General features: G+C 41.1%; 10 protein-coding genes and 1 long non-coding RNA gene across 13 annotated transcripts; 6 read left to right on the top strand and 5 right to left on the bottom strand.

Annotated features, from left to right (window-relative positions):
• Positions 1 to 6,075: 6,075 nt before the first annotated feature.
• On the top strand, positions 6,076 to 17,765 carry LOC115370163 (solute carrier family 13 member 2-like). The gene is made up of 12 exons (XM_030067054.1): positions 6,076 to 6,224; positions 7,912 to 8,040; positions 9,521 to 9,657; positions 10,266 to 10,503; positions 11,607 to 11,755; positions 12,311 to 12,433; positions 12,534 to 12,731; positions 13,222 to 13,316; positions 14,413 to 14,528; positions 14,614 to 14,775; positions 17,241 to 17,378; positions 17,637 to 17,765. The coding sequence occupies exons 1-12, from the start codon at positions 6,123 to 6,125 to the stop codon at positions 17,763 to 17,765; spliced, it is 1,716 nt and encodes a 571-aa protein (XP_029922914.1). The 5' UTR covers positions 6,076 to 6,122.
• Positions 17,766 to 42,903: 25,138 nt separating this feature from the next.
• Positions 42,904 to 50,433, top strand: foxn1 (forkhead box N1). Its single transcript, XM_030066374.1, has 8 exons — positions 42,904 to 43,047; positions 43,712 to 44,038; positions 44,283 to 44,387; positions 44,824 to 44,954; positions 45,255 to 45,351; positions 47,092 to 47,293; positions 47,382 to 47,837; positions 48,475 to 50,433. The coding sequence occupies exons 1-8, from the start codon at positions 42,904 to 42,906 to the stop codon at positions 48,786 to 48,788; spliced, it is 1,776 nt and encodes a 591-aa protein (XP_029922234.1). The 3' UTR covers positions 48,789 to 50,433.
• unc119a1 (unc-119 lipid binding chaperone a1) lies at positions 50,431 to 75,492 on the bottom strand. 2 transcript variants are annotated; one of them, XM_030066762.1, is made up of 5 exons: positions 75,036 to 75,492; positions 55,041 to 55,154; positions 54,584 to 54,677; positions 51,788 to 51,960; positions 50,431 to 51,503 (listed from the first exon to the last, which is right to left on the bottom strand). In XM_030066762.1, exons 1-5 carry the CDS (start codon positions 75,157 to 75,159, stop codon positions 51,391 to 51,393), a joined length of 618 nt encoding a protein of 205 aa, XP_029922622.1. In that variant the 5' UTR covers positions 75,160 to 75,492; the 3' UTR covers positions 50,431 to 51,390. The 2 variants fall into 2 exon arrangements, with proteins under 2 accessions (XP_029922622.1, XP_029922623.1); XM_030066763.1 differs by lacking the exon at positions 75,036 to 75,492 and adding an exon at positions 55,328 to 55,728.
• A 6,638-nt stretch (positions 75,493 to 82,130) lies between these two features.
• Positions 82,131 to 83,637, bottom strand: LOC115369703 (beta-crystallin B1-like). Its single transcript, XM_030066373.1, has 5 exons — positions 83,627 to 83,637; positions 83,284 to 83,367; positions 82,976 to 83,108; positions 82,509 to 82,651; positions 82,131 to 82,299 (listed from the first exon to the last, which is right to left on the bottom strand). The coding sequence occupies exons 1-5, from the start codon at positions 83,635 to 83,637 to the stop codon at positions 82,131 to 82,133; spliced, it is 540 nt and encodes a 179-aa protein (XP_029922233.1).
• Positions 83,638 to 83,683: 46 nt separating this feature from the next.
• On the top strand, positions 83,684 to 84,819 carry LOC115370062 (uncharacterized). The gene is made up of 3 exons (XR_003929221.1): positions 83,684 to 83,753; positions 83,860 to 84,059; positions 84,342 to 84,819. It is a non-coding gene; the product is annotated as an uncharacterized LOC115370062 (long non-coding RNA).
• Positions 84,820 to 88,502: 3,683 nt separating this feature from the next.
• Positions 88,503 to 91,992, bottom strand: LOC115370061 (beta-crystallin B1). The gene is given in 7 exon segments (XM_074933729.1): positions 88,503 to 88,671; positions 88,882 to 89,002; positions 89,005 to 89,023; positions 89,348 to 89,480; positions 89,656 to 89,774; positions 89,898 to 89,971; positions 91,945 to 91,992. Coding segments are annotated over 6 exon segments (627 nt in total). The 5' UTR covers positions 89,964 to 89,971; positions 91,945 to 91,992.
• A 7,856-nt stretch (positions 91,993 to 99,848) lies between these two features.
• On the top strand, positions 99,849 to 103,688 carry cryba1a (crystallin, beta A1a). Of its 2 annotated transcripts, XM_030067043.1 has the most exons (8): positions 99,887 to 99,931; positions 100,042 to 100,097; positions 100,170 to 100,532; positions 101,216 to 101,282; positions 101,426 to 101,544; positions 101,827 to 101,968; positions 102,484 to 102,626; positions 103,305 to 103,688. In XM_030067043.1, the coding sequence occupies exons 4-8, from the start codon at positions 101,244 to 101,246 to the stop codon at positions 103,450 to 103,452; spliced, it is 591 nt and encodes a 196-aa protein (XP_029922903.1). In that variant the 5' UTR covers positions 99,887 to 99,931; positions 100,042 to 100,097; positions 100,170 to 100,532; positions 101,216 to 101,243; the 3' UTR covers positions 103,453 to 103,688. The 2 variants fall into 2 exon arrangements, with proteins under 2 accessions (XP_029922904.1, XP_029922903.1); XM_030067044.1 differs by lacking the exon at positions 100,042 to 100,097 and having other exon boundaries at positions 99,849 to 99,931.
• Positions 103,689 to 106,136: 2,448 nt separating this feature from the next.
• cpda (carboxypeptidase D, a) lies at positions 106,137 to 135,848 on the top strand. Its single transcript, XM_030066791.1, has 21 exons — positions 106,137 to 106,911; positions 108,027 to 108,274; positions 116,161 to 116,303; positions 116,431 to 116,600; positions 119,425 to 119,849; positions 120,690 to 120,881; positions 122,008 to 122,175; positions 122,729 to 122,838; positions 123,071 to 123,173; positions 124,415 to 124,557; positions 124,686 to 124,855; positions 125,010 to 125,312; positions 126,546 to 126,741; positions 127,016 to 127,151; positions 127,426 to 127,572; positions 127,791 to 127,889; positions 128,323 to 128,387; positions 128,655 to 128,786; positions 129,341 to 129,526; positions 132,035 to 132,137; positions 133,193 to 135,848. The coding sequence occupies exons 1-21, from the start codon at positions 106,259 to 106,261 to the stop codon at positions 133,417 to 133,419; spliced, it is 4,119 nt and encodes a 1,372-aa protein (XP_029922651.1). The 5' UTR covers positions 106,137 to 106,258; the 3' UTR covers positions 133,420 to 135,848.
• A 2,053-nt stretch (positions 135,849 to 137,901) lies between these two features.
• Positions 137,902 to 169,594, top strand: gosr1 (golgi SNAP receptor complex member 1). Its single transcript, XM_030066925.1, has 9 exons — positions 137,902 to 138,018; positions 138,562 to 138,673; positions 140,949 to 141,036; positions 141,428 to 141,535; positions 143,359 to 143,450; positions 148,853 to 148,927; positions 162,884 to 162,913; positions 166,529 to 166,611; positions 167,553 to 169,594. Exons 1-9 carry the CDS (start codon positions 137,985 to 137,987, stop codon positions 167,675 to 167,677), a joined length of 747 nt encoding a protein of 248 aa, XP_029922785.1. The 5' UTR covers positions 137,902 to 137,984; the 3' UTR covers positions 167,678 to 169,594.
• A 22,757-nt stretch (positions 169,595 to 192,351) lies between these two features.
• trarg1a (trafficking regulator of GLUT4 (SLC2A4) 1a) lies at positions 192,352 to 193,895 on the bottom strand. Its single transcript, XM_030066372.1, has 2 exons — positions 193,036 to 193,895; positions 192,352 to 192,355 (listed from the first exon to the last, which is right to left on the bottom strand). The coding sequence occupies exons 1-2, from the start codon at positions 193,440 to 193,442 to the stop codon at positions 192,352 to 192,354; spliced, it is 411 nt and encodes a 136-aa protein (XP_029922232.1). The 5' UTR covers positions 193,443 to 193,895.
• Positions 193,896 to 196,524: 2,629 nt separating this feature from the next.
• On the bottom strand, positions 196,525 to 203,103 carry aipl1 (aryl hydrocarbon receptor interacting protein-like 1). Its single transcript, XM_030066993.1, has 6 exons — positions 202,877 to 203,103; positions 201,097 to 201,276; positions 198,320 to 198,508; positions 197,971 to 198,147; positions 197,372 to 197,513; positions 196,525 to 196,910 (listed from the first exon to the last, which is right to left on the bottom strand). Exons 1-6 carry the CDS (start codon positions 202,979 to 202,981, stop codon positions 196,711 to 196,713), a joined length of 993 nt encoding a protein of 330 aa, XP_029922853.1. The 5' UTR covers positions 202,982 to 203,103; the 3' UTR covers positions 196,525 to 196,710.
• Positions 203,104 to 266,102: the final 62,999 nt, after the last annotated feature.

Below are 266,102 nucleotides of genomic sequence, written 5' to 3'. Positions count from 1 at the left end.
AGGACTGCCAACTTGGCACAGAATCTCAAAAATTTAAACCTCAAAGTATGTTAGCTAAAACACTCCATCACAAACGTGGGGCCCAGTAATAAACAAAACAAAACAAAACAAAAACAAAAACAAAACATGAGCAAGTGAAGTGAAATCAATTACAAACCTTTGACAGGATATTGGCAGGGGGACAAGCGCCAAGCAGGGCATGAGGTAGACTCTGTAATGACCTTCCCAACAGTTCACACTAGCAAATTTTGGTATCCTCCTTTCAAAGTATTTCAAAGGAATAGTTCACCCTGTAACTATATAATCTCTACAATTTATTTACCCCAAGTTATACTGAATGACAAACAAAAAAAGTTTTTAATCACATGCCTCACGTAGAGTGAAAGCTCCAAAAGCCATAGCCATTTCTGCTAAAATGAGGTTTATCAGCGACTTCAACATGGCAGCAAAAGGAAAATGAAAATGTCTATTTCAGTTTCTCAAACTCTTCATGCAGCGTAATCCAAGTCGTGACTCTCCATGTTCAGCATATCCCAAGGCACTTTCTGTAAAACACTGACCATTTTGTGGAGAATGCCCTCATGGTGGAGCAGCTGTGCACCAACACGGGTTCAGTTTGTAATTTTTTTGACATTACTCACCAATAGCGATGCTGTTGCATGGCTTTAACTTTATGCAGTGAGTTCTCTGGTTGGACGTCTCTCTGGAAGTAAAGGCTTGGAAAGACGACAGCAGCAGCAAACAGGGTCAGCTGACAGAAATACATTTTTAACCACAACAAACCTGCAAAATAAAATAAATAAATAAATAAATAAATAAAATAAGGTGTCCACAACAGACCATACCACGGTTAGTGTGTTTTTGCTGCTTCTCTGAGCTCTCAGAGTTTGGAGGTATTTTGTTTGATGAAGAACATGTTTATTACTATGCACTGGAGCCTGTAGGCAACAGTGCTACAGGCTGTGTACAGTCTCCAGTGAACAGTAATATTAATGTATTTCAGCACACAATATGGTTGGTTTGGCAGCAAAGATAATGCAGTGAAATTCGCGAAAATATGGTGCATTCTATTGTGGATACTGAAACTGTATTTTTGGCACGTTTGTGATTTAAAAAGTTTTCTCTAAGTTGACCATGTTGTTGTATTTCCAAGCTGTTGCCTGCTGGGAAATTTCCAACCAAAGGACTTGCTGCCTGAGGTTATGTCCACGCAACCTTATCGATGAGTAAGTCTTACAATCTTATGCCAAAAATTACACACTTTGTCTATTTTAAGTATTTTAATTTACCTTAATTATCTATTTCTCAAGATTCTCAAGTTCTATAGCACGAGAATTTGTAATTTAGCTTGTAATTTAAAATTGAAATGAATACATATGACAAAATAAAGTGAACTGAACCAGGAAGGGGGATGTTGAGATCGATGTTTGAAATGCAAATGTTTCATTATCATGTTTAAACTCCCCTCTTAGACTTTCTGTGTGCCTGCGTTGTATGAAGAGTTGAGACATAAGGCAGGGGAGGCAGTTCTCATGGTTCGGGAAAACACTTTATATCGATATTTTTATATGTTTCTTTGATTCTCAGAAGGAAACTTTAGGATTGTATTGATACTTAAAAAATCATTTTGCATTTTACAGAAATGAATGGAGAGTCGAGATTTAGACTACGATGCGTGAAGTGTCAGAAAATTTGAAAGACATTTTTTCATATTCTTGTTGCTGCTGTCAGCAATCAACTCCATTCTAACAGAAAACGAACGGTGTTGGTTCTGCACGAGGCACGAGAGTTTTTTCTGTCGGACATTCAAGACAACTTGGGGTGAGTAAATGGTACAAACTACATCGTGTTTGGGTGAAGTATTCCTTTAAAAACACACCACTCAGGTTGGCTTTTGCGTAAAGGTTCAGCATGCAGAGGGTCACTGCAGTGAGAACCCCTCAGACTCAAGTGACACCACTGATTATGAGTTTAGTTGTTTTTTGTCCTCACTTCAGTGGACCCTCAGCAGTTTTGCATGGTGCACCTTGAACCCTGCCTCGTATTTTGTTCTAACTGTTTTAGTTCCCTGTGCATTTACTGCTTTTTCCATTTGCATGCTTTGCACAGTAGTCACGTGACTGGTGGTGTCCTGGTTTCGGTTTGTCTGTCTGTGGTCCGTGTGGCAGTCATCCCTAACCCCTTCCCACTACCCGGCAGATCGGTCTCCCCACCCCACCCCAAATGCCTCACACACTCACCAGGGTTAATATCCCACCAGCTTCATCCACACAAACATACTTTTTTCCACCATCCAAAACCTTCCCAGTAGCACGATGAACTGGTTTGTCCACATTTCAACTCTGTACTCAGAGAGAAAACATCCTTTGATAAGTCGCACCCTTTTCCGACCTTTCATCTCTGTTATTTGATGTAACTTTGCGCTCTTACATGTTTGCCGTGCCCCAGTTGTTGTGGGACACATGGATGTCAGAAATCACATGCTGGAACTTGTAATAGGTGCCTAGTCCTCTCCACAAGTCATCATGCAAATGTTACCAGGACTGACACAGGTATTCTATAGATGCTACATATCACACTGCCCAGATACAATATGTCAACCACTGACATAAACACCCACAGCGACATTCGATATCTTGCTGTAGTACTGTAACTGTTTGATCAAACTTCACCAGAATATTTGACAATGCACCTGAAATCAACAGAGTGATGTGTTTTTCGCCCAGAATTTTATCACCAACATTTTGAACTGTTGGAAACATTTTAGTTTTAAACCAACAAAACAGGCATGTCACTTTCTTACCGCAACATGTGAGAGGGTGTGTGAGAAACCAAGTCCTCAGTGGGGAATACAAAGTTCCTGGGTTCGAGTCCCAGGGTGTTGAAGTTGTACTTGCAAAAAAATGGCATTTTTTTCATAGTTGCTTTTAGACCACACCCTTTTTTTTTCTTTTTTTTTTGCAAACTACGATAAAGACTAAAGACAATACACTCTCTCAGTGATGCATGTAAAGACATGAATAAAGTGAAGGCAATAAAGACAAAATACTGATTTTTTGGAATTCAACATAGATTGGACTGTCAGATCAAATGGCTGGGATGATTGATTCTTTCTTTCCAATCTTCTCTATAAGTATCTGGATCTCTAAAACTACAAGAGCTAGAGAGACCAAATTTTGCAGCTAGCAAAGTTTGGTCAATCATTATGCAGGCAAAAAAAAAAAAAAAAAGAGAGAATTGCCCAGATGGTAAAGCTATAACAATATTTTTACATTTTGGCCCATAATTTCTGAGCTGTAAACGGTAGGAACAAAATTATTTTTTTCCTGAATTTTCCTGGGTCCAGGGGTATCTCTACATGTTATAGACATTCATTGTGCACCCACTATTTTGTGTTTTGTGCAAAATAGATTTTTTTTGCTTCTTCTTAGATCTTCACAGATGCCAAGCTGACACCAAAGTTGGTTTACTTACTGGCGTAACCCTCCTGATTGTGGCCATTATTTTTCCTGATGATTTTCTGTACCATTGACCCACAAATGGCTTCCAAAGTTTACATGCAATGCTAGTTTTCAGAAAAACAGCTGTAACTCAACAACCATCGACTGAAAGTAAAATTCACAAGACATTTTCTCATGCATGGTCTTATTGACTGAGATGGAGAGACACTGAGAGATTCTTTATACCTTCAAGATGACATTTTAAATCATGATCAGATACATCAAATGCCGATTCTCAGTGAGGCTCTTTTTTTTCTAAAGACTTTTTTTTTTTTTTTTTTTTGGCATTTCTGCTTTATGTGATAGTGACAGTAGAGAGAGACAAGAAAGGCAGGGGAGAGAGGGAATGACATGCAGCTTGGTCAGGAAATACCCACTGCAACGTAGCTGGGCTGCTGCTGTAAGGGCTTAGCCTTGATACATGGTGCACAGTCTACCAGGCAGCACCAGTTTACAGTGATATTCACTATTTTGCTGTAATTTGTACAGTCTGCACATTTTGCCTTATATTTGATCAAATGTCACTACAATGTTGACCTGAAGAAGGTGATTTTTTTCCTTCTTCAGAGTTTAATCACCAACCTTGTAACTGATGTGGATATTTGAAGTTTAACCCGATGACCTGCCATGCCAGACTTGACACAGTTATTCTTTACATGCTCGATATGACATGTGTAAGCTGGTTAGTGCCCTCTGCTGGCAGAATGACAGTTTACGTTTCACCTTGTCCCATTCTCATACTGCACACACTGGCCTGCTCTGACTTTATTATTAGACTGCAATGCTGGTTAATGTTGGTCTAAATTTGTAACTTCTAATTTCTATGTGGTTGGCAGAGTAATACAGACCCAACTGTTACATAATGGCCAAGGGCACAACCAGAGGGTCCTGTGTTTGAATCTCCATTGCAGACATTAGAGTATAAATGAAAGTAAAGTGAAGGCAAGGGTGTTGATTCAGCAGTGGAAACCACAAGGGCACCTTTCACAGAGAGAGCCCATAAACTAGAGACCGAAAGAGCTTGTTATAGTGAGGAGAGGAAACCCAGAGAAGAGATGATATGAGATAAGATAAGCTAAGACCAGTTCTATTATTGGTGCAAGTCACCTTGACTGTATTTGTTTTGATTTGTTTGTTTGTTTTTTAGTCTAGTTTATTAGTTTATTTGATAGGGACACTGAATATTAATAACATTTCTGAAAATTTGCCAGCTGGCCCGAGTAATTTTCACCTGTCACCTTGGGCAGGCAAACAGATTAGAGCACAATGAGATCAGATCCAATCAGATAAGATTGGTGGAGCGCTTTATCATGCTGTGCAAGGAGAGCCGTCTGCAGCTCAACATATGTGGATTTCCAGGAAGTCATAACCCTTACTGCCCTGAGCGAAGACTGGAAGGTAGCTTCCTCCAAGGCTGCTGACAGTGCCCCTCCCCGACTGTTCATTTAGCCAACCAGAGGTCATATGCTCAATGTGACTCACTCATCTCCAGAGACTGAGCACTTGTTCCCTCCAGGCCACACTTTTGTAGACATGGGTCAGTTTATCATCCGTCCATTCAACTAAACACATTCGCTTACATAGCAAATGACAATATATTCTCAAATGAAATAAGGGTTAATTGCAGAGCAAATGAGTGAGGCAGGGCGTGCTCCTTGCTTGTGGCTAACTAATTGAAGAGTGCAGCAGGGCCACAGTTGGCAGCTTTGGAGAAGGCAGCTGCTTTCCTGTCATCACTCAGGGAGCAAATCTTCTTGTACCCAAAACACACAAAACAACCTGTAGCACAGAGGAGCACTGAAGAATGAAGCACCGAAAACCACAGACTCAAGGTAATAATATAAACATGGAGGAAAAACGAGAAATATCATCCTTCTAGATAAGAAAGGGACAAAGTAAGCAGGATTCGGATTTGAAGCTCTTATCCAATTTGCAATACCTCTAAAACAGATAAGGAAGTTTTTCAGTGTCTTTAAATTCCATCTTAGGGTTGGGAACAGAGTAAGGCCAAGGTCTGGGACTGCATAAACTGGGTTAACCAAATAGACACATGACATGTTGACAACTTATTTTCCCATTATAGTTGAGTAATTATACCCAAATGCAGTATTCTGAAAACTCCCTTTCATGTAAGAAATTTCAATAGATTAGAATAAGGCCAACATACTTATAAATTTTTTTTTTTTTTTTTTTCAGTCTTGGCCTACTATACATTTGGATTTTCATGCAATAAACTGTTGGTACAAACCCAATACAAGAAACCCTTTATGGTTTACCTTCACGAGACTCTGTATTTTCACACTTAATTCATAGCAAACACCTCTCACGTTTAGATCATACAGACTACAGAGAGATACAAGATTAATTTTTCATGGAAAATCAAAACTCTCGGATCTCTCACCTTATCCACCACTCTCCAGCCCTTTACTGGATTGATCATACACCCTCTGCATGTAGGCCACTGAAGTTAATAGTAAATACACGTTCTCTCTAAAGTGGTGTGTCTATGTCTGTAATTGTCTGTAATCTTGTTAAACTGTTCTCCCTGTCTCAGTTTATTTTTTTTTAATCTCTCTCTGTCTCCCTCTCCAATAATTTGGATGTCCATAGCACAAGTGGATCATGGCTGGCTGCCTTGCGTGTTTGTGGAGGAACAGGAATTATGTGGTGATAGTAGTGACACCCCTCATGCTCCTGCCTCTGCCACTGACCATCCCAGGCTCGGTAAGGAAATTGAAAACTGATCATGATTTGATCCTAAAATGAGAACCACAATTACATAATGACAAATACACATAATTGTTGGAACATACCTCTTATACTTATTGTATTTCTCCATGAAATAACATAGTACTATGACATCAAGAATGTTGTTTATTTGAATGATTAGGCCATAAATATGAGATACTGTATTTGCACCAGGCCCTGAATCTCTCTTATAATCCAAAATGGCATCCATTAAAGCTCTTCTGTAATTTATTGCTGCTAATGTTTGCTTTGGCTTTGCTGAACTGTAGTTTGCTTTGCTTTTGCCATTAGCTTTTGGCTTACCATGTCTGTGCCTTGCTTAGATCTGTCTGTGTTTTGCATTCACTGTAATGTTTCATCTTTTTTTTTTTATTTTAGGTTAACTTTAGGCTGACAACTTCAAACCTGGCCAGGGACTACAGATGAAAACTTGCTACCAGGCCAATTCTGGCATATTTATATAAATGTTTATTGATACGCACTGTCCAAGAGAACTAAACAGAACAAATAAATAAAAATGGTGGTCTACCCAAATAATTTAAAAAAATGTTTAGGCCACCCACTGCCAAGCATAACATATATTCTGATTGGCTACCTGAATATCAGGTAGACATCCTTATGTTCAGTGATGCAAACTGATCCACACTGATTAGCTGTCTTTTCAGCGGGCACGTGATAATGCTACTTGATAGTGGGTATTTCTTGAGGAGACAAGTTTACAGAGAACCATGGAAAATAGGAAGTAACTGTGTGAAGGTCAAGCAGAGAGAGCTGCGGTCAAAGAGTTTAATAACTAGACTGTCACATGAGAGCGTGAATGATGCTGTGGTGATGATCGCAGGTGAGTTATATCCTAGAGGCACATGGCCTGCAGGTACAGTGAGTGCATGTATTTTTAACACCTTTAAACACCACTAATTGAGCTTTGGATTCATGCCACAGTCAGCTGGCGTGTCTACCTTGGGGAATTTTGACAGGTTAAAGACAGTACAGACTGCAGCACTGTGGATGTGTTGTACGGGCTGGAGGAAAAACTTCGGCCGCTGCAATAGTCTAGAAGACGGCTAAAGCTCCTGTGGTTTTCTGTCCGTGACAACACAAATCATATACTTACAAATCAATCTTATTTCTAGCTGGCAGGAGATTGTGATACATTATGAACTGCAGTTAATCCAGTCCCTAACATGGTATTTTGAATCAAAAGTAAAATAGGTTTTTCATTATGTGTCCAATTATGAGTATGCTTGAAGAAAGCAGATGCAGAATGAAAGAAACCATTGATAATCAAAAAGGATCGAACGACACCAGTCTAGTAGCAGTTTCAGCACTTTACAGTACACTGTCCGTCTCTCTGCTGCACAGTGGCCAGAAAAGACCTCTGCCTGTGACCTCGTGCACCACGTAATCTCTGATCATGCTTAATGAAAAAGCAGGATAGGTTCAGTCGCTCGGCCAGTTCCATTTATTCAAAGTATTCTCTGATTGTTCTTGTCCAGCTGTTCTCTTTCAGCGCAGTGTGCTGTGACGTGTCTGGGCCAAATTTCCTTAACCTGTTCAGTGTGTTATCCTGGCAATTACTGCTACAGCACGCATCTGACCTTATCTGAACGTAGCCTATACATAACAACCTGCGTTATACACTGTCCTGGCTTGTGCTTCACAGGAGGCAGAGTGTGCCTATGTGATCCTCCTGATGGCTGTATACTGGTGTACAGAGTGTATCCCTCTGGCTGTGACCGCCCTGCTCCCCATCATTTTCTTCCCCATGATGGGCATCATGGAATCAACTGAGGTATCGACACCTTCATCTCTTCCCTGCACTGAGCTTTTAAACTGTTTCTGAATGGCACAAAATACTCATCATCACCTGGAATTAGATGGTTTATGTTTTTCTAGGAAAAAGTGTGAATGTCCTGTTGAGGGGGTTCAGTCCACCCTATGTTCCTACAGCTGCATGTTTTAAAGTTTCCAGGTTACTTGATCTAATGTTCCCTTGCTGGATTTTTTTTTTTCAAACTGAAACAGTCCCATGATCCCTCAATCCTGTGTTCCCTCAACATAAACACATTAATAATTTGCATACTTCTGTTATATTCTAAAAATGCAGTGCAGTAAATAGTCTAAAAGGTGTTTTTGGTCAAGTTGTTTCCAAATTTAAATGAATAAATTAACATTGCCAAATTGGAATTACCATTGGCATGAACAACATTAGCCACATATGTAACATTAAACATTAGCAACATACACAATGCTACTGTATGTTCCCTCAACATGAACAGATAAAAAAGATGAATCATGTCCATTATGTCAAACCCTGTGGTATATTCATGACACAGCAGAATTTGATAGTACATGCTCAGTAAATAATACTTTAAATGATAAATTAAAAAAAAATACTGTGTATGAAAAAATGGAAAAAATGGTGGACTCAGTACATGTTGGTAAGCTTGGGAAAGTCTCCTTGTCTTGCTTATCTCACACCAGCCCCCAAAAATAACCAAAAGACATGGCATCCTAGCAGAGAGGCTGGGGAATGTGAAATATATTACGTATTCATGTTTGACAATCATCTCTTTGTTTATCATTACAATCATTTAACCATTTTTATTCCATATTCACACTTGTTCAATATTCCATTCTGTGCTTATTCTACGTTTATGTTTGTTCATAGACCAAAGAACCCAAACTGTCCTTGTTACATTCTGTTTGATCTTCAGCTGTGGCGGTCGTGCGTCACAAGTTATGAGTCATGAGTCAAGCCTGTGGAACATGACTGAGAGCCGCAGGATTGTGTATTGAAAAGCTGTGCGTGTGAGATATTGTTGAAAGGTTTTTAACCAATTACATTTGTCACCTTGTCTCTTATGACCTGATGGGGATTTTAGTTTCTGTTCAGCAAAACCTCAACCATTCAGACCGTGAAACCAGAAGGTATAAGTTGGGAAGATTTTCTTTGTTTCGCTAGATCAACCTGCACCAAGCGACTTTGACATTGTTGGTGTACTGCTGCTCTTTCTGTATTGCAATATTATTAAAGCCTAAAGAGAGACTACTTGAGCTGTTCTCTAATTTGTTAAAGAATATCACAACATTACTTTGAGGGAATATTGGGCCCTTGTTTTCATATTATTTCCTCTCCAAAAGAAGCCAATTTCTTAAAATGTATTTACTGTTTCACAGGGCCCCTATTCCTTTTCCAAGCATCAAGAAATCGATGCAATGGTATCTGTTCCAAGATGAGAATATGTGTTTGGGTTTTTTTCTCGATCCAGGTGTGTGCTCAGTACCTGCCAGACTCCAACATGCTCTTCATCGGTGGGCTGCTGATGGCGATCGCAGTGGAGCACTGGAGCTTGCACAAGAGGATTGCCCTTGGCGTTATGCTGCTTGTAGGCGTGAAGCCATCTCTGTGAGACGCTTTGCTCTCTGTATATTTTGCCCCACGATAGTTTAGTGCTCATATTGTCTAGGCTAATCTATAAATCCAGTCTCATCACTAAGGGTTCATTAGGAGCTGAAACTATAAATCAGCAATTGCTTGTCCTTTGACCACAAAACTTGCAGGATATGTCCACATCAGTACCTGATATATGCTTGGAAAGTTTCATTTAAATCGACTACTGGGGGGCGCTATAAATGCAAAAACGCACAACACGGTATGACACAAATCAGGCTATAAATCACAAAGTTTTTCCAATCCTTACAAAACTCGCAACACTAGTCCACATAAGTACCTGAAACATACCCTGAGAGTTTCATTCAAAGAGACCACGAGGGGGCGCTATAAATGGAAAAAATAGGTGTGGCAGAACACAAATCAGACTATAAATCAGAAGTTATTTGTCCAGTCATTACAAAACTGGCACCATATGTCCACATAAGTACCCAAAACAGACCCTGAAAGTATTTTTTTTAATGAAGCTGTTGTGGCTTTCAACTTTTAATGGTCTTTGCTGGCTTGAACCCCAGAATCGCCACTTGCAGCTATATTCATCATTTGCTTTTCTTCCTCCCCAGCCTGATGCTGGGATTCATGGCCATCACAGGCTTCCTGTCCATGTGGATCAGTAACACAGCGTGCACAGCCATGATGGTGCCCATTGTTCATGCCTTGGTCAAGCAGCTGTCCGACACAGAGGCCAAGGCAGAGGACGGGGATTCGGACCTGATCGGCCAGCTGAACCAGGCCTTCGAGCCGACTGACACCGACAAGAACATGAGAGACAGCAGCAGCAGCATGGGTGTGTGTATGTGTGTGTGGCTCCTGTCAGATTAGTAACTGACTGACATGTTTTGGCTGTTTATCAGATGATTTGATTTGATGCAGATCAAGTTGATGACAGCAAAGACACACGGGGCCAGACTGAAATCAAATCCAAAGATAGTGGCATCAGTTCAAGTTTATGTTTCATAACTGTCTTTGGATTAACAGTCTGGTGTCTTAATATAAACATTTTATATGCTAAAATCAGAAATGATATAAGAAGACTCATCTTTTCACAAAAGAAGGTCTCAGGTATGGAATTTAATTCAGTATATTATGTACTACTCATGTAGTATCATGGTGTACTTTTGTAAAGCACAGTTCCTATATGTTCACACAGGTTTATCTTTTTGAATGATCATAAATATAAAACAAGGTAAAGACAGAGTACACCCCTGGATTACTTGAAAAAGACACAGAGTCATTCAGGCTGGTAACTCTTTATACTAATGTTCCTTAACAAATTATTCGTGAGATATCAATAAATGTTTCATAGATTATCATTGCTGCATTCATAGAGAAGCCATAAATACAGTTATAAGTGTATAAGACTGTTTGCAAACAAGCAGAGTGCCTCTAAGTAGAGTGCAGATCTCTGCTAGGCATGTCTCCCTAGCAGAGATTGGGCTACCATAAGTGCAAAGCAAAACTCGGGAGTGAATCTCAAACACTTTTCAAATTACAAATTAAATTACCACAGTACTCAAAGATAATACAATATAGTATAGAAAATGTATTATAAACCTCTCAAAGCCTCTCTATTTTAGCTGTTTCTTGTTCTCTCTGTACCTGTTTCTGTTTATTAGACACATTCTACCTGTGGTCAGGAAACTATGGCTCACAAAAACTTTTTCTAGGTCTTTGCGAGAAGTCATATGGCTTTCAAAAAGAGTATAAGTTCAAACTGTAAAATTCAACTGTTATGACCAGAAGTTAGTGAAGCGCTGAGGTGTACCTCCACACTGATGTCACACAAGACATTTGAATAAAAGAATATGTCTTGTTGGCATCAAAGCTCCAGCGATCCAGTGAAGACCTGTACCTGGCTGACCCTCAGTACTTTCCCTCCAGGGGTTTATGACGTCAATTCAGAGGCGGAGACGAGCAGAATCAAGAGGGAGCAGAAGTATGCCAACCTGTCAAAAGGCTTGAGCCTAAGTGTGTGTTATGCTGCCAGCATTGGAGGTACCGCCACCCTCACAGGAACCGCACCCAATGTCATTCTGAAGGGCCAGATTGATGAGTATGTGCCTACAAGCACTCACAAACATAATCACATACCCGCACACAAACTACTTTCTCAGCTCCTCAATCATTTTTACTCCTGGAAGACTGGTTTTCTTCTTTCATGTGGCCATTTTTGTTAAAAACTATATTGTCCTCAATTTATTCCAAATGCCACAATATATAGAGTATGAGTTTGTTCCCTATACACACTGAGGTTGATTCATCTTGACTGCAGTGGCTATGGCTCCAATTCTTTTTCATCCTGCACTATAAAGGCATATTAACAAGGAACCTGTTTTTGTGCTGTATCATTCACCTGCATTACCAATCTTAAGCATCCCATCTTGTAATTTTCAGCCATCTTACTTTCTATCAACTCTGGACAAGATACTTTGGAGCAGTGGTTTCAGGCTTTCAATCAAACCAAGACATTGATATCTTTAGAAAGCAGTTTTTAAAAAAAAAAAAAAAAAATACTATCAGATGTGATTAATCATTATGACATGGCAATGATCACCATATTGGTAAGGCTACCATAACACTGTTCTTATGTCTGCTATTCTACCAACAGACTCTTTCCAGAAAACGGAGACATAATTAACTTTACTAGTTGGTTTGCCTTCGCTTTTCCCTACACGATCTTACTGCTTGGCTTTTGCTGGTTGTGGCTGCATTACCTTTTTTTGGGCTTCAGGTAAGTTTTGTGTATTTGATGCATGCTGCCTTCATTATATTTTAATAATACCACATTTAGCATGAAATGAAAAAAAGACTCTCTCAATGTGTTATTCCAGCTTGAAGAAGTCTTTTGTAAAGAATGATGGGGACAGGGAAGCATACCAGATAATGAAAGATGAGTACAAAAGGTTGGGCAGCATGAGCTTCGCTGAGGGCTGTGTGCTGGCTGTCTTCACCGTGCTGGTTGTCCTCTGGTTCACCAGGGAGCCTAGCTTCATTCCTGGTTGGGCAACTGCTTTGAATAAAGACAAACCGTGAGTGTGATGACCTCCATGACTCCTGAATGAATCAGTTGTTATATAATTTTGTGCGTAAAACAAGAAGGCGTTTCATAGTGTGTTAAAGATGAAGTCATGATACCCACTTCCCCACTGTAACACTGATGATGACACACCTTCATCCTGACTTGGCACACCTTTGTAAACTCTGCCTCGGGTTGATTCTGAATGTTTTTCTTGACAGTAGTACTTTATGCAAGACTTTCAATACTCTCAGAGCTGCACAGTGTTAATGGGGTGATATGTACAGGTCAGTGTAGTACTACTAGTAGTACTATGGGCAGATTACTGAGGAGGAAGTGGGTATACTCTCCTGTACGCTGTATATTTCAAACACTGCTAGGCTCAATTGCTGGTGACAGATGTAGATATAGTCCATAGTATACCTTCAGCTACACCACTGATAGCCTCTAGTCATTATACTGCCTTTTGAGAATGTTAATGAGTATTTATTGTGCATTTACAGGTATGTCACTGATGGCACAGTGGCCATATTGTTATCAGTGCTCCTCTTCTGCATCCCATCCAGAATACCCAGGTGTAGAGGGACATCTGAGGATGGTAGGCCATTACTATGCACTTGATGATTAATGTTTTTTGTGTGCACTGCACCAACGGGTACACATTATTGTCAAGATATGTGAAGAACCAAGACCATATTAGACTTTATGACTGAGAGAAAATCAAAACAAATGTGGTTTTGAGGGTTTGCGTGAGGACATGTGAGGACATGTTTTTTTTTTTTTTTTTTATGTATCCTACACTTCATTAAGTGACGATGAGAAAATCATACTGAAAGATACATAAGTCTTCACATTAATAGTAGGATAAGAGGGAACTTGTGTATGTTCAAGAAAAAGGGCAGCAAGTTGACCCCCTTTCAGGACATGTCTGTGCACATTTGTATACAACCAGAACTATTTAAGTTAATTTGCTGTGGTATAATGTTTTCTGTTTGTGTTAATTCAGTGGCAGTAAGATATGAGTACAGGTTTTACTATATAGTCGTGTCTGCCTCCTCCATCTGTACACTATAACAGATGGAGATGAGAAAATATATTTTACTGCCATGAGTCACAATCCATCTAGCTGACTCAGTGCTCTGTAATAAACACTGTTTTCTGTAGCTTGATAGCCCCAAGGTCAAGCCTGTGCAACACTACATGCTGATCTGTTTCTGAGACAAATTACTTCTGAATGAATACATGCTCTTATTCCCTCTGGGTAACTTAAGTGGAGCATGACCTACTTGTGCTTATAAGGAAAAAGGTCATTTGTAGTCCTCAAACGCGGTTAAAGCAGGATGTTGTGTACACAAAAAGGTGCCACAAAGATCAAGCACACTTTGTTTAAGAGGCTCAAGGCAGACTTTGAGGTGCCTCAGAGTGTCCAAGTCCATTTTTCATCTCGGAGGAGAGAAAAATGAGAAGTCAGGGTCATTAGATATGCAATTATCAGCAAAACATGGACACATATGAACACGGTAAAAGTATGAATCCAGTGATGAGGAATTTTACCTGTAACTTTTGTAGGTGCAGCCTATCCTTTTATCACATTTCCTTTCATCTTTGTGGAGCATCTTTATTGTCATAATGTCATATCAGTAATAATAAGAGTTTTCATAATTTTCTTCAATTTTGCTTCCCTCTTCTTATAGGACAACCCCTCAGTGCCCCCCCAGCGCTGCTCAACTGGCCAACAGTCCATGAAAAGATGCCTTGGAACATGATTTTGCTTTTGGGGGGAGGCTTTGCAATGGCTAAAGGAAGTGAGGTAATATAGCTGATTACCAGGCAAGCATGTTACATTTTTCTTCACAGTTTCTAATGCTCTTATTTGTTTTTTTTTCTACATGAAGGCATCTGGACTCTCCAAATGGCTGGGCGATGCTCTGTCACCCCTGCAGAACATCCCTCCCTTTGCCACCTGCATCCTGCTGAGTCTGCTGGTGGTCATTTTCACCGAATGTTTAAGCAACATCGCCACCACAACTCTCTTCCTGCCTATACTGGCCTCTATGGTGAGACTCAAACTCTCTCTCTCTCTCTCTCACACACACACACACACACACACACACACCTGACAAGCAGAAATTATAGGCAATGTTGCAATGTCAGTCAAAACCATCAAAAGCCAATGCCAATCATGCAGCCAAAGTCCATCCATCAGAGCTAAGGTGAGTAATCCTGATTGAAAAGTACATAAAATTAATGTCAAAATTTTCTAACTGAAACACTTAACACTCCCAAGCACAAGCATCAGTCCTAAACGGCTCAAATTTTTGAGCATCTACCACTGTAGGTTTGATGGTCATGCATACACTGTGTAAATACCCCAACAAAGGCAAATCTTACTGGGCCACTCAACTGTCTGCTTCTACTGAATTTCCATTTAAATAACACATATGTTTTTACACTTGGTAAACCAAGACAAAAAATCAGTGTCGTTGCCACATTATTACATTCGTCTGTCCATACACAGTAATATATTGATTATTTCCAACTTTTTAACAAGAACAAGAAGCACGGAGACAGCTGCTCCTTTGTTTGATGTCAGCTAGTTGCATTTGTCAAAAATAACGTCATCAGTCAAACTGGGCCCTTTAAGGTTGAGGCTGATGTTACACATGAAACATTTTCACACAATTTGGTTGCATCAATGAGTTGCAAATTACATTAACTTACTACAATGAAATCATTACACTAAACATTTCAAATGCAGGAAATACTATGTGCAACATCCAGTGAGAATAATGAAAACAATATCCATAATGTAAAATGTCTACTTATTAGCTCGTTGTCCTTACTTTCCCATCTATTTGAGGTTATTAAATTCATAAGCATATACAGTAGTTTAGACCTTGTGGCTTCCATATTCACATGGAGGCCATTTTCCTCTGACATGACATTCAGGGTGTAGAAGAGACACGCTGCATGTAGTCAAGCCTGCAGCTGGAGGACACTTTAAGACACGTCTTACTGGCCTTCATGCCACACAAAACTCTCTTGATGTTTCACAGTTAACTCATTACACCTTTCCTGTTGAATCATCTAACACTATTAAACAGTAACGTTAGCTAGGAAGTGGTTGTATGCTAACTGTTGTCTAATGGTAATGAGTGACCAAATAAATTGTTTTACCTTGAAATATGGCCCAGTGTTCCTTCTGAGCTTCACTGTCCATTGTTTTCTCAGCTGTTGAACAATCAGAAAGTGGTGAAAGTGTTGATTTTGTTGGATTACTGATGTTAATAAGATATGCAACCTGGAACACAGCAGTACCACATTATATTTTTGATTACAGCATAGGAGCTTCCCACACCGAGTCATGTAATTAACGTTAATTAACATTACAGAGTGATATTCCTCTAATCATGCAAACCTGGCAAACCTTCAAATTGTGACCAAGAAAGGGAGTACTCCAGACTTATGATGAACACTCATTTACTGGATAAATGTCAAAACTCGAAATAAACGAACAACCAAGGACAGAGATGTGTTTTCTTTGCAAAAACAAAATAGGATGGCCTACAAGTTTATTTTGATGCAAAGTAAAGTAAAATAAAAATCAGGCACAGTGGCACACATTTCACCTGTCTTCTACAATTGTTGCTGTGCAACACATCTGCTACAGCAGAACGTGTCCATTATAATCAATTGAACAGTGGCTACTTTGGCTACAATGAGTCCTTCGCACTGAGGATCTTGATTTTTTGTTCGCCTGGGCTATTTGTTTTGCCCTCTATGTGCATCTACATGGCCCTCCAGCAGTGAAACACATGGCTGGCAACACAGACGAGGTTGGTGTAGCAGGTTAAAAACAAAAGAAAACAAAAAACGCTCCACCACACCCGCGTGATCGGCAGCGTCCATGCCTGGATTATACTAAGCGTCAGCCTTAAAATGAGCCACGCGATGTATCAGGTCAACCACCGGGGCGCCTCCCACATTCTTGAATTATGTGCCAGTTCCTGATGTCTGGAAATGCAGATGGATTGGATTAGAATCTGTGCAAGATGCCTGATTGACCCGCCAACAAATTCTCTGATGACTGTGCACAAAGAGTCAACAAACAGAGTAAACAAACACAGCAGCGGCCATGAAGAGCTGTGATGTTGCCGACAGTGAGCTAGATTTTGCAATTTCTTCTGTTCTCGACAAATGTTACCGCATCGATGAATGAAAAGACAAAGAATTAGCCATTATAAAAGTTGCAGTGTTTATCAGTTAAACTACAATGACGGGTCTTGGTCCAGTGGTCTTCGCCTGTGGGCGGGACAAGCGCTGACTTACTCCATGACTCTGATAGAGTCATGGAGAGACCCAGTTGAATTACAGCATGTTTTATGGGCTTATTTTCCATGGCCGATACACTGTGTAACTCAGAGGAAACTAAGTTGCATACAACCAAAGTTGCGTAACAGAGTTTAATGTGTAACGTCAGCCTTACCCCTGTTGACATCACTGTGAACCCCCTCACTCCCAGGCCACCGCCATCAACCTCCATCCGCTGTACGTCATGTTGCCTTGTACCTTCTGCGCCTCCCTGGGCTTCATGCTGCCTGTGGCCACTCCGCCCAATGCTATTGTTTTCTCCTATGGCAACATCACCCTCATGGAAATGGTAAGACCCTTCACTTTTCCATCATCTGTAAGAAAGGAAAAGGCATTGTAGGAAACCTTTTAGATAGCGTCTTTTCCTGCACACTGTGTTTTTTATAAGCACTCATGTCCGAGTATAAGACAGGTGGTGTATATGCATCTTCATATCCTGACTGTCCTTACTCACATGGCAGACTTTTTGAACTCTAGGTCACATACTGTGCCAGTCTTCAAATACAATCTTGTGGTCCATAACCAATTACTGTTCTTTTGTGTCCAGGCCAAGGCTGGGAGCGTTCTGAACATTATGGGAGTCATAATTATCAACATTGCCGTAAACACTTGGGGTGTGGCCCTTTTCCAGCTCAATACCTTTCCCAGTTGGGCCAATACCACCAAGGCCCCTTGATGAACACATGCAAATGGAAATGATGAAGAGTAAAGAAGCAATGAGGCAGGAGAGAGAGATGAACTATACATCAGCATGTTACTGACAGACTGGGCTGACAGCCATCTTGGTGTTATTATTTTAATCCCCATTGCTGGTGGTGCCTGTCCATAAGTATGAACAGGTTCGGCTTGCAACCAACACCCAGCCTAACACTGTGACGTGTTTAAGTCAACCAGCTGAAGTTGTTGATTGAAAGCACTGGTACACCTTTTGTTAATGTTTTCATTGGTCTGAGCTCATTTTTCAAATTTGGACACTTTACTTAATTCTTTCAGGGTTACCAGAAGAGAGTTAGTTCTCATTGTTGTTTCAGTTTAGTTTATAATAACTAGTAGCAATTAATAGTAATGTTTTCTTGCCAACATCAAAAAAGTCAATGATTTTTTTTTTTTTTTTTTTCTAATTTGTGTAACAGCTGTTAATATTTTATTTAAATAACAGTGGTGGAAAGAGTATTAGAAATTGCTACTCAAGTAGAAGTATCTTGTGCTTATATTTTGGTGTTAGTATTAGAGTAACTTTTTACGAAAAGTAACAAGTTGTTCATCTGAGATGTAATCTGAGTAAAAGTTACAAAGATACTTTGTTGGATGCAGTCTTTTCCATGCAGGTCTAAAAGAAACCAATTAGAAAATTTGAAGGTAAAAGTAAAGAAAGGTAACTTCTCATCTGTGCTCACTGTCTGTTTACTGGGGAAGGATCTATGATGTAGTGTATGATGGTTCAGCATGTGATGCTTACAGGGAGCCTGTAAAAATTGTAGTGGATGGGATTTAAAATGTAGCCAAGTACAATACTTAAGCAACAACCCGCAGTAACTTCTACAATTATTTAAGGGGGTGGCAGCTGCCACCCTAGAAAAATGCCTTGCCACCGTAGTTGCCACCCCAATTTCAGACAATTTATTTATTTATTTTTTAATTGTGGCTGTTTGGAAACTCGCTGTTACAAGACTCAAATGTCCGAGTGCAAGTAAATGCAGCAAAAGATGACACTCCCACTATTTAAGGGGTTGATAAATAAATAAATAAATAAATAAATAAATATTTCTATGCCACCTTATGGTTTTCTATTCAATGCTTTACTCATGTACCACAATAATAGAATGTTTTTGAGTTAAAATATCCTCATTTGGGGGTTTTCCAAGCAAATACTGATATATGTGATCGTTTGTTTTTATCAGCATATATATTTCTGCCACCCCTTAAAGTCTCCATGCCACCCTCTTGTCACCCCATGAATATTTGTCTAGATCCGCCCCTGGCTGTAGGTTACAATTTAGTGATAACTGGACATACAGTTACGTGCATCATGAAAATAGTGCATTTGCCAGATTTCAATCAATCTTTTGCACTGAATGATAAAAGCTAACAGAGTAATTCATATTCCATGAAAATCAATATCTAGGCTTAGGATTAGGTTCAAGGGTTCGGTTTAGTTTTGATGTCTCTTCCTGCTATTCACTTCCTGTTGAGACTGTTAAATTTGATGATGGGCTCAAATCCTATTGCCATCCATAGGATTAGAAGCACTGGGTCCCCAATTGATTTAAATAAGAGCCAAAGGGACAGAAGGCAAATCCTTTCAAAAAGGAATGGAAAACAAATGACAGAAAACCAACTTGAGTGGTTTAATTGAAGTCCATGGCAGGGGGGCAGTACCTATGTGATGGGGAACAGGAGGGATTTTGACATTATGTAACCACAGTACCTGTAAAATGACCCAGAGGTCAAAGGAGTAAGCAGTGATGACATTATTGTACAATCTAGCCACAGCTTTCCCGGTAAACACTGTGGGATAGCATCTTCCATTTATCCCTCTCTTTCAATAAATTTTTGGTTGGGTCTCACACTTATGGAAATGATTGAAGGTCTGATGGATGTGCTCAATCGCAGGTAAGTCAACATCTTTCATACGCTGAATGCTCTGTTTTTACTCAGCTTACTTGTCTTCATTAATGTTGGTCTTCTTTTGAATGGCTTTGCAGTACAAGATAGAAAATAATTTGAGAAAATATAGGAATCCAGCATTATTTTGTCATCAGCTTTTTGTTTTGTGACTTCTAGTGGTGTAATTATGTTGCTGTACACTTTGAACTCTAAGGATAGTTAGTTCTTGACTAACTGACCAGATGCAAGAACTGTACATACTGAGATGTGAAACAGAGTCCACACTTAAAACGTAATCCACAGCAGAGGTCATGGTCCTGTTGCTTTGAATGGAAACTTTTGTAAAGATGAACGTGCTGCTGTGGTTTGGTGTAGTGTTTCTGACCAAATTTTGAAAGACGTGTGCCTGACATGTATGCAAATATTGCACACACCTTGTCCTGTCTTGTGGGAAGACAGCTGCAGTTTTTGGATCATGGAATTTCACTGGGATGGGCAAAATTATTACTTCATTTACGCAACCTCACCTTGAGCCAAAAAGTAAATTATTCAGTGATAAATCTTGGTGCCCCCAGGGACCGTGGATGCAATCCACTGAGTTTTCAAAAGACACTAATAAATCACTATTTCTGATTATATGAAATCGGGAATTAGATTTTTTCCTGCGACATTATTCAACACATTTCCTGCCTCTTTCTCTCCCTCTGCCAACTTTTTTTTGTACAACAGTAGATCATATGAAGGGTATGAAACTAACCAAAGCAAACAGAACTCATTATATGCAATCTGTAGCTTCACTTGTGAAATTAGCAAGGCACGTAGACTGTAAGGCTTACACATAACAGCCAAAATAATGATAAGACGTCAATGGAAAGAAAATCCAGAGGTTTCCACTGAACTCGGAACTGGAATAAATTGAACTTCCTGCATGGAAAAATATAAAGTAGCACCAAATAAACCAGAACTCCCAGTTGGAATTACAGAGAAGAACTGAAGGTCTGGGGTTATTGCCAAAAAAAAAAACTTACAGGATGTCCGAACAAAATATCGGAAAACAGAGCCAACGATAAAGAACCTTTTTCTCTGACTGATTTTCCTTTGAAAATATGTTCAGTCTCACATTCTCTAAGTCTTTATTGTACAATGGTATAGATTTATAGCAAAATACTCGGTTAACACTTAACAATACTGCATTCAACAGTGCTTAACTAATGCACAGATCATCAAGAGTAAATATATGACTCATGAAGAACTAAGCCATGCATTAATGTTTACTGCATCAACAGCTAGCCTGATCAAGTGTCTATCTGATTAACAAAGTCATATACACTAACAGTCAAAAGTTTGGACACACCTTCTCATTTGATGTTTTTTCTTTATTTTCATGACTTTTTACATTGTAGATTCTCACTGAAGGCATTAAAACTATGAATGAACACATATGGAATCATGTAGTAAACAAAAAAGTGTGATATAACTCAAAACATGTTTTATAGTTTAGATTCTTCAAAATAGCCACCCTTTGCTTTGATTACTGATTTGCACACTCTTGGCATTTTCTCGATGAGCTTCATGAGGTAGTCACCTGAAATGGTTTTCCAACAGTCTTGAAGGAGTTCCCAGAGGTGTTTAGCACTTGTTGGCCCCTTTGCCTTCACTCTGCAGTCCAGCTCACCCCAAACCATCTCGATTGGGTTCAGGTCCAGTGACTGTGGAGGCCAGGTCATCTGCCGCAGCACTCCATCACTCTCCTTCTTGGTCAAATAGCCCTTACACAGCCTGGAGGTGTGTGGGGTCACTGTACTGTTGAAAAATAAATGATGGTCCAACTAAATGCAAACCGGATGGGATGGCATGTCGCTGCAGGATGCTGTGGTAGCCATGCTGGTTCAGTGTGCCTTCAATTTTGAATAAATCCCCAACAGTGTCACCAGCAAAGCACTCCCACACGATCACACCTCCTCCTCCATGCTTCACAGTGGGAACCATGCATGTAGAGACCGTTCACCTTTTCTGCGTCGCACAAAGACACGACGGGTGGAACCAAAGATCTCAAATTTGGACTCATCAGACCAAAGCACAGATTTCCACTGGTCTGATGTCCATTCCTTGTGTTTCTTGGCCCAAACAAATCTCTTCTGCTAGTCGCTTTTCCTTAGTAGTGGTTTCTTAGCAGCTATTTGACCATAAAGGCCTGATTGGCGCAGCCTCCTCTGCACAGTTGATGTAGAGATGTGTCTGCCACTAGAACTCTGTGTGGCATTTATCTGGGCTCTAATCTGAGCTGCTGTTAACTTGCGTTTTCTGAGGCTGGTGACTCGGATGAACTTGTCCTCAGAAGCAGAGGTGACTCTTGGTCTTCCTTTCCTGGGTCGGTCCTCACGTGTGCCAGTTTCGTTGTAGCGCTTCATGGTTTTTGCGACTGCACTTGGGGACACATTCAAAGTTCAAAGCATTCAAAGCAATTTTCCGGACTGACTGACCTTCAGTTCTTAAAGTAATGATGGATTGTCGTTTCTCTTTACTTAGCTGATTGGTTCTTGCCATAATATGTATTCTAACAGTTGTCAAATAGGACTGTCAGCTGTGTGCCGACCTGACTTCTGCACAACACAACTGATGGTCTCAACCCCATTAAGAAGGCAAGAAATTCCACAAATGTACCCTGACAAGGCACACCTGTGAAGTGAAAACCATTTCAGGTGACTACATCATGAAGCTCATTGAGAGAAGGCCAAGGGTTTGCAGCGCTGTCAATAAAGCAAAGGGTGGCTACTTTGAGGAATCTAAAATATAAAACATATTTCGAGTTATTTAACATTTTTTTCTTTGCTACATAATTCCATATATCTTGCCACATATATTTATCTTCAGTATGTATCTACAATGTAGAAAGTTGTAAAAATAAAGAAAAAACATTGAATGGGAAGGTGTGTCCAACCTTTTGACTGGTAGTGTATGCATGGCTATTTATTAACCTGCCATCATGGATTAACTGCCTATCAACAGCTAGCATTAGTTAATACTGTAAAAAAGCATCTGTTTTACCTAAGGCCCTGTGGTTAATGGGGCAGGTGTATTCCTGGTTGATGCTTCCAGTCCAGGATTCAAAGATGGGACATTGAGAACATGGCACTGCTGCTTCAGTATTAACAGCTGTAAATCGCTCAGGCCATAAAAACATTAGTGTGGCTGTGTGTCCGTTCAGGCAGCATCAGAACATCAAAAAATACCCATAAGCCATTACCATATGTTCTAAATGAGTTAATAGTGAGTTAATTGTCATGTGCCTCACCGAGTGATGTCATATTATAATGTCTTAACAGATCGTCAGCTAATGATTCATTAAAACAAATGCTGATCAGTAGGGCCAGCAATTCGCAATAAAACTATGAGTTAGAAAACTGAAATCATGATCGGCATCTCTTTCAATGAATCATTAGCTGATGATTTGCAAAGATATAATCATACCATGCATTCTTCTAATTTCAGATCGTTAGCTGTAGCTAAGCATTAGCTAACATTAACTACTAATGTACGCTGCTGTCATTGACTCTCGTTGGCGTCCTTTGGTGTCAGTGGACAGAATGATGTTTATCGTTCAGGCGTCCGTGTTGGTTGCGGTGGAATGCATTTAGAACGAAGGTGTGAAGTTCCAGCTCTGAGATCGGAGCTTCTGACAGTCAGAGGAAAGCTGTTGACAGATATTGAACATACTTTTGCACAGGTGTGGCCCCTAGCATAATTGGACAACTAGTGCCTTATAATTGCAGGGTGTCAGCTACAGCTGTTGCCTGAAACACTGAAATACTGTGTATTGGTTTGAAATGCCAAGGAACGGTGGCAAGCCACCCATCTTGATTGGTTTAGTACAAGCATCATTTTAAGGCAGGTGCCGACCCACAGGGCAGTCATGTGTTTGTTGTGATCAGTTGGCTGCAGAATAAAGTAGCGATTGTGGTTAGCTGCCATGATGGCGATACCTGTCAGCAGGGCAGTAAAATACGTCACACTAGCTTGAGAACTGATAAGTTGTGCTGTGGCTCCTTGCTAAAAGCAGTAATAAATATTGATAGTTACCATTGATTGGTCCATCAGTCTTCATCTTCAACAGAAATGGTATAAAAGAAGCTTCTCCATGCCCCACACTCTGCTACTTGTTTGGTCGTTGTGTAAATCCTCTCACCACAGTGAGTCAGCGACGTGCCACAGTTGTTTGTCACAGTTCTTTGCAATGACAACAATACACATAAGAATGGCAGCTGCTCTGATTTCCTGGTTTGTTTGTTTGTTTGAATGGGAGTGTCCATTCCACTCCAAGTTCTGTGAGCAGACCCCTTAAACTCAGGTTTGCCCTTAAATTTCCCCTTAAACGGCTTCAAAGTCAGAAAAATAATTTTATTGCATGTCTTACGACAATGTCACATATATGCAATTCTATATCTGCTGGTCCCAATACTTCGAAGCTATATCACACTTACACCGAGTGAAATATTCAAACCCGAGATGCCATTGTTTTATGGCTACACCATTACATCAAACAGAAAATATTTAGATGTCTTGTGCATCATTTTGTACACATTTCCCTGTAATTTAGCAGGGAAACATTGACAGTTACAGAAGACTTTGACTCAGATGTGTCTTTCTCCGGGCACACCTGTACTGCACGGGGTAGAGTGTGCACCATGTAGTACGAAGGCTAAGCTGCAGCGGCCTGGGTTTGAGTCTGGCCCGGGCCCTCTGCTGCATGTTGTCCCCTCTGTCTTTTCTGTCTCTTTCCACTGCGACTGTCTCAATAACGCAAAAATGCAAAAATGCAAAAATGCAAAAAAAAAAAAAAAAAATAGCTTTACAAAAAATTCATTCACCCTCTAGTCAGATATGACCACAACCAATACTGAGCAACCAGGTGGTTGATAATAAACACATCTTGTGCTCACTCATCCTCAGCATTGCAGCATGCAGGTTAACGTACCACCCAGCCTCCTGCTGTATTAGCATTAGGGTTGAGCCGGATACTCGGCTGAAACGAGTATCCGGTATGGATAAATCACTTTTGACGAGCACGAGTATGATCCAAGTAATATGAGTCAATATCTGTGCTCATGATGAATGAAAATCCTCATTGGGTAGCCGAATGTGTCCACGTTATGTGATAGGCCAGTCACACACAGCACGCCCCCCTCTTCGGCTTCAAAAAATCCGTCTGGCAAAAGCAAAGAAACTTTCCAGGTTACCATAGCGCACTGTCATAGATTGTGTAACAAAGTGAAGAGTTGTCACTCCACTCTATTTTCACGGGCTAACAGTAGCACTCTGGCTTAGCTTGTCTATTCAAAGAAGAGGTATCACTTCGGCTAATCTATCTATGTTATCACATGATACTACTGCTGATTCATTGGTAGCTGAATTTTTAAGTCTATTTGAGAAGTAATTCACATTTTTAAAATAATAATAATAATAATTTAACATATTGTTAAATCAGTCAAATCAGTCTGCATATTAATGCAAGTGGCCTTAAATTTGCATAATAAAAAGGTTCTGTATTTATACTAGGGTGGACAACTTGGACATTAATGTCCAGTATTCATTCCTCATGACAGTAAAATACACGATATTACCAAAAGTATTCGCTCACCCATTCAAATGATCAGAATCAGGTGTCCTAATCACTTGGCCTGGCCACAGGTGTATAAAATCAAGCACTCAGGCATGCAGACTGTGAAACAAGACATTTGTGAAAGAATGGGCCGCTCTCAGGAGCTCAGTGAATTCCAGCGTGGAACTGTCATAGGATGCCACCTGTGCAACAAATCCAGTCGTGAAATTTCCTCGCTCCTAAATATTCCACAGTCAACTGTCAGCTCTATTCTAACAAAATGGAAGCGTTTGGGAACAACAGCAACTCAGAGGTCGCCGACTTTCTGCACAGTCAATTGCTACAGAGCTACAAACTTCATGTGACCTTCAGATTAGCCCAAGTACAGTACGCAGAGAGCTTCATGGAATGGGTTTCCATGGCCGAGCAGCTGCAGCCAAGCCACACATCACCAAGTGCAATGCAAAGCGTCGGATGCAATGGTGTAAAGCACGCCGCCACTGGCCTCTAGAGCAGTGGAGACGCGTTCTCTGGAGTGATGAATCACGCTTTTCCATCTGGCAATCTGATGGACGAGTCTGGGTTTGGAGGTTGCCAGGAGAACGGTACATTTCAGACTGCATTGTGCCGACTGTGAAATTTGGTGGAGGAGGAATTATGGTGTGGGGTTGTTTTTCAGGAGCTGGGCTTGGCCCCTTAGTTCCAGTGAAAGGAACTTTGAATGCTTCAGGATACCAAAACATTTTGGACAATTCCATGCTCCCAACCTTGTGGGAACAGTTTGGAGCGGGCCCCTTCCTCTTCCAACATGACTGTGCACCAGTGCACAAAGCAAGGTCCATAAAGACATGGATGACAGAGTCTGGTGTGGATGAACTTGACTGGCCTGCACAGAGTCCTGACCTGAACCCGATAGAACACCTTTGGGATGAATTAGAGCGGAGACTGAGAGCCAGGCCTTCTCGACCAACATCAGTGTGTGACCTCACCAATGCGCTTTTGGAAGAATGGTCAAAAATTCTTATAAACACTCTCCTCAACCTTGTGGACAGTCTTCCCAGAAGAGTTGAAGCTGTAATAGCTGCAAAAGGTGGACCGACATCATATTGAACTCTATGGGTTAGGAATGGGATGGCACTTCAGTTCATAGTATGAGTAAAGGCAGGTGAGCGAATACTTTTGGTAATATAGTGTAGGTCATTCTAAGTTAATTTTCCTGCAGTAAGTCTTCTCTCAATAATTAAAAAATGTGGTTAACACCCAGTCGTGCATGAAAAAAGAAAATACCATCATATACCATGAAACCATTATAATTTTGAAAAATACCGTGTTCTACATTTTTGGTCATACCGCCCAGCACTAATTATTAGTAAGAACTTTTTAGAGAATCCGGCCCCTGGTGTTTCTCAGCCCGCTCTTCCCTCGGTCTGTAATCACTGATAGTCAGTAGAGTTTCGGCTAAACTTGATTGGTAACAGACACGCTGCTTTTGAGCAGACAGGCTGAATATGACTCGTGTTCCGTCTCACTGCCTCTACACTGCTTGGGTTTTTTTTTTTTTTTTTTTTTTTTTTTACCATCTGCTCGCTCTTAGCGGCTGGTTTTTGATATAAAGTCATCTGGAAAACTTTGCTCGTACCGGGCGCGGTGCAAAGTCAACACACAAAGTACATTATTATTTTTATTTTATTTTGGCTGCATGCATTGAGTCTGACACTTGCTCACCGTAGTTCATAAAAAATAAATATAGTAGTAGTATAAATATTACAAATTAAGCTTTACATGTATATACTCTCTCTCTCTAGTACTTCATAATTGCCTGCTGCATGTGTTGTATTCATTGATGCACTTAAGAATATTCATGTTCTGTGTTTATAAAAACTTCTGTAAATAGCTTGTTTATTATTGTGATCAAAAACATTGATCTTGAGCTCAATTCTGAGGCTGTTCTGAAAATAGTTTTCTAATGAATAATAAATATAGCAACTTCTGATCACCCATAGCAATTTCAGGCTTTAAATAACATACCGATTAAGCCCCACCCATTTCCGGTCAAATCCAGAAGCGTCCGACCCAAGCCCCACCCACTTCGGTTTAGGCCCCACCCACTCCGAGTACGGATATGGATACGGATAATGTAGATGGTTGAACAGATACAGATACAGATACAGATACAGATAGTGGTGTACTTGCTTATCCCAGCGTCCTCATGTGGGGACATCACATTTTGGCCTCCCTGCACCATAATACTTATTTCTGCTGAACTTAGACCTTTTGTACAGATTCAGGGACACTTCCTCTGCCACCTAGTGGTAACAGATGCACAACACACAAAAAAGTAAGAATACAAGATGGCGAGAATATCAGCAAAATGCTTCTATGGTCAGTCCCTAAACAAAAGTGGGCAAGGTACAAAACCTCTTCCAATTTTTTGGTTTAATCTTGTGTATTTATGCTTATTAGTATCTGTTGCTTGAAATGGCATAAAAGTTTGACAAATTTTAGCAACTGTAACTAGATACGATGCTGCTAAACATGAAGTACTCATATGAGGACATTGGGACTTTGTTCATGCAAAGTGAACCTGTGTAAAAGTAAAAAAAAAAAAAAACACTTTGGGAAGATTTTTATTCTTATGCAATTCATTTCCACAGCGCATTACTCTGTCAAGAGCAGAAAGACTACTGAATGCAACAGTAGGAGACAACTCTGAGGTGGAAGATTTGTCTGATCTTGATGATCATGCAATCGCTGGAGATGCTGGTCAGCAAAGCAGTGATGATAGCAATAGTGAACCTGTACAGCAGCGGTCACCAACCCAGTCCTCAAGGACGCCCTGTCCTGCAGGTTTTGGTTTCAGCTCTGCTCTTGCACACCTGACCCAATTAAGGCCCACACATGTTCCTGCATGCCCTGTTCAGGTAGATCTGCTTCAACCAATCAGCATGAAGCCCTTAATTGGATCAACGAATTAAGTCCTGATGTACTCATATGAGATATGACATCATTTTTTGGGAAAGCTACTCACTGTTCAAAGATATTGCTTAGTTTTTTTTATATTTATTAGGTCCTACTAATCCCAAATAACTAGAAGAAATTAAAAATGCATACCAATCAAAAGCTTGGGTCTCAGGAGGATATATGTGTTCATTTGACATGACCTGATGTCTATTGTCTTGGTCACTTAGTGGTATGCATCTCATAGGGTCTGTCATGAGGTTTGTAAGCTCAGACAAGTCAAGTACTGTTTTGGATCATCACATGGGCAATGTCACACTAACAAACTAAAATGTTTTAGTTTACAATCAATCTAAAAACCCACTGTCTATCATCTGATGATGATTTAGCCTCCAGGGGCAACAGCCAGTATTTCGGGACTTCTGTTGTAGCTGTTGGCTGCTGGCTGCTGTTTCTACTTCCTCTATTACACAAGCTGAACGTTTCTCCACACAATTCACAAACACCGATACCTTTTGTAGGTGTTTTAGGCCCAGATGACATTTCGGCTTTCTGCCGCTCCCCACACAGACTGTGTAAAACTCCTCAAGCTACAAACGGAAACCAGAATGCTTCTGACACCTGAAATCTGTGTGTGTGTGTGTGTACCGTGTTTAGAGATTAGTGTACAATTAATCATGTACATGTCATTTTATAGGTATAAAGAAATCACACTACACTAATTCTCTAATCATGACTGAGTTCCATTTTCATGATAAAATGCAGATTTGCATAAAGCAGAATAAAATACAACAAGCACACACACAAGTTTGTGTGAGTCACCATTCCCATCCTCACCCTCCACCTTTGGCACATTCTTACCGTAATGCGTGTCATTTATTTTTCTTCACATAAATTTAGGTGGTGTGCAAACTTGCAATTAAGCGCACGTATAAACATTAATTATGTAACAACTGACTAACAGGAGTGGAATGATTCACTAAATTCAGAATTTGATTTGAATCATAATTTTCATGACATTTTGAGCAAAATTTGAATTGACGACATATGATTGTAATTGAAAATGATTCATGTTGTTTTGCTCCTCATAAGATTTTAAACAATTGTGTCTTTGGACCCTGCTGTAGAAAATCGAACACTTGAACAAAGTATGTGTATAATATCTATCTATCTATCTATCTATCTATCTATCTATCTACACTATATCACCAAAAGTATTCGCTCACCCATTCAAATGATCAGAATAAGGTGTCCTAATCACTTGGCCTGGCCACAGGTGTATAAAATCAAGCACTCAGGCATGCAGACTGTGAAACAAGACATTTGTGAAAGAATGGGCCGCTCTCAGGAGCTCAGTGAATTCCAGCGTGGAACTGTCATAGGATGCCACCTGTGCAACAAATCCAGTCGTGAAATTTCCTCGCTCCTAATATTCCACAGTCAACTGTCAGCTCTATTATAACAAAATGGAAGCGTTTGGGAACAACAGCAACTCAGCCACGAAGTGGTAGGCCACGTAAAGTGACGGAGAGGGGTCAGCGGATGCTGAAGCGCATAGTGCAAAGAGGTCGCCGACTTTCTGCACAGTCAATTGCTACAGAGCTACAAACTTCATGTGACCTTCAGATTAGCCCAAGTACAGTACGCAGAGAGCTTCATGGAATGGGTTTTCCATGGCCGAGCAGCTGCAGCCAAGCCACACATCACCAAGTGCAATGCAAAGCGTCGGATGCAATGGTGTAAAGCACGCCGCCACTGGCCTCTAGAGCAGTGGAGACGCGTTCTCTGGAGTGATGAATCACGCTTTTCCATCTGGCAATCTGATGGACGAGTCTGGGTTTGGAGGTTGCCAGGAGAACGGTACATTTCAGACTGCATTGTGCCGACTGTGAAATTTGGTGGAGGAGGAATTATGGTGTGGGGTTGTTTTTCAGGAGCTGGGCTTGGCCCCTTAGTTCCAGTGAAAGGAACTTTGAATGCTTCAGGATACCAAAACATTTTGGACAATTCCATGCTCCCAACCTTGTGGGAACAGTTTGGAGCGGGCCCCTTCCTCTTCCAACATGACTGTGCACCAGTGCACAAAGCAAGGTCCATAAAGACATGGATGACAGAGTCTGGTGTGGATGAACTTGACTGGCCTGCACAGAGTCCTGACCTGAACCCGATAGAACACCTTTGGGATGAATTAGAGCGGAGACTGAGAGCCAGGCCTTCTCGACCAACATCAGTGTGTGACCTCACCAATGCGCTTTGGAAGAATGGTCAAAAATTCCTATAAACACTCTCCTCAACCTTGTGGACAGTCTTCCCAGAAGAGTTGAAGCTGTAATAGCTGCAAAAGGTGGACCGACATCATATTGAACTCTATGGGTTAGGAATGGGATGACACTTCAGTTCATAGTATGAGTAAAGGCAGGTGAGCGAATACTTTTGGTAATATAGTGTATCTATCTGTATCTGTGTATTTATCATAGATCAGTGTTTCTAAAAGCCAAGTGAAGATACTGCTGAATCCTGTAAAACTTCAATTAAAAGCCAACCACATCAAAACAGTAATGCATCAGACTATTTAATCCACCAATTATAATCCTCGTTTGTTGACAGATATCAGCCTCTGACACTTTTTACGGTGTTTTTCTCCTGTGAGGAGTGGATGGCTTTCCCCCATTTCCCCTAATTCGCATTTCCTGGGAAAGCTACCGTTTTTTTTTTTTTTTTTTTTTTTATACATTTTGAGTGTTCATTTCGGCTTATCGGTTAAGGTTAGGGTAAAGGTTAAGATTAGACATAAGCTGGTTGTAGCTAACATTAGGGGAAGGCTCCAGAGAATGAATGTAAGTCAGTTAGAGATTCTTTTACTATCCTAGAAAATACAACCTTCCTCCTCCATTCTGACGGCTGGAGAAAAGCAGCCTCCTCTGGCTGCTGCTGCTTTCGGCATGACTAGTATGAAGAGATCATTTTCCCAACATATCCTGCTCGCTGCCCCGGCACAGTGGTGGTGCTCTGGCCGCGTTAGTGGTTGTTGTTATGTTGTTTGTTAAATTGTGCACACAAGGAGTTCAAGGTAGATACGTTATTCTCCCCAAATACTGACCAGGACTTGTACCTGTTTGTATAACTTGCAGTTTACACTGTTATGCCATTTGTTAGTTATGTTAGATGATTTAATAAACTGAGTGAAGCTCTCCACAGTGGTGACATCTGAGATGCACATTTTTGCATTGCAAAGTATCATGACAGGATATACAATATTGTTACACCCCTACTGACTAACACTTGCAATGACCAGTGATGCGAACAGAGAAGTTGCAGTGACATCATGACATCATCAAACTTAGTAGAGTTCTGAGCTGAGTTAAAGGAAAAACTGTTAAAAAGTGCGAAAGTGGGGCAAAAGTGGTTTTAAAAACTAAGATAATGTTGCTTTTCTGAAACAGGAAGATTGATGTATACCAGCGGTTTTCAAACTTATTACTCAAAGGTCTGCATTTGTTTCTTATTTCAGACGTCCGAACTTTGCGAAGCCCTGCTGTGTACTCTTACCAGTCTAATAATGTTCTTCTGATAAAGGAATCACAAACTGAGCATTTTTGTCCACAGTTATGGGCTTAGACAGTAATATTCTTTTGGGACTTGTTTTGGCTGCTTCCACATAGGACCAGGGGTGCCACCAGGAATTTTGGGCCCCATGAAAAAAAAAAAAATACATATATATTTACTCAGTGATGGTTTAATAATTTTATATTAGTTTTTACCTATTTTTTTGGGGCCCCTGTCAGGCAAGGGCCCTTGGAATTGTCCTAACTTTTCCTCCATATACGGCGCCCCTGCATAGGAGTCTGCCGGCTGAAGCTACAGTAGTGCTTGGTTTGTGAAATAAAATGATTCTGTTCCAGAGGGAGCAGCTCTATTCATTTAATGATCCGCTTGTGAACCCTTTTTCAGGAGAACATTTGGAGAGTATACACCGACTGTCCTGTTTCAGAAGAGCAACTTTATCTTATTTTTTCAAAGCCATTTACGATTGCCCCATTGACCACTGTTATAGCCAATGCATCAGTATCAGGCTCAATACAGAAGCAACTGGCAAAATTATGGTCTTCACATCTTTATTTATTTGATTTATCCTTTATTTTACCAGGAAGGTCCCATTGAGACACAATGTTTCTTCTTCCAGGGAGTCCTGGTCATCTGAGGATGATGCCAGATTATCTGCATGGGTTTAGGTTCCAAAACAGCGAACTTTTCCTTTAATCCTTTGAACCCTGATAATGCCTTATATTTCCTCTTAAGCAGCTTCAGAATTTTTAAACAAACAAACAAACAAACAAACAAACGAGCTTTTTTTTCCAGATTGTATAACAGTGTCACATACATATTCTGTATCTGCTGGTGGCATCACTCTTATATTGAGTGAAATATTCAAACCTAAGATTGTTTTATGGTTGCATCATCACATCAAATAGAAAATATCTAGATGTCTTGTGCATTATTGTATACACATTCCCCTGTAGTATGTCCCAGCAGGGCATATTTGGTATCTTTGGAAACTTTGGGATCTCAACTATTATTTAAAATAAAGTTCTATGGTTTTGAACAAATCTCGACTGTACATTAATTTGCTTAAATGCATAATGGTTTCATACATGACGAATGCAAAAAAGGTTTCAATAATTTACTTTATCAAGGACTTTGGAAGGTTTGATTTCCACTTAACTCTGCATGTTTAAAATGCACTTTAATGATAAACACTGATTGGTGAGAGAGACATGGCTTTGAAAAGCACTGCTACCTCTAATTTGATGAAAAGTTCCATAAAATGGTGTAACTCTGTAGAACATGATATTGCAACCGAGAACACCTGAGCAGTTCAGCAATTATTACCTAGAAGACAATGAGACTTTCACTGCGGCCCCCCCTGGAATTTGTTCCCACATTATACCCTCCCAGAAAACTCTGTTTTTGGCAGAAAGAGCCTCCAGCAGTAGCTGCGCTCTGTAGAGGCCTTGCACTGTAACACAAGAGTTTATTCAATCTGTAATTCATCCCCCGTCTCTCTGTCATTCCGCCTCGCCCTCTCACTGAGGACAGGGTTTGTTAAAGGTATAGCTAAGAGCTAAGGGTGCTGCTGTTTTCCTGGTTCACTGGGAGGATAGGATAGGAATCTACCTGTGGTGACATACCTCTACTCCCTCTCCCTCTCCTGCTCTTTATTTCTCTCCCTCCCTCTCTCCTTGTGCCTTTGCAGGTTGCATTCTTCCTCTCATCCTCGTGTGTCACTAAAAGTTTCAGAGAGGGGCTTAAGTTGAAGTTTCTCTCTCAAAACGGTGTGGGAAACAGAAGGTGCTGGTGCTGGTGCTGGCCTACCTGAGATTAGTTTGCCGTCACGTCCAGCAGCAGCCAGCGGCCTGGCATTGGGTATGTCAATTAGTATGCAGGACTTTTATACACTAAATTCCTATTGATTACATTACAGATTGCAATTTACACATTGTCATAGCTTTGACTGCTATTTGCTCAAGTTTTCTCCTCTGTTTTCTCCAGTTGGTTTTTAAGTTGAACAGAATTCATCCTGTGAAGTCTTTTGGTGTGTGTGTGTGTGTGTGTGTGTGTATGTGTGTGTGTGTGTGTGTGTGTGTGTGTGTGTGTGTGTCGTATCTTTTGGCAAACAAGTCACCACTCTGTGCGAAATGTCTGTGTGTTTGTGTCTGCTTCCAGTGCTCCTCCAATACTTGCTGTTTATGTGTTTTTACTTATGTTCATTATGTGTGAATGGACAAAGTGTAAGAGGAACTAGTTTTCAATTAAAAGAGCCTCTGCTACAAGAATATTCTGAAACCAGGGCAAAGTGCCCACTCTCTGCCGCTGGATGTGGTAAGTAGTGTATCTTATGTCCTATTCAGACAAGTAACCATTCGGCAAAGAAAGAGTGATGGAGGGGGGGAAGAGAGGTCTGCCAGCTGCCAGTGATTCCAGCGGTAGGCCTTTTGGAACCTGTTGCGGCAGGTTTTTCCTTCTGTATATCTTATTGCTCGGCTGGCCTGGACTAGTGCCAAACACACACACACAAACACACACAGAATGAGGATGAGGTTCTTGGCTGCCAAAATCTGAAACCAGCCCTTCAAATACTTATGTACACATTTAGACAGCCAATCTCATTGACGTGCTGCATTGTCAAGGTGAAGGGTGCTGGAGGTGCAGCGTTCCAGGAGGGAGATGTGTGCAGGATGTCAAGAGAGGTTACAGGGCCAGGTGGGAAGATTCATGTGCAACTATAAAACTACAGAGTAGACAGCGTGGCAGAGGATTGTCACTGACTTCACATTTTGGGTGAGTTGATTTGAAAGTTTTTTAATATTTGGGTGTTGGAGATTCATAAGGACCAGGCCAACCGTTTTGCTTTTTTTGTGTTGACATACAACCTTTACTGTAATTATATCCTGTGGAGTTGCTTTTAATAACTCTATAGTAACTGACAGGTCATTGAGCTCTTGGCACAGTTTTTGAGTACTTGTGAACTTTGAACTTGAAGCGCCTGCTTCCTTGGAAGGCTTTTGCATATCTGCACTATTAATAAATTCTTACCATCCGCAGGTACCTTTATGCAATCCTCATAATTTGCTTAAAATAAAACAGCATGTCTGTTCTTGTTTGTTAATAGCAGAGATATCAGGGACGATTATCTCTTCTTGGTTATTCTTTGTATTTATCTTAGCTTGTGGCATGGAAGCTAGATTGAAAATGAAGCGTGAGCTACACTGCATCCCTGAAAATTGTTAATGAAAGAAAACATACCCTGTGAGTGATTTTTTTTTTTTTCTAAATTTAATAGGATATGTCAGTCTTCTCAGCCATAGCTGACGAATGCAATTTAGAGTTACACTTGGAAGTTGACTGAGCTTGAAAGAGCAGTTAAATCAAGGAAGATTGTGGAAAATGAATTTGTATAAATGATTATTTTGCAATCATAAAGCTGTCAGATAGGATGGCCGCGCTGATCCACAGTCACACTCACAGGACATTTCATATGTTAAGAATTGACTTTTTAGGGATTTCAGAGAAGCTGAGCATAGTAGTTTTGGATCTAAAAGAAATCATACAGGTTTTATTTCCCTTAGTTTGATTTGTTTGGGCAGATGACAACAGATTAATTGTGTGTCCCCCAACCAGTGCCATAGTTAACCTTATAGGATCATTTCCATCATGGCTGTCTCGCAAGCCTAGCAAGGCCTCCCACAACTTTTCCTGAGGGTTAGACATGGTATCCTTTTCAATAGGAGTGCAAGCAAAGTAATGAAATAAGATGCACGGTTCTTAGTCATCAGCAAATCCGATAGAGGTTAGGATAGAGGATAGGGCACTGACCATAACAAAAATTGAGTCCAAAGAAATAAATGTATATTTGCCAGACAGTTGTGGAAGGTAACCAGGGATGGTCCCAAAAAATTTTAATCATGTCTCAGGTTTTATCAGACATGATAATAAATATCCCAAGTAGCCTAGAATACAAGCCTGACCGTATACATGAAATTATTCTTATATGATTTATTACCTTTGATGGAACCCTAAACAATGTAACTCATCCTAGTTGTACACTTGATTGTTGTGTGTGTTTGTTGTTGTTTTTTCCAAATCATCTCAAATCCATACCCCAAATCACATGAAACATTATTTAGTGGAGGACACAGTTCCATGTGAGCGAGTACCTTTGGAACAGCAGATGGGCGGAGCTCACTGCTTTGCGATAAATCTGGTGCAGTGCAGTGGTTACTTGGAATAATTACACTCAAAGAAAAGTGTATAAAGAAGTGTTAAATTCCGTTCATCTTTTAAACAGTCCATAAAAAACTGCAACGATACAATCTGAAAAGACACATGGAATGATCCTTGTTGTAGACAGAATTCAAAAGTTATACAGTCTTCCCTACACCTTACTGACCTAGATCTCCAGTTTCTCCTAGGCACTGTGAGTGACACAATACAGACACTGGCACTGGCATAAAAGACTGAAACCAAAATTTGCATTTTAAAGCTACATGACATAACTGAATGAGAGCCAGAGACACAGTTTGCCAGCATGTTTACCAGATGTGGGTGGGGCTCTGGTACATGAAAAGGTTGCGCCACCTCCAGAATAGAGATGAAAAAAATTATAATGAACGGTTTGGCAACAAAGCTTACCAAATATGAGCCCACAGCCAAAATTCAAATGCAAAATGTACAATTAGTAACTGAATGCCAGCTCTAACATACATGAGGGGGAACAGAATAGTGGAAACAGCTCTCAGTAAAATGCAGTCCAGTCCAACAGCACCACTAACTATGAGCTCAGTGCCAAACATAGAATTGAATGACCACCTCTATTACTGTGACAAAAAGAAAACCTGAGCATTATAAGCAACAGAAAAGTAAACTTTATGGCACAACAGTTGTATTCGATTGTATTAGATCGTACAGGTGAACCTGGTAAAGTGGCCGTGTGTGTGTGGCCACTTTACTAGGTGTGTGTATGCATATGAGCTGATATATTACTTTTGGCAAGGGGCAGTATTTTGGTTTTGGAAGCAATTCAGTATTTCTGGTCTCCATTTCCGTTGTAATCCGAGTTGCCGTTTTGCAGTCTGACTGGTTTTTGTGAGGGTAAACAGTCTGTGTGGGAGCAAAAGAGGTGGAACACACTGGCCAAAATGCCACTGAGTCATAAATCACCTACAGAAAATATTTATGTTTGTGTATAGTGTGGAGAGATGTTCAACTTGTGTAATAAAAGAAATAAAAACAGAAATGTGCAATGGAAACAGAGGCAAGTAGCCAGCAGCTAGACATGGATTGGGATAGACTTTTGCCCAGATTGGCCCAACACAGTCTGCCAGACTTTGCCTTATTATGTATATGAGAAGAAGAACGTTAGTAAAATATGCAGGTATCATTTATTGAGCTTATACATTGTTCATTCTGCTAAGATCTAACTTCTAGGCCTCTATATGGATTTCCTGTTTTTAACATCATATCATTATTATTCAAAGTATCATAATATTTGCAATATATGTGCAGAAACATGATGCAGAAATTTCAAACCTTTATAACTAAACAGGATGTGTGAAAATTAAACAGGATGTGGGAAGAGATGCCAGATTTATTAGGGGAGGTCTGTATCTGTAACAGACACAACAATAGGCATTTTGTCTCTTTCCTGACTGTTCTGTCACACAAAGCATATCACAGCAAACAGAATGAGGCATATGGCTCTATCAGGGGCAGAACATTTAGCCTGTTATTTACTGAAAAGCTTTGGCTAGATGTACACACACACACACACACACACACACACACACACACACAGAATCCCATTCCCATGCCAGATCTCTGATTCGCCAGCTGAGCTGACTCCACTGCTGTGGAGTCAGTGTGTACATTTTTTAAATAACGAATAGCAGGCTTTATTTATTTATTTATTTTATTAACATGAAGATAACATACATTCTTTAAGAAAAAAAAGAATGTATTTGCTTCTCATTTGATTAAACATTTGTGCAGTTTATTGCACAATCACAACCATTTTAACCATTATTTACACTGGGTAGACTCCCTGAGTGTAGATGCGCATTTTCATGAAAAACCTTCATAATCTTAAAGTCACACACACACACACACACACACACACACAAACACACAAATATTTGTGTGCTGTGTACAGAGAAAAAGACATGATGAGCAACCTGTTAGGTAAGGTTGTGCTCCCTAACTTTTAATGTATTCACACTAATAACTCACTGGTTACCTGTCATGAAGGAAAACTGAATATTCTGAATATTATTCTCTGTAACTTCTAAGCCTAGGTGGATCACTAGTTTAGTTCACAAGGTTGTCTGGTCAAATCGCTTGGCTACCTCTACTTTTCAGCTTAAAATGTTGAGTAGGTTTTCTTCATCCTTCCTCTGGGCCAGCAGGAGTGCTTGTATTGTTCTTTTTTTTTGCACCGCTTTATTACGTCTCCCCTTCACCAAAGTGCAAAAGTAAAGTTCCTCTCTGCTACATTAAAATGCCAACTTTTTCCAAACAGAAGAAATATTCAGGGCTGGCATTAAAACATCAGGGCCTCGAGCCTCAGATGCCCAGGGGTCCTGTATAGATGGTAACCCTAGATTTGCGAAACTGTTGGAAATCTGGATTCCAACTCTTGTGAGTGTGGTTAAGGTTAAGGTTAGGGTTAAGGTTAAGGTTAGGGTTAGAGCACCACTATGCTGAATCAAGTTTACAGGTGCAACAGGTGTGAGAATTTCATAAATCTAGGGTTACCAGACATGCCCTGGCCTAATAACTCCGGATGAAAGTGAGGTGTCTGTTTCTCTGTCACATTTTGAAAATACTGATTTTCTTCACATAAGACAACCCTAATTACATTTTTGATTTTTTCATGCTTCATAACAGAGGCTGCTTAATGCATATACGATTCAAAACATGCACAGCAAATTCACATTCCAGTGCACTTTCCTTGTCCTCACAGGACTCCCTCAGTCCCTGTTGTTTTTACTCCTTTTCTTTGGGTTAAGAGCTCTGACTGTTTAGGCTCTTAGGAAAAAAGAAACATGTCCTAACTCAGTCAAAAGGAATTATAGGAAGAAATCTCTCTAATTACATGACCGATGAAAGTGAAAAAGTAGATGTTCTGCTTCATTAGAGATGCCAGTCAAACAGTGTAAGCCAAAAGCCATCGAAGTAGTGACAGCTGAGACCAGAAACCAGCCAAGATCCAGTGGAGACAATAACATTACGAAAATGGAGAATGGCATAATGGCAAACCATTAGTTTTTTCAAACGTGATGTAAAAGATGTGTTTAACAGACAGCAAATTGTATTGTCATTTATATAAAACCATTTAAATAAAAACATGTAAGGTAACCTAGCACCTAGCACAACCTGTAGGATAAACCACGGGACCTGTCAAGATTTTATTTTCAATAACATGCCACCGTTGCCAGGTGGCAAGGGTAGACAGCATTACTTACTTGTCAACACATGAGCAATGGCAGGCACTTACTGTTAATATCTCATATCTCTGGCGAGATTCATTTGCCAGTATTAGTCTCCATACATGACAGCAGGTAAGAATTATGAAGTAAAAAAAAGGCAAGAGTAACACACAGCCTCGGTTGAACCTTAGCATAGATATCTTTTTTATTTAAGAAAATCCGTTTGGACCCTACACGGTTTCCTGCATCGCACAGTTTGTCTTAATGGTCTGATCACAAGGCTGCACACATGCACACACATTATCCCAACCCCTGCAGTTTCTACAACACCACTTTTCCTTTGTGCACGCCCCCTCCACCCCCCCACCCCCGGCTAGTGGTAGTGTGTCTTTCAAGCAGGTGAGAGGTTTTGTTGCCACAGTGGAGAAAAGGCTATATCTCTCAACTTTCACCCTGACACCTTAGCTGTCTTTGATCTGAGCAGAGATCACCATCACCATCTCTCTCTGTCTCTCTGTCTCTCTCTCTCTCACACACACACACACACGCACACAAATGCACACAGCCACACACAAACACACATACATCCACCGCTTTCTCAGCATTATTTGGCTTTGAGTGACCTCGTGGCCATGGTTTGTTGGCAGTTTTAATGAGCTTGGTTTGTCCGGGTTGGGATGAGGTTACCTTTACTGGAACCAGGGCCACGTGTCTCCCAGATCAGATAGTAGCTCTGAAAAGTCGGGCAGATGGGAGCCTTGCCCACATAAGGCCACAAGTGTCAAACTTGGGTGTTCCAATATACTGGCACGGAAGATTAACTTTACTGTTCCCACAGCTGGACTCATACTGTAAAAGGATATCGTATATCTCACTGGTTTACAGTAGAACGATGACTCTAAAAGGATCAGTGACAAAAAGACCTTTGTCGAAACTTATTGGAATTGCTTCCTGTCCTATGGCAAAAGCAGTACAATGCAATCATTGTTTTTTTCTCTTTGAGGTATTATGTCTGTGGTTTGGCCTGTGCATTTTGTCCAATTAAATGCCTTCAAACATAAACATTATTCTTAGAAAATTGCCAGGTACCCTTAAACAGACTGTTATTAATCAGTCTCTGCTCTGCAGAAGGAGTTTAAACTACCAAAGTGACTTCAGACTTTCAGCGTGGACAACCAAAAGATGTTTTGTCTTAGCAGCTGTTGCCTCACAATTGCACATGCAACCTTGTCTGTCCTTTTTGCATACCAGCTCCTTTTGCACTGCTCTGCTGTGCTGTCAATGTGTCCTGGATACACTGACATGTTTTGACATGGCTCTGTATTGCAGTTTCTTTTTACCATGACTGCGACCAAAGTTTACCCTGGTGGAAAATGAAAATGATGACGTGGATATCAATGAAAGAAGCAGTCATCTCCAACATGTGGGGTATTTCTACTGATGAAACACAATATGTACTTTTCCTCAACATATAGATTTCTAGAGTAAATCCGTTTTCTCCTAAACCAATCAATTACAAAATCAGTACCAACACTTAGTCTTTGTCTTATATGTTCACATCTACTGCGCACTTAGCATGAGTTTCAGGTTTTGTTGAGGTGAAATACTTATTTGTCCATTCTGCATATCCAAGATACTGACAAAATTAACTTTGAAAAAAGAACTAGTGTAACAGCAGTGTAGGATTGATTATTCTCTTTGTCAGGTCCAAACATGCAAGAGTTAAGATTATTCAGCACAGTTGTGCGAACAAATTACTTGAAGACTGCGTTAAAAAATACAAACGTAAACAGTACTCACAACAGAAAATTTCTCAGCATGAACTGTGTTTTGGCAATCACCAGCCAATTATTGTGAAAGAGAATGTACACACATTGTTTAGCTGGCTTTTCATTTGTGTTAATAAATCTGTCCTTAAGGCTTTTCTATTTCTGGTGTATCCTTTGGTATTTTATTACAGATGTTCAATGATTTATTGTCTGGAATTCATATTTACATTGGCAGAAGATGGGTTGCTAATCTTTATTTAAACTGGATGAATGGTAGATCAGACGTTACTATAAATCCCACATCATGCAGGTTAATGTATCTGCAACATCTGTGGCACCAGGCGTGCAGCTACAATTTTGTTAGCTGCTGGCCTGTAATCAAGCTTTATTTTCCATTCTGCAATTTCATATTAAACTGCTACTTATTCCTGTATGTATCTCCTTAATGTAATTCCTTTTCTGGGAGCATGTACTTGCATTCTTAAACATTTGCTTAGGTCTTGAAATTTTGGGAGACCATGTTTCACTATAAGTTCACCTAACTTCAATGAGCAGGATGGAAGCAGTTGCCTTACCTATTTAATAAAAATGACAGCACTTTATGACAAACAAAATATTTAATGACAAAAACCTCTACAGAACTCCATGTTTAGATACTCATCAAAAGTTTGTGCTTTTTATCTCCATCCAGAACACGTTGTTATTGAAGTGAGCCAGAGAAACTCGAGCCAGCAAATGTTTTATGTAGCTGTGAATGTAATATTTCACTGACTCTTTGGCTTCCCCTCACTGTCGCCCCATTCAAACCAAATCTTACTTCAGAGTGCTTCTGTTAACATGTCAATTGTTACACGGGCTCACACAATCATATTTATCTGATCTCATCCTTATGCACCCACTCACACTCTTCGGTGGCATGATGCTGGTTACCTTATCAAAAAGAAACTGGCAAGCAGCAGAACATTTTCTTACTTTGCTCCTATGTTTTAGAACCACCTTCTTGCTATTAAGAGAGCTAACTTGGTTGAAGAGAGCTGACCCTTCAAATCCAAATGCAAAATCTCTTGCAGTCATGTATGACACAAGCCCTGTCTATATGGATAATCTCAGTCTCTTCTCTTGCCTTAGTTTAAACAGCATTCATAGATGAATGGGACACTGAGAACCAGATGTCGGGTTGCCTCTTGGTGTGTTTGCATCATTACACTCACTGCGTGTCAAATGAGTGTGTTTGTGGCTCAATGTATGTATTGCGAGTGTGTTTAGTACGGCTGCATTTGTGTGTGTACCTGTACCCGGCAGCGGCTTGGTTCAGCTGGGCAGGTTAGGGTAGACCTGCATAATTTCTTGTATGATTTATTGCTGATTACTTCCAGTTACATGCTTTAACGACTACATAAACAAACCTGTTTTCACATGACAGAAAGGGTGTGGCTGTGTTTTGTTTCATGTATGGTTGACATGCAGCTGCAATTCTTCATTGCACAGTTGCTTCAATGGAAAGATATGTCTTATTTAACTCTGATAATGGCATGAAATTCCCATTCAAGTATCAGCACCCATACAAGTTGTGTAGGAACAGGTAACAGCTTATTTTATAATTTTATTTTATTGGTGATTTGTAAAACAAATGACACAGATATTTGCATTATCACTTCTCTGATAACACAAGTCAGCAACCTCAAGTGGCTGCTCATTTAAGTGGATGCTGCCTTAAATTCTAACAGTGAAACATGTTGCCCCATGAAACATGTAGACATCTCTCAGGCCTGTCAGTATCCAAGTTTCATTAAAATTAGACCAGAAATTTCCACTAAAGAAAGATAGATAACACATATTCCATACTATCTCAGATTCAGCCTGCTTTCAATTCTTCACAGGTGCAGATTTTGGTGCTGAATGACAGATTCCCCAGCTTCTACATTTTCCCCAAGCAAGAACAGCAGCAGTAGCAGCAGCAAATCTCAAGCATTATCCCTTCAGGCCACCATGCACACCTGCGAGCCCTGTGGGACCTCCTGCCAGCAGATGGCAGAATCACAGGTATTGTGCTATAATTGCCTCAAGACATTCTTTTTAACCTGAAACGGCTTCTGTGTAGCACTGGGCACAGAGAGACTCTCTATTTTGAAGCAGCTTGCAGTGCTGGTCTCCACTGCCTGTGAGGCTCTCTAAACAGAGTATGTACTCCTTTATCCACTAGAGGTTTTTGCACACCCATTAACAGCTGGTTCAAAATGGAGGAACTGTTTATTGTTTAAGAGTGAAATAGAAAGACTTACTCTGCATGGCTAAAATAGCTCATGAAAAAGTTGTTTTTACCTGTCCCAGATCACTAATTCCCTTACTGAGGCAGATTAATTACAATGATTGATTGGGAGAATGCGATGTGTCACACATATTCGAGTTGATGAGGAATACTGCATGCCATCAGACATCTTCAAATAACCAGCATATGTTTCCCCATTCATCAAGTGAAGATTTATATATTTATAAATATGTGTAAATCACACCTAAGACAAGAATATAGTCATGTCTAAGACAATTTTCCATGGTTTATTTACGATGAGAAATGAAATAAATGTGACCTTTCTGAAAAGCATCTTGGCATCACTTTTATCTACTAGTTTGTCTTTGAGTTATAGATGAATATTGTTGTCATTGTTATTAATGGTTTGTTTCCCCTGGGCTACTGATCATATCACAGAATAAAGAGTGCCAAAATGTCTTCACCCTGCACGGGAGCACCCCGTTCAGCTTGAGGGCTGCAGGGCTGAACAGGAGCGACAGCACTGATGGAGCCATCAGCTCAGGGTCTGGATCAATGCTGGGGCAAGGCGGAGACTCTGACCGTTTCCATCCCTACCGTCGACAGTTCAGTGATGGAGCTGTTAAGGGTGCAAGTTTTCTCCAGCATTGCCCAACAGCTTCCTACACCAGCCCTGATAGCTGCTCTGCTGCACATAGCTCAAGCAGGGAGGCAACATCATCGTGGGACGAATACAACGGCAGCTTTCAGGCTTCCAGACTTGTGGTATACCATCATTTTACTATCACTTTGCAGCTGTGCAAATGTATTTTTCCTCTTTTTCCTTATGCAGACTATAGAGCAGACAGCACCTGCACAGCCATACCAGCATAAGGAAGCTCAGTGACATGTTCAAGTTCAGTGAAAACAGCATATGAGTCCACAAACTTTTCCATTGAATGCAATGGTACATGTAAACGAATCTAAATTCTTATTCACTTCACTTTTGAACGCCATTTTTTTTGCAAAGGGCTCTCAAGACACTTACCCAGAGCTACCAGCTGCACCAGTGGATCCCACCTGTGTCCTGTCACAAAGCCACACCCCCTGCAGCTCGGGCAGCCCTCTGCAGCAGGTGAGTGTTTTTATGGAGTGAGTTACATGGAGGGAGTGCCCATAGTGTAATGAGGAAACCTAAAAAACATAGTATGAATAGGATGACTCATGTCGACCTGGGTGCAAAGGTGTTATAGGTGTCATTATATAATTCATAAAAGCCGACTAGCTGGTTTAAAAAGTGATGCATGTTGTCATGTTATAGGTATAAGCACCAAAAAGATAGCTGTGGTAAAGTGGATAGGATGGATATAATTGTGCAAACACAAATGAAAGGAAACTAATGTTTGGAAAACCACAAATGGCTCTTAGTGCTGTTCATGTCATTATTATGGCTTGTCTTAACATGCTTGCATTTTGGTCGATGGGGAAAAAATCCTCAAGGCATAATCTTGTATATTAAATATGAGTCTTCGTACATTGTTTGTGTGTGTGTGTGTGTGTGTTCTCCCCAGTTCTCGTCTAGACTGTACACTACAAATGGCCAGTCCAGCGGCTCAAAATATTCTCACCAGTGTCTCTCTGGGCCGTCACAGCAGGAAAGCACTGCACCCTCCCCTTTCCCAAAGCCCATTTACTCATACAGGTAAGATTTTCACTCTCATGTCACCTTACCTTTTTCATCCAACGCTTTCCCATAACATTTAACTTGAATGCTTAAAATATAGCATGAACAAAAATGAATAGGAAAGTTTGATTTGTAAACCTTTTTTTCTTCAGAATGATCACAAATCTTGCAGAGTGAAAATTCAAATACCTTCTTTACCACCATGTACCACAATGCTGACAGTGCCCTCTAAGCCAATGGATAAAAATGATCTAAATTCCAAAATATGAGTGTTTGTTTGCCCACAACAGAAAGTTGATGTTCCCTTGCTGTTTGCAGTATCCTGATATTCATGGCTCTGAAGAACAGCAAAACAGGAAGCCTGCCAGTCAGTGAGATCTACAGCTTCATGACTGAACACTTCCCATATTTCAAGGTACCACAAATCATAAGATGCTGTAATTTTTTTTTTTTTTTTTTTTTTTTTTTTTTTTGCATTTCTGATTTATTTTACAGCCACAGTAGAGAGAGAGAGAGAGAGAGAACAGGTAAGGGAGAGTGTGGGGATGATATGCAGCAAAAGGTCCAGACTCAGATTCAAACCTGGGCCGCTGCAATAAGGACTCAGCCTTAACAAGTGGTATACACTCTTACCAGGTGAGCTACCAGGGCGCACCTGTAAGGTGCGCCCTGGTAGCGCCCTGGTAATTGTTAGTGATTATGGCTTCAGTTGTTGTTGTCCCAGTATCCTTAACTGGAGGAATCTCAAGCTCATCTGCTGCACAAACCCTATAGAGGCTTGAATGCTAAGAGGTTGAACACTTTAATCCTCATTTTTAATCTTCTCGTCTTTTCCAGTAGTTGCTCAAACAGAAGCAGACCCAGATATATTAACCTGTTATGGCTGGACCCCCCCCCCCCCCCCCCCCCCCCCCCCCTTTTGTTCAGTTGGTAATGATCCCAGGCTGGCATGGGAGCTCAAATGAAAGGATGTTATGTATCTGTTTATCTGGTGTACAGTAGGATACCAGTTTGTGTGTGTGTGAAGCTGAATAAGTCATCCTTTCAACTGCATGTTTGACATTCATGCCCAGTTGACTAAATATTGCTTTTTGAGGCAGCTGCAGGTGTGAACTTTCATTTGAACCCTTTATAGTAACAATTAGATATCCCAAAGGATTCCAGGCATCTACAAATCAAATAGGTTTAGACTCACCCTTGGAACCAGCTCAAAGACGTGTTGGCGCTGACATTCAAGGAGGCACCGTAAAGATGGCTGATTTCCAGACAGCTGCCTGTAATCTTAAACATATAGGCTGCAGGGCCAGATAATGCAGGAGATAGATCATGAAAAATGATACTCTTTGAGAAGTAATGCCTGCAAATAAGCAGGTATGGATTTTTGTGATGCATCTACATACTTAACACGGGCAGTTTTCAAATATTTTCCAGACAGGTTCACTTCAGTGCATGCCAAAGCACAAGGCGTCAAAATGAATTCACTTTCTTGCCATCATACTGCTCTCCTTTGAGTGAACCTGATTCTGATGCTGTAAAATTGATTACCTTGTGTTAGTATCAATGGTCATTTATTTCTGTGTATAATGGTCCTCAACTTACAGATGGTAGACACTTGCTGGATCACCAGCACTTACTGATGTGCAGTGGGTGAGAGCTTAGGTGAACTCTGTGGTTTTGAATGTAAAGAAAATCAATGGCAAGTAAAGATAGTAAAGATTTTTTTTTCTATTGACTGACTGCCAGAGTAATTTATATTAGCTGCTGGTCGCTGAGTCAATTGGAGTCAATAATCGCAAATGAATGGGACATAATGAATGGGCACAACACCTTTATTGTTGTCTCTCTTCTCATTGTATGACCCTGCTGCACCAAGATGTATATCTCTATACCTGTTACCAAAAAAAGGTTATGAAATTAGCCTGTGATCGCATTCCAACAATCTCTGCTTCTCTTGATATTTTTCTTTCTCCTATTGTATGATTACACTCGGCTTCATGCCACATTCCCAAAGAATTGATGAGCATGTGGGCCGTTTCCGTTTGTCTCATCTCATCTCTCGCATTCAGAACGGCTGAGAACAACTCATTTAACCCTTTCTTTCCTCATGTCCCCGTCACTATCCATTCCTGTCCCATGCATCCACGTCTGTTTTTAGACAGCTCCTGATGGATGGAAGAACTCTGTGCGTCACAACCTGTCTCTGAACAAGTGTTTTGAGAAGGTGGAGAACAAGAGTGGAAACTCGTCCCGTAAAGGCTGCCTGTGGGCTCTCAATCCAGCCAAGGTGGAGAAGATGCAGGAGGAGCTGCACAAGTGGCGTCGCAAAGACCCGTTTAGTAAGAGCATGTTGAGGCCAGGTGGGTGATCTGATTAAATGTTATTAAATGAAACAGAATAATTTGAGTACATCCCAGCTGACTCACACATTCATGTTGATTTCTACAGAGGACCTCGACCATCTGCTGGGAGAGAGACCCGACAAGCTCAAGTCTGTGCCACTCTACAACAACCGAACATCGCTGTCCAGATTTGCCCAAACATACAACACCGCCAGTTCATCCTTCACCTCACCCCAAGTCCGAGAATCCATTCGACACCCTCAGTGCTCCCGCATTTCAGATTTGTCTCAGCGCTCCTGCTACCTTCCCCCTGCTGCCCCTCATCCCAGCAACTCATTCCCCCTCTACTCATCTTGTAGACAGCATTCTTCATCCGACATCGCATCCACTATGGAAAGCCTGAACCAATCCATCGCTGGGAAGATGCCACCAGTTCACAGCACTGCCATGCAGGCTGAGTACAGTGTTGCCCCCAGGAGCATGCAGGACTTCCTGTTGGAGGGGGACACAAGTTACGACATTGACATGCTCAACCCCAGTCTGACTGACCTGCAGTTCCAAGGTATGAAAAGGCCACAGCCTACCATTCAACCTAATTCAATGAATCCAAAGAATACTTTGCTTGTCACTGTTTCCTGTTAAGCTATGATTAAAGCCACTGGTCAAGACCCCATGAGATGAACTCCCTTTCCTTGTACCTCCTGGAAAATAGTGTAGCCTCAGTGCTGACCTCATGATGCACCAGTAGTTGTAAATAAAATGTTTTCATTCAGCCAATAAAATCTTCATACACTTTTTGAACTCAAGTTGTTCATTGGAAATTTAAGTCCCAACTTGTTCACACTCCCCATAATTCATTCCAGTCTTTTCAATTGTGTTTGAATATTGCTTCCAAAAGCTCAGTTTTTTACTATCACTCTTTTCCTGGGGAAACATCTTCTGCTGGGTGGGCAGAAATGGAAACAGAAAAAAAAAAAACAAATTTTCTCCATCTGGTCAATAGAAGTCCTTCATCAAGGCTATTAGTCCCTATTAGTATCCTATTTGTTTACACCTTTGAATGACCTCATGTTATGTCACACCCCAACATCCTATTACAGCAGGAAATACATAAAATCAAGGGAGTGAGAGTGCCATCTCATGGGGTCTTTCAGAATTCAGATGTCCTCTAAAACAATGTTTACCCCTCGTGTTTTTAGGTAACCTTTGGGAGGAGCTCAGACAAGACAGCTTGATGTCAGATCCGGATGTCAGAGCTGTTATCACCACTGCCTCCACCTCTGCCCTGCCTTCCCCACAGACCCCACAGACCAGCAGTCTGCATTCCATGCCCTGTGTCAGTCAATCCTCAGAGATGATCGCTTTTGGTCGGAGAAAAGGAGAGGTCTACGATGAGATTGGTGGAAGTAGTGTGGACCAGCACATCAGTGGACTGCATCCGATGGTTTATTCAGGGGTGGAGAGTTTGGCTGGGTATCTGACTGCATGCACCACCTCTATCTCCTTACTCTGAACACCTGACAGTCATTCACGCTTGGATGTCCTCACATTGACCCCTCTCTGACCTTTAAATCCTATAGTAGTCGGAATGAGAAATACCTGTATCACGTTGAGTCATACCACAGTATTAACCTGGTGGATCTGTGTTTGCTTTTGTGTAACAGACTGCTGTGCTTGTTGAAAACACCATACGTGGCGTGGTGGAGGTTTCCTGCTTAAGCACCTTATTACGAAGTGGTTGCAACTTCAAAGCAAGGCAATTTTGGATTACCATGCCATTTAATTAGCCTCAAATGTTTTGGTTACGACATCGTTCTTTTTGTACAATGGGGATATAAATAACAGCTTACTTTAAATTAATGTTTTTCAAACCTGGTCCCAGAATGCAGGATACTACTGGTTTTACAAGATGTTAATTATAGCTGCTAGAGGGCAGCTTGCATTCCAGGGGTAAATCAGTCCTTGATTAGGTGGCTAGAATGAAAACCAGCAGGATTTTGAGGACTGGGATTGAAAACCGCCGCTGTAAATAATATACAAAAAGCATTGACTCGCATTGAATAAGTTGAATAATTCTACTGAAAAGTTATTAATATTAATCACAAACTTATCAATTATTTTTCTGGTATTTAATACAGGGCTTACAATTTGGATCATTATCATCCATATAAATTAAATTAAATTAAATTAAATTAAATTAATATGGCATCATCACAGTTGTTAATTCCTCAGTCTCTGAGATATGGCCTCATTATCTACATGTTTCTAAATTTGTTGACACTGATAACTAATGATTCATGTTTACCTGTTGAACAGGGGTGCCGTGGTACAAACAAAAATAGTTGTAGTAAGGCTCTGCTCCAGAAGATGGCACTAGAGACTCGTTGAGTTGTAAAGGACAATTCTCAGCTTGATGAGAACCAAAGTAGCTGTAAGAGTAGATGGTACTGCAGTGTTTTTTTTTTTTTTTTTTTTTTCTTAATTGAATGAGCCTGAGAGAGGACAGAAAATATATACCTACCCCAATCCCTCTGAAATGATGTGAATTAAACATTGTGCTTTAGGTAGTACTGAGTTACTGTTGCAGCTGAACAGAATTAGTTTCAACTCCTCCAACCTGATTAAAAAGTTTACTCTCTAAATTAATTCAAAAGTAGAAATCACACACTTTTAGAAAATTTAGGAAATAGAAAAATGACTAGATTGGCAAAATGATTGCTGGCTTAAAAGTAAATATGTCAGAGGATTACTGACTGCACTACGTCTGGAAAACAATGACAACTGAGCAGACATAAAGATTATAGTTTTGAATGACTGACAGTCAACATCAGGTTTGAATGAATCCTTTCCATCTCAGAGGAAAAACTAGATCAAATTGAGCTAGACTGAGACATTTGTGGATAAACTGAATGAGAACACACTGCCAGCAACGAGTGCATTTACCAACCTTTTTTTTTTTATTCCTTTTGCTCCAAGTGAATAGGCAGTCTGTTATTGCATTCTTTTGCATCCCTATTTTTGATCATCTACTTTCTGTCCTCTTGGCTTATGTCAAAATCTAGTTTTTTTTTTCTTTTTTTTTCTCTGTAGTCTCTTCTTTGTTTCATCTGTACTGTCTCATGTATGGTAAAGGAGACAAAGTGGATTTCCAAAGATTTCCAAAAAATCACATATTTATTGCAGTGATGGAATTTCAGCTGTCAAAACTTTATACATATTTTAAAATTGTATTTTATATTTTCCACATTTATTATAAATAAAGCATACATATGTCTTCAGTACTACAGAGAATGTACTGGATATCAAAGTTGGTGTCTGGTGGTTTTGACTTTTGCCTATGGACAGTCTGACACTTCAAAATGTCTATCTAAAAAAATACTCCTCTAACATAGCACTGTGAGTATGAGGACATATGACACATTCACACTGACAAAGTACGTATCTCTGTTTCTTGCTCTAAAGTCATTCAAGTTACTGTAGATCTACTGGGACGCTGATAAACCTAGATTATGGAAACCATGTCAGTCCAATTTAAGGGCAACTAGAAATTCAATCAACGAGGACTTTAAAAAACAGTGAAATCTCTAGTAGAACTATATAAATAGGTCTAAATGGGCTGATTTCCTGTTTAATTTTTTCAGGGTAGCGTCTTTCTTCTCTCTTTGTCCCATGGCTGGTTTCTGCCTGCCTGCTTGACTTTCCTTGGAGATGCAGTAAGGGTCAGGAAGCCATGCTGCCTTATTTTTCTCTCACCACGGTCTCTATCGTCATATTTTTGGCCTCCAAACCACATAAAACCTGTTGTACCTCAAGTTTTCTGTACTGTAATGATCATGTGGAACCCACACACAGTGAAACCACAGGCAGAATTAGATGTCATTGCAAAGGGGGGAATCTGATTGGTCACACAAGGTGATGACTGATGGAAATACAGCCAAGAAAAGTGAGAGCGAGAGAGGAGAGAGAGAGAGAGAAAGAGAGAGAGAGAGAGAGTTCGATGTCCGATGTCAGTGAGCTGTCCATCACTACATCTGTTTCTGGTCCCTTGGGGATTGAAGTGGTCAGAGGAAATGTCTAGAACAGAGGGAATGAGGGGGTGAAGCTTGTGAGTCTTCCTATGGCCCCCCGCTGTAGGAGTAGTCTGCCTTGTTGTGCATCACCAACTTGTTGTCCACGAAGTAGAAGCTGTCGGACTGTGTCTCGTACGGGTGCAGGATCATCTCACGGACTGAGGGACAAGAAACATAAGGAGAGAGAACAGGGACATGCTCAAGACAAATCTCCAAAAGTAGATCCAAAGTACTACTGGAAGGGGCCAACACTGAAAACTATATGAATATTCAGGTTTCATGAATACATGTTATTTGTTTCAGCTTCTTTAGTGGTGCAGTGGAAAAGACACATAAAAACAATCAGTGGCATTACATCATGTTGATTTGTGTCTGCTTTATGTGCATTATTTGGACGCACTTACATACTGCAGCGTATGCATGTTTGCATATGGGTACTCACTGATTTCCTCAGACAGCGCAGGAAACTCGTAGATGTGCTCGCATGTGTTCTTGCTGCTTGGCATGCAGAAGCCAAACTCGAAATCAAAGCTCTTGAGCAGCTGCTCGCGGAAGTAGTGCCTCTCGATCATGCGGAAGTTGTTGATGGGCGTGTCTCCTACAGTAAATTCCACTCTGCGGAGCCACGGGGAGACAAGAGATTACCAGGTGAGCCAACTGTCACTACCAAGTTCAAGGCAACTTTAAATAGGCCCATGAGAACAATGAGTGAGGCTGTGTACGCACACACACACATACACACACACACACACACACACACACAAATGGTCTTAGGTGCTATGTTGAGTGAAATCCAATTTGAGGGCAAAGAAGAAACCCAACACAACTGAACATGAACACAGTGTTCCACAAGACACACACACACACACACACACACTGAAACACACACACTGTTCCTCTGTATTTCTCTTTCCTCATTTGTCTATTTCCCCAGTTGCAACTTCTCTGTATCTGTCATCCATCTGTCTTTCTACACATGTAATGTAAACTATGCTCTACCCAATGGCAATGCCACCATGCACACACAAAATGCACATTTTAACCCTTTGATGCACAACATATCCACACCCCTTGTAATGCACAACATGGGTCCAAAAGGACCCGTATTCATTTTCTATGTGATTTAATGCTGGGAGAGTTTTTCTTTGCTGTATCTTTTTAATTCACTATATTTTATGATTGAATATTCCAAGTATTCCTTTAATATCTTGTTTTTTGATTAGTACATGTCATTATTTCCATTTGTCCTTTCTTATGTTGTGAAAAAAATAGGTTTTGCATTATTACATCAACTTTACACACATGGGTCCAAAATGACCCATTTATCCAAGTGTGATTTTGAATTACATTAATTCATACTATAACAATAATTTACTTCAAATAATGACTTTAGTTGTAGTTTGGACCAAACAATCACACATTTAATATTTGAAACATCATTTGGATGTTTCCAAATGATGTCATTTTGTCACAAATACACATACCTCTGATAACAGATAACATGACAACTGAACTGAACTGTATCAGTAGTGTAACTATTGTAATCTGGTGAATGTGACCAAATAAAATAAAACACAACAGATCACATTACTAGACCATAAACTGCCATCTCAATTCTTACATTCCTCACAAATGACCACTACGGGCTCTAGTTTCGCAGACCCGGCGAGGCGGGGGCGCAGTGCAGCTGCACTTCTCCAACTGGGTGTGGCCAGGTGGATTTTGCAAGTTTGGCACGCCGTGCACGTGACGCAAGTACTCCACCGTTCCTCCTACCGGTGGAAGGGAGGAGAGAAGGCGTGGAGTGGGTTTGACACAGCCGATTCAAAACTAATCAAATGAACTCCTGTCCTCACCTTTAAAATGCGCTGCGTGAAGGCGTAATGAAAGTTTACACAACTGACATGGAGGTCTACTGCTGCAGGCGGAGCCGGTGTAGTGGAAGTTTGGCTGACCGGCGCACAGTGCGCACACGTCACCAAAACCTCACAAGCAGGTTTCCGGAATGTCAGACACATTAACAATGCAATAAATACCCACAAAAACAACTATTCAATGCTACTATCTCAATCGACTGTCCCGTCACATCTGATGTCAGATCAAAGGAGATTGGCACTGTTTGTGCTGATTGTGAGGTTTTGGTGACGTGTGCACACTGCACGCCGGTCAGCCAAACTTCCACTACGCCGGCTCCGCTCCGCCTTGCGCTGAAAGTAGACCTTGTTTCAGATGGCGAGCTTCGAGCACATCTCGGCGAAGCCTTTTGGCATGAAACTGTCACTGCGCCAAGCTGAATCTGTCAACACCTCCCCCTGCTGCAACGCCACTCCCATCTCAGTGCACCTCGGTCTGCCAAACTACCAAACTGTGCGCCCCTCGGGTTGCGCTGGTCCAAACCAGCTCTGCACGGGGTTCGCCTCACTGCGCCACCTTGCGCTGCGCCGGGAAACTAGAGCCCTTCATGTTTGTGCTCCTTGCACACAGGTCTGGTGCAGTGGGAACACCAGCTGCTTACTTTTCTGTCTTTGGAAGCTTGGCAAATTGCACACCTCTTCCTCTTCCCTCGGCCCTCCTGCTTGATGTCTCCCTGTGGCTGTGTGGTGGCTGAGTTTTGTTTTTTTATCCCACATCTTCCCATTGCATCAATGATATGCTTTTGGAGTTTGGGTGTGCCCTCCATGCATTGCTCACACCACTCATGTAATCAGGGTGTTGTGTAGTGGAGTTGGTGTATTGAGGGTGGCAAGGCCATTTCCGACCAATGTGTGCAAACTTGATATAGACGTATAAAAGCTATGCTAGTTTATAAAGTAATAAAGGAAAATACATGTGATGATTTGTGCTTAACAAAAATAAAATATTTACTGAATACTTTAATTAGTAAGTGATAAAATACATTCATTTCAAAGATACAGCAAAGAAAAACTCTCCCAGCATTAAATCACATGGAAAATGAATACGGGTCCTTTTGGACCCATGTTGCGCATTAGAGGGGTAGTGTTACAAAAAGTGTTTTAATTCAAAAAGTAAAATGGCAAAGGATAAAAGAAGGATCTATAATGATAAAAAACAAGTTAATTGAGGAATTCCTGGAATGCTGAATAATGAAAATAATTTATTGCAAAGATATAGCACAAATAAACTCAGCCGGGTCACTTTGGACCCATGTTGTGCATCAAAGGGTTAATCAGCATCAGTTCTTGTTCCTTGCTCTGATGACATTTTTCTGGCGACTTACGTGGCTCCGACCTGCCGCAGCTGCAGGAAGGCCGGGGTGAACTGGTATCGGACAAAGCGGCCGGCATTGGGGTCACAGTCCTTTCTGATGCCCGCTTTGGGGGGGGAAAATCAATAAATTAAAATTCAATAACCTTGTTTAATCATCAAGTGACCGTTCAAATAATTCTCTGACATGCTGAGTCTTATGATTAAAATGCTTTTATGTTTTAATTTCAGCATGGAAAGCAGCCTGTTGGCATTTCTGCGGCGAGCTAGTTTGATAGCTCCCAGAACACACAGTCTTTTCCTCAAAATGTCGCAATGTCAAGTACCAGACAAGAAAAATATCATGCCACAAAATTCAAAATGTTAAGTACCCTCTCAAAAACTGAATGAACCAGTCTTTCACTCTAAGTGATGTTGCAAACATTGCACATATGTCTCACAAATCTAAGATCTCATCTCCTCTAATTCACCTGGCATTGGAGGTTTAGTGATCTCAAATAGGACCGTCCCCGTCTCCATGTCCCGGATCTTAAATCTGGTGAAGTCGATCATGTGGACATTTTCCTCTGGAGAGCACAGATAATCTGAAACACACGGAGAAATCATCTTTCAGCCTGGGTTAATACAAAGCTGGTGCATATGTTTTTTTGCCCTCCGTAATACCACAGTGTATATAGGCAGTAAGCTGATAGTCCATAAAAAATATCAACAACTCTGCGCTGAAATACAGAGCTCTCTGGACATCTTGGCTACTCACTTCATCTCACTCTTTTTAACTGTCAGTCCCTTTCAAGTGGACGGATATTCAAAGAAAAGAAAACTGCTCCAGCCTCCTGAATCTCAGCAGGCAAGTCAGTCATTTTGCATCATGTTCCTCTATGCATGCATTATCACTTGATGGGTTTCTGTCACATTTCTCTCTTCTTGTTCCCTCCTCCTCAACAGGACTCGAAACCCTCTCATTAACAGTTGTAGCTGCTTTTATATAATAGGCTTTTGTTTGCACGAATAACAATATTGGTAACCAATCAGGTCAGTGAGTTTGAGCAAACACAAACTCAGGGCAAGACAGCATCCCAAGTCACTTAAGCAGGGCAACACGGTTGGCCGTGTTGGCACCAGGGATGTGTGTGTGTATGCGTGTGTGTTTGCGTGTGTGTGTATGGTGAGTGGGTATGAGACACTCCCCTCCCCATGGGGCAGGATTAGACCTAAGAGGCTTATATTGTTTTACCATCACGTGGACTCACTGACTGGGACATACACACACACACACACACACACACACACACACACACACACAAACACCTGCTATCTCATTAGGGTTACTGTAAGGGCAGGTATTATGGGCAGCTGTGGTTAGTTGGTGCCCACGGCTCTATGGGTCTTTCACACAGGAGCCGACACGCAACACAATTAGAAAGACAACAGGGGGGCGGTCGCAGAGGTAAAAAGTTAAATTGAATTTGTTACCGAGATAAAAGCACTCACTTGCAGGCATGCATATATGCACACATATGCAATCACACAAACTCACACACTGACACAGTCGCTACCTTCCCAAGGGCGAGGAGGCAGATGGGCCACACATGCTTTAGCCAATTGCTTGGGGATATTTATAGACTTCCAGCCGCATTGATTCAGACTTTGTCTTTTTTTCCACAAAGTAACAGCTACACCTTTTTTTTTAACTGAGAATAAGCCTGTGCCTGGAGATTTTCTTTGATTTTTGCTTGCAAAATATAACTAGTTACAGCTTCCTGTTTCATGAAATGAGTTTCATGGGGAGATTAATATTGGCATGCAGGTGCAAAACCAATAGAATAACGCCAATCTTCTGTGACTACAAGGCTTCATACAGATTTCTTGCTTAATTAAGCCCATCCTTCTCTAACAGCGTTAAAACAAGATGTCCAACTCTGATGCCTAATTCCCTCAGATCATTTAAACATCAGAGTCTTCTCTTTAACATTCATGTGCCTTCCTTTCCATGACTGGACCACCAATATCTGAAGATTCACATTTTTTTCCTAAACCAACACATTAGAGCTCCTTAGTCATAGGTCTAATAATCATATCTCCCTGCAATCATATACCAATAAAGTCCATTATATTGTGTCTGTCGATTCACATTACAATATGGAAATCTTTTTTTTTTTTTTTTTTTACCGCATTAAGAGGCCAAATCAGGGGCAGTGACCACACAAAACAATAAATCTGTTCTAAAAGAACAAATGGCACATTATCCACTAACACAAAGCCAGCAGTAAGAAGGGTTTGATGTGATGTGGACTTCACTTTTGATATTTAGATTAAGGAAATTGTTTTATTCAGAAATATGGAGGTGGCCATTCTTTTTTATTACCTCCCACCAAGACCACTGCAATTTTCTTTATTCCTGTCCAAATCAACAGTCTCCCAAATGCCTCTGATTTGTAAAGAATACAGCAGTTAAGATTTTAAATAGTGACAAATAGTAGTAAAGTACTATTACTTCAAAGTATTATACTTCAGAAAAATATGCACATGAACTTACTGGTGAAAGTAAATTTAGTAACCTTAAAAAATACCCCCAAAAGGTACACAAAAAACTACTCAATTACATCGTCTGGAGTAAACATAATTAGTAACTTCCACCTTTGCCTGTCGCTTCTTGCATTAAAAATGTGTTTTCTGAATGTGCTTGTGTCTGTGTATTTTGTCTATCATCCTTGAAGTATTTTGTTTTAGTGCTATACAAAAAAAGCTAAAATTATTATTACTACATCTAAAGTCTTTATATGTATTTTCTGTAATTCTATATTATCTTCAATGCCTCATTTCTTCCTTAATTGCATAAATTCTCTGTGTGTCCTATCTCCTACACACCTATTTTGATTGATGCAACAGTCCCATTTAAAATAAAACACGTCTCGACTAATTACCTGTAAAGTTGCTGTGGAAACAAATGTCAAGAACAAACCGAGACTCAGGATCAAGAGCTTTACCCATAGAAATGTAACTATCTGTCTGAATGCTAAGCTCTATTTGTATTTATATTAATGTCATGTTTGTGTGTGTACACCAAGCAGACAATACCATGACTGAATTTGTCAGCCAATTTGTCAGTAACTAGTGTCATTTGTGTAGTGCTCCACCTTGGCTCCACCCTTTGCCACATTCTGACTGCTTTTGCTCCAAAACAAGGCAGCTCCAGAAACCATTTATTGACATCACTTCTATATTTTTTTATATTTTGATACATTAATAATATGATATTGATGATAATTACTAGAGTATAATACAATATGTAATATAGGAACTCAAGGGGTAGGATCATACGTTTTTAACTTCTTCCTACTCCCTTCTGAACATGTGCTGGCCATCTAGAAAATAACATTGAATTTATCTATTTTTTTGTTTGTTTGTTTTTTACTTTTTTGTCTACTATTACCCTATTGTTGCATTGTCTGTTGTCCTTTATACAGCATGTTCAAAGTGAAATAAATAAATAACTAAAAATAAATAAATTTAAAGTCTATCACATGCATCCACTGTTCCTGTATGAACTGTGCACTGTATGGGCAATGGGCATGGTGTAATTACTGGGTCTGAACTGGTCTTTGGTTGGGTTGAACTCTTGCAGACGAGCTCAGGTTAACATCGATGTGAGTGGAGTTGTTCCACGGCAAACGAGCTACATCACGTGCCGACGAGAACGCCTGTCAACAGATTTCCGTGTAAGCTGCTCGAGCTCACAGGCAGCAACTCCTTTGATATTGCCTTCCAAACTAAGAGGGTTAGAGGAGCTGCTGTTTGATGCAGTGCCCTCTAGTGCCAGTTCATCTGATGTGTAGAGGCTTATCTGCTCTGAGAATATTACTGTAAGCCTAAGTCTGGGGTTGACCACACAGTGTTTCTCATAACTGCACACTGTCACACTGCAGCCATGACACTCAGCACAGTGGGAATGTGTATAATCTGTATACTGTATATATGTATTTACTACTGGGGGCCATCCATACTCAAAATACATGCTCTATGAGGCAATTTGCATAAAACATGTTTACAAAATTATTTGCATTCCTGAGAAATACTTGTACTGTTCCTGTTTAAAATGGGAGCAAATGAGTGATCTAACACATAACAGGCTCCAAGTCAGCAGGGACATAAATAGTCTCCTGCTATGCTGCATCGCTTAGGTCTTTTACATTACATAACCAAACAACACAGACCTGTGCTTTAAACGAGTCATGAATGGGTGTACATATTAAGCGTGGCTCTGTGAAACAACACGTGTCAAGAACAGCCTTCTCACTCCAAATCCTGAGGTTAATCCAAACTACTTTGCCGTAATTACAGCCACAAAATGCTTTTCAAAGTGGAATAAAGAAGCTTCCCCAGCAGTCTACAGCCTAGACAAGACTCTCTCTGTCCTCTCTTTACAAGTCTCTGCAAACACAATGGGCACTGTAGCCTGTACTCCCTTCCTGGGCAACTCCAGTGTGTCACGGAGGTGGTCTACCGTTCTGCAGTGGCCAATCAGAGTGCAGCTTACTGGGCATGAGGTGAAGAGACACTGGGTGAGACTAGACAGGCTGCCCTACTGCCAAACATGTACACTGCAAAAAAATCTCTGCCTTAACAAGCGATTTAGTCTCATATTCAATGGTAAAATCTGTTTTTTCTTCAAACAAGTGAAAAAATCTGCCAGTTGAATGAGATAATCCCATCTGTTTCTGACATAGCTTCACCTGTTTCACGATTTTCCCCCTTGCTTTAAGGAAAACAGGATTTTTACACTAAATACAACGCTGAATATGACACTAAATGACATTTTAAGATTCCCTCTACAAAGATGTCATTTTTTCCCTCCAAAATATGTTAATGCTCCTTATGCTCACAAACACACATGTTGCGTGGTTGTCAGTGAGCTTGCCATCATTGTGGGCAGATGACTGATGTATGCTGTGAATCAGAACAGGCCGTTTGCCAAGTCTGCTAAAAAAAAAAAAATACAAAAAAAATCAATAAAAAAATACAAAAATACAAAAAATACAAAATAAATAACGATGAATGCAGTCAGTTTTACCTGGTTCAGCAAGAATTCATATTGATACTTATAATCATATCACACCTTACAGCCATTTCCAAGCCAGAGCTCACTGCCAACTCCAGCATGCCCTTTGAGTTCAGGCTGCACTGTCTCTGCTCATGAAGAAAATTGTAGCCTGCTGAAAGATGACTGATTAATTGTACCGAGATTAACAGTCAGTGATTTCTGGAAATGATAAGAGAAATCACATTCAGCTGCTTTCCAGATGATTACTATTGAGCGGAAACAAAATGAGGTGTGAGCTGTGAAGAGAGGAAAGGCACATAATACAAATATGATGCCATGAGAGTCAATTTCAGCTTGTAAAAGAGACAGGAGGACGGAGAGACAAAAGGTAAACCAGAGAAAAGGAGAATGGTGAAATTTTTTGAGCATACAAATCTCGATAATCTTCAATATCTGATGTCTGAAGGATTTTTTTTGGATATATTTCAGTTTGTCCCAATGGAGTCAGTCAATGGAATCATACAGTCATGCTCAAGGCAAACCACAGCCCATCTTCATAATATTAACTGATGCTTAGCACCTGGGGATGCTAGAGATTATTACAAAGCATCTTTCTTATCTAGCTTTCTTCATCAAAAAGCACACTGATTTAAAATTATTCAGGTTTTGTGGAAAGAAATTCTTAAGTGGTTTCCAAAATGAGATGCGGCTAAAAATTAACATAATGTGGTCACTGTTAATTGGTCCATGCTACCTGTTATCTGCAAGTATATTCAAATAATGTAGTTAATTTAATGCTTTTCAGGAACTGATAATCCAAATAATGACTTATTTATGACTTAATGATAATGTTGCCTTTTGGAAACTAGGCCCAAGTCTGACATTTAAGCTAATGTAGTCATTTCTTTTAATAATTTTTGCTGTAGGCCTCAGCAAAAACACCCATCCACACTTGTTTTTGAAGATCTTACATGACAGAGAGAGAAGATACATTACCTTACGGTGTATCTGATATATTTACCAGCTATGCCATACCAAACAATGGAATAAATCCCCTTTCAACCACATTTTCATAGGAACATCATTCAGCATCAGAATATGTCAGCATCACATGACAGCTTTACAGTTGTATTTCAGGGTCAGTCAGTAATTAAGGCCAATATAATGGTGTGACTGTGCAAATTTAGCAATCATTGCACTTTTTGCTGCACGAAACAGCAAATTACTGCTCCCTGCCCAGAATAAATTGTTTGTCAAATTTCTGTGTGTGGAAGAGTGAGGGAGTGAGAGAGCAAGAGCATGAGAGTGAAACAAAGAAAGACTTCAGCAGGAGGGATGCCGAACGGCTGTTATTCTTTCTTTCTTTTTCTCAGTCTTACACACACACTTACACATGCATACAAATGCATACAAATATATAAAGTGCTCCACTTCACTTCCTTCAACACTGTCACCTAGCAACGCTCCTTCTGATAGCGTGCCAGCTCGATTAGCCTGTCTTCCTTCCCCTCATCCACCTGGCTGCTTTGCAAAAACAAGGTGCAGCAGCAAATCAAAGCAGAGAATGTCTTGGTTCAGGCATCAGTGGTATGCTAATGAATCCCTCCATGCCTGGGATCTGATGAAGGCGATATGTGAAGCCTGTAGGCTTTCCTCTGCCTGCCTTATCAAGGCGATTCACACCCTTGAGGCACCAGAGGAATCAGAATCTGCTATAGATTGGATTTGATGTGGCATATTACAGGGACGGTTGTGTGTTGTGTGTCAACAACAACTGCACTGTAGTTGTTCCACACTTGAAGGGAGCATGAGCAATGCTCAATTTACTCCATTCAGAACTTACTGTGGTGTTTATTTTATCTATTGAAATATGCTGGTGAGCTGTACCAGAGAGTTTCTAAGTATTGCTCTCATCAATGCTGCCACGCATACCAATAGAAGATTCTTATGACCATAATGGTGGCTATATGGGCATGCAGATACAAATAGTCTTCAGAACATCCCTTTGGCTACAACTGCAAGGGAGTAAAATTAGCACCAAGCCTTGAGTCATGCTGTGTTCCTACAGAGAAGGCCTGTCTGACACAAGATGGCCTCTAGTGGCATTCATAAAGAGCAAGCAGGATGCCATTTATAGTCCCTTAATCCCTAAGATTAGCCTGGAGTTAGTGACTTTTCAGCCACAGGGCTTGGCTTCACATGCCTCTTTCTTTTGATATTACTGTCTGTGGTCTCCGATCAGTGTTTAAACTGGGGTTGAATCAATCTAAGAACAAGAACAGGAAGGATGCAGACATGTTTACTTGTATTCAAATTAAAAAATCCCTAGCTAGAGGGGGATACTGACATTAGCATTAAACTTTAATATACAACATTGTAAGGCACTGTACACCTGTGAACGGGGATAGGCTGTTTCATGTCTCTTGGTTAACAACACCTGTAGGCAACTGGCAAACGGTGGGGTTCATGGAGAGGCTGCATTTTGAGCAGCTGAATGCAGATGAGGTTCCTTCCTTTTACCATCCTCATGTCTGCACCACAGAGTGAAAAAGGAAAATGCTTTGTACAGCAAGAAAGGCAGGGAGGTGGTGACACTTTTTGAGGACAGATGGTTGGATTTTTGTTCCCTAGGCTAGAATGATAGTAGACCATGAAGTCATTCACTGAAAGACAAACAACCCCCCTTTTGCTCTTTTCACTCTTCATGCTTTTTTCCCCTCATAGGGTGAATTTGCTAATAGTTTTACAAGATTTTAAATGGAAGATCATGTTTGTCCGGTTACTAGAAAAATGGTAAAAGCACAATTTGTCCAATTACCATAGAAATGGTACAATAATAGAATGATCCTCCTCCACAAGCGATGAAGAGCTCAAACACATGAAAATGGTAGAAATGAAGTGGCCACTCATCAGAGCACAGCTACAAGTTAGAAAAATTTATTGTGCAGCAAACCATGAAATGGCATATCAAAGAGCCCCATGAGAGGTGCTTAATGTTCTTCAGATGAACCGCTTCGTTCTGCAGCATGAGTCCACTGCTAAGCCCAATGTGCTCTACGCTCGCTCCCGTAAGACACACACCCTGACCAATCTTCCCGGCTTAGGGTGAAGCTGCAAGAGGAGCCTCGGGATGAAGGAGTACAATAATTTTCTGTTTATGTTCTTCCCACTGTTCTGGTAGAGTAGACTGGTGTAATGTTTGAAAAGGAAAGCCCGCATGTGGTAATTAAATTAAATATATAGGATAGGATAGGATAAGATATACAAATTGAATGTGAGATCCAAGCTGCTGATTCAAATGAGATCCAATTTGTTTTAGCAGCTCTAATTTCTTCCTCTACAGTCATAACCAGGGCTCATCTCACAGTAAGAACTCTAAATTTTATAAGCTGGAAAACTAAAAACTGAAATTGATCAAACTGATTCTTGAGGGTAAACAGAAACATAATTAATTACATTTCTTGGATTGACTAATTCTTTTCTTAACATTTCTTAATACGTTCACTTCCTCATTGGTATATGAACATGTTTAGTAAAGTACAATATTAACATGTTATCCAGACACATTACTCAGACTGTATGAAGCTAGAAACCTGGAGTAAGCTCCATGCAGTCTCATGGATAAAAATACCCTTCTTTCTTTGTGACAGAGACCATAAGCGGCTCTCCTGGTTCCTTGTAGTTCAGTTCACGTCCAGCCACAGTAAGTTAGCTTAGAGACTTAGTGATTTTGCTGAGTCATCACAGAGGGTCTTTCCAAAATGGATTATGCTTGGATAGATGTATGTGGGGAATGTGCTGGAAGACAGTTAATCATGGTGCATATAAGTTTCTTAGAGCTTAAACTGAATTTTGGGATGTAACTACCATGTTACACACCCTTTCTATATGTGTAAATCTACATGATATATATGGGATTAGACTTGCCTGAAATACTGTAGATATATGTCTGTAGATAAACCTGTACGACTAATACAGGTATAGATGGGATTAAAAGTATCAGTAATGTGTCTGCATTTCCAGAACATAGTAGATATACAGTAAGCATTTCATTTCATTTCACTCAGTCTTTTCCCTCTGGCAATGGGTAATCCTAAGGCATCCAGCTCTGCAGTAAAACAGGAAAAACAGAGAATGAAGTTGGTTGCATCCTGTTCAGGATCATCCCTGATTAATCTGATTTGGAACCCGGAATAAATCCATCCTATCAGGAGGAGGTGGGGCTGCCAGAGTCTCAGCCAGACCAGCACAGTCATAGATGTATAGGATACGGTCCAAACAAAACCAACTCAGCCACAGACAGAAGCTCTCTAAAAGTGTGTAATGCTCATTTAAGCTAATCACTAAAATACACACAGGTATATTTTTCAGAGACATTATCTACACCTTCAAGCTTCATGTTTCAAACTGTTTAAAATGCCACAAAAGCTTCCAGAAATGTTCATCTTTAGTCATTATTACCTGGTTATGAAACTATTGAGTGCTTACATGTGCCATGTGAGCAGGACAGGTATTATATATGAGGTATTATGATTCAAGATCTGCATCAAGGCAGCAGAGAGCCATGGGAACCTCTGACTAGGGACGGTTCTGTCTCATCTGCATTCTTAGGAAGCATGGTTGCTTTCAAGAAAGCATCCAGTGGTTTCTTTGTTGCATAGGATATCCCGTAAGACCATACGGCAAGTCAAAAGCTTTTGATTGTACCATAATACAACTTCCCTATCAGAAATAACCAGAAGTCTAGTCAACTTAGTTTATTTATAGAGCATATTTAAAAGCAACAAACGTTGACCAGGGCTTTACAGAGAGATTAAAATGATTAAAATCAAACTTAAATGCAGGACTGAGCAAATATAAACACATATATAAATAAGAGGATATAAGTAAGGTGATATTTGGTAACATTTTGGTAAAATCAACAACAAATAAAATATGAATAAAAGCCAGAGAGAGGTCAGGCATGTCATCATGATGACAATTGATGACAAGATGGGTTTTAACAATATCAGTGGAGGAGGAAGATCTAATTATTAATGGCAAACTATCCCACAATTTAGGGCCCGAAACTGAAAATGCACAATGACATTTGGTTTTTAACTGGGTGCCTGGAATGGAGAGTAGTGATTGGTCAACAGATCTGAATGGTGAGGAGGTGTAAGTGGGAATGGGCACTTCATAGTTGTAACCTGGTGCCAGTCCATGCAGTGCTTTAAAAACAAATAAAAACTTATTAAAACACATTCTGAACTTCATTGGTAACCAGTGAAAGAAGGTCAGTGCAGGTAAGATGTGTTCTCACTGCTGCATTTTGAATCAGCTGTAGGTGAGACAGAGCTGACTGACTGATTCTTACATAGAGGGAACTACAGTAGTCAAGGCTTGAGGAAATAAAAGCTTGAATTATAGTCTCCAATTCTTTAATGGACAAGTGATCTAAGATGAAAAAAAAAAAAAAACAAACAGTGCTGACAATTGAGCTGATTTGTTTATTGAATTTTAAACCATAATCAAAGGTAACACCAAAATTAATTGCATTGGACTCTACATTCAGTGACAGAGGTCCAAGGGCATTGATTACGGCTGCAGAGTTGTCTGCAGGGCCGAAGATTAAGACCTCAGTTTTCCTCAATGCAATTTAGAGGGGAATTAACATGACATGAATCACATCACTGATTCCTGGGAATTTGGATAAATCATGTCCCACTAAGAAAAATGCTATTTCTGTTGGAAATTTACAAAATTTTAATGAATAAAAAGAATCAAGGGCATAATCAGGGGGTCCTTTGCACATTTGTAAGGTTCTTTTATAGGTTTATTTTGTATTAATTTAATGATTATATGTTGGCCAATGGCCTACAAAACCAGTTGTCCTCGGATAGGAGATAATCATTTCAACTTGATTAAAACAACAAAAAAGTAATAATTGAATTGAATATATTGAATAATATATTTACCACATGAAAGAGTACATCATAATATGTATTAAAAACTACAAACAATGAGTTTTGAACAATATTTACTATTATTTTGTGGTTGCTCAAAATGTGTCCCACATATTCGTCACCACCGTCAGATATTTATTTAAAAAAAAAAAAAAAACTCTACAAATACAAGGTCAATTGCATTCCTGAGGACTCCTTTTCAAACCTTCCGCTCTACTGCATGCTTCTAGACCACTCAGGTTCCTGTAAGTTTGCTATTTTCTCTTAAATGTCTTCATATTTTTGGACACTGCTACACAACCATAACATGTCAACACCGTCACTTTTGTATAAAAAATATTAGATTAGATTATGGAATAAATGTATACTTTTTAAGAAGACATCTGATGTAGGTAGCAACAGGGGGGAAACAAGCTGGCTAATGTGAACAACTCATGCTTATCATGTGAAAGAGTAAGTTTTTGTCACCACCGTCAGATGTCACCACTGTCAGGTTTTCTGTCTGACGGTGATGACTGAAGTCTGAAAAATGCTTATAACAGTGCTCAGGATTGTTATTTTTTTTTTTTTGTACCAAATAGTTAAATAAAGTTGTTAAGCAAGAAGCCATTGACTTGAGTGGTATAAATTTTGGAATTGTATGTTTTAATGAGGCCACTGTCACCACCGTCAGATTAGTGTCACCACCGTCAGAGGCAGTTATATTGGTTTTAAATGAATATATATACAATATGTTTCTTTGGTGCTGTTGAATTATTAAAGTATTAGTCTGTTTTAATACAAAAATATGTTTTTCAAATAAAAACAAAAAACATTACAGTGACGGTGTTGACAAAAACAAAGTACCCTAATAACTAGGAAAACGCCTATTTTTTGAAAAAAATGCAAAATGAGGAGGTTGCATCGGTACAGTGCTGAACAGCCAAGACCTTAGCCTATAATGATATACCTTCAGATTTTGTAATTTAACTCACTTTTTTTTACTTTTTGTCTTAAAACCTGACTGAAATTTGTCCATTATGCTGAATTTGTCCATGAAGGTGATGAGTTGAGAAAAAACTACTTTTTCAAGAATTCTTGATAAAAAAGAAAGCTTTGAGATTGGTCAGTAATTATTGCGAACATATGGATCAAAGTTAGGTGTTTTGATCAGAGGGTGAAAGACAGCATGCTTACAGAAAGCTAGGACATAGCCGTTAACCAGGGAGCTATTAATTACTGATAAAATACCAGGCTGAACAGTGTCCAGCACTTCCTTAAGAAGACATGAGGGAACATTGTCTAGGGGACATGTATGAGGGTTCACATGTTCATGAGATAATATATAGCAAAGAGAGAGAGAAATCAGTTCAAAGCTGATGAGAACGGAGGAGCTTGAGCTTATCTCTGACAGATTGCAGGAGAGTGGTGAGATCTGAGGTCATTTTGCTCATAATTTTTTAAAAGTCACAGCTGAGTCGTAACTCTGTCTTGATTTTGTCAAGTTGAATCTAAAGTCATCACATTTGTAACTAGAGTTCAAGTCAAAGTTAAGTCATGTGACTCAAGTCCACTCCTATGAAAATAACTCAGTGTTAGTTAGCCAGTCACAAAGTGGCTAATTTTATTACTTGTATGTTGTTTTTTTATGTTGTAGTTGTTGTGAGAGGCTTGATTACCATGGAAACCGGTGACACAGTGCTATTCTGAATTCTAGGCTTGTCGTGTTATGTTTCCTTGTCAGGTTGTCTGAATTCATTTAGCCGTTTGGACGAAACAGGTTCTTAATGAAGATCATTCCTAACTAGATATCAGGACAGGAATCTTCCTTGCAAATGAGACAGAAAATCTATGTTAATGTTTCTTGTATTTTGGCCGGTGTGTAGGATTTTAAAGCAGGAAAAGCTGACATTTCAGTGGCTCATTGTTTGAGTACCACATATCTGACAGCTCTCCTCTAGCAATGATAGTCACCCCTACACTGAGACCTTCAGGCTTCAACTCCTACTAGTTCTCAGAGAGTCTGTGAGAGAGGGCTTATTTTGCGTAATTTGTGCTGATATGATTGTGTGCCAAAGCCAGAAAGAATGGAGGTGGCTTTAGCAATTATGGTTAGATAGACTGATCAGTTTCTTTCAGCCTTAACTCTCCTATTTTGTCACATCATTTGAACTGAAAGAAAAAAAAACCCACACAGTGTTGGTGCTAATATAACTTATCTGGAGGCAAATTATGCCTGGTTTGATTGATATTCAGGTGATGTTAGTCAGGGCGACTGACTGAATTTTCCCTGGACTCCATCTCCAACCAAATAACTACCATCAAATCCCTAAATAAAGATGTAATTTTTATTTGCTATTGATCATACCAATATATTCATTAAATCATGTTATCTCTAATTTTCACCCTGGACAGAAAGTGATTCAACACGAGAGTCCTCCACTGAGATATACCTCCTATGCTGTAATGGAAGTTTATATGGTCATTTGAGAAAGTGAGTCATGAATGATCAGTACTGCTTATTCTTAGAGGCTTTTTTTTTCTGCATATTTCCACTGCTGCACACTAGAGAATTACTGCAATAGGCAGTCAGTCTTATTAATATTCCCTCATACCAAGGAAAATCAGATCTGTTCCCTATACTCAACATAGGCTATTTAGCTTTGAAGTTAATACTTTGATGGACAGCCTAATACCTGTAAGATGTTGTCCTACATGGTATGGCATGATAAGAGTTCAGTTCCTTCCCCGTCTTTACTTGTGATCTACATATACTCATGCACACAAACATGGGAAGCGCTCATACGCAGACACAGACATATTTACAGTCTGTGGCTGCGTTGTTGAATGCGTCATTCCGGCGCTGACAGAGTGCATCAGAGTGTGGGCCAATAAACTGAACTAATGTGAACTCCCTATCTGACGAGCTAGTGGGCTGTTATCATAGAGCTGTGACGCACTCTCATTAAGCCAGTCTGGCATTATAGACAGTGCATGTGTTGAATTACATATTCCTGGTGGCCTGTTATATCACAACAAGCAAAGCCACTGAAAGCTGATAACTGGAATGCAGAAAATACTGACCTTTATGTAAGAACTACACTGACTCTTTTGGAGATTGGCCCACTTGTTACCTTATCCAAATAAGAGATGGAGAATTGGCACCAAAGTCATATCTGATAGAGGGCTCTGTCCTGTAATCATTCTAAGGCTTTAGCATACGTAATCTTAAGCAATTGTAGGGAATTAGCATTATCCTAAAAATAAAAAAATTTGATGCTGTAGCAGATCAAAGGCTGGATGGTTAATTAATTTTTATAATATGTGTCTAAACCTGCCATGATTGTTTAGCAGAGGGTTAACATGGAAAAAAAAATACACTTTCAGAAGCAGAAGATTTGTCTTCCTGCAAGAATGAATTTACTGTATCTGCATGTTGATTTAATTTACACAGGAAATGACTGAAGTTCTCCAGTACCATCACTGCATTACTAAAAGGCTGATTTTCACATACTGATCACCAATTAATTTATGAGTAATCCAAGCTAAATCAACAGTTATACATGCATGCATTTGACAAACTGAGCAGCCACATGCTTGAACGTTTCAGCTCACAGAGAGCAACGCAGCAGAAATTTCCCTATGTGATTTAGTATTGATTTATTCTGTCACATATACGGTATGTTAACTCTGTCAGGCAGAATTTCCGTACGATTATCACACACTGGAAAGAGTGATCAGTGGGTCAAAAGTTAGTGTAGTTTTTTAAAAGGACATTAAATGAAATTTGACTTTTTAAAAGAGCACAAGCTGGAAAATGAGTTTAGGAGAACCAGCCCTCAGTGTGCGGTGAAATAAATTTAATTGTTGAATCATTACCTGATCAACAATCCTATACTGATCAACATACAGTATATCATGTCCTATTTTGTGCTATACAACAGTTAAATATGTTTTTATTCACCTCTACCTTGGTACAACCACTTCAACACACAAGATGCAGTTAAGCTGGTATAGAGTCTATCAACAGCAGTCTGATCACAGAGCCAGCTAACTCCAACAGATTGTTTGATTTCTGGTGGAAACGCAAGACACCAACCCAGCCCACGCCAAAGGGCAACCCTGTGACAGCTGTGCATGGGAGATTTAAAACAGGCCGCACCAATCAATTTTAATTAAAGCTGTATCCATTGTGTTGGCAGACATCACAGAGTGGAAATCCCGCCCAAAGTAGATAAAGCACTGCTGTGTGTCCTGGGCTTATTAAGCCCAGGTAACAGATCACCCATTAGTCTAAAAGGAACCAGATTATTGGGACTCAATCATCTGAATAAAGTAGAGTCACACAACAATGCAGATCCTTTCAGTCAAACTCTGAAATTCAATAAAAATACCTGTATAGTACAACAGAGGACTATTATAGCCTCCATCTCATTACACAGAAGAGCCAGTGCAATGTGATGAAGTGAGGGAACAAGAGAGAGGATGAGATTATAGTAATTCCTTACATATTTCAGATCACCTGTTGTAACTCAGGCTTTCATTATCAGCTCATGTTTTATTTCACCAATGAAACTGAGAGAGGAGGAGATGTCATCTGACCAAAATTAGCTGTCAAAAAAGTGTTAAGGCTTGATTTCCTGTGGAACAGCTTTTGGGGGATTGATCAATCAAAAGCAAGAAATTAAAAGCAAAGGGAAAAATATTAAATGTACAGTCTCATAGAGAACACTGGAATTCATCTGTAGAACAGGACACCAGTGGTGCTTATCACAATTCATTTAACAACATATTCTTAATAAATTCATGGATAACTGGAAAAAGCCCTCAGCAGAGCAGACACTTCTATCAGCGCTATGCAGTTGTCATGATATACCACTCCCATATGATGGATATTCACTAAAAGTTAAACATGCCTGTCAACACAAACCACTTTGGTCAATCAGTGTGAAAAGCAAATCTGTGCTTCCTTGCCACATGACTAACCTTTCCACAAACTCCCATGATGTTGCATGAATCTAATCCAAAGTTAAATGTATTTCATGTGAAGCCACACCCAATTTTGTGGCCAATACATGCAACAGCAGAATCCATCTAGATTCAGGTATTGCCAGCACTGAGGGGAACCAAGTAATAATGAGGCAAAAAACAAAAGTCCCCAGGTGTCAAAGTCGGTATTATCTCTTAATACAACCCCCCTTTTCTCCACAATTGGGCAACACTGGGCATGTATCATCTTACTGCTTGTTAATACCATCAGCAACTGATTACAAGGGATGACTCATGCATGGAGATACAATAAATACATGTTCTTTGTGCTCTGCTAATAAGAGCTGACCCAGGAGATGAGAGGATGACAAATGCACATGGCAATCTATTGTTCTATTAAGAAATTTATTTTCTTTTCAGATAAAGAACATTTAACCTAACGGGCATTAGTCTGTGCTGAATGGTTTAGTTTGCACATTAAAGGAAAATACACTCTAAAACAACTGAACACTGCTAAAAATATAGCTATTAGCCATGTAGCTCACATTCCTGGATCCATTTGAGTTTTTGTAGTGTATTTTTTTTTCTTTTTCTTTTGTTTAAAATCATTGTTACTCTTGTGGATAAAAATGCAGACAATGTGATGTCATATAGCATGGAGCAGCAGCATATTTTCAATGCAACTACAATGGGTTTTCATAGACTAAAATACCAATGTTAAGCATCAGATCTTGGTGTCAGCCACTCAGAATGTACACCAACATACAAGAATAATACAGGAGGAAATGCACTGTAGAAGGTGTAGGAAATACTGAGATTGCCACATGTATTTGGCACAGGTCTTATTTCTGCTTATGCTCCTTTTTCTTCCTACATATAATAAATCACCCATGTATACAGTAAACTGATAATGTGCCATTTCTCATGTGACCAAAGCACTACTGCCTAGATTACATTTCTTCTCCTCGGTGCCTGTGTGACGATGAGACACTGCGCCTCTCTTATCAGCACTGAACCACTGTGTCAGACTTTAGCTGGGCTGCCCCAAAATGGTGGCATTTACCTCCCAAAAGCACAACAGGGAAAGTCATTTACACAACAGGGCTAGGCATTCCCTCTTTTCCAAATGTAATTTTCTTTTCCACACAGCACACTATCTCTGTGGCTTAAGGCTTTTGCATGGATTGCCATTTGAAATATTTGTGTTACAATCCTGAGCAGTATGTGTCATCACTAAAAAGCAAACACAAAAGCAGCAAGACTCAAAATCAGTTGACTGTATACTATAATATCGTCCTAGCTATGGTGCAAAATGATTTAAACGTTATTACTCAGAAATGTTTAATGGTTAATGGGAATTACATGTATTATATTTACACTATTATAAATTACAGCTGTGTAAGCAATAAGATAAATGGCTAAAGAAAAGGCTGCTGCACACAGCAATTGCATTACATTTCCAAGCTGAAGTGATATCCTCAGTGTAAACACATATTCACTGAGGAGTTGCATTCTTGTGTCATTAATTAACTGCAGAGTATCAGGTTGTAACAGAATGGTGTGTTTCTACCCCCCTGACATAATCCAGATTACATGTCAGTGGAGAGCGGAGCTTACTGCACCATCATGAGTGATTTATGTATTATCTCACTGACGCAGCCCTCGTATTGCTCTTCCGCTGAGGGGTTACCAAATGAAAATGGATGTGACGTCTAGGGGGGATGAGAGCACTGAGTTGACATTGCCATTTTGGGTTTGTGCTTGAGGGGGGATGAGTTGTGCCCTTCTCTGAGGCGCAAGCTCTCTGGACACATCACTGGCGGTCACTGCACTTCAAATGAATGAGTCCACTGGCAGAAAATATCTTAGCACTGGTATGGCATCAAAGCCAATATGGAAGTAATGCAGATTTCATATTTAAAAGAAAAAAAAAACATTCAAATGTGTGCTGATTTATATAATATCTGTAACACCTCTCAGTAATTTACTGATGTAACTGAAAGGGATGCTCTCATTGTGGTTCTCTGGCAAATAGCCTAATTAATGCGTTACTGCACAACAAAATACTATCTTTGAAGACCAGATTTAACCAGTGACCCCCTCTCCTAATAACTTCATTAACAGAAAATGCAAAACAAATACAAAATACAATGATATGTGCAAGTGCATCATTCACGGCTAGCATGCAATATGAGGAAACAAATAAAAAACAGGTCTGAAATATGGAAGAAAAAGGAAGCACAAAACCAAACCAATTTAATTTATGCCATGAAGCGTTATCAAAAGGCACACAGTGTTACAGTGACCAATTTAGCTATGCTTTGGTGAGAATTAGGAGCTACAAGACTCCTTGTCCTGACTGGCACATATTCTCATCAATCACCTGGATAATATACCACAATTATAATATACTTTATAAGAACTGCCACATTTAGTGAAATTATTCCAGAGTTAGGTGTGTGAGTTTATGTTGCTATAAATGTTGACATGCACAATACAGACTGAATGAAACACATAGACAGGTTAGTTTTAATGTCTAAAATGTCTAATGTCTGATATAAAATGTTAAATACATATTTTTAAGCATGTGATTTAAATATTCCTCATGTTATACATAAATTCAGCTTAGATGTTGGAGCAAAAGGGTGTGTTTGTTGGAACCAGAGCATAATTTTGGTGACTAAACAGTCAGCAGCCGTCACAGATTTGAAGTACACAACATTGTGCTCATTCATTTCCAATCTCACTCTCAATCTCAACAACAATAGGCGAATGGAGGGGCTGACCCTGTTGGCTTTTTATTGAGGAAGTGCACATACAACCAGGTGCAGACTTGTGGAGTCAGAAGCCTGTTCAGTTTAAGAGGAAAACAAGTCACAAAACTGTTCTCCTATAAAATACATTCATCAGCCTACATTGAACGATTTTAGTAACTTGGCCTTCAACAGGGTGAAATATACAGGTAATTCAAAACTCATTAAATAAAACTGGCTGACTGATCATGAGGCTGCTAGTCAACATTATTATTTTTTTTAATTTGTACTGTATGATTTCAGTCACATTTAAATCGCATTATACCAAGAACATTATTTCAAGAGTCAATCCTGCTGGCTTGATATGGCACCAACCATCAGAGACAAATGGGGCAAATGGGACAGCTGAACCTGTGGCTTGAAATACCCTACTCAGCAGTTCAGAGACATAATTATATCTGCAAAAATACTATTAACTGAGCCTGTTATACCAGCTGGTGGCAACAGTGTATGACATTATACAGTGAACAAGTTGCTCTCTTACTCATGAGATGCATTTTTGTAATTTGGACTTGAAATAGTGTTCTTTCTTTATGAATATTCATTTTTTTGAGATGGGATATTCAAACATCAACATCCTTGCCTTTTATCTCTCCACTCAAAGAGGCTGGAAAAAGATGGGAAAAAAGTAGCTGGGATGGCCATGCGACTTAAGACCAGAAGCACCATCTTTGCAACTTTACCAGCTTTTCAAATGCATTAATAATAATCTTTTTAAGGACACCTCAGGAAGCCTGATGCTGGCTGACACAGGGGCTTGAAATAAGGTCCTCTGGCTGAAGGACAGTCTCCCTGTACGGCCCAAATCACACCATCCTGCTTCTGCTCTCCACAGTAACATGAATATGTAAAACCACAAAGTGACAGCAGCCCTGATTTCTGTTTGTTCCAATTCGCTGCACTCCTCTGTAGAGCGACAATCAGCGGGGCAGATCAGTGGCCACCTGTTACCTGAGAAGCGCATGTGTGTCTGGATGAGGATTTAGAAAGAGCTAGATTTTTCCCCTCATCAGCACTGGGCAGGAAGTGCATGTACTCACCCATGACGGTTTCCTAAGGGATACAACAGCCTTACTTTCTCTCTCCCTCTGCATCCCCTGTATGCAGACACACTAACACAAATGGGGATGCAAACACCCATGTGCATGCACACGCACGCACACACAGATAAACACACTCACTGCTACTATTTCTGAGCTCAAGAAGCCCTTCTTATTGCTGAGGTGATTATCTGTTACAGCATTACAGTATAGTGGGACGCATGTGCTTGAACTGGACCCTGTTCTTGCAGTGGGGGTTGGCAGTGTACTTAAGTGGCTCCAGCAACCATCTCGTAATTGGAAAGGTCGTTTACCTGCTTTTGCCACTGTCCTGCCAAAGTGTCCTTGGGCAAGACACTAAACCTCTATAATTAATTCACCGTTAAATTGCAAATATACCAATACTCTCTCCAAAATGTATGGATAACCTGTTAGGCTCTCCTAGTCTGTGTCGCTGTCCATGGTACCTACTGGCCTAATTATCCAAGAATTTACAAGTATTGGAATAAACCTCCTTTTTTTTTTTTTTTTTTTTTTTTATTGAGGACACAGTGTGATAGTCTGAACAAGGAGGTGACAACAGACAGGTTGCACTAATCTCTACTAAATGTGACGCTTTATTAACTACTATGCCCTTTGTGTCAATTAGGTCACTTACTTTCGGTGATCTTCTGTAGCCCAAGCACATCCTCCGGCGTTATTAGAGGATTTCTCAGCAATTCCTCCTCCGTTGTGGCCGGGACCCCCATGTCTGATGAGTTGCAGCCTTGCTTCACTTTCATGTCTAAACGCTGAGCACCCAGACGGTAAGTGTAGCCTGTGTGGTCGCTGTTGCTGTCGGTGTCGCCGCCGCCGCCGCCGCCGACGGGTCTATTTTATCAGGAGGCGATGTACTTGCGTCGGTGCCGGTAATTGCGCGCTGGCTAACATACAGCACAGTGGACAGCCTCGGTGCCGCTGCTGCTACAAGAACATCTCATTCTCGAAGCCTCCTCCCCTTCCCGATCCGGTGAAGATAAAAATCATCCACAAGCTCCCTCCCTCGCTCAAGGCTCACCGGCTCTCTTACAAGGTATTTAATCTAAATCCCATGGGTCTTTAAACCGACCGCTGTTGCTGCGTGTCGGGGCTCAGTGCGTGCGTCGTCGCCTGAACGCACCACCTGGCGGCGCGGGGCTCGTTACGCAGGAAGAGTATCCGATTACTCATCTCTGAAATACTCCACTACTTCACTTGTTACCGTCAGAGAGCAGAAATTTGACATAGGCTGCTGGTTGCATTAATCTCCGTTCACCCCCCTTTAGATTCAGATGGCAGCGGACTGCATGTGTCGACTGCCTCCCAGCGTTGGCTCGCTGTTCTGCCTCAAAACTCACTTTTTACTTGTTACTCTGTGGAGGACCAGAGTAACAAGTAGGCCTACTTTTGTATACACTAGGCGTATACCCAAATTGGCAGCTGCATCCTATTTAAAAAAAAAAAAAAAAACAGCAATTTTTTTTTGTCTTATGACTGCTCTGCCTTTGTAGTACCTTTTGTCATCAGATTCAGTTTTTTTTCCCTCATATTGCTCTTAAGTTGTGAGTCCTTAACAGATAACAAGTGAAAGTAACTTTAAAAAACGACTTAAAAGCTTTTCATTATCCATAGGCAATGTATCACGTTGTTATTTTTGAGAAAACTAATGAGGTGGAAGTGGTACCATCAAAGTGGGTCAATGAAGAAGAATGTATGTGGCCACCAAACAAAGTAGATGTTATCAAGGCCACAAAAAGTACAGGGTCCAAGTTATATTCAGATCAAGTCAGTCCAATTGTGTGGATTCTGTTGAGACTAATATCTTGGCTAAATGTGTATATAGGCATAAGTCATCCCACACAAATGTAAATACAGAATTTCTATGGAAAGACAAACTGTATCAGTCACATTATTGAAATTTAACCAGTTGTGTTTGAGATTTTACATGTGAATAATAATAAAATGAACCAACTAACAATGAACTAACTAACACACCTGTTAAGGACAATCTGTGGTAAGTTCTCGTCATTATTTTGTAGATGATTAATGAGGCAAGGCTAAAGCTACCAGAAGCCGTTGAACACACCAACCTTGGGACAGATCGGGAGGATTCTCCAATTAAACCCAAAAGCTGAAGAATGTAAATTATTATGTTTTTTTACTACATGTTTATATTTATATGCATTTTCAATTTTAATAACATCAAGTACTTAATTAGACCACAGAACATCCTCTTCCCTGGCAACGATGAAGATGAAGATGAGGCTGAAGATGTCTTGCCAAAAGCTAAGCCAAGGAAGAAATAAGTAAGAAATTTCAGTTGCTCTTCATTCGAGTTTGATCTTCTACTATCGGTATGTAAAATGTTGTTACAACATTTGGTTTGCTTTGTCACTGCAGACCGGCTGAACTGCCTAGTGCACCAACGTTTCTTCATCCATTTGGTCCTGATCCCCAAGGGAATGATACTGGCAAGGAAGCCTTCTTACCAAAAGAACAGCCACGGTAAACTGCAGCTACAGTTAATTTGAGTTTGGTCAGCTATTGCTTTGCTCTGTCTGTTTGCGTAGTAGATTGATTGTCTAATGCACCAGAAATCGTTATCCTAATTTATTCCTAATTTCTGAAGAACATATTCCATTCAGAAAACCACCAACCAAGGAAGGGAATCCTTGCAATCCAAAATCAAAATAATCAATTGTTAATCCTGCTGTTTGCAGAGTGCTCCATATTCCTGACGTGGACCAGAGAAGCCATGCGTCCCCTAGCCCGCACCGGAGAAGCATTTCATCGCCTCACCTGCACCAGAGAAGCCTTACCTCCCCTGACCTGCACCAGAGAAAGGCTGTTTCTTCTGAGATACATCAACTGATAAGGAGAGCACAAACCAGTCTTCGTTCATGTGAGTATTTTATTGTATTTATAGCTAACTGTGATCTGCTGTCTGCTGCACACATCAGCAGATCAATTGTTTGACTAATTATCCCCAAAACCTTTGTTCCTCCTAGCACTCCTGCGAAATATTCTCACAAATGAAGAGATGATGATGGACCAAATGAAATCATTTTCACTACTTTCCAGGGATTGAAATCCGTAACTGAAGAAAGATAGGTGTTGAACCAAATCTGCTGCCGCTAGCTGATCGCTAGTCTCTTGAAAACCTGGAGGAGCAGCTAAGAAATAGCTCTGACCCCAAAAACCAACTGGTAAGAATATCAGTTCTACTTCAGGAAAAAAAAAGTTGTCCATTGCTAACTCTGTGTTTAGTTAATTGATATGTGTGCGACAGTGAAAAATAACATGAGCTGCTCTCATCCATTAAGATGTGTTAATTCATATAAATATGAAGAGGCGTGCACTGTGGAATTAAGACAGAGCTCTTCACTCTCTCCTCGTTTTTTTCTTCTCTCACTTATGCACTGCACTATAGTGGTGTTATTAATTAATTTGTGTGTGTGTGTGTGTGTGTGTGTGTGTGTGTGTGTGTTAGCGGCTGTTTGATGTAATCATCTTACTTCTGATGTCACGAACCAAGAGATCAAGACTAGGATTACAAAATGGCTTCAAAATGCACCTGATAGGAATGGCGGGAGAAGCGAACGAATGAGAAGAAAGGAGCATGAGAGAAACTCTCATGCGTGATGCATTTTTGACTCTTCAAAGTCTATGCCAAGTTGTTTACAGATGGTGCTGCTGTTTAAACAAATATGAAGAAAGGACAGTGACATTGTTCCAATGCATAATGCGTTTTTGACTCTTGAAAGTCTATGACGAGTTTTAGTGTTGTTTACAAATGTTTAATGCTGCTTTCTGAACTCTGAAGAAAGGACAGTGACATTGTTCCATTGCATAATAATGCATTTTGACTCTTGCACTATGTTCCAGACATGTTTCAGGGTTTACAGTTTAATGTTGTGTTTGGTTTATTTATTGTCTTTAATTTCTAGAATTTGAGTGATGATGCCATATAGAGAAGAACCATTTCTGGTGGATGGAGTGTGAAACTTAGCCACCTCTTCCTGCCCAAATGTGTATCATAGTATCATTAAGGCAGTCAGTGTTCATTCATATGTTCAATGTTCAATTCATATTAAATTTTCATTTAATATGAATTGCTTGTTATTTAGAACATGTTCCAATTCCAAATAAATACAAGTCATTTGTAAAATTGTACCACTGTTGTTGAGGCATTTTTAATCTGGGCCAAATGCGGCATGCATGGTTATTACATGGGCTGATTAAGGTATACTTATGATTTATACATATGATTTTTTAAATTGTTGTCCAACAATGGGGGAATGGTTGTTTTTCACTATTTGTAGCTCAAGTAAAAGGTGCATTTACACACCATAAACATGGAGGCCAAGTCTGTTCCTGTGGCATACTGACCACTGGGATGAATATGGGGTCATATATCATACACAAACACAAACACATGGAATAAGAATGATAGATGTGATAAATTTCAGTCAAATGCAGCCACTGCCTTGTTGCAAGAGCTGTAGCCAATAGCATGAAGTCAGCACTGAGATTCTCAATCTCATCTCTCACTATATTTTTATTTGTTAATTAGTCAAAAATACTGTATTCCATACCATGGTTATGAAAAATTCTCTACAGAAACAAAACCATACAATGACAAACACAGTGTATTATTTTTGATATCACTGGGGATATCTTTTATTTTTGAGTGTATTTGTGTCTGTGCATACAGACACAAATACACTGCTCAGACAGGGATGATGGAGTTGCAGTTGCTGGGTGGTGCCTCTTCCTGCTCTCTCCTGTGGATCTTGTCGCTCAGGTCTCTGCAGAATTGAACCAGCAGGCCAGGCTGAGAGCTGGTCTCGCTGCGCTCTTTTTCCGCGAGGTGAGATTTCAGTGCCTCCAATTCCAGCTCCAAGACCTCGTTCTTTATGCGGAGGGCCTCCTTCTCTCTGCAAGCATCATCCCTCTGCTGTTGGCAGGAGATGAGCTGCATTTCCAGGTGTTTCACGTGCTGGGAGCACTGCTTGGCCACCATGTCACTGTGCTGCTTCTCTGTGCGTAGGACCTCGTTCTCCTTCTGGCACGCGCGGAGCTTCGCCGTGTTCACGATCATGGCTCCTCTTCTCTTTTTGAGCTCCTCCACTTGTTGTTGGAGGGCTGCTTTGTCGTCCAGGCAGGATTTCAGCAGCTCGCTGTTTTTGACCCACATCATAGAGAGTTCTTCCTTCTGTTGTTGAAGGTCGTCTCTCTGCTGTTTGCAGGTCTCAAGCTGCATGGCCTGCTGCTGGACTCTGAGGTTCTCTTCTTGGAGCATGTTGTGGAGCTCCTTGTTCTCTTTGTGGAGAACATCAACCTCTTGAAAATTTTTGAGCTCAGAGGGCCGAACTAGGACATACATGCTGTCCGGGTTCAGCCCTCTGAGTCCCGGCAGGATCGTCTGAGGACGGCTCCCGCGGGTGAAGATAGCCCGGACGGGCTGAAGGAAATTTTGGGAAAGGAATGTGAACATTTTTGCGGTGCTTGCAAAAATGAGCGGTGTGGGGGACAACTCAGCAAAGGCAGGGGAGCTCTATTTATGGACTTTTTGATGTGATGTCACGGCAGTTATTACATCAGCAAGCCCATCATTGCACGGGGCATGACTCAACTGACAACTGTCAAGGGGTGATTATGACGTCAGCACACTCTGCAAAGCATCTGCACTGCACTGCACTATGACGTCAGCCTGCACTGCACCGCACTATGACGTCAGCCTGCACTGCACCGCACCATGACGTCAGCCTGCACTTCAAAACCAAAGACAGCAAGACAAACAAACAAACAAACAAACAAACAAACAAACAAACAAACAAACAAACACGCGCTCAGTCTATGTCAATAGAAGTCGCGAGAGAGATCAACCCGCCCACTTTTCAATAAGGCCGGACCCAGCGGCTGCTACTCCCTCATTTCTTCATGGTAAGTCAATAATTTAAAAAAAAAAAAAAAAAAAAAAAAAAAAAAAAAAAAAAAAAAAATATATATATATATATATATATATATATATATATATATATATATATATATATATATATATATATCACGGTCAAATGGTCAAATACACATTTTATATCTATATATTCACGGTCAGATGTTCAAATATATTCAGATATTGTAGTGGCCTAACGGTGGTAATGTCGGTGGTTTAGGGTTAGGGTTAAATGGCCAAATGGTTTCAGCTGAGAGAAGCCGTGTCGAGGTAACGTCAGCAAAGCAAAATTAATTTAAACATGTTGAATTTTAACGAGATGTTTCTGTATGCAGGTCATCTGTCTCTGGTGGTGTTTAGTGGGTAACTAGCTTAACGTTGGTTTGTGGTTTGTGGTAACAAATGATTTTGTTTTATTTGACTGAGCGCCGTAAGTGAAAGGACTGGGCTGTTTTGCCGCGTGTCACCTCACGGCAGGTTAATGCAACAGGTCTGTGTCTATTCAGGTAACTCTACTATATGTGCCATAGAGGGATATTTATATGTTAAGGGGCTAGACGTTGCTAAAAGGATGTGAACAGTCGCTGGTCAGACAAGCCTGTTGATACTGACTTAGTAGTTTCAGCATTATGTAAATTATGTCTTATATTCTGTTGGGCGCAGCTAGACTACAACTAAAATGCTGCACAAAAAACACTGATGCTGTCATTGATGTTTGGCTGCTATGCCTTGCACACTCCAGGTAAAGCCTGTAAGACTTATTGATCTGTTATGACATCCTGTATTTATGACCATGACACTTTTGTCATACCACAGCCCCAACACACTGACACCATGAGGCTAGGAATAAGACCATCATGACCATCAATGAAACATGCAAGAAAGAGGAAACAAATGAGAACATGAGAATATCTTCCAGGTGTAGAATATTTTTATTTCATTTTTTTCCATTGGAAAGTTGCTTTCCAGATGCCAGCATCCCTGAGAAAGTGTAAAATACAAATCTTCTGGACAGCCCCCTCAGTGAGCTGAAGGGGGGGTCAGACAAAAGATTGTCACATTTGCAAAACACTACCCTGCACAGCCAGCCACAGCCACAGCCACAGACCCACCAGTCCCCTCGTCCAGTCACCAAACCTGGCTGCAGTCTTGGTGGCCTTTTGCTATAAGGAACTATCTGAGGTTCTGTAGTTGTAGTGGCCACACTAGATCATGAGGAGATGGTGCCTCCTTCTGCATGACAAGCTTACTACAAGGCATGTGCAGATCTGAGAGCTGTCCATGGTAGCATTTTGTGAGGAGTGATCTGTGGATCCCAGGAGAGGGAGAATGGTTTGGTGAACAGGCTTATTGGCATCACTTCATATAGCTAAAAACACGTAAGCGAGTAGATGTATAAAATAAATGGGTGTCCGATATGGAATTGAAACAAACTAAAGAACACAAACTAATGAAGTTTATATTTCAGCTACTAATCCTCTTTTATAAATATGATAAATCATGGAATAAATATCTATGAGGTCTTCAGACAGAGAGCATTGCTATCATTTGTATCAGTGTTGCTCTGGAAGACTGTAACAGTCGGACTTCTCACCCCCTTCAGAATCATTCAAGATAGCACCAAATTCTACCAGTAAAAGCAATAACATTACTCAAAACCAGTTAGCTTATGTGGCTAAGTGGCTACTTGAAGAATTTCTAAGGGATGGTTAGCACCATGGGAGGCCTGACCCTTGTTATTCTCCCCTGTTAGCCCACAGTCTGTGCCTCCTCTCCTCTCTATGCGGTCATCTCGAAGCAGCCTCTGCGATGCGTCTGCATGTCCCTCACCCTGCGGATGGACTGGATTTGGGGGTGGTGGGCGCCCCACTCGTTCCAGTGCTTGTAAGGGCCCATCTCAAACACATACTGGTAGCCACGGTAACCGGGGTACTGGTAACCCACCCAACTGGAGGAACAGAGAGACAAATATGAACCACAGTGCACTGTGTTGATCAAAGCTGTCCTTCTCTCACCTTCTGCTCTATTTATGCTCGCTTGAAACCATTCAGAATTTGTCTGAAAGGACTTTGAAATGACTTTTATCATTTATACTGTAAAATTACATTTTTCAAAGTAGGTGAGACAGTCCCTGAAACTCAACTAGAGGTAACTCACGTTCCACCAGTGACCTGGATACTGGCAACACGGTCCTGGAAACCATAAGACCACAGGCTGGGAATATCCTCATCGCACACCTCCATCTTACGACCCTCAAAGTTCATACACTCATACAGGCAAATCTTGTGGTCCTGGGGATCCTGTGGGATACACACAGTACATTCAGGTTAGTTATTGCTAGTTGGGGTTGTCTTTGGTTCACTCTGTTCTCCCAGATTTTATCCAGTAAAGGAATTCACAGCAGCAGAATTCCAGTGGGAATCCCTAGGGTGAGGCCAGGTTATCAGTCAACCTTTAATAAGAAATCTGACATTTGCCAGCCAGTGTCAAATTTTAAGATATTCAAAACTGTCGCAGATATCATCTATTAGCTGTTTTTAATCCAAAAATCTTGGTACTGGTATTGGTATCAACCTTTAAAAACCCATGCCAAACTGATGACAATGACAATCAAATGAACTTACCATTCGGACGGGCCTGACGGACATGAAGCGGTCACACCTGTAGCTGTTGGACCAGGTGTCCCAGCGGGGGTACTCTCCCTTCTCCAGCATAAACATCTCACCAGTAAAGCTCTGCTGCTCATAACCCACCCAGCTGCACACACAGACAGACAGATATGTTAATGGGGACAAAATGATAAATATATATACACTTCTGTAAACACATATGCCATATGACTCAGTCTCATGACTATTAGTGGCTGTTGTTGTTGATCTGATCATTTAAATGTTGTTGGGTAGATGCTTTGATGACAGTTTTGGTGACTTACGGTCCACACTCTACTCTGATGGAGCCAATTCTGTCGAAACCCTTCTCACACAGATTGCGGCACTCTCCATTCAGTAAACTGCAGCTACAGTTAATTTGAGTTTGGTCAGCTATTACTTTGCTCTGTCTGTTTGCGTAGTAGATTGATTGTCTAATGCACCAGAAATCGTTATCCTAATTTATTCCTAATTTCTGAAGAACATATTCCATTCAGAAAACCACCAACCAAGGAAGGGAATCCTTGCAATCCAAAATCAAAATAATCAATTGTTAATCCTGCTGTTTGCAGAGTGCTCCATATTCCTGACGTGGACCAGAGAAGCCATGCGTCCCCTAGCCCGCACCGGAGAAGCATTTCATCGCCTCACCTGCACCAGAGAAGCCTTACCTCCCCTGACCTGCACCAGAGAAAGGCTGTTTCTTCTGAGATACATCAACTGATAAGGAGAGCACAAACCAGTCTTCGTTCATGTGAGTATTTTATTGTATTTATAGCTAACTGTGATCTGCTGTCTGCTGCACACATCAGCAGATCAATTGTTTGACTAATTATCCCCAAAACCTTTGTTCCTCCTAGCACTCCTGCGAAATATTCTCACAAATGAAGAGATGATGATGGACCAAATGAAAATCATTTTCACTACTTTCCAGGGATTGAAATCCGTAACTGAAGAAAAGATAGGTGTTGAACCAAATCTGCTGCCGCTAGCTGATCGCTAGTCTCTTGAAAACCTGGAGGAGCAGCTAAGAAATAGCTCTGACCCCAAAAACCAACTGGTAAGAATATCAGTTCTACTTCAGGAAAAAAAAAGTTGTCCATTGCTAACTCTGTGTTTAGTTAATTGATATGTGTGCGACAGTGAAAAATAACATGAGCTGCTCTCATCCATTAAGATGTGTTAATTCATATAAATATGAAGAGGCGTGCACTGTGGAATTAAGACAGAGCTCTTCACTCTCTCCTCGTTTTTTTCTTCTCTCACTTATGCACTGCACTATAGTGGTGTTATTAATTAATTTGTGTGTGTGTGTGTGTGTGTGTGTGTGTGTGTGTGTTAGCGGCTGTTTGATGTAATCATCTTACTTCTGATGTCACGAACCAAGAGATCAAGACTAGGATTACAAAATGGCTTCAAAATGCACCTGATAGGAATGGCGGGAGAAGCGAACGAATGAGAAGAAAGGAGCATGAGAGAAACTCTCATGCGTGATGCATTTTTGACTCTTCAAAGTCTATGCCAAGTTGTTTACAGATGGTGCTGCTGTTTAAACAAATATGAAGAAAGGACAGTGACATTGTTCCAATGCATAATGCGTTTTTGACTCTTGAAAGTCTATGACGAGTTTTAGTGTTGTTTACAAATGTTTAATGCTGCTTTCTGAACTCTGAAGAAAGGACAGTGACATTGTTCCATTGCATAATAATGCATTTTGACTCTTGCACTATGTTCCAGACATGTTTCAGGGTTTACAGTTTAATGTTGTGTTTGGTTTATTTATTGTCTTTAATTTCTAGAATTTGAGTGATGATGCCATATAGAGAAGAACCATTTCTGGTGGATGGAGTGTGAAACTTAGCCACCTCTTCCTGCCCAAATGTGTGTCATAGTATCATTAAGGCAGTCAGTGTTCATTCATATGTTCAATGTTCAATTCATATTAAATTTTCATTTAATATGAATTGCTTGTTATTTAGAACATGTTCCAATTCCAAATAAATACAAGTCATTTGTAAAATTGTACCACTGTTGTTGAGGCATTTTTAATCTGGGCCAAATGCGGCATGCATGGTTATTACATGGGCTGATTAAGGTATACTTATGATTTTATACATATGATTTTTTAAATTGTTGTCCAACAATGGGGGAATGGTTGTTTTTCACTATTTGTAGCTCAAGTAAAAGGTGCATTTACACACCATAAACATGGAGGCCAAGTCTGTTCCTGTGGCATACTGACCACTGGGATGAATATGGGGTCATATATCATACACAAACACAAACACATGGAATAAGAATGATAGATGTGATAAATTTCAGTCAAATGCAGCCACTGCCTTGTTGCAAGAGCTGTAGCCAATAGCATGAAGTCAGCACTGAGATTCTCAATCTCATCTCTCACTATATTTTTATTTGTTAATTAGTCAAAAATACTGTATTCCATACCATGGTTATGAAAAATTCTCTACAGAAACAAAACCATACAATGACAACACAGTGTATTATTTTTGATATCACTGGGGATATCTTTTATTTTTGAGTGTATTTGTGTCTGTGCATACAGACACAAATACACTGCTCAGACAGGGATGATGGAGTTGCAGTTGCTGGGTGGTGCCTCTTCCTGCTCTCTCCTGTGGATCTTGTCGCTCAGGTCTCTGCAGAATTGAACCAGCAGGCCAGGCTGAGAGCTGGTCTCGCTGCGCTCTTTTTCCGCGAGGTGAGATTTCAGTGCCTCCAATTCCAGCTCCAAGACCTCGTTCTTTATGCGGAGGGCCTCCTTCTCTCTGCAAGCATCATCCCTCTGCTGTTGGCAGGAGATGAGCTGCATTTCCAGGTGTTTCACGTGCTGGGAGCACTGCTTGGCCACCATGTCACTGTGCTGCTTCTCTGTGCGTAGGACCTCGTTCTCCTTCTGGCACGCGCGGAGCTTCGCCGTGTTCACGATCATGGCTCCTCTTCTCTTTTTGAGCTCCTCCACTTGTTGTTGGAGGGCTGCTTTGTCGTCCAGGCAGGATTTCAGCAGCTCGCTGTTTTTGACCCACATCATAGAGAGTTCTTCCTTCTGTTGTTGAAGGTCGTCTCTCTGCTGTTTGCAGGTCTCAAGCTGCATGGCCTGCTGCTGGACTCTGAGGTTCTCTTCTTGGAGCATGTTGTGGAGCTCCTTGTTCTCTTTGTGGAGAACATCAACCTCTTGAAAATTTTTGAGCTCAGAGGGCCGAACTAGGACATACATGCTGTCCGGGTTCAGCCCTCTGAGTCCCGGCAGGATCGTCTGAGGACGGCTCCCGCGGGTGAAGATAGCCCGGACGGGCTGAAGGAAATTTTGGGAAAGGAATGTGAACATTTTTGCGGTGCTTGCAAAAATGAGCGGTGTGGGGGACAACTCAGCAAAGGCAGGGGAGCTCTATTTATGGACTTTTTGATGTGATGTCACGGCAGTTATTACATCAGCAAGCCCATCATTGCACGGGGCATGACTCAACTGACAACTGTCAAGGGGTGATTATGACGTCAGCACACTCTGCAAAGCATCTGCACTGCACTGCACTATGACGTCAGCCTGCACTGCACCGCACCATGACGTCAGCCTGCACTTCAAAACCAAAGACAGCAAGACAAACAAACAAACAAACAAACAAACAAACAAACAAACAAACACGCGCTCAGTCTATGTCAATAGAAGTCGCGAGAGAGATCAACCCGCCCACTTTTCAATAAGGCCGGACCCAGCGGCTGCTACTCCCTCATTTCTTCATGGTAAGTCAATAATTTAAAAAAAAAAAAAAAAAAAAAAAAAAAAAATATATATATATATATATATATATATATATCACGGTCAAATGGTCAAATACACATTTATATCTATATATTCACGGTCAGATGTTCAAATATATTCAGATATTGTAGTGGCCTAACGGTGGTAATGTCGGTGGTTTAGGGTTAGGGTTAAATGGCCAAATGGTTTCAGCTGAGAGAAGCCGTGTCGAGGTAACGTCAGCAAAGCAAAATTAATTTAAACATGTTGAATTTTAACGAGATGTTTCTGTATGCAGGTCATCTGTCTCTGGTGGTGTTTAGTGGGTAACTAGCTTAACGTTGGTTTGTGGTTTGTGGTAACAAATGATTTTGTTTTATTTGACTGAGCGCCGTAAGTGAAAGGACTGGGCTGTTTTGCCGCGTGTCACCTCACGGCAGGTTAATGCAACAGGTCTGTGTCTATTCAGGTAACTCTACTATATGTGCCATAGAGGGATATTTATATGTTAAGGGGCTAGACGTTGCTAAAAGGATGTGAACAGTCGCTGGTCAGACAAGCCTGTTGATACTGACTTAGTAGTTTCAGCATTATGTAAATTATGTCTTATATTCTGTTGGGCGCAGCTAGACTACAACTAAAATGCTGCACAAAAACCACTGATGCTGTCATTGATGTTTGGCTGCTATGCCTTGCACACTCCAGGTAAAGCCTGTAAGACTTATTGATCTGTTATGACATCCTGTATTTATGACCATGACACTTTTGTCATACCACAGCCCCAACACACTGACACCATGAGGCTAGGAATAAGACCATCATGACCATCAATGAAACATGCAAAGAAAGAGGAAACAAATGAGAACATGAGAATATCTTCCAGGTGTAGAATATTTTTATTTCATTTTTTTCCATTGGAAAGTTGCTTTCCAGATGCCAGCATCCCTGAGAAAGTGTAAAATACAAATCTTCTGGACAGCCCCCTCAGTGAGCTGAAGGGGGGGTCAGACAAAAGATTGTCACATTTGCAAAACACTACCCTGCACAGCCAGCCACAGCCACAGCCACAGACCCACCAGTCCCCTCGTCCAGTCACCAAACCTGGCTGCAGTCTTGGTGGCCTTTTGCTATAAGGAACTATCTGAGGTTCTGTAGTTGTAGTGGCCACACTAGATCATGAGGAGATGGTGCCTCCTTCTGCATGACAAGCTTACTACAAGGCATGTGCAGATCTGAGAGCTGTCCATGGTAGCATTTTGTGAGGAGTGATCTGTGGATCCCAGGAGAGGGAGAATGGTTTGGTGAACAGGCTTATTGGCATCACTTCATATAGCTAAAAACACGTAAGCAAGTAGATGTATAAAATAAATGGGTGTCCGATATGGAATTGAAACAAACTAAAGAACACAAACTAATGAAGTTTATATTTCAGCTACTAATCCTCTTTTATAAATATGATAAATCATGGAATAAATATCTATGAGGTCTTCAGACAGAGAGCATTGCTATCATTTGTATCAGTGTTGCTCTGGAAGACTGTAACAGTCGGACTTCTCACCCCCTTCAGAATCATTCAAGATAGCACCAAATTCTACCAGTAAAAGCAATAACATTACTCAAAACCAGTTAGCTTATGTGGCTAAGTGGCTACTTGAAGAATTTCTAAGGGATGGTTAGCACCATGGGAGGCCTGACCCTTGTTATTCTCCCCTGTTAGCCCACAGTCTGTGCCTCCTCTCCTCTCTATGCGGTCATCTCGAAGCAGCCTCTGCGATGCGTCTGCATGTCCCTCACCCTGCGGATGGACTGGATTTGGGGGTGGTGGGCGCCCCACTCGTTCCAGTGCTTGTAAGGGCCCATCTCAAACACATACTGGTAGCCACGGTAACCGGGGTACTGGTAACCCACCCAACTGGAGGAACAGAGAGACAAATATGAACCACAGTGCACTGTGTTGATCAAAAGCTGTCCTTCTCTCACCTTCTGCTCTATTTATGCTCGCTTGAAACCATTCAGAATTTGTCTGAAAGGACTTTGAAATGACTTTTATCATTTATACTGTAAAATTACATTTTTCAAAGTAGGTGAGACAGTCCCTGAAACTCAACTAGAGGTAACTCACGTTCCACCAGTGACCTGGATACTGGCAACACGGTCCTGGAAACCATAAGACCACAGGCTGGGAATATCCTCATCGCACACCTCCATCTTACGACCCTCAAAGTTCATACACTCATACAGGCAATCTTGTGGTCCTGGGGATCCTGTGGGATACACACAGTACATTCAGGTTAGTTATTGCTAGTTGGGGTTGTCTTTGGTTCACTCTGTTCTCCCAGATTTTATCCAGTAAAGGAATTCACAGCAGCAGAATTCCAGTGGGAATCCCTAGGGTGAGGCCAGGTTATCAGTCAACCTTTAATAAGAAATCTGGCATTTGCCAGCCAGTGTCAAATTTTAAGATATTCAAAACTGTCGCAGATATCATCTATTAGCTGTTTTTAATCCAAAAATCTTGGTACTGGTATTGGTATCAACCTTTAAAAACCCATGCCAAACTGATGACAATGACAATCAAATGAACTTACCATTCGGACGGGCCTGACGGACATGAAGCGGTCACACCTGTAGCTGTTGGACCAGGTGTCCCAGCGGGGGTACTCTCCCTTCTCCAGCATAAACATCTCACCAGTAAAGCTCTGCTGCTCATAACCCACCCAGCTGCACACACAGACAGACAGATATGTTAATGGGGACAAAATGATAAATATATATACACTTCTGTAAACACATATGCCATATGACTCAGTCTCATGACTATTAGTGGCTGTTGTTGTTGATCTGATCATTTAAATGTTGTTGGGTAGATGCTTTGATGACAGTTTTGGTGACTTACGGTCCACACTCTACTCTGATGGAGCCAATTCTGTCGAAACCCTTCTCACACAGATTGCGGCACTCTCCATTCAACTCCATCCTACGCCCTTGGAAATTCTCAAATTCAAAGAGGTATATCTGGAACAGAAGACAAGCCATAGGCAGTTATTGAAATCAAATATTATGAATTCAAGTATTTTCGATAGGTAGGCCTAATTGTTTGATTTTTTGGAGTCATCTGACTTAAAATAGTGGACCTACCTTGTGTGAGCGCAGCCCAATGGCAGTGTGGCTGCCAATGCTGCCCTGAGCACCTGAGTGAGACATGATCAAATCTAGAGAGGAGAGAGAGATGGAGATAGAGATGGATTAATTACTTTTGGCACGCCACAACAAAGCAAACTTAGTTGCTACATAGCATATGATAGTTGTGAGTTGTATGTAAGTAACAAGTGCATTAGCAGTGCATTAGGAGTGATTTCCCAGGTCGGTACCTAAATTCAATCCAACATTCATAAGTCGGTATCAAAATGGCAGCTGTCTGTTTCAGGTTCTGCTTTTTGAAGTAAGCTGAGACTTTGCTAAAACATGTAACCAAGATCAATCAGCATTAATGTTACAGTAATCCAAATTGCCATGAGTGGATTTAAAGCAACTTGGAAGTTTAGTAAAACATTTGCATATATTTGTTCTAATGCTGATCATTTAATTTTCATAATATAGACTAACTATTTGAATGAGAAAATAGATCTGGTGATCCGGACAGTAAATCCAGTGTCTATTTTCATTCCAGCAGCTATATTGCCTTTTTGACCATGGCTTTCTTATTTGATACTCTTTGAGTTATGTTTGTGATTTGTTCATGTTTTTGTTTGAACTATGTTTTTTAGAGTCATTTTGTGAACACAATGAAGAGGCGAAAAACAGAATATCTCTGTCCTACGCACAGGCATCAGCGGAGCTACTGATGAACCTGAGTGGCGGTATGTAGACTTAAATTGAACTCAAGAACATAGCTGATACAGTCAAATACTTCACTAAACTTCTGTATTACTTTAAGTTAGGATGGCTGAGACTCAGAAAACATGGAATAAGCACATCATTTGTTCTCATCTTTGGAGAGACTCTAATTAAGTGCTTATTCAATATTATTTATTTATTTATTTATTTATTTTGGTCAGTTGAATCTACATAGTCCTCATTTTTGCAATTTTAGTTAATTTTAGTTGGGAGTTTTATCCTCATCAACAGCAAAACCAATCCAAACACTTTCCCTTTGTGCTTTATGTGCTGTATCTGAGCAACTGATAAGTTAGGTAGACCTTTTTTAGTTTGTATTAGCCAGAAATGTGCCATGGCCTACTGGCTAAAAGACACTGATCGGTGTACTCCATTGTACAAAAGCAAGATGGAAAGGCACATGCAGATTCAAACAATTATGTGCATGCAAAGATAAGTTTCTGACTGTTTACAGTAAAGACAGATGTGTAACTTACTTTAACTATATGATATACACACAATCCAATACAAATGTTCTGCCATAACGTTGACTTTTCTGCTGCCATAATGCTCAGGTTTTCTTTCTGTCACAGTAATAGAGGTGTTCATTCACTTATGTTTTGGGCATTGAGCTCATAGTTAGTGGTGCTGTTGTGCTGTACTGCATATTATTGACAGGTGTTTCTACTATTCTGTCCCCCTCATGAATATAAATAGGGAGGACAAAACATTAGAAACAGTCTTGTAGTCGAGTACAAGACTTCTGCAAACTACAACCTCAGTAATAAACATAGAATTAAGTTTACCACACACTATTTTCCACAATGTCAACAAAAACTGAACATTATAAACTTAGTTAAAAGGTAGAATTTATGGCAGAGCTGTTGCACTGAAGTGCATGAGATTGTACAGGTGGATCCAATAAAGTGGACACTGAGTGCAGCTAATTGAATCTACACCTTTTCAGTTATTTGTTTGCTCAATTCCACCCAAACAGCCTTTCTTTTATATTAGTGTTACAGCTGTGGTGTTGCGTTTCCTTCTGTTAGCGCCTGTGTCTCTCTCCACATACCAATTTTACTGCACAAAAGCTGCTCTGTTTTCTCAGTGTAAAACTAGATAACACCCTGTTGCATTTTAAACCAATATTCCATCTACCCCATCCAAATTTAAGGTTCAAGGGAAGATCGATCCTCGCTTGGTTCTTTCAGTCCAAAGTGTGCGTAGACAGGAAAACCACAATCATCCCAATATCATCCCATGACTCTAACACCTCTCAAAGTTAAGACCCAAAAGAGTTGAAACTTACAGAGTTACAAGTGCAGGATGAAACGGACCGACCTTTGGGGAGACTGATGGGCGCAGCGCTTATGAGTGGGGATATATATATACATTCACGTCCAATCCAGGTCTATAGAGCCAGGAAATCTCTCTCCTCATTGGCTGAGAGCTGTTTGGAGCATTGGGCGGGGTCAAGGGTCACGCTGCTTATCTGTGTGCTAGTTGTGCTGACTCGGCTGCCTGTTTTGTTGTCCAGCACCGCTGTGAGGGACTGGGAACAGTCACTGCCATCAGCAGAAAGCTCGCTTGCTTTTTTTTCCATGCAACACAGTCACACACACTCATGCACATACACACACACACACACACACACACACACACACACACGCACACACACACACACACGCACGCATGCACGCACATACGCACGCACACACACATACACACCACCACCATGACTTCTCTTGCTTCCTTCTTTGCTTTTGTTCTTGATCAGTTTTTTTCCAGTTACCATTTTCAGTCTAAATTCTTCTTACTTTTTTCCTGTAACTTTTTTCCTTCTTTTTCGCAATTCCCCTGCAATTTATTTTGTCTCTCAGTTCCCCATTCTCTCTCTTTCTTTTGATCCTTAGTGTAGCCGGACCCAATCCTTTGAGCCCTGTGTGTGTAATGTGCTGACCTCAGGAACCGGCAACCACCTCTCTATTGTGTAGATAGACAAGTGATGGATTTTTTTTCTCTATTGTGGTGCTGAACAAACACACACACACACACATACACACACACAAACTCATACACCCACACAAACTCATGTCCATATAAGCGTGCATGCACATGGCTACACACAGGAAGATCTGAGCAAAAGGATTCTGGATCTGAAATAGAGCATGTGTCACTTCAGACACTGATACAGCAGATGGGGTGGACAGTGTCCTGTTTGTATTAATTTCCCTTCTGAGAAATAGACAAGTATTTTTTTTTAATTTAGGGTGAGATGGTGAGCAATACATTTCACATGAGTACAAGGAAACTTGGCCTGCCGTATCCTTGTGGGCCTGCTTATAACCTGTGTGACCTTCATAACTATACTATAAACTAGACTTTTTTGTGTGCATTAAACCCTGGGGGAGAAAATGTATTTGCTCAGTTTCTCTGCCTGTGTGAAATGAAAACTACATATAACTTTCTCTGTGTTTTGTCATCATTTTTCTAGAGGCAGTACATGTTTATGTTGTTTTACCTTACATGTTACATTCTACAAATTTTACAGCTCTTCAGTATAACATTGCTAGCTGAGTGAAACTACAATACCAACATGTCATCTTACCAGGCTTCTATATCTTAGCTGTCTCTTTTATCATCTTTTTGGCCGTTTTGGCTGTTATCCTTAGATCCTTAGAAAGACAGAGCTGATGTTTAATTTATCAACTGCCAAGTCTTCATGCTTCCTGATTTGACAGTTTTTGAGCTTGGCTGAACTACTAGATATGTTGCATTTTATGACAGTGTTGCCTAAATGTGAAGACATAGACGACAGTCACTTGGAAACAAATTTTGATAAGTATTGCACTGTTTCCTGTGTTCAGCAGGGAGCTGATTATATAGCTGATTACATTAGATAACATTTACACACGGGGGGTCCACCCTGTGTTCCCAGGACTGACTCTGTGTGCCCTGGTTCCATTAATTCCCCTCAATGTAATTTATTCAAACTAAAAAGGGAGGATACCACATTTATGTTTTCTTTTGCAATCTGATACTTTTGGTAATTTTGATCACTTTGGTAATTTGCGCACTGGGTTGAAACCTGTTGCACACCTGTCTGGTTTCCTCTCTAAGTGGTCCTTTTCAAGATTTCTTCAATTTTTCCTATTCATCTATGAGTTTTGAGGAAGTTTTTTTCTTTCCCACTTTTAGTATTAAGTCAGGGATTGCCATTTTGTTGTATTTGTTGTAAACTAAATATTCGTAAAAGTCAAACTTGAAGAAACAATACAGCGCACAGGTGGTGATAGAAGTGCTGTGAAAGATCATGAGTAACACATAAGTTTATTGAGCCATGTGATGCTGAGAGTGTAGATAGCACAGAGGACAGGGGTGGTGATTACATGGACACTTTATCAGAAAAACAGATGTGTGGTGTAGCTGACCTGGGGCACCACTAAAATGGGGAAAAGAAGTGGGTGTGGTTTTTAGGGCGATTTTTAGTGGCTTTTTTGAGATATTATGTATGTCACTATTTAATGTTTTATATGTGACTAATGTTACTCATGTTTTGTAATGTTAATACTGTTGTTAATGCTACATATTAAAATATCATGCAAACAGGGCACTATACATCATTATATTCCAATTAATTGTTGTAAAATACAAATAAAACATGTAAAAACATTCATTAGAGCCTTATCACCCAATTTAAGGGTTCATGTTGATTTGTTGAAATAGATGAACAGGGTGTGCATGAAGGTGCATGGGGCTTAAGTGGGTCAGAGTAGAGCTGAAACAAAAACCTGCAGGACAGGGGGTCTTGAGGACTGGTTTGAGAACCACAGCTCTAACTAATATAAATGTTGTCGCAACATTTCAACTGTTGCAACCACCACTACGACCATCATCGCTGTTGCAACATTTTGGCCTGCTGGTGGCACTAAAGGGAAGGTTACGGGGTCGCCAAAAGTGACAAGTATCGTCATCTAGCCAACATGAATGTTGTAACAAAATTTCATGGCAATGCAAAAAAAATTTAAACGATAGGGTGCAACAATAGCAGTTTGACCTGTTGGTGGTGCTAGAGGGAGGGTCACCAAAATCATGGAGATTCACCAAATAGATTTGGAGATATAGCCCTCTGGACCTAACTGCTGACTGACCAGCTGACATGGTGACATATAAGCCCTGGGGGGCTTATATGGGGGAATGTAGGACACAAGCAACATACTACCTTGGAAACTCACCGATGCTCCTAATCATTGAGGTTTAGCTAAATGAAGCTAAAAGAAGAAGACACTGTATGACCCTGTTGTCATATATTGCATTAAACCCACTGACACTGCAGGCAATCTGACAACCTCGCTGTCTGCTTATGAACTTCATCACTCACAGATCAAGTTAGCCTGTTTACATGGAGTGAGTTTTGTTGGCCTGAGAAGATAATGATGATGATGATTCTCCTTCTTCTTCTTCTTCCGAAAACGATCTGCACCACAGAGACCTTAGCTCTGTATCAAACCCATGGAAACTGCCTTAAGAAGTGGCAGAAAGTCAAAATTTTGCAGTACTCCCTCGTGGTTAGGACCAGAGATGGGGACTCGAGTCATTGCGACTTAGACTTGAGTCGACTCGAGTCTCTGTTTTAATGACTTGTGGCTTGACTTGACAAAAAACAAAAAACTTGAGACTTGACTTTGCTCGGAAGTTTAAGACTCGGGACTTGACTTGAGACACGATCACTCGAATGACTTGATTGTTGTTCATTTCATGTTTTTCAGTTTGAATATAAAATATAAAATAAATATCATTCACAGGGGTGCCGAGAGTCAAACGGTGAACTGCCAAATGCAAGACCTGCTCAACAAAGATTTCGGACAGCCACGCTACAACGTCAAACTTTGTCCGTCATTTGAAGAGCTATTCTGCCGAGTAAGTGCTTGTAAATTAGCTAATAGCCTATTACCCTGTTAGTCGATAGTTAGCTTAGCTAACTTTAGCTTGATACAAATATCTTATATTTTCTCTTTATTAAGACTGGATTCTGAAGGTAAGATTGTAATAATCTGACTTGACTTGGACTTGACTTGATCTATTACAGCAGTGGTTCCCAACCCAGTCCTCAAGTACCCCCTGTCCTGGAGGTTTTAGTTTCAGCTCTACTCTTTCACACCTGATCCAATTAAGGCCCTTGCACCTTCATGCACACCCTCTTCAGGTAGATCTGTTTCAGCCAATCAGCATGAAACCCTTAAATGGATCAGTTGTGAAAGAGCAGAGCTGAAACAAAAACCTCCAGGACAAGGGGTCCTTGAGGACTGGGTTGGGAACCACTGTATTACAGGACTTGACTTGACTTGACTTGACATAATCTGTGACTTGACTTGACTTTCCCAAGAAAAAATTACTTGGAACTTACTTGACACATTGAATGCATCCTTTTAATATTATTTGTTTTGGCCGATTCTACAGTGGTTTCTCTGGCAAAATAAAAAAAATCTGTAACACCTTGACATATCAGCAAAGATGATAAAAACTTCCCCTAAAATAATGGTGGATGGAAGACCCCATTAGGTTTTCCAGTGAACGGCAGTCACATGACATTGCATATACGGCTGTCTCTAACAGTTAATTTCTCTGCTAGCTAGTAAATCAAGGCACGTCATTCCTTTGCTTCTTTTCTGGAGTTTGGTATCAAGGAAGAATGAAGATACCTGACATACAAGACACATTTTTCAAAGTTCACATGCCATTCAGGCCAAAACTAAATCTCAACCCTGTTTTTTTCTGTGTGGAGTTTGCATAGTTAGTTTGCATCTCATATCTGCGAGAGTTTCCTCTTGGGTCAAAGACATGCAGGTCAGGTGTTGGTGTGATGACTTTGATCAGAAGTGATCAACTAAAAAATGACTAGCCTTAAAATGAAATGACTCTGAAAACTCATTTTACTTTTTCTTGGTCATGACCAAAAGATCCATAAGTGCTGTCAGATTATGCATTACATAAGGTAAAATTTGGCAGTAAAACATTGAAGATTCCCCCTTTCCTCACCAAAATTCTGTCTGTTAAAATAAATAAACAACTAACTCAACAAATGTAACTAAATGTGTGCTGGAACTCAACATAATATTATTGAAATCTGAATTTAGATGCTAGTGCAAAATAGCATAGTTTCTTTATTCATTTTACTGGAAGAAATAATTTTGCATTTATTTACTCAGTTGGGCCATCATTCAAGGTAATGATTCCTCTGGTCATGGATCATGGAGGCGCTGACCAATTTTTCGTGCTCACTGGCTGAGAGGAGTGTGTCATGGGCTAACAAAGAAATTATTACCTTCTCTGGCCCTTTGAAGTTGTAGCAATCATTGTGACATGTCTGCTGTTCATGTGGTGTCATGTTTATCATATATTTCAGTGAAGTGCATAAGAACACCACACCAAGTCACAAGTCAGGTAAATTGGGATTCCAGATGAGACAGGAATTTTCTGAGTTGTTTCAAAATATCAACTCACTGTACGAGTTTTCTGTGGATGGCAAGGACTTTGATGTGATCTGATGAAACTTAAGTGAGTTGCAGCTAAAAATTTCATACATGAAGTCATGTTTGATATATTAAGTTCCCAAATGGACTGTTTTCCACTGTGATTGTTTTAATAAAACAACAAAAAACCTGGCCTTGTTGGTTAAAGGTAGCCTTGTTGTCATTAGCCTATTCTGAATTATCCCACAAATCTGATCAGGACCTGAATGCAGCATTAGCTTAAACAGGGCTTTGTTGTTGTTGTTGTTTGTTGTTGTTGTTGTTTTTTAAAAAAAGTATTCTCTTAACATTATGAAACAAAGTAGGATGGCTGGTCACAGGTCAGCAGTGTTTGGAGTAACTAAATTACTCTTATTTAGATTCAGGGCCGGCCCTGTTTTTTTTTTTTTTTTTTTTTTTTTTTTGGAGCCCTATAGGATGGATCCAGAGATGACACCCCCATCCCACACACACCTCCATGTAGTGCACCATAACACCTCTCTGTGCCTTATACATGGGAGGTCCTCCATTTCTCAGCTCACCCCACACTAAATTGTGCATCACAGCAACCATGCTCTACTTTCCTCATTTTTTATTAATGTAATTGGGAATGGGAATGCAATTAAATGCCAAGCACAGGAAATACATTGGAGGAAATGCATGTGACTTAACAGGAATGCTGTGAATAGTCTGGACTAAGGTTTTGCAGGCTGTGCAGCAGCGCCAGATGAGGTGGGTGTGTCTGCATGTGAAGAGACTGGTGTGGATTGGGGTGGGATTAATGTTGCTTCATCTGCAATCAGAAACAAAAAGGCATAAATACCTCCTGACCACGTTGCTTTAGCATACTATTGAAAACAAATCTGCAGCTGTTATATGGAACAGACTTGGACTCACTTGTTTCAGGCTGTGTAAAGGTTGATCATGGTCCCTTGACTTTCTTCCCCGGCAGCTGGAGTCCCCATGTTTCGCAGATGGGGGTTGCTGCTAGGGCAAAACTCTCACAATTACACAATCTTCAACATCATTTCTTTAATGAAAATAAATGGCATGTTCTATTTAAAATTTAGGTTCTTACTTTCTTTGCACTACGTTCACATTTCAACTCTGAAAGGAAATGTTATATCACAGCAGCCCATATACAGGTATAATTGTACTAACTATATTATGCTACAACCCTCTTTTTTGAAAGGGGGAGGGGAGGGGACCAGTTAAAACTTGACTGGACCCATTGTCACTGATGCAAGGGGATAAAACTAACACCACTAATGTGTTTAGGACAGTCCAGCTGACTGTATGTGGAAGCAGAAGCTCTCTCTCCCAGCACTGAGTCATTCTTGATTGACCACAAACCAGACTCGGAATCACAATTGTTTTGTGACTGCAATGGCCAGCGTGTTTCCTGTCACAACATGAATATTTGTGTAACCAAAGTGGTTAATCGACCACACGATGATCTGGTGCCAAGCTGCAGCTACAAGAAGCCCTGGGGCTGACACCTGCTCTGGTTTACTTTTCCCATTCACAAGCTAATGTAAGGGTGTATGTTTATGTTTCCATTTTCATTTTCACATTACAGTCACTGTTCTAATTAAATTTCCATGACTTCTGTCACTTGACCACAGGGCTTTTTGAAAAAAAAAAATGTGCAAAACGGATCCTAGATCAGTCCTCGTCTGACTTGGTGTCCAGTCTTGTATTCTCCTTCTCATAAGTGCTGATCTGGGTTTTAGAAAGTAAAAAGTAAAATAATTAGTAATCTAATTACTTTTTAGAGAGATTAATCAGTAAAGTAATGTGATTACAATTTGTAGACAGTAATGAGTAGGCTAACTTTACTTGATTACTTTTTTGAGTAACAACTAACTTTTTGAGTAAAGTAGACAGCACTGACCATCTGTGGCTTAGTTCAGCCTATAACAACAGCATTCCTGAAAGGGGCGGGGCTTATCTCAAAGAAGGTGGTAACTTCAACCTGCTACTGAGTGCCTTTTTGTTTTGGAGTGAGTTCCCTTATATAAAAACAATATAAAAATCATACATTAAAAAAGCATATTTGAAGATTAATGGATCACGCACTATCCATAGCAATCATACCTGGTGTGGTAGCTTACTGTATCTCTCAAACTCTCAGGCCACATGCATAAAGCCTAAAAAAGTGAAGAGACTTGGGAGATTGTTGCTATTGTTGCTATTACTTGTGTACCTATTTACACAAGCTTTGTTCTCTCTGATTAATCAGTAACGTTTAATAATGAATATGAAATAATCTGCAGTATTTTTAATGGCATGTCTGTTTGAGAATGTTGTGCTCTGTCAGCTCTGTCTTAGTAATTGTTTTGCACTTTTAAGTAACCATAAATCTCTCCAGTAAACCTTTAACTGGTCTACATAAAATTGAAATAACTAAAAGGTTTATGGTATTTGAGTTTGACTGGGTAAATGATTCAGTTCGTAAATCACAGTCATATTTAAGGCAGAAATATGGGTATGATGTAGTTATAAGGGTGCAGTGTGCAGTATCACCATTTGAATGTTCATGTACAGTTGCGTGTCAGTCGCCACTGTCTGAATGGTCATCTGTACGCCTTTGTGTGTTCCTTTGTGTGCAGTGAATGCATGCATGATCTCGCATTTGCATGTCTGCCTGTGTGCCTGTGTGTGCATGACTGAGCATGTGTGTTTGTATGAGCGAGTGAAAACGTGAAGGGAACAGAGAAGTGGGTTCAGTTGGCGTGGCGCTCAGGTTGGAGACAGAGCACCGACAGGTGTTGAGAGGACCCAGTAAGTACATGATTAAAATGCATAACCTGCCACTTCATTCGGCACCTTCTTCATTTTTACTGACAGCTTAAGTGTTAGATACCAAAAGCAGAATATCTTTGCGATTTTAGGGATACGGCGCCTGTACAAAAATGCTTCAGTTTTTCCACAGGATTCAAAATATACTGTAAGTAGCCTGCAATTCATTATGTTACATTTGTGTTGAATGTGTTTCTTGACATGTTTTCCTCTTGTGCAGAAAACAATGGCTAGAACATCAACATCTGTGCTGTGATGAGTTGAACGGTTTCCTGGACTGGGTTGGACCAGGGCTCCGTCTGGGCCTGGGAGTTGCCCATTGGTTGGGGACCATTTGAAACTTGTGCCACTCGGCACTGGGCACCGTGCCCTTCACCCAGTCCCACTGCAGCAACCTAAAGCCGGGTGGCTCAGTTCTGAACAATGGATGGAACAGCAATGTGCTGACTCCTGCCCCGACCCACAGGCCCAGCAGCTTTTCAGCACCAGCATGTATAAATAGGTCCGTTTACTCTGGGGTCAGGACGTCGTTTTTCTGGAGCCCCCTGTGAGCACTGCACAGCTATTCTTTGGGGCAGGTCAGGTAAGCCCTCCATCTCAATCCATTCAGCCTATAACCATGTTCAGACTATTGTCGCTTTACATTTTTGTGGTCAGTAATGTCCTTTCTGCTGAGTCACAGAAACGCACAGATAAAGGTAATGCGTGTACTCTAAATGCAAAGACATACTTATCTTACTGGGAGGACAAATAGTATTGTTCCTGTATGACAAAATAGCTTGTTCCAAATGTATGAGCTTGTACACAGTTTCCAAGAAGGCTGCAAATCCCAACACAAGATATGCAGCAGGTCATACCTGCTATTAGAAAATATGCAAAAATTCTTACTTCTTCATGAATTTGTGTAAGGTCATTGTCACATCAGGTGTCAGATTATTTGAAGCCTAGTCTTTGTGGAGTGTGATCCTGTGGATGATATGAATACAGTTACACCATGAAAAAGGGCAACCACAGAACACCTGAAAATGACAGTCTAAGGATAAATTTACACAAATACATGGCCTTCATCATGCTTCCTGCCTCGTTAATTGATGTCTACAGGCTAGCTGTAGACTTAAGTATGACACTAACATGATTAGTGGCAGAAAGCATATTCTTGTGGAGGGTGGAGGAGGTGACAGACTGTGGTTGAACTGTGTGTTGTGCTACTTAACTCCCCTTTGAATATGGGCAGAAGTGTAATTTGTTCTCCTCTCCACACTGCAGGTTAATCAGTACCAAGATACACAGTAGAATGGCTCTGACTAATCCCAACCCAACGGGAACATGGAAGGTGAGTTCAATGTTACATTATGTTCTTTGGATATTTCAACAAAAGCGATTACCTTTTATAAATGCCCGTTAATGATGCACATGTACCTACATGTCAGTGAGTATGCGTGGCATGTGGATACTATATATTTGTGTGTTTTCCAGATCACAGTCTATGACCAGGAGAATTTCCAGGGGAAGCGTATGGAGTTCACCGCATCCTGCCAGAACATCATGGAGTGTGGCATGGACAACATCCGCTCCCTGAAGGTGGAGTGTGGAGCGTAAGTCAGATGAAGACCTCTGCTCAACACTCCACACAAGACAAGAGAGTTTTATCAAGTAACACATTTCAGCTACCGAATCAGAAAAGACTGGCAAGGTTCATGATATTTAGCAGGCTATTGTTACATTTTCTAACAGAGCATGGTTTGATGAATATAACCACAACAGGGTAATGGAATACTATGGAGAACATCATATTTAATGATGTCTGTCTAATGGTCAGCCTGTTTTACAAATTTGTGTCTCTTTACAAATGTCTTTCTCTTTTCTTGTGGAGATAGCTGGGCAGGATATGAGCACTCCAGCTTCTGTGGACAGCAGTTTGTGCTGGAGAGAGGAGAGTACCCACACTGGGAGTCGTGGAGTGGCAGCAACGCCTACCACATTGAGAGGATGATGTCCTTCCGCCCCATCTACTCTGCAGTGAGTTTCGATCCTATGCCAAAGACTTCTCTTCTTCCTCCCTCTTTGGCTATCTTGTTTTGTCCCCAGGAAAGGTTCAGTTTGGAAAATGTGCTTAAGTTAAACGAGAGAGGGCTTATTCACTATTAGACTTTGAACATCCCACAGAAATGTAGATAATGAGGATAAAAACTCAACTTTTCTCAACTTTTTCTCACAGCACAGCTTTCTTTGAGCCCTGCAAACTTACAAAAACAACAGATTGGTTTCTTCCTTTTCAAATCAAATTGCAGTTTAAAAAGTATTATTGCTTCAAGAAAGTGTATATTTTGGTTGTTAATTTTCTTATTCATTGCAGTGATCAGGAGTTGTGAGCCTAATTTTCTTGTACATATTTGTACAAGGACAATAAAAACTTTATATTTTGACTGGGTCTCCCATTGAAATACAATATCAACATAATAAAGCTGGTGCTGTTTTCACATGTATGTCACTGTTCTGACTGGAAATGTTTCTTGTTTCATCTGTCTACACAGAACCATAAGGAGTCCAAGATAGTGGTGTTTGAAAGGGAGAACTTCATCGGGCGCCAGTGGGAGATAAACGATGACTACCCCTCTCTCCAGGCCATGGGCTGGGGCAACAATGAGATTGGCTCTATGCAGGTCCAGAGTGGCGCGTGAGTTTCAACCCCGCCCTCCCTCACTGCACCGACTTGGATCATGGTTTACATGCTTATAAAATATGGCCAGAAGTGGATGAGAGACGTAGCCTACTTCATCATACAACATAGTACAGTGAAACAGTCAGTAAAATCAGTTAGAAAGAACTAAACGAAGGTAGAGTATATATTTAGATATTTATGAATATATTTTATTACATCAGCCCAGAATATGCCTTGAGAAAAACAGTTAAGGGTTACAATGAGATGATTATCTTGTAGTCAAACCCGTTTTGTCATTCACTTAAAGCTCCACACAAACTGAGCTGTGCTTAAGACCTACATAAATCAAATTTGTTTTCATTACAACCCAGTTTGCCACATAGATAAAACCACTAAGAGGATCATTCTCTGATTGTAATCAGCTGTAACAAAGCCCAGTGTTTGCTGGAATACATTCAGAAAAAAAAAGAAAGAAAGCCCAAAGCAGTGTGTGAGTGAGGGAGGACTCACATGCTGAACTCTCTCTCCACCCTTTACATTTCACTTTGAAGGAAGTCAGAGTTTGATATATCCTCACCTTCCTCAGTGGTACTATCCTCTAATTTACTGTAGATTTGAAACTCTGTGCACACCATTTGCTTTTCATTAATCAATCCTCTCTCCTCCTCTGTCTCTCACTTATACCTCCTCCAGTTGGGTGTGCTACCAGTTCCCAGGTTACCGTGGTTACCAGTACATCATGGAGTCTGATCATCATGGCGGCGAGTACAAACATTACAGAGAGTGGGGCTCCCATGCTCAGACCTTCCAGGTGCAGTCACTGCGCCGAATCCAGCAATGAGACCCGCTGCCACCTCTCCCACCCTCTGTCTCTTTACCTCCTCCAAATCCTCCTCCTCCCCCTTTTCCTTCCTTCACCCAGTCATTCCAAGCTTTAGCCAGATCCATCAGTTCTTGATGATCCAAGGCTGATGCTGCTGGTGCTCAACCATCAAGATGTTTACAGCACTTTTGTTTTATTTCTGTTGCCAAATGAAAATGAACAACAAAAAAGAAAGAAGAAAAGAAAAAAAAAAGACGACTGAAGAAAAGCCACTGACTGATGCCCCACAGAGCAGAGAAGAAGAATAAAAAGAAAAAAAGACAAAGAAAAAGAAAAAGAATAAGAAGAGAAAAAGAAGCGCCTCATGGTGGCAGCAGGCTAATGTCACTCAGGCTCATTGCTCCTCATCTGTGTGGACGCGGGGCAAACTGTGCTAACGGTGATCAATAAAGAGGGAATGGGCAACATGAAATAAACAGCAATACAAGTGTCTGCTATTAAACTGCACTGTGCTTGGTTGTCTTTTCTTCAAGTATTTCATTTCCACAGACTGTGTCAGTAAGATTTTAATATTTAAACCAAGGTGTTTCAGTTAATTGTAACCCTTTTTGGTCTCAAGGTACTGTCAATCAATCAATCAATCAATCAGACTGACTTTATTTGTATAGCACTTTTCATACAAAGAAAACACAAAGTGCTTCACACACCAACCCCACCCACACATGCACACGCGGGCACACACACATAACACACACACACACACACACACACACACACACACACACACACACACAGACACACACACACACACACACACACACACACACACACACACACACACAGAGGAACCGCCCTCTCACCATCCAATCACCCACAACAAAGCAATCATTAAAAGTGGACCAGGAGCTGGAAACAAGGAAACATCCATAATCAGATGCAGACTAGATTCACATGAACAATTATCCCTGAGTTTACAACAGTGTCATAAACATGTCAGACAGGGAGGGGTTCCCACTCAGGCTTCTACCACCACATGCAAAGTTGACCACTGTGAACCGCAATTATTTAACAATTGGCTGGTCTTAATTCATTTCTTTTTAAACCTCACATAAAACAATGACATAAACAATGTAAAGTAAATGTAATATAAAACAATAGCAACATAAAGTGAAACAGTTGCACAAAGAATAGCGGTTCAAAGGTAACAATATTCAAAATGGTTGGCCCAGATAGGTCTTGGACCACATCAGCGAGGTGAGCCTGTATGGTATGCTTTTTCTTTGGTAGCCACCACACAAGCATCACCAAAAATGACTCAGTGCTAAAGTATAACTAATGCAAGTCACAGGAAAACGGTTAAAACTGGGAGGTGGCAGATGTCTTAGTGCCCTGCAACACAAGAACACAACTTTACATAATTTAAGTGTTACTTAGGATTAAATGTAATATGCAGTGGTGTTGTAGTTTACACTCCTTATTCACATGATAGAGTCACTGCACAAACTATGACTCATTTTTATGGATAACAGCATTCTTGTTTGATAAGTAAACCAGACACAGCAATTCAGTTTGTCCTGGTTCTTAGCTGCACTTGTTGTTTAACTTGTTAAGTAAACTGGGAGCAATTGCTCAGTTTTCTGTCTTGATTTTGCTGTAAGTTAATGCTTCAAATAGACTCAGAATGAACCAAACCACAGGACAAAGTCAGAGTTTGGTTTGCTTAGAAGTCATTCAGTGGTGCAATGTGAAAGTTAAGCAATACCAGTTAATCTGTTGGGTTTGATGGGGAACACTAGAGATGTGATGAACCTTTTGCATAAAATATGTTGTTTCAAGCACAGAGAAAATATTTTATTTTTGACATCAGAGTATTGGATAAATGATGGGATGTATGGGGCTGCTGAATTAGCTCGTGGTTGGAAACAAACACTCCATAATTAGCTGATCACTTTCAGCTCTGATAAGCATGAGGAAATTATGAGCTACTAATGGGCTAAATAATAACGGCCCTTTCTTTCTTTCTTTCTTCTTTCTTTTAACATTTTCCCATCTGTGAAGCATAAACAGCTAATAATAACTGAGCTATAAATAAGCAGAAATGGGGGAAAAGCTGCACTTGTGAATAGGACTGAGACGGGATCATAGTTTAGCTGCAGAGAGCCTGAAAAAGTCCTGTGTTTTGTCTTTTAAATGAGAGACAAGGCAAAGAGAACTAAGCTCTTCTCTGTATCTGACAGCATAAATGTATATTTCCTAATAACGAATAGATAGCGCATAATAAGTATGCTCTCTAGCTTGCTATGATAAGTCAGAGCACCCATGAAGTCTCAAGGTGTTGATGTGACTGTATACAACAGCGTTTCACACACAACTGACTGCTTGGAAATAAGAATACATAGTTAAAGGCCTCCCCACACAGTTCTACATAAACAACAACAACAACAACGACAAAAAATGATCTTGCAGGGGAGTCCTTTGGAAAATATCTATCCAGAGTGAATTTTGTGGTCCTTTTCGGGATCCTAGATATGAAACGTGAATATATGAAACGTAAATATGCCTTGATGTCCTGCTCGCCGTTAGTTAAAAACAGCTGAAAAACCCATCAGGCGGAACTCTGCCGGTCCACCTTAACAGAGCAGTCTGTGTGATGCTCCGCCCCCCCCCGAGGTGAAAGGGAAGTTGATGCAGATAGGCCACACTGGCTTTGACAGCAAATACATGTAGCGTTAGCCATTGAACTAGCTTTAGATTTTCGGTCACAGTACTCGTTTTATTTTTTCTCAAGCGGCCGAATGGTGAGAAAGTAGTAGATACCGTAAACATGGCACATAGTCGGAATCATCTCTTGGCGACGCCGAAACTACGTGTCTCACTTTTCGCCTTAATTTCTCTTGTTGTCGTCTCCCTGGAAAGAGGCGACGCGACGCCGCAGCAGAGAGGTAACATTACTCCCATATCAGAAGAAGTGGAAACATACGACAAATACTACAATTATGTCCAGCTAACGCGGCGTCTGCGGTCGCTGGCCGGGAAATACCCTCACATCGCTAACCTGTCGAGTATCGGGCAGTCCGTGGAGGGCAGGGAGCTGTGGGTGATGCGGATCACAAAGGAGCCCGGCACCGAGGCACCGGGGAAACCCAAATTCAAATACGTCGGAAACATGCACGGCGACGAAACCATATCCAGGCAGGTGTTGGTGTACCTGGTGGAGTACCTGCTGAGTAAGTACGGACAAGAGCCGCGCATTACCGAGCTGGTGAGCACCACAGACATTTACATCATGCCCAGCATGAACCCGGACGGCTTCGAGAGGTCCATAGAGGGGGACTGCATCGGCGAGGCGGGGGGCCGGCAGAATGCCCGGAATATGGACCTGAACAGGAACTTTCCCGACCAGTTTGGCCAAATCGATGTCAATCCAGATGATGTGCCTGAGGTTAGGGCTGTGATCAAGTGGATCCTGGAGAAGAAGTGAGTCTCTCTCTCTCTCTCTCTCTCTCTCTCTCTCTCTCTCTCTCTCTCTCTCTCTGCATTTGTATCACATAAAGGGCAATTTTCATACAGAATCACAGCATGTACTGGTGTAAAACAAACAAACAAACAAACACAGTTAATGAGTCCAGTGTAGGTAGTTACAGTGTAAATGATATTGCATACAATCACAAACATGAAAACATGCAGGAAAATAAATGAATACATATACCAAATATATAAATACCTCTCCCTCTCTCTCTCTGTCTCTGTCTCTCTCTCTCTCTTTATCTCTCTACCCCTCCCACCCCCCACTACACACACACACACACACACACACACACACACACACACACATATTTTCACATTCTCTGGAGGCCCACATCCATCGTCTTCTATTCTTTATCTCTGAGTCTTGTTGCTAGCAGCACAAGTTGGAATGCCCTCAATAAACGCTAATCCAAACACTGTTTATTGTCACCCTGCATCTGCACAGACTGACAAACAGTCTCAACAATAAGCAACTCAGACAGAGTTTCGGCCCTAAATCTCCTTAATAATCACCCCGCCGCTAACAGGTGTGATTTCTCATAAAGGGCTGAGTGAGGGGTCTGGCACAACTTCATGGAAAACAGAGAATGAAAGGATGTAATGTCTAAGGACTTCTCTGTAGAGCAGAAAGCACTTTACCATTACAAGTTTTTGTTTGTCTTGTGGCCTGCTGCCTTTGTGTCTGTTACAGACACAAAGTGCTATTGGCCCACAATTTGCAGAAAATTAAACAACAAAAACTCCAGGAATGCAGTATGGATGCCAATTGCGCAATAAGTAACTCAAATCAAATATTAGAATTGCATAATGGTGGTGGGTTACACTGCTCTTCTTAGAGATTGCTTAGAGAGATTCTTAGAGACAAAGATTTCTCCTGCTGAAGAGTCCTTGAGCAAGACACTGACCCAGTGCTCTGACTTCCCTGTGACAGGGAGGAAGCGAGATATTATCCTTCGGGAAGTATCACCGTACAGTACAACATTTCTTTGGCTGTTACCTTACAACAGAAGCCTTTCCCCCAAAGTGTTTTTGGCTGCCACTGAAGTGCTGCATTGTCTTTGTAGGTTTGTGCTGTCAGGGAATCTGCACGGCGGCACCGTGGTGGCTAGCTACCCTTTTGATGACTCAGCCACCCATGAGAGCCGGGGCCACTACAGCCGGTCAGACGATGACAGCCTGTTTCGCTACCTGGCTCGGGTCTATGCCCAGAACCACCCCACGATGAAGACTGGCCAGCCCAACTGCCCCGACACCCCAGAGGAGACCTTCAAGGATGGCATCACCAATGGGGCCCAGTGGTATGACGTGCCTGGTAAGATGATCCCTTTTCATTCTTTTGCTTTATTCAGTCCCAGCTTGTTGCCCAGGATAATCTGAGGGTTTTTTTGTTTTTTGCATTTGAAGCCCAGTACTCCACCCTCTCCTCTTTTTGAACATTCACACATATTGTGGTGAAGGAGCACAAGATCCTTTCCACGGTGATTAAGCCCAGCAGGGTTTTGTTTTTGTCTTGTCGATGACGTCATGTGGAAATTCAATCTGGGAGGCAAACATGGCCAGAGTGTGTTTGAAAACTCAGCTGTGCTCTGCGGGGTCGCAGACGCGTCTTGTAAGAGGGACAAAAGCTAGTGTAATGGTTGCATTCAGTTGTAACATGGACTTGCAAGCGTTGTGTCACTGAGCTGAATGACAGGACAGTCTGAAGTGAATCTAGGAGGTTGTGTTGTCAAGGAAATGAACTACTGTAACTGCTGTGGTCTCGGTTTTCTGTGTATGATGGTTTATTCCGGCGCAATGGGGCGATTTTTTTTTTTTCTCTCTTGTGTTTCAATGGCAAGCATTCTAATTTTGCAGAGGCTTTTTTTTTTTTTTTTTTTTTTTTTTTTGAAACGTCTAATTATGGTTTCACTTTTGTGTTTGTTGTGCACAAAAGGCAACCAAAAACTCCCGTTAAAACCTGTGTTTCTTAGTCATTCAGACCTGTGTATTGCTGTTTTATTTTACCTCAGGCCAAAGCAAGAATGTGTCACTCGTTGTGGTTGCAGCATTTCTTGCTTTGTAAAACCTGTTTTAGAGACTTCAGAGGTATTACTCCAATGTCCTTTGGTCTTGGCACAGCATACCGTTGGCTATCATCATGACCAGGCCTTCCGTTTTCTGTTTTTGTGGCTTTTTTTCCCTCACAGTTTATATTGCCTAATAGGAGTACTGATAATGATGGATGTTGCCCAATCTGACAGAAGGCTCAGGCAAAAAAGGAGATGTTTCCACTTACTGTAGATTACATGGTTAAAAAAAAAAAAAGCATAGACCAGTACTTGTAATTGAAGAATAGTTTTAATCCAGAGGGTAATTTGAACAATTTTAATTACCTGAAGCTATTTCTAGGCAGATTTCAGTAGCTGTTTTCCCTCAGTTAAGAAGGTCACTTTAAATGGTGGTGCCTTCTTGAAGCAGTGTTCATAGTTTCTGTTCCTAGACTTCATGTAGCTGCATTGTTGAACTTGTTAAAGTTTAATGTTTTGTGAAGCTGTATTGCTCTGCAGATTGGAACTGCTCCAAACATAAAGACAGGAGAGTCCTTTTTTTAGCTCTAGGTTTTTCCACTTCAGTCAAGGAAGCATTCTTTGGTGTTGTATAGTGTTGGGTCTGCCAGGACAGGGAGGACAGGAAGTCAGCGCCTTACTGTGGAAACAATGAGACGAGGTACTGTGTGAACTGTATGAGTCAAAACACTAGAAACACTGCGAGTCTCCGAGTCTCAATACACTCTGCTCATTTTCGTGGTCTGGTAAAGCCTCTGACTACAGAATGTGGTAAAGCTGCTGGCAGGTTTTACCACGGCACTGCACTTCTCTGACAGCTCATTATGGGCATGGATGAATCAACAGGAGGACTGTTGGATTGACCACTCAGGCCTCCTCTTGCAGACATATCGCCTTTCTCTGTATATACCTGTCTGTAACTCAGCCCAGGTAAATGCAGCTTGCAATATTTCCCTGCTCACTCCTCTTCATTCAGGTACAGAAAACAGGGCTACCAGTGTCACTCAGACAGTAACTTGATCAGCAAGGTCTCTGCTTGTTGATGCGCTGGTTTTATCAAGGTGGCTGGTAAGTGGTGATAGGTGAGATGAGTATAAATGTTATTCCTGTTTGCATTTGGGCTTCAGGTTACCACCTGCTTTTACTACAGAGATGTACTGTATGCTGTCATTGTGTCTACATGTGTTCCTCTGTGTGTTTGGGTGTGGGTAGGTGTCAGTCTCAGGTAGGAGGGTGCATCTTCTTGCACAATAAACTGATATCTACTGGCATGCAATCAGCTGGATAGGACTGAACAGAGTAATCAGCTTGATTAAACTTTTAACGTGTCTTTCACTTCTGTTTCTTACCTCTCTCCGTGGTGTGCCAGGTGTTTTAATGTAACGTTTCATGATTTTTTTCAACAGAATCAGCAATTACAGGATGCAGTTACTATTCCGTAGGTGGAAATATGTCATATACTGGGTTTTCCAATAGAAAAATACAATAAAAACCTCTTGTACTGTGGAAGCAAAATAAAAACAAAAACATCTTACATAAAACTACATCTGTGCAAAAATACATATTCTTACATAGGCATTAAATTTGATCTTTTTCTGTGCAAGGGATGAAAGATGACCTCTTAGTTCTTTCGGTACATTTGCTTTATTATGGAGAAGAGCTGTGCTCCAGTAGTAACACCAGTATAGCAAAGACAGTTAGATTTTTTTTAATACCTAAGATTAAGCGCTCATCCAATTTAATGACATCCTTCCATCTAATTTTGTGATGTAATATGTTTTACTTCCAGATTAAATAGAACTAACATTTACTCGTGTTGTAGGCTGTTTGTCCACCAACCACAGAAGCTACTTACAGTTTATATGGAGGTTGTAAATCATTACTACAGATGTCAGCACACTCTTAAAGCAGCTGTCTCACAACAGCTGAGGTTATGGCAAGACTTTGCTTGTATTGATCCATGTAGGTCTCAACTTCCATAGTCTCCTGGTCAGAAACATGGAAATGGAAGTGACTGACTAGAAACGGAACTTAACTGAGAAAGGCGTTTTTGGCTGGCAACCACCAATGACAACAATCAGGCTGTCACACAGGATAACTGACTGTCTGTCATAAATTAAGCACTCTGTTGCAGCAATGTCTGTCTAAAGATAGACAGCGGGAAGTGAAGGATAGTCAGATGGATAGATACAGTGCCTGTATCTGTCAGGAGTGACACTCGTTGGACATGTCTAAATGGTTGAGGTGGCCTTGCTAAAACTAGGTTAATGGCCTGAGAAATTACCACAGAGGGACAATGGAAAGTAAAAATCTACCTTAAATCCTACCATGACCATGAAGCACAACGTGTATTTTGTTGTTTGGCAGTGAAGACTTGGAGGAATGATTTTGCATAACGGCCATGACTCATGATTTTTTGACATAGCCTGGTGTAGGAGGTTGTCCTTTGTGTGTGCCTCTACTTAAGCAGGAATTCAACTCGATTTAACAGCACTCCAGTCTATAATTTGACCTGAACTGTGCTTTTTTGCCCCCGCAAACATCTTGTGTGATTTCAGGCATAGGCTTGATTATTTTGTTGTGATGCCCATTATGTAATTTCCCATGTATTTAGAAACTAAATAGGGCAAAATGTAGCTCTTCTGATAAATTTAGGCCCCTTGTGGAAGGTTTCAGGCCCATGCAATTGTGATATGTTTTGGAAACCAATGCACATCACCACAGACCAAGGTTCGCAATGCAATTTTCCTGCATGAACCTTTTTTTTTTTTTTTTTTTTAAGATAATCAGTTCTTTAACATATTCTCTTAATAGATGCCCCCATTCCATAAGTCTGACAAGAACTTGCCATGCTTTTTATGTCCCATACCACTGAACACCAGGTCAGTTCAATATGTCAGCATGGGTAGATATCACTGATTCTTGAGAATTTGGATAAATCATGTCCCACTAAGAAAAATGCTATTTCTGCTGGAAATTTACAACATTTTAATGAATAAAAAGAATGAAAGGCATAATCAGGGGGTCCTTTGCACATTTGTAAGGTTCTTTTATAGGTTTATGTTTAATTTGTATTAATTTAATGATTATATGTTGGCCCATGGCCTACAAAACCAGTTGTCCTCGGATAGGAGATAATCATTTCAACTTGATTAAAACAACAAAAAGTAATAATTTCATTGAATAATATCTTTACCACATGAAAGAGTACATCATAATATCTATTAAAAACTACAAACAATGGGTTATGAACAATATTTACTATTATTTTGTGGTTGTTCAAAATGTGTCCCAGATATTCGTCACCACCGTCAGATATTTATTTAAAAAATAATAATAAAAAAACTACAAGGTCAATTACATTCCTGAGGACCCCTTTTCAAACCTTCAGCTCTACTGCATGCTTCAAGACCGCTCAGGCTCCTGTAAGTTTTCTATTTTTCTTTAATTCTCTTCATATTTTTGGACACTGCTACTGTCACAACCATAAATTGTCAACACCGTCACTTCTGTATAAAAAATATTAAATTAGATTATGGAATAAATGTATACTTTTTAAGAAGAGGTCTGATGCAGGCAGCAACAGGGCGAAAACAAGCTAGCTAATGTGAACAACTCATGCTTATCATGTGAAAGAGTACGTTTTTGTCACCACCGTCAGACGTCACCACCGTCAGGTTTTCTGTCTGACAGTGATGACTGAAGTCTGAAAAATGCTTATAACAGTGCTCAGGATTCTTATTTTTTGTACCAAATAGTTAAATAAAGTTGTTAAGCAAGAAGCCATTGACTTGAGTGGTATAAATTTTGGAAATGTATGTTTTAATGAGGCGACTGTCACCACCGTCAGATTACTGTCACCACCGTCAGATTAGTGTCACCACCGTCAGAGACAGTTATATTGGTTTTAAATGAATATGCTTACAACATGTCTCTTTGGTGCTGTTGAATTATTAAAGTAATAGTCTCTTTAATACAAAAATATGTTTTTCAAATAAAAAAAAAACATTACGGTGACGGTGTTGACAAAAACAAAGTAGCCTAATAACTGGAAAAACCTATTTTATGAAAAAGATGCAAAATGAGGAGGTTGCACCGGTACATTGCTGAACAGCCAAGACCTTGGCCTATAATGATATACCTTCAGATTTTGTAATTAACACACTTTTTTTTTTCAAAATTAAAACCTGTTTTATCCAAATTCCCAAGAATCAGTGATATATACTTTTCTTTCTCTTTTGTAGTACCATTCATTGTGCCACCATTCTCTGTCTCATTCAGCATCCCATGTGCCTCACACACAAAGCAAGATTCCTTTGTAAGCTCAGCCGCTTTTGCGCTGAGCTTGGCTCTTGGCTCTTGCCTCAGACTCTGGTCGGTGGTTTCCTCAGAGCTCAGGGTGTGTCTCAGTGGATCCGGCACGTACAGAGGATATTCAGGGTTGGGGCTGTCTGCTCTCTCTGCCTATGGAGGATGTTTACTTTAAGCTACAGTATATATGAATGTTGCCTGATTAAACAAGTTAAGATATACAAAGTAGATCTTATAGCCGCAGAAAAAAGAGGTTGAGGTTAATGTTGATCGCACGAAAGTATAGATTTGCATACAGTGACACAGGTTAATGCTAGACAGCACTGTTTTTTTGAGTGCCTAAGGAGTGAAGCCCACAGTGAACCACCCTGACACCTATTGTGTCCACTGACCACCACATTGCAAAACAGGCAAGGGCAGGATCCCTGCCACTCTAGGTTGTATGTTTAACCACTGGCTTAGCACTGTTGGACCTCAAACAATAGATCAATAGAAGTGGCTTTAATGCCACTTCTGTTAACCATTGTTTAAGGTAGCTTTGAGTGTTCCATAATCACCACAAACTTGTCGCACTAAATCCTTTCAGTCAGCAGTTTTGAAGCTAAGATACAGTCTTAATGAGTCTACTGTAAAGTAGAAGGTGGAAAGTTCTAGATGAATTCAGTTTGAATTTAATAAATGAAACGAATGAGTCAAACAAGAGACTATTCTACACTCAGACCAGCTTGTCAGCTGCACTACAACTGCAGGATAGGTCAGGACTTTTAGAGTTTAACAAGTCATCTGAAATTGCCCTTTCTAGCCTCCAACATCAGCTGGCAGACATTTGACCTTACCAAGTTTCAGCCAGCAGAACATCTGTGCGCTCAGCCTCTCTGCGGCTTGCCCTAGAATGACACACAGAAGGACTTGTGTTTGTGTTGAACATCCTGGTACCTTTCTGCTCTCTGTTTACTCGCATTAAAGCCTATGGATTAACGCTGCCTTAATAATGAATTCAGCTCTTTTTTCCCTCCCCTATTTACTAAGCAACTATTGTCAGAATGGTGGATAGATATTGTTTTTTAAATGCAAGGTCCTCTTCTTCCCTTCCCAATGTTGCTTTGGGAACATTCCCATCATTTTCTGCTATATCTCATACATCTGTATTATGTAGCACAGGCATTTTCAAACATCTTTCATGTTCTGAACCCCTAAGTTGACTCTTATTATGCCACGGATCCCAATTTGAGGTGATTTTTGCCCAAAGAATCTTGGTATGAAAAGATATTTTGGCTGGTGTTAAGTATAAAACAATTTAGATGTCATACTTGAACACCAACAATAGATTCAAAGTGGTGAGAAATATTAAAACTTTTAAAACTACACTATATGGACAAAAGTATTGGGATACACCTCTTTCAATCATTGAATTCAAGTGTCTCATTCTGTCCCATTGTCACAGTTGTATAAAATCAAGCACCTAACTATGCAGCCTGTCTTTACAAACATTTGTGAAAGAATGGGTCGTTCTAAAGAGCGCACTGAATTCAAGTGTCAAATGGAGTGGTGTAAAGCACACTCCCACTGGCCTCTGGAGTGGTGGAAACGTGTTCTGTGGAGTGACGAATAATGCTTCACAGAGAACAAAGACGAAGACGAAGATGAAGACAAAGATGAAGACAGAGATAAATCACGGAGAACATTTCCTGACTGCCTGACTGCATTGTGCCAACTGTAAAGTTTTGGACATTTTGGACAATTCTGTGCTTCCAACTTTGTGGTAACAGTTTGGGGAAGGCCTTTTCTGCTCCAGCATGACTGAGCCCCAATGCACAAAGCAGCTCCATAAAGGCATGGTTGGGTGGATTTGGTGTGGATGAACTTGACTGGCCCGCACAGAGCCCTGACCCCAACCCCATCCAACACCTTTGGAAGAACTAGAACGGAGACTGTAAGCCAGGCCCTCTCGTCCAACATCAGTGTCTGACATCACAAATACTTATCTGGATCAACAGGCATAAATTCCCGAAGACACACTCCAAACTTTTGTAGAAAGCCTTGCCAGAGGAGTGGAACCTGTTACAGCTGCAAAAGGGGGGGGGGGGGGGGGGGGGGGGGGGGTTGATTGGTGTGATTGGTGAAGTGTATGTAATCATTATGACCCTCTTCCACATTGAACCAGGTGGGAGAAAGCTGGCTTTACTTGAGTTATTTGTTGTTGGTGCATGTTTGGTGTGTGTTTCCCCACATGGGCACCCACCATGTTGAGGCTTTATGTTGACTGTGTGTAGGGAAGCGGCAAATAGGCTTTCTCTTTGTTGCTGCGTGTGTGTGTGCAGCAGGAGGCATTCAGGCTAGGAATGCCTGGTGGCTGTTTCATTGAGTTCCTGTTGCCACCCAGCGGGCAGCCATGGCAACCCTCCAGCCAGGGGGCATCTGGCAGCCTGCTGCCGGTCCAGGGGGAAGGCCAGACTGCCTGCCTGCTCGCCTGCCTGTCTGTTTGTCAGCCTAACTGGAGAGCGGTGCTGGCTGGCAACCTGCAAATGGCTTGGTGCCATAGCAAACACCTTGCTTCAACAGGGCCCTTAGAGAGAGACACAGGCCACAGCTTTCCCAGACAGAGGTCCCCTCTGTATTAATCAACACCTGGCACCAGTGGGAGCCAAAAATCTCAGTTTTTTTTTTAGACTTTATGAATGCGGTGTTAAGTGTGTGTGTTTCACAAATAAATTGAATTCCTGATTTTAGCAATCAGTGATGCCTGGCTGCTTCATATTGTTGCATTTTCAAGCATAGAAGAAGAGTTGTCAAATATGTTTCTTACATGCTTGGTTTGTTATTTTGCTGACTTGTCATCCAGGAGGGATGCAGGACTACAACTACCTCCATGGGAACTGTCTGGAAATCACCATGGAGCTGAGCTGCTGCAAGTATCCCCGTGCCTCTGAGCTCCAAAAGGAATGGGATCTGAACAGGGAGTCATTGCTGGCCTATGTGGAAAAGGTAGGGTTTAAACCGATGGACGAGCCAGTGATACATCTGCACTCATTAATATAATAAACCCTCTGCTCTTCAAGGTTTTTTAAAGGGTAAATGCCCATAGTCCAAACCAGTATTTTCCCTCTCCCAGGTCCATATAGGTGTGCGTGGCTACGTGAGAGAGGCCATCAATGGTACTGCCCTCCCTGATGCCAGTATTGTGGTAGCAGGCATCAAACATGACTTGACCACAGGCCAGTATGGGGACTACTACCGCCTCCTGCTGCCTGGCACATACAACATCTCAGCTGTGGCACAAGGGTGAGTAGTAATAATAACAATAAACTCTATGTGTTGATCAGCTTTTCAAAAACGGAGTTTGAAAAACACTTTGCAGAGCAATGAAGGACATACATAAAAAACAATCAGTAGAGGAAGTTAAAAAAAAAAAACTCCTTTCTGATATTAAGTTCTGATATTAATTTCCTCATTAAGTTTTTCTGAAAGGAAACTGCACAGAAATGTAGGCTTATTATAATATGAAATGTAGTTCATTTTACTCAAAGAAGGGTGCTGGACAGTGTATCCTGCTCAGTGTCCTGTTCTGTCTCAGTACCTAATTAGCCTTTTAGCATTTTTTTCGGAGAACATCATAAGCAGCAATAGTAGAAGGTGATACCAGGAAAGACTCAGAAAACTGAGTCAGAGTTCTGAATGGAAAAGTGAGCTGATAATCTGGTTAAAGGGTGGAGGAAACAGTTGAATTTCTAAGTAATGGGTGTATGCTCAGACTGACACAAGTCCAAAAGTTACTTTTCAACAGTAACTTTGAAATGTATTTGTCACAAATGGGTGCTGCAGTATCGCACAATGACTCAAGACAATAAAAACATCACAACACAGACTACTAGGACTACATATGGTAACTCTAAGATGGGAAATGATACAATACTAAAAACTGCAGCGAGCCAGTAGATACAACCAAGTTAGCTCTATAGTGGTAATTTAATTGCATCACAATTGGCAATACACTGATTGTAAAATACTCAAATTCCTACAAATGGACCAGTAACAGTATTGGTCCCAGCAGCATGTTTAAAGAAAGTGTAAGACATTACAACAATACAATAAAATCAAATAGTACAAGGTACAGATCATCATCATCATCATCATTGTCATCAACACCACTGTTGTCACCCCATCACCTCTTCAACTCTGGATTAGGAAAGGGAAAAGCTGGGGGTATAAATGTATAACTATTAGTTTTGGAGTATCTAACCCATAAGCCCATAAAGGCATTGGACTTTTGAATCATCTACGAGACTATTTTGACCTCTAAAGTCTTTGCTTTCACACCAACAAATGAAATGAAAAGGCAAGGACAGAGGATAGCTTGTGAAACCTTGTGAAACAGTGTCATCAGTGTCTAGAACTTTTATTTATTTATTTACAAATAAGGTCCTAATTGCGTTCAGATTTCAGATTGTCTATCACAGTTCCTGGATATTTATTGTGGTCCACAGGCTCCGCTCTCCATGCCTTGTTGATGATGATTTGCAGGACAGGTGGATTATGTGTGAAATCAGTGCAGATGTCCTTCTCTTTTGACATGTTTAGCTGTCAGAATAACACGCCATGCCTGTCAGTAAAGCAATCCAAAACAAGACCATGGCAAAATTCGCTGTCATCTAAAACCCTGACAGTGACAGAATAATCTGCACATTTTAAAATGATACCAGCTGCGACAGTCACCAAAAATATCCAGGAATGGAGGCACAACACAGCCCTGAAGAGAGCCAGTAGATGAAGACAGTTCTTTTGACATTTGCCCGTTAACACTAACTCCTTGGATACATACACACATAAGTGCTCAAGTTTTTATCGATCAAAATGTGGGGTTGAGTTGTGTGACAGACTGCTGAGAGATCAGAGAACAGCCAGGCCTGATTAAAACTGGTATCTTTGCATTTTTGCAAAAGCCAAAACGGAGTGATTGTAGCTGTTGGCAGTGTCCCTCTAAGTCCTGTATGCAAACTGAAATGGATCCTGAATGTCGTCAGTTTTCTTCAGGAGTGTTACTGGTCTAAAATTGTCCAGTTCCCTCCGTGGCTGTTTTTAAAATCAGGGATAACAGTAGATTGTTGCCACAATCGTGGCACCCTCTGCTGGTTAAATGCTTCACTGTGCATGGAGATAAAAGTGACATGAAATGAGAAATAATTTTTTCAATTTATCAGCTACATGCTTGAATTTTCACCTACTGTTTTTAAAACTATTTTTTATTATTCTTAATATGAACATTCAGCCATCGCATACATCATTATATGAGATACAGTATACAGTATTACAAAGACTGGCTATATAAAGTGTATAATATTGTTTGAGAACACATAAAAATATACAAATATACTGTGCTTCAACAGTAATCCTTATTGCAAGAGATGAAACCCTGAAATTACAAAATATAAAATAAAAAGTATAAAAAAGTAAAATGTATGACTTAAAATATATAAAAACTAAAATTCCCCTTTAATCTGTTCCAGATGTCTCAGAGTTAAGAATCTGTATGGCTTACATCAGTCAGTCCTCTTTGTGTTTATCCACTAAATCAACATCTTTTACATAATCAATATATGGTTCCCATAAACACTCTCTGTTTACCTTTAATTTTATAGGTTATCTTTTCTTGAGGAAGACTCAATACCATTTGTCTTACCCATTGTCTAATATTTGGTCTTAAACTTTTTCCACAACAATGCAATTGGGTTTCAGTGCTTGTTAATTTTACTGAAGTTATGTTCCTCTGGATATAAACATAATATGAAAAACTTAGGATTCAGTGCAGCTTGTTTTGAAATTATTCTTTGGAAACCTAGGGGTCTCAGGTAGAATTTAAAATGAAGTTCTGTAGATTTGAGCAAGGTTCAGCCACACAGCAATGACACACCCACCAATGGCAGCAGCAGAGTTGAAGAGGTTGAATAACTTAAAAGATATAACTTAAAAAACATAGCATGTATTCCTCCTTAGTTATGGAAATGAACAGAAACATCTCACCAGTTCTGTGTTGAGTCAAGTCTAGCTAGACAGGCATGCTTAATGTGGAATTGAGCAACCTTCAACTCTGAATTTTGTTTGTGCACAGGTACATACCGATGATGGTGCACAACGTCCAAGTGGAAGGCAAAGCCACAGAGCTTAACTTCACCTTGGCACCTGTGGTCAGTAAACCCTCCGATAACGTCACGGTGCCCTCATCCCCCATGCCGTCAGCCACCACTGCCACCACACCTCTGTCTTCCACCGCTGCCAGCGCCGCCAACTCCACCCAGAGTGGAGTGGGTCTTCCCGAAGGAAACAAGAGCAGCTCTTCCATGTCGCAGCCACAGCAGCAGCCCATCCAGCCGCAGGAGTTTCGCCATCACAACTACGCAGACATGGAGCTTTTTCTCCGCAGATACGACAGCGAGTTCCCATCCATCGCCCACCTCCACTCTGTTGGCCGCTCTGTGGAAGGCCGGGAGCTGTACGTCATGGCCATCTCAGACAACCCAGCCGAGCACGAGCAAGGTATGTCTGGGAAGCTTCGCCACAGGGGAAAAAAAAACACATCAGGAAATGGGCAGCTTGATTTTGGGATTTTATGCATTTCCTGTTATAACATGATGTTGGGCTGAGGGATTATTTAAAACCAACAGCAGTTAGGAAGAGCAACACAGTTTTATTCAATGGGAAAGGGACAGCAGAGGGGTGGGGGTGGCAGATCGGCAGCAGCATTATTAAACAGTTTGTGTTGGTTGAAATTTTTTATTTATGCCCACTGGAGCAGCCTGAGTTCATTTCATGGCGACTTGAAACCTGAGTACTCAAATGAATAAATTATAATGCACGGTTTGGCTTTCGTCACGTAGACATCAATGAGTTTTTAGTTTCTGTTTTGAATATTCTAGTTTCTCAGAGCCACATAAATATTGTGTAAAAAAAAAAAAAATACAATAAAATATTAAAGAGTGGTATGTTTTCCACTGTGACGGCAGATAAACTGACAGGAATGTGACAAAACAAATTTTACCCAGATACTGCAGACTGGGTTTTTAATGACCAAAAGCCTCCATGTATGGTCCTAATGGAGAAGATTAAGAGTGAAGATTTTTTTTTTTTGACGTGAGAACTTAAGCCTCTTACATAAGCTAGTAGAATGGCCACATGTTTTTGACTCACCATTTTAACACACTGATCCTTGCTTAGCGTTGTGCTTGCTGGCTCTCCTCTTCAGCGAGCAGCCTTTAAATGAGCTTAATGGTGTGAATTCCAGCACCCTTGGCATATTTGTAGCCGTTATCTCATAATACCAGTTTTCAATCCATTCGTGTCCTTGTCTTTGTCTCCCTCTGTCTCTCTCCACGGCAGGTGAGCCAGAGTTTAAATATGTGGCCAACATGCACGGCAATGAGGTGGTGGGCCGCGAGTTAATGCTCAACCTCATCGAGTACCTGTGCCGCAACTACGGCACCGACCCCGAGGTCACGTGGCTGGTCAACAACACACGCATCCACATCATGCCCTCCATGAACCCTGATGGCTACGAGGTGGCCAAAGAAGGTGAGGGGAGGAGACACACATACACACAAACACACACACACACACACACACACACACACGCTATGAACTTCAAGCACCAACCCTATTCAAAAGCATCTTACTCACCTTATCAAATTAAGTGCTACCTATTTTCATTATACAACAGCAAGTAATGATAATAATAATAATAATAACAACAACAACAACAATAACAACAACAACAACAATAATAATAATAATAATAATAATTATTATTATTGTTATTGTTATTGTTATTGTTATTATAATGCTAAGTTCATTTGTATAGCACTTTTCTAAACAAAAGTGACAGTGTGACAAAAAAAATGACACAGCTTGGTGGAACAAGCTTGGTGGCAAGTGAATGGTTTGAATTTCTCATGATCACCTTCAGCAGCTGGAGTAAAATGATTCTTTTTTTATTGTTTTTTAAAAAGAATTCAGATGATATTTTTTTTTTATAAGACTTTGGACGGTTAATACTTAAGGCACATCATGCTTGAAAATGGCTTGAAGCTTGAAAAGGCTTAAAATTGAATATGATTATAATTTAATTTAAATGTTCAAATTGACTATTCATTTTTCATATAGAATGTGATGTAAGTGAAGACGCCACACAGCACTTCCATATTTTGCAAACACCTCTTTAGCTGTTAGTGGGTACATACTGTCACTAACTGATCTGTATCAGAAACCCGATCGGTGCTGCACCGTTTGATCTGATAAAACTAGAGCTAACAGTAGTGTTGCTTTCAGGTGCTCTGTAAATTGGACACAGTAACATTGTTGGCATTTGCTTAATAAGCTTAGGTTTTTCATTGTCCTGTTCAGACAACCCTAAGACTAACCCAAAAACAAAGCCTTTGAGGACTAAAAGGCTTTATTTTTGACTTTTAGCTGTGGCTGTGCACACACGCAGTAATGATTAAGCAGGAGGTGCTGACAGGGTAGTGACAGGCACTGCTGATAGGTAACAGGAAGTGCATACCATCTGGAGCACAGACTGCATATTTAAGGTGGACTAGGGCAATTGCTGCTTAATTATACATTGTTGACCCAGAATATGCTGCAGTTGTATATATGTACACTGTGCAGATTCAGCATCAATAGTTGTAATTCCTCCTCACAGGTGACGTAAAGGGCTACAAAGGACGCAACAACAGCAACAATTTTGACCTGAACCGCAACTTCCCAGACCAGTTTGCCACGATCACAGAGCCCAGGCAGCCGGAGACCATGGCTGTGATGAACTGGCTGAGGAGCATCCCGTTCGTCCTTTCAGCCAATCTCCATGGAGGCACGGTCTTGCTTTGAGCTTCTAGGATTGAACATACTTGCCAACCAGATGCATTGTTTTGTTTTGTTTTGTTTTGTTTTTTTCCCTGCATATTTGACACCGATACCGCCTTTTGAAAATCTTTTGAAAATCTTTTGAAAATCCTATTTATGGAATGCCAGGGTTGGCAAGTGTGATAAAAACAGTGTTTGTTTTCTGTTTACCTTTGATTAAAAAAAAAAAAAAAAACAACTACATTGTTAATGTTATTTACTAGTTGGATTATATTGATATTGGTATAAAGTTTGCCTGTTTGTGTGTATTTTTGAAAACCTACTGACAAAGATGCAAGGAATTAGGATTGATTACATTACAAAGTTGTCCTTATATCTCTAAAGATAATGACTATATTTTGATGTCACTCCATTAGATATATTTATGACCACATTTTTTTTTTCATGAAAGACAATATTGAAACGTGTTTGTGTAGCTGTGTAATTCTACTCCATGGGAACCCCCACCCCTTCCCAACCCGTTGGTCTACCCTGCTAACACTCGGTCTTGTTGAACTCAGGTTCCTTGGTGGTTAACTATCCCTATGACGATGACAAGGAGGGCATCACACAGTACAGCCAGTCCCCTGATGACAAGATCTTTCAGCAGCTGGCTAGAGCCTACTCACAGGTAATAAGATACTGTGCTGCTCCGTGCTAGTGGTGTTACGGTGTGATCTAAAATAAAATACAGAGACAGGGGGTTGGTGGAAGATAAAGGCTTGTTATGAAATCTGTGCACAGGCAAGATTTGGAAACAGTTGCTCATTGTTTCGTTCTCTCTCGTGTCTGTCTGTCTGTGTGTGTGTGTGTGTGTGTGTGTGTGTGTGTGTGTGTGTGTGTGTGTGTGTGCGTGTGCGCAGGAGAATCCTCTGATGCACAATGGGCACCCTTGTGAGGACCTGTACCCGGATGAGTACTTTCAGGATGGTATTACCAATGGTGCCAACTGGTACAATGTTCCTGGTACGCCTACATCTTTCAGCCGAATCAAAGCTCAGTGGAAAAGCAACTGTGCTCAGGGAGCCTTCAAAATCTTTATCCCCTGCTTCTCACTACAGTTATTATGCTATGTGTGTTCATCCAAAGCACACATCTAGAACTTATTTATGAAAATGATGAGATTATCCCACACAATGTTCTCACCTAGATTTGGTAGTGTTTTAATATACATAGGAAAAAAAAGATTTGCTTCCACTTTCCTGTGAACATTACAGGTGCACAAATAATTAATTGTAATACTCATAATGCTCACTTATAATATTATTATTACAACACATAATTCTCACTGATGCATTATATTAGCATTTGTTTATTGAAATACAGCAGAAAGGTATTTTAAATGCAAGAATATTTTGAATTTTAATGACTATTAACTTTCAAGAATGGATCATTGTGGGTATTTTGAACCTTGCCCTTATTTTCCTATGTTTGACAAATATGAAGGTCAATTGTGTTCAAAATTTGATCACTTATTTCACTGTAGAGTGTTTCAGTTTTCCAGATTGCTTGTGTGCACAACTCTCTTCAATTCGTTTAGACCCAGAAAATGACAAAAACACACTGCAGTGGGACATACCTGCATGTGATATTCTAAATATGCATTGCCTGATATCAGTTATTTTAACTAGTGTGAGCAAAACACACACACAAAAAAAAAAAACACTTCCAAGCTGAAGCTAATGCCGATTCTTCTTGTCAACATTGTAATTGTGGTATGCCTTCTAAACCATTTAAAATAAGCTTTGAAGAAGTTATAATTAACATTGTAAACATTCATAAGATGGTTGTGATTTTATGTTTTATTTATAATTTATTATGAATGCTGAGATAATGCATCAGTAATCATTTTCTGTTTAATTAATATGGTCATAAGGCATTATCAATGCATTATAATTCCATATGAGTGCTGTTATAATTCATTATAGTAATGGTAGGAAGTGTTAGTTGACCTTTATGTTGCTTACTTACATGAACAATGTAAACAATTCCTTTACAGCCTCCAAATAAACAGGAGATAGATGTTTACCTGTCATTCACAAGCTTAGCCAGTTTAACTGTGACAGCTGTATTGCAGTTATGATTGTGGCCTGTGGTTTTAGTGCTAATCTGCTGTAACAGTCTTGTTTTTTCTGTCAGACAGTTCATCCTGAGGGAAAAAAATAAATGTTTGGCGCAGGGGTAACAACCAGGCTTTTGCTTTCCAGGCGGCATGCAGGACTGGAACTACTTGAACACCAACTGTTTTGAGGTGACCATTGAACTGGGCTGTGTGAAGTACCCGCTTGCCAAGGACCTGCCCAAATACTGGGAGCAAAACCAACGAGCCTTGCTCCAGTTTATACACCAGGTAACAAACAACCCTGGCCCTCCACTGAGCTTTTAACTCACTTTCATAGACTCAATCAGTCAATGTTTTCCTGCATGTGCACATATGTGTGTGTATTTGCATGAATGTGTTTCTGTCTGTCCCTCCAGGTCCACACTGGAGTGAAGGGCATAGTCACTGACATTAAGGATGGTACAGTTATTCCCAACGCCACCATCAGCGTGGACAAGATAGAGCACAACATCACCACGGCCCAGACTGGAGACTACTGGAGGCTGCTGGTCCCTGGGACCTACATCCTCACTGCCTCTGCCCGCGGGTAAGACGGATGTCAGAAGGAACTGTGGAACAGACACCTGGAGAATTTAACGGATTAGGAGTATAAATTCACACAGTCAAGTTTATAGATTTTTGTGTTGTTGTACACACCCCTTTCAGTGGAATTAACTTTCAGCAACTCACCGGTCCTCCAGATACACTCCTGTGAAGCTCTATGCCACGGTTCCAAAGGAGGGAGTGGAGGTGGTGAACTTCAAACTGACACGCATCCACTCGGAGCCTAAAGGTCAGTCTCCCAAGGGCCCCCCAGCCACACAGGACCCGTCTGAGGAGGAGTTCCAGAGCTTCATCAAGGACCTGTCATTAGGAACGGGCCTGGACGAGCTGGTCAGGAGCACAGCCACCGAGAGCAGCTTCCGCTACCGGCGCTACATTGAGCTGGCTAAGTCCCTCAGAGGCCTCACACTCAACTTCCCCAAGATTACCTCCCTGCGCAGGTAGGTTTGTGAGGAATCCTGAATAACATGTGAAGGTATTGAGAATCAGTTCTGTGAAACTCTGCTACTGCTACTCTTCCATTGCAAGCAGATAGTGCAGGTTGGTGAAAGTTCAGGTAACATGAGTGGCATCAGTTCCCTGATTAGTCTCTCTCTCACTCAGCCAAGCTTCAGCTATCACAAAGGTGAAGAGATCCTGGCTGACAAATGGTCTGTTTAACAAGAATCTTAAACAATGGAGTTTGGATGATACTGCTAGTGGTAGCAGTTTAAAGCTTAAATGCAGAACTTTTACATATAAATAAACGTTACGCTCATTCTAATGAAAAAAAGCTGGAATCCTGGTGTCTGTGGTGACATTTCCCAACTGGTGCACAGTTGACTGTGATATGTTGTTATAGCATACCGAATAAGCTCATCTGATGAGTCAGTGACTCCCTCAAAGTTTGTTTTCCTCTTGTTTTTCCTTTGCACATAAAGATTGAAAGTCTAAGTGTTTTTTCAAGCAACATTTGGTTTACTGCCTCTAGAGGGAGCCAAATCACACAGAACTGGAAAGTTCCGCACAGCAAAGTATTTGGATGAGTGTATTTCACTTCCAGACGGAGGTGGTTCATTAATTAATCATTAAGTCTGCAATTTGGCTTATAACTAAAGTTAACCACTCATACTTCTTTCTGCTGTCATGTAACTACACATTCTTCAAGACATTTTCAGCAGGAAGTGCCCTGATTTTTATGTTTATTCTGTGTCTCATATTGACAGTGTGTGAACCAACATTCAAGTTCAAAATGGAATTTGTTACATTTTGGTTTTCATATCTGACACTGGGTCCCCTCTTCCACAGCAGGCCCAAGCAGCACCAGGGCCAGCAACCTGTAACCCAAAATTGATGACACTGTTTTTTTTAATATGAAGATGGAAACACCAGAAAATTAGGCTTTATAAAAAAAGACATGGCATTTTTTGACCATTTTTGATATACCATATCCTAGTTTAATCATTTATGGGGGCAGTAAGATATGGAAAGAGTGTAATTATTTTTTGTTTTGGGAGAAATGAGGAGGTGTGAATAAGCCCTGGCTAGCCTGGCAGAAAAGGGACTTGTGTGCACCGTACCCTCAGTCACTCTCCAAGCTGCTTGAACATTTTCAGTATTAATTATATTGATTGCTGATTACTCACTGTAGTATTGACTGACTTCTGTTCTTGTTTCATTTCTCTGTTGTTCAGTTTAGGCCAAAGTGTGGAGTTTCGCACCATTTGGGCTCTAGAAATCTCCAACAATCCAGGGGAGCCTGAACCGTCGGAGCCGAAGATCCGCTTTGTGGCAGGGATCCATGGCAACGCCCCAGTGGGCACAGAGCTACTGCTGGAGTTTGCTACCTTCCTGTGTATTAACTACGGCAAGAGCCCAGCCATCACCAGGGTGAGTTGTGGGGTCCCTCGAGAAAAATAGGTGGTTTACAGCTGCCACAGAAAACTCATCTCAACTACACCAATCTGTCAGTTAAATTGCTTGTATTGAGAAGGAAATACCAGTGATTATGTGCAATTTTATAATAATATTTCAGCATCATTCACCACATTCTTCATTTTAGTGTGTCTGGATTCTTATTTATTAATGTGTAATTATCCCAATAAATATTACAATGTGCAGCTGTGTTTCTAATCACTCTTCTTCCATCACCTCTCCCTGACAGCTGATTAATGAGACCCGGATCATCATCTTGCCATCCATCAACCCAGATGGACGGGAGCTGGCTAAAGAGAAGCAGTGCACCTCCATGGTGGGCATGACCAACGCTCATGGCAAGGACCTGGACACAGACTTCTTTGGTTAGTTGTGGATTTGTGTGTTAGGGTGTTTGTGTGTGTCTGTGTATGTGAGAGGGAGAATGAGAGAAGCAGAAAGAAGGAAAGAAATCACCATGTATGTAGTAGCAGGGTTATTACTTGTTTGAAAAATATCAGGCTAGCGACCTCTTGTGGAAGGGACCCGAATAGAGAATAAAGAATTTCTTGTACTCAGATGTGCATGTGCCATGAATGCAAAACATGTTTGTATTTCTTTTTCCATGTCCTAACTTCCCCATACATCCTCCTTTTTTAGGCAATGCATCTCAGCGTGTGGTGGAGGCCCAGCCGGAGACCCGGGCAGTGATGGACCTGATCCTAGAGAGAGGCTTCACTCTGTCTGTAGCCCTCGATGGAGGTTCCCTCCTGGCCACCTACCCTTACGACAAGCCTGTCCAGCCTGGTAAAACACCCTTGGGGACAACACTGCTACAGAAAAGCAATTACACGTTTGCAAAAAAACTTGAAACTATTAAGAAATGTTGATGCTGCACTAATTCACTTTTTCTCACAGCAGTGAAAAGTTAATAATGAAAATAAACCACCAAAATATTGATAATGTTGCTTTACATCACTTAACACTAAATTTCTTTTGTTGTTGTTGTTGTCGTTGTTTTTCAGTCGAAAATGAGGGTACTCTGAAGTACTTGGCTAATGTTTATGCCAGCAATCACCCCAAGATGCACCTCGGGGACACTGGATGTCCAAACAACGGGCAGAGTATGTAATACTATAACTACAAAAAAATGGCATCGTCACAAGGGTCAGACTGATTTATCAGGGTCTTTATATGTGCCTTTTTTTGAATACTGGATATTGGCATGTCTGTGTACTCCCACTCTAGTGGGAAGACACAGACATGATTTTTAATATTGCTTATTTATTTTATATTTGCTATTTCTCTTCATTTTCTTTAAACATTACATTAACAAGACATTTACTCTAGTAATAGTTTTTTTGTTTGTTTATTTGTTTATTAAATTGAACTTAAATTGAACATTGGAACTAAATATCAACTAACAGCCACTTCAGTAAAGATACTGGATTCAGTATTGGTCAAACACTAATTGTTACAGGGATATAAAGTGACTCACAAAATACTGAGATGATTGAAATTTTGCTCGGTAGCTGATTAAACTCGTCTCTTATTCAGTGGGAAACATCCCAGACGGGGTTCTCAGGGCAGCAGAGAGACAAAGTCACATGGGCAGCATGAAGGTGAGTCTCTCCAGCCCGTTTTGTTCAGCATTACTGAATAATAATCAGAGGTTTAAATATTACATTTTTACATTTATGTAAAATTATGAATGGCACTGAGAGTTCAAAGGATCATTGTGCGGTCTCTTAGTGTCGAGGTGCAGAGGAACAGTGATGTTTAGTTCTCTGAAACCAGAATGTCTGCCTTGTTAATGATATGGCTGAGGAAGAAGCAGGCATCTCTCCCAGCAGCATGCACAACTAATGTCTGTGTTTGTACCTTTCCAGGACTTCAGTGTGGACTTTGGTCACTGTCCAGAGATCACCGTGTACACTGGCTGCTGTCTGTTCCCTCCTGTTGAGCAGCTGGCCACACTCTGGGCAGAGAACAAGAAGGCTCTCCTCAGCATGCTGGTAGAGGTACAGTGTAGCGCTTTTATTACAGAGCTCACAGCTTGGAGAATGGGCTGCTTTAACATTAATTACAAGATTCATTTTATATCTCAAATTTTCAGTAGAAGTCACGAGACCAGAATATATTACTTAGTGCTTACCTTACTCAGTGTAGAGCACTAATATTAGTGAATAAACTTTTTTGTTGTCCAGCATCACACGGTTTGCACTGCAGCTGCATGACTGCAAGACTGAGGTATCGAGTTGTGACGATGCCACTGATGCTAAAAGCAGTATTGCTGGTATCATTTTCAACATTTTGGTTTTTGACTTTGTGCCTAAGTGTCGATTCTTGTGACATCCCTATTCAGCAAGTAATACAGCAGTACAGGAATATTTCATTTTATTTAGAACACACGCTCTAGTTTAAAATAATCACTGCATTCATACAATATAAAGAAAATGCAATAAAATAATTTGGATCCTCAAATCAGAATTGTTGTTATTCATAATCATGATCACAGTATTTTGCAAAATAATCATATTAATAATAATTTTTCTTCACTTGTACCCCCGTGCAGGTCCATAAAGGGGTGCGAGGTGTGGTGAGGGACAAGAGTGGGAAGCCCATCGTGGGTGCCATGATTGTGCTGAACGGGGGGGTGAGGGTCTTCACTACAAAGGGTGGCTACTTCCACGCGCTGCTGGCTCCTGGCAACCACAACATTGAAGCTGTTGCTGACGGCTACCAACAACAACGACAGGAGGTACGCAGATATGAGCAGGCCAGGTGTTACGCATGCTAAAATCCCTCATTAACAGAATGCACTAGTACTGTCCAGTTCAGTCTTTACATGCCACCTGTCCTGCAAGTGGTCCAACTCTGCACAACTGATCCAATTAAGGGATTAGTGCCGATTGGTTGAGCATAGAAACTGATCTACCTGAACGCAGTCAGCGTGAAAATATGCAGCCCATATAATTGGATCACGTGAACAACAGTAAAGATGGAACACAAACTTGCATTGACATGAGGACTGTAATATAAACACTGTACTACTGCCTCTCCACCTCCCTGTAATAACACCCAAACCCATCCTGATTATTTAATGTAGGTGAAAACAAAAGGCTTACAAAGGTTGGGTTTGAATCAGTGTTTTGTTTATGTGACATATCAACTTTGCTCTGTTGTCAGCAATAGTGTAGAGGTCGCAATACACACACCACATTACTTTATAGGCTGACAAGCAATTAATAAGATGGATCAAACATTGTGGATTCAGGTTGGATAGATACAGACTGCCGTTAAAAGTACAGTGTTCAATGATTTGCAGTACGAGTCTCATGGTCCTTGACATTTTCATTAAATTGTTTATATAAACATAATGGGATAAACTTTTACATCAAGTTTAATTTCGAAAGATTTTGACCATAATTTGTTCAATAAACAATCAACATAAATTCGGCCACTTCATATTGACGGGAAACAAAACTTAAACAAGCAAAATATTATGTAAGTAAACATAGCAGAGTCATGTCGTGGAACTTCTTGAGTGGCACGATGGTTCCCCTTTGCTGTCTATGTCTATATAGGGCGTGGGGCGGAGTACACAAAACCTCTCCACCACCTCCACCTTCCTGTTTGGCTGCTCTGTAATTTGCAGCGTAGGATAGGCCAGCTCCTCAAACAGATGCTCTTTGATGGTGCGTCCCAGCTGCAGGCTGTAGGCTGTCAGTCCCCCACACGGGGCGCAGAGCAGGGGATCCACCACCGAATGATATGTGTGCTGGTACTCTGGCACTGTGTAGCCATGGATCATCAGAGGTCCTGCCTGACTAGTCGGACCACTGACAGAGTCTTTGTCCTTGAAAGTGAGGGGCTCATCGCTGTGGGGGGGACGGAGGTCAGGAAGAACAGCAGTGTTCCTCATGTACCTGACATCCAGGGGCTTCTGGGATTCCTCTTCACTCGGCTCAGGCTTCAGATCCTGATTATCACTGGAGGCCCAAATGTTAGCCCTCTCCTTAATATGCTCCCCATATTTCTTTGGACAGCGAATACTCCGCCGCAGGCCATAAGGACGCATCTCATGTCTCTGGAAATTAAATTAACAGCATTTCCAATGATCTGTGGAAAACAAGAAAAAAAAACAAGCAGTCAGCTTACTGTTTGGCAATGCTGTCTGGGCTGTGTAGGCAGAAGACCTCACCATTATTCAGTCATACTTTAAATCCAAATTCCATGAGCTCCATTAAATCTTCCCCTGTTTTCACATTGTGGTTCACTAATGACAGCAAATAAATGACAGGGGGATTAGCCACTTTACAGGCTGGAGAGGTACAATGGTTTAAAAAAATAGTCAAAAGTAAAGTCTAAGATTTGGTTAATTCACTCTACCTCTCAAAATAAAGTTAAAGAATTTGTAATTTTCATGAGCCAGTCCTCAGATCTGATCTCAGATATAAGGAGAACCTTATCCAGAGCACACCAACCAGTCACACCTGCAGTCAATGAGGCTTGTTAAGCAGCTGATTAACAACCAGGCATCTGACTGCTGACCGCCTGTTGATCACACTCAGACAAGCAGCTACTGAGATTTTGAGTTTCTTCTGAGTTTCCCCTTTGAGAGTAATTTCAGTATCTTTGTGTGGACAACTTAAGAAAATATACTTCAGTCTTTGTAATTGAACACTATTTAGTCTTGCTTCAATGCACACTATTCAGAATATCACCTTGTTCATGCCAGTAACCCAGCGGCACAGCAACTTCTTGTGGAATTGTAGAAAAAGGTACCGTAATCTCTGCTGTGATTACCAAGGCCACATTTTCCTTACCTTGCTTTTTCTAAGCCACAGTTTTTCCCAAGTTCTGTTTTTTGTGTATGCTGTGATTTGTGCACATTGCTTTAATGTTAGTCAAATGTTTCACACTTAAAGTGGGGAAAAAGTACAACAGACCCTTCTCTCAGCGGGTATTTTGACATGAAATAGCAGGGTTAATACAGATGTTACCAAAAATGTAGATAAAGGTTTCAGTCCATTTAGGACCAACAGAACCAGGGTCCCTGGAGTTGTGCATGCTGGCTCACCAGTACACTGAAATGGAGCCTTAATCAGTGTTATAAGTAACACCAGTATTTACCTGCTGTTTCATGTCAGAATGGCTGCTGTGAAAAAGCTCTGTTGTTGAATAAGCCAGAATGATTGTTTGAAATCTGTCATGTGTTCAGTATTTAAATTTAGTTGGCTCATGGCATCAGTATTGTTGTTTCCAGGTGGTGGTGTCGTCTTATGAAGCTGCTAGTTCCATCGTTATTGAGTTTGACATGGACAACAGCATCTTTGGACTTCCCAGGGAATTTGTGGTCGCCACAGCAGGTAAGCACTTCTGTAAATAATGTTATGTATATTATTATTTGGGGGGAGCTGAAAGAGATTAAGCTTGCATGGGGCGAGGCACAGAAAGTAGCACAACACTGAGTTGAATGACGTGGAGTCGTCGAAGCCTTATTCCCCATCCGGGAAGAAGAGGAGTAAGTAAGTATATTATTATTTGGGCAGGTTAAATCACAGCCACTATTTCAGTATGTTCTTTTGGGTGTTGTGGTGTTCAAGCCTGTCATGTCATGTTAGTGTGGTTTTCAAAAACTTAAATATAATGCTGCCGGGCACAAAAAATGACCGTAATTAATTGCTGCCACATTGCAGCACATGCCACTGGACAAGAAGTAAAACAACAGGCCTTCACTCAAATGGTCTGTGACTGTCAGCTGTCAAAACACACCAAGACTCAACTTTTGACAGCATAAAGCAGATGGCAGCCACAGACATCGGCTTTAACAAGTACTGTGGTGTGTCTGGGGATCGCAGATTAATTTTCAGGAGTCGACTGCCAGAAGTCATTGAGTCAGGCTTATGGTGAGGCGATGAGGAAGTGTTACATTAAATGGTGATATTCATGATAATAATTATTGCCTATTTTAGGTTCTTGAAACTGACACTATTGAGAACTCCTGTCTTTCAGTGAATCTAAGAAGCTAGTTTAGCCAACATTACCTTGTCCCTTATGAAGCTCACACACCTGCAGCTTGCTGGAGTGTACACCACACACTGACAGCCTCTCTAAGCCACAGCATTGCCCAAATTCTCTTGGCGGTGTTTGTTTTTCTTCTATTTTTGGTGCATTTTGTAGTCATTAATTTCATGTGCATATTAATGCTTTAAATGCACATTGGATTACTTGTGCTCCTGCAGAGTGAGAGGTCCTGACGTCTTAATAGTTCAGTATATTTATGACAGAGGAAAAAAAATGACTTGGTCTATCACATGAGTGATGTAGTCTGTTATGTGAAAATTGGTTTTGATTCGTGTGTGTCAAGACACTGTGTGTGCTCACTTGTGTTGGGGGTCTGTATTTCTTTTCCTCCTTGCAGCAGCCTCCATGACTGCACTGGTGGTGACGGCGTGCATCATTTGGTGCGTGTGCTCAGCCAAGTCAAACCGGCAGAAAGATGGCTTCCACCGGTTGAGGCAGCACCGAGACGATTATGAGGATGAGATCCGCCTCACCTCCATGGGCTCCAAGAAGTCGCTGCTTGCCCATGAGTTTCAGGACGAGAGTGAAAGTGACGAGGAGACGCTGTACGCCAACAAACTCTGAGAACCATTGTGCCAACCTGGCTGTCTGCACCGTTGTTTTTGTTTTGTTAGTTTTTTTCCAACTTAAATTTAACCCCTGGTCAACAAGTACAGGCTGAACTCTGGGCAGTAGTGCTGCCTGTCTTTATGACTGATATATCAAGAGTGATAAAAACACTCTTTGCTATGCCAATAACTCTGAGTGTTCACGCTCAGTCACTCAGTTATTACCGCTACTAGAGAAATACTGTCAGAACATCCTGATCCCCTCTGGGATTGCAGGGCTGGCCTGTTTGTGCTTCATGTCTCTGCCTGACTGGACCAGAGGAATTAGCTGACGAGAAAGAGAGGGTTGGTCCAGTGTGGCCCTCGTCCGTCCCTCTAACACTTCCTAGTCACACAGCTTTTTCCTTTCCGAGCCACCCGAGGATGCTCTTGACACGACTGCCTGTTCTGCCTGGCTACGGGGTCAAACCGATCAGTCCAAACAAACTTGTGCTTTGCTCTGTTGAGGGTATGTAATGAACTGTGGGTGGAAGTATGTAATCTCACACACCCTTCACCCGTGATCCGTCATCACCTGTTAATTTCTTTGATATTTCTTCTTTGAGCCGTTAATCAGAAATGGAATTCCCTCTTATCCAAGACTACATTGCCAAGTGTGTGAGCCTTTTGGAAAGAGAATACAATACTGTGCCTTGGCTTCTGTAAAACCGCAGTCCAAATGGGCTCTAGTACATAGTGGATAACAGTAACATAGCGAATAGGTACTTGGTCCACATTGGAATCAGATCCATCCTATACTCAGGTGGTAGGAAAGAGACATAATAGAGTAGTTGAGGACTGCTGAGCTCCAATGTTGCACTGTTTTCTGCACAGGTGATTCTAGGCTGGGCTGCCTGGAGTTGATAGTTTTACTCTTGTCCACTGAGTCAATGTTGTGGCCAAAATCACACTGGGGCGAGCTTCTCCAAAGCTTTAAAACATCAGCATCTAATGTTACAAAGCTTGAATGAAACCCTTCCCAGTTAGTGCAGGACATTCTATGCATAGTAGTAACTTGCACTAAATGTAAAGCAGTGATCATCCCTTATCATTGGCCAGGACAAAAAAATTAATCTCTCAATGTTTAATCATTGAAGGGAGAATGTATTTTTTTTTCTTTTTGTTTATTAGATTTGTCATAGGATATTTTCTGTCTGTACTTGGAATAATTATCCCTATCTATGGAATATCAATTCAGGCATGAATGAGCAAAACAAACAAAAACTAAAAAGACAGATACCCCTGTGTGACATTGACTTGACTTGCACTGTTTTATGTGAATGTCTATCCCCCCCACCCTCCCCCACTAAATAGTACCTTGAAATTGGAACATCTCAAGATACTATCCGTCCATTAATGACCATTGTTGACAAATCCTGGCCACAGCCTCCAGATGTTTTAAAGGTCCAGTGTGACTCCGGTTTCCCCAGTCTTGTGCTTTTCCAATATCAAAGTCATTACATGTATAGAAACCTGATATATTATGACTCTCACTTCAACTAATGGCCTTTTGAAAAGCTGTTTTTACATATCCAGTTTACTTCCTGGTGTGTAGATGATGACGGACATGTCTGAGTGCTTTGATTGGTTGACAGTATGAATTGCTAATGAGGTACCCTGTAGTCTGCCAGAGGCCTCTAAGGGATCAATGGAGACTTGGATAACTTTACATTTGGCATGGACGTGACATTGAAAACTATTTGGTTTAGCACTGACGGTATCGCAAAGGTTTGACGCTTCATCTTTGGACAACATGGCCAATATGAAGTGAGTAATAAGGATGTGAACAAGGCAATGCAACCTCAACTTATTAAAAACTGGCTGAACATAGAGAAGGGGCATTAAAGCAGTTAGAGCAAGTCGGCTGAACTGTCCAAAACTGCATTCAAAACATTGCACTCGACCTTTAAAATAAAGGATTTGCCTTGAGTTCTGATTGTGGATTACAGCCCTTGAGAGGAAATTTTTTTTTTCATTAAGTTTTTTTCCCCTTCTGTCACAAATGATTGGTATTATCTGTGGAGAAAGGAGACTTTTGTAGATTATTTTTCTTTGTTTTACTTTGTGTGTGTGTGTGTGTGTGTGTGTGTGTGTGTGTGCGTGTGTGTGTGTGTGCATATTTTGAAAGTTGAGTGTATGTTTTGGGGGGAGGGGTGTTGATGTAAAAAATAAATGTTTTATATATAATGGAATCAGCTGTAAATAATGAGATGTTTGCCAATTGCGAATGAGAAAAATAAGTGCAATTCACATTAACCATATGTCTCCACATATTTCATAACAAATCTGTGTGTGTGTGTGTGCGTGCGTGTGTGTGTGTGTGTGTGCGCGCGTGTGGACTTGATGATGTTAACTTGAACACAACCTGGGAAAAGAAACTGGAATAAACAAACACATGACAAGGAAGTCCCTGCTTTTATTTTTCTTTGTGTTGTGTTGTATGGCTTTGCCACATGACTTTGGTGCCGCTTCTGTGGGAGAGACTGTGGGCTGCAGGAGGGAGCTGGAGCCAGACACTGGCGTCACTTCGGCACATGGAGGAATCAGAAAAATGAGAACAAAAACACTTGAGCATGCAACTAAATAAATACAGAATGAAATAATTGAATATTATTTGGTCAAACAAAAGGAGAAATTGTTCAGAATTATACAAGTAGCCTTACAGGTAGTGAGTATTACTGTATACACTGCAAAAACTCAAAATCTTACCAAGAATATTTGTCTTATTACAAGCCAAAATGTCTTATTTCTAGTCAAAATATCTCATTACACTTAAAATAAGGCATGATCACCTAAGAAATAACTTGTTTTTAGACAATTTTCACTTTTTCAAGCTAATTTGCTCTTGTTTCAAGTGAATTTTCACTTGTTCCACTGGCAAATTTTGCCAGTGAAAAAACAAAAACAAGTTATTTCTAAGGTGATCATGTCTTATTTTAAATAATGAGATATTTTGACTAGAAATAAGACATTTTGACTTGAAATAAGACAAATATTCTTGGTAAGATTTTGAGTTTTTGCAGTGTAGACAAAGCATTGGTGTAAAACGTCTGAGTGTCAAAGTTTTACACTGAATGGAAGAGGTTATAAAATTGACGGTACTGTAAACAGAGCAATAGAGAGCAGATACATTACAGTGCCAGGGTTATCACAGATGTATAAGGATTTATTAGATTTGATTTATGTATGGGTTGAAGGGAGAGACTTTGTCCATGTAGGACTTCACACTCCAGCACAGTAGATGGTGGTAATGCAGCTTTTGGTTGCTTGTGAGCTGCAAGTAAAACTCAGAAGAAGAAGAGGAAAAGGAGGACGTGTTTCTACAAAGTATACAATGCAGTTGATTAAAGCTGAGACTGATTTTTAATTGTTTTATCCCTCTTGGATTTGGGATATCATTATGTGATGTTATGAAAAAAAAACTTGAAACAAATAGAAATAGCTCTGTCAAAGTAAATTGTGGTTCCCAGTGATTCAATAGACACTCTTAAGATCACAAGTGCAATAAGCCTCTTTTTATTGTTTGCATGTCAAAAATGTCTGGTTTATGTTTGAATCTTAATAAGTGTGAGCTGATGGCTGTGAATGAGTGCCAGACATAGTGGCATGCCTCCTAGAGAAAAAGTGAAATTTAGGAATAGCCTAATAACTAAAAATAAATGAAAACTCTACACTTGCTGTAATAAAGAGCATCTAGGAAACAGCTGACCTGCTGGTATTCATTCCTGTACTGTACTGAATGACTGCACTTAACTTTGTCTGAAAATCAGCAGTCATGAACTTGTGAAAATTGTGGCTCATTATATATTTGTATATTAAATGACATTTTCAGAATTCACAAGGCAAAACACTTTTTTTAACCCTCGTTTGGTTGCCTAGATTTCTTTATTCATGTGTAATTAATGATCCCAGCAAACCTATTTTCAGTTTTTCATGGGCAAGCGCTTTTAGCATGGTCACGCATTTATATGCATAACTTTGCAGCTCACATGCATACTGCATTTAGAAAGATTACACAAAAAGAAATCCACCTCTGGTTTATAAGTTTTGCACTATTGTATTTATTTTCTCTTATTGTTTGTGTTAACTTATGCACTGTATATTGAAATTTTATAGATTAAACAACAACCATTAAGTCTAATATCCTTTTCACCAACAAAGTTACGTTAGTTTTACATAAGATTATCCATCATTTATCCCGTCCAATCATCTTAAAGTTTGCAGACGACAAACTGTTTTCAGCACCTCCAGATTTATGCTAAATATTTTTCAAGTTGGTGATTAATATATTTAATCACAACAATTGTTCCTTTTGTTGGAAAACGTTCAATTCAGATTCACAAAATACAACCAAATTGGGGCGGGGAGGGGGGGGTGATTATATGATAAATTTAATAATCCTGTGGCCTAATGTCACATTAAAATTCATATGAACCTTTTTGGATATCCCTGCTCTGAAGGAAAACGAAGGAGGAGGAGGAATTGGCGAAGGCGAAGAAGACGCGTGAAGCCGGAAGCTGGTGACGTCGTTGAATAACAAAGATGGCAGGAGTAGGAAGCAGCAACTATTGGGAAGGTGATGTGGCATAATTGGTTCGATAATTTTCTTTGTAATTGTGTGACCTGGTGGCGGTTTCGGACACGGTGCTGTTAATGTTGTCAGAGATGAAGCTGTCCGTGTCCGGGCCGGGGAGTTTGGGCGGATAAAGTCAGGAGTATGTCGGCGGCGGCTAGCTGGCTACAGGCTAACGCGTCGCTTGTGCTTAGCTTGTTTAGCTCGGCAGCGGCGGCCACCTCGACCGTTGGCCCGTTAAACAAACTCCTTACTCGCTTGCATCCGGATTTAAAGCTGATATCCTGAGTCATACCTCGACTAGCCAGCGAAGTTTGTTAACTATTACACGTATAAGCCGTATAATACATGTACAAGTACAAGCTGTGCTGCCGGTACAGTAACTGATGCCACAGAGCCCCGTGTGTCAAATGTCACTTGTCACTGTCAGCAGCTAAGTTAACACAGGATGATGATGTCTTACAGTAGGGTTTGAATGTTTTTCTACCGGTTAATGAAATGTTTTGGTCTTGTGTGTGTGTGTGTGTGTGTGTGTGTGTGTCACAGACCTGAGAAAGCAGGCCAGACAGCTGGAGAACGAGCTGGACCTGAAGCTGGTCTCCTTCAGTAAACTTTGCACCAGCTACAGCAGCTCCAGGGATGGACGCCGAGGAGACACGTAAGACCAGAAGCCGCTGTCTTTCTCTTCTCCCTCCAGTGACACGGGATAGCTATGGACACTGAGTTTCTACATTGGTGTTTTTTTTTTTTTTTAATCACATCATTTAAGCAATAACAATAACCTGCTAGACCCAGATTCCGTGGGTGAATCTCTTTTTGAGGGAAAAGTGTCCCAGCAAGCACAAATGTGAATTCGTCTCATTTGGGTGATGAGAGTGGGTGACTTGACTGGATATGGAAATACTAAGTGCACCTGCTGGGCGTGAATTTCCATCGTGTTCATGCAATTTGGAGATGATTTAGACCATGCATTCAGTGGGATTAGGTTAATGGTTAAGGTTAGAGCATGGCTTGCTCATGATGGCCACAGTCACACAGGGGTTCAAAGTGGACAGTGACTCCCGTGCCCGTGCATAGAGTTCTTGAGTCTAGATTTCTTGGAATTTTATAAATTGTCGCATGTCTGGTTACAGTCACATATTGAAAATGTTCACGAAGGTTATTAATAATCTTGAGGGTTATTATGGCAGGTGTCAGTGTGGCCTTGAAATTAGAGAGAGTGTCATTAAAGTGCATGGCAACCATATGGCTTCGTAACCTCACAACATGTTTAATATTTGTGACTTTGCAGTAAAATTCGAAAAAATAAAAGTGGGGAAAGAAGTCTTATTCTATTAGTTCAAAAGATTTTTGATGTACTTACAGGTTGTGGGGTCATAGAATTGTTAACACTCATGTAACCATAATGCTTTGCACTGCACACCTGTTATTCAACTTATATTTCCAGTACACACCTTAGTCAGCCCCACCTATTTCTGCCCTCTGCTCTGCTAAAGGCCGACATGTTCTACCAGAAAGTACAAGACCCAGAAACACTTCCTGAAAATTCTGACTCCAGTGGTTACATGCTTTTAACATGAACCTAGGTGGTTAAAAAAACTATCTGCATAACCAACATTCTTTGGTTCGAGATGTTTTGTGCCTCAGATGTTGTTTTAGGGTTAACTGCCACTTTAAGTCAGAGGACCTGGGTTCAAATCCCTCTGTTGTCTGCCCTGCTGAATGGCCCTTGAGCAAGACATCGAATCCATCCACTAGCATCAGGGGTGCTGTGAGGTAGATGAGCAAGCTCATCTGTAAAGGATCACATTTTGACAGTGTCGAGAGCTGCCTCACCACTACACTCCTTTCTCATGGAAATTAAGCAACTGGGTGAAAATCTCTCAGTCAGTCTTTGAGATTGAGCATATCAATACACATTTACATGATTTGCTGAAAGTATGCTTTGGTGCCTCGCTGCAGCCAGTGTGTATTTCTGCTGATGTATATATACAATTAAACACACCATTTCGGAGAGAGAGACAGAGACAGCAAGAGAGAGACAGAGAGAGACCATAAAATGAAATAAATTAAATTTGATAGTCCTCCTTCCATGCAAAAAATAAAAAACAAATTTCATTTAACAGGTAGCAAGTATCTAACCAAAGGAGACATCCTTGGGCACCAGTCTCATTTTCATGCGGCTGTCAATCACTGAAGACGTATTTCACACCTGTTACAGACTCAACCCGATCATGTTCTGGCTAAAATCATTTAGTCATTCCAATTATTCCATTATTCTGTATATTTATATGGAAGAAAAAAACCCTGCATGTTCTCAATACATATTTTAGACGGTGCAGCTGTGCTGGGCAGAGTCAGGCGGGAAATGTTCTCTATTGGAAAAGTGACAGGCTCGCCGGTGTTGTGGGTGTTGGGCTGTACAAGACAGAGCACGTCAGGTTAGTAGGTGGTCCTCAAATGCAAATGTTTACACCTCCAATGTGATGCAGACAGAAGCATCTCAGACCACCTCCGAGTGCATCCTGAGGTCCAATCAATCATGCATTGGGGATACATTGCTGCTGTTTACACCTGTACTTAGAGGTGTCAGCTCGTTTCCGGATTTCTCAGGACAGTTGTTAATACCAGGTGGGAACAGGCCCAAAGACACTGACTGAACCAACACCAGGCTGTGTCTCTTTACCTTAAAGTTGTGTATGTGTGTGACTAGGCGATATATGGAGACATAAATGTGCAGAACACATGAGATTTGGAAACTTAAGCTGTTGAAAGTGGGGAAAGGCATTGTAGGCTTTTTTTCACACAAGAGCATTGCTTATTGATACCTCTGTTAGTAATAACACTTCAGAGTACAAACTGCATCCTTAAATCTTAACACAATCTCCATTTTTTTCCTCCCCTCTCTGTGTCTTTTTTCTCTCCTCCTCAAGGTCAGACACCACCCCCCTGCTCAACAACTCTACCCAGGACAGGATGTTTGACACCATGTCAGTGGAGATTGAGCAGCTGCTGGCGAAAGTAAGACCATTATTGCAGGTCACTGGTCTGTGCCCTGTGAGGTGTCAACAAAAAGAACAGCACTGTATTTATGCTAAGGCTCTTGTCCTCCATCAAGGAAAGAAGCAAACTTGCATGCTCTGAACTCAGATTGCAGTGGGAAACAATAGTCACAATGCCATGGCAAACACTGAGCTAGCATCCTCAGAAGTATGGAAATATTAAGAATGAAAGGCAAATTTGATCCCTGAGATATTAAATGAAGTATGTCAGCAAGATGAATTGTGGTTTGTTTATGTTTATGAATTGTTGACTTGTCTTTTGTCATGTGTCACGTTGAGATCCTGTGTGTGTATGTGTCCTACCCACTGACCCTGTTTTTTCAGTATCTTATTTACCATCTCTCCCTCAGCTGACCGCGGTGAATGACAAGATGGCAGAGTACACCAGCACCCCGGGCACAGCCTCTCTCAATGCTGCACTCATGCATACGCTCCAGAGACACAGAGATATCTTGCAGGTCTGTCCCCTTCTCCCTTTTCCACTGTTCATCTCTCATGTGTTTTCTGCACCCTTTGTTTATTTTTTATTGCATAATGGGCTTTTCTGTAAAGCCCTTGGTGACGGTCCTTTTTGAAAAACAATTATTCCTTAAGTGGAGTTTACTTTATTAGCACGCTAGAAGCTAAAATAATTGAAGATGAATTTATTATGACAATCATGCCAACCCTGTGTTAAAAGCCCTATAGGTGAGCTTTGATGTATGGGATCAGTAAATGCTAAATTCACTTATTTATTAGACAGAATACCTCAATATCAATATTGTAGTGATATTGTAGAGATGACTGTTGGTGCTTTCACAAAATATTTACTCAATGAGATTTTTCATTAACAGTCATTAGTAATATAGATATGATTACCAAGCAGGTAGAGGCAAATAACACAACGCCTAGAACAGAGTAATAAGTTTAGAAAATTGTATTGCTTTAATGTAATGCAGCCTTTAAATCCAAAAGACAACACTTATGTCATATCATGATACCATGATTTCAAGTACTATATCAGTATATTGCCCAGCCCTATTTTCAGCCTGTGCTCATTGTTTTTGATCCTTTAAACCAGTGTTTCCCAACCGGGGGTACGCGTACCCCTAGGGGTACGCGAGCACATTGCAGGGGGTACGTGAAAACATAGGCGGAAATCCCGGGGGTGTCGGGGGGGACAAGACCCCTCCATCCATAAATTTTGAATAATATAGTAATATTCAATGAAAGTGCAATGCAAGCGGTGCTAATTATAAATGTAAAATAGTGTGTTTTTAAGTGTTTAAAAGTTATGACCTCCCCCATGCCTCAAAGTGGTTTGGTCCGCATCCTGCTGCCGACAGAGCGGCAGCTCGGTAACTTTCAGTCAGTCCGTCAGCCTGAGAGGCAGCAGCCTGATGAGAACTAGCAAGAAAACCTCCTCAAGTGAAAGCCAGTGAGTCATTTATCACACCACTTGTTCACCAAGCACAAGGCTGTAATATGAAAAGCGATATTTTCCCTGCTTGGTCCAAAACCTGCCTCTTTCAGCTCTCTGTTTAAGCTAACAGCTAATGACTGTTTACAAGCTGAAGCAAGTGCAGGACAGTGAGGGAGAGAGAGAACAGACCACAGGAGGAGCAAATACTGAGCTTTTTATTCTTTTAAAGAGTCTGTCAGGATATTAATGTCAGAAATAGTTCACTGATATTTTGAGTTTGTCTCTAGATAGATAGATATTTTTTTGCATTTTAAATTGCATTATTTTGTGGCATAGTTTCCTTTCATTTTCTTATTTGATCTAAAAGGGACAGTGCACAGCTCAAACATATACTGTATGTCACTATTTGATGCCATATCTTGCTTTGTTTTTTGTTGACACTACAATAAATTTTTTTGAAGAATTGTTTGATGTAGTTGGATTATTCAAGGTATTTCCTCTAGTTTTAGAGCTTATTTTGAGTTTCTAGTTCTTGTAAAGCTGCTTTGATGGACTGTAGTGGAAATAGAACAGTGAGTAAAGAAATTAGGATTATTGCTTTTAATAGCATTATTTAAAACCTATGAACATGCTGAGGGCTCAGCACTTAATGGCAAATTTCAAAGGAGCATAAGAGAGTTCAGAGAGAGATGTACAATCGTGCCAGACAGCAATTACTCTCTGAAATTTTGCTGTTTACCCCCCGCCCCCCGTAGCCACGTATGAGTGATGGGGTACTCGTGGTCTGACAAAAAGGCTCAGGGGGTACACAAGACAAAAAAGGTTGGGAAACACTGCTTTAAACCACCCTGTTTTCACCATTAATTTATTTCTTCTTAGGATTATACACATGAATTCCACAAAACCAAAGGCAACTTCTTGGCTATCCGGGAAAGGGAAGACCTGCTAGGGTCTGTCAGGAAAGACATTGAGTGAGTACCCATTCATTCACACTACCTGTTATTTGATATACACATGCAGTTGATATGCTTTTTTACACAAATGTGGAAACAGGGCCTCTACATCTGAATGTAGACAATTCATTTGAAATGTATAGAGCTACTGAAAACTGAAGGTATCGGCTCTTTTATGGTTACAAGATGTGTCGACGGTCATGTTAAGAAAAATGCTGGACGACTTTGAAGCTTTTATTCTCAAACGAAGCATTGGAAGACACCTGAGCTGTCATCTCCATGGTAACCAGCTAGATGCTTCTCTGTTTAGGAAAGGTGGGTGCTGGTTACTGTAATATGTTAGATTTTGCAGAGGAGGGAGAAATTTTCAAACTATTTTAAAGCAGAGGATGAAGGAAGTACTGCTACAGTTTTCCCCACATTTTTTTTTTGGTGTCTTTGAAGTCCCTCCACGAAGAGCCATAGGCTGCAGGTGTGGATATTTCTGTTCTGTTTTTCTTTGATTATAGCCTACAACATTGATGCTATCTTGCACTGAGTGGAGGGCTCTCCACTGCTGTTTCTGGCTTTGAATGCACATGACTTTCCCACACCTTATTCTTTGAATCATGACCCCTTGGCCATGCACATCACTACAACCGAGAAGATTCATGGCTTCTTTGGCCTTCTGTTACGAAGGCGTGTTCTCTCCTCACATTGGCTTAGTTGTGAGTGAGTGTATTGAAATGAGGTGGGAGCTCCCCCAGACCATGACTCTTGTCGTTTTTTTAATGGCTTATTGATTTGTAAGACACAGCAGTGAGCATAAGGAAAACCACTGCAGGCTTTCTATTGATCCCCCTCCACCCGACTAGTATGTACAGTAGATAGCCTGCTGCTGCCTCAATCATACTAGCTGTATAGGCCTCAATAAACTTAAATCATAAGTCCTCCAAATTAACGTCTCATACTGCAGTATTAAATATACAGTGCTGCTTGTGGAGAAGAGATTTTCAAGTATTTTGGAGGGATGCATCTTTATTTAGAACATGTTAGTAAAGGTTGGATAGACCATCATTATCTCCTCTATGACGAATACAGTAACATTAGGCTGCTTGACTTGCCTTGTGCAGGTAAACTGATGATGGATGTGGGATAAATGTGCTGTGTCACAGCTAAAATGTTACCATTTGTAGGTAATTTCTTTTGTAATAATACTCCTTGTACGGATTAATTTGATGTTGATCAAGACAAAGGACAAACATTATTTGTAGAAAATATTTTTTATGACACCATGAAGAATTTGATAGCACCCAGTCACTCAGACGTGCCGTGTTTTTACTCTGTTTATTCAGCCTGACCTTGGTTTTTGAAATCTAGAGCATTTTGCCAAAAAAAGAACATTACTTTGCTCGGTTCACTGTAGTGTATTACTGCCTGAGCATCAGTTAATGAATTTTGGACTTAAGACCTTGAAAAGACCTTGGATTTTATTCAGTGTAATCCATTCTCTAAAATCAAAAATATGTAACAATTGTTGGCCATTTTCAGCTGTAATATTTGAATATGTGATGCCACTGCTTTGTAGTTATACATCATGTATGATCCTGGAAGTAAACCACTCTGCAGAATTTATTGACTGTGAGATGTCAGAGCTCCAGTGATTATTCTACATATATGAACCATGTAATTCATACATACCAAAAGTATCAAAACTACACATTAAATCTGTCATGTTGGAGCCTATTGTAGCACATGCAAGCAGAAATTCATGTGAGAGAAAAATGCAGCATGCTGGCTTTTAATCTACATTCCCGTCACTGTTTGGGGAAAACCTGTTCTATAAAAGTCCTTTGGGTGCCATCAGAGTTTTGGCTGGACCAAGTTGCCAGCTATCCTGCTGTGATGCCGCCCAACCAGACAATGGACTTCCAGTCATTCATGCAGAAAACTGTGTTGATGGAGCTCAAGGAGATAGAAATGGCTCAGGCAGCCACTGTTTTACCATGCTCTCTACCAATTTGCCACTATGACAGTGATTATGATGCACCTCAGCCTTCTACATCTCACAGGTATTGATTTACTTGCATATGCCTTTGGCAGGAGTAAGAATCCACTCTACAAGAGAACATCTTCTTTTGCTATAGACAAATGAAGGCTCAGACTGAAAATGTGAGAGGTCAACCTAAAAGGCTGATGAACAGTCTGCATTTGAACTTGCACTGTATATTGTTTTGGCTGAGGACCACTGTTTGTTCAGGACCTCTAGTGTAGGGCAGACGTATGAGCAAAGTCCATTGCTGATTCAGCCTCCTACACAAATCACATGCTTAAAACCTTTGAGTATAGTCATAGGTTATGTTTTTGTACAGTATTTTGGATACCAATACCAGTAATAGTACCCTAATTGTACCCAGTTTTAAAAAATTCTGTCAGACTGTCACTAAGCCATTTTGTGTAAAATTATCTGTCAGTCGCCCTGTCCATAAGCAATCTATCTTTTAATATACTGACATCAAGTTAGTAACATCCCATAAAGCTAGCACTACACAAAGTACAGTAGTTAGCTCAGTCTCCTCAATGGTAAGGAGTGCTTACTGACTCCACTAATTATCTCAGTGCTGGTGAGTCTAAGGCATTGAGAGAAGTTGGTGTTGATGGCCCAGTGGTCAGCCTAACAATGCTTAACATGCTAGGGAACTGTATGCTAAAGTCCTACAAGATACTGAGTTTTGTGCTGAACACTGGATTATTTCTCCTCCCAAATATTTTTTCCCTCCCTCACTAAACTTAGTAGAGGGGTAAAACAAAAGTAATAATATAAGACTTGAGCACCTATGAAAACAGCTGTTCCTTGGACAGCTGGCCACAGGGCTGGCTCTTCTCTTCAAAATCTTGATATATTGCTCTATCTTGACTATAACGCAGCTTGTGAATAGTGAAAGTCTGAACTTACTCGAAACAGAATGTTACATTTGACGTCCAAATTATAAAATCAGTGAAGGTTAGCACACAGTCATATATGCATACATAATTTACATGTGCTGTGTTTATAACATGTTTTCATAATACAGGTGTGAAGTTTATTAGTGAGTTGGTACTTTTAATGTTATATCTGGACCATGGGTTAGCCTACAACCTGGTTAGTGTGTCTTATTTGTTCAGGTTTGCATTGGGATTAAGTAAAAAAAAAAAAAAAAAAAAAAAAAGATGTCAAAAACATGTTATATGTCAGTTGTGGCCTTTAGTTGGGGTTTTATTTGGCTTTGGATAGTTTACCATTATACTAAATATTTCGTCCCATCAAGCTTTGGAAAATAATAATAGTGCAGTAATTGTAATTGATGTTTCTGCTTTCTTCTGTCAAGCAGAGGGCAGTAGAGATCTCTGGGATGGAGTGCACCATACCAGGGAGCTGGTTTTCCTAGATTTCATGCTATACCAAGGTTATGTTTACAACTTCAGCTGTAGTGCCAAAACACATGCATGCACATACTCACACACATGCAGTCACACACACACACACACACACACACACACACACACACACACACACACACACACACGTAGACAAATTCTCAAATCAACAATAGGACCACGTCATACAGCAATGCATTGGTAGTAGCCCACTGTTTGACCTTAGTTTCTGCTATTATCAAAATACGCACATACACACACTCACACAGGCAGACATTTCACCCATGCAGTCTTTCCATTCACTACAGCAGCACGGAGCAGCGCTGTGCTCACGCCTGCTGCTCCCACTGTTTCTGCTTTGACTCTAAATGTCAGCAGCACAAATTACAGCTAGCCTGTGATTTACATTGGTGCCCTTTTAAAAAGCTTTGTTGGAATGATGAAACTGGCTGTCAGTGCCAGCAGTACTTAGCTTCGCCAAGGCTTAACACTCTGCTGGTTGTGTGGCTAGCTCAGCCTCAAGGCAACCACTGGATAGTGTGCTGTGTGTGCAGTGACTATGGCATTAACATTCATGGGTTGTATTGATGGAGCATGGTAGAAGTGCAGTCAACATGCTTATTTTTAGATTGTGTAGCGTTGGCTCGGTGGGATTGGTGGTTGATGTATGTATGTGTATATATGCTAGAAAATTTCAATAATCCTGCCTTTATATCCTTGTCTTCTTTGTCTTCTTGTAGCCCAAGAGGAGGGTGGGGCTGTGTTAAATGATTAGACAAGAGGACATTGTGGGAGGCAGCTGTTAAGGGGTGCTGATAGCTAGGATTGCATCCTGCAGATGAGAATGGGTGTGATGTGCGTGCTCTACAAGCACTATAGCAATCCATCCATTATCTTTCACTGCTTTCACGCTTGACGGCTTAGAAATAGAATGGACCACTTGATTTCTGCTACCTTGTTAACATGAGATTGGGTGGTGTTATCAATATTTGGGTGGAATCAATGGCTTCTTACATGCATAATGTGTAGAGCACCAACAAATAGCGAGTCACAGGGATCAATAGTTTATTAAAAAAAGAAAAAATCAGACTCCCATCTACCCATTCTGAAGCCATCTGTTTAATAGCTCACACATTAAAAAGTGTTTGTTGTAATATCGTGGGATACAGGTTCTTGAAATGTAGTTCACAAAGTGTAGTAAGTCATCTCCCTCTCCTTCCATCTGTTATTTTTTTTCTCCCTCTATTCCTGTTTCCGCTCCTGTGGTCCTCATATTTATTATTTACACCCATCTAAATGCTTCTGTGAGAGGGAGATGTAGAGCTAAAGGAATAAAGGTGGAGAGTTACTGGGTGGAAGAGGAAGATGAAGCATGCCCTGTCCAGTTTCCTGGCAGGTGATGTGAGAGCAGGAGAGAAGCTCCTAGACCTCCAAGCATCCAGGCCTTTTCCAAATACCTTGTTAGACATCGATTTGGGCTCTTGCTGTTTCCAGTTGCCCTGGGTTAAGCTGTTTTCTCCCTTTCATTTCTTAGTTGCTTGAGTGATTCAGAGTCATTTGTGTAACTGGCAGACAGAAATGATGCACATAGCACCCGCATATCAGACAGGAGCTTGCTGTTTGACAGCCACTTCATCACTTGGAAACAGACTATTCTTCAGTGATGTGACCTATTCCATATGGAAATTGGGCAAAGTAACTGTTATCCTGGTACAATGTGAGATATTAACAGATGATATAGTAAACCCTTAATGTTTATGTGCACATATGGTTTACCTATGGTTGGTTTACCTATCTTGTTTCGTTGTAAAGACAACAAAACAAAAAAGTGAATAATCAGTGGATCCTTAAGTAAAAAAATAATGGTGATATGATGTGAAAGCCATTGTAGGAATGCAGGACATGGTCACTGTCTGTTTTTATGTTTTGGCACATTGTACAGATATTTCTCTCATTTGTGACTTCATTCAAAATGGCAGTGATGTTTTAACTATATCCATCTGTGTTCTGTTTTTTTCCCCCAGGACATACAAGAGTGCTTCTGGGGTCAACAACAGAAGAACAGAGCTGTTCCTGAAGGAGCATGAACACCTGAGGAAGTAAGTTTTAGCACCTTCCCTCTCCTCACCCCTCACATATTAGAATAAATGAAGAGTGCTTCCCCTCATTTCACAGCAGTGTCTCTCAAAGATCTTCCAGATCATGACATAGCATTTTTGGTCCCTAGCAATTCTTTTTTGAACAAAGCCATACTGACATTTCATCAGAGCTGTACTTAACAGCAGCTACAACATCAGTAGCCTAGCTTTTGTGAAGTTGTGGCTGCTGCTAGGTTAGCATCCCTAAAGCTTGGATAAATCATTGTGATGGGGTACTCAGCCATTGCGAATAACTCTGCAAATCATTGCTGTGACTGTTGCTGATGCTCGCTTGTTAAGCTCTGGCAATCCATGCTGCTTTCTCTCTTTGCTGTCACCAAACAGATGAGAAGCTGCTGTTTCTTAAGCCTCTGAGTTATGTAGTTTTGTTATATAAATCAGGCGAGAGAAAATTTTATTTGGATCACTTTTGGAGCACTTTCCTGGCTTGTTTTCCAGGGCAAAAACTTTTAGTGATCCAGTTAATTCAGTGTTGGAAGAAAATATGGTCATGCAGGGGCAGCTTTAGATTTAACTGCAGAGCACTCATATCTTGCCATATGGTTCCAATTAAGACTAATTTATAAATCACTTTTTTCCTTTGTAGGCTTGTGTATTACCCTATCAATAAGTCCTAAAAGTCAGAGCCTTTAAGCACACTCACATGCACACACATGCATATACAGTTGTCCCTCGCTATAACGCGGTTCACCTTTCGCGGCCTCGCGGTTTCACAGATTTTCTTTTAGTGCAATTTTGCATGTTTTTTTTTTTTTTTTAACAGCGCATTGTGTTCTGCGTCCTGATTGGCTAAGGGAGAGCCTGCGCATTGTGTTCTGTGTCCTGATTGGATAAGGGACTGTAGACCATTGTCAATCAATCTCCTTCGTGCCGTGTCTCCTGTACAGTACGAAGGTTTGAACTGTGTTTAAACAAGAGAGAAAAGTGAGAAAATGTTAATGCCTGTCTGAGAAAAGTGTATAAAGTGTGTAGTGAGGGGTTTTACAGCCTTAAAACATCTATAATAATTGTAAAAAATAAAGCTGACTACTTCGCGGATTTTGCCTATTGCGGGTTATTTTTAGAACGTAACTCCCGCAATAAACGAGGGACCGCTGTATATATATGTATGTATGTATGTATGTATACACACACACACACACACACACACACAAACACATCTATGTTTCATAACTGTGCATTTTAATGGTGCAAGGTCAGTCATATCCAATAAATTGTCAACACAATAGGTCAAACCATGATCCCCACACAGTCTCATTAGTTTCCTACGATCATTTGGCAGACTCTCAACCACAACTGAACAGCATGAAATACTGAAAGTTTTGGAATTTGTGTATGTGTACTTCTATACTCCTGTGGGTTGGCATGAGAGGTGTGAGAGGCATCCTGCATGTGAAGTAAAATAGGATGTCAGCAGGGTACATTTACACACACACACACACACACACACACACACACACACACACACACTTAACAAATAAAACAGTGAGCAGCACTCGTCACAGCCAGTGTTTTGCGGCCTTGATGAGCTCATCTGAGTCGATAAATTGGGTGTAACAGAACTGTAAAGTAGTCTGATTGGTCTCCTCTCTGCAGCTAACTATTTGTTTGCTGCTACAACCTCTCAAAGGAATAAACTTTACTTATCACACACTTAAGACCTGCCCTGCCCTCTATTTGCATGAAAACTGGCTCTACCTGCTCTAACTCTGAATGGCCAATGTTTTTCTCGCAATATATAAACTAAAAGTGTTGATAAAATGTAACTATGGATTTTGAGCTCATCATAATTTTTATGATATCAGATTTGGCATTAAAATTTGGATGCATTGGTCTAATACTGTATATTGTCACATAACAGCAACTCATTCTGATATTTTAATACAGACACAATGATTTATTATACAATACACAAAAATTACATTACAGGAGAGTACACAAACTTTCTTTTTAACAAACATTTGTAGAAACACAGTTTAACATTGTTTATTGGTAATATAAGCTGTCAAGTCTAAGCGATGCTGGTTTACACAGTTCTAATGGTTTATGTTGTGTTTTACTACCCAAGGGGTTGTGCAAAGAGGAGGATTGGACTTGATTAACTTGCACTTGGCCTGAATATTTTCGGTCAGTCAGGGGTTACCAGTGTTCTTGGCTATGCTGGGATGGTCAGCACATTTTAGCCAATGTCTAACTTGGTATATTTAAAAAAGTGTTTCCGTTTGTCCTTGTCCCAAAGAGATGTGGCACCAAATGGATCAGGTACATAATAATTATCAGATTTTTTTGTTGATCCCTCTGGGGAAATGTCAACTGGATTGCTGTAGGTTATTATTGGAAACCAAGATTGTCTGCGGCATGTTGGATTTTTGTTTGCCACAGGAAGAAAGATCCTTCGCCAAGGCTTTTGGTAAAAGAAGTCATATTTTTGGTGGATGGTCGTGATGATGGTACTCAGAAAATTCAGTGATGTGTGGTGAGCATTCAGAAATGTGGTTGTCACCTTCCTAGTATGTGTAGAGAAATAATGGCCTGCATTTAAAGTTAAAATAAATAAATAAATAAATAAATAAATAAATCTTGACTTTCTAGCTAGTGAATCCACAGGCATTCATTGGAGTGGATCATTCCACACTGAATCCCACTTCCCTAATTACATGGCTTTGCAGCATTTGTGTAACTGGTTGTTTGGAGAGAAATGAATGATTTTTGTTGGAATCTTAAGGGGATTTTTGTTTCAATGTCGATTTATAAAGCTTTAATTTGATTCTAAAATTAAGCTTGCAGATTTTCAGCTCAATACTGTGAGTTTTATTTTTCTATTAAAACAAAAATATCGTTGTAAAAGTGACCATTAAAATGTAAAAACCTGTACAAAGGAAGTTTGCTCAGCAGTGCATAATTATGAAAAGCACAGTTATGATTTCTTACATTAATGTCTTTTCACCTAGGGAAATAGGTTTACTGTATATACTGTATTCAGCTGCAGAATTCAGATAAATCAGTTATTTATTTGTTTTTTTATTTAACAGGGACAGTGCACATTAATCAACATTGCTGTAAATGCGCCAGAGTTAGCCAAGAGGCTATTTTTCATCTGTAGTCCCTGGACAGATGTTACAGAGTCACCCTAAAAACAGAATAGAATATGAAAATGTGATTGAAATCACATTATTCAGTCAGTGCAAGACAACCAAGTGAATTTTGTAATGAAACTAAAATGCAGTAGCATTCTGTCTGAGGAGGGTTTTAAGGAATCATTTAGATGCCCCTCTGTACTGTGTCCTTTTCCACTGTGTGTGCATTGGTAATGCTTGCTTTTACACTGAATGCACTGTTGGGAAAGACCCAAGTGAAGGGCTTGTATTTATTCAGGTGCTGATGCAGATAGACAGCCAAGTCTATTTCTCTTTCACTGAAAGAAATTGGCCCTGAAAAGACCTGCCCATGCAAAGAACACACACATACACATATCCGCTTTTTGCCTTGTATTGTATTGTGGCTTGAGTGAGGAAAGAGAAGAAAACATTCTGTATTACGTATTGTATAAGAAATCCTCTCCACTGAAGGTAACAGCCTCTCTTCAGTCAAAACAAGAACCAAGGAGCCGGGCTTAATGCTGATGGGGAAATTATCTCAGAAATGTGAGTTAGGACCGGATTGGCAAGGGACACATTGCCCTGTAATGTAGGCTTGCTGCAGCTTTCTGCATTTACAGCACTTGAGCTTCCACGCCAATCTAGTACAATTGAACAGGATATCAATAATGAAATTGTCTTATTAAACCACAACATCTCATAGGGCTTCCCCAGACTGATGGAAAAAGATGGGAGGGGAGAGAGGAGGTTGGAAATGAGCATCAGATTACACTTGATTCGTACTTTTAGAGCTGGGAACAGGAAGGGGTGGCTGGTGAGAAAAGGGATAAAATGTGTTACTTGCCAGAATAATTGTCTAAAGAGGTTTGCAAAGTCTCAGTGAAGGCAGGGTGTTCACATAGAACAAAGACAAGAAATGCCTTTCTTTTCATGCTACTTAACACACTTTTTTGTTGTTTTCCATCCAAATCTTTGTAGTACATTTGTCATGAATTATAAATCAGAGGCTATCATGGCTAGGTAGCTGGGTATTTGGCATGGCAATAACTACCAACTGTAAGGAGACATGATAAGTAGGCGTAATCCAATCAATACATGCATTATGTAGTTCACTTTACATTGTTTAGACTTAATGATATAATAGAGCAACAAGCCTCAGAGAAAGATTGTCCAAAATATCACATCAAATATCACATATTTTAGTTAATTATTAGGTCATTTGGCAAATCTGTAAACACACATCTGGTGTAGGAAAACATTTTATGGTGGCAATCTGGTGTGAAAAGGGTAGGATTGTACTGAAATAATGTTTTGTCCTCCCACTCACTCTTTTGGTATTTCTTTATGGAAGGCAAACCTTGAAGAGGAAGAGAGATGGTCTACTGGCATCCTCCATGGAGCTAAGCTGTCTCATCAGCTATTACTGTACCTTGATGCCAGGGATGCTACTGCTCTCTTCCTCTCTTGCTCTCACTTCGTCTCTCTCTCATGCTTGCACTCTCGCACCCTCCCTCTTACTTTCTTTCTCTGTTTCATCTTGAATGCTTCGTTCTTGACCCCTCTGTCCTCTCTGCTCTCTCTCACCAATCATCCTCTATTTTTCTCAGTAGCAGCTAGTCGCTCACTGTCAGTCCATTTCCTCCATTTCTCATATCTTCTTTCATCCCATCCCATTTTTTTATCTTCTTGATATTTTTCTTCCGTCTTAGTTCTGCCTTTCCCTTTCTTTCTTTAGCCCTTCATATCTGTTTTTTCCATCTTTCTCTGCCATTGAGGTCTGAATGTTCATGAATAAACTAGAGGATGGGAGGAGCAGGCCCATTATGAGCTCATAGTGGAACAGCTCTAATGGTTGTGGTTACTCTAATTAGTACTTCCTGTTAAATGTAGGCTTTTTTTTCCTCACATCAGCACACTCTTCACTTTGATCTGGCACTACCTCATCTGTCTTAGGGCTTGAACGATACGCCATTTTGAAAATTCGATATATTGGGACAAAATTATTGATATTTTTAGTATATTTACAACACTGACAAGTCGTCAAAATTTTTATTTTTGCCACAGCGATGTGCCAAAACATTGGTCTTGAAAACAGATGAACTTTCTTGTTCTTACAAATTAAGTTTTTCTGAAATACTTAGGGCCCTATCTTGCGCCAGACTCCCTAAACCCGCTATTTGCGGATTTAGGATTTAGGAAGAGGCGTTCCCCCGTAAAAGTTGCTGTCTTGTGCACCTCCCGCTATCCGCAAAACACCTGCGCTACCCGCTATATTATGCATAGGCGTGTTTTGGGCGTTACGCCAGTTAAACCAATCAGTGTGCCAGGTGCCATTGCCTTTAAGGGCAGGATGCGCTATCCTAAATCCTAAATCCTAAACCCGCGATGGAGAGAGGGAGGTAGATTTTCTCAGGGCTTCTACTGAGGCTAAAGCAAGTTGGCTTTATATACATATTATATATTGTATTATAGGCGAGTTAATTCGGGAGGTGGAGCCACATGTGTCCAAGTGGACGTGTCACAAGGTTGTACTGATTAAGTAAAATCCCCGGGCCACACCACAGACACACAAGAGGCAGAGGTGGAACTATGTGTAAACTAATTTACTGACAAGGTAGATTGGGCAAATAAAATATTAAAAATAAAAATATAGCACAGCTGCTGGCTTATGATAAAACAATAAAACGTGCTGGCGTAAGTGTCCAATTAAAACAGTCTTTCCTCTAAACAGTCTATATGAGTAATATCAGTCCATTCCGGCGGCGTCCCGGTATCAGTCCGACCGTGTGCGTGGCGAGGCTCCGTCAGGGCGTGCATTGAAGCCGCCTGGGCGCGCTCTCGTAACAGCCCAAACTTTAGGGATAGCGGATATCCGCGGGTAGTGGCAGCGGATAGCGGATGGCACAAGATAGGGCCCTTAATGTCTCTCTATCATCAGAATTAATGGACAACCCATCCACTACATCATCCCAGTCTGATTTGTGAATTTGTGACTGCATTAAATTGGTGTGGAGGTTGTCCCTCCACACCAATTTAGCACCTTTCGTTTATAAAATGTAGCTCAAAGTGCTTTTCAGCAAAGGAAGTAATTAAGTATAAAAACTTTAGGGATAGCGGATATCCGCTTAAATGATAGTAAAAACAAGAGTGCAACAAGAGTGCAACAATAAAACAAAACATTAAAAATAGTTTAAACAGCAAAACAACTAAGTTTCATAGTTAAAAGTTGGAAGTTCACAGCTAGTTAAAAGCTTTGCTTTTGTTAGGGTTAGGGTTAGATGACATCCATCAATCTTCCCTCTTAAATATCTTCGATGAGGGTGTTCCACAGCAGAGGGCTGAATCCCCTATTTCCTTTGGCATTGTCTTGGAACCTTTAACAAATTTGCAGTGGACGCCCATAGGACAGCAGAGAGTCATGAATGTAGTCCAGTCCTAAACCATTAAGAACATCACCTTGTCAGTTTTCATCCTTAAATTACTTTTTAATGGATTGTGGTTTGTGAAATATTACTTATTTGGAAAAGTAGACTATAGCAGTTAGCCACAGTTATCTGGAGGTTTGCCATGACAAGAAAATACATGAACAGAAACAACTATGATGATGGTTCAGTGCAGTGCTGATAATCTGCATTAGTTTAATATACAACGTAATCAGGACATTATGCTAAGGCAACAAAGATATGCCCAATAGCTAATTACTGATTGAAAGGCTGGCTACAATATGTTTTCTGTTTAATACATGTAATTTTCTTCAGTATGTTTCTAAACTCTGTTTTAGGAACTGCACCTGGGCATTGTGAATTGGTTTCGCTGTTGTTTTATGTAATCTAATCTGACAGATACTTCTGATTACATTGCACACTCCACACTGGTCTCCTGTATAACAGTGTGGGAGACAGCGACTAGACAGTTTTTGGTTGTCAGGGATGTGTAAAGGCTATAAGGTGGACACACAACCATGCACTGTGCTGTCAGATGACACGGACAATCAATCTAAACCCTCAACGAGCCATTTTGAGGTATGCAGATTTGGAAGACTGGCAGAGGATGGCCCAAAGACACAGGAGATTGAAGAGATGAAAACAGTTCTAGAGATAAATAAAACATTATCATGGTAATGTTTCTGTGCTTGTTCTTGCACAGTCTTACCTGGAACTTTGGTCTGTGCAGCAGCTAAGGTGGAGGCTGTAGTGGATGATGAATATCTCATCGTTCCTAAGGACAGCACTTCAGACTCTCCAGCCTCATCTGTCTTTGAGAAGTTTCTTATTCACAGTGAGTTGCTTCATTTTCCCCAAGCCCACCTGGTGTTCGTCCTTCCACACACATGGTAGCCAGTCATTGTCTATCCTTTTTTTTTTTTTTTTTTTTTTTTGGCAAATTGGAGTCATCACAGCAAGGGACAACTTGGCTGTGTAGGGCTTTATTGTTTGTCATCAGTGTGAAGCTGGTGCTCTGTCTATCCTTCTCTTATTTCTGTGTGATGCCAGCAGCATGACCACAGAACAGGGATTATGAATGAACACTTACCAAAACCACCTCCGTTTTTTCCTTTAAAAGTCTGAGGAACCAGGTAATGTGCAAAAGTATATTATCTTAACCAATTTTTGATTTTTGTTATTATTATTATTATTATTTTTAATCAGTGTTTTTTGTGCATGACCATGTGTGCATACAGTGGGAGCAAGCTAAAAAACTGCAGAACAGAAGGGTGGTGTTGGGTGGGTGGATCTATCACACAGGGAAAGGGGATTAGCTTGGAGCTAATGAGCAGTTTAATGACTGCAGCAGAATATCATTGAACTGGGAGAGGGAAAGAACCTATTCAAAGCTGTAGCAACAGTGTAGAGACAGTAACAGATACATTAAAGGTCTTCTCACTCAGCACTACACGTGTCATGATAGTGTGCACAGTGCATAAATCTCTTGCCTCGTCTCATTTGAGCATATAAAATCTCCATGAATCAGCTTTTGTGTCCGCTCTCATCACCCCCCTCCCTTTTCCTCTGCAGCTCATGATTTATAGGGTGAGCATTGTTTGCAGATAGATGACAACTAAAGGTTCACTTTTTCCTTTCATTTGCCCATCTGTCGAATACAATGGTTCTTCTGCCCTCTATTAGCTATGTCAGGTGGCTGTCAGGCCTGTTCCTTCCCCAGAACAAATCCTTCTCCAGGCGTCTTTTATCCTAGCTCAGATGTTTAGTATAGTACCATGATTGGTTTGTCAGCAGGTTAAAATTATGCATATATACTTGATTCATTCAAAAATGGAATAGCCACTTGCAGTACCTTTCCACTTCTGCAGCACTCCTTTGAAAGTGTCAGTGATGCGTAGGTTCCATTCCACTAAAATCGGCATTTGACCGTTATTGTTTTGCCATTTTGATCTGTCATACCCTTCCATAATCATCTAACCTCTCAAGAAATATACTAAATGAGAACCAAAATGTTGCAGGAGAAATTAAACTCCCCTACTTCACAAACACGGGACATTAGCTGAACTGAGAATGAGTAGTGAGGTTGAACCTGTTAGGTATAGATTAGGGATCACACTGATTAACCTCATCTATTTGGATTGACTGTGGTTAATTCCATTTGGCACACCATCAAAGATAATCCAAGGTGCCTAGCATGTAAGGCCTTTACCAGGGCAAATCTCAACATGTATGCATTAATAGGTGACCCAGGAAATTGTTTATCTGCAGAAAAATCAATGGCTCAATAGCTGACCACACCAGTGACCTGGACAAGATCAGCACACAGCAGTCTAAGTCTATTGAAATTAGAAACATTTAATTGTATTACTGTGCTTATGCATGCTTACTTTGATTAAAAGCAGCCACAGTAATTAATTTCCATTTTACTCTACTGGAGTAGTGATCAATGCAGTTTTCTGGTCAGTATCACAGTAGGTCTGTGTTTTATGTGCTCACTTTTTCATTCAACCTGAAACCAAACGTGACCTGCTGTTAATAAAATACATTCCTCAAAACTGCTTTGCTAATTCCTCTCATTTATGTAATAGTCAGCTTACTGTCCTTGGAGATGACTAACTCTTCCTTGAATTCATAATTTTTGATGAGCCCAATCTTTTTTCCTCCTTGGAGAACTGCCCAACATCTGTTGGATTAAAGAACTGCTGTGTCAGCACACAGACCTTGATACTTGCCAACGGTACACACGTTCTCATGCATAGCCTCATGGTGTGTTTCCTCCCTAGCTGTAAAAAGTTGGAAGGGCAGACAGGGGTCGACTCATTAGACACAAGGAGACCTTGCTACACATCCATCTGTCTGTTGGAGTGTTTCTTAGGACAAAAGATGGTAGTGCCTGTTTTCTCTGCTGCTCTTGGGACAACAATGATCATTTGGGGTTTGTGTGTTTGCGTCCATTGACACGCAATTTTATTATGTACATGTAGTGCTATTTTGTGTATCACTTCACCATAATTTCATTTTGGTTTCACTGAAGGGATGGTTTTAGCTTTCTCTCCCTTCTGGATAATGTGGTCTTGTGAGTAAAAAAATACAGGGATGGTAAAATGTATGGCAGTTCATAATATTCTCTCACAAAATTCAGAAAACAGCCTTGTTAGTTTAGGGTGTCCTGTCCATTGAGTGCCATAACAATTATTCTGATAAATTAAGCTAGGAAGGAACTGTTACTCGAATGGGGAACTAAAATCCCAGCAGTTATGTTCTGTTTACTTCACGTCTGTTTTGTGACACATTATCTAATTTGATTCCTATTAAGGAATAAACTGCCTAGTGCATTGGGGTTATTTTATGAGCAAACTGGTGTTGGTACACTAGTATATGTATATTTGTATGCATGTGCCTGCCCGTTGTCACTGTAGGATTAAACCAAGCAAACATTTGACTGTACAGTTGCCTGGGCCCCAGGCGCTCTCAGGTATCATCCTCTCTGGGTCTACTTAGCCCAGTCCCTTGTGGGAACCATCCACATGTAAGCAGACCAAACAGGTGATGTTTCCCAACCTCAAGTGCTTATAAAACTTGTTGAAAATTTGTTTAGCTATGGAGCTGTTTGATCAGTCTGAGGACATTTCATGGAGTTGACCAACGTACATCGTTCCCTTTAATATCAGATCGTGTTGTGTCAGGCGTGGTTTCAGTATTAAAAATTCAGTGTGGATAATCATAAATGTGACTGAAGACTGCAATCAGATGTGGCTAATTATGAAAACATGACTATTTTCTTCACACACCTGCTGTCTTGCAGTGGTCTTAGCATTAGTAACACATATAATACTTACTTAGTGAGTTGCCATAAATAATCATTGGAACAGGAACATTTCAAAAGAATACTTTACCTAAAACAAGTTTGAAAAAGGACGAAATATTGTCATAAAATTATTCCAAACAGCATAAAGGATGGATTCTTTGATTCCAAAGTGATGAGTAGTTGATGATCAAATTTTCATATTTGGGTGAACTATTCCTCTAATACATCTGTTCTAACTGGTGCTGCTGGGCTTCAAACCTGTCTCTCCCTGACCTACTTAACACCCCCTCTCCCCAGCTCCACCTCCTTGCTTCCTCTATAGCAATCAGATATTCGTATAACTAAAGAGATATGTAACTACATGGTTTTCATTTTATTGCATTGCTAATTGTCAGGTGGCCAGAAAACATTTTGTGCTGGGCGTTAGAAAACCCTCAAAGTCACAAAATGTTGGCCAAACATCAACGAGTTTGTCCTCTAATTAGCAAGTGGACAGGGAAAAGCCCTGTCAGCACAGTCTTGGAGGCCATTGATAACACTTAGCTGTGCAAACTATTTGCAGATCTTGATGGCTGCATATTTCTTCATCAGCTATGTAATGGCTGAACAATTAATCAAAATATCATCAATATCACAATACAGCCAAGTGCAATATCCAAATCGCAGGAGCAGAACATTTTTATAAGTAGAATATCACCATGCTGTAGAGATGCCCTGGGCTGCAAATTGTATTAGAGAAAACACATTTGTTTGCTATCCAGCAAAAATCACACCATCATCATTTTACTATCTTTTTAACTGAAAATAAAAATTGTAATGCAAAGTTATCATCCCTACTAAAATTGTGAAATTGTGAATCATCTCAATCACAATATCTGTAAAATAAATTACAATGTGTTTTTTTTTTTTTCCCTCTTTTACCATAACTTTCAGCGATAGCCCCAGTCTGAGTATAAATGGAGAGACAATTTCAAACAAGCTCCCAAGGCTGTCCAAATTGTTTGGAGCAATAGAGGGAGTACCTGGAAAAGTGTTTGTCCCTTTCTTTCTGTTTGTGTAACCTATGCTGGATTAGGGAAAAGTGTGTTTTGCATGCTTTTGCTCAGACTGCCTTGCAAAGCAGATTGTTATACTTCATACTTGTGCAGGTTTCTGTTACATGAGTATGTTATCCCTTATTCCAGCTGTAACTAACATGCATACCGTATTTCCCCAATTAATCGCCCGGCCGCAAATAGCCGCCTGGTTCTTTTAAGCGCCTGGGGTCTGCACCCATTTTGCGTATTAAACGCCCACCCGAATAACTGCTGGGGCGATTATTTGCATTATATTGAGGTAAACCCAAAATAAGGCTATCATCTTATTTTGCAGAAGTAAACAGTTAGCCGCACAATAACTGTGTGGCACTTCTGTTTTCTGTCAAAATAAGAGAGCTAGCTAATGTTAGAAAAATGGGTGTACCATAATCTTAAATCGACCGACTATAAATATGTTGGACAGTAACTGTTATCATAATAATGGCCTGGTGCAGGTCTGTGTAAAAATAAATAAAGCCCTGCAGCGAATAGCCGCCTGGTTCTTTAAACGCCTGGGGTCCAAGTTGATTTTGCGTATTAAACGCCCGGGCGATTAATTGGGTAAATACGGTACTTTATTTTAGTGTTAAGAAAAGGTAGAGAGGCAGAGAAAAAATTTCAGTTAATCCTAGTGCTCTACTGACTACTAAGTCAGAGATTGATGGACATGTCACAGTATATGACCCGTCAGTCCATCCTGCTTTCATGTCACTTGGAACTCCCTTTCACATTTACATCAGTGTTGCTCTTGTCTAATACTGAATGTCAAAGTGAAAACAAGCAGGGCTCTTGGTCCCAACAACCAGGTTTTAACACCACTGATTTAATTAGTATTTCTTGTAGATGAACCTTGAGAAATGTTATGAGTTGATACAGTTAATGTGCCTGTGCAGGAGTTTGACACAGAAATTTGTATCCATAATTTTCTATAAGATCACCTTCTTAGGGCATTTAGAAATATTCATGTTTGTGAGAAATTGACGGTAGCTGCCAGTTCTCATTTGTTGGCAGTGCCAATGGGATTGAAATTGTCTCAGATGCACACAAGTCCTTTCAACTTGTTCTGCTCATCACTGCTATTCCCATTGGTTATGGTAGAAAATGTTGTCTTGGGTGCTGCTTTGTGAAAAATAGTATCAGTTCTGACTGATTTGCTTGAGTAATGCAATCAAAAGTGGAGAGGTTTGTGTAACTGAAACTGCTATTTCTGAAAAAATACCAGTGAGATAGCATCTTTTGATGTGGTGAAAGCAGTTTTTATCAAAAAAAAATTGAAATATTCCTTTAAAGTACTTTTGGCACCAGGAGCGGATTTTGCTTCATAGGAAGCCTACTTTCACATTTTAACAATAAAGGAATTGCTTTTTTTGTTTGTTTATGAACACAAGCTCAATAAATACATGAAGCAGGAGTCAGGTCCAATTAACAGACACACACACACACACACACACACACACACACACACACACAAATGCTGTTGATCAATGGGAATCTTCATATTATGCTGTACTGGATTCTACGATATTGATTGGCTTGCCACTGCAGCAGATCTGTGGAGATGAGAATTGATAGAAGAAAAGGAAAAACAGCCCAGTGGCACCAAGTGAAGTTATCAGAATTATGGGTTAGTTGGCTGGGCATCGATCGCTGCCTGTTTTTACTCAGCCAAAGTTAATGGGGTCCAAAATTAGCACTCACCAGTTGACTGATGCGGGTAAATTTAGTCTTTGGCAAGTAAATTATGGAGACCACCTGCCAATCTGGCTGGTAGCTACTGGTTTTATTTAGATCTGCTAGATCTGCCGTGCTGCGTGTGTTGTGCTTAGTGTGTGAGAAGTCATCAAATCGTGCCTTTTTTTTTTGGTTACAGTATGTGAGGCACTTGTTGTCATTTGGGCTTGTGAAACAAACTTAGCTATGTTGAGGTTTATTGTGCGAGTGGAGCCCGGAGGAAAGAAGAATAAAACCACTGCATCCATGGCAATGCAAGTGCCCCCTCCTCATCTTGTCAGAAGAAATTCTGTGAGAGCTGCTCCAAGAACATGGCTGGAGTTTAAGGAGGGGTCATGTTTTGTAGTGTGTCGTGTTAACACAAAGCAAACACGCAGAGGCAATTCCTTCATTGTAGACACCACAACAATGAAATAGGAGAACATCTTGAGTCATGAGAGCTGGAAATGTCATTGTGATCGCACACCAGTCTCCAGGGCACAGTCCCTGCCCCTCGAGGCCACCCCATCACTAAAAGCCCTCTACTACAATATTGATTTAGAATCACACATGAGACAATTAAAGCAAATTGCAATAATAAAAAGCAATTTATTATTTGTGGATGGTTAAAAAATATGTCTGGCTGGTAAATGTTTTCATGTGCCAGCCACCTTGGCAGGTAAGCTGAAAGTAGATTTTGTACCCTGAGTTAATCACTGATCAGTCTGTCATTCTGTTTCTCTCCTCCCTCTTGTCTATAGTTCTGACCGACTGATGGATGACACAATAAGGTAAGGCCTATTTATTATCTTGTGCATATGGAAGGTCATATTTCTTTGCATGCATGGCAGTCCTCTTTCTTCACTCTAGTGCCTTGTAGCCACATTTATGCACGTTTCCTGTATGCCTGTAGCTGTAATGCACCTGGATGGCCTGAGTGATGATCAGCATTTTCAATCTTCTATACACAGTCAAAATAATTCAGTGCATATAAGACATAGATTGTAGCTCATGCATTTTTCATCACGTCCTGGTCTTGCTGTGGTTGTAGCTGTTGGTAACTGTCCTTGTAGCATTGTTCATCACATAATTCATTGTCACTGTTAAAAAATGATGACAGTGTAATTGGAAATTCACTTATTTTTTCAACCACTAAACACCAGCTGGCTGGAAGAATGGGAAAGCAGGCTTTTGCAGCTGTTCTGTGCTAAATGCTCACGGGAACATTCAAGACAGCACATGGCAACAGTTTTGATAAATAAATACAGAGACAAACAAGGTATTTAACTTTAAATATCTGCTATGCACCACCATTCACAGAATAAAATAAAAACATTCCCACCTCTAATTTTATTCCTTACCACTAGAATCAAGTGTATGACATTGAGGAAATAGCCTTTTGGCAGCATGATGCACTGGAAGCATTATCTACATTAAAATGCACCATTTTTGCATAGATTGTACTAAAAGCTGATCTACAGGAATTTGCATTTTAAGAAAGTTGAATGATTTGGTATAAACTAGTGTCTTTGTCCTGCACATATTGAGTAAACTCTTATTGTCTCTTGAGGACACAGTGTTTTTATTTAGAATTTGCAAGACAATCTCATCAGTGGTCTGAATCCAGTCTGTGCTCCTCAGCATTGCCCTTGCTCCTTCCCATTTAACCTTGCCCACCCCTGCCTCGCTGGGTCCTCCCCCACCCATTCCTCTCCCCATCTCCAGTCCTTCCTTCTGGTAAAGTATGGTGCCCAAGGGACCAGTTGGAATTTTGCAAGTAAAATATTTCACTGTGACTTCCTGTCTCCCTTATGTCATCCAGTCCTTTTCTTTCACTTTTGCCTGCAGTTCTTTCAAACCTACCTACACCCCTGTCATGTCTCAGTGAAGCAGAAAATGACAGCGAGTTAGCTAGCTCATTACTAACGGCTCTCCCAAGCCAGAAACCCACTTACTACCCCAAACCGAATAAGAGCAGCGACTTCACACCTGATTGTATTGTCCCCCCAGAGATGAGTAGGAGAATGGTTCATTAGTGCTCTGCGAAGGTTTGCTTGACGTTTTTCTCTGATTCCTAAATGAAAAAAGCAATGATAAGCTGAAGGGAAAAAGACAAACTCTTGAAAGGACACTTATTACTGAATCCTGCTTTCAGACAAAATATATTCTCTGAATAATATGAATTTATTGTCATTGCTCTCTAATTTTCCCAAGCGAACTTTGTGAATTGCTGATTATTGACAGTCTAAGCCTGCTAATCCAAGCTAGTTGTAGTACCTGGATTGTTTTGCTCCTTGTCGCACCTTTGACCTGTGAGCTCAAGACTGTGGAAGAGACTCATGTTGTTTGGCTCTGATTCCCATGAGCAGGTTAATTTTGAGCTACAGGTGTAGGAAGATTGAGTCAGCATTGTGTCTTTCTGACTACTGAGAACATGATCCACAACAGAGCGCCACTAGCCCAGACTGCGGACTGTCCCCTCAGCAACTTCCACCTGCAAGGGATGCCATGACACCAGTCCTACTCACACTTACACACAAACATACACACACACACTTGCATTCTCACTTCTCACACATTGCAATCCACTTCTCACAAAACACTCTGCAGCTATGCTCACTCACAACCTTTGTTCTCTCTCTTTCTCCCTCTCTCTCTCTCTCTCTCTCTCTCTCTCTCTCCCTCTCTCTCTCTCTCTCTCTCTCTCTCTCTCTCTCTCTCACACACACACACACACACACACACACTCTCTCTCTCTCTCTCACTCACTCACTCACTCACTGACTTAGAACGGATTGGCCAACTCTTTCTCTTTCTCTCTCTCTTATGCTCTCTCTCTCTCTCTTATGCTCTCTCTCTCTCTCTCTCTCTCTCTCTCTCTCTCTCTCTCTCTCTCTCTCTCTCTCTCTCTCTCTCTCTCTCTCTCTCTCTCTCTCTCTCTCACACACACACACACACACACACACACACACACACACACACACACACACACACTGACTTAGAATGGATTGGCCTACTGATTTATAGGCCTGTCACCTATGTTGCCAGCCAAGGGGTAAACAACCATGGTGATCCTTTTATCTTGTTTTCCCCTGCCTGTGCTTTCCTATGGGCCCCTGTTGCCCGGGGGTAGGAGGAGCCCTCCCTTGGGGTTGCTGCTTGTCACTTGACTAAGGTCTTAGCATTACGTAATAGTACTTGCAGAAAAAAAAAATTAATAAATGTAGCATTTGTTGACCATTTACACAGTGTAGATAATTCATGTGGCCATTTTGTTTTACCTTGGTCTGAGGCTGCAGAAAAGAGAATCATTTGCTTGGATGATGTATGGATGTAACCTGCCCCTGAATGCTTAATACTTCCACAAAAGGGAGTTGGTGGCACACAGAAAAAGAGTTTTAGATTTATAAGTGTAGTGCTAAAAAGTCTTGGAAAAAATAATGTCTTTTGCAAATGGATTTATTATCCCCTATGCCCAGTACGATGCCTGCAGAAAACAGAATTAAAAGTATTTGCTAATGCTTCCTTGGTTCAACCGAACAGATGGGATAGTTGCATCTGTAGGCTGTGGGAGCTCATGTCTTACATGCACTGACTCCACTGTAGAGGTGAACGGTTGAGAAGCAGGCTCGGTAGTTACTATTGATTAGCTTGTGTAACAGATGCCACTAAAGGCTAGTGTAGAGGGTGAGAGTTTTCCTGCCAAATGCCCAGCTGCACTTTCCTGCCCTCAAAGTTGCTGAGACCCAAGTTCGTGGGCAAGAGAGGTACAATATCACAGCAACCCTACACCTTCCTTCTGTAGGACCGAGTAATTCACACACACACGCTCACAGACACACTTGTACACACAGAAAGTTGAAGGAGAACGTTATAGGGTGACCGACTGTTTCACCCAAGAATGAATCTGTCTGTTGATGGAATGTATTCTAACCTCTGGAAATGACACTTTCACCCTTCATTTTTGTGTAGTTCCTGATTGCTTGGTGGTAGTGAAAAATATCACAAATGATCTGCAGTGTTAAGAGTTTTAGATGGATTTATGAAATGCTTGGTCACATACTAATCACTGAAAACAACATCAGTTTAGCTTAAAGAGTCCATTTTCTATTTATATGTTGCTTCACCTTGAGCACTTTATGGTTGTGGGTTTTTGTGTTTGAGTGTGTTGGTGAAAATAGCCGTTGAGCAATTAGTGTCTGCTAGCATACAGATCCGTCCTTCACCAGCTGCACTACTCACTTTTTCCCACATCGCCATCCATCAGCCTGTCATGGTGCTAGCATCTGTGACACATTGTGAGATGTGTGTAGAGTCAAAGCACTGTACTACCCTGATGAATGGAACCAGGTGCAACACTGTTGTTGAACTCATCTCTGCCTCTCTGTCTCTCTCTCTCTCTCTAGTATTGCCATGGCAACAAAGGAGAACATGACCTTCCAAAGGGGCATGCTGAAGTCCATACAGAGCAGGGTCAACACGCTGGCCAGTATCCTTACTAAGTTTGTGGTTCTGTATATCTGTGTAGGTTTACCTGTGCACACACACACACACGTCTTGGGTAATGTGATTTCCAGCTCAGCTCATCTCAACAATGTCAGCAGATACTTTTGGTGTATAGTGGGCTTTTTTTTTTTTTTTTTTTTTTTTTAATAATTTTGCCCAAAGTCTAGTTGAGTCAGCCAGTGATAACATCTTTCTAGGTCTTCTGTGTTCTATCCCATCATACTTTACCCATATACTCCAAACAAATAACTTCCAGTCTCCATCCAATGTCTCAATTCTAGCTGAAGCAATTAAGCGCTGCTAATAAACTATTCGATAAGACTGCAAACCAACATGGATGAGACCATATTATAATTGCTAATCATACATCTCAGATAAAAAAAAAAAATATTGTAAGTCAAAAACTAAAAATAACCTAATCAAGTCTGTAAAAACTACACAAACTGAACAGACTTTAGTTAATGCCAAGCCAATGTAACCAGAAAACCCTCCCTATCAGAGTGCAAGCCAGAGACAAAACAAACAGCCCATGTTGCTGCTGGACAAGCCACACCCAGAGGCCTGGTTGATGAATGCACTTTTCACTTTTGTTAACTTTGTTGAACTTGGGAAACTCTTTGCAAACCGACCCCTTGGGCTACTGTAACCTGTTGCCAGGGCCTTGAAAAGGAAGTACTATAGAAAATAATCAAATTATTATTAATATATGGAGAATAGATTGTTACAGAAATGCAATATATGATGGCTTCTGTAAAGATGACCTGATGAAGAGTGTAGCACTGAAACAGTGTAGTCAGTAAAGACGCTACTCAGGTGTATAAATCAACTCTTTATCTATAGAGGTTAAACTTAATTCTGATTGTGGGATTGAAACCAATCCAACTTGAAACTTCCTCGATCTTCCCTAACTGTTTCCTCTCCCAGACCGTTTTCCAGCCATCAACAACCTGATCCAGCGAATCAACCTGCGGAAGAGACGGGACTCACTCATCCTTGGCGGAGTCATTGGCATCTGTACCATTCTCCTGCTGCTCTATGCTTTTCACTGATAAACAGGCCTAAAGACCAAAAGCTTTACACAGGAGACGGATTGTTCTGCTCCTTGTAGCATGGGAACCCCCAGGAGACAAAGCTCAGTGATTGGAGGACCCTGGAGGCTTCTAAGCAGAAGGACATTTGGTTGGTCCAGTCCTAGGACAGGACCAATGTCAGCCAACATGAACTACTGGATTTGTATTTAGCAGTGGGACAGATGGAAAGCTGGTGGTTGGTTGCTGTTCTGCCAATGAGGGATTGGAGACCAAAATTACTAATAGGACTAGATTTCAAAGAATTATATTGATAATTCCCTTGGAGAAAGACTGTGGAGGACAGTCTGACCGGGCTGTGGCTCTGACGCAAGATAATGTTTTCTGAGGTGAAGAGATTTTTAAACGGTCCTTTTTAAGTGATGAAGTGGGTTGGATAGGTCATTATGGGCTGTAAAATGTGCATAAATAAATTATTCATATTCAGTATGTACAAAAAGTATGACACAACTAGATGCTCAACATTTTATTTTTCAAAATATATGATTGAACTGAAATGTGTACTGGGCCTTCTAATTTCGGATGGACAATGAAGAATGACTTAATGAAGATGTGGTAACCGCAAGAGTTGTTGTACCGTATCAAAGAGTAATGCACAATTGCAGGGCAAATTTTTCTTTTAATTTTTTGCGTGTATTTGATAATCGATAGTAGTGACAGACAGGAAAACATCGAAACATGAGGAATGATGTGCGATAAAGACTTTGCCAGCTGTGCCCCTCAGAGCTCTTGGATTACTTAATAGCAAAGCCGCTCAGCTAGTTTGCATCCTTCCCCCCATTTTTAATAACTCATTTTCCCTGTCACATTTAACAACAAACATGCAAGTTACACAACATGAAGTACAATTTTAATCAATCTTCTTGAAACCTACAAGAGCTGTAAGGTAGAGCACTTCCCAGCAACAGATACAGATGCCTTGTAAGGATGGAACTACAGTTTGCTTACGGCAGTCATTTTTCTCTAGATGACAAGTCCTGCGTGGATTATTTTAGACATAACACTACTCTGATGCACATGAGCAGTTTGTAGCACTGACCACAACCATTGGGCACATTTTCAGTCATGCCCCTCCAGACCTCTGTATCACACTTTGTTACAAACTATCTAAAGCAGGTGCATCTGAAGGCGGAGACTCAAATGTTCATCCAAGATGGGAGCAATTCCAAAAAAGGTTAGAGAGTCACATCATTAAAGTTTCTTGATGGGGCTGTACAACTGAGAAGGCAGGGCAGCACTGTGAGAAACATCAATGAGTTTGAGTCTCACAGCTTGAGGCTGTCACACAAATGGAATCAAAATCTTAAAATAAAAAGCCTCACTTCAGTTGACTTAAGGGGATAAATTTGGTTCATTGTCCTCATTCCCTCTGATTTGATTACTCGCTCACAAAGACTGGAAGTAGAGGAAACTTGGCACACTGCGGTTTCCTGTAAACTGTCTTTCCATGATGACCAGGTATTTTTTTAGGGAATCAGGAGTTTCTTGATTTAAATTCTGCGCTCCAATAAGGCCCTGTTGCCCTGTCATTATTGTCTGATTTTTTTTTTCTCTTTAGGGAATGTGCGACTGTTTGCTGCATGCATCTTCATCTTCTTTTGCCATGTCTGTCATTTTACCCTTCCTGAAAACCTAATATGATGTAATCTTGTGTTCCAGTGGAACCCAAGTGCTTCTTTTATTTTGTTTTAAGTTTTTAAAATCATAGAACAAGATTTATGAACACATCCCACGCTGTTGAGGAAAGACATTTTTTGTTAAATGCAGCTGACTGAAGATGATGGACTGACAAAAAGGTTAGCTGCCCAAATGATCGTTCCAGACGTCTAGTCTTTAAAATGTGTTTATGTACATTAAAGGATATCAGTTTGAACCCATTGTTTGTGTGGAGACATGAGGATTGATTAAACCTTTTTGTGCCATCTTTGTACTTGAAAAGAAAAGACAAGTAGTCAGGTGTGTTGAGCACAGCCTTAGGGAGTCACTTGAATCCCCCAAGGCTCTACAGGAAGCAGTCATTGTCCTGATGGCCCCACTCTTCTGTCTACTCCTGTGTCAGCACCTTGTCTCCCACTGCAGCACCACTTAACATTCAGTGACTGATAGTCTGGTCACTCGGGACTTAAACATTACATATAGAAAGTAGCATAATTACTGTTGGGATACTTCTTTAAGAATTGTGTCATTAGTCCCATTAGTTCCCTTTGGAGCGGTCTAGCTGCTCACTACCATCTTTCTCTAATACCTGTGTTCCTTTCAAAGGGAAACCCTGTGTGAAAGTCTATGTTTGGCACAGAGGTCTCCCACCCTGTCAGTAGATGTAACTACAGAGGTGCTGGTGCGTTAAGCTCCTGAATATTTCAGCCGCTGTCAACCAGGCTGACAACCACCAGCAGAACTAAGCACTAGATACTCTCACCAGGATAGGTTGTGGTAACTTCTGCCAAACACAAAATGTCTTTTGTATACAAACTGGCGCTCAGTGGTGTCAAAGTCTGAAAGGAGAAGAGAAGCAAATCCTATTTAAAGCCGTATTTTGACATCAGTCATGCAAGGATACACCACTCCTCTGCTGAAATGAATGCTTCTATCACTTCCAGCCATATATTGTTAATGATGGGGCTTTTGAGTTGTTTAAACTATGAGTTCATGTTAAATTTCCCCTTAAGTAGCTTCAAAGTTAGAACAAAACATTTTTTTATATTATATAACAGTGTCACATGCATATTCTGGATCTGTCGGTTGCCACGCTTCACTGAAGCTACATCACGCTTATACTTAATGAAATATTCAAACCCAAGACAGCACCAATGTTTTATGGCTGCACCATTGCATCAAATACAAAATAACTAGATGTCTTGTGCATTGTTATACACACGTTTCTAGAGAATGAATTATTTGTAATCGTGTTTGCCAAGAGCATGGAGAATTGAGGTGTGTGTGTGCTTGTGTGCTCTATGGCACAAGTGTGTGCCAGGATCTGCTTCATGCAGATGTGTCAGGTACATTGTGCTTTTTAATGAGCTCTAATGATCTCCCTCTTCTCCTGCCCGTCAGTGTACTTTATCGGTTGACGATGAGTGGGCAGTCTGCCGTTATCCTGGCAAAAAAAAAATTGCTGTCAACATGATTTTTCAGATATCATCAAAAGGCAAGACGTGGACCATGCATGGTAACATTTATTCCAGACATGCAAAAATGTACACGACAGAGATGATGGCAAATACATATTTTGTAAAAGAAAATTTTACAGTAAAAATCAGGAGTTAATTGAAAGTTTGAACTGTTTTACTGACAGCATAGTGCTTAAGTTAGGCAAGTTGCTCTGGACCACCAGTTTCAGAGATGGAAATGTGATCCAAACAACAACACTCAAGCAGTACAGTATGATTTGTAAAAAAGATGGATTCTGTAAGGACAATTAACCTGGGCTTTGGTTATCGATAGAAATGACATTACCATTTCAGTGATAATGAAATGTGATATTTTAATTAGTCTGGTAGTAAACATTGTGAAAAATCTTTGGATTTTGCTGCCTTTGCTTGGATAAAGATTTATCTATACGACCTTTATGTACAATTGCAATTTGCATACTTTCACCAAGGTGGTAAAAGCCTTATAATGGATCTGAGAAAAAGCTATCCTGCACACAACATTGTGCTGTATTATGATAATATGTGACAGATCGTGGCTGTTCTTCAGCCTTACATTGATTTTCATTTTAGAACTTACTAGAGCCAGTCAAGCCATCTAATCTCCCAGGAGTAGGCTGCATAGTTTCATTCATCTGTGTAACAACCTCAATTTTGAAGTCTGATAAACATAATCTGTCATTAGGTTTTAATTAGCTGGTGTTTCTCCCTGTTACACTACTCGACACATATGAGCCCTTACCAAAATAACAGTTGGAACTTCATGAAATACTGTCACTGATCAAAGTGTTTCATTTTTAGGGGAATTAATATGAATATTGGTCTAAATTTTTAAGTCCTGATTTCAATCACACAAGTTTTCAAAAAAAATTTGCATGTATACCTAAAAAAGCTGTGGCTTGAAAATATTGCTACAATGGTCTTTCAATGACTTAACTTATATTAGGAGTATAAGCCTGTACTGTGTCAATAGAACAGCCCTGTGGTGCTACAAGGGACATAATACAGTGACTTTTCTCAATGTGACAAATACAATCTATCGTGCTTTAATTGGAAAGAAATATGCTTTAAATTATGCCAGTTACTCAGTCAAACTCAAAAGTAATATTCCTTTGAATATGAGGATCATTGCAGCAACATTACAAAAAATAAATGTCTGTGTGTAGGCCTGTTTGGCCCATAGCATGCCTACATATTGCATATATATTTCTCCATATAAATACATGTCATACCCATACAAGGGGCGGAGAGGGCATTCAGTGAAACAATGACATATAACAGTCTAGGTATTATAATGTAAGGATATCAAGGGAGGTGCAGAAAGGGTAGCAAGAGCTGGGGTGTAAAATGGAGTTTAGGAGGGTGTCGGGTGAAAGTTGGGTTTGATGGGAGGAATGAGAGGAAGTTGAAGGGAATAGGAGGGATTTAAGGCTGGAAGTGGGGGTGGGCATGCGCAGCATTACAGTTGGACACCTCCCAAAGCAAGCCAGTGCTCCAGAGATATGGGAAAGGTAAAGGAAGGTATGAGAGGGTTAGATCAGAGTCCACATACTCATTGGCCAGGGGCTGGACTCTCACTGTATACACAAATCGCTCCTCCATGTGCTCACCGTTAACCTCTCTGGCTTCTCAGTAGGAAAATTAATGACACTCAAACCAAATGGAAACTTTTGGTTATCCACATTCAGGCATGCACTTGGTCTCAGTTTTTTTTTTTTTTTTTTTTTTTTTTAAGTCAAAACAAACAAACAAACAAACAAACCAAAAAAAGTTATAAATTACACAAATTCAAAAATGTGTTCCCTGTCCCCTTCACAAACCCTTGGAATTTCCTCTGAATATCCAGTGCTGACGAAGCAGCCTTTGTGACAGTCTTAACAAACCCAGCACCACTCAGCATACAAACATTTTAGAAAATGTACATCTATCTATCTATATATATATATATATATATTTATTTATATATATCCATATATTCATGTTTCAAATATATCTGTAGCTGTATATGCAAGATTTTCAACAAGGAATACATGAAGTTTAAATGCAGCTGTCCACAGTTGTGAGTCCAAAGCCAGAGTCCGTTTTTTTTTTTTTTTTTGTTAAGTCACCCATTCCTGACAGAGAAAAAGTCTCGCTCTGGTTTCCTTTTCCTCATCTTTATTCACTCCTCGTAGATCATCTTCTTGTTAAGAAGTCCATGTTCCAAAGACATTTGAGAGTCCTAAGCAAATACAAATCCCCATTTTCTTTTTTCCCTCTTTTCCCTGAACTATTTTATAGCAAGTGTTTTTTTTCTCTCTATTTTTGTCAAGCAAATGTTAACTGGATTCTACTGCATGCATCTCTGGATCTTTTTTGTTTCGTTGGTTTATTTGCTACAATACCTACTCCTCTCATGAGCTGTCTATTTTTTTTTTTTTTTTTTGTTTGTTTGGGTTTTTTTTCGCTTTCCGAGGGTGGTCTTCATTTAGTTAGAATATGGTATAGGATTAGGATTTCTATTTAGTTGTTTATTTTTATTTATTCATCTCTTTTGTGGAATGGACAAATCTGTTGTTTTCTTCTTGTTGCATCCATGGTGTGGCTTTCACGGCTCTTTTTTTTTTTTTTTTTTTAAATCCAGGTCACTAGGTCACTGTAAAAGAGAGAAGGGAGGAGGGGTGGGGTGTCAAGAAAGAGGCACAGAGTTAAACTTCTAACCAAGTCCCTTCCTCCGGTGTTTTGACCGGAGTGCCTTTAGCAGGGCAACGGTCAGTGCCACCCTGACAGCCCACTACAGTCACTGCAGTGCTAAATCAATCTGCACATGCACACACACACACACACACACACACCCTCATTCGCACACAGAAATTTGCTGAGTTGGGACACTGGGGCACACACATCTCATGCTGCTGTGATGGTATCATATATCACCCTGTAATCGTAATGCAGTACATTTTTTGTTGTTGTACACTTGTTCAAACCCCGTGAGCGTCTCCGAGCATGCACATGCAGGCATTCATCACTCTACGATGTTATCCTTTACATATTTATTAGCTATACTGTAAACAAAACATATTTCAAGTACAACACATGCTGATATTTGGCCTCTTTTAGGGTAAGTGATGTGTAAATAAATGTAAGATCTTTTGTAGTAATCACAAACAAAAAAAAAAAGCACTGAGGCCCAGTGAACAAGCACAACTTGTGTTTGTATTTGTGTACCTGAAAAGCAGATGTAGACTATGATGATGACCACACCCAGGACTATGCACACGATACTGAGCAGGCGAGCCAGGCGTCCCAGCCTTCTGGCCCCGTCCACGTCCCCTGCCTGAAGACTGTTTCTGGACTGGAAAAAAGACACAGACACAGACGCTGACTGACTGCCACCACAAGGATCCTGTTAGTGATCAAGTTAAGCTGTGGTGCAGAGCATAGATACAGTACATCAGATGCAGTGTGCACTGTTAAGAATTAGGTCCTAATTTGCCCTTGAATCTATATTTATATTAAACTTTTGGCATTTGAAAGACACTTATAGAGTCTAATATCAAGAGATGCAACTACAGAATTGTTTAAATTCATATTTTTGCTACAATACCTGGTCCTCTGTGCTGACAGACATTGCAAACAGCTCAATCAAAAAATGTGTTCCATAATCAGTGCAGCATCCAGATATTTTCTCTTGTGAGTAAAAAACAAAATGGATATCATTAACATATTTATCTTCAGCATCATCAAGCTGGAAGGTATTCAGATGTTTCTCAAGAAAAGGGAATTAACAGCAGGGTTTCTCAACAGTTATCCAAACAAATACACACACTGCCATACCGCTTGAACACTGCAAAGCAGCTGGAGGATTTTGGATATAACACGATCCAACAGAAACAGAAAAGCAAACAGCAGTAATTAATGAAGAGTTGTAGCAAAAGATCAGTACAATTAAAAGACTGAACAAGACTGTCACCACCAATAAAACTTAGATAAATAGAAAAAGTGAAAACTAGCTCAGTGATTGATATGTTTGTTCAGTGCGAGTGTCTTTAAAAGTAATTTAATTGTGTTTCCTGCGACTGTCATCGATATTGACATCATCTGTAATCATCAAGCAGCATCTTTTATTGGGATGACAAAGTGTTAGGAACAGAGTTTTTTTTTTTTTTTTTAAACATGTCAATAGTTCACTCTGACATGGGGGTTATGTTAGATCTTAAAAACTTGCTTGGGGCAGCTAAACTGGGCCTGAAGTCCGGTAGTGTGTATCAGCGTAAGCTCCGACAAGCCAGTGCCACACACAGCTAGAATGAGGCCAGAGTTCGAGTGCCTCAAATGAAATGGGTTAATTATCCTGTCCAGTGCATTTGGATATTTTGGGTTATAAGAAACACACAACAGGGGAAGATGCCAGCACAAACTTGCATGTAACGGTAACACTTTGAACTAACAGTGCACTAATATGCATTCATCAGTGCTTAACTAATACACAGATCATCATGAGCAAATATATGACTCATGAAGAACTAAGCCATGCATTAATGTTTACTGCATCAGCAACTAATAGAGCCTATCTTATTAACCCAGTCATATATGAATCACTGTTTATTAAGTCTGCCATCAAGGATTAATTTCAAGGATTAACTGACATCTAGTATTAATTTATAGTGTGAATCCATGTGTTAATGACTACAGTGGGTCAAAGTACTGACTATTTTTTTTTCCTAGTGGCTACTGTCTAAAAGTGATGTCATGGTCAGCATCTGTTTTAATAAATCATTACCTGATGATCTGCGGAAACATTATGACATGACTATTAACTCACTATTTACTCATTATTTAGAACATACGGTAATGGCTTATGGATATTTTTTGATGTTTTGATACTGCCTGAGGGGACACACAGCCACACTAATGTTTTTATGGCCTGAGTGATTTACAGCTGTTAATACTGAAGCAGCAGTGCCATGTTCTCAATGTCCCCTCTTTGAATCCTGGACTGGAAGCATCAACCAGGAATACACCTGCCCCATTAAGCACAGGGCCTTAGGTAATAAACAGATGCTCCTGTTCATCTGGTAGCGTGGCATTCCGGCTGCAGACAGCTGGGAGTTGAAATCCATGGCTTTGAACCATAACATTGTGGTAATTAACACATGAATTTTATGGTACAGCTAATAAAACTAAACCAAATACATACTGGAACCAGAGTCCCCATAAACCCCCTGGGTGTTCTCACCATTCCCATCTTCTCCAGTTCAGTCTGTACATAGTTGTGACATTTATATTTACACTTTACATAAGTATGCTTAATGAAGGTGACTTGCACTGAGTAGAATGCTAGAGTAAGAATCAAATCCTCGATAGTAAACATTATGGAGATATAGGGATGACTGGGGAGCTGACAGTTTTAAGTGGACCACCTTATTTGAAATGTCAAGCATGACTTTGACTTTGAAACAAATACATCAAGTGCTGATCCACTGACAGTGACGCCGTGTTAGAGGGGAAATGAGTCCTAGTGTCGACTTGTAGACCACCTCCTGTGGTTACCATGGTGTCACAGAGGGTGCAGTATAAATTTGGTAAACATTCATTTATTCTCAGCTGTCAGCAGCGTGGCATCTATTTGAGAACGGCAATATGGGATTGATTGAAGGATGTGACTTGCATATCCTGTTGGATTGAGTACATCAATGCAGCAATGTGAAGGGGTTGTATTTCAACTTAATGCTGTATGTATATTGCTTTATATCTGCTGCACACGGGAGACAGGATGATGTGTGTGTGAGAGAGAGAGGGAGAGAGAGAGAGAGAGAGAGAGAGAGGCATGATGGATGGGAATTCCCAGACCTTGTGCACTGTGATTTGGGCATTTGCAGCGCCCAAATCACATAAGGGTGATGTCGCCATCCTCCCATTACCCTTGTTTTGCGTGTAACACTGAAAGGGTGGCCTGAAAATTATACTGTTACACACATACAACAAACATGCGAATACACACACACATAAAATGCACAGCTCATCCGACCTTAGCACCATATGTTATACATTACAGAATTCCACTTCCCTCAGCGAAAACAAGTATCAGTGGTTGCAGTGGTACAGAAACACTGGATACACCAGGAAATGCAAGATGAATGTGATAATTCATCATGATGTCAGGTGAATTCCAGTTTCTGCTGTTTCATGATAAGGAGGAAAGCATCAAAGCTGTTGGTGTGTGAGTTTTCATTACAAGGAACCAAAATGTATGTAACAAGGTTCCGGTTCAAACTGCAGACAGTACATTGAGCAATCATTATTCATTCTGTACATCCTTTCAGGAGTGAATTATACCCGATGAATGACTTTGAACTGAATTGGATTAACTAGAGATATACTGGACGGCAGTTCTAGATGTTATTACGAAGTGTTATGAAAGTTAATATACTCTTGGACCCAAGACTTAAATTAGTTAAGGGGATGTATAACCACTAAGTGGAAAAGGATCTTTTTTCTCAGTGGAAAAAAGATCCAACACTTGAATAGTTGATCAAAAACAATATCTATATCTATATCTATACACACACACACACACACACACACACACATATATACATATATATACATATACATACATATATGTGTGTGTGTGTGTGTGTGTGTGTATATATATATATACATACACAAACACACATATGTATGTATAGTTTTTCAAATAAAAATTTGAAAAACTATTAAAGAGTCTAAAGAGTCTCAGAAACGAAATCCAAAACAAGGGGCTCAACAATATCCTCACAATGGATAACAGCTACCACACATTTTTAGCAAACTCCCTCTCCTACTATGGACGTTAATGGACATTAATTAAACTTGCCTCTGCGTTCCTCATTTATTCGTTTGCTAAGAAAGAATGTGTTGTAAATTTTTATCATATTAACACCCAAATATGTTTATTCATGATACAAAATGAAATCGTGCAGAGTCAGATTGAGATCATTTGGGTAACTCTGTAGCCATTACATGAAAAGACATTTTAGGGAAATTAGCTGCAGAGCTGTTGATTGGATGAGCCCTTATCTGTCCAATAAAATTATTCTTTAAGCCTTATCATTCGCCTCTTTTCAGGAAATACATTAGGTGTGTGTTTGTGCATGCGTGCATGTGCCTTCATACCTCATTCTGCCACTATCAGGTACGAGGAGCGAGGGCTGCCTCAGTAGAGGATACAATTACACTGCAGAGAGAAAGTGAGAGCGAAGCCCCCCCTCTCCTAATGCCCCCTCCCCTTCCCCTCTCCCTCTATTGCCCCACTAGTTACTTCACGCTCTCACTCCCATGAGCCTCTTTGTCTCCAGGCTGTCTGCAGTATGATGAGATCCCACAGTGCACTTGGGCATGATGGATAAGCTTCTTTCAAATAAACAATAAATGCATTTAGTTTCATTCTAATTCTCTTAATATTGAGCGTGAAATTTTCATTTTCTTTGAGTTGGAGACAATACATCTCATACACAGTTACCTCCACCTGCTCTCATCCCATTCATGAAAGCTTCAAAGTGACACCTGAACTGTCACTGAACTGTGTGTTTCACTTGTTTGTGTTCATACTCAGCCTACTCTTATAATGAGGACATTCAAAAATTTGGACTCAGGATTGGGTTCAACACTGTGATGTGTCCAAGTGTCAGAAGTAGCTCAGAAGAAATTGCTTGAATGTCCGTCAGATATAAGAGATCTTGTCGACGTAATAGCAAACAGTCTGGCCCACACACATACACACACACACACACACACGCACGCACGCACGCACACACACACACACACACACACACACACACACACACACACACTTCTCACTTGGAGTGCTGCAATGTGAGGCTCTGGTACAAACACAGTCCCAGTGGAGTTGAGCCCATATTGATCTGGACTCATATCACAGAGTAAAGCCACATCAGCACCTTAAATCAATGGAAGCCCCTTTCAAAAACCCAGCCTTGTTAGCCTGCACCTGCTTCCTGCTTAGTGCAAAATTAAAAAAAAAAAAAAATCCTTTAATGAATTCTTTCATATTTTCCATCCATCAATTGCAACCCCACAAGTAAGACCAGTAAAGATACGAGTGTACATGCACATCCCTGTTTTATGTATATATCCTTGTCTGGCATGCTTCAGGGACTATGAGGGATATGCGATGTGTGTATGTGTGTGTGTGTGTGTCTGTGGTTGGTGGGAGGGACCCTTCACTTGGGTTGAGTAATGTCTGTATTGATTCACAGGGAAAGGTGAACCTGGTCATATTTGTTTTCTGAATGGGAGATTCTGCCCTGTTGCAATGAAAATGTCTTGTCCCATGTTCAGTGTGAGCCAGCGTACACCTCAGCCATTCACACACACACACACACACACACACACACACACACACATCTCGTAGTTCATGTGGTTGTTCCCACTTCAGCTCAGGAGACGGGGGTGGGGGATTAGTAAGTCAGTAAGTGCTTTCTTTCTCTCCGGCTCGCTGCCATTAATAATGGAGAGGAAGGAGCAGCCCGGTGGGGAGACACACTGTACACACTGTAAAAGGGACGGGTGTGTATTTATGTGTGTGTGATTGAAATAATGAATTATTTAATTATTTGACCAAAATTGTTAAACATTTATGTCCATTGTTTCCTATAAAATATCAAATTCGTTTCTCTGTCCATTTCACTTTGTTTCTACTTGTGAAGACCTCATTTTCTTCAGTTTAATTCTATGGAGCGTTATATAAACTTCAAACTGGAATCTGTTTCAATTTTATATCACTGTGGATGTCAAGAGTTACAATATAAATTATACTGTGTTTCTAGCACTCCGTCCATACTGTACGCTTCTATTGGATTTAAAATTCAGTCTTTTTTTTTTTTTTAACCCTAGAATCTCCATTAAATTTGCAAACCACTCAGTGTAGTCAGATGAGCTGCTGGGCCCGTGATGGCACTGCTTTCTTTCTAGCTGCTGCAACCCATAGATTTTCATTGTATTCACATCTCATTCAACTTGTAACTGGAAACACCATTCAAATTACAATTCAATAAAATATTCAATAAACATCATCATTTTCAAACATGGGCATGCATTGAACTGTAATGCATGAGTTCAGTGAGTCTGCTGCTTCCACTTTCACCTTTCATTTCTTTGCACAGAATCAGATCACAGTTGCGAACTGAGACCATTGTGGTTTCCTCTGAATTTCAAGCAGCCCAACTGTAATCAATGACTCACTATCTTCGGTGGGCTTATGTAGATAATGAGGCTAGTTGCATTATAGATCCAAAAATGAGTTAATCTCCAATCCAGTAGCATGTATCCTGACAGCTAAGCCTGTAATTTGAGAAGAGAAAGGGAGTGATTACCAAAGGGAGTGATTACCAAACCTATCCGGCAAACCTATCCCCAAAAATGCATACACATGCGCCTTCCTGCCGATATGTCTCCTGCCACTCACCCATCTCCCCACTAACCCCCAACAAAATGGAAGAAGGAATGGAGTTAAGGGGCACCTTTGTCTGGATCCTTTAACCATGGTAAGCAAGCAGAGTACAAACCACTGGTTGAGACAGCAGCACTAGAGTTAGTACAGAGCACCTTAATCAGATCAATAAATCCCACACTGAAGCCCATACTGTCCAGAGCTGACCACAAGGAGTGCCACTCTTCACGATCAAAGGCCTCTGCAGCCCAAAGCGAGAGACCAGCACAGGAGGTATCTGGATCTTCAGCAGAGTCAGCAATATGAAGATAACGACGAACACTACTGGATACCAATCAGGATTTTATAAACCTTGTCTGGTCTTGATGAATGAGAGATCTTATTATAATTCTCATCAAGTGGCAAGGACATTGGCATACCGTTTCATTTTGGTGTTGAGGAGAGAAACCCACTGCTCAAGGGGCCCTTGCCCTTTTCAGTAATTGAGAAGTAATAGTAGTGTTTACATTAATCGAGTAGTGTCCCATTTTTTTTTTTTTTATCTATGTATTAAACATGTCCAGCAGATCAGCTTCCCAAATGATAGACAGATAAATCTCAAGAAGAAGCCCATATCCATCCCTGCAGATACTATATCTTCTTTTCTATATTTTTGCAGGGCTCACTTAGAGCTCTGTAGAGCTCAGTTGAGGAGATAGAGACTTCAAATGTTGCAGCTGCATCTGGTTCTGCTCTAGCAAGTTCAGGAGTGGCTAAAAGTGTTTGCAGCTTACTGTATTATGAGCAACTTCAGAAGACTTGAGGTAAATGAGTAGATAATCTCTTGGGGATTTGTGAGAGAATATCCCCAGCCTTGACTGGAGGAAAGTTGGCAAGCTGTTTGTTGGCCTTGAGTTTCAGTGTAAGCATACTGTACAACTAGGTTTTGAATTATTAAAATTATTATGAAGTGTTCTATGAACAAGAAATTCAGTGTATTATAAATAGATTCCTCTGAAGTGAAATTATATAGTTAATGTCAATCTAGCGTGTCCTATTCTATATTAGCCAGTTGGGATTCCAGCAGAATCTTACTTCAGTCTTACTCCACCTTTGACAGAGGTGACACGCAGGGATTATAGATTTATCACATATGAAACTCTTAGCAGTCTTTTTTTTTCCATTTCCGCTTTATTTGATAATTATAGTAGAGAGAGACATGAGAGGCAGGGGTGAGGGAGGGGATGACATGCAGCAAAACGCCTGGACTCTGATTCAAACCCAGGACATTTATTTGCTGTGGTAAAGACTCACATTGGTACATGGTCTACCACGTGAGCCACCGGGGCGCCCAGTCTCTAATAGAACCTTAAATGGAAGTTTGATAAATGCTAAGAAATTAAACAAAATATCTTTTACAAATATATCATTTTAGATATTTTATATTGGCTTTGAACTGATCCAGTGGTCACGTAGGCTTGACAGGCTCTCTACTTCTTGAACATCATCAAAAATGTCACAAGAAAAAAAATCCATCTTGTAAATTGTCCTCTGGTGGAGAGCATGAAGCATAGCCAATATATCCCTCAACTACCTGCCAAATGTCAGAGACAGATGCCTCATTTGCTCATCTTTGTGAAGCATTTTGTTGCCATCCATTAATCACCTGACTCTGACTGTCCAGACTTATCCAGCAAAAGCTCCCAAACTGCACTGAACTCTCACCAATGATGAGGCAGAATTCCACAAGATCTGGTTTCATCGTAGAGGGCAAAATGAAGAGCAGACAATCAGTAGTTAGGTTACAACACATGCCCACTTGGAAGCGGATATATGGTGGATATTTAAGACCATACTGGATATACAAGGATATATGGATGTGGATATATAAGACCATACCATATCTCTAATTATACTGGACATGTACTATTCCCCAAATGCTGACTTCTTTTACTGAAATGTTGCATTCTTGTCAGAAAAAGCCTTGTATGGGGTATGAGTGGGAGAATGGGACATGCTCAGCTAAGTTGATGGATGAGACCAAACATTTGAAAGTTTTGAAGACACTGGCGTTTACCACTAAGGGAAGAAAATACACACACGGAGCAGGGCATTTATCTGAACATGAGACTCGCCATACTAAAATCATGTTCCATACCAGCCACTTAACTATGGCTGAAATATCAACAACCCTATGACAGATATACTGTAGATAACATCAATACAGAAAGGGCAATGGCATATACAGATTACAATTTTATGACATTTTAAGGATGATTTGAGGAGCAGTTCATCCACTGTGATCTGATAATGTAATTAGTGGAATTTACTAGCAGTGTCTTTTAGCAGCAATTACTAACGTTACAAATTATGTAAATGCTGAATTCTTTATCCGAGCTATTACACTTATCCTTCCTGTAGATGTATCCTCAAGGCCTCTTATCGAAGGTTTCATATGAAGAATTGGCTTCTAAAGTATGAAGTCCTCCCCCTCTATGCCTGCAGTATTAGACTGCTAATAAGAAGTCATTTACCTACGCACACACACGCACGCCGCCATCCATCCAGCAGCAGCCCTGCTAGCCCATATTTCACAGGCAAATCTGCCGAGCGTGCAATAACGGTCCTGCAGCTTTGGCCTTCCTGTTACCGGGATAGGCTGGTGTGGGCAATAAAAGCCTATTACCCCTGCCTCTCCACTCCCCATAATTGACTCCACATCTTCAGTGTTTGCCAGCCACAAACCTTCACCACCCGACCATCTGTCACAGATTCGTGACTGCTCAGCTCCGCAGGCAGCTGGAAGTTGGCTTTTAGGTGAACCTGCTGCAGGAGGTGCTGCTGGATGATGATGGATGTAACATTTGGTGGTCTTGTTGTTAGCAATGCACCATCTGCCAACGCAGAAAGACGCTGACTCTGTTAAATGGGGAGTGAACAGATTCTACTTAATTTTACTTTGTTGAGGTTGATTTATAAGATTTATACACAAGCGTATTTATGTTATTATCTTTGATGCATATGCCTACTGCGGCTGAACAATTAATTCAAATATTATGGAAGGAGCAATATTGGCAAGTGCAGTATCCACATTGCAGGAGCTGTAATTGTTTGATAAAGGTGAAATATGTGACAAAAATATTGTGGCGCTACAGAGATGCCCTGGCCTAAAAATCCTGTTGTCCCAGATGTAAGAACACATGTTTGTTTATTTCCCTAGTAAAAATTACTTTATCAATATGTTTTTTTTTTTCTGTGAGCAGCAAACTGCTGATGCAAAAATTTCTTGTCATGTGACAAGGCCAGCTAATGATTAAGTTTAGAAAACTAAAAGAACTTGCTTATGGTTAAGGTGACCTTATGGTTAATTATGCAATTTATAAAACTTTTGCTTAAAACTTTCTCAGATGATTGGGAATTGGATATAAGTCATTGGATTTTAGTTATTGTGTTGTTTCAGACTACTGCCTGTTTCTAGTTATGTCTCCTCTGGGAAATGCATTTCTCTCACTTCTCTCACTTTTCTTATTAAGTATGTATTTGCACTTGAACACAGTGCGCTTATTGCTGGATATTTCAGGAGACCAAACTGTTGCCCATGACCTGCCTCCACCTGAATATGAGTTGAACCACTTTTTCTTTTCTTCCATTCAAACTTTCAAAAACAATCCATTTCATTTGAGAATATTAAAGCTCATTGCGAGATTAAGGGTTATATTATATGATATCGATAACATTAGTTTTGTTACATTTATTCACAATGGGCGAAGTAATCCTCTGTTATATCCCCTGCTCTCACTCACTGGCACTTACTGACACCGCTACACTATCTGATTCAATTCCATTCTAATCCAGTGATAGGAACTACATTAGAGCCATTTGCTGTCTCTCTCACATCCACCCGCCCTTGTAGCGAATGATGTTTTGATCTCCTTTGCTAGACCCGTATCCCCTTTCCATATCCTCGGGACAGAGAGAGGATGCTGATCACTGCCCTGGCGCTCTCTAACTGCTGCAATGTGTCCTCTGCAGAAAAACTAAATTGACTTCTCTCGCCTCCTATTGAGTTAGTGGGCAGCTCTAGTTTCTCTCTCAATCATTCTTGCTCTCCATTGCCCTCCACCCATGCCCCCGCCCCTCCCCACCCCCCAGCCCCGTCTCTGATTTGTGAGTGTCAGTGAGTTCAAGATTAAAGCTCAGTGAGGTGCAGGCGGTCTCGTGGATATTGCTTTATGTTATGTTCTTTGGTGTAATACCGCTGGAGTGATATTACAGGTTGTATCATGTCTGTTCTGCTCACGTTTAAAAATTTATTTTGGGGGCACCCAGGTGGCTCCCCTGATGGAGCATGTACCACATATCAAGGCAAAGTCCTTACAATCGATTCCACCTAAAGATCGATTCGATTCCAGCTCAAGCCCTTTGCGGCGTGTCACCCCCTCTATCTCACCTGCCTTTCCTGTCACGCTGTTGCTATCAAAATAAAGCAAAATTCCAGAAAAACTTCGATTTAGTTTCTTGCCTTGATTACATAGTGGTTCACACAGTAAATGGTGTGGTACAAACAGTGTCATACAAAAAAAACTTTCATTAGGATTGGTTGTTATCAAAGGACCTCAATAAACCTGATTTTAAAATATAGGACATGGCTGGAACAACTTCCCTCAAACTTCCCCCAGCCGTGACTGAAACACAATATTATTTCCACAACAAGTGAAGTAGCAAGAATACCAGTGTACTTGAAACAAACAAACAAAAAATCAATAGATTAATTGGAAAATCCTGCCACTGTAAGTGAATGACAAAACTGAGCAGATGGACAGTAATCGCATCAATCTGAATGGCAAGAAATCATTGGCTGGCAAGTGTCCCCACTGATGTATACACATAAACTCAAATAGTTGTAAAGCAGTTGTAATTATCTGCAGATTAAACAGTGAATATTATGCAATGGTAAGCCAGGAAAGAGTATGGTAGTATGGGAAGATCCAACCAATTCTGCCTAAGCGGCTCCAACCCTGAACGGGCCATCTCTCTTTTCGGTGAGCTACATGGCATTGCACTGAAGTATCTTGAGGTATCATTTTAATCGTCCACAAGATTCCGGCACTAAATATCAATGGCAGTCGACATGCTGGACGTCCTCTGAAAGCTTACAGGATCCACTGCAAGATTGCCATGTTCGATTTTACATCTGATGGATATTACTGACCAGTGCAACATGTCCCATTTTGGACCAAAACATGCAAAAATTACATATAGCTCAGGAAATGACTTTTGACCGCTCGTAGCAAGCATAACTTTTATTCACATTGCCTTCATCCAACAGAAGACATTGTCCTCGATTACATCTAGCCTTCTGCCGCAGCATGACTGGCTTGGATTGGACTGGGGCACCTACAGTGGTCAGTTTTGGTGCTACTTTGAAACATTTGTACTAAAGAATCAGAATTAGAATCAGAAATACTTTATTGATACGTTATTGATCCCAGAGAGGAAACTGGGTTAGTTCTTGGTTGCCAAGAATTAACAGCATTATTACTATTAATGTTGTAAAAACTGCAAAAATTTGGGACAAAGTTAAAACACCTTTTGCTGCTGCTGAGTGTTGCAGTTCTACTTCAAGACAACAGATGGCGCACTGATCAGCCGTATCCTCACAGAGAGTACTTTATGTAATGGATTTGTGGATGCAATTTGCCCTATTACTATTACTATTAATAGTGTTGATCATTTTATGGTTAACATTATAATTAACAATAATAATAAGAATACTAATAAATATGACGGGAGATACACAGTCCATGTTTTTTTAAATGAAGAAGCAATTAATTTTTTTTTTTTGCCCGAAATGTATATTAAAAATTTCAAATTTAGTCTAAAGCTAATGTTTGTATAATACTGGAGGGTCCTCATGGTGACAACAACCCATTTCTGGGGAGGGGGTTCGGGAAGCACAGGCCTGGCTCTTCCAGTTAAATGTGCATTATGCAGCTTGGCTTCATGAGCGGGATGTCCGTACAACCCTCCATCCTTCTTCTGCTGGTGTTGTTTCTTGGATGACTAAGGAGGTGCGCGAAAGACTGAGGGAGCACAATGCTGCATTCAAATCTGGTGATGCGATGGCACTCAAATCAGCGAGGGCAAATCTGAACCGTGCCATCAGAGTAGCAAAGCGCGCCCACAGTCAGAAGATCCAGGGCTTCTTCCAGGACCCCAGCAACACCAGACAACTGTGGCAGGGCATCCAGACTGTCACCGACTACAAAGCCACACCCACACCCTGCCAGGATGACATCAGCTTCCTCAATGAGCTCAATAACTTCTTCGGAAGGTTTGAAGCTCTAAATAAAAATCCTGCGAGGAAAGCTACCCCCCACCCCGATGAACAGCCACTCAGGCTTGAAATCACTGCAGTGCGGAGAGCCCTGAGGAAGGTCAATGCACGGAAAGCTGCAGGCCCTGACAACATTCCAGGACGGCTGATCAAGGAATGTGCAGACCAGCTGGCCCATGTGCTCACAGACATTTTCAACATGTCACTGAACCAGGCTGTTGTCCCCCCGTGTTTCAAGTCGGCCACAATAATTCCAGTGCCCAAGAAACCAGCCATCACATGCCTTAACGACTTTCGCCCCGTTGCACTTACATCCACCATCATGAAGTGCTTCGAGAGGGTGGTTAAGGACAACATCATCTCCATACTCCCCCCATCATTCGACCCGTTCCAGTTTGCATATCAGCCAAACCGCTCCACGGAGGATGCCATCTCCACTGCTCTCCACCTGAGCCTGGAGCACCTGGAAGGAAAGAACACCCACGTACGGATGCTGTTCCTGGACTTCAGCTCAGCATTCAATACGATCATCCCCCAGGACCTGATATGCAAACTGGAGCCCCTGGGCCTCAAAACCTCCCTGTGTAACTGGCTGCTGGACTTCCTCACCGACAGAACCCAGTCTGTCCGTGTGGGGAACAACACCTCCAGTGTCATCTCCCTGAACACCGGCTCCCCCCAGGGATGTGTTCTGAGCCCCCTGTTGTTCACCCTGATGACCCACGACTGTCGCCCCAGGTACAGCAGCAACCACATCCTGAAGTACGCGGACGACACAACAGTTGTGGGCCTCATTCAGGACGACAACGAACTGGCTTACAGGGAGGAAGTGCAACACCTTGTGGACTGGTGTAAGGTGAACAACCTGGTCCTGAATGTCGATAAAACTAAGGAGATTATCGTGGACTTCAGGAGATCCAGACCCAGCCACACACCCCTCCTCATCAACGACACAGCCGTGGAAGTCGTGAGCACTACCAAGTACCTGGGGGTGCACATCACCGACAACCTCGGCTGGTCACTCCACACCTCCTCCCTGGCGAAGAAGGCACAGCAGCGCCTGCACTTCCTACGGCGGATGAGAAGAGCCTCCCTCCCCCCTCCCATCCTAACCACCTTCTACAGAGGGACCATCGAGAGCCTGCTGACCAGCTGCATCTCCGTCTGGTCTGGGAGCTGTAGGGCCTCAGACTGGAAGTCTCTGCAGAGAGTGGTGAGGACGGCGGAGAAGATCATCGGGACCTCGCTCCCCCCCATCCAGGATGTAGCAGACAGCCGCTGCCTATCCAGAGCCCACCGGATCATTTCTGACCCCACCCACCCCCAGCATGGACTGTTCTCCCGACTGGCGTCTGGCAGAAGGTTCCGCAGCATCCGCTGCAGAACAGCCAGACTCAGAAACAGTTACTTCCCCCTGGCCATCAGACTGCTCAATGCCAAATAACTTGTCATATGGACAATACATTTCTGTGCAATATATCTTTACGGAGGTATGGTTTCTTCAGGCCCAGGGTGTGTAGCCCAGTCCGGGAAACACCCCTGGGATGAAAAGAATTAATTACCTCCTATTTGTGCAATAACCCCCCCCACCCCCACCCCCCCTCCGCCGCCCGCCCGCCCAGCAGCTACGTATGGACAATACATTTCTGTGCAATATCCCTTTATGGAGGTATGGTTTCTTCAGGCCCAGGGTGTGTAGCCCAGTCCGGGAAACACCCCTGGGATGAGGAGAATTAATTACCTCCTATTTGTGCAATAACCCCCCCCCCACCCCCACCCCCCCTCCGCCGCCCGCCCGCCCAGCAGCTACGTATGGACAATACATTTCTGTGCAATATCCCTTTATGGAGGTATGGTTTCTTCAGGCCCAGGGTGTGTAGCCCAGTCCGGGAAACACCCCTGGGATGAGGAGAATTAATTACCTCCTATTTGTGCAATAACCCCCCCCCCCCCCCCGCCCGCCCGCCCAGCAGCTACGTATGGACAATACATTTCTGTGCAATCTTCCACTGTTAACACTGTTTAGTCAGTTGTTTTCTTTTTCTGTTGTTTACATTCTGTTCTTATTGCACTCGTTATTATTTACACTGGTTATTCAGTTGTTTACGCTGCTCAGTCCGTTGTTTACATTCTGTTTTTATCTAGTTATTCTCAATTGCACTCATTATTATCTATACTGGTTATTCAGTTGTTTACACTGTTTAGTCTGTTGTTGTACATTCTGTTTTATCTTATTCTCAATTGCACTCATTACTATTTAGCTCCTGTTTTTTAGCACTAGTTATATAGACCATATCATACCAGTTATATAGACTATATTTATGTATAATATTTATATTTATATATACCTAAACGGTCCCACAATTCCATCTCTGCTGTAATCCGGAAGCCAAGCAACGACATTTCGTTGCCAAAATCTCACTGCTGTGTTTTTTTGTGCAATGACAATAAAAGAAGTCTATAGGCTCTCTATTCTTCTGTCTGTGTTAATGGAGTCCAGCATGATCATCTGTAGTGGTCATTTCTTTGGCTGCAGGAACAGATAATTAGCCTTGCAGTGCTTTAATTTAAAGGTCCAGCCAATCATTCTCACACTCAAAACAAGCCACATTGTTCTTGGGTCGCTGACTTTATCACACAAGCTCACATTATCGAAGCTACAACAAGATGTCACTGATACACATCCAAGTTTACCTTGGCAGACGAGTTCACGCTCAGTTTTGTCGACATATAGAAAATCTGCCAGTGAGTCAAGGTGAGAAGGAGGTCCAGTGTGAGGAGGGAAGGAGGAGGGATGGCCTGAAGCCAAGAGTGCTGATTGGCTGGGAGAACTGATATCATACCAATCATCAAAGTTTCAGTAACAACTTGTACCAGGTTACTGTGATGTCAACATGTAAAGCTCCCTGTGTAAAGGTTGGCAGGTCTGGTATTAATGGACAGTAAGCATCTCTATCTTGAGCCTTTTATTTATTTTTTACAGGTAGTGTATTTTAAGAGGAGAGATATGTGAGATTTAGGGAGAAAAATCATTCTGGGGATTTAAAGTTACTGTGTCACTGTTTTTATTAATTCATTTACAGCTTTCTCTCAACTCCACTTACAGACTGCAGAATACCTCCATTTGTTTGATTAAAAGTGATTTTGAATGTATTTGTGCCCAGAGCCAAACAAAGATCACAATCAATCAGCTTTAGTTTAATATCCCAGAAACCCTTTAGTGAATGAAGAGTGCCAAACAGCAGCAGTAACTATCTGAAGCTGTTTCCACTTCATTTCATCAGTGTGATGGGAAACTTTAAAGACATCCTGTACTGGAGGAGTGGGGAACTGTCAGCGCTAAACCTCTACAAACAAGTTTGACAAGTTGGACTTTGAATATGAGTGGCAGCACCAAGACCTGTGATCACTTCAGGCTTCAGAACAGAGGAGGCATACAGTGTGTGTGTGTGTGTGTGTGTGTGTATGTGTGTGTGCGACACGCGCACATGTATGAAATGAGAGGTTTCACTGACAGCTCAGAGTGATCCTGAACTGTGACTCAGACGCAAAATCCAGTGGTGATTCTGGGAATCATTTTTACAATGTAGAACTGTAGCGTAAAGGGATACTTCACCCAAAACCTATATATTTTGTTCATTTACACACCCTGAGCTCTCTAGAATTTCTGTCACATAATATTGTAATAATGGAAAACGTATTTTGGTTTGGGATATGCTGAACATACTAATGGAGAGTCAATACTTGAATTATGCTGCATGAAGAGTTTAGCAATCGGAAAGGGATATTTTCACATCCCTTTTGCTACTATTTGTTGAAATCGCACATTAACTCCATTGTAACTGAAATGGCTGCAGTTTTTGAAACCTTTGTTCTCTCTGTGGCGGATATTCAAGATAATTCAAGCTGACACACACACACACACACACATATATATGGGGGGTGAAGTAATTTCTTAAAGGCAGAGGGGGGGATTTGTCGTTGCAGTTTGTACACATTATTCAAAGTTGGCCCCTCCTCTACATCTACCTGTCCAGCAGAAAATAGACCAACACAGCATCACTCTGCATCCTCATCCTCTTCTTCAGTGCTCACCGGCCGGTAAAAGACAATCATAGATTCACCTTCATTGTGAGACGAGCTTTGCCTGCTGGGCTTTTTGACTCACTATAATTCCCTTTATATTTTCGTAGCTTACTATTGGATGTTGTGCTATCAATCTGGCACTGTGTGCTCTTATTGGCTGGGAGCTGCGCACCCGCTGCTTAAAGGCTGACGGCCAGCATCTTCCCGAGCTCAGCAAAACAAAAAAATCCAGGCAGAGGGCAGGGTCTCTGCAGATACACAAGCCAACACACACTTCTGCTGTATCATAAGTGATGAATTAGTGGGATTATTTTTGTATGAGTCTATAGATTGTTTTTTAGGAAAATCCTACGCAATCTGGCTTTAGGACAAATTCTGGTGAAGCAGTCAAGCAATCACTCACAGTTGCCAAGTGGTTGATAAGTTTTAAAGGAGCCAAAAGTCAGAAGCCAAAAATCTAGGCTGGTATTTATTTATTTTATTTATTTATTTATTTTTATGTTAAAAAGAAGATTAAGTGAAAATTTAAAGTTTAAGTCTAAATTATGAAGGGATAACTTTCTACCTATATGAGCTATGGGCTCAACATATTTCTACTGCCCAGAATATAGTGAATAATATTTAGTAAATATCTTGCTTACATGCCACTGGAGCATGAACCATTAAGGCTAAATACTTGTCACAGTGACCCAGGTTCAACTGCGGCCCAGTCCCTTTACTGCATGTCATCCCCTCTCTCCTCGTTTCTCTAATCTAATCTAATAAAGCAAGAATATCAAAATAAATAAAAAATAGAAATACAATGTAAATAAGGTCACACACAGTTAAAGTTTCCAAATACCTTACCTGGCCTCTCCCAGAACAAGCAGATCATGGCTTGCAAGGTAAACCAGTGGCCATTTCTGTAATGCTGAATAGCTACTCTGCAGTAGAGGGACCCACACATGAACAACTCAGAGCACACACATTTCTGACACCAATCTCTGTTGTACTAGTCATGCATATTTGCATTTTGCTAGTTTGCATGTGTGCCATACTTTTCACCCAATCACAATGGCGCAAAAAGCTCCAGGTGACATTGAAAACACAATGTTTCCAAAATGAGAACCCAAAGTCTACTACTGTGTTTCTGTATTAATATTACATCATCTGAATATAACAGCAGTACAGTTGGGTATCATTAGGAGTTGACTATTACTGATACTGCTTTACAGACATGAGAATGTGACTGGAAGATTGTGATCCTATGTAATGCTTGCTCCCGCATCACTAGTTATTGTCTTTGACACAATTGAGGGATGTTGCTGAATTGAAATTACACATTTGGAAAAGTTCCATCTAACTGTGAAACAAATAAACATCACCGCCTTCTGCTCTGTGTTGACAGAGAAAAGACAGGCGTTTCACTACAACAATAGGCTACTGCTATACTGTAAAACATCTGAAGGTGGTTAAGGCGGCCGACACAGCATTTCATCAACTGGGTAAGGTTCCATCATGATGAGCAGCAAAGATAACGCAAAACAAAAAAATTATCACAAGGAGAACTCACGACTAACATTCCCTTGAAGCTGCAAGACTAACAGAATCACTGAGATTGAGACACCCCAGAACAATAATATCAATTTTCTGTGAAACAATCGCAGTATCACCTGTACACAAATAACATGCTTAAGTAAGCAGTTGAAGATAATTACTATGACACTGTTATTTATTTATTTTTTTTCTTGTAAAGGGACATCTAAATCCCACTACCTTTACCAATTTATGAAATGTAGGTTCAAATGTAGGCCAAATTCACTGCACAATGTTGAAATACAAAACAAACAAACAAACAAACAAAAAAACATCATCTTACTACATATATCAAGTGTAAGCCTCATCACTAATTATTTTCTCTAATAATAATTAGAAATATCAGAGAAACTCAGCTCCCTCCAAACGGTCACACTTTGGTAATGCACATATAAATGATATAGACCCTTGTGTCCAAACAAATGGAATTACCCTTCATTTGATCCTCTCATTAAACTCTACATGTATGATTGTGGTTTCTTAAGGTCCGATTAGATGGACGCACTGTTGTTGGATTACCACCCAAATTTAATTTGGCTTGATTATGAACTCAGCGGGAGGGGCGGAGGGTCTTGCCCCGGGCTGCCCCGTTACCCTGATTTATCACACTGAAGAAATAATAGCCTCTCCTGTCAGTCACTGGCCACTGTATGTAAGATCATGTTATGTCGACTATTTTTGAGGTTTTGGAGGTAAATAATACCAGGAACCTTGATGTCTCTGCCCCAAACACACACAGACACACTCACACACTAACACACTCACCATAATAGAATAGACCAGAGCGACGATGCTGACGGGCCAGACGGGGCAGAAGCAGGAGATGATGACCAGGAGGAGGTAGTCCCGGGGTGGCGGGGTCTCCTGGACGGCAGCGTTCCCGGTGGAGGAGGTGCGGCTGAGACTGACCCGGGACGGGGAGAGGGGGGCGGCGGCCAGCTGCCCGGCAGAGCCCGACCTCAGCGGGACACTGTGGCCGTTCTGGTCAGTCTCCAGGCTCTTGTCGCTGCCCATGCTGACGGTGAAGGACGAGGACATTTTCATGCCATTGCCCCCCGGCTCGGTGGTCACGGCCAGAAGTTTCTCCGTCTCGGCGGGCTGGGCGCCTCCTCTGCCCTCGCCCAAGTTGGATTTCTCAAAGTCGGTGTCCGTGTTGATGGCCATGTTCACGTGTCAGAAAATAACGAATTAAAATCAGAAACAGAATACTGGAGTTTCTAATTGGTTAGTGGCCAAGAGGCTCTAATTTTCCATGATATTGCACTATTATTTCTTCCCCTTAAATTACAATCTTAACTTTGATTAAATAACCAGGGGATGTGGTCACTGTATCGCCACATGAATAAAAGTTAGATTAACTGAAAGGTGATGTGCCTTGGAAAGCTCGGGCGTAATGGATCTACCCCGTAAACTAGCAATCAGAGAAGGCACAGAAGTAGTGTGCTTCCAATAGATATATACATCATTCCTCCTCTTGAATCGGGATTTCCTTCATCACACATCCGCAGTTTGATTCATTTTCCAGAACGCCTCTGATACAAAAAAAATCCTTCCCTCCTCTCCATCCATCCAAGGAGGAACACATCAGTCAGAGGAGCTCCTGTGCCTGTCTTTCCCGCCGCCTTGCGCCATTCCCATCACTTTTCTTGTTTGTGTATGAGGTGAGGGCTTTTCTCCACCTCAGCATAAACAGAGGAGGATGAGGATGCCAAATCGTCTCCTCCTCAAGCAGCCGCCACACAAGGAAGTGAATTCCTTCTTATTCCCTCCCGTGCAGTGTGATGCGCCCTGGGGCTCATCTCCGCGATGCAGCAACACAGCGACAGTCCTCAACTTGGGACCAGTGTCAAGTCGCCCATAATATAATGGAACTTCCGGTTAGACTCCTCATAATAAAGGCCTTATTCACTAATCAGGTTGTTTTTTTTTGTTTTTTGTTTTTTTAGCGGCACAGTATCAAAATGAAAAGTAAAAACACATCAAAAGAATAATTATAATAGACCTACAAGAAAAAATAACTGTATTTGCTTTGTTTTGTTTTCTTCCAACATGTCCATGCAAGATGCAATCAACCAACCAATCAATCAGTATTACAGAAAACCTTCATAGGGTCAATCTCAAAGCAGCTGCTCCTTAATGTTAGACATAGCCATTAGACTCAACATATTGGGACTTAAAGGCTACAATTTACAGAATATAAATTATCTATCTATCTATCTATCTATCTATCTATCTATCTATCTATCTATCTATGTGACTTGTCTCTATAATGTAATGCAAGTTAACCTTCTTCCAAAGACACGCCTAGCCTTTTATTTTGAAGCAAAGCCATCCAGTTTCCGGATTTTATTGGCTATTTTAGGTTAACTTGACGCAGCCCAAGTTGGAGCAGGGCAGTGCGGTGTGGAGCCCCCTCCTCCTCCTCCTCCTCCTCTTCCACCTCCTCCTCCCTGTCTCCTCCTCTCCTCAACATCAGCACCAGAGGTTTATGGACGACAGCCAGCGAGGGATTGTGCTGCTATGCAGAAAATTCTGTAGCCCGTGTTTTTCGCTCAGGGGCAAGGTCCCCCCAGGCACTGCCATACATTGTAAATTAGCTCTGTAAATCAGTTGTCTAAATAGCATAGGAGGAAATCAGGTTTGTGCACATTTACAAAATGTTTTATTTGATCCACACAAGGGAAGCCCGACACAGAACCCCCCACCCTTGTGGATAATCTTGTTTGATCTACAATATGAGCTAGACTTTGGATTCCCTTTTTCAATTTTCATTTCAAGTAGAGCACGTCTGACTGCTTTTCTCAACTCCATGGCATGAGGGAAGTGCCTGTGAGCTCTTTTACTTCACCTCTCTGCCTCTCACCATGAACACAAATAGCCCATCATCAGACAGTTCCCACCACAGGCGTCTTCTGTCTGATTGCTGCTCGGTTGAGGTCAGACAAAAACAGCAGAAATTTCTGCACTGGTAAATGCAGTTGTAATGGGCTGGATGGTACTGTAGCATCATGAATGCTTCATCACGGTCCTCTTAATGAATCATGGGTTTGTGTTTGATCCACTTTTATTGATTTTCCTAATCATTAGATGGTGCATTAGCGTCAGCTTATTGTGCAGTAGATTGCTTCAATTCCCCAAGCTTGCAGCCTACACTCACTGTGGCCTGTGGTAATGATGGAGGAGGAGTGCGGGAGGAGATGAGTGGGGATTCCCTGAATGAAACCAAGCCCTCTCTGTGATATGTGTGTGTGATGTGATACTATTGATCTAGTATTTTATCCATCAACACACACACACACACACACACACACACAATAAAAGTTTATTGTTCATCAATGTCAGGTGTTTTCCTGAGGCACAGAGATAGTACTCCTCCTTCAGTCCTCTCATTAAAACAGTCTCTCATTTTTCGCTAGTATCTCTCTCTCTTTCTGTTTCCTTTCATTTTGCCACTTTTTCAATAATGCTGCCTCCTTCTTTAGTCCCTCTTTTGTACTCCTTAATCATGATTTTGACCTTCACTATCATAACAATATCAATCATATCCAAATTTAATGTTGAAGATGTATATAATGTACACTTGTGTTTGCACTCAATTCCCTGTTAGTCTTGAAAGCCATTACCAGGAAACAGATCTTCTCTCACTTATCTCTGATGTGCAATACAAAGGTTGTTACTCCAGATGTGCAATATACATGTGCAGCTGAAAAATACATATACATCTGCGGTGCACTGATCATAAAATATTCAGTCATAAGAACACTTCTGTACAGCTGTGACATACTTTGTTGTGCATACATACTAACTGCCACTTATTCTATGTGTATTTCCTTTTTATTTTTCTTTATCCATTTTGTTTTTCTTTTTGATTTTTTTTTTCTCTTTTTTGTTTTTGAGTGATATATAAGTAATATATGTAAGTACTAGATGCTTATGTAAACCGGAGCCAAATTCCTTGTATGTTTGAGTACATACAAGGATGAGTTCTGATTTAATCTAATTCTAACCTTAAACAAAAGGTAAAAAAAAAAAAAAAAAAAACATTGGCTTTGTAAGGGAAATATATTGAGTTGGTGCAAATGGAGGTGAGGAGGCAAGAGGGAAAGCAGAAGATGCATCCCAAACCGAACATTTGGATGAACCCTTGACTCTTCGTGAAGATGTGGGGGCTGCCTGCACTGGGGACAAATTTCTGCAACTGGGCACAGAGTACCACCTTGTGGACACACAGTGCACTTACAAGAGAGAGAGAGAAGTATTTTTTATTTTATTTTATTTTACAGATCAGCAGAGTGGCACTAGTTAGTGACTACTCCAGTCCCATAACATCACTCAGGAAAAAAAAGATGAGAATGATATATTTATGACTTTTAGCCACTTTTTCTTCTCTAGCCTTTTGCTTTTCTGACTCTTAGTGTCTCAGTCTGTCCGGTCAAAACATGCCCTTGTACTTGTCTTTGTCCTCCTGGTTCTTCTCTTCCATGCGCATGTTAAGCCGAGCCAAATCCTTCCTGACGGCCTTCTTCATGCCGGGGTCCAGGTCCAGCACCCTGCTGAAGTCCTGCCGAGCCTCCGCCTCGTTCCACACCTCCATGTGAGCCTTGCCACGCAGGTAGAAGGCCTTCACTATGCCTGGAGGGAATACAAACAAATTAATGTTTTACCGGAGGTGCTCATGTGAGGAAAAGACATAAAGTGAATCTCACTCCAGTATTGCATGCCAAAGCAGAAAGCTGAATTAGTAAAAGTGAAACATTTGCAACAGATCAGTGAGTTGAACAACAGTTTACAAATCTCTGGCACATTCACACGTAAGAGGCTGTGCGTATTTGCATTTCAGTGCAGGCAGCATGGCAGATATATTTAAAGCTGCCATGAGGGTGCACACACTGGAAACACATCCAGGCTGAATAAAGTGCGAGGGTGTCATGCCTACACAGTGTGAGCCTTTGTTTCACGATGATCTAACTGGCTGGAATGTGACGAATGTCTATTTAGCGATGGAGACATTCTCTGTTTTGGTATGTCTAAATAAACCCCCGCTTGATTACACCAGAGTCACACACATCCCATCATTCTTCGTCAGTGTCCACCTGGGTGCTGGTTGATAATATCGCTAGTGTGCTCGATGACCTCGTAGTACTCCTCCATGCAAAGCAGACACTGGCAGTAGTTGAGTGTGAGGGTGTTGGCCATCTTCTCAAGCTTCAGCCATGGAGCCTCCCAGGCCTTTTCCTAAATGGACACATATACATTTAGGCATCACTGGCACACAGATCACATACAGATCCTGTTTTGTGCATACAGACACGCCATGTTACATACCAAGCTATTTACATATATTTCTGGCAGGCTGTTATTTGAAAAAAAGACCATAAGAGGAAAACTGAACTTGGAAAAAAAATGTTGTGCTCTCACTGATCTTGAGAGTGTGTATTTCAACGACATTGACATTGGAATGGAATGGTCTTAGAAATATCAGGAATGGTCTTGACGTAGAACTCACGCAGAGTAAAAACATATTAAACACTTTAATAGAATATACAAAAGATTTTTTTTTTTTTTATGACAGGTACAGGGATGAGGAGAGGGCTTTGTTCATCTCAAGAGGAAGATTGATGTTGAGGGGTAGGACCAGACAAACAGTGAGTTATTTTCATTTTAAATGTTCAAAAGAAACTAAACTAGTCACCTTGGTCTGAACATTTTTGATGCAGATGATGGCCTCCTTGTATTTCTGTGTGGCCTCCTGGAGGCGTCCCTGCTTGTAGAGGAGGTTCCCCTGGCCATGGAGCACGGGCACTGCCTTCAGCCTCTCCTGGTCACTCAGAGCCCATGTCTCCCTTTTGTAATCATTGGGATGCTCCACCTGTCACACACACACATGCAAACACACACATATACACAAGTGGGGCTTTAACCAAGATGTATTAATCAGTTTTAAATGCTTAATTTTTCTTGGAAGTGCAGCTGTAATTTAATGCCGTTCTGCTCTTTGCTCAGATGAGTCAACGTGTAGCTGCCTGTGTATTTTCTCTCACCTTGACCAGCTCCAAGACGAAGTAGAGGGGCTGTGGTTCCCTCATCAGCTCATTGAGGTCATCATAGCCGAGGCTGTGATAGGCAAACATGTTAGCCATGCCACATGTGTGGATTTGCCATTCGACTGGATCTTTCCCCTCAGCGATGCGCCTCATGCTCTTGGCCACGAGTGGATAAACACCAGTGTGCTGGACAGAAGAGAAAGTCACAAGAAGCCAAATTAAAATAGAATTGAAAAATACTAAATGCAGTATCCCCTGGACTGACCGTCAGTCTACTCTAGAGCCAAGACTGGAGACAACAGAGCATTTGCCATCAGGGTTCCTGTGCCTTTCTTTCTGAGGACCGACACTCATGCAGTGTTGACTGACAGAATGACGGTTTATGCTGTATGTCAGTCAGCTTGCATATATTTTGAAGCTTCTGTTTACTGTAAATTTTTGGGCATGTAAGCCTTTTGAGACTGTAAATAAACTTGAATACTGAAAGTGGAAGAATGGATTGGGAAAAGATAAATGCAAATGGGAAAAAAAACATCTTGGATATACTACTCTGTTTATATTTCAATTAAACCTTTTCATTTATATTTACTGGCTGATTTTCTTTTTGTGTTTTACAACTGTATTTTATTTGTTTATTTAATATTTATTTGACAGGGACAAATATAAACTTTAGAAGCACAGACATTTTTTTTTTTTTACAAAATAGTCTGATACCACATATAACATTTATAGCAATAAGTTAAAATACATGACAGAATATACTGAAAAAAAACTTTAAGTTTTATATTAACTTTTCATTTTTGAAACTGTGTTCTTTTTCTTATCTGGTTCTCATCTTTACATTTTTATGTAATTGTTCCAAGCAGGACAGAAAATTATAAAGCCTTGAAAAAAAAAAAAAAAAAAAAAGAAAGAAAGCACTGGAATAATCATTTAAGTGACAGTTTCTCTGGTCAGCTGCACATTTTGTCATATCCACATGACAAGGTCGCCCTCCCCTGGTCAGCGCTGATACTACAGCAGAGCCTGACGCTGTGAGCTGAATGAATGGAGGCTCCGCACTCTTACGTTCAGGGCAAGCCACGCCCACAAGAGCTGTGATTGGTCCGAAAATTCATTGTGCCTTTTGCTCATTCGTTAACACAACCTAGATGTGACAGCCGGGACCCCCCCCGCCCCCCACCCAGTCAGCTGTAACCCCCCCTCCACCTGCGGGCTGTGCGGAGTTTCATAACAAGACGTAAGCTCCACCAAATCTAATGGGAGTGGAAAAGAGTCGGATGAGCTGACTCAGCAGGATTCACAGCCGATTAGTGAAAGGTGAGGCTGCTGCAGATTAATGACAGTGTGTTTCAGCCCCATCTGTCTCTGCCGTAAAGCAGCACTCTCTCTCTCTCTCTCTCTCTCACACACACACACACACACACACACACACACACCAGACATAGCAAATACACACATAATCACAGACTAGACGCAACAAACACACACATAAAGAGATTAAACAAATAATCACACACACACACACACACACACACACACTCAGAGAGACACTGATCCAAGAGGGCCAGACTTTTTGGTGAAGGTCCAAGGACATTTGTGCTTCCTCTGATGAGACTAGACATACTTTGTGATCCTCATTCATTAAATTTCAAAATAGCAGTTTGTCTCTGCACTCTGCACTTTGTCACCAATATGACTTTTTTTTTTTCTGTAAGCCACAGTGTGCTCATCACCTGCAGGAGTGCGATTGTGTTGTTGGCTGCAGAGTTTGAGACCGAATTTGAGTCATTAGTGGCTGATAGCAACAATTTGAAATTTGATTAGTTAATTTATGTGACTTGGGAAGACAAAGTGGCTGCATGACCAAATAGAAAATTAAAGCTGGGAACTAATCAGTTAAAATGAGAAAATTAAATAAATTAGGACAATTCAGGGAGGCACAGATGGAAATCTGGAGACATTTCTAGGAAAATACAAGCAAAGAACCAAATCAAGGGATTGTCCCCTGAAAACGGGGACGTCAACCTGCACAATAACAGATTTCACAACTGGAATGGTGTTCAAACAGAAAGACAAAACATTTCTTTCAGACGCAACACACAGGGCGTTCAAACCAAATCAAACACTTTGCCAATAATTCTGAGGCAATCTCAGTGTGAACATTTGTTGTGAAGCACGAGTAATGACATAGGTCTGTGTGTTCCACCAGCAGACATGGTGCACATGTAGCCTGTTGGCCCTGTTTTGAACTCAACTTCAAACGACTTCACAGTGCAGCCAGTGTTAGCGTTTAGCAGCAGCTAACCTCCACACAGCTCAGTCTGTTCATTAATTCTGCTTCATATGAGAGTCATTGGAAGGGCCACCCTGGATGTGTTTGTTTTGTACAGTGTGTCATGGCCATGACAGCCATTATGCACGATATGTTTATGCTTTATGATAAAGCTCCAAATTTAAAAACGTTGGCACATCTAACAATAATGGATTATGTCTTGTTTTGTTGCTCTGGGAAAATCTTATAATGAGGAAGTTGTTACTGGAAGTCATTGAAAGCAGGCGTCATGACTTCCACAGAATAACACTGAGGTGTACAGTCAAAACTCTGAAAAAACAACAACAAAAACTAGTGTACTGTACAAACAGTGTCTACCAGTGTGCCTATGTGTGTTTTATTTTGAAGCCTGCTGAAACGGTAAATCAGTATGTTTTTGCACCAATCCACCTTCCAGTATTTGTTGCAATTAAAATAAGTTCATTCTTTGCTCACTCACAATAGTGTCACACCAGAACTCGGCCACCTCTCCGAGCCTCATGGAGGACAGCAGAGTCTCCCACACGTCTAGTTTGAACATGTTGCCCACCACCATCTCCATGGGCGTGCCCACCACCTTGCTGTCATCTATCACGGTGCGCTCGTCGTTACACAGCTGGGTGCGGAAGTGGAACGTCACCTGCAGGACGGGAGGAAAGCATCAGCACTGGTTGAAATGCAGAGAGAAACACTCAATTAAATGAAACAGCGCTTCTTAAAACTCTGCAGGGGGTGGACGCAATGTAAGGGGCACCACATGGAAAAGGATTTGATGTAATTAAACCTCCAGCGCAAAGGCATCCACACAGGTGAGTCATGTTAAGTCAAAAGCAAATGTACAGTTTGTGTCAGTTTTAAAAGCTGTCTGACAGTTCACACTTTTTATCCAGCCATCACATTTCAAAGTAGCTGGTGCCTGAAATGCAGAATGTCAGTGTCAAAAACTGGTAGATTAGTTAAAGAGGCAAGGGGAGCAGTCTTTATAATCATAAACCAATGAGGGCAGACTCCATCAGCAAAGAGGATCAGGAATCGCAGGTCAAAGTTCACCGACAGCGATAGATAACAGGATTAGATTAACATGACACAAAACTATTTCCTCACAAAATCTATCAGTTGAATCAACGTTGCTGGAAAACTGCTGTCAGCTGTCAGAGGTATATTAAGCCATTCTACAGGATGAGGTGTGCTCAATGTGCAAACACTATTCCTTTCTGATATTCCCATATTCAAAGATGATAATGCCCCCATACAATACAAACTGCTGGAAAAATTGAAGAGTGGTTTCGTGAGTGTCAGGATGATGAAAAATGCTTTCTAAATGTCATTATGGGAAGTTCCCGAGTGCAGAGAGCAAAGCAGATTTTCCCGTTCTCAGAAAAAAAAAGCTGTCACACAGTTTCCAAAAAAAAAAAAAAAAAAAAAAAAAAACTATGTCATGAGACTCTGCTGGCATAAATAGGCATGTGCTAAGACTGCATGGCTGTAAAACATTCAAGGAATATAGAGCTGTTTTACAAAATTCAAGAATGTTTTCACGAACACCAAAATGATCTCATTTATCAAAAAGGGCCAGCCCCTCTCCAGCAGGACAACCCCTTCACGTCTCAAAGACGCAGAGGCTTTCCATCTTTAAGACTGATCCAGTCTGTCATAGCACCCAGTACAGGATTTGTATGGCTGCCATCCAACGAGGACTGAAGCAGTTCTGGAAGGTTCTTGATATGCACACATCAGAGGAAGTGTTTCCATTATTTTGCACAACCCCTGTTGGTACGTATGGCCACAAAATGGAGAATGGGCCTGTTTTTATTTGGCTCCCAAAGCATTCAGTTGCTAAGTGAGACCAGTTTTATCAGTGTGTATTGATTAATCCGAGCTAAAATAGGCAAATTAAGAATAGAAAGGAAGGATGATCAATAAAGCCAAATCAGCATAGGCTCTGAAAATATTTTGGTCATTAAAGTGGTATTAAGTTGCTAATATACGACCTTTATCAAACCAAATAACTGGCAACTGACAGAAATTGCAATAACATTAAATTACAGTGGCTTGTAAATGACAAATGGAATTCACAATATTGAAAGTAACTTCCTGTCCAAATGTCGCTGTTGTTTACCTGAAGTTCAGCTGTGATGAGATGCTTATTTGTGCTTTCAATGAGACTTTTTTTTTTTTTTACTTTGTGATTGTTTCAAATATTTTACCTGGTGTGAAAAAGATTTGGAGGCCTACAGTACCTTTGTCCCCGTGACGAATTTCGGGATCTGCTCTTTCCCTCCGTACAGGATGGTTTTCTTGATGCCCTCCATCCCCAGCAGCATCGTGTCTTCCAAATCCGACATGTTTACAGCTATAAGGTGTGGTTCACCCTCTGCAGCTACACGTACACGTCCTGTCAGTGAGTGTGTGTGTGCACTGTGTGGGACACCACATGTGTGAGGGGTATGGATGTAGATGTGTAGCTCCTGTTGGATTAGCCTAGGTAGGGATAATGAGATTAAGAAGCTGGGTCCCCCCTCCGTTTACACCTCCTCCTCCTCCTCGCGGGTTTCATCGTGCCTCTGTTGCCTCTCGGATCAGCTCTCATCAGCACTTTTTCTCATGACTACAAGCCGCCAGAAGCATCCAGAAAGGAAAGGAGAGAGCGAGAAAACGTAAGGAATGTGGAGTGAAGTGAGCTTCTGGTTCGCTGTTCAGGCACAGGAGCAGCAAGTGCATCACATGTACATAAACAGTAAATAATAAACATGCAGAGTTATTGTTTTCTTAGGGCTGCATGGACAAATCTGTGTCCAAATCTGTCAAATGTAAAATTTAAGAGTTCATTTGCAAAAACAGATAAAAGCCATTCTGAAAATGAATACTCCTTTTTCACTGATACTGCTTGGAGTACACACACACATACAAACACACACACACAAAGTATGATTTAGGATAATAAACATTATGCCAGGCGAAATAAACGTATAAAAAATAGAAATAAATATAAAGTAAATTTTAATAAAATTCAAAAAAGTTTAAAAAGTTTTAATAAATTGAAATGGAGATATCTGTTTTTGCAAATGAACTCTTCAATTGTAAACCCACTTAATTTCCTTCCCTCTGCCCCCCACCTCCTAATAACAACAGCCCCCTGTAACTTGCTCCAAAACACCCAGATTACACTCACACATGAAGATAGAGAAATAGAAAAATAGATACTAAATAAATAGTTACTTTTTTTTTATTTCTCTTCTTCCTCTTGATTTTATCATTATCCCCCCCCCCATCTCACATCTCTGTACCTTACTGACCCTTTTAATCCTGTGCCGTATCAGTAATGCAGTATTGTTACCCTGTTAAGTGTCATTACTTATGTCTCTTGCTTGGTTAATAATAAAAAATAAAATAAACAAAATAAAATGATCCTCTAAGAGTATAACGGTGTGTACAGAGACAGACAGAGAGAGAGAAAGCGAGAGAGAGAGAGAGAGAGAGAGAGAGGGATGGAGGGAGAGAGGGAGAGAGAGAAACAGAAACATAAATTGGAGTATGAGAGTAGGACATGGTTTCCATTCCAGAGGAAATTTCCTGGATTTAGCAATATGTGGATATGGCGATCCGAGCACCACACTGAATACTGAGAAATGGTAGCACAGACAATTACTGTATGGACTCCTTGACCCTTTCTATTACACATCTGTCTCCCATCTGGGCAGTGTGTGTGTGTGTGTGTGTGTGTGTGTGTGTGTGTGTAATCCAAGGCTCCTGTAATGCTTACTAAAAAAATCTGTAAGCAGTTTAAGGGGCAATTATTCTCAAACATTACCCAGTGTTAAAGTCTTATTCTGCACTAATTGCACAAAAAGGAAAACCCATAACTGAGCCTTGGCAGTGCTTACAGTTATATAACTTTATCGCTTTGTTCTTCCTTTGTGGAGCAATACGAGAAAGTAGGCATTTCATCATATTTTATCAGACAAAACTATCTTGTTATCAGTATTGAAACAAGAACTCTATATTTTTGCCTAGGACAACAATCTGTTCTTGTGGTTTATTCTTTTTTTTTTTTTTTTTTTTTTCCACTCATGTGACAACCAGGATTGGGCAATAGTTCGGTATGTACCTGGCAGCTCTCCAGGACAGAGGCAGCACGGTGGTTTAGCGCCCTCCTGTGGAAGACACTTGTAGGGGCATGCATGTGCACATCTATGACAGTACCAAGCGTGGCCCTTTTAGAGGTGCTGGTGGGAAAAGGTCCCAGGCGTGAATGGGGGGTGGGGAGGGGGGGCAGGACGGGGTGATCAGCAGTGACAATTTAAGACCACATTAATGTCTTCATCCTCTCCATAAAATCCTGAGACAGTCGCCTCCTTCTGTTATCCGATCTGTGCAGAAAAAAAGTCTGTAGCTCCTTCTGCCAGAAGTTGTGAGAGATGCCATGTCACACTGAGAAGCAACTACTAAAGCTGAACTTTAAGCATAATTTTAAACCTCAGCCTGCATCCATTTTACACTTCTTTTCTTTTCCTTTTATCCACATGTGATTTCTTCTGGTCTAAATGCAGGCAATATATTTAACGGCATGCCAAACTGTCAGTAAAGTGATTCTCAGAACACATTCCTCACTTTCAGCAGCAGAGTGCAGTTTCACCTTTTGGGCAAAATGAGCTGTGCATTATAAGGAAACTTTAACTTTTTTTTTCTTAGTTTAAGGAAATGTAAACAGAAACTCTTTTCAAGTATGGTCCCATATGGATATTTTAACATTGTTCATTTTGAAATGTAGGCTCTATTCATTTCCTACCTGTCATTTTAATTGGGGTTACATATTAATCTTAGTGACAGGTCAGAAATGCGGGTCAATTTTTTTTCCCTTAAAAGGAGATTTGCATGCTACTGTGCAAAACCATCCATAAATTAGTTTTTCCAAAGCAGATTTTTACATAATTTGTCCCTAAAGAGATCTCTTTTAAAAGATTTTTTTTGTATGCTATCTTAAACAGCTCATAGTGAAAAGAGTGAAGCTGTAAGGGCTAGGTGTCTCAGCCAGCAGAGCCACCAGGATGGTCCAAGTGTTTCCCCTATTACACAATTTTACCCCTGTCTCTTTCAGAGTCTGCGCACATCACTTGATATGGTGGTGAATTTATGACAAAATATTTTAATAACTATACTTCAAATTGATTATAGTTCAAATAATGATGCTTCTTTTCTGTTTGAGCTTTTGCTGCCATGTCCTGTGTCCCTTCTCCTTCACATGCAAGCATCAGAATTGAATATCACTGTGGTCTTGGAAACACTGAAACACTGAAAATGCTGCATGGGCATATGGCGTGGTGCTTCTCTGGGACTACACGTTTGCGTTGCTATAGTTACAGCCTTTTACATCATTATATCATTTAGTTTAAGAGAAGGCTGTAATATCATGCATCCATTTTGATTAAAAAAAAAAATCAGGGCTTAATATGAGTAGCTGGCCTTATGACTTCATTCTGAAACCTTGGGGAGTTTTATAAATGGACTTGAAGTAGAAATTCAAAGTTGTACCTCATTTCTTACATCTGATCGTTTTTCTCCTGCCGTTGAAAAGGACAGAGAGAGAGAGAGAGAGAGAGAGAGAGGGAGAGAGCAGCTATGCCTCCCACCTGTTGGAGAGGTAATAGTGTGACGTGTGCGCTGTAACTCAGGCTTTGTGTCAGACTGACTCATGTTGCTTGCGTCACACCGCCCACTCCTCTCTCTTCTGCTGCATCTGTGTGTGTGTGTGTGTGCGAGCGTGCGTTTATATATGTGTGTATCCTTGCTTGCGTGCATTTCTGAATCTGTTGCATGTGTGTTGTGGCGTGGGAGCATGAATGCGCCACAGTGCATTTATGAGCACTCATGCATATGTGTGTTTGTGTGAGGACATATCCCTCGACAAGCTGTCTTAGCCACATGGGTTACAGCCCATCCTCCGTCATATTTAGCCCTGATGGAAGACCATTGCTGATGCATTAGTTCCACTTTAAGCATGTCACACTCTATTTCTGGAAAGTACAGCCATGGAGTTCCTGGGGCGGAGCAATTCGCTTCGTAAAGGCCATTCATTCATATACATAACGCACGGAGGGAGGAGGGCTCCTTCCATGACGCAAAACAGACACGCACAAAGAATAACGTCCATGAATGTGTAAATGTATTGTGTTTATGTGTGTGTGTGTGTGTGTGTGTGTGTGTGTGTGTGTGTGTGTGAGAGAGAGAGTATCCTCATTACTTTCCTCATCAGCGACATGTACAGCTGACCTAGCAGAAGCAAAGTGAATAGGAACATCCAATAAGAGCACTGCGGGGGCCCTTGTCTAAAGAGGAGTGGCATGACACACACTCGCACACACACATCCACACACACACATATGTGAAGACCGGGACACCTTGTCACTGAGTGTTCAGCTCCTCTGTGTGTGTGTGTGTATTCCTGAGGTTGAGGATAAGTGACAGGGTGGAGGTTGCACTGATGAATCACAGGCTCTCTGGCCAGCTGGATACTTCCAGGGAGAGTTTCACACAAGCTCACATTTACAGAAACACACTAACACACACATTTACACACACACACACACACACAAACACACACACACACACACACACACACACACTGAAAATGAGACACAAAAGCTTTTTAAACCCGCACACACCTTAATCTACCTTCACACCTACATGCTGTTCCCCAGACTTACACGCAAACATTTTACACACTGGCGGCCGCACCCTGTTGTCTGCACACACACACATACACACACACATACACACACCAGGAACATGCTGTCTTTTTATTAAGAGGGATTGCTCCCTGAGAAGCACAGCCATGCGCACATTGCACTGCCCAGGAGCTGTACCTTCAGTTAGAAATATGGATTACATAGACTGCTTCACACACGCACACACACCACACACACACACACACACACACATGCATACATGCACACATACACACACTCACACAGGAGGCGGTGGAACAGAATGCTAAATATCTCCAGTGGAGACGTCTTGCCAGAGGTTTCATCTGTTCTGACTTTGGAAGGAAAACATCAGAGAATTCCAGGCTTGGTTGAATTTACATCACACATTTACTCACTCTCTTTCTCTCTGGCACACACACACACACACACATGAAGACTGGAGATCACATGTTTGCATCACCTGAACTCATTCAGCCATATTTTCACGCTGACATGATTCATGTTTCTTACCAGGGGTGTTGTAATTTGTCGGTATTGATGATGGTTTTGACGATAAGCAATGTTGTTCTGCTGCTAAATTTGATTGTTTGTTATATATTGGTCTTCTTGTTCTTGTTCTTGTTCTTCTTGTTCTCCTTCTTCTTCTTCTTCTTCTTCTTCTTCTTCTTCTTCTTCTTCTTCTTCTTCTTCTTCTTCTTCAGCTTCTACCACTACATCTAATAATAATAATTCAGTCATGACAGCTCATGTATTGATTTTGGTGGTTGGTCCCACAGTGATGAGGCCTCTGTCACTCTGCAGGATGCTACAGTTTTACTGAACAGATCAGAGGCAATACATTATATATATATATATGACAAAATGAAGAGTGACATAGCCTGATTTCTTATCATGATGTGAAACCTCATGATAAACTATGTTTTATGTAATGAGGCAAGTCAATTAAAATCAAATTCTCATTTACAATGACAGTCTGGCAAGAGGCAAGGATGATTTTTTGTTGTACCTGTACCAGTGCATTGCAAGTATGTGATGCAAAAACATGAATGATGAAATAATCAGAAAAGACCCAGGTGTTTCAAAAACTTATGGAAAGTATCATGGAATTTTGCAAATAGACAGTTCCAGTTTTATTCAGTGTGCAGTCATTTTGCAGACAGCAAGCTGTGGACTGTAAGCATTTATGAAGGATAAATTTAAACGGTGAAACTGTGGATTTCACCTCATTGCCGTATATATTTTTGCATAGCAAGTACCCTTGGTCTGATAAAGCCCAACCACCACTTTTTTTTGTTAGATTTAACCAATGACATGGATATGATCTGGGTCATGGTGGATAGAAAAGTTCACTTAATGAAATGTATGACTTGCAGTACCATATCTTTATTTCTCTCTCTTTTTATGGGAACATACATGTTATCCATGACAAAATACCATCTTTAAATCCATTCAAATTTAATTGAATCAATTAGTGCTACATTTTTGAGCTTACACCCCACAGTATCATTGAACGGCCTAAACAGGGGAAATGTCCAGGGGAATGTACACACCCTGTCAGTCATGATGACAATGCAGCTGACAAATGAGGATCATTGCAGTTGTTCCTTTTCCCCTTTGCTGTGCTCTGGTTCCCCAGATGAGGAAGTAAAATTGGTAAGACTCCCAGTCCATCTCTCACATTTCCTCCACCAATCTGAAAGGGATAAGCAAGATGGCAACAGTTCATTCAAGCCAGTCAAATCCCCCGGGCCACAGGGCATTTTAAATTTGGGATTCATATTTAACTTCATATTTTCTCTATCTTTTTTCATGTTGTGTTTATGCCTTATTTATAAAAAGTGACCAAAATGGGGTAAAGCTGTGCACACAACTCCCATTTATAGATTACAAATGTCTCTGGAATTTCAACAAACGTCAACAAGCCTCCTCCAATGTATGTCCAAAACTAAACTGTGGTTGAACAAGAGTTTTCTCATTGTTATATCCTTGCAACACAGAGTGTCGTGTGCTGAATTAAAAAAAAAAAAAAAAAGGCTTTTTATCACAGTTGATCTCTTTCAGATGTGGGGATATTATGACGCAAAGAGGGAAGTTTTTTCAGGTAAAATTCAAGGATTGTGACCACAATATTGTAGATAATTGAAGATTATTGAAGATAATTTTTGGCGTCACTGTTTTATGACAGTGACAGTAGAGAGAGACAAGGGAGAGAGAGGGGATTACAATTCACATGCAAAGGGCTGTGGTCAGATTCAAACCCAGGCCACTGAGGCAAGGACTCTACCTCGATATGAGGCACAAGCTCCATATGGTATTGTAGATTTCTAGGATCATATTTCAGTATAGGACTTCTTTTTATTTTATTAACAAGTTCCCAGTTGTGAAAAATGCATAATGTTAGGCATTGTGGCCTCATCCCAAGCTGCATGTCTTTCAGACCAGCGCCCAGTCTTGAGGGTTGGCATCCAACACACAAAACACTTTTTTTTCTCCTGTGTATCAATGGGACAAAGATGACCTCAGTGCTATGACTGCATATACACAAGGAAAAAAAAATTACAAAAATTGATATTTAACCCTACGTGAGAGAGATCTGACAAAGTGTGTGCCATCAGGGATTGCAGGGATAAGTATTTAACTCTCTCTTCCTTTTGTAAATCCAGTCTAATATAATTCAGAGAAAGGCAGCCCTGACATGTGCAAAGCAGACTGCGGGCAGGGTGCCAGCGTGGAGAAGGTCAGAGGTCAGAGTCACTGTTCTCACAACCACTGGTACAGAGGACACTTGATCCTGCAATGCATGTTCTTGCCAATAGGAGGGCTGCAGGATAGCTCACTGTGGGTATGTAAGCGTGTGTGCGTGTGTGTGTGTCAGCAGTAGCTGTCCTGACTTGCAAAACTCTCAGGAACAGCCTGCACTGGAATCTTGTGAAGTCATGCAGTTGGTAACGACAGGCAAGAAGATTCTAGAATGACATGTTAGCTGTGATTTCGAGGCGTCGCTATCGGTTACCGCTCTTAAATGACACACTCTTTTGATGTGATGCAGCCTGTGGACAGCGGGGTGACTTCCTCCTCTTGATTAAACACTTTGCAAATTCATTAATACAGACTAATTGTCACCAAAAATTGTTTAGCCTGGGTTTGTCCTTGTCATTGCACAAGGATGTGTATTGCTTTGTCATTATATTCATAGCACTTCCCTAATCCCCGGTCTTGTCAGAGCCACTGGCCTTTGGTTCCCAGCTCTTCCCAGCCTCAGCTCCCCCTGACCGAGCCCCTGCTGTCCCGCTCTCCGCCTGGCCCCGACCTTTAGCTACATACCAGAACACATAGCAGCCAGGACAAAGGGCAAATGCAAACTGCGCATAAACACACACATACAGCGCATATCTGCTTCTTGCTTTTTACACACACATGCACGAGCAAATGCACAGGTGCCACATAGGACACAGGAGATCTTGAATCCAGAAGTGCGATGCACCCTGAGGACTGTACAGACATCACTTCTGCTTGTAATTCTGCTTATCTTTGTTTCACAATAACATGCACACACATACACACCCTGGTTGCTGACACAGCCACCTTCTCGTAATCACAAGGGCCCTGGGGCGCTTCTACCAGCTGAGTTAGCCTGGATGACCAGTTGACAAGTGGAATATTCTGGGATGGCACCAGGAGCCAGTGAAGAAATGATTGCTTATTTATGGGAACGCTGAAAGAGCTGGCATGCACACACATGCATGTACGGAATTTTGGATACTGGTAATACACATACGTATCCTGTACACATTTGCATACACACACACACACACACACACACACACACACACACACACCAAAAGCTCATACGTAGACTTTCCCTTCTGGTCCTGTTATAGGCTGTTATATATAATCGAGACATGATGTAACAGATTATAAACTACTTCAAGGATCACTGAATGCAGGAATGGAAGAAGTACAAATCTCTCACTCAGTAAAAGTAGAAATACCCAGACGGAATAGTACACCAGAGGAAAAGTATATATTTAATTTGAAGTAGTTTTATTTTAGTGCTTTGGAATGTATTTCTTGAAGCACCGACTTCTGAATGCTTCCATTGAAAATGCGCCATTCTTATGAGCTCATGTTTTTGAGATGTTTTCTAATTATGCAAGTCTAAAACATCTGGAGCGGAGTAAAGAGAGGGGTGTTTGCTTTGAAATGCCCCTGAATAAAGGTAACATAGTATAATGGAGTTAATCAATTACAATACAAGAAATCTATGACTTCTCAAGATTTATTCAAGTGGGTCTAAGCTGTCCGCAGACTCCGAGGTAGTTGTCAGTATTGTTTTGATGAGACACTGACAAAGACGGGCAAATCCTCCTGTGCTCATGCTGTGGGTTAATTGACCTAATAGACCTAATGGACCTAACAGACAGAGCAGACCTAATCCCACTGTTTAGTTTCAACAAGAGCTCACGCCACCATCGAGACACCGCCTAAGCCACCCAAATCCATCCTTAACACCTAAACAATAAAACAGAAGAGGAGACAAGCATCAGCGCCACAATATGCTCTCCAGATCGTTTGGATACCCTGCGCTGGGGCCTCGCTGCAGCATGTGATGTGACTCAGAACCTAAATCTCAAGACAATTTGAAATCATCTTCAAACCAGATTTCTTCAACTGTTTTCCTTTTAGTAGCGTGCAGTCGAGGCACTTGAAGCACTTAGACTGCCAGAGACTGCCAAACTGATGCACTTTTTTTTTTTTTTTTTTTTTTTTTTAAATAGAAATGTAGCCAGATAAAGCTGTAATAGCTGAGTGCTGGTGTTCAGGTACACTTTGGCAAATGTGTCAATTGCTTTCCATTTTTCTTACTCACAATTTTTGTGATTTTTGTGGCCACAAAATTCCCTAATAGTGAATCAAACGGCTGCATGTCGGCACAAGATACAAAATGTTCACTTTTGTTAACAATAAAGATACATAAAATCAGATGAAAAGCACAAAATAAGTAGAAAAAGTATAGAAACGTTCTTAAACAAACGTCCCTGTAAAAATTATTAAATGAATGAGACAATGAGTCGACAGTAGTTACTGACAACAAATGTAGTCCATATTAAATTGAGTAAACTTGAGATATTATGGGACAATTTTTCAATTATCTTCTGTAACCTCTGTTGCTGTCAACCCTGAGCTGCTGCCCAAGAATTAAAAGTAAAATGCAATTTAGCTGCTGACATATCTCATCGATAACACTGACCCAAAGCCATTTGAAATGAACAAATTAAAGTAATTTGATGAACTTGGCATAAAAAAGTGTACAGTATTGCAGCAGTCACTGAAGCTGTGTAATCCAAACAGTAAAGTAACAACATGAAAGCGTGTATCTGATGATGCCCTATGACCTTATTGTCTTTTTTTGTGTGTGGTAACACTCCTTAATTTCATAATGCCACCCAATTACCAAATCTTAGCTGCACTGCTGGTCGAGTGTCACTGCTCAGCGCTCACGGTGGCACTGCACTGTGATCAAACTATGTGACGGTGCCATATTGACCTTTTGTAGTGGCCAGTGGGGATATGAGGGAGGAAATTGGGATATTGAGTGTGATTGAAGTGCAGCCAGCAGAGAGCAACAGGATCGACCTGAGTATTTCCCCCAACAAGCTGGTCTAATCTGTTGGTTGGACCAGGTCAGGGGATTAAAAGGGTGCTGTTCAGCGGCCATCCTGTCTGACCTCAATACCCTTAACCTGGCCAGGCCTAAAATACAAACCGCCTACCTTTTGCATCAGATGGACAAAGCCAGCAGGTACTGTGACCATTATCACATTTGTGAGCACATTGGCTGGGGGGGCAGTTGATACCGAGGGGGGGGGGGGGGGGGGGATTTTTATGAACAAGTTGTTTTTCTTCATGTGACGCTGTATCGTTGCTAATTACACATCTTATACAACAGTTAGGTCTGCTGGTGTGATCTGATTGGATAAGAGGTGATCCTTGAGTGCTGATATACAGAATAACTGTTAATTGCATTAACACCTGGGACCGACTTTGTGTAGTTAACAAACTTAGTGTTGTGTCAGCACAAAAATGGAAACGTTTCTAAAAATAAATGGAGTTAAGTTGCGCGTTGTGATCAGCGGCTGACGTGTGGGCGGGCAGAAGTGTGAATACCAGTGGCTGCTCTCTTCCTTTTTGCCCCCACTGTTGACTGGCAGTGCCGCCTCCCAGGCCATGGTTTTGGTTTTGGTTCTGGTTCAGGAAGCGCTGCTTTCCAGGCAGATTTCAACAGCAAGAGAGAAGCATGAGTGGACACTAAAACCTCCAGGCAAGCTAGCTGCTGATCAGGAAACTGTTTATGTTTGTCACGACCCGATCCAACTCAATTTGTCATGACCCAATAAAGCCATTTAGTCCCATGTTTAATGGTTGTGTCTGTGAAAACCTAAGCTTGTTTGCTATAAGAGCTTATGAAGCTAATTACCTTTCTGCATCCGATCTGCTAAACACATGAAAGCGATGCTATTTTTGACAGTCTGACTGTCTTAGGACTTCACTATTTTAATTAGAGTTTTATCTGATCAAATTTCTGTTGCACATGCTCAGGAGTGCTGGGCAGGAGGAACAGATAGGGTAGCTACAGCGCTCAATTCAGCGTTCAATCAGCTTGATTTCTGATGCAACTACGTGCGTTGGTGGAGCCGAAAAACTGATCAAATGAAAATCATGATCTGTTGTGTTGGGTGTCTTACTGTTGCTCTTCAATGTACACATGATGATCTTAAAAGAAACATGTTTGCACCAAAATTTGAGAGTAAGTAAAACAGCTTTGACAGGTAGCTATTATTATCATGATATGCCTGTCAATGATATTAAAAAGTAATAAGGAAGTGTCAACTCACTGCCAAGTCTATGCCCGGAGCAATTAATGTACAAATATTTTTGAAAATGTTCACCCACAACCAAGCCCTCCCAGTGGGAAATCTTGTCTGTATAATTTTATTTTTCTCTCTGCTGATGGTGTTGGACGGGGGTTGTGATTTCACCCCAATCTGTTTGTCTGTTGGTTTGTTTGTTTGTTAGTAGGTGCCGTGCCCCATGTAGAGGTGTCCGAGACACAACACGGAAAAAGCCCCATCTTCCCCAAGTCCCAAGCCGCCACAAAGACTAATACACTCCATGCCAAGACAGTGACTTTATATACCATGTGAAAATAATAATAAAGATATAGCTAAGTGCTGTAGCTTCAGGGTGGACCAAGGCCAACATAACAAACAAAACACCTCTTTCTTAAAAGTAATCAGTGTACCCTAACAACTTGCCTTCTTAACTAACTATACATGAAAAAATAAGATCAAAGAAAACTGGCAGTCACTACAACTCCAAGTCAAATTCACAAAACTGCAGAAATGTCAGGAGGAGCAGTCAGTCGGGGGAAGAGGAAGATGGGAAATGCCACAACGCAGCGGTGATGTCATCCGTGCCCTTTATATAGCAGCCCAGCCTCCTGAAGCAGCCAATCACGATCGAGCTGGTAAAGCCGGCCCAATCATCTCCTCATCCCTGCACACACCAGCCCTGCGTTCCAAATTGCATACTTATACTTTTTACTTTTAGTATGTACTGCAGCTGCCCTTACAAAGTATGTAGTGTAGTATTAAGTATGCATGTGTATGCATACTATTGGGACACACTACATACATCGTCCCTGAAGTCCGACCCTCTTGCTGTCTGTAGCGCCACATTTGAATGTTGTTGTCAAAATGCCGGTGCTGTTTCATACTGCGCTGTCGTCTGTCATATTTCTGATCTTCTGTCTTCCTGTCGCTGCTGCTGTCACTGAGCGAGTTTTGTGCGATATTTGTGTTTTGTTGTTGTCCGTGTGTGGGCGTGGCTTGCACATGCAACTCAGTCAGTGCGACGTAACGTCCGCTGCGCATAGGATTGTGGGTCAGAATGGCCAGAGCAGCATGCTGAAATGCATACTAAGAAATCTGACCGGATGTAGTAGAACATCCTGGTACTCTTGGCATACTGCATCTGACATACTATGTATTGGGACATACTAATTCTTTTTTTCCCTACTAAATAGTATGGTAGTATGAGTATTGGAACCCAGGGCTACTTACCTGAAAGTGGCAGACACAGCTATACCTGGCATACAAAATATATTATAATAAAAATAAAAACACAAGAATTATGATCACAGTTGTAACAGCAGGCTATGGCTAAAAATGAACAGATTAACATGAAACTTTGTGGAAGGGTTGACCTCGGGGCACGAAAGGACCAACTCACTCAAGTGAGGTAGGGTGTATAGAGTTGAGAAGTGAGGTGATGAGTGTTTTGGTGGAGGTATGCTCTCTACTGAGTGCTCTGTTGTTATTGTGTTGTTTTTATTTAATTTATTTTTTACTCCTGCTGGGGTTGTGTGTAAACAGCAGTTAAATCAGGGGCAGTGTTCATTTTAGCCGCTGATTTTGATTTAGTCTTAGTCTTGTGACTAAAATGTTCATTAGTTTTAGTCACATTTTAGTCATTTGCTTTACTCCAAATCAAGAAACAAAAATTTCTTTCTTTGACTGTGGTGGCTATATGTATTTAGCTGCTGCCCGTGTAACACTGCAAAATGCAGATACAGTGATTTTAATACTGACAGATGATCACAACAACATGGCCTGTAGAACAGCAGCACAGGGCGTCTCCTCTGTTATGGCTCTGCATTGTGTTTTATTTTCTGTAGCATTATAAGTAAAGTGTGTCCATAGATCTGTTCTTTTTTCAAACGAAGCCAGAGAGTTTGACAGGAGAGTTTGAATCACAGTGAACTCTGTGCAGCTGTGTGGCTGTGGCTCCGCCCTCATTCAACCAATGAGAGGGATGCACACTGAACTTCGACCAATGACAGGGCAGCACACTGCAAGGTTATATTTTGAGAGGGGGGATTTTTGAATGCCTGACAGTCTACTAATAACGTTAGTAGACTGCGGGCATCGGCTCGTCACATCAGCGGAAACATCAAACATAAACGATGTCATAGTTGCTATCATCTAGGATCTATTTTTAGCCTGCCTTGTCTTCATCATGGAAACAAAGGTCATGCTGTTGACGAGCATTTTTCTTAGTTTTCTTCATTGACGAAATTAAAAAAAAAAAAAAAAAAAAAAGGAAAAACTGCTGTATGGTATCCTAGCCTCTGTTGAGAGTTGAGCAGAGGTTCCCTTCCACTTTCTAATATGTATTACCTGCAGAAGGACACCCAAACACATTTGGTTAGAGTCTAGCTCATCACCACCTCTACCGCTAGAGAGGGCAAACCAAGCTCGGTGAATAATCGGTGAATAATGCATCGATCTCAGCCTTAGAATATCTCAGCCTTAGAATATCACAGACCATTGGTACACTCTGCATGACTGAGCACAAACTCAGTGAACTTGGAGGAGCCTGCTAACACTCCTGGGAAACATTATCTACAGAGAAGACCTATTTCAAACGCAATGTCATTTCCTGACTGAGGAAGACCATAGAAATAGCCAGACATTTGAATGGGGAACCTGATGGCGAGCATGCCCTTGTGGTAGATTGCTCTGTCTGGCCTAATGTGGACCATGTGCTCCCGGAGAGAGGACACGGTTGCTCTGGTTCTGCCTGCCTCGCTCTTTGTGAGCAACTATTGACAATTTCCTCAAGTATGCGTGAGATGCACACAGAGTTGGACATCCTTAGACACACATACACACACACACTTCTTTCCATCCCAATGAGGTTGAAGCAAGCAGCTAGAATGAAAGGTCAGGCTGCTCTCACGTGGGATTCGCATGTGGCAAACAGACACACACATAAACACTTTCATGCACACTCTCACCCAGGACTAAGTCTAGTTGGAGTGAATCCAGTCTCAGAAAACCCAGTCTGATCTCCGCCATCTATCCATCTATGTATCTATTTACCCATCAAGGGGCAAATGAATAAAGAAGACGATCATATGAACATGATGTGAATTTTTTTTTTTTTTTAGCAATGTTGCTGAATTTAAGTATTAAAAATACAAGAATGCTATACAGCAGAAACAAAAATGTGGACATCTAGGTATTGTTTCTTTTCCTCCTCTTTGTCTTCCAATGTAACCCTTCCTCCTCTGTCCTGTGTTCCTTCACTGTGCACCTCCGGCTATATGCAGGGTTCTTCTGCATCCTCAGTACTGTATCAGCCTCTGCTGTATCCCACTGCAGTGCTGCTGAAGTGTGAACGTTTTGGCTCGTGACCCTTGAAGAGAAGGCTTAAAAATTTTAGAAGCCTAACCTGTTGGTCACCCACCAAACTGCCTGCTGGGCATCCAAAAAGCTTTCATGGCACTGTTTTTCTCTCAGAGAAACTGGCACCGGTCTTCTGCAAGTGTTTGTCGGCAGAGCTGGAGGAATTCAAGATGGAATGATTTTTCTCAACATTACATAAGAGCTATTTTGTTTATCTGCGTAGCTTTAGCGATAGTGGGGATACATGCAATTTTTTTTTTTTGTAGGAATGCTGGTTGGAGCACAGTGTATGTGTGTGTTTCTGTGTGAATGTGTACAGTGCCTGCACGTGTTACAAGCTGAACGGCATCCAAAAAGAGCCAATGTTTAGTTTTCTTTTGAAGGTGCTAATAAGCAACAGTAGCTTAGAAATCCTAGATGCTCTGGTGTTCGCCAACCTCCCTCCCTTTGCTTCTCTCTCTTACAAGGGATTAAGTTGTCAGGTTACATTGAACTCTGAGCGCCCTCCACCCAGACAAAACCGTCTTAAGGTACAGGCCATCCAGTTATTTATAACTCTGTTGGGTAAGCCTCCTCTTTCAATGGCGCACTTCAGCCCATAGACAGGATATGTGTGGGCCTGCTTTATTACGCAGGATCACGGGAGGTTTGGGGAATAAATCACGTTGCTTCTGTTTGTCTGTGTGTGCGTGTGTGTCCGTATTGCACAGTTTTATCCAAGTAAAACTGTGTGATAGCGTAGCCTAACAGCTGAGTCTACTCACAGTGGCCATTTATCAACATCGTCTGGTCTTTGTATGTGTCACTTCAAGTCAGACTTTCTGAAGAATTACATAATGGGCCTTCACTGAGGAGCATCAAACTGACAGGGGCACCTTTCCTGATGTCATCACACACACACACACACACACACACACACACGCTCAAACAAAGAAAAGCAGGAGTGCAGGTTGAAGGGAGTAGATTGCAGACACACTACACCACCCTTTCTTTCTTCTTTTGTTACATTATCTTCTGTCCCACTCTCACTTCCTTTCCCACTTTCTCTCTCTCTCTCTCTTTCAGCCCACCTATCTGGAACTGCCTTCTATTTTGGGAGCTCAGCGTCAGCCCAGGCTCGGCTGCAATGTGTAGAACACATCACGGGCAAGGGCCCCTTTGAGACAGGATGCGTTCTGGCTTAAGTACAGTGGTGGGTGGGTGTACTTTGTATAATCTCTCAATCCCTGACTGCACACTGCACAGGAGTGGAAAATCTGATTTTAAACCATTTGTGGCACAGAGATTTTCATTGTTGGTTCAACACTGGAAAACTATAATATCTAGATATGCAAGATTAAACGTCAGATTTTTCCATACCTGTGCAAATGCAGGGCCTGCTCGATTTATCTTTATCCTTTTCACTTCTCTCCAATTGTGTTTACACTGGCAGTTCAGCTGTGTTATTTTTTGTTATATGCATAACCTGACGCTGACTTAATAATTAAATTATTTGTCAAGTTGCAAAATATTGCTCAGGATTGTAACACAAATATTTCAAATGGCAATCCATGCAATAGCCTTAACACACAGAGGAGATTCCCCTTGTTCTCCCAGAATCAAGTTACAGAAACAATCTGTGGATCTCATTAGCAGAAAAGTGCTGTGATCTAATTTGATTTAAGAGAAGCAGAAGAAAATCTACATCAAAGCAGTTAATTATTAGCCCTGAACTTAATGCAAGGAAATTTGCAGCCTTATGCCTTTATGATTTATTTTTTTTAAAGCCTTTGGTATTTTGCATGAGTGACACAAAATATTGCAAAATAGGACACATATTTATTAGTTTAAGACATTTCATATAAAGGGATGTTTATCTTTGCTCCAGTCTCAGTAATAAACAGAGGGATGAGTTTTACATCACTCGCGGACCATGGTTGTTTAATTTTTAAAAGCGATCTAAGTTTTTTTTGTTCTTTTAGAAAAGAGGCCTCTGATCAAAGATTATTTTGCTTTAACTTCATACAAAGGTTGTGCAACCTTCTTGGTGTTGGGTGCCAGAAAAATATCATGCCAGATTACTGGTGTCGCTGATTTTAACGCAATGTCCATTATAAAGTGAAACATCCCAAAAAGCTCTCAATACAAATACTCACAGCTTCAAATAACTTTTGTATTTCATTTTTCATTGTCAAAGCCGTCAAACAGCCATCAAACATCTGTGTGAGACAAAACAGATGTGACCACACTTCAAGTGCTGTGATAAGTTCATCACGTTCGAATGAGGCTGTGCAACGCTGAAGAAATACAATGTGAGACAAACCAGAGCTCACCACATCTCAGCCGCTGACATTTCTACAATTACTTGTCAATTCTCATGAGGATATTGCTGACATTTCTGCTCATCTCACAAACTCTTTTCAGTTAAACAAGTTAAGTGCTCTCTTGAGAGTACTCCATTTGATCAGTGTGTATATAATATTGAATAATTTGTGGTTTTTCTTTGAAAGAATAATAATAAAAAAAAGGTCAGCAGTCATTTCCACAGATAATTTTTACTCCCAGTTATTGCCTGCTGGCATTGTCCTGCTGGCACCCAGTCACCAGTCACTGCCTGTTCCATTTGCCAGACACAGAGCAATGATTTCTCAGTGCATTGCTGTCTTTTGATTCAACATATTTCAGAGTAAATTCATATCTTTTTGTAGTTTAAAATCTGTGAAGACTGCAGCTGTAGTCTTCCCAGTGTGCATGTCATATTTAAGTTTGTGGTTTGTGAAATGGCCCCTGAAATTGCAGTTTTTCGAGACTGAGCTATTGCAAGCACCACTGCAGACTTATTGCAGTTTACCTCCGCATTAAAGATAAAGCACTGTTCGCTTTATTTAACCACCGTCGTTCTGGTGCTGCTGCTCATTTCACTTACGTTCTACAACTGGCACCGGCTCCTCCACGAAGATCTAAAGTCCCTTCATTTTTAATAAAGCTCACCTGGCTGAATGTGATAGCGCATGAATTTTATTGGAGGATTGTGTTTTCACAAGATGACAGTGCACCTGGGACCTCATTAAAATATACTTGGATTGAAGCCGTTTTTTCCATGTATGGACACACCTAATTTACAGAAATGACACTTCCATCTACATGCATTTGCTAGTCCCTCAAGAATTTGAGCGAACATGGACAAACTTTAATTGTCCTAAACTACTGCAGCTGTCACAGATAGATCAAGAGTTTATTATCTCTAAGAATAGACAGCATTATGCACAAAATATAGCTCTTCATCGTATTTCAGGCCTCACACTATCACGAGTGTGTGACAGGAGCTGGGCACTTTATCACATTCCCATTCAATTTTAATTAATAACTCTCTGTACCTATGCATGCTTGTATGATAAAATTTGATGGGTGTCATATTAAAAGTAATTGTGAGCTGTTAGTAAAAGCCAGGCTACAGTCTCTCATTCATTCAGTGAGCCTCCATTCACTCGTAACCTTTCTCTCCACACATCAGCACCAACCAGGGGAATTTTTTTTTCAGACCGGGGAGAGTCTGATGAAGTCACCAGATGGGCCATTGAGCAGCGTTAGCCAAGGTATCCAAACATGGCAACGCAGACAGTATAGTTGAGGGGCCACAGTTTTCCATTTCCTCTTAAATCACTGTTACACAAACTGCCCACTGGTCAACAGGCTGCTTTCAAGAACACACTGCACCTGAGTCCAGTCAGCCACCAGCAGAGGTTAACTGTAATGTCAGTATGTGTTCTGAAACAGATTACAGATTACTGCTTGAAACTGTAATTGGCAGCTTTGCCCATGAACACCTCAAACTCTGATTTTGCCTTAAATTTCCCCTTAAGCACCGTCACAGTAAGAAAAGACATTCCTCCCATATTTTACAGCAGTAGCACAGTATATATCCTGTATCTGCTCGCCGCAGCTTCAGTGATGCTTCACCCTCACACTGAGTGAAATATTCAAACTCAAGCTGCCATTGTTTTATCACTGCACTGTTACATCAAATGGAAAATATTGAAATGTCTCATGCATAATTTTATACACATTTCCCTGTAATTAGCAGGACATATTTGATAACAGAACGTAGCCCTGCAGCATGCATAAGAGTGAAACAGTTAAATTCGTTGGATTTTATAGTCTCTGTTACTGATAAATAACTTTTTTTTCCCAAAACAGGATTTGATGGTTAACATATTTACAATCTCAATCAATTACTGTTTCAGTGGATTTTGTGTTCATACACAATCAAAATGCCTTTTTACTTCAGTCACACTCCTGAGCAATTACAATTAATTACATTTTTAATCTCATTAGTGTTTCATCTCAGTAATTGTAACAGACTAAAAGTTTCCAAATTGTGTGTAATGAAACTGCATTTTGTGTTTTACATAATTATTATATCATTGACTGGCCCACCAACTGCAGTGCTTGTGTGTGTGTGTGTGTGTGTGTGTGTGTGTGTGTGTGTGTGTGTGTGTGATTATGTGTGATCTCCTGGCCTAGTTCCTAACACAAGCTGCACCTTTCTACCCGGGGCTAAAGGTCGTGGAGGATTGTGGGAGCATGCTGGGCCACGGGCCGGGGTTGCACCATCACCGGCGCTGGGTCAGGTGCTCTCCCAAGGATCTCACTGCCAGCTGCCGTCGAGGCGGGGATAATCTGCCTAAGCAGCTTTCACACAATTTCAACCACGGGGAAGAATTTAGGAGAGGTTTGTAAACCTCTTCAGACTTGGCAACATATAGTCCTTGGAGCTTCTTCCTTCTTTAACTTAAGAAGTGACCTGGCGCTGTATGGCAGACAAAAAAATTTTAATGTTGGTTAAAAGAGACTCTGAGGTAATAGTCTAAATTAAATAAGATTAAATGACTAAATAAATAAATAAACATAATACTAAAAAAAACTAACCACTCTTTTCACCCACGTTTTACCTATTCCTGCAGCAAAAGCACACACACACACACACACTGCTTTGTCCTGATTCTCTGTTTGAATGGTTAAAGACAGTGCACTGTGTGTAGCCTACTAATACACATGTTGTTCCCTATCTCTCCATTAGCCATTACACTAAAAGCACAAACTGTCAGAATCAGGAGATAAGGGGAAAAAAAAAATCAGATCTTCCTCCTTGTATAGATGTCCTCAGACATAATGAGCCTAGGGCAGCCATTTTCTGGGAGACAGAGATGGGAGTTATAGATTTATCTGGAAGAGATTGTAGGAACCTTCAGTGACCTTCTGCGAGGGTCACTTTTCTAGATGAACTCCAACAGACACGATCTAGTTATAGCTTGGGGTCAAAGTCAGCGGTCTGATATCTATACATGCTGTGCAAAGACGTCACTGCTGGATTACATATTCCAAAGGGCATCAGCAACCCTATCCTTGGAAAACCAGCCTGAGCACTGTCACAGCGTCCAATGTGAGCGCCCGGGTCAGCCCAGAGCTCCGGGCTGTGGCTGTGGATGGCACTGCAGAGCTGCATTTTGTCTCCTCGCTTTTTTGGAATCAAAGTGCTTGTGTTTGGAAATGAACACCAATCTGATAAATATTAATACACCTTGGAAACAAAAAACCCATCTGTGCGAAAAGCAAGAACAAAGATATACGATTGCCATGGCCATTCATGAATTAGTATTAATTTCACCCAAAATAGTTGTTAGCAAGCACCTTTTACATGGCAAATTTGAGGTCAAAGAAATACTATCAAATTGGGGGAAAATATATCTATCACGATCTATAAAATGCTCTCTACTAAGAGGCTGCAGAGCAAGCAATATGTGGATGAATGAGTGTTTTCTTTAAAGTGAATTCTGACCCTCAGATATATTAGGCTCGTTTTGCCATTGTATTAGAGTAGATCTACAATGATGCAAGTCTAGGATGGATGGATTTTTACTGGCTAACATATGACACATATTAGGGAAAGTTGCCAAAAGTAAATGTCAATATCTGAAACAAATGGATACAAGATCCTATATTTTCCATAAGCGCGGGAGTGCACATGCGCAGGTAAGACTGCATTAACTATTCTATGACGTCGATGGTCACTAACTCATCCTGAAAAAATTGCCTGAGTAAGGGTTTGCTATTACTGCACAGAGAGCAGCTCACACCTTAAGCAGATTATTGTTTATGTTTCTCCCTGCAGTATATGTCTCAAACAGGAAGTGTGCATTAGCTAAGTCTATAAGCCTGGAGCCTGGAACACCGATGTGCTGGAGTTAATTGGTTCTCAAGATGCGAGTCTCAACCCCCAAGTCGAACACAGGATGGCTCCTATGGCAATTCAGACAGCAATTACAAAAATCTCTAATATGTAAAAAACATATGTTCTGTCTCACTCCTACGATATAATCTGAAGAGAGAAAAACACCTTTCTGTTGTAATAATGAGTGATAATTGCACATCTTTGTTTAAGAGATCAGTTCAAGTGTTTGGACACTAATCTGTTAGCTTTTATCCGAACAACGTGTTGTGTGTCCTCACATTGGCAAAGACTGAGTTGACACAAAATAATGTGAACATTTATTTACCGTTTTTACATCCACATCTCTTTACAGTGTTTAACTAATATTGTCAGTGGTATCCTTGGAAATATTGCAATGTTCACATTGCACAGCCTTATTTCTAATTTAAAATGCCTTTGACTGAAAATTAGTAATGTGTGTGCGTTAGTAACAAATATATCACGATAGATGGCTTGAAAGGAGACTACGGTGCTCTTTCTTTGAAGATATTCCTCTGTCTGTTTCCAGCAGCTGTCTCTTCATCTCTCTCTATGATGCCGTCGTCCTTGCAAACCCTCCACAGCTGGCGGAGCAGCTGGCACCGGCATAGGTGAGGGTGACCCAGGCACAGGGGCAGAGTGGGCGTGTCTTACCTCGATGGGAGAAAGTGAGGGAGGCGTTAATGCACATTCACATACACACATATAAAATACAGGTATGACCAGCGAGCGCAGTGGCGCCATGCTGTTGAGTCAGGTGGAGCTGGCTTAGGTGTCTGTCTTCAAGTCAAGTCTCAGCGCTTCCCCCTGTCAGCAATCTCTTAATGCACTCACAGGCTGATTGCCGTGGAGCGGATCAAGCAGGCAAGTCAGCGACCTGAAACAAACACACACACACACACACACACACACACACAACACACAAGGTCAAGGCATGACCCTCATATGCACTGTTATGGCACATTAATGCAGGGTACTGGCAGTGCTAGCTGAAGTGAAGAGGATCTACAGGAGAGAGTGGAACAATCCTGTGTTAGTGTGTGTGTGTGTGTGTGTGTAATGGATGTAGGGGTTGAGGAAGAGGTCTGCCAAGCATAAGGAGTGAGAGGTAGAGAAGTAGACAAGAAGATAAGGAGATTGGGACTCAGACAGGGAGCTAGGAGCCAGAGTGAGGCAGCAGACAGCTAAAGGCGGCTGATGAGGGAGGCAGTGCAGATACGGTGAGGAGGGACTCTGCTCACCTCCTGATTCCATCTGCAGTGTTAAGAGCAAGCAAAAGCAACAAAGAGCATGTGTGTGTGTGAGAGAGTAAGTTGGGGCATCTGGTTTTGTTAAGGCACGGGAACATTCCTTCCCTCAGTTTGAGTCTGGCTGGCAGCTTTTAGAGGGACGCGTTTGTGCTCATATCCTGTTCTGGGCACTGCCCTTGCTCTTGAAGTTCGAGTTATTGCCTGCCGAGGGTCACAGGCACATGTCTGTCTGTCTGTCTGTCTGCGAGTGTATTCTTCTGCAGGAGACTCAAGGTTGTTGCCTACAAGTAGAAATGCTACAAAAATTTTCATCGCATAAAAAAAAGAGTAAAATCAAAAGAATGTCGGTGACAGAGGATCATAGACAGACCAGTAAGTGAGTTTATAGAAAAGCGCTGACCTCGGTAGCGCTGCACTCAGAAAGAACAGCTCAAACCTCATACCAAGGCAACAAATGTGGTGTGCTTAATAACTCATTTTACTTATTTATCCGTCCATCTATTTCTTCTAGGTGATAATCGCTTGGTTGGTATTTCACTGTTTATAAAGTACATTTCACCGGCAATTTTAGTATCAGTAGGGATCCACTGTCACCTCCGGTGTTCAAGTTTCTTCAAAAAGTCTACACTTACACGAGGCCTTCAAAAAATAGCTTTAAAATTTGGTTGCACCTACTCATCCATTTAGCATTAAAACCAGAATAACACTGCCTTGGTATGAAACGTGTTATGAATAAAAGTTGGCTTTACATGGGCCGTGAAAGGGTTATACCCCTGTGAAATATCACTTTGAAGTTTTTGAATAACAAAGAAATTCCTTTTCATATAAATAACGTAATGTAATGAGGTGCCAAACTTCATATAACGGTAAAAAAAAGAAAAAAGAAAAGAAAAAAAAGAAAATCTTGTTTTAATGAGACTTGAATGTAATCAGTGATAATGTAAAGCAATTTTTGGAGTGATGCAAGTGTGGTGAAACTCCGAACCACTGTGCCAACTCTGTACGGACAGATTTCAGAGACCCAATCCTTAAAAACAAACTCAATTACAAAGGCAGACGCAAGCCAGCAGCTCCATGATGAATTGAGCTTGTTACATGATACAGCAGGTGTCATGGTGTGAATTCAGACACATGAACGGGCTGCATAAGTAACAGGGTTTTCACGTGGCGAAGCTCTTGGCTATTTGGAAGTACGTTTCCTTAGCCGAGTTCGACCGGAGAGGCTGATGGGTGAGTCCTTGAGCTGCTGTGTGGACTCGGCCGCTGCGTGCGCAGTCGCTGATGGGGAGATGGGGAGGGGTCTTCAGTGCAGGGAAGAGCCAACCACAACAGTTCTTCAGCTGGCAGCTTTAGTTGGTACATAAGGACATAAAGCTTGCCAGTGAAGAACTGCTGTGGGTCAGCCATTGAGCACCCCCATACACAAGAATGCGCTCTCATTCATAAACACACACACATGCGCATGCACACACACACACACACACACACCCTCGTTCTGTGCTGGCTCTGGAACCTGTTGTGGGAAAGTGTTGAGGAGGCAGATGGGAGAGGGAGAGAGAGAGACGGAGAAAAAGATAGACTGAGAAAAAAAAAACAACAAAAATTCCTTATAATTTATTTATGATTGCTCGTTATGACAACTATGAAATGTGCCTTTGTCACTGACTCACCGTGGATCTTTCAAAATCTTTCATTTAAGAGACGATTGCCTTCAACATTTTGGCCAGGGACAGAGGAAAATGAGCCATTTTCTGGCTAACTTTGGCACATTGTCCCGCTACAAATAAACCATTAAATCAGTACATTTGTGAACTCTGTGGTTTTGCAGCATGTTTAGATGTGTATGCATGCATAATGAATGTGCCGTGTGTGCATGCTGTTTCTATGCGGCCGCCATCTTCCTCGCTGGAGCTAGCCTGCATCAGACATGCCAGCTTACTGGTTTAGCATTCTCTCTGCTTTTACTATAATTGAATACAGAAGCCTTTTCTAGCTTGATAGCTTGGCCTCTGGTTACAGCCTGGAACTCCTGATAGAAAACAGCTCTTGTCCTGTGGGGCAGTTCAGTTTACAGCAACTATACAGGGCTGAATGAAAGAATTTTCCTTGCAATTTGGACACTTCCGCTCCCTTGGGTCTTGGACTGCTTCACCAACACCGTCCATTAAGCATTTTGTTGTTTAATCCCGAGGCAAAAAATAACACTGCATTTATAATTTACATCAGATAAAACCCCAAGACATACCGGTAGCCCTCAAGAGGTGGACATCTCGGGTCAGTCTGGCACATTAGCTTCCCTGCCACGGAATAATTCTGCAGTTGAACTATAGCCAAGTTATGACATTCAGCTTTCGTCTCTTTTGTTTTTCCAAGTGACGAGAAAAACTTTTTACGCGATGTACCACTTTAACATCTCCTTTCAGCTGGCCAATGTGCGATACTTAGGACTAGCCCAGGGTTTGTCTTGCCTGGCTTTCGTTCAGCTGGCCTGCCTTCAACTATTGCAGTCAGTCAGTCTGAAAAGCCTTTCCCTAGCAGCATATTCTTTCACAGTTCAAGGACAGGACTTTGGGCAAACCAGCTCCAAGCAGCACTGCGAACCCAGCAACCCCTGGAAACTCAACGAACCCCATGCTGCTCTGAGCGACAGGGGAAAGCTCTGGACTGCAAGCAAACACACACACACACACACACACACACACACACACACACACACACACCCAAAGCCCCTCTCAATGTGACCAAATGGTCTGCTTCAACTGAGGCACTGGGACAAGTTTGGGAAATAATTCTGAATGGGCTGTAGGCCTTCATCTTGTACTGAATCCAGAAGGATTCATTGCGGATATGTAATATTTGAGATGTTACCCCGGGCAAAGGCATCTCCTATCCACTCACTGAGTCATTTTGTAAAGAGGCACTGATATGCTGAAGTTGTTTGCTAGCGGTTAGAGTTATTAGGGCAGAGCGGGGTACGACAAAAAGCATGTGAACTAGCCGGGATGAGGAATACACGTATAGAGAAAGATGGAAACACACGCAAACACATAAAGGGAATGGGAATAAATAGAGGACAGTGACAGAAGAGAGCCACAGAGTAACCCAGCAACTGTTAACACAGCAAGGTCAAAGTTCAGCGCAGCGAAGAGAAAACAGACTGCTGGCCATGGAATAACCCTGGTATGACACAGGATAAAACATGAAGCCCACCACAGGCCATGCACCAGAATCCAGCGACTCGCCTGCTCAGCTCGCATCACCAACATGCTGTGACGCTGTGAAAGAAGCGCTTAGGAACTGGATTTAGCTGGCTACCGCTCGCAGGCTAGCAGAAATAACTGTTGAACTGTTGAAGATTCTGACTGAAGTGGGAGCATTAGACACCATTGTGATATCTTCTGGAGGGCAAGGAGATTAATACCGAGTGTCATCCTCAGCTGCAGCGTTTCAATGGAGAACTTGACAGAACAAGGTAGACCTGCACCTGCTGCCTTTCTGTGGTGTGTGTGTGTGTGTGTGTGTGTGTGTGCGTGCATGCACAAACAGGACTAAGTGAGGCAATGTGCAGGAAAATAAACACAAAACACCTCTCAGCCATTGGTCACAAAGCATTATATGATATCTTCTTTTCCATGACAGGATCCCGGCCCTGGCCCTGGAGTGTATGTGACGTGCCTGTTTTAACTGTATTCAGATTGTATTTATTTTCACACTGCACGTCACATGCTGTTATGTTCCTTGAACGCATTGACATCCGCTGCTTGCTTAATGTTTAGTAAACAAAAGTTTTGCCCTTAGACTATTTTGTTTTTACTTTCTGGATAAATAAGGCAAAAAAAGAAGTGAAAGTGAAAAAGGGCTATTGCATACACAGTTTATTCACATCCTAATTATACACTAATTACATTCACTGGTGTGTATGTTTGGTGTAGCATAAGGATGTGTCTGCAAAAAAAAAAAAAAAAAAAAAAAATCATTTAAGCAAATCAAAAGCCGGCTGTGACACAGAGCTGCTGTGTTTCCTCTCTAAATGTGACTTCAAGCCCTGTTATTCCCCAGCTATGATCGTTGCTCTCACTCTATGTTAAGCATCCACAATACACGCACACAGAGTCCATCCCAGAATGGAGAACACTGTGTACCCGAGGAGTGATTTATTACACAGAGCTGACACATCCCAGGACAATTACAGCCAGCCCGAGCAACAGGCTGAAAATGGCTCCACCGTGTATGTACACATACACACAAATAAACACACACGCAATTATGTGTATATATGAATGATTTAACCAGAGTTCTGAATATACATGCAAGTGATACCTAATACTTACGGACAGCAAGGCCTTCTGCTACCAAATTAAGTTATCACTCACAGAATGACATGCTGTGCATACAGAGAAAGCCACCAAGACTAAAATTTGTATGTCAGCTGTTTCAAGCCTCTCCTGAAGCGATGCTGTGGCTTCTTACGAGGGAAATACCAACCAAGTAAATACATGTCTCAAAAACACATAACAAATCTGTGATGCCATGGCACTGGGATCAAGACATGGCCAAAAAGTCTCTTTGTTGAGCTGGTGATTACGTAATGGCTAGAGCAGAAAATTGCTTATATTTTGGCCAGAATGATGAGTTGGTTGACATTAGAGTTAGATGTAACTTTAGTGTTCTAGTCACCAAACTGCACCATCACACATGGAAGAAAAGAAAAAAAAATATCATCATGATTTTAATAGCTTTTTCAATGAAAATGAAAATTGTGATGATACTGCAATTTCTGTAAAATTAACCACAATATGATTTTTATTTCCCCCATATTGTTCAACCCTACCCTCAATGCATTTTTGTGACTTCACTAATTGGTGTAATGCCAAATTTCTGACATATCATTTGAAATGACAAAATTTATTCAATGCTGAGGAATGTGCACTCTTTAAATATTTAGTCATATTGTTAGGGAATGTAAATTTAATGAAACACAGCGGCTAACAAAAACAACCCCGGCCCCCCCTTTTAATGTATAGAAGCAATCAACCTCACCAGCTTGATAATGCAAGCCAATCACTTCGCTTCACTTACTTGATCTCCATTACCAGACAGCGGTCCAGACCACAAAAGGCTGTACTCCACCAGGACCATTCAGCTGGCATCCTGACAGGTACATTACTACACTTTCAACAGCAAAGCCCCCAGCGACATATATGGAAAAAGCACAAAGCCACTAGGAGATACTAGAAGCCTGCACACCAGGATGCAATGTCAGATTACATGATCAATAATGTAAATGCAATTAAGTACAGCATGCTGTTTTCTATCAAGGCAGGATAGCCTTACATTTGTGCCTGTTGCATTATGTGGGTGACAGCATAGCAGATCCTGGCAATAAGCCGCTTACTTCTCCTTCAAAGGTTTCCACAATATGCTTTCCACAAGCAGCATCACCCAGCCCGCGTCTTGTTTTTATCACAATCTAAAATACATTTTCTCGAAAGCCCCCAGCCAACAGTCGAAGCAGGCTTTGTAACCGTAACTTTATGGCACAACCCAGCATAACGTCGCCTAATAAGACTTTCCACACTGTATATTCCAGTTTGCCTCAAATAAAAGGGCGTTAGATAGTCCATGCAACACAATCGCCACAATGCTACTCTGCATTTCTGAGGTTTATAGGAGTTGGGATCACAATAATGCATAGACTAGAAAGAATATGTTGTCTTAGGGAGAAAAAGTTATCATGTACCTCCTTGCAAATGTAAAAATAAGTCACATACACACATACATACACTAGCTCATTTAGTTTGGATTTAGCCTCAAATATTTGCAGTCGCCACACCTAAACAGCTAAAAAGGTTATCTCAAACAGCTGATTCAAATCAGCCATCTGATGGGTAGACTGTTCAGTAGATTGTTCACCTCAAACTGTAAACTGAAGTTCAGTCTCTCTCCTCATCAAACTGAACTTTCTCCACAAACACCCAAGTATCAGTCTTGGATATCTTGCTATTGATAACTAGCTTATTTACAGCTACATGTTGGTCTGATTCATATTTCACTGCTAGAAAGCTACTTGTTCGGGCAAGATTACCAAAAGCAGCTGTGTCATTTGCATACATTCTTCCAGATTTCATCTTTTGCAAGTGGGTCTCTCTGTTGAATCTATCCCATTTAACATCCAATTTCTGCCTCCTGCCAACTAAACAGCAGTCAGAATTATTTTAAATGGTCTGACAACTAAAGAATTATGCTTATGCAATCCCGGGTGTGCACGTGTGTTGTGCACGTATGTAGTTTGATGCAGTGCATATTGTGGTGTGCCACTCTCCCTGTTTCAGCTGGTCTGCACTCAATCAAACGTGCACACCCATCAGCCATAATAAATAATCCGTCTCCCAAGGCCACTATAAATTGCTTTCAAGTCAACAGCAGATCAATATATTAGCCAGTGCCTTCCTCCTGCTGCATTGAATGGGATTAGTGAGAAGAAAGGGGAATGGATTTCAGGAGATATACACAAGCACAAGCACAAGCGCACACACACACACACACACACACACAGTAGAGTGTGGCAGAAGTGTAAATCCAGTGGAGGGGGATGCTAACCCTAGCACTCTGTCAGAATGGCTTCATCGTTTACTGGGCTGGTGCTGGCTTTTCACAATGACCAACATAGACAGACATGCTGGAAGTGAGTGGGAAGTGTGACGGGGTGTGTGTGTGTGTGTATGTATGTGTGTGTGTGTGTGTGAGAGAGAGAGAGAGCAGGTTTGTGTGCAACAGAGAGCTATGTGCATGATCAAGTGATATGTGAGCAAGCAAATCTATGCATGCGTGGGGAGATGGGGAAAAAGTCCACACCCTATTTTATAGAGGCACGACCAGTTCTCTCTCTCTCTCTCTCTTTCTCTCTCTCTCTCATGCACACATACGCACATACTACGCTAATTAATCAGTGTGGTTTCTTTGACTCATACAGCAATGTTCTGATTCAGACAGACCAGCAGACTACAGTGCTAGCTTGCCATACTGTAGCTGCGTTGTCTCCAGTATGACTGAGGAGAAACCACACACACACACACACACACACACACACACACACACACACACACACACACACACACACACACACACACACGCCATCTGGATCATGAAATGCCACTTGACACTGGTGACATAAAAACAGAGGGAGCAGAATGTGTGTCTGAGTGCGCGCACACACACACACACATACATGTGCACCTCCATGTGTATGAATGCCATGCATCTATATTGTATAACCTCAACAGTTCTACCCAAGGCTGCTTTTTGTCTGGATATAAATAAATGATTCAAAAAGTGACCAGTCACTACAGTGGGAGAAACAGTTGTAGAAAACAAGCTGATGTCCGTCAGGCATCAGTGTCTTGACTGGAGTCCTAAAAAGGGGCTAACCTATGCTGGGCTCCCTCAAAGAGGTTTTGTCTGTGGCTGGTTCCCTGGTAAGAGACGTGCAGTGGAAAGAGTAGAAAGACTGTCTTCAAATGTTAGGGGCAGGAGCTGCAGGGTGACAGGGGAGGAGATGGAGAGAGACGCAGAAAAAGACAGCAGTGAGGGTGGGGCCTGTGCAACACATAGCATACACGAGTGAGCCAGCTATGCACATACACACACACACACAAACACACACTCACGGAGACACGCCATCTGATCTGAACTAGGCATTGCTTCTCCATTAAACCACCTCCAAATACAGCAATCTGACAGCAATTATGCTACAGCCATTATCCCCACACGCATACCCGCACACGTGTGAAATTTCACGACCCCCTTTGATCCGGTGTGTTTAGCTAGTTAATACACAGTGATTTCCTTCCAGTGCATGGTGGTATTTTTAAGTGATGTCAACAGACAGGACGTCAGCAGGTGGGAAAGAGGAAGAGGAAATGACCCATCCAGTAAAGTCTCGGGAGTGTCTAACAGGCATTTAGACTAAGCACCTGGAGCCAGGAAAGCATGGGAACAGTGATGTATGTGTGTGTGTGTATGTGTGTGTGTGTGTGTGTAGGGGTATCCAGCTCAGTGACGTCATGCAGTGAGAAACACACAACCTGGCCCTAATGTTCCTAGCACAGATGAGACAATGACGCAGTACAGCTCAGAGTGTGCATATGTGAGTGTGTGTGTGTGTGTGTGAGTGTGTGTGTCTTCTGATACAAGCTTCCTGAGAAGGACACCCAGGCTTTGTTCAGACCGCAGGCAAATCTGATTTGTTTCTCAAATCCAATCTATAGGACTGACTGTCCACACTGTTAGATGCAGGTGATCAGGTCGGATTTGTGTGTTCAGGCCGTGTTAAGCTATCTGCATTGGTTGCTGTGGTAATGGCACAGGTGTGTGTACATATAGTAACTGATAGCATTACTAGGTTATAGCAATAACCTAAATAGGTGCAGAAAGAGAATGCACACTCATCATCTTTGGCATCACACTGTAAGACAGGAAAGTGATACATGCAGCAATGTTTTGCGCTGCAGTTACGGCTGATGACATTTTTTTTTTTTTTGTTCGTTTCTGGGGCTCCAGACACGACACCACTGTCATGTGATGAATTGCAAATGACGAGCCATTTCGAGTGGTCAGAAGGGCCATGCTGAGACATATTTGTAAAAACTGAAATCACTTTTTTTTTTTTTGCACCATATGCAAATGTGACTTACATCTGATTTGCAAAAGTCAGTTTCCATGTTTTTGTTTTTTTTTCAGACTCAAAAAAAAAAAAAAAAAAAAAAAAAAAAAAATCAGCCTAAATCCAATCTGGATGAGCCAAAAATTTGATCTGGCCTGGCGGTCTGAACGACACCCTAGAGTCAAATTCCCTCCACACATGCACACAGGAGCAGTCGGAGAGAAAGAGAAATTGAGAAATATATAGGGAACATGAGAGAAAGAGTGTGTGATGGAGGAACAGAGGGATGGAGGTAGGGGTGTGAACACAGGGTTAAGAGAGCCCAATATAAGAAAAGATCTGTGTGCTTCCTACACCCTGTCATCTCCCTTCCCACAACAGGGAAGGAGTGTGTCAAAGAGTACATTGTTTCTCTCTCTATATCTGTTTGTGTGTCCATCCTTTGCTCTGGCCAAACGTCCCTGTAGCCCCCATGAATTCATCCTCCCTCCCTCCCTCCCTCTCTCTCTCTCTCTCTCTCTGTCTCTCTCTATATATATCCTTTGTCACCCTCCCCCTCTAACTAGCAGTTTAGTTAGCGTGCTGAAAGACAGGAAAGGCCTGTAGGGCAAACGAATAAGAAGTGGCAGCTGCCCATTCGTGGTACGAATCCCTAGAATCTCCTCACCATCATCCCTTCATCACACCCATCCTCCCATCCCTCCCTCTGCCCAAAGAGGGACAAAAAGAGACAGAAGGGTAAAAGATGTAATAAACCGTACACATCTCTAGTGTCTAATTCAATTTCTAGGCATTTAAGTTGGGGTTCAAAATAGAAAACGCTGATCAAATTCAGGTTGGCTACCTGCCAGTGTTTCTCACAGAACTGACACTTATGAGCAAAAACAAATCATTTAACTGGGTTTGACGTGTGGGTGGGGTCAGTTTTAAGCCCTTTCTAGATGCATCAATAGCACATGTTCATAAAACAGTTTACATTATAATCTCCTTAGCCGAACCCTACTTTGAGAAAAGTGATTTAAGCGCTGACTTAGATGCCAACCAACAGATGAGCTGCACCACTTCGTCTTTAGCCTGATTTCTCCGAGCGTAGATCAGGACCCATAAAGGGTTAAAGAACTAATGTGGGTGGGTTCCCACATGACAAAGAGCATAATTTGTTTTATCGGGTCCCAGGGTGAGAGGCTAAATTTCTCATTTGATTGAGAAGGATTAAGAAGCCCTTGTCTGTGGCAATGACAGGAGATGAAATGATGGAGCTGATGACAGTTTGCGTGGTCAGTGATGAACAGTGGCGATTAGAGGTCGAGCGCCACTAAACTGGAGCCCCACCAGGCAGAGGGAAAGCAAGAAAAAAGCAAGAGTTTGTATAAATGTGTGTATGTATATGTGAGTGTGTTTCCTGCTGTTCTGGCCCCAGCTGTACCTAGATAGCCTGAGAACAGAGTGTGCTTTGCCAAGAGGATGAGAAAGAGACATACACTGAGTTACTGAGTAGGAAGTAAACTATTGTTTGATATCATACAAAGAATGACTTTGCCTTTACTCTCTTTACCTCATGTGCCAAAGCTTTGGCCAAATCCACTGTAGTCACAACGTATTACATGACCTTCACTAAGATAGATGGAAGTCTGCTGAACGACAGTACACTGTGACGCAAGTATCAAATGGCTTCAGTTCCTGGATAAATCCTGTATTAATAGAGCTGGTAACCACATGATCAGAATGAGGAAATCACTGGCAAATTTATTCAGACAAAAAAGGGGGTCTAAACTGGATTATCAAAAAATGGCTGCCATCTGCTTCACAATGTGAAACTAGTTTCAGGTTAAATGTCTCCCGTTCTGACACAAAGCATGTCATCAACTTTTTCTTGAGGCATTTCTTGTGAATTCCAAGCCAATTCAAATCAAAAAGCATAATGATGCATAAAGTAAAGAATCATCTGACACTTGCAGCTTTCAGAAAAGGTGAGGTGCAGTGGTGCTTCGTGGCACAACAGCCTTTTTTTTTTTTTTTTTTTTTTTACAAAAATGCAAAAGTACGTTTTGACATCCACGCCCTCCTCTCATTCCCTTCATCCTTTATGTCTCTATTTCTACCCCACACATTCCCCCCTTCTATCCCTTTCTCCACTCTTCTAGTTTTCCCAAATTTTTATCTCTATCCTCCTGCCTCCCTATCTTTTTACTTCTCTCCATCATGCTCTACCTTCTCCTTTTATCTGGTCTTTGCTTTACCTCTAATATTTTGCCTTTTTCTCCCTGCCTTATCCCACAGCGCTCCCTCTCTCAGCGTCTTTAGGTTGGTCAGCTCAGCAGGGCCTAGCTGCATTCTTGGGATGCCTGCTACATATGGTCCACATTCCAGCCAGTCTGCCGAGAGGCCCACCGCTCCTCACCGCTGGCCCTACATAGACTGGCCTGGAGCTGAAAGTAGCAAGGCATGGCCCAGCCCCAAATGGCCTTAATCACAGCTCTAGTTTACTGAAGCCTATGCCAGCACCTAGGCTAGGCCTAATTAAGCCCAACCAACCAAGTCCCAGAGCTACAGGCCCAGCCCAGCCTGCTGGAACCACTAATTCAGCCTCACTCCTGCTCTTTAGCTTGCTCCACAAATAAATCTCTGTCTTTTTCTGCTCATCTCCTTTAGCTACTAGCAGCACCAGCATCAGGATCTACGTGTGTTTGTGTGTGTGTGTGTGTGAGTCCAAATGTGTGTATGTGTGTGTGTGTGTGTGTGTGTGTGTAAATTCCACAAGGTACAATAGTGCCTGTCCTTTAACTAGGTCACTTCGAGAACAGTGTGAAAAACTAAACCTGCCCGCCATTTATTCAGGAGATCACAACATGTACACACACACACACACACACACACGCACACACACACACACACACACACACACACACACACACAAATGCACAAATGGCAGGGGCCTCCATTTCAGGGCCCCAACCCTCTGTGGCCACGTCGAGTCGACCCTGGGACGTGTCTGGCCAGAACTCCTCTACAAGTCCAGTTTACTCGTACATCTGTCTCTATCCTTTTCACTTCACAATAAAACAACATATCTGTTGCTGGTTTTGAACTTTTGCTGCAAGAAAAATTTTCCAGTTGGGCTGCAGTTTCAAGTGTGCAAGTAGTGCTGAACATGTGCTCTACATATGGGTTTGGCTCTGGCCTGGTAAGCACCACTTGACCACATTGAATTCGTTACATACAGTATGAGAAATGAAAATGACATGACCAATGAAAATGCAGGCTGGGACAAAGTTGGGATACTATTAGCGCTGCAGCTCAAACCACTCTATTTCAAATTTGGCCATGCTGCACACACCCACACATCTCTGTCCTGTGCGTGTGTACACGTGTAAGCACAGACAGAGTACATCTGTGTCTCCTTGAGACGACACACATATATACACTCCTACGTACGGCTTGACAATAACACCTACCAAGGAGCTCCGCTTGTCTCTACCAGGCACAGCCACACTCACTGTTGAGCCCACTCACACTTTCTGTCTGTTCACCTGTTACAACTGCATGCATACATTAGAAGCTGCATTTCAATGTTTAGCAAACAGTGCTGTATTTACCCTCAGCCATGTTAAAAGTTAGCCTGTGTTAGCCAAAGTTAGCAGCTCGGAGCCTGTGATGGGTCGTCGGGGTGTGGCCGTGAAAACATGCAACCTCACTGCTGCCGCATTTCCACCGCAGATCCTCCCCTCTTTGATTGGCCATCAATAACAGTCAATATACCATCCTGCCCGGCCGAACCAAGGCGCTTGATAGACCAGTCATTAGCATGCTAAAGTTAGCAAGGGAGGAGTGACTCATCAAGGGAAACCATTTTTGCATTCTATGGCTCTGATCAATGCCAACAACCTTGTACCCTGGGGTAATAATTCCAGATCTTTCGGTGGGCATTTATATAGATGGTCTGTTGGACAGTCAAAGTCCACCTCACTTCACCGACCCACAAATTTACACATATTTCCATAAATTCCGGCACACAAATAAACATGTACATACATACTCAAACATGCACACAAAATCAAGGCTGTTAACATCTGGCACAGGAACACAAAACAGCCAGCAAAGACATCAGTCTCATATCTTGCTCCCCGGTTACTTGCCCTTTCTGTGCGAGTCTGTGTCTTGGGAGTGGCGTCACTGCTGGACGGCTGTATTAATCTCATCTAGCCATGCAGAGATAAAGGCTATGCCAGCGACACACACACACACACACACACACACACACACACACACACACACACACACACACACACACACACACACACACACACACACACACATACACACACAGGTCAATGTAATGTGGCTAAACAATCAGGGCCCAGACAGAGCAAATATTCAAACAAGATGGCAAGAGAGAGCGGGAGGGAGAGGGGACACATAAGGGAATAACTTCTAAATGGCACAGAGTGCTAGGCTGTACATTACTTGAGAGCACATTATTACATAGCAGTAGCTAAGAAAGTCATCTAAATGGCAACACTTCAACTCTGGATATATATAACATAACATCAATTTTTCTCACAAATCAACTTCGGAACAATCACCCTTAAATCGCACGAATGCAGTCAGTGGCTTCATGTGGCTGAGTTGCGCATGGGGCCTGCAGCACTGAGGCTGCAGATTCAGTTCCTAGTTCACTCTTAAAAAAAAAAAAAAAAAAAGGGAAAAGGGGGGGGTGGGGGTGGACTATGATGTGCAGTTCTCACCAAGGGCATATTTCACATAGTTAAAATTAGTACAAGTTCACTGCATCTCTAACTATTACAACAATTTCACATCCTTTTTGCATGCCAGCCCATTAACATTCATAAGGTGTCATTGTACGTTCAAACAATGAGGGCCTATAAATGCATTATCACTTATGTATGCCTGTATGTGAAACTTGTGCGAGTTCCAGCGCTGGACTTCCTGCAAGGAGTGTGGGTGGGACCTGCACTAGGATGATGACACAATTACCCACTGAGGCTAACTCTATTACAATGGCCTGGGGAGCGAGCATTCAAAAGGTGGCATCCTGATAATCCAGATGTATCCAGTGGCCTGCACTCTGACTGGCCTGCAGCGTCACGCACTATTCATATCCAAAGAGGAGATAATTGCAGCGGGTTAGGCCCTCTTGGGGTCTCAGGGGAAGGGGAAGGCAACGAACAATGCTGAAGTGGCCCGCATGCAACTCATTAAAAGAATTAGAGTGTTTCCAGCTCAAAAAAAATCTCTAAGATACATCCAATAGAGCGAGTGGAGGAGGGGGAAACAAACACTGGCATCTTTTCTTCTACTAACCAACCTTGTACGCTTGTCAGCCAACAGCAGGCCTTTGGGAACTAGGCAGCAAGGGAACCTTTCGTGAAAATGGCCCCGGAGTTAGGATGAAATCATTAGCACTGGAGTGTGTGTGGGGGGGAAAGACAACTCATTGGCCAAGAGAATGGCCATGATTTGCACAAGGTCGAATCATCCTTCTGGAGCTTGTTTGCCTTGTGAGAATCAGGGAGGACAAATCAGACAAGGTCTGCGCTGTCATTTGGCTGACACAGATGGGATGCAGGTGGAATAGCACTATGGTTGTTAAATAGGTACATCGCCATCGAATTGGAATGCTAAGAGGGGGAGGTGTGCCTCCGCAACCAGTCCTTACAGAATTATAACCTGAGTCGACACGGGGTTTTTAACAAAGAATTTGAGCTTTGGAACCAGAGCTTTGATGAGCTGTCATATTTTAACTCGGTGCCTTCCTTCATGTTGAAATCTTCAAACTGAGATTGCATAAGCAGAGGTTTGAGGGCCCTAAATACTGGCTCTGAGATTACATAATCCCTGCCACAAGATTCCATAGAAACTGCGGTGGTGGGGGGGCAGAGTACATAGACTTTCTAAACTTGCAACAGGTTGATGGATACAAGTCCTGGGGTCGGAGTAGGATCGACAGTGCTATTTTTTTCTTCAAATGGCAATCACCAGGTTCTCTTTTCCATTGAAAGACAGAATATGCTTCAAGTGAACTCTCTCACACCTCTTTACTGCCGCTAGTAAAATGAACAAGTAGGCCCACTTTTTTTGCCTTATACTTTTACACATAGAGCTCTGTGTGTAGGTAGGCATTCCACAGGTTGACTCCAACCCCCCCTCCAGCCCCTTACCTCGATCAGTCTGAACATCGGTAGATTCCTGGAAGTAGATCCTGATACTTGATCTTTAGTTGGTTTAAAGATAAGATGATCTTTATACAGTGGATGAATCTATAGAGGGCACCTAGAGATACTGAGGAGAAAACAGCGTAAGACAGGCTTGAAAGGGGAAATGAATGACGCGGGGAGAGAGAGAGAGAGAGAGAGAGAGAGAGAGAGAGAGAGAGAGAGAGAGAGAGAGAGAGAGATGGGAGGGGGGCGCAACTCTCCACATCCATGTTGCGCTACAAAGGGTGGGGCCTTGAGGAATTCGCTCTATCTGCTTTGCTCTCGACTTAAAGCTCATCTTAATTAGGCTATAGAGAGGCAGTCATCCTAAACACTTAATTATGATTCAGATACCGTAGCACAAGCCCGTCGCAGGACTGAGGGGACGATTCCTCCATATTTCCACTTCTTTGACAAGTCGAGTACACTACTGTAATATAACTCTTGCTTTCCCTTCCTTGCCTGGTGAATTCAGATTCATTCAACGCCGAGACATTTGGTTTGGTAATGACACATCGGCCCATCCCATTCTAGTAATGTTCCCGGATTGCATAATAGGCAAACACAAATTCACATAACAGTTGGCTGGAAATTAAGAATGTATATATGCCGACCGACATTGGAAATGTACCAGCCTACGGTGACGATCCGTCCAGTTTTGCTGAATTTAGAGGATGTAGCATTATGCCACAATTTCTAAATGTGATTTAAAAAAAAAAAATCCGTCCCTGAGATAACACGGTGTTAGCCCTCTCTTGTGGCTCTTGATGCCACCACCTCTAAAAAAGTTTGTAAAATGAATTTGCTCGACGCACTTACTTCGTTTCAGGTAAATCCATAAGTTGGTTCCACCGAGGCACACGGCAACGTTATACTATATGAAAGATGCGCCACTTGCCATGCTTGAGTGAGATTTTTGGGGATTATTAAAGCTCTGTGCGGACTATTTCCCCACGCCCAGTTTGCCTATGGCATTCATCGGGGCTGGCTACTGTAAAGTTGCCACGTCCGTTGCATTTCACAGACTTATGAAACCAATACGCCCAGCAGAACCAGCCCAGCAATAAAGAACACCGGCTTATACTTAGTTCTCTGTGTAATGGCATAATCTAGGCTACTGCATGGGACTCAGGCTGAGAGGTGCGCACATCAAGATGGCAATACATTTATGTTATGTAATGTCTTCCTTTAACATGACTGAACAGAATCTGAGCACACATTGGTTGAAATAAGAGCTATAATCCTGCATGCCTACTCTCCGCCAGTCGATTCTGTGCATTTTTTTTTTTTTAAACGCAGAAGCCTGATAGAAACCCTCAGCCACACCTTAACTCTCAATCAATTTTTTCTGACACTTCCAGAGGTTTCGACGAAACACGAAGCCTGCAAGTTCTCCCTAACAAGACTATCGCGTGTATCTTCTACCGCGCGCTCCGGTGTAACTTGTAACCTAGAGAAAAAGAGACGTGAAGACGGTCCAATCTGCGTATCCGGTTGGCCGGGTCCCACCCTGTGGCTCTCGCCGCTCCACGGTCTCTCTCTCCAGTCCAACTCCTCTCTTCAAACCGGCTTCTCACTCCGATCAGCTGGCAGCGCTGTGACGTTAGCACCGTCGGCTGTCCAATCAGGTTCACACCGGAAAAAAATACCGAGGACGCCCACCTCTTACGTATTATGACTGGCGGGTCCATCAACCAATGGCGGCGTCGATCCGTGTGAGAAACAAGGCGGGCACAAGCCATGGTGAGCAATCAGATTATATCCACCCATGGGAGGCGTGTTATCCCCCTAACCTATTAGGTGTTTGGAAGTATTAATGTATGAAGTGCTGTGAACTTTTCTAGACCACTAGGCTACAGATTAAATTGAATTTATACATAGTTTTGTCAATAGGCTAACCACGTGCAGGTTATCAGGTGGCAGTCACTGTAATTGTTCACTTGGGTTAGGGAAGGTGATTAGTTAAAAATGAAATTACTTTCTGTCTCAATATTAAATGGACTTGCCAATTACTTATCAAGTGACTTCTATTCTATTCTATTCTATTCTATTCTATTCTATTCTATTCTGCTGCCTCATCTTTGTTTTGTAAACTGCAGTCCAGATTAAAAGTTGTAAAGATTTTGGGGGCACATGATGAATTTGCTGTGCATGCACTGGTTTATAAAAAAGCAGGATTTAAAATGCACAGGCTTGCCATCTTAGATATGGTGTGATGAAGAGACTTGCATAATATTGTGCTTTATTGATTCCCAAAGGCACTCGAATTACCAGCTGCAGCTCTTGGACTTTACTCTTGCAAGTTAAAAAATGGCACAGTTGTTGTGGTGCTGAAGCACCTTTCTTTCCCTAAGGCCTGAATATAGGTGGCAGTTAAATTGTATTTTTCTAAAAAAAAAAAAAAAAAAAAAAATGCTGAAAGTTTAGGGTGACATGCTTTTTTTTTTTTTTTTTTTTTTTAATTCTAATGGTTGTCCATGTGACAGTCATGACAGTCACACAGCATGATGATAGACTCTGTCAAATGTTTTTTTAAATACAGATGATTTAACATGTAAGTTTCAGGGCAGCCTGTGCACACATACTGCCTCCTCTCTCTCTCTCTCACACACACACACACACACACACACACACACATGCACACACACACACGCACACACACGCACACACACACACAAGATAGAGCCCTCTTCTTCACTCCATTTTCTTGACTCCAATCACCATTAAAGTCTTCCATTCATGGCCTAAGAAGTCTCCATCTTGAACCCAAAATATGCAACCCTCAAGCCCAAATGACAAAAACTCCTTAGCATTTAAATTGTTTTTCAGCATTCAGTTTTGCATCTTTTTTTAAGCAAACAAAGCATTCCTGTGGTTTGGAGTGGAGTAGGAAGCGGGTTCCACTACCAAATAAGCTATTGCACATCTCGTGGACGGAAACCTAAATTGGAGGCTTGCTTGCTGAAGTCACTACAATTCCACATTTGGAAAGGAGAACGAGTTTGCTCCATATTCTCTTCCCACTAAAAAAAGAGGAACATTTGTATGCCAGCTGTGGTAGTAACTATAATAACTAAAGGTCTCTCCTCAAGGTGAAATGAAAATGAACATGATGTAATTTATCTGAAATAATCTGTGTTGAGAGGAACAGGCATGCTAATGTCCACATAGAGTAGTGTAGTGACATAACATTCATGGCATGAAAACATGAACAGCAGGTTTATTCCTACGCTACAGCAGAAGCAAAATCTTTGATACCAGCAAGCTGTGGCCCATGTTGCATAATTGAAGATATCGAAAGTCTTCCCAAGCCACTGCATTGCATGCACGAGGAGAGGTAGGTTAAGTGAATTTTCATGCCTTTTTAATGTAATGTGTGTGTGTGTGTGTGTGTGCATGTGCATGCAGACACGCATGCGCACCTATGTGTGCTTACGTATGCACACTTTTGAGGGTATGTATGCATGTGCACATGGATTCTGTGACTGAGGATCATTAGGTAGGTGCACTTGAATGCTTATATACACACGTGCAGTATATTTAATTGTGCATGCATGTATGTATGTGCACACTGTAAATGCATGCTTTTATTTCAGGAAAGGGATCAAATGCAAGACAGTTTAAACTGTGTCAAATATAAAGCCTTCTTGGGCTGACTAAGGCAGGGCAGAGAAGTCACACAGATCAAAGGCAACAACCTGTCAGCCCTTTTGTTGTTACACATTTCAAACAGGCAGTAACACAATGCCGCCTCAGCACAGTGACACAGCTTTTATTTCTTGCCTCAATTTATGTTGATGCATTCACGAAGCTGGGCAGGAATGCGCCACAGGCACACATCGTTCAGGAAACAAATCCTTCCTCCCCACAGCGTTCCTGCATGGTCCCAACCCACACTGTGAGATGGCTGTTTCCTCCAATGGCAGCCTGTGACTGTCCCCCCTTTTCTCTCTGGCTGTTGACTTAAAACCATCAGGGCAGGGTGCCCCATCCAGTTCCTCTCCAAGAGATGTTGCGTTTCCACACCCATATCTTTGCTGCAGAACCACTCCTGTCATAATGGCACACCCTGCAAGCTACTTCAAGTGGCTATGGGAGAGCTCCAGTTAAAGTCTATCTATATGCTGTGATAGTGCTAGTCTGATTTTATAACAGCACAGACCACAGTTTTTTTAGGGGCCCTAATTAGATCAGTTTTTGCTTAGTCCTCCTTCACTTGAAATTTGGGGAAGACATTTACAATCAACTGGAGAGTTATTGGCACCCTTCTCGAAAATAAGCAGAAATGGCTGTAAGCAATTATCAGCATACAGTGAGACATACTTTTGGGCTGAAACACACGGAGGTGGTGTGGTGGTGGTAATGGTGCAATGGTGCGTGTGTGTGTGTGTGTGTGTGTGAGAGAGAGAGAGAGAGAGAATGGGGGGTAGGGGTGTAAAGGCAACAGCGCTGAGCCTCTTCCAGTAATGTCTGACAGCATTGGTTAACATTTTTGGAGGGACCTTGGACTGACCGCTTCTCCATGAAGAAAATTCCAAGATCTTTGACATTCTTAGGTTTGCACTTGTGGTCTAGCCTCTTTAATTCAGACCACAGGTTTTCAATAGGGTTCAGGACTTAAGACTGAGATGGCCATTACAAAATATTGTTTGTCTTCTTGCAGCCATTTCTGTGTTCATTTTCATTTTGTATGGTTGGCATAGGCAGCACTATCAAGAGGATAGGGAAAGCTTAGCTTTCCCATAATTGTCATTGCAAAAATGAAGCTTCTCCAAAATGTCTTTATTGTCAGTATTTACGGGCAAACATTAAAACTCACCAAGTTTTAGGCAAGTTCACACAAAAGTCATGAGGAGACGGTGTATTATTTCTGTAGGCACAAATTTATTTTACTTGCAATACAACATGTTTTAATTGCAGTGGTGGTTGTTTGGCTCTCAACCAATTTTTTGATTGCACACCTACTTTGTTTGATTGGATAATAAAGAAACAAAAATACTCCAGAGGTAGCAGTCCATGCTTACTGGAGTAATGTTACCCTAAAACTGTTTTCAGTTGACAGACTTGAGTTTTTTGCTCTGAATATTTTAAAAAATATTCATGGCTTGACTATAGTAAGCAGGTACATGCTGCATTCTGTTTCCCATGCCGACAGTTAATGTGAGTTAAGGACCCAGATTTCCCTGTCAGTGGGATTACAGACTGGAGAAGCAAGATGGGGACTTTCTTATAGCGCCAGTGTAGTTGTTGAGTTTCCCTAAGTTTGTCTGAGGGAAATCCCAGGGATTTTAGTTCCCCTATGTCTGACGCCCTAGCACTGCCTATGATGCCTGGGGTCACTTTCTTGTTGAAATGTCCTTCTACAGCCAAGTCCTTGTTGTAGAGGCAGCTTGGTTTTCATATCAAATATGGTAGTACTTAGTGGAATTAATTATGCCATTCATGAGCCAAAGCCACATCAGGTACTTTCAGTTCAGTTTTGATGTCGTCTGACCACAACACACATTTTCAATTGTACTTGCATCGATACTTCAGGCATTTTAATTCATGGGTTACTCTCAGTAAGGGCCTCCCTCATGCAAACCTTCTAAAGAGCTTCTCAAGAGCTTGGTGGCGTGGAGGTGGTGTCACACAGTTGGTTATTTTTAAACTTTAAATTGCTGAGATTCCACTAAACTGTGCAGTATGAAATTGATCTTTGGTTTCTTCTCTGCCTTCCTCCCCATCCTCCTCATTGTACATGGGGGCAAAATGCACTCATCCTCTGGTTGGCAAAGTTCAGACTGACATTGATTATTGCCATGACTATTCCTATTTTTTCATGTGTTACATGAATTGTGTGAGTCCACAAAGCTCTTTCTCCTCTGTGTTGAAAGCTTATTGATATGTCTCATTGTGAAAGATGACAAAGAGATTTTACAGTTGAGCAACCTCATATTTTTACCACAGTGAAAAAGGAAATGGTGAAAGGCATCAGTTTAACTCTGCGCTGTGTAACTTTTACATGAAGAAATAACACATTCCTTCATTTTTGCAATGAACTACTGAGTGTATAAGGAGAAAAAAGTGAGCTCTAGTTCTGTATTTTGGACACTCCAAAACTGGTCTGATTTCTCAAACCTGTATGCTATTGTAGCTACTGTGTACATTAGTCCTGTTCCAATGTAAACAGCCCAGGGCACATGTACCTTTGATTGCATATAGGTACTAGCTAATGCTAACATTGCTGATGTTAACGGTGTTGTAAGATATCTAATAGGGTTTTTCCACTGGCACCGTGTAATGTTGGTTTGTGTTTCCTGGTTTAAAACATCAAGTTGTGTTGAGTGGCGCCCAAGATGGACTGGAGGAGATGGATATCCTGCGTGTGTTTGTGCAGTGCTGTCAAAATTAAAAAATCTTTGTCACTGTACAATAGCACAAGAGTTGACCAGGCCTCCTAAAACCCATCTCTTCAAATTTTGTATGTAGTTTAAATTTGATTCCTGCACCTTACAAATACATGTGTACACAGTTCAATGTTTTATATGTTTTGCACATTTTACAGTAATTACTAAATTAAACCCTTTTATATTTCATTGCAAAGTTTTAGTGATGGTTAATGCATTGATATTCGGATTGATTCAACTTTGTCACAGCAAAGAGTAAAAGCACTGAGCCAACTAAATGCAGTTAAGCATCTAACCAGAGGAGAAAAGCAGCAGTTCAGTGCAGTGCAGTGTAAATAATATCTGTGCCCCAACTGCCCCACCACCCCACCCAACAACATAACATGGTCTGCAAAATACTTAAAATTGTCAAAATTATCTCCAAACTATCAATATGTCTTTTAACAACAGCTTCACTTACAGGGAAAGCCTTCTTGACAGCTACAAAAGGAAGATGGAAACTGATAGTAAGCAGAGCACTTCTCTCTTTGCTTCTCTTTGACTCAAACTGCCTTACTTCCTGTCACACCGGATGTTCAAACCAAACATGTTCAGCTCAAACAGGAAGTATGAAAATAAAAGTACCAAAAAGGAAATATGAAAATAAAAGTACCCTCCCTACAGCTGCCAATGCCACCATGGTAAACATTACTATTTTGTGATTATTTTTCAAGTATGACCCTCCCATCTCAGTCCACATTACAAGTAAGTAATAAGGTTGATTGAATACATTCTGTAAATGTTGCTATACTCAGTTTACAAAGTGCAAAAGGTCACCTGGCAGGTCAGAGTGATGATGTGACTGCAGCTTAGCTGGGATAGATCCAGTGTTACTGGCTTGAGTCAGTAGCTGGGAACCTGCGTTGTCCTTATGACACTCGATGGTTGTGGACACCCGTGACACATAATTATAGTAGCAGAGGAAATGTGAATTAGGAGGTTGTGCACCACAAGTCTGTATACTGTCACAATAACCTCAGTTGTTACACCTGGCTTGTGTTTTCGTGTGTGTGTGTGTGTGTGTGTGAGAGAGAGAGAGAGAGAGAGAGAGAGCGAGAGAGACAACAATCACTCACATTTTTAGTAGCTACAATTAACTTAGCCTGCAGTGGCAACAATTAGCTATGTGACTGTTGATGCTCCATGCTTTTAGTTGCTATGGTAACGTTATGTGGTCTACCCACTGTTTTCTACTGTTTTCAGACTAGTGATGCTGGCATCAGCGCTGACATCATCCTAATCTGCATGTATGCATCATCCTCCTGCAGTGTTATTGTACTCACATTACATTCATCTGTAATGCAGTGATGTAACATGTTACTGTTCCTAAACTCAGTAATCACACTACGGTTACAAATCAAACAGTTGTGGTGTTACTTGTGTTACATAAGTTCTGCAATTATCTGCATAATGGGCAGATTAAAAAAACAGTCTAACGTGTCTTCAAGCATGCTTGTGTAACCGTCACCTGACCTCTTGTGAGTCGTCACCTCACTTTGGCTGCAGATCGTGCTTGCAGATTGTGCTGGAGAGAGGACAAAACAGCAGAGCAGTCTACAACTTCAGAGCAGTGAAGATGTGCACATTACTTAGAAATTTGTTGCACAAAAGGAGATGAACGTGGCGGTAAAGTGCAAACTGTGCACTGCTGTGAACACAACATCAGATGGACTGGTTTTCACCGGCTTTGCTGTTGACTTTGTAGTATTACTTTATTAAAGAGTATAAAAGAAATATGAAATGTTCATTCGTGAGTGAGTAACTAAATGATGGATTTTCACATTTGTAGGGCTGGCCCTGCTGCTGTGGTCCAGCCAAAAAGCAGATTTTACCAGCTTCACTGCAAGACATGAGGCTTTAAACCCATATGTACTCCTCAAAGCTACCGGTGATGTCATCAGCAAGTGACGGCAAAGCCAAGGTGCAGTACCAATCTGGCCAGAGAGGCTGCTCTTCTGCCAAGTTAAATAGTATTGCTTTAATACAATTCAAGTTCAACACAGTTACTTTTTTGGTTTTATCTGAAATATTCCTCAGGCATGGCAACCCCACCCCCACCCCCGCCATGTTTTTGAGAACAATAATTTAACTCAATTTTTTTTAAAGAATGTTTTTATATTCTTACTAAGCTTCTATAAGTGTATTTTTAATGGAAGCATTTTCCCCAAATTAACAGAAAATGTAAAATATTAGTAAGTAACGGGCCAAACGTAGACAGTACATCAGTGATACTCATCAGATTTTGATGTCAGATCCTCAAGAACACAAGACAAGCGTTTTTCTTGACCCACAATGTTATCCTATTCAGCAATCACAGAGTGAGAAGTCCAAGACGCAGCAGTGCAAGGTTCCATAATGCAGTCCAGTTGTTTGAATCTTCATGGATCTGTCCTCAGGAGCATGCAAAATACAACGCCTTCGTCTGCAGCTTCACTGTCAGACAACAACTGGATGTGACACAAAACAGAACCGTCTTCTCTCCACTCTTGATTGGAAAAACTGAGAACTGGGAAATGTAGGAAATCACCAGTGAGGGAGGAGGAGGCAGGAGATGAGGCAGGTTGAGGTTGAGTAAAAATGGATACGCCCATAAATAAATGAATAAATAAATAACCACATTTAACCATAACATTCTCCAAGAATGTACTGAACATCACAAACTGATTGTGTTTGACTGATTATGTGTGTTAGAGTATTCAGTGGTGGATTTTTCTTTAAATGTGAGGTGATATGATGGCAGCTATTATTTCTTGAAATGTACTGAAAAAGAACTGTAACGAGGAAAAGATGATCAGCAGCATTTTTGTATGTAATGTATTATATCGTGGAGTATTCCCATAAGATCTTCAAATTACCACACAGTTAAAATTATTTGACTGTAAAATTCCCAGAGGTCACAGTCAGCTAGAATTTCTTTGTGGTTTATCGGAAGGTGCTGTGGGTAAAAATAAGCAAGTCTACTGTAGGCGAACAGGGGAACATTAAAATGAAACAGCTCCATTGGTCACTGAGATCTGACAAGCTTGCAAATAAGATGAAATGAATTACGAGGATTTTCCTCCTTCCAGAAATACCAGGTACATGTAAATGGAGGCTGTTAGTTTCTCCATAATGATGCAGCCCAACAATGACAAAGGTTACATGGCCACCTGCAGTTGCAGAGGGGGACAGACAAGGGATGGACGACATACTGGAAGAGGACAATCACGGGGTTGTTGGGGTGACATAACTGTGCTGTCGTCTTTCAAACACAGCCCAAGTGAATCAGCTTGAGTAACACTACCAACGGAAGCTGCAATGTTCCCATCCTTCCATTAGCAATGACTTTCATTACAGAGATAGCCTTTATACTATTCATATGCAATGATGTTTTAAGTGTACCAGGAGATAGACACATTGTGCTACTACTTCCTGTGTCCCTTGTAATCACTTGTAATCACTGGCTGAGGAACATTGCAGCCTCTTTGCTGTGATTTAAGAGCAGTGGTAGCACGACCTGTTTGTGAGGAGAGCCTCTCTTCCTCACTCAAGATTTCTTGCACTCAAATGCTCGGTTCCTTCCCCGCATGTCCATTTCTTTTTCTCTTCTTTTTTGCCTCTCCTTTCTCTCCTTCCTCATTTGCACCCTTGCTCTCAGAGCACATAAATCCCTCTCTTAAATGGATTCCAGGAATCAATCGGCACCTCTGCCAGGCAAGGAGCAGTCTGGAAACTATTCAAGCCAGGTAATGGCTCTCTAAAGCCGAACAGAGAGAACACATTACATAGTCACACACAGCAACAGGGGTGGGGGACTTTCTGCTTTGGGTGAGCAGGACCAATGCTCACAGATGAAATTGAGAGCCTCAAGCCATGGGTCATAGGGTACAACACTGACAGACTACAGAGGATGTTATGTAAATTATCATGGCTGCACAGGATCAAGGTGTTATAGTCCATGAAATTATTCACAGTGGTTCAATCATAAATAGGTTTTGGTGAAGAAAAACCAAGACAGTATGACTTTCCATCAGCTATTGTTGCAGAGACCCAGCAGGTAACTATCACTGTAATTATTGTCCACTTTGTTTAGTCTCTGTAATTATTTTCCAGTCTGACCTTGCCTGAACATTTTGAAATTCTTTGTGCATGCATCTTAAAAACAGACATTATATCATATCATGTATCACTGTTAAGTATATGGACTCATGGACAGCTACTGTAAAGTAGGCCTACTTGGTGGGGAAAAAAGATGTTCTGTTGATTTTGACCTGATGGATATGTGATACAAAATTATTTAGTTCTTGATGTCCTATGGGGACTCATATTTAAACTATTTGGTCACTAACTGTGATGTTTTTTGGATAAAACGATCTACCACCACTCTATTTTTAGATATTTTTATCCAAGGCTTGAAATGGACCCCAGGAGCAGTAGTTGCTACCTTGGTGGTGACTAATGGGGATCCAAATAAATAAATAAATAAATAAAATAAAGTAAAATAAATAAATAAATGAGAGTGGGACTGAATCATATTGTACAAGGTGTTGTGGCTGTTATTTCCATTTTTTCTTTTTTTGTTGCTTTGCATACCATTGACTTAATAAAACTGGTGAAACCTTGACTTTCTCAGATCCAGTGATTTCCCTCTTCGCCTGTTGGACGTCAGACCTCTCACATAGATCTTTAGCAATCTAAACTCCAGATTGCTGACTCTGCCTAAATCCTAAATCTTTTTTTTTTTGTTCGTTTTTATGAGTCTACCCCTCTCCACCACCACGATTTCCGTCTTTCTCTCTTCACAGTTGTCTCTCACACAGGTTTTCTCTTCCCATTGCCTTCCTCTGCCCCCACTGCTAAATCCCAGTGGTCCTCTTGGATCTGGTCTTTTCAGACTGTCAGTTAGACGTCAGTCACAGGGGAGTCATGGGAGCGCTACTGTCACTTTAAGAACTGCCGCTGGCAAAAAGAAACTGATTAGTAGTGCTGGCAGCCAACCACGTGGACTGCTGTGTGGAGACCCAAGCCAATGAGAAGCCCTGCTGGGTGAAGGTTACAAAAGCAGCCTGAACCCAATGACTCAGCAAAGTTGGGTGCGTGCGAGATGACACTTAGCGGCGATTTAAAGGGCCAGTGTGCCGGCTTGCAGCCTTCTGAAGGAAGCTGAAAAATGCACTTTCAAAATCAGGCCAGCTGTTCCCTCCCTCCCTCTTGTGCATAGCACTTCAGCTCGTGGCCCAGGTTGCTCTGTTGGCTCGCTGGTAAGGACGGGGCTGGGTTCTTCACAATTCATACAAACGAGGCCACACCAAACTTTTCACGAGGGATACAGTGTCATTTGTCTCTGTAACACATTGTGACATACGCTGGCTTGTTGTGGGATCACAGCTGACAACCTCTTGTAACTTCTAAGGGCATAATCACATTATTCCCCTGTTTTCAAACTGTCAATGCCTTTTAAAGGCCTGAACATCATCTGCCCTGCAAATTATTTTTGCCTCTCATAACAAAAAAGGATATGATGCCATGTGATTTGAAGAAGGCACAACTCTAATCTATTTAATGGTTGGATGACAACCACTTAGAGGGCTGCATCAGCTTAGCATCATGCTGGAGCAGCAGGAGTAAAAATAATGAACTTTGTGTTTTTGTGTCAGTCACATTACTTTTATTCTTTTTAAGGCCAGTGCTGATCATTGTAATTATCACTGTCACATAGTAGCAATTACTCAGAACTGAACCTAACATTGTGGTGGAGTTGTAGCTGGTAAATTAATGCGCTAGAGTATTTGTTTGCTGGTTTGCTACTATGACTTAGGGTGACTTAAAACATCTATCAAATCAAGAATAATTATATCATCTAGTCAGTACTAATTTGCACTGTCACCCCTCACACTGTGCAATTGCAAAGGCGTGGCATTGGTTACCATCCAGAAATGATGTTATTCACCTTTCATGTGGTTTATAGTGGAAGCCAGTGAGGTGCAAAGTAAATATCTGAACTCACTGGTGTGTCACGTAGCCCTGAAAGACAATAGGCAGAGGCCAGGAGATGGATGGAAAAGGGTCACTTTGTAAAAGTTGATTGAATGGTGCACTTTTCAAAGTTTTGAAACTTTTTTCCAGCATACGCTGCATGTTTTTGTGATCTGGCCAACAGACCTGTAAAGAGTGATGTAATTTTTATGCCTAAATAAGGGACTGCAGGGCCGTTCCATTCCTGGTCCAGAGCAAAACTGAATGGAGTCTAAAATATTTGCCGCACTAATATTGGCTCTTGTGCCTTCGATGACTGCTTTCATCTCTATTTTAATTTCGATGAATTTTGAAGCTATGTTTAAAAAATACAAGCCGTTTTTAGGCTAGTATAAGCATTCTCCACCACTGACATCTACAGATGCATCCACGAGCCCAGCAATGTTAACCTACTGACCTTGTCAATAGGTTCATTTTGGACAATTATGTTTTTTCAAAGATGATAAGACATGTGATAAAAGGGGGGGAATTACTGGAGGTGATACAAAATTTTCCAGCGATGGCAAGACTAAAAACAAAGTTGGTCTTCTCTCCTAAAAAAGAGCACATTTTCGTAGTACAGTGACACATCATCTGCACAGGATTTGTTAGCAAAACAGTTTTGATGGATGAATTAATATGCTAAAATGTGTAATAACTAATTTCCGTGTTATTTTGAACTGTATTACGCAATACACTTAAAAAGCAGAGTGATTAGTTCTTAGGATTAAAAAACCTCATTCATTTGCCATGAAGGAAAAATAAAGGGTCCAGAAATGTTCCAAAGAGCACCTTCTCCAACACTTCTTCTAATATAATATTCTTCTGCTATAAAAGTAGCTTGCACAAGCAGTTTCTTTTTTGCTGTGGTCAAAATACACAAAACCTGAAACCACTGGAAATTTGTGTGTTGATCAATTTACAGTATACCTACGTTTATTTCATCATGTAAAAAAAATGTTTCACATCATCAGCATACCACAAATAATGCTGTTATGGAAACAAATTGTGTGTTACACAACGTGCTTTTTCATATTATCAGCGCAAAATATGGCTGAAGCAATGGAAAAAATGTGGACACATGATTGGACAACTGACTAGCAGTGTTGTAACTCCAGCTGAACTATGACCTCCAGCTGGTGGTTATTATAAGGCAAACTACTACAACTGTAAAGAAAAGTCAAGTTCATGTTTAAGGAAACCATTCATTTATGCACTCTCTCACACACCCTTGTTTTATGTAACTTCATGTAACAGTTTGACACGACATACAGTGATGACTCAATGAATTTACGTCTTTAAAAGAAAAAAAAGCCTTTCTCAAACTCCTCTCTAAAAAAAAAAAATGTGTCATGATACAAATCTATTACAAAGTTACTTGACCCAATTTCCTAAGTTCCTTTTCTCTGACTCTGTCCTGCCAAGTCATAGTCACACTGGAGGGCAGATTTACGGTTTATAATGAGTTGGCGCTTTCAGCTCTGGTATAGAATGAATGGGCCATATTGTGACCAAACTGGTCAGCTGGTGTTCTTCCTCTCCATAAGCTTAAGCCCAGCTGCATTGTGCAGAAGTGAGGTCTGTGGGCAGCAGTGGAAACTTCCATTAGGCCACAGGAGAAATATCCTCCTGGGTATTGTTCTGGTCGGGCACAGCACGGCACAGCACAGCACAGCACGGCACAGCACAGCACAGCACAGCGCAGCACAGCACAGCACAGCACAGCACACCTTTGCAACAAGACTGCACACACACACACACACACACACATATCTATATCTATATCTATATCTATATCTATATATCTATATATCTATCTATATCTATCTATACATATATATATATACATATACATATATATATACATATATATATATATATAGATAGATATAGATAGATAGATAGATATAGATAGATATAGATAGATAGATAGATATAGATATATATATATATACAGCAACCAATAGTAACATTCTGCAACTGCAGCCATATGAAACATCACAGCTACCGATTCAAGAGGAGCAGGGGCTTCTTAAAGGCATAGTTCACTGCACGGTTCAGGTGTATCTGATCTGACTGTTTCTTGATTTAAAGCAGTTGACTGCTGGTCAGTGTTGTGTCTTTAACGCTCCCACGAACTGGAATGTGGTTCATCTGGAATAATAACATTCAAATATTTCTTCATGTCAAGATCTAGCAAGACCTGGAATCACCTAAAAGCTTTGACTGGACAAAGATAAATGCTCCAAAAATGCTTTCCATTAGCTGGTGTCAGTAAGACAGCCTTATCAAATCAAGGGTTTGTTATCTCTCCACATTCCCTAAATCTCTGTCAGCCAGACAGCTGGCTGTGACACAATATCCTGACCATGGACTTAAAAAACAACAAAAAAAACAAAACAAAACAAAACAAAAACTATTTGTCTTAATATGTCATGCAAATCCCAGTGCCAAATAAATCGAGGATGTGAGATAAGATGGACTTGGAGTGTCAAATATTTTATTCATGCCAGCAATTCAAATAGAACAGGATACTGAAATTACTTTATAAAAACATCTTCAAACAATACTCAGCTGTTCACTGTAAATATGTAGGGTTTGTGCATGCATGGGGCTCAGCATTTTATTTTAATCATGCTCACAAACAGGTACGAGAATTTTGGCCAACTGGGGTTACAGGGAGTTAAGGACAAAATTATGATGAAAAAACTGTCAGTCATGCATTTGGACGTGTATGCAGATAAGCAAGGGAGCTAAAGAACCCCGGAAGACTTAAAAATGTAAAACTTCATATTTGCATACCGGCATTTTTTTTTTCTTATTCATGCTACTGGGTGAATATACAGTCCATTTGCATAACTGTAACAGTCCTGTTGGCAGCTAAAGGAATTGTTCTGTCTCTGAGATTAGACATTGGGCCAAAGTGTGCTGCCTGCCCTGTTCTCTTTTTTTCCCTCTCCACCCTGTACTCTTACGTAGTCAGTGAACTGTAACCCACTGCCCTTGGTCTCGCTCACCTCTCCACGTTGAATTGTTTGTTCCAGGAAATGTTTTTACTTGAACCCCGGAGTCTTTACGAAATCACCCACTTTCATCACAGCTCGAGCCAGGGAACCAAGTCAGCTGTTTCCTTATTGATTCATGTGATCCATGTCCAGCTGTTTCATAAACCTGTTGTGGCTGTGATGTCAACCACACTCATTCACATAACCGGCCAAGCAAAACTGCACACGGAGTTGTTTTTTTTTTCCACAGACAAGTGCAGTTGACACTCCTGGAGTCACTCACCCTTAGATTTATGGCGGATTTATTTAGATTTATAGGGTTACTTCAGTGTGTGTGTGTGTGTGTGTGTGTGTGTGTGTGCTTAGAGGGAGGTGGAGTTTGGGAGGGTGATGGGAAATTCACGTCAAACTCCGGTGAATAAATAAACGGTGTAATCCTCTCCTCACCTCATTCCACCATTGTTTAACATTCTTGAGGTTGAGCACATTTAAGTGTAGAAATAGAGTAGGCACATCTCTTCTGCAACCACATATTCCTCCCTTTGCAAGTTGGGGATGGAAACTTTCTCCCTCCATCACTACTGTCTAGTGCTCACACTTACTCCGCTCCACAACACCTCCTCTACCTCCTCTCAGTAGGCACTGAACTGTGATCCCTCTCCATGTGAAGGTGAGGAGGCTACAGCAATGTGTAAGCAGGGCCCAAATTCCCGGAGAACAGCGTTTCCACAGGGTTTATCTTGGTTGCCACATGCAGGGCCAAGGCCTACTTACTGATATGATTAGCCTTGCTGGTGGAAAAGGAACACATTATCCTCAGACAGTCTGATCCAGCCTCCATTCTTTCCAAACACCCTTATTTGTCTTATGCTTGGAACTGCTAATGACGATAACTGCGTTGCGCCTCACTCGAGATAAAAAAAAAAAAGGATTGAAAAGCTATTGAAGCTAATTGATGAAGACGGGCTGGGAGAACAGTGGCTGCTGAATATGGTGACATCACTCCGGTAGGGAGACTGTATGAGAAGACGTGTTAGTGACAAGTGGTAGCTATTGGAGTTGACAGGTTACTTTCAACCAATCACTTGCCCTCAATATCAAAGAGCTGAGGCCAGCTTTTTCACACCATGGACATCAGCCAATTTTCTGGTTATATTTTAACCTAAAAATCTCCCCCACACACTGTATCAGCACATCGCTGGTCTTTTAGCATCTACAGCATGCTCCGACACGGCTGCTGTCCATGTTGGACCCTGAGCGATTCTGACACAGTGTGACAGCATTGCGGCAGACAAATCAGTGAGCTGCCTCAACTGGCACTCGCTTTTCCGACATTGCACTCTCATGGATCAATAACCTCTTACATAACGTTCTGGTTTGGACTGGAGGCGAGATTCCAGCTGACTGGAACATGTGACAGGGCTTTGACTGTGTTGACCCACATTTTCCCTTCCTCCTGCTATCCCTCCCTCCCTCGCTCTCTCCCTCCCTCCCTTCCTTCTCTTCCTTCTACCACATCTTCCATTACCCCTCCCCTTCTCTCGCCCCCCCCTCCTGCACCCCCCCAGGCAAGCAGTCATGTAGGCAGTCAGACCCAGATCCGGCCCTGGGTGGGTCAGGGCAGGCCCTTCTGTGACATGCCCAGCCATGCACACAGACAGACACACAGACAGGCCGTCAGACAGACAGATAGACAGACCGACAGGGAGAATAGCTTTTGGCCAGGCAGTGTTCTTTATTTGGACAAATGACATAAGCAGCAGGAATGGTCATGGAAAGCGTTTGACAGCGATACTTTTGTGATATTTTTCTCAGGATTTATTCCGCTTTTGTACTCTATTCCACTTTTCACCTTCTAGGTTTCATTTTAGTTTTTTCTTTGCAAGTCAGGGGTTTCATTTTTTCCTGTATACTGTGGTTTGTAAAGTCCTTTGTGACTGTAGCAGTGGTTTAAGGCACTAAATGCTTGTTTTGTCTTCTTTCTGCCACTGTTCATAGTGAAATGCATTGTATCCATAAATGCAGTACTATCTTTTGCTGTTGCCTGTCCAGCATTTTTAGGTTTTTGTCGCTGCTTCTGGGTATAGGCCTCGGGGCATGTGTGATTAAGTTGTGTTTCCATTCACAACATGACCTTGTTGTGCCTTCAGGTGTAAGGGGAGATCATATATGTGTGTTTGAGCAACACATACACACACACACACACACACACACACACACACACAAACCCTGCACAACAAATGTCTGGTAGTTGTACACCGAATTGTCTGTACAAAGGTGTGTAATGAACCTGACGTGAAGAATCAGACAGCATTATGTGACTGAGCTCAAGTGAGGTGAAACCTATCTTGGTTTCCTGCCACACTGACCTGTCTGACTTCACATTACAGTAAGCTGATTAAGGCACAGCATGTGTCCTATTTAAGTGTTTGTTTCGCTAATACTTCCTCCACACAGGTACCGCTGAAATCTTTGTGAACTTTTGTGGTGATCAGCTAACCCCCAGCAGCTGAGCTATACCACATGATAGCATCTCTGCAGGTAGTCACTCTGCAGTGTTCTCTCTGGTCCAAGAGCGTAACTGAACAACAAAGTTTCAAACATTTCACTGCCTAATCATGACTCATCTTGGTGGAAAATTTTAGTTGAGTGCCTTCCAGAACTTGACATAAGAAGGGATGTTGCTAGTCTAGTTTTTTTTTATTATTATTATTTTTTATTTTTGATAAACTGTGTACATCATGGATTTGAGAGTCTTTTTTTTTTTTTTTTTTTTTTTTACCCTTCAGCTATCTGCTTAGATATGTGGGTAATTAGGAGATTGTGCATTGGGCCTGCATCAGTTAGTTCTCTGGGAAGTAGCAGTGACTCATCAGAAGCTCGCTTCCTGCTTCTATAAATAGTCAATCATTCACTAGCTGGAACATGAGGTACCAATCAGACTAAAGGACCGTCCCTCTGTATTTTTTCTTTGCCATAAACCTAAATATCCTTTTATAGTCCCTTTTGCTTCCTTGGGGATCACACTGGAAAGGATGGCTTGTGATTCAACATTTAAGAATATACACAGATTTAATTTAAGGTAGAATAAAGCCTGTGGCAAGGTGGATTAGACACGCTCTGTAAAGATCTGGTCGAGGATTCACACAAACTAAAGCCTCCTAGTTGATTATATGCTTTTGTTATTGTACACTTTGCTTCTCTTAAAGCTACAGCAGTTATTATTAATAAATCCCTCTCTCTCTGTGTAGTTCAAAGTGTTGCTAGTTTTATATTCTTACACAACACCTTGCCTCTTGTGGGCACAAAAAGTAGAAATATGTCAAGTGAAGTTACTCAGCAGGTCAGTGTCATTCTCGTAATTTACCTGATTAATTTTCAGATGCGGACTGCTTCATACAAAAGTAAAGTAACGGCCCACAGTCGGACCCGAGATGCACAAAAAATACAAATGAATAACAGCGACATCCCGAGGCCAATCGTGCTGCTGTCTTACCCTCTGATGGCCATAGCTTGAGAGGAAAGGAGGCTTCAAGAGGGAGGAGAGGAATGAGAGGAATGAGAGACTTGGGGCAGTGGAAGAGTAGGGCACGGTGCCACAAAGGGAGGAGGGAGAGGTGGGTGGGTGGGTGGGTGCAGCAAGCAGAGTGGAGGAGGGAAAGGACATTCAGATGGACTGTGATTGGACACATCTCTGAAGGAAGTGAGAGGGAAAACCTGGTATTTTTCCAGTGAGGTTTGACCTGCACGTGCATGCACACACACTCGCTCTTTCTCTAATACACACACACACATACACTATAGTTTCCCTTTGGACATCCATCTTTTCACCCATCCGTCCATCCATGCACCGAGCCCTTTGCTAACCCCTGGCTGTGGATGAGCAGAGGCGTCAAAGCCTGTGACAAAGGGGAGAAGCTGATATCTGTCTGTTTGCCTGTCTGACTGTCAGTGTGTCTGCGTGTGGGGTCCAAGCTTCCCATCCTCCCTTTTTCCCATCCTGCAACATCTCTCCTGCTCATGTTCACACTTTTACTCCCTCTTACTCTCTGTTTCCCTTCATCCTCTGCCTCTGTCCACTCCCCTTCCCTGCCTGCTCTATGTTTCCACGCTGCCTCTACTCCACCACTCCCTCTCTCTCCTTCCAACATTCTCTCCTCTCATCCTCGCTCTCTCCTCTTGCCTCCTCACTCTTTCCACTGTCATCCCTCACCACCTCCTCTCCCACCCCCACCCTTCTCCTCCCCACCTCCCCTCCAGTCTCCATCTGGGGCTCTCGTCAGAGCCGTCTAGCCCAGACAGGCACCAAGGGCAAGGAAACATCCTCCGGTGACGCCTCGCTATCGCACACGCTGATATGACAGCCTTAGTCTGCAAAACTGTCTGAGGATGGAACAGTTGCTTGTGTGTGTGTGTGTGTGTGTGTGTGTGTGTGTGTGTGTGTGCATGTATCTGTGAATGTGTGAGTGAGGGAGAGAAAGAGAAAGACAGACAGACAGACAGACAGAGGGAACATCTACATGTGTGTACGTGTGTGTTGTGAGAATGCACTTAGGAATCCATTTTGAAAGCAGCTGCTCATGGGCTGTTCTCTTATGTAAGCCTATACTGTAAAGCACAGCAGCACAAGAACAAACTGGCTGTGCACAGGACAAGGCCCAGCCCCCACTGCTCCACAGTGAGACATGTGACAGCCATGACATGACTCGCCCGCTCTCAGTCCACGTCTGTATCTAAGAGACTGAGACAGCAGAGACAAAAACAAGAGGCACAAGTGGAGAAACAACTTATTTGTTATCCGGCCATAAACAGGGAATACCAACCGGCTGATTGTCTGAGCTCTGACTAAGATAGCAAGCAGAGATAAATCCTGAGTGAATGCAGGCTCAGTGACCACCGAGTGGCCATTGAAAAAAGGAAGACATAAAAAGATGTGGTTAACCATACAGGGGCATGTGGTCAAGAGCTAGAAACAAATTAATTTCCTCTGTTGCTGAGAAAGATAGTCCTCCCCGAGGAAGGAAAATAAGGCTGAAACTGTGAAAACAGCGCATCAGGAAAAAATTAAAATCCTACAGCGGCTGAGTATACTGTCCAGGTACTGACATACACACGTACACACACTGATACACGGCTCCATTTAAGGTTCTGTTTAAATGTGATTACCTTAGTTCTTTGGCAATACTGTTTAAACATTCTTGCCAATAAACCTTGTTAAATTAAAATTAAAATTGAATTGAGAAACACACACAGAGAGAGACGGAGAAAAGACAGAGAGAGAGAGAGAGAGAGAAACTGAGTCCTGGTGAGAGTGAGGTATTGTAGGGTCAAACAGGACTGGTGTTCCTCCACATGAGGGGAAAGCTGTGCCCCGCTGTGCTCTGGTAGCCCACCTGCTGCTCTCTGGCCCTCGTCTACTGTTGCTCTGTCATACAGCACACTGCCTTGCACCAGGCTCCACAGGCTGAACAACGAGAGAGAGAGAGCAAATGAGAGTGAAGATGCAAATGCAAACTGAATAACAGAGGCAGAGAGTATATAACACCGAGAGGATCACTAAGCCCAGCCCTTTACACGCTGGACCCACTGCTGCGGCTGCTGCCTGGAAAACGTGAAGTTGTGCAAGCACATCTCTTGTAACACCCCCCCCCCCCCCCCTCCACCCCAACACCCCTCCTCCTTCCAACTAGTGACTTAACTTGTTTTGTTCCATCTTGAACTGATAAACCATGTTTCACAACTATATGGCCATAATTTGCTTTTGACAAACAAGTCAGTAATTCCAGTCAAAGTAAGGTACTCGGGTCAATCTGGCCCCGCTGTCTCTGGCACAGTCTGGTTCAGTTTTGTTTTGGCTTTTACAGTAAACCACCCTTAAAATGCCCTTTGAGGAAAAGCAAAGTGAACACACTTCAGTATCAGTGACTGTGCTTCCCAGCTGATTCAAAGATCAAATGAATCGCAAAGCCAGTGTATTTGATTTCCATGAATTGGCTAAAATAAGACAAAATGGAGCCTGACTGACCCAGCGTGGAAGTTACTCTCGTCTAGAGATGGTTTTGCTCGACTGCCAAGCCTATTTGAACCGTGTGCAGAGACAGTAGAGAAGACCAGGCTAACTGTCATGTTGCATTACATCTACCAGTGTTAGCTGACTCCAATTTAGCCTGAAGGAGAGGTGGCTACCTACAAATACTTAAACCCCAAACCGTACAAAGACACAGACACGCATATACATGCCGCAGAAGCAAACCTAGATGCGCACACTCACAGACTCACTGGGTGTACACTCTACATGATATTAACTCTTATCAACTCTTATCTTTCCTTATCTTTTTCCCACTCATTTCCCCCTCTTGTGCTCTCTCTGTTCTGACACACACAGGCACGTCAAAAATGAAACTACAACACGTTAGCGTACACGGCAAAGCTAAACTGTTCTTTCCTAGCAGAGAACGGCCACACCCTTTATAACCCATGTAATGTGACAGTTGAGGAATTTGCTGCAGGCTTACCGCAAATATTTGAAGCTTGACTCGGAGATACTTGTACGTCATGGGCTGGGTGAAGTGGAGAGGGAGGAGGGGGTCAAGCCTGCTGAAAAAGGGTTAAAGTTTGCAAATGCTTTCCAAAATGTTTAGCATTTGTGGAATACTTGTGTTTCTAAACAGGGGCGAAGCAGCCGGTAAACAGTCTGAAACAACGGCTCATACCTTGCATGAACACAGCGTCACATTCTGTCCTAAGCTGTGCTTGGTTTTCTCCTCTGTATTACTGTTTTTTTCCAGGTTTGGACTGGGGTTGTCATTTGAATATCTATTGCATCTGAGCCGTAAGGGTGAAATAAATTTGTTTCAAGTCATTTTCCAGGGAGAGTGAAGCCTCAATTTTATTTATTGACATCCGTAAAGAGGAGTATATGTTGCCTCTATTAGTGCAGATTTGGTTTCTGTGGGCACGGTCAGGGTTTGACAACATATTTGACTTGAACAGCTGGTTGAGGGCTTTTGTCTAAAATCACTACTTTTTCAACTAAGTTAGTCCAGCATGATGTTCAAATTTGTTACCTGCTCCACACAACTGTACTGCAGAAATCAACCATATATTAAGCCACAGAAAACCAGGAAAGGTCTGAGGATACTGCAGAATATATTAGCACTGAAGCATTTTGAATGTTCGGTGTTTGTGCTTGGCAAGGAGTGGAATCCATCCTCTTTTCAATGAGATCATACCACATTCTCAGAAACACTCAGCACAGCAGCATCTAGTTCAGTCTTTGCTTCCACCATGCTTCCCATGGTTTTCCAAAAATAATTGCTGCATTTGATTTGTGTTGCCCCACCTTTAGTGCAGGACATGTTGTCTAATACTTTGTGATGAGCTTGGAATTAACCAGTTGATCAGATCAGACTTGCACTGCCATCTAATCTACTAAAAAGCTGAAAGCTGGCCAACCTGCCCCTGCTGGCGGCTCACACACACACACACACACACACACACACACACACACACACACGTAACAGAAAAGTAGTTACTGTAACATGCTTATATTTTCTGTTTATGCAGCTTTATCTATTACGTGCAACACTCTCTCACACACCTATTCTCTCTCATCAGCACATAGACCACAGTTTTTATTGTTTTTATTCATAATCTGGTCAGATTCTGCCTTTGCACTCCCAGTTCCTGCAGATTTGCTGTTGTGTGTGCTCTGAGACATGACATGTGGTTCATTGCAATGTTGTGGAGCAAGAGCAGACACAAAGTGAGTTATCTGTGCAGACCGATTTATTTATTTATTTATTTATTTATTTTTCCAGAGGAGATTTGATTTGATTGAGGTTCACTGATTCAGTCATTAACTACAGGAACATCATAAAACAAGACTCTCAGTGTGCAAAATGTTAGGAACATCACCGAGCTGCAGCCCCTTTAGCACATTTTACATCTCAGTTGTCTCACATCTTAAAAACTGTTCACTAACTCATCTGGTTCTTGTGCTCTACATCTCCTTCATTATGTATGTAAGGGGAATAGTAAGAGTGACATATTAAGTGTATCTAATAATTAATACCTTATAGTTTGTACCTAATAATTTTGACCTAATTTGCACTGTGTGCCAAAAAGTGCAGGAGAATTCAGCATAGATACAAAATCCTTTTTTTGAGGCTTCTTTCTAAGCTTTTTTTTTTTTTTTTTTTTTTTTTTAAGCTAAGATTTAGCATGATCTGCTTAGGAAAACCACTCCGGGGTCTAAGAGCTCAGATGGAAGAAGCTTTATCATCTTTCCATATACTTTGCTTAACAAGCCAGAGGACAATGATAACAGAAATGTAAGTACAGTAATCTAGACACAGGTGTGTGTGTGTGACGTGTCGAGGTATGTGTTTTCTGTGGTGTGTGGGTTGTGTGGCTTATTTTCTCCTCATCCCTTCACAGAAAATTGAAAGAATGAAAAATGGAGTCATGCATGAGCAATTACAGGCAATTACAAAGTTGATCGGTGTATCACTAATTTAATTATGCAGCTTTTTTTTTTTTTTTTTTTTTTTTTTTTTATCAATACAAGCAATCAAAGCCAGCCATGACACCGTTCACCAAGCCACAGGTGGTGAACAGCTCTCCCAGTAAATTTGTTCATATCATCTCTTTGTGGGCTGAAGGTCGTCACATGACACAGAGTCACCTTTGTTACACTTTTCATGGAAGCAAAAGCTCAGTGAAAGGTGACCCCAAACTGCCTCAGAAAATAACACATCTGAGGTTCCCTGTCCCATGTAACATACAGAACAAATTCACCACCTGACCAAAGTGCTTTTAACGTCTGAGCCCAGATCCCCAGCCTCACCCCTCCCTCACATCAGTGCAGTATGTATGGACATATGTGCACCAGGCCCAACTTACATTTGCGTGACTCGGCATATACGTATTTAAACTGCCAGCTAAATTTATTCCCCATGTGCTGAGCTCTAATTTTAAACAAGGTGCTAAATATACGGCCAGTTTCCAAGCCAAAAGCAGAGATAGCTGCGTCATTGTGTCTGTCAGAGTCAAACCCTTGGGAAGCTGAAACATGGAACATTCCAGACGGAAACCTTGTTGCTGCTGCCATCTACTGGCCACTGCGCCTGGTGGAGGAGGTCTCCATGGCGACGTCAAATGACATGATTGGATAATTTGGATGGGCAAGTAGGTCGAGTCATCTTGATAAAGGCACCATTATAAAACTGGGTCACCAGGAAGCTGACGGACCTATTTAATGCGTTATGGATGTAAAACCACTATAATGAGTGATGACGTCCACCGGAGTGTGTGTAGTGGGTTTGTTTCTGTGCATACACACCAAATCAATCATGTTAACAGACTGTGTTTGGTATGTATCTGTAGATTACTTTGTTTCCCAAAACAACAGCATATAAATGTACAATTAATGTAATGTTACAGACTCACAAAGAGAGTTTTTTTTTTTTTTTTTTTTTTTTTTTTTTGCCATGCATTGTTTTGTGCACTTAATCTTATTGTACAAATTATTCTGTTACAACTTTGCTTTTATCCAGTATCACCGATGCGCCAAGACCCCATATGCAAAGAGCATCTAAACTCAGCTGTGCTTTTTCAAGTAAACTAAAATAAAAATTAATTTAAAAGGTCTGTAGAAAAAAAATAATAAATAACATAAAACAAAATAAAAATGCCTTTTCCCTGACTAATCTACACAAGTCCTCAGTAACATTTGTTTTGTTGTCAGTTCATGACATAATTGAGTACATGTTATTGTTGCTAACTAGTCCAGTTTATCCTGCACCTCCTGCCTTGGATAACTGTTAACAAATTGCCAGAAAGCAAAGCACTGAAGGTTTTATTTTGCAGGAACTGATGAAAAACCTGAACATAAATTTAGCACAGAAACAGATTACTCCCCTCCATAATCCCCGAGTTGCACTCTCATGACAAAATCTTATCATCCACTCAATCTGCTTTTTAATCTTTACAATTGTATTGTGGATTTAAGACTCACAGGCTTTGAGAGTAATTTCAGCCTGAACCTGACTGAGCCACACTTTCCCCCACAAGAGGGTGCCCTGCTCAAAGCAGTCTGTCTCTTTTATCTGTCATCTCTAATTGAAATGCCTGTGAGTTTCTCCTGCCTTTTTCAAAATACTTCGTTAAAAATGCAAATAGAAGAAAAGCATGAGAGAGACATCACAAGTATCCAGGGCATCAAATATTGAGGGTTGACCAATTATTATGCATAACTAACAAAAACGGAAAATGCATATGTGATTTTTTTTATGATAAGGTCACACACCCTTTATTTGTGCTACTAAAATATTAGATAATTCTGCTTACTGTTTGTTAATATTCATAGGCTTCTGAAATGCTGAGTAGGCAAATTCAAACCAGCAGAGTGAGCTGCCTCATTAGCCTGAGAAGGTGTTGTGGGCTTAATTCAACAGTCCTCTGTAATGGTAATTATTGTATGCATACAACCTCACATTACATAGACATAGAAACACATTAAATAACCTCAAGCCTAACCCCACTGCACAAAAGACTTTTGTTTTCTTTTTCAAAATGTAAATAGTTTCTTGATCACAAAACGTTAAAAAGTGTGCCCAAAAGCAGTTATTTTAATAATCAGTATAGTCTTTGTGTGAGTTCAGCCAGTTTCACAGTTTACAGTGTGAATGCAGCAGTCCAGCAGAGAGCTGCTTCACTTCTGAAC

Source organism: Myripristis murdjan, chromosome 13 (assembly GCF_902150065.1).
Source record: "Myripristis murdjan chromosome 13, fMyrMur1.1, whole genome shotgun sequence".
In the NCBI taxonomy this organism is placed as follows: domain Eukaryota; kingdom Metazoa; phylum Chordata; class Actinopteri; order Holocentriformes; family Holocentridae; genus Myripristis; species Myripristis murdjan.
Note: the sequence above shows the minus strand (reverse complement) of the source record. Positions and strands in the feature narration are given on the sequence as shown.

Bases quoted from the DNA above. Each gene is read 5' to 3' on its own strand.
- unc119a1 (XM_030066762.1), bottom strand. From the start codon at position 75,159: ATGAAAGTGAAGCAAGGCTGCAACTCATCAGACATGGGGGTCCCGGCC. The intron at 55,155-75,035 runs GTAAGTGACCTA...CGTGTGTTTCAG, and splicing joins GCTACAGAAGATCACCGAAA to ATTATCTGTGCTCTCCAGAG. The intron at 54,678-55,040 runs GTGAATTAGAGG...CCCCCCCCAAAG, and splicing joins CACTAAACCTCCAATGCCAG to CGGGCATCAGAAAGGACTGT.
- gosr1 (XM_030066925.1), top strand. From the start codon at position 137,985: ATGGCAGGAGTAGGAAGCAGCAACTATTGGGAAG. The intron at 138,674-140,948 runs GTAAGACCAGAA...CTCCTCCTCAAG, and splicing joins GATGGACGCCGAGGAGACAC to GTCAGACACCACCCCCCTGC. The intron at 166,612-167,552 runs GTATCCTTACTA...TTCCTCTCCCAG, and splicing joins CAGGGTCAACACGCTGGCCA to ACCGTTTTCCAGCCATCAAC.
- LOC115370163 (XM_030067054.1), top strand. From the start codon at position 6,123: ATGGCTGGCTGCCTTGCGTGTTTGTGGAGGAACAGGAATTATGTGGTG. The intron at 9,658-10,265 runs GTGAGACGCTTT...CTTCCTCCCCAG, and splicing joins GTAGGCGTGAAGCCATCTCT to CCTGATGCTGGGATTCATGG. The intron at 12,732-13,221 runs GTGAGTGTGATG...GTGCATTTACAG, and splicing joins GCTTTGAATAAAGACAAACC to GTATGTCACTGATGGCACAG.
- cpda (XM_030066791.1), top strand. From the start codon at position 106,259: ATGGCACATAGTCGGAATCATCTCTTGGCGACGCCGAAACTACGTGTC. The intron at 125,313-126,545 runs GTAGGTTTGTGA...TCTGTTGTTCAG, and splicing joins AAGATTACCTCCCTGCGCAG to TTTAGGCCAAAGTGTGGAGT. The intron at 127,573-127,790 runs GTAAAACACCCT...GTTGTTTTTCAG, and splicing joins CGACAAGCCTGTCCAGCCTG to TCGAAAATGAGGGTACTCTG.
- trarg1a (XM_030066372.1), bottom strand. From the start codon at position 193,442: ATGGCCATCAACACGGACACCGACTTTGAGAAATCCAACTTGGGCGAG.
- cryba1a (XM_030067044.1), top strand. From the start codon at position 101,244: ATGGCTCTGACTAATCCCAACCCAACGGGAACATGGAAG. The intron at 101,283-101,425 runs GTGAGTTCAATG...TGTGTTTTCCAG, and splicing joins ACCCAACGGGAACATGGAAG to ATCACAGTCTATGACCAGGA. The intron at 101,545-101,826 runs GTAAGTCAGATG...TTGTGGAGATAG, and splicing joins CTGAAGGTGGAGTGTGGAGC to CTGGGCAGGATATGAGCACT.
- foxn1 (XM_030066374.1), top strand. From the start codon at position 42,904: ATGACAGATTCCCCAGCTTCTACATTTTCCCCAAGCAAGAACAGCAGC. The intron at 44,039-44,282 runs GTATACCATCAT...TTTTTTGCAAAG, and splicing joins TTCAGGCTTCCAGACTTGTG to GGCTCTCAAGACACTTACCC. The intron at 45,352-47,091 runs GTACCACAAATC...GTCTGTTTTTAG, and splicing joins AACACTTCCCATATTTCAAG to ACAGCTCCTGATGGATGGAA.
- LOC115369703 (XM_030066373.1), bottom strand. The intron at 83,109-83,283 runs GTAAGTCACCAA...CTGTGTGTGCAG, and splicing joins ATCAGAGTAGAGTGTGGACC to CTGGGTGGGTTATGAGCAGC. The intron at 82,300-82,508 runs GTGAGTTACCTC...CTGTTCCTCCAG, and splicing joins ATCCAGGTCACTGGTGGAAC to TTGGGTGGGTTACCAGTACC.
- aipl1 (XM_030066993.1), bottom strand. From the start codon at position 202,981: ATGTCGGATTTGGAAGACACGATGCTGCTGGGGATGGAGGGCATCAAG. The intron at 198,509-201,096 runs GTGAGTGAGCAA...TCTTCTGTCCAG, and splicing joins AGTTCTGGTGTGACACTATT to CACACTGGTGTTTATCCACT. The intron at 196,911-197,371 runs GTGGACACTGAC...TATTCCCTCCAG, and splicing joins TATTATCAACCAGCACCCAG to GCATAGTGAAGGCCTTCTAC.